Source organism: Nyctereutes procyonoides, unplaced genomic scaffold (genome assembly GCF_905146905.1).
Source record: "Nyctereutes procyonoides isolate TBG_1078 unplaced genomic scaffold, NYPRO_anot_genome, whole genome shotgun sequence".
NCBI lineage: Eukaryota > Metazoa > Chordata > Mammalia > Carnivora > Canidae > Nyctereutes > Nyctereutes procyonoides.
This window is the reverse complement of record NW_026575135.1, coordinates 69,723,237-70,011,594: the sequence shown is the minus strand read 5'-3', so window position 1 is coordinate 70,011,594 and position 288,358 is coordinate 69,723,237. Positions and strand designations below refer to the sequence as shown.

At 42.6% G+C, this 288,358-nt stretch overlaps 5 protein-coding genes and 1 pseudogene across 13 annotated transcripts; 3 read left to right on the top strand and 3 right to left on the bottom strand.

The window, feature by feature from the left end:
- Positions 1–58,147: 58,147 nt before the first annotated feature.
- B4GALT7 (beta-1,4-galactosyltransferase 7) lies at positions 58,148–67,077 on the bottom strand. 6 transcript variants are annotated; one of them, XM_055302532.1, is made up of 7 exons: positions 66,928–67,077; positions 65,089–65,250; positions 63,197–63,559; positions 60,399–60,624; positions 59,508–59,591; positions 59,195–59,299; positions 58,148–58,800 (listed from the first exon to the last, which is right to left on the bottom strand). In XM_055302532.1, exons 1-7 carry the CDS (start codon positions 66,975–66,977, stop codon positions 58,645–58,647), a joined length of 1,146 nt encoding a protein of 381 aa, XP_055158507.1. In that variant the 5' UTR covers positions 66,978–67,077; the 3' UTR covers positions 58,148–58,644. The 6 variants fall into 6 exon arrangements, with proteins under 6 accessions (XP_055158507.1, XP_055158509.1, XP_055158511.1 ...); XM_055302534.1 differs by lacking the exons at positions 65,089–65,250; positions 66,928–67,077 and adding exons at positions 63,837–63,904; positions 64,566–65,081; XM_055302536.1 differs by lacking the exons at positions 65,089–65,250; positions 66,928–67,077 and adding exons at positions 63,837–63,871; positions 64,566–65,080.
- Positions 67,078–70,163: 3,086 nt separating this feature from the next.
- On the bottom strand, positions 70,164–73,346 carry LOC129494501 (transmembrane emp24 domain-containing protein 9). The gene is made up of 5 exons (XM_055301388.1): positions 73,134–73,346; positions 72,902–73,002; positions 71,963–72,088; positions 71,456–71,602; positions 70,164–71,038 (listed from the first exon to the last, which is right to left on the bottom strand). The coding sequence occupies exons 1-5, from the start codon at positions 73,315–73,317 to the stop codon at positions 70,889–70,891; spliced, it is 708 nt and encodes a 235-aa protein (XP_055157363.1). The 5' UTR covers positions 73,318–73,346; the 3' UTR covers positions 70,164–70,888.
- A 5,450-nt stretch (positions 73,347–78,796) lies between these two features.
- LOC129494531 (transmembrane emp24 domain-containing protein 9-like) lies at positions 78,797–86,282 on the bottom strand. Of its 3 annotated transcripts, none has more exons than XM_055301443.1 (3): positions 86,145–86,282; positions 85,913–86,013; positions 78,797–78,979 (listed from the first exon to the last, which is right to left on the bottom strand). In XM_055301443.1, the coding sequence occupies exons 1-3, from the start codon at positions 86,263–86,265 to the stop codon at positions 78,920–78,922; spliced, it is 282 nt and encodes a 93-aa protein (XP_055157418.1). In that variant the 5' UTR covers positions 86,266–86,282; the 3' UTR covers positions 78,797–78,919. The 3 variants fall into 3 exon arrangements, with proteins under 3 accessions (XP_055157418.1, XP_055157417.1, XP_055157416.1); XM_055301442.1 differs by lacking the exon at positions 78,797–78,979 and adding an exon at positions 83,791–83,921; XM_055301441.1 differs by lacking the exon at positions 78,797–78,979 and having other exon boundaries at positions 85,456–86,013.
- On the top strand, positions 81,280–83,727 carry LOC129494530 (transmembrane emp24 domain-containing protein 9-like). The gene is made up of 5 exons (XM_055301440.1): positions 81,280–81,537; positions 81,934–82,034; positions 82,348–82,473; positions 83,016–83,162; positions 83,301–83,727. Exons 1-5 carry the CDS (start codon positions 81,408–81,410, stop codon positions 83,448–83,450), a joined length of 654 nt encoding a protein of 217 aa, XP_055157415.1. The 5' UTR covers positions 81,280–81,407; the 3' UTR covers positions 83,451–83,727.
- A 9,891-nt stretch (positions 86,283–96,173) lies between the features above and the next one.
- Positions 96,174–174,956, top strand: YTHDC2 (YTH N6-methyladenosine RNA binding protein C2). Of its 2 annotated transcripts, XM_055302094.1 has the most exons (30): positions 96,174–96,538; positions 98,085–98,175; positions 104,587–104,783; positions 106,144–106,343; positions 112,367–112,533; positions 114,979–115,081; positions 116,643–116,799; positions 119,678–119,785; positions 121,366–121,514; positions 123,444–123,579; positions 130,507–130,633; positions 130,864–130,929; positions 134,503–134,681; positions 134,931–135,027; positions 135,108–135,195; positions 135,282–135,362; positions 137,557–137,639; positions 140,900–141,005; positions 142,322–142,441; positions 142,752–143,024; positions 145,966–146,092; positions 148,024–148,229; positions 148,576–148,771; positions 154,535–154,644; positions 158,020–158,312; positions 165,203–165,380; positions 170,806–171,009; positions 171,763–171,945; positions 173,157–173,244; positions 173,336–174,956. In XM_055302094.1, exons 1-29 carry the CDS (start codon positions 96,355–96,357, stop codon positions 173,235–173,237), a joined length of 4,290 nt encoding a protein of 1,429 aa, XP_055158069.1. In that variant the 5' UTR covers positions 96,174–96,354; the 3' UTR covers positions 173,238–173,244; positions 173,336–174,956. The 2 variants fall into 2 exon arrangements, with proteins under 2 accessions (XP_055158069.1, XP_055158070.1); XM_055302095.1 differs by lacking the exons at positions 165,203–165,380; positions 170,806–171,009; positions 171,763–171,945; positions 173,157–173,244; positions 173,336–174,956 and having other exon boundaries at positions 157,967–158,211.
- Positions 174,957–188,584: 13,628 nt separating this feature from the next.
- LOC129494645 (U1 small nuclear ribonucleoprotein C-like) lies at positions 188,585–202,586 on the top strand (annotated as a pseudogene).
- The last annotated feature ends 85,772 nt before the right edge of the window (positions 202,587–288,358 follow it).

Below are 288,358 nucleotides of genomic sequence, written 5' to 3'. Positions count from 1 at the left end.
CAGGTTTATTTAGCACATAAAAATGCAGAACACCTGGGTAAACTGGAATTTTAGATAAACAAGGAGTTTGTTTTTTTTTTTTTTAATTTTTTGTACAATTTTTTAATACCACAAAACAGTTTGGCGACACTATGTTGTACCTATGCCTGGTACGAAGGTAACATTTGTGTCAACTATACTTCAGGGAAAAAAATTTTCAACTTGTTTATCTGAAATTAAGATTTACCTGGAGGGGGGCACCTGGGTGGCCCAGTGCTTGAGGGTCTGCCTTTGGCTCAGGATCGAGTCCCAGGTCAGGCTCCCTGCATGGAGCTTGCTTCTCCCTCTGCCTGTGTCTCTGCCTCTTTCTCTGTGTCTCTCATTAATAAATAAATAACATATTTAAAAAAAAACAATAAAATTTACCTGGAGGTTTCTGTATTTTGTCTGGCAAACGTACCCCTCTCCTTTTTTATCCCACTCCTGACTCGGGCCCACGGCAATGACTGCAGCCCCCTCTCAGCAGCCTCCCTGCCTCCACGCTGGCCATTTCCCGCTCCAGTTACTGGCATTAGTGGGCCAGTGCACAGCTCTGATCTTGCCACCTAAAATTCTGCCCTGGAGGCTACACTACAAACCCAAGTCTTAGGATCATGTTTTGTTTGGAGGGGCGGGGGTGGGGGCGTGGGAGATGGTGTGTGCAATCAGGAAATTTCACTATAAAGATGGGGTTTCTGGCTTCTCCAAAAAATGGGAAACCGTGACAGCTTTGAGCTTATTTATCTACCTTGGCTTTGTCACTAAGGAGCTGAGAATGCCTCTCCTTTTGATTTTTTTTTAAAAGATCTTATTTATTTATTCATAGAGACACAGAGAGGGGGGGGGCAGACACAGGTGGAGGGAGGAGCAGGCTCCATGCAGGGAGCCTGACCTGGGACTCGATTCAGGGTCTCGAGGATCACACCCTGGGCTGCAGGTGGCGCCAAACCGCTGCGCCACCGGGGCTGTCCTCCTTTAGATTTTTTAGAAAAATTGATTTATTTATTTGAGAGAGATAGAGTGTGTGTCCAAGTGCACTCTCTCGTGCAAGCAGGGGAGGGACAGAGGGAGAGGGAAAGAATCTCCAGCAGACTCCTTGCTAAGTGCAGAGCCCGATGCGGGGCTCAATCTCATGACCCTGAGATCATGAGCTGAGTTGGGATCAATCAGAGGCTCCACTGACTGAGCCACCCAGGCGCTCCTGCTCCTTCTCTTTAGAAGGCCCCAGTCTCCTCTTCTCCTGGATCCCCTGGGCCTCATCTCCATAACTGCCTCTGCCCTCCCTTGAGTTTTGACCCAAGGCTGGCTGAGGTCAGATTCCCCAGCATGACTCTCTAGGCCTTTCCTGGGCAGGTGACCTCTCCACCTTTCTCTGTTCTGTTCCTTTCCTTTCTCCTCTAGCCTATGGCACATGGGATGGCTCCTAGCATGTCCCATGATGCATTTGCCTCCTGAAGGGGAGCAAAATGTATCACCCCCAAATATGCCTCTTTGGCATATTGATTATTTTATGTTGGCTATTATTTTTTAATGCTGGTGGGGTTTTTTTGTTTCGTTTTAAGATTTTATTTATTGGGCAGCCCAGGTGGCTCAGTGGTTTAGCACCGACTTCAGCCTAGGACGTGATCCTGGAGACCCGGGATCGAGTCCCACATTGGGCTCCCTACATGGAGCCTGCTTCTCCCTTTGCCTGAGTCTCTGCCCCTCTCTCTCTCATGAATAAATAAAATCGTAAAAAAATATATATATTTTTTATTTATTTAGGGTACCTGGGTTGCTTAGTGGTTGAGCGTCTGCCTTTAGCTCAGGTCGTGATCCTGGGGTCCTGGGATCAAGTCCCGCATCAGGCTCCCCTCAGGAAGCCTGCTTGTCCCTCTGCCTATGTCTCTGCCTCTCTCTCCGTGTCTCTTATAAATAAATAAAAAAATATTTTTTAAAAAAAGGTTTTATTTATTTGAGAGAGAATGAGAGAGCATGAGCAGGGGGGAGGAGCAGAGGGAGAGGAAGAAGCAGACTCTCCAATGAGCAGGGAGCCTGACATGGGGGCTCCATCCCGGGATCCCAGGATTACAACCCAAGCTGAAGGCAGACGCTTAATCTTATTTTTAAGAAACAGCAGACACGGGCGCCTGGGTGGCTCAGTGGGTTAAGCGTCTGCCTTTGGCCCAGGTCAGGATCCCAGGGTCCTGGGGCTCCCTGCTCAGTGGGCAGTCTACTTCTCCCTCTCCTTCTGCCCCTCCCCCCTGCTCATGCTCTCTCAGTCTTTCTCAAATAAATAAGTAATCTGAAAAAAAAAAAAAACCAGACACAGGCAAAGCTCTGCAAACTAAGTAGGTTACCATTTAGCAAGAAACATTTGTGTTTATAAGGGAAATCCTCATTGGTTAGGGTGTCTCCCCTTCAGTACCAGGAAGAGGAGGGTATCTAAATCTCTAGAATCTGCTGTGGGCGGTAAGGCCTGCATTTAAATCTGCATTACAACTTCACTTTTGTTTACTGTGCTTTTCCCCCTGTAACCCTCCCAAACTGACTCCCACCCCCAACATCCTTTGTCTTTAGCTGAAGATGGTATTTAAGATGAGGAGCCTGGGCCTTCTGGGACAGGGGTGGGGGAGGAAGTAAGGAGGGAGGGAGGGAGGGCAGGGTGGCTGCTCAGTTTTCCTGGGTCTTTCCCCTTGTATACAGGAGGTATACGTGTTGTTAAACTTTTTTTTTTTTAAGATTATGTTTATTTATTCATGAGAGACACAGAGAAACTGAGACACAGGCAGAGGGAGAAGTAGGCTTCCTGAAGGGAGCCCGATGTGGGACTCGATCCTGGATCTCTAGGATCACGCCCTGGGCCAAAGGCAGGTGCTCAACCGCTGAGCCACCCAGGCGTTCCTGTTAAACTTTTGTATGCTTTTCTCCTGTTAATCTGTTTTATATCAGTTTAATTATTAGGCCAGCCAAAGAATGTAGAAGGAAGGAAACTTCCTGCACCTGCTGGCCCCTCTAGCCACCCAGCAAGTGATTCTCCTCCCTGTGGTGACATCCTGCTCATTCATCCAGGCCCAGGCCCACTGAGCTCCCCCCATGAGAGACCCTCTGTAATCTCTCCATGGGAAGGTGCTCTCTGGTCACCTCTTTGGCCATCCATGAAACCGGTTATGTGTCACCAGCTACTTCTTCCGTGCATGCATACATGGAGACATGTTGCAGATAGATTCCCAAGTGTCCACTTGGATACTAAGTGTCCACTGTGCGGATGCTGGGGAAATGACAAGGACACTTGTCTTTGGAGGCTCCCTGGGGAGGAGGGACCGGGACCCCAGCAGTGAGAAGGGCTGAGAATAGGCTCTCCTACTGAGAAGATGTTCAGCTGCCTCTAACTTGGCAAAGACCTTTCCCCAGATTCCTGGGACTGAGGAAACAGCCAGAGCAAAGGCACCCATCCTGAGGGAGTGTGGTGCACCTGGAGCCCATGAGAGCCTTCTTTCCTAGGAAAGTGGGTAGGGACTAAAAAGGAGTAGAACCAGGTCCTGAACTGTCCCCAAGGCAAGGTGTAAGATCCCAGGACTCTGGGATCACGACCTGAGCTGAAGGCAGATGCTCAACCACTGAGCCACCCAGGCATCCCTGCTATTTGTTTTCTGTTTGTCTTATAGTTTCTTTTTGGTTCCTCAGTTCCTGCATTTACTATCTTCTTTTGCATTTAGTTAATTTTTTGGTTGTGAAACATTTACATTCCTTTCCCATTTCTTTTTGTGCCAGAGTAGCTGCTCAGGAGCTATTTGTCCAATGTTTCCTGTCTGCCCTGGGCTCCAGCAGGATGGTGGTGGGTCTGGAATCTTCTGCCTCAAAACCTGTGCTTCTCACAACCGTTCTTTCCAATTTACTTAGAACCTTTGCAGCCGTTGCCTCATTGCTCCTCATCACAACCCTGCCAGGTGGGAGCCATTAGCTCCACTTTACAGACACAGAGGCAGAGACTGAGAGGGTGCATGACTTGCCCAGGTAAAACGTGGCAGAGAGGATTCAGACTCGGGTCTGCCAGTCTCCTCCACGTTCATCCATCATTTAGCTGGAAAGACAAGAGGGGCAGATATGAGAAGTGGTGTGTGGAATCTGTGCTGAGCCTCCTGGAGGGAGGCCAGGCTTGGCTTGAGCAAAGGTATGGAATCATGGGCAGAAAGGAGGGGCCGAGGGGGCCTGCTCTCCAGAAGGAGCCAGACCTGGCTGACTCAGGCCACAGCAGGTCCTAGGGCAGGGACTTGGATGACGGGGCTGCACTGTACAGTGGTGAGGAGGGCTGGAGAAGGAAAAGAGGGTTGGCTGGTCAGGGGACTCTGGGCCTGATCCTGGTAAGAGATGGTAAAGACCTGAAGTCAGGGTGGATATGGCAGGGGGAGGGAAAAGGCCTTCCCAAGGAAGGGTGGATGGGACAGGTCAGCCACCACCTCTGGGTCACACCCAGTGTTAGGTGGCACGTGTTCACATGCCTGGAGAACTTGCATCCTGGTGCCCACAGTTTCTGTTTAGCTGCCTCGTGTTGATCCTATGACATAGGCACGCGTATGTGTGAAATGAATCATGGACCTAAAAAATCCAGACATTGCAAATCCAAATCCAGATTTCCTGTTGTAACTGGAAAATGAGATATGGTCATACTGGGGCCTCCCTTCTTCATGGCAACAACTGGCTGATACTGAGATAGCTGCTTGCAGTAGACAGGAGACAGGGTCTCTTTGCCACAGTCCCCACCACTCCCTATTAAGCCTCCGCCTACCTCACTCACTGCTTGCTTGGCCCTCACAGGCAGAGTTTGCAATGCTTGATTTGGATAAACCGTAGTGTGCTCGGAGGAGGGGCCAGGCTGGCTAGTGACTTGAAGGGAAGCCCAAGCCGTGTCCTCTGAAGCCCAGCTGGAGCAATGGGGGGATGTTTACCCTATGGGGGTGTGATGCTAGCTAGCCTTCAGGTTTAAAGGACTAAGACTGGGCAGCCGGGGGGAGGGGGTGGGGGCTCAGTGGTTTGGCACTGCCTTCAGCCCAGAGCGAGATCCTGGAGACCTGGGATTGAGTCCCAGGTCGGGCTGCCTGCATGGAGCCTGCTTCTCCCTCTGCCTGTGTCTCTGCCTCTTCTCTCTCTCTGTGTGTCTCTCATGAATAAATGAATAAAATCTTTTTTTTTTTTTTTAATTTACGATAGTCATACAGAGAGAGAGAGAGAGAGGCAGAGACACAGGCAGAGGGAGAAGCAGGCTCCATGCACCGGGAGCCCGACGTGGGATTTGATCCCGGGTCTCCAGGATCGCGCCCTGGGCCAAAGGCAGGCGCCAAACCGCTGCGCCACCCAGGGATCCCAAATGAATAAAATCTTAAAAAAAAAAGGACTAAGACTCGGGGGGTGGGCATCTGGGTAATGCAGTCAGTTGGACATCTGACTCTTGGTTGCGGCTCAGGTCATGATCTCTGGGTCGTGGGATCGAGCCCCACATCCAGCTCAGTGCTCAGCAGGAGACTGCTTGGGATTCTCTCAGCCTCCCTCATCCAGCCATCCCTAAATAAATAATCCTTTAAATAAAAATAAAAAAAAAAACAACAAACCCAAAACAATAAAATAAAGGATGGGGAACGGGTCTGCCCTGTGAATCCCCCGAAAAAAATCTAGGGCCGTTGAGAATTGTGCGCGAGGGAGGCGGGTTTAGCTCCACCTAGGGCCGACCTTAGACCGTCCTAACGCCTCAAGATGTCAGCGGTAACGTCAGGAAGTGGCCGGCTCCGGGGCGGGGGCAGCGTTGAGGCTGCGCCGGGACAAGGGCTTCTCCGCCCTTTGCGGGGACCCCAAGGGTTGCGTGGGCAGCCGAACTGCAAGCCGTTCGTGGCTTCGTGTAGTCTTGGAGGGCTGGATTCCGTGCCCGCAGCCTGCAGGCAGCGTGAAGGATCAGGAAGGGCTAAAAATGGCTTGTGGCTGCCGCTGCTGCTGGTACAAGTGGGGAATCCGGATGCAAGTGGGGAGCGGGGGGGGGGGGGGGGGGGGCAGGATGGTACACTTCTGGTGGTGCAGCATGAGCAGCTCGGCTTTGGGTCAGGGCAGTCGGGTCTTTGCACCTCCTCGTGCCTCTCTGGTCTTGGGTGGTAAAGTAGCCCTCCATGGGTGTTGTAAGAGGATGTAGATGGAAACAGACCGGTTGGTAGAAGCATCTGGATAAAGATAAAGCCTCCCCCACCCTGCCTCCAAGCCCTGCCAGAGGCCTTCCTGTTCCTGGAGGGAGCGTGCCGAGGCCTGGGCTCTGGTCCTGCCCAGATGGCCAGAAGCCTGACTTTCCAGTTTTTACTGATTTTACATCTTGTTGCCTGATACATAGGGACCCTGTCCGCTCCCGGCCACCCGGACAGCTGAGCCCTCTATCCAAGAGAGACAAGGTGGGAGCCAGAGCAGTGGGTGTGGAGGGCCTCTTGGAGGCAGGAATGTACACATAACAAGATGGGAAAGGGAGCTGTGATGATTGTGATTTTTTGTTTTTTTGAAGATTTTAAGATTTATTCATGAAAGGCACATAGAGAGAGGCAGTGACACAGGCAGAGGGAGAAGCAGGATCCCTGTGGGGAGCCCAGTGTGGGACTCGATCCCAGGACTCCAGGATCACAACCTGAGCGAAAGGCAGATGCTCGACCACTGAGCCATCCAGGTGCCCAATAATTGGGATTTATAACAACAAATACATATTCGGTCTTCATCCCAACTCCTGCCACAGACCTCCTAAAACCCTCTGAATTTCTTCTGTGGTGAGAGCGACCAAGGTGTCTTTTGTTATGTTAATGAATGTTTTTTAGACACACACCCCCACACACACTTAAGTCTGGATGGGGGCTGGTTGCCCAGAGAGCCAACCAGGTGATTACAGAGTTGGAAATTTCTGTCCTAGCCTCTGAACTGAGGGGAAGGGAGAGGGTTGGAGGGGAACCAATCTCACCAGTGGCTTGATTGAATCACCCATGCCTATGTCATGATGCCTCCATAAAAACCCAAAAGGCACACCTAGGTGGCAGGTCATGATCCTGGGTCCCACATCGGGCTCCCCACAGTGAGCCTGCTTCTCCCTCTGCCTACGTCTCTGCCTCTCTGTCTCCCATGAATAAATAATGAAAATAAAAATAAATTTTAAAAAAGGATGGGTTCTCAGAGGTTCTGGGTTGGTGAACACATGGAGATTTGGGGAGAGTGGCTCCCCTAGAGTGACTCCTCTTCCCCACACCTTGCCTGATGCATCTCTTCCATCTGGATGTTCCTGAGTTCCATCCTTTCTAATAAGTGTTTCCCTGAATTCAGAATTGAGGTGAATTGTAGGACACCTGGCTGGTGCAGGATAATTGCTTGGTGGTGGGGACAACACCCACAGGTTGGGGTGGAGTGTAGAATCAGAGGAACAAACTTGTCTGAGTTTGCTTTTATATATATATATATTTTTTTTACTTTATTTATTTATTTTTAAAGATTTTATTTATTTATTCATGAGAGACACACAGAGAGAGAAAGGCAGAGGGAGAAGCAGGCTCCATGTAGGGAGCCGGACGTGGGACTCGATCCTGGGTCTTCAGGATCATGCCCTGGGCCAAAGGCAGGCCCCACACCACTGAGCCACCCCGGCTGCCCTTGACTTTATTTTTTAAAAAGATTGTATTTATTTATTTAAGGAGAGAGGTTGAGTGGGAGTGGGAGAGGGAGAGAGAGAGAGAGAGAGAGAGCGCGCCCGCGAGCGAGCAAGCATGACCATGAGCAGGGGGGAAGGGCAGAGGGAGAGAGAGAAGCAGGCTGAGCAGGGAGCCAGATCTGGACCCCGGGCTCGATTCCAGGACCCTGAGATCAGGATCTGAGCTGAAGGCAGACTGTTAACCAACTGAGCTACCCAGGCACCCCAGTTTTGACATTAGAATCCTGGAAATGGGGATGCCTGGGTGGCTCAGCGGTTAAGCTCTGCCTTCAGCTCCGCCTGATCTCGGAGTTAAGGGATCAAGGCCCCCATCGGGTTCCCTGCATGGAGCCTGCTTCTCTCTCTGCCTGTGTCTCTGCCTGTGTCTCTGTGCCTCTCATGAATAAATAAAATCTAAAATTCAAAAAAAATCATGGTAATGTTTTACATATCCAAAAAGTAAAGTTAAACCAAAAGAGGAAAAGAAAAAAGCAAACCCGAAATGGAATGCGAATAGAAAAAGCAAACCTCGGGCAGCCCGGTGGCTCAGCGGTTTAGTGCCGCCTGCAGCCCAGGGCCTGATCCTAGAGACCCAAGATCGATTCCCCGTCGGGCTCCCTGCATGGGGCCTGCTGGAGTCTGCCTCTGCCTCTCTCTCTCTCTCTCTCTCTCTCTCTCTCTCTCTTTCATGAATAAATAAATAAAATATCTTAAAAAAAAAAAAGAAAAAGCAAACCTCATTACCTATCAAATCAAGAACATTGCCACACACACTTGAGGAGCTTTGATTCCGGTACCGGGCCCAGAGCATTTTCTAAGGTCCAGGGGAGCTGCCTCCCACCCCTGAGCTTTGCTAAAGCCTGTCGTAGAAGTGGTTTGATGGCGTATTTCTTTTTTTTTTTTTTTTTTTTAAGATTTTACTTATTTATTCATGAGAGACACAGAGAGAGAGAGAGGCAGAGACACAGGCAGAGGGAGAGGCAGGCTCCATGCAGGGAGCCCGATGTGGGACTCGATCCAGGGTCTCCAGGATCAGGCCCTGGGCTGAAGGCGGCGCTAAAACCGCTGCGCCACCCGGGCTGCCCCTGACCGTGTATTTCTCAAACAATCGTGTGTGTGTTGCACGATACATGTACTTTCTTGTAACTTTTAAGAGTGTTATTTGCTTGAGCTCTCAGGGACTGCTTATAGCAAAGCAGATATTTTAATAATTACACACTTAGCAAATAACCTCCCAGCCCTTGGGTTCGGGTCGGGCGAGAAGCCAGCCGCCACCCCCGCCCCCCAGGCGGCGGCAGGTCGCCGAGCCGACGGCGCCCCCTGCAGGGCGGCGTTAGCCACGAGCCTGCCTGCCCCCTGCAGCTCCCGTAGGCAAATTCGCAGGCGTCCCACACCGAAACCCGGGCCCTCCCCCTTCCCCTGGGTTTCAGAGGAGGAGACTCCGGTACTCCTGGAGCCTGTCTTTCCTGTGATCCAGTTGGGGACCAGGGGGGAGGCCCGAGTCTTCGCAGTCGGGCCGCACGAGGTTGGTACGGCCCGGGTCCATGTCTTAGCCCCGGAGCTGATGGGAGAAGGCAGCTCTCCCGACGGTGGGGAGGATGAGATCGGATGTGGGAAGAGGCCATCCCGGCGCGGCTTGGGTCATGGAATCAAGGGGACAGCGTTTGGGGGCGAGAGGGATGACCCGTAAGGCTCGCCCCACCTGCACGTGCAGGGGCGGGGTGCGGGGTGCGGGGTGCGCGGTGCGGGGTGCGGGGTGCGCGGGGGCAGACCCACGCGGCAGAGTCGTCACGGGCTGTTGGGTCCGTGGGGGGCCGGCCGGCCGAGTGGGAGTCCCGGTCTGCCCGGCTCAGCGCTTCGGTTCATTCCCCAGCTGGTCGCTGGTTAGCAAAGCGGCGGCGCCGGCTCCCCGGGACTCTCAGCCGGGCGGGAAGGAGCGGGGGCTTCCTCCTCTCTGAGTCCTCCTCTGCCTTTTCTTCCCTGGATCCCAGCTTGCAGCCAGGGGAGGGGGACTGGAGCGGCCACCCGGGACTGCTGGCAGACGCCCAGGCCCTCCGCCGGACTCCCCATTACCATCTCCCCTGCCCGGGGCCCACAGTGCTGTCCTTGCACAGAGGACAGGGTGGCTGGGGGACAGGCACGCGGCGTGTGCACAGCTCACTGGGCCGGCCCGAGCCTTATCTCGTTCGCTCTGCACCAAGCTAGTAAAAGCCACAGTGAATGACATTTGAGGCTCAGATCCGCATGAGTGTGAAATGTATCCACTCGGTCCCCCCTTTACTGCTTACCTCTTGCCAGGCGCTGCGCTAAGCACTTTACAGCTATAATGCGGAGAAGCGTTTTGAATTATGTTATTTGTGATTTTTTTCCTTGCCTTCCCTTGGTTGTGACCTCCCTGCCAAAAGCATTTATTATTGCTATTATTATTGCCTTGGTCTTGCTGGAATGCAAAGCTTTTTACTCCAGCTCAGAGCTGAGAGCCAGCAGGGTGGAAAACAAGAAGGATTTTGTAAACTTTTTTAAGTTCCCAGGCCCAGTAGACAAGCTCACAAACTTCTGGGGTGCCCAGCGTCTTTCCAGCAGTGGGGGCTAGGGAAACCAGAAAATAGGTTTTACTACTTTATTGACTAATACATGGAGCCTGAAAAAAAGCCCAAAACCTTGTAAAAGGTTTACCTATGGGTGTTAGCCATTGTATCCTGAAAATTTACGTTATGGCTAGAAAATATTCCAGGGGCAAAGACCCACCCTGGGCTAGTTCCCCCACATGAGCCCGTGGGAAGGTCACATAACCTATTGAATGGCTTGTTGTGGGTCGATCCTGGGAAGCAGACGCTGAGATGAGGTTCTGGGCCCAGGAGTTTATAGGCAGGAAGATCAAAGAAAGAGGAAGCAGGACTTGGCAGAGGGCACCACCCTTAGTTGGGGGGAGGTGGTACAAGCCTCTCAACAGCAGGCACAGTTGAAGGTTGAGGTATGAGCAAAGTGCACCGTCTCTGGGAATATCAACCTTTTCAGGACACAGTGGCTGAAACTGACAGGTACTATTTCCATTTTTTTAAAGTTTATTTATTTAAGTAATCTCTAGTGAACGTGGGGCTCAAACTCACAACCTCGAGATCGAGTCGCATGGTCTTCCAACTGAGCCAACCAAGCACCCCAATATCTGTGTTTCTTTCAGATGCTTCGTCTTATTCAAGAATGGAGTTGAACCTGTTTTATCAAATCATATAAGCTATTCTAGTTACGGTTTTCATCTTACAAATGTTTAATATATTTTATTTGTGTTATAAAAAGGAATTGCTAGCACCAGATTAATTAGAGTTCAGCAGTATATACCTCAATAAAAGATGCTTCTGGGCAGTCAGGGTAGCTCAGTGGTTTAGCACCGCCTTCAGTTCAGGGCCTGATCCTGGAGACCTGAGATCAAGTCCCACGTCGGGCTCCCTGCATGGAGCCTGCTTCTCCCTCTACCTGTGTCTCTGCCTCTCTCTCTCTGTCTCTCATGAATGAATAAATAAATAAATAATCTTAAAATAAATAAATAATCTTAAAAAAAAGATGCTTCTTATGTTTAAGAATTATTCATCAAAATTTGTATTTCTGGGGTGCCTGCATGGCTAAATCTGTTGAGCTTCCACCTTTGGCTCAGGTCATAATCCTGGGGTCCTGGGATCAAGTCCAGCATCGGGCTCCCTACTCAGCAGGGAGCCCTGCATGGAGCCTGCTTCCCCCATTCCCTCTGCCCACCCCCCCCACCCCCACCCTGGGCTCTCATGAATAAATAAAATCTTAAAAAAAATTTTTTGTATTTCTGTTGTTTTGGTCAATTATGTACTCATTCTATTTGTGTTAACAATTCAGTTCTGAAGACACGTTTAACACTTAGGATTTATGGTTGATAGGGAATAAAATAAACTTCAAAATTTCAGTCTAGGGACGCCTGGGTGGCTCAGCAAGTTGAGCGCCTGCCTTCAGCCCAGCATGTGATCCTGGAGTCCCAGGATTGAGTCCCACGTCAGGCTCCCTACATGGAGCCTGCTTCTCCTCTGCCTGTGTCTCTGCCTCTCTCTATCTCTCGTGGATAAATAAATAAAATCTTTAAAAAAAATTTCAGTCTATATACTTTTTTTTTGTTCTAGCTAAATATGATAAAGTGGTTGATAAAAGACTTTAAAGCCTAAGAATACATCCCCTTATAGCAAAAATATACAGAGGGTATGGAAATGGAAACATGAATTTAAGGAGAAAAAGTGGGGGGAGTAAAATTTCCAAATGTTGAAGAAGAGCTTGTTCATAGATTTAAAAACCTGAAGATAGTGGGTATGAAAGTGTTTCGATATTTATCTACTCATTTTATCTGTGTGTGTGGTTTTTTTGTTTTTTTTTTTGGGGGGGGTGTTTTTTTTAGAGAGAGGGAGGGAGCATGGCGATGGAGCAGAAGGAGAGAGAGAGAGAATCTTACGCAGGCTTCATGCCCAGTGGGGAGCTGACTCATGGCTCAATCTCATGACCTGAGCAGAAATCAAGAGTCGGATATGTATCGGACTGAGCGACTCAGGTGTCTCATGATATTTAGAATTCACTGGGTACATTTAGGAGACTGATATTAACAATTTTTTATGTTAAATATTAGTATTTACAATAGGTGGGAAATTCTGTCCCTTGTAGAAATTTGAATATTTAGTGGCTATTTTATTTTATTTTTATTTTTTAATTTTTTATTTATTAGTGGCTATTTTAGATGTCATGTTAAAAATGTGTTAGAGAGGGATCCCTGGGTGGCGCAGCAGTTTGGCGCCTGCCTTTGGCCCAGGGCGTGATCCTGGAGACCCGGGATCGAATCCCACATCGGGCTCCCGGTGCATGGAGCCTGCTTCTCCCTCTGCCTGTGTCTCTGCCTCTCTCTCTCTCTCTCTCTGTGACTATCATAAAATAAAATTAAAAAAAATAAAAAAAATGTGTTAGAGGGTACACACTGTTTGTATGTATGTATTTATTTATGAGAGTGCGTGAGCACGCACAAGCAGAGGGTGCAGTGGGCAGAGGGGGAGGGAGCAGCAGGCTCTACTGATCAGGAAGTCAGACATGGGGCTCTACCCCAGGCAGGACTCTGGGATCATGACCTGAGCTGAAGGCAGATGCTTAACTGACTGAGCCACCCAGGTGCTCCAAGTACACACCGATTCTAAAAATCTTTAGGGGCTATAGAAGTGGATCAATCAGGATCATCAAGGTACGCTATAGTAAGAAATATTCCCAACAACTTCATGTCTTGGAACAACACCAATTTCTCACCCACACTAAACAGTGATTGTGGGTTGGTGGGGGGCTCTGTGTCATGGTGGAGTGACCTTGCTCCTGCCATGAATTGGCCACTCAACCACAGGGACAGTAAGTATAACCCTACTGCATGCTGGAAGATGGAGGGCTGAAAAGACATGGTGAACAGCTTTAGCAATTTGTGTGTGTGTGTGTGTTTTAAATGTTTTTGAACAATTTTATTTTTTATTTTATTATTTTTAAGATTTTATTTATTCATGAGAGACACACAGAAAGAAGCAGAGACAAAGGCAGAGGGAGAAGCAGGCTCCCTGTGGGGAGCTTGATGTGGGACTTGATTCCAGAATCCTGGGATCATACCCTGAGCTGAAGGCAGATGCTCAATTGCTGAGCCACTCAAGCATCTCTATTACTATTTCTTTTTAAGTAATCTCTCTGCCACCCGTGGGATTTGAACTCACCACCCTGAGATCAAGAGTCACATGCTCTACCAACTCGTCCAGTCAGGTGCCTGAACAGCCTCACTTTGGAGACCAATGGGCCAGATTATAGTTTCTTCCAATATGAAGAGATTGAGTGATCCCTAAGGCCCTGGGCAGAAGGAACTGTGGCAGAGGGTGGTCCAGGATGTCCCCTCCTCCTCCCCCACACAGAACAAGGGCAGGAAGAGCGAGGCAGAGCAAGGCATAGAGAGGACAGGGAGGTCAGAGGCACATGTTCCATTTGCTTTGTCTGCAGAGTGAAACCAGGATGGGGGAGCCATGATAGACACATGCAGAGAGGAGCAGGAGAGCAGGAGCAGGTGTCTGAGTCCCTTCAGGCTGCTATGACAGAAAACCACAGACTGGGTGGTTTGTGAACAACAGAAATGTGTTTCTCACAGTCCTGGAAGCTGGAAGTCTAAGATTAGGGTGCCAGCATGTTTGGGTTCTGTCAAGAGCCTTCCCCCAGGCTGTAAACAGCAGTCCTCCCTCTGTGTCCTCACATGGCAAGAGAGGGCAGGGGAGGAGCTCTCTCTGACTCTTTGATAAGGACACTAGTCCCATCCACACTGGAAGTTAGAATTTCCTTTTTTTTTTTTTTAAGATTTATTTATTTATTACAAGAGGGAGTACAAGTGGGGGAGGGGCAGGAAGAGAGAATCCTAAGCAGACTCCCTACTGAGCTTGGAGCCTGACACAGGGCTTGATCCCACGACCCTGAGATCGTTACCTGAGCTGAAATCAAGAGTTGAATGGTCAAACAACTGAGCCACCTAGGCACCCCAGAAGCTAGGACTTAAACATATGGTGGGGGGGAGGGCACTAAGATTCTGTCCCTAACACAGGCAGAAGGAAGCAGCTGGTAGATGAGTCTGAAACAAGGTTCTGGCTCCCCATGGGCTGGGAGAGATATGCGGGAATCTGGAAGTTGCTACCTGCCTCATGGGGAGAACATGACAGGGCTGAGGGGGGCCAGTGGGCCAGCAGAACTCTAGGGTAGGGACAAGATGCATGGCCTTCATGGTCACAGGCAAATGGCTGGACCCAGACACTTGAGTAGTGGCCAAAGGTCAGATGGGACCAGTCACCCCCTAGTAGTCACATGTCCATAGCCAGACCAAACCAGACTGACCCCCCCCCCCACTGCAGGGGTCAGCATGGACCTTCAGTGGGTTCCTGGCCCTTCTCCGGCGACTCTCACATGTACCCAGATGCCATTTTGGACAGGCACACACGGAGGGGATATGGTATCATTTCCATCGAATGACAGAAAGTTCATCTGAAAGAGATCATCGTTCAGGAGACTGTCAAACTATCTATCCCTAGTTCAAAGTTGTACTTGGAAAGGGACACGGAACAGACAGTTTGGACCAGAGGAGACTGAGATGCTGAGCTAAAATCTTGACACCCCCCAACCTACCCTCCACCCCCATGACTTTGGAGATGCACTTGACCACAGATATTTGTACATCGAAGCAGCGGTCTGGACAGATCTCAACCTTCCTGCACGCATATCCCACCAACACTCCTTAGGGTGGGTGCTGGTATTCACCCTCTTACAGAACTGAGAAAAGAGGCTTTGGGGGTTAGCCAGTTTCCCAAGGACATGTTGTTATTGGATCTGGAACTCTCCAGCTGCCCAGCCTGAGTATCTGCACGGCACTGCCCTCCCTCCCAATTTTTTAGTCTCTCAAGGAGAGCTGTGGCTGCAGCACATCAGAAAGGCAAGCTTTCCTACAAGGCCCCCCAAAACGCTGATTTCCAGACATGCTGCTGACGAATGTCAGAGGCCAAAGTGAAGGCTTCTTTGGGCAAAGCAGATGTTTTTTGCTGGCCTCGGCCTGTCAATAACCAGGCTTGTGGCTGGACCAGCCTTTGGGATTCCTGATACAATTGCAAGATACACCGGTGTCGGCAAAACTCAGAAAACTTTGAAAAACGAAAACGGTTTATTACGAGTCCTGGAGGTTACACGGCATGCTTTGCAGGGCCACACCGCAAGGTTACAGGTAGAGGGAGAACCTAGAGCTCTGCTTCTATTGAGGTCAAGTATAGGGGCCTTGGCTTCTTGGGTTCACTCTTTGTTGGTGACTGTAAAACCCAAAAAGGGGAATTACAGCTCAGCTCAGGGAAAAAAAACCAACAACAAATGACCAAATCAAAGATCTGTACAACAAAGGAACTGCAGGGGTTATAGCCTGGCCCAGTACCTAGTCAGGAGGCTGGTAATGGGTTTGTTCAAGATAGCAGGCTTTGAAGTGCATGCGTAGGCAATCAAAAGCTCACACTGGGCACTTGCATTGCCATAAATTAAAAAAAAAAAAAAAAAATTTAACACCCAACTACAGCGATGAGGCGGGGGAAGAGGTTTCCAGCCAAGGATCTCTGGGAGTAAGAACAATCCACGCTGTCCTGGCACTGTGGGCTCTGGATCAGCCTTCGACAGACCTGCTCTCTGGTGTCCTGAGAACCGGCCTACACAGGACAGAAAGCAGTGGCTGACTGGCCACAAACTGGTTTCATCAGATCACTTGCCTGTGCCCTTCCCCCGCTGGAGTCCAAAACCGCCCCCACTGTGCCCCTGAAGTGGAGGCAGCAGCCAAACAGGAGGCTTTTGAGGCTTGCCCCAGGCTGGGGTAACACTTTCTCGCCTCTGGCCACACTGTCTGCACCTCCACATGCTCTTCTGCTGTGACCAGAGGCTAAGTCACTGAGAGTGACAGGGCTCTGAGAAAGGTACATGGGAGTTAGATCCACTCACACCCTGCTAGGAGCAAGCCCAAGGTCCTGTGTGGCATTTTTATAGGAATTAGAGCTTCCTTCACCCACATAGAGGCAGGGAGCATTTTTCCTGCTCCCTTTCCCAAAAGCCACATCATAAAGTTTCTTCATCCCCAAATTATTTTGCAGAATTTCAGCGGTGCCCGGGTGGCGCAGTCCAGTTAAGCATCCGACTCTTGGTTTCAGCTTAGGTCATGATCTCAGGGTCCTGAGATGAGCCCCGTGTTGGGCTCCACACTCAGTGCAGAGTCTGCTTCAGATTCTCTTTCCCTCTCCCTCTGCCCCTCCTGCTCATGCTCTCTCTCACTCTCTCTCTTTTAAAGACTTTATTTATGAGAGACACAGAGAGGCAGAGACACAGGCAAAGGGAGAAGCAGGCTCCCTGCAGGGACCCGCGTGCAGGACTCCATCCCAGGACCCCGGGATCACGACCTGAGCTGAAGATAGATGCCCAGCCACTGAGCTCCCAGGTGCCCCTCATGTACTCTCTCTAATAAATCAATAAATCTTTAAAAAAATTAATTTCAAACATTAAAGTTCTTAAAGAGCAAAGAAATTGGGAGATACTCATGTATGGACATGCTTTGGGAGGAAGTTTCTCATTATGAGCCAAATGTCTGCCCATCTGTGAAGACTGGCCCAATATAGGGTCTGCAGGAGGCCAGTTTTGTCACCTGTGGCAGGGCAGGGTGGGTGGAAATCCAGATGGCAAGAACAGCTGTGGGAGGCAGGTGACCACAGGGGGGCAGCAAGAGCCGGTGGATGTGATAGGAGCTCTTGGTGGAGGGAAAGGACGGCTGCCCTTCAGTACTGGCGGCTTCCTGAAGATTCCTTCCCCTTACTTGTAGCATGGGGACCCATAGCACTTAATGTTTATAGTAGCACTTTTAAAAAATATTTTATTTATTTGCTCATGAGACACAGAGAGAGGCAGAGACACAGGCAGAGGGAGAAGCAGGCTCCATGCACCGGGAGCCCGACGTGGGACTCGATCCCAGGACCCCGGATCACGGCCTGAGCCGGAGGCAGATCTCAACCGCTGAGCCACCTACATGGCCTATCGTGGCACTTTTATTTTTTTTATTTTTTTAAAAATTTGTATTTATTTATTCATGATAGTCACAGAGAGAGAGAGAGAGAGAGAGAGAGATAGGCAGAGGGAGAAGCAGGCTCCATGCACCAGGAGCCCGACGCGGGACTCGATCTCGGGTCTCCAGGATCGCGCCCTGGGCCAAAGGCAGGAGCCAAACCGCTGCGCCACCCAGGGATCCCCTCGTGGCACTTTTATAGCAAGAAGTCTTCTTGTGGGTATTTGGTTGGGGGAGGAACAGAAATTACTGGAGAAAGCAGACGGGAGCAGGGGTTGGGGGGTGTGGGGGGGCAGAGGTGGGGGAAGGCCAAGCTCTTTTGTTCTCAGATGGAAGGTCCTCTGGGGCCCTCAGGCTGTGCCGGAATGGGTGGGATGGAAACGGTTGGTGTATTTCAAGAAGGGAGAGGGGCCCAGAAAGGGACTCACTTCTTCTATGCATGGTTTTCCGGGCCGGAGAGCGCGGAGCTTGTGGGATCCAGGAGGGACAGGTGTCTGAGCCTGCTCATGCGGTACTCGCCTTTTTTTTTTTTTTTTTTTAAGATTTTATTTATCTGAGAGAGACAGAGACAGTGAGCATGAGCAGGAGGAGGGACAGAGGGAGAGAGACAGACTCCAGGACCCTGAGATCCTGACCTGAGCCAAAGTCAGATGCTTCACTGACTGAGCCACCCAGGCGCCCTGCGTGCACTCTCGGTACAGCAGTCCTTTGGGTGGGTTTGGCCCCAAAAAGATTGGGTGAACGTGGCACAGTGTGTGGAACCACTGTCCTCTGAAGTTCGCATGGGCTGATGACGTTATCTCCTGCAGGAGGGCAGCTCGCATCCCCACACAGAGCTGAGCTGTGCTCAGAGACTGGAGCTCTTCTCTGCGGGGTCCGGAATGTTCCCGGGATCTTCTTCCCTCCCTCTTCCCCTCCCTCCTCCATGGAGAATTTCACACATGCCTTAAAGTAGAACCAAGAGACGGATGAACTCCCTCGGACACTACCAGCCAGCTATACCTGTATCCACCTCCTCTCCACTTCCGCCTCTGGATTCTTCTACAGCACATCCTAGACATGATCACATTTTAGCCAACATATCTTAGGCCGTATCTCTAAAGCATAAGCTTTTTTTTTTTTAAATCCCAAGCATAATACCATTATCACACCTTGGTATCTTTTCATATTCAATCCTTGTTGACATTTTCTTAAGAATCTGTTTTTAGGGACACCTGGGTGGTTCAGCCGTTAGGCGTCTGCCTTCAGCCCAGGGCATAATCCTGGAGTCCCGGGATCGAGTCCCACATCGGGATCCCTGCATGGAGCCTGCTTCTTCCTCTGCCTGTGTCTCTGCCTCTCTCTCTCTCTGTCTCTCTCATGAATGAATAAATAAAATCTTTAAAAAAAAAAAAAAGAATCTGTTTTTATGGTCAATTGGTCTGGCTCAGGACCCATCTAAAGTCCACACGCTGCACTTGGTGGATGTGTCCCTTAGATGTCTTTTAATCTACAGTGACCTTCATGGGACTGTGGAAGCCTGGGAGGAGTCTTTCTGATGCAGAAAGGTGGGGGAGCCTTTCCTACCCACACTAGGTAATACAGATTCCTGCCAGGTGCTGGAGCTGTTGTCTAATGTAATTTTTTTTTTTCACAACTAGGCCTTTTATTTTGGATGTCTAATGTAATTTGAAAAAGATTTCCATTCCTTGCATCTTGAGCCTAGATAATTTCATGTAATTCTCACGACCCCATAAGGTAGCAATCAGGTCTGTTTTACAGATGAAGAAACTAGGTCTAAAGGAGGCTTTCCAAATAAGTGGAAGTGATGATTTAATTAGAAGGCCTCGGGGCACCTGGGTGGGCACGGTTGGTTAAGCATCTGACTCTTGGTTTCGGCTCAGGTTGTGATCTCAGGGTCATGAGATCGAGCTCCAAGTTGGGCTCTGTGCTCAGCTCAGAGTCTGCTTAAAACTGTCTCCTTCTGCCCCTCCTCCCATGCCATTCCTCCTTCTCTCTCAAAGTAAATAAATCTTAAAAAAAATAATTAGAAGATGGGTACCTGGGTGGCTCAGTGGTTGAGCGTCCGCCTTTGGCTCAGATCATGGTCCTGGGGTCCTGGGATCGAGTCTGGCATCGGGCTCCCCAGAGGGAGCCTGCTTCTCCCTCTGCTTGTGTCTCTGCCTTTCTCTGTGTGTCTCTCATAAATAAATAAATAAAACCTTAAAAAAATAATTAGAAGGGATCCCTGGGTGGCGCAGCAGTTTAGCGCCTGCCTTTGGCCCAGGGCGCAATCCTGGAGACCCAGGATCGAATCCCACGTCAGGCTCCCGGTGCATGGAGCCTGCTTCTCCCTCTGCCTGTGTCTCTGCCTCTCTCTCTCTGTGTGTGTGACTATCATAAATTAAAAAATAATAATAATAATAATAATTAGAAGGTTTCACTTACTTTATTCCATAGACCACATCCATTTCTCCTTTGGCATTTCTCTTTGCCCTGGGACAAACTATTGTGACAGCTGCTGCCACGAGGAGCACAGAGCCCTCTTGTCAGTAGATGCCACCTGGGGAACTCTGAAAGTGCAAAGGGGCTCCGTAGGAGATGCAGAGGGGACTGGCATAAACCACAGGTGTGCTCACCTGAGTTCTCCCAGAATGGTGATAGAAAGAGTTTTTGTCACTTGTAACAGCCAGAGGGATGCCAATAGTCTTTTTGTTTCAGCTGCAGTTTTTTATTGTGGGATTTTATATTTTGTAAATTTGAAACAAATATGTATAAATGTATGTATAAAGTGCAAAAATAAGAAAGTGAACCCTTTTGTGCCCAAAATCTAGCTTAAGAAATAGAACACACTAAGGTTTTCTCCGAAGCTCCCTGGAAGCCTCTCCCTAAATGCATCCTCTCCTTCCTCACCCCACACTGTCACCCGGCCCTGACTTGTTCATTCTTTCCCTGCTTTTTTCCTTAAGTTTATTTATTTATTTTTAGTAATTTCTACACCTAATGTGGAGCTTGAACTCAAGACACTGAGATCAAGAGTTGTATGCTCTGCCCACTGAGCCAGCCAGGCACCCCTGCTCCCTTGCTTTCTTTTTTCTTTGATTCTTCTTCTCCTCCTCCTTCTCCTCCTCCTCCTCCTCCTTCTTCCTTCTTTCTTCTTTTAGATTTTATTTATTTATGTATGAGAGACACAGAGAGAGGCAGAGACATAGACAGAGGGAGACACAAGCTCCCTGTGGGGAGCCCGATAGGGGACTCAATCCCAGGACCCCGGGGTACACGCCCTGAGCCAAAGGCACATGCTCAACCACTGAGCCACCCAGGCATCACTCCCTTTTTGCTTTCTTTTATGTGACCATATATGTATTTATGTTTGTATGTTGTTAAAGAAAATATTGTTTACTTCTGCTCAGTTTTTTTTTTTAAGATTTGTATTTATTTATTCATTCAGAGAGAGCGAGAGAGAGGCAGAGACACAGGCAGAGGGAGCAGTAGGCTCCATGCAGGGAGCCCGACGTGGGACTCGATCTCGGGTCTCCAGGATCACACCCCGGGCTGCAGGCGGCGCTAAACCGCTGCACCACCAGGGCTACCCTGCTCAGTTTTGAACTTTATGAAAAGGGACTATATTTGTCTTCTGTGATGTGCCTTTTTTCTCTGGGCATTGTGTTTGAAGGATTCATTTGTGCTAATACAGGTAGTCCATTTGCACCACTTGTGGCATTTTACTGTAAATCATTATTTACTAATGTGTGATCCCATTTGGACATTTGTCTTGTTTCCAGTTTTTTTTTTTCTTTTTAAATTATAAGCAAGCTTCTCACTTTGCTTGCATCTTTTCCCCTCTGTCCCCTGGAGCACCTGAGTGAGTTTTCTTGGCTAAATGGTGCCAAACTAGTTAACAAATTTACACTCCTATAAACAGTGCATGAGATTTCTCGTTGCTCCACATCTTTATTTTCAAACAAATCATAAGCATTATATATTTGCACATGTAAATATTTTACCATGTATGTTTGTTTAAGGAATATTTTATTTATTTGAGGAAAGCAAGAGCCAGATAAATCACAGAGGGAGAGGGAGAAGCAGACTTGTTGCTGAGCAGAGCCCCATGCAGAGCTCCATCTCAGGACCCTGGGATCATGATCTGAGCCAAAGGCGATGGTCAAGCGACTGAGCCACCCAGGCGTCCCTCGTATGTATGTTTAAAGGGATGTGCCCTTTGTCTGGATGCCTTCCTTACCTCTGTGGGGCTCAAACACCCATTTATAGGCCTGTCTATGGGCTTTCTATTTAATTTCATTGGTCTGTCTACCCCTTTTGCCAATACTATGTTATCTTAATTCCTATCGCCTTCTAACAAGTCTTGATATCTGATAGGCAAATTCCCTACTTAGTACTTTTTTCAGGACTGCCTAAACATTCTTGGCCGTTTTTTTTTTTTTTAACCATGTAAATTTTAGAATTCTCCTATCAAGCACTATGAAAAAGCCCCCTTGAGATTTTGCCAGGAACTGCACTGGATCTGTTTTTTTATTTGCACATTTAAAATTTTTCATTCATTCATTTATTTATTTATTTATTTATTTATTTATTTATTTATTTATTTATTCATGAGCGACAGAAAGAGAGAGAGAGAGAGGGGAGAGAGAGAGATTGAGAAAGGCAGAGACACAGGCAGAGCGAGAAGCAGGCCTCATGCAGGGAGCCGGACGTGGGACTGGATTCCAGGTCTCTAGGATCACGCCCTGGGCTGCAGGTGTTGCTAAACCGCTGTGCCACTGGGGCTGCCCCTATTTGCACATTTTTAAATGATTCTGTTTTCATATCTCTCTCCCTCAACATGAAAGATAGCTTACTGTATACATTGTTCTGTGCCTTTTTTCTTTCTTTCTTTATTTTAAAATTAATTATTTATTTATTAATGAGAGAGAGAGAGAGAGAGAGAGAGAGAGAGAGGCAGAGACACAGGCAGAGGGAGAAGCAGGCTCCATGCAGGGAGCCCGATGTGGCATTCGGTCCCAGGCCTCCAGGATTATGGCCTGGGCCTAAGGCAGGCACCAAACCGCTGAGCCACCCGGGCTGCCCTTTTTTTTTTATTTTTAAGTAATCTGTACACTTCATGTGGGGCTCGAACTCGCAACCCTGAGGTCAAGAGTCACATGCCACACGAACTGAGCCAGGTAGACACCCCTGTTCTGGGCCTTTTCAACAATGTATCATGGGGGATCCCTGGGTGGCACAGCGGTTTGGCGCCTGCCTTTGGCCCAGGGCGCGATCCTGGAGACCCGGGATCGAATCCCACGTCGGGCTCCCGGTGCATGGAGCCTGCTTCTCCCTCTGCCTGTGTCTCTGCCTCTCTCTCTCTCTGTGACTATCATAAATAAAAAATTAAAAAAAAAAAACAGTGTATCATGGAGGTTGCTTTCTATTATTGCATAACCCCAAAACTTAGTACCTTAAAACAATCTATTATTGGGATGCCTGGGTGGCTCAGTGGTTGAGCTCAGGTCATGACCCTGGGGTCCTGGAATCACATCCTGCATCAGGTTTCCCACAGGAGCCTGCTTCTCCCTCTGCCTATGTCTCTGCCTCTCTCTGTATGTCTCTCATGAATAAAAAAAAATCTTAAAAAAAAAACCAATCTATTATCTTTCATGATTCTGAAACCAGATCTATTGGGCAAATCTTCAGTTGCACACGGTGTATTCTGTTCCCGAAATATACAGTGGGCTTTTCACTCACTAGTCTGATGCGTCAGTCAGGTGGCTAGCACATCTGAGAGCAGGCCAGGCACCTCTTTATCTTGTATGGCCTCTCTGCATGGCTAGCTTGGGCTTTCCCTCAGCATGATGGTCTCAGGGCAGTTAGAGTTCTTATATGGATGGAGACTTTCAAGAAAGGAAGTGGAACCTGACAGTCCTCTTAAAAGGTAGGTCTTTCACTGCTACAGCATCACTTCTGTTCCATTATTGGTCAAAGCAAGTCAGGAGATCTGCCCAGTTTCAAGAGATAGAATAGAACCCACCACATGCTATGAGAACTGACATGTATTTGATAGAAAGGGAAGGAATTGCTGGTGGCCACTTTTGGAGATTACCTACCTTCTGGCCACAACTCACACCCTTTCCAGATGCAGAATAGCTCACCCCCTCCCAAGGTCCCCAAAGATCCTATCTCATTTCATTTATTTATTTGAGAGACAGAGAATGTGAGTGAGAGAGAGGGTATGAGTGGGATGAGGGGCGGAGGGAGAAACAGACTTCTCACCAATCAGGGAGCTGGGTGTGGGGCTCAATTCCAGGACCCCGGGATCATGACCTGAGCTGAAGGCAGACGCTCAACCACTGAGCCATCCAGGTGCCCTGATTATATCTCATTTTAATATCATAGTCATGTTAATGTCCGTCATCTTATTATCTAAATCAAGTTTAGGGCAGCCTGGTGGCTCAGTGGTTTAGCACTGCCTTTGGCCCAGTGTGTGTATCCTGGAGACCCGGGATCGAATCCCCCATCGGGCTCCCTGCATGGAGCCTGCTTCTCCCTCTGCCTGTGTCTCTGCCTCTGTGTGTGTGTGTGTGTGTGTGTGTGTGTGTTCTCTCATGAATAAATAAATAAAATATTAAAAAACAGGGGATCCCTGGGTGGCGCAGCGATTTGGCACCTGCCTTTGGCCCAGGGCGCGATCCTGGAGACCCGGGATCGAGTCCCACGTCGGTCTCCCGGTGCATGGAGCCTGCTTCTCCCTCTGTCTGTGTCTCTGCCTCTCCCTCTCTCTCTCTCTGTGTGTGACTATCATAAATAAATGAAAATTAAAAAAATGTTAAAAAACAATGTCAGGTTCAAATATGGATGGTGTTCCCTACATACAATTCCTCTGGTGTCTGCACCCCCACCCTTACCCTCCACCATACATCCAATGTGTAATATAAAAACCGTGTAAGGAGGGATCCCTGGGTGGCGCAGCGGTTTGGCGCCTGCCTTTGGCCCAGGGCGCGATCCTGGAGACCCGGGATCGAATCCCACGTCGGGCTCCCGGTGCATGGAGCCTGCTTCTCCCTCTGCCTGTGTCTCTGCCTCTCTCTCTCTCTCTCTCTCTCTCTCTCTCTGACTATCATAAATAAATAAAAAAATTTAAAAAAAAAACCGTGTAAGGAAAACCACAATAAACATGTCTATTCAAAAAGGGAAAGAATGGGAAATATAAAGCAATCATGGATCCATGAAAACTTTGAAATTCAGCAAGCAACACATATTCAAGGAACATTCCTAGAATGTTCCAGAAGCAAGGAATGTTTCTTGATTAGGACCCAGATCTGCTTTCTGGGAGTGGTTTCCTCAGCCTCTGTTCTCACTTGCTCTTGACTTCACTAAGAAATCCTCTTCTAAGGGAAATACCCTGTGTGTGCCATGGAGGGGCTTTACTAGCCTCCACAACTGCAGAGAACTGGCAACTCAGTCTCGGTGAGTGTGAACAGTTTGTCTCCTTTAGTTCAAGCAGAAAGTGTGTTCACCAGTGCAATTTTCTTTAAAAAAAATCTCTAAGTCTTCTATGAATCTGATTGGGGTTCGCTTCATACCCCAAAATACAGATGCATGATTCCTTCCAAGAGAAAGGTCCTGAATCAGGCATGTCAAGCAGCTGTAGGACAATGCCCTTAAGATTCTTAGGAGCATTTTTCTCTAGCTGAGAGGGTCCATGAGGCATCCTTCTAAATCATTATGAGGTTTTGTTGTGTTTTTAAACATTTTACTTATTTATTCATGAGAGACGCAGAGAGAGGCAAAGACACAGGCCGAGGGAGAAGCAGGCTCCCTGTGGGGAGCCCGATGTGGAACTCGATCCCAGGACCCTGGAATCATGACCTGAGCTGAAGGCAGCCGCTCAACCGCTGAGCCACCCAGATGCCTCTCATTGTGAGGTTTTAACAAAGAGTTTTACAGCTGTATCTAGATTTGATCTTAACCTTCAAGCCATTTTGTTACTTTGAAAATCTGGCCGCGAGAAAAGGTTTTGAATAGTACTGGGTTGAATATTTCCTCTAAACTCTGCTTTATTCCTAAACTGTGCCTTCTTTAGCTCATCTCTCTCTTCTTGTTCTTTATCACAGGCGGCTAAAAGAGGCAATTGGCACTTTTGTCTTCCTGCCTAGAAATCTCCTTAGCCAGATATCCAAGTCTGTTAGGTGCATGTTCCAGCTTTAGTATTAGCACAGGCGAGAGTATTTCCAAATGTTTTACCACTAGGCACACATCATTCTTCTAAATACATCTCATGGCAATTTCCTTGCTGCTCTTCCGCCTTTTGCCTCCTGACTGGTCCCCAGACCAATGCTTGAGGGTTTTGTTGTCAAGCACCCACTTTTGGCATAAGTAAATCCATCAGCTTGGGGTTCAACCAGGGAAGCAGGACTGCCATGAGCTGAAAGATTAAAAAAAATATTTTATTTATTTTTTTGATAGAGCAAGATTGGGGGGAGAAGCAGGGGGAGAGGGAGAAGCAGACTCCCCACTGAGCAGGGAACCCAACATGGGGCTCCATCTCAGGACCCTGAGATCATGACCTGAGCCGAAGGCAGACACTCTACTAATTGAGCCACCCAGGCACCCCAAGTTGGAAGATTTAATACTGGAACTCAACCTTCCATAAGTGTGAAGGGAGTCAAGAATAAAGGTTGGAAAGGAGTGGTTTGAGGCTCAGAGGAGCCATCAGAGCATCAGGGAAGCTGGAGTGAGGCCATGCAGCGGCGGCTGGCTAGTGCATCTGTGTGACCATAACCAAACACTTGGTGGTAAACCTGGGGCTGCTGCAGGTGTCACATTAGGAAGACCAGGTATGGAACTGTCACGGCCACTGCTTCACTCCTGCCTGCATGCTCCTCTTTCAGCTGATGGGGGAAGGGAGTTCTGGGAAGAGCCAGACTAGCCCCGCTGACAATAGAATGATCCAGCCCAAAGAGAAACTTCCCTCATCACTTGCTCTGAGGTTGTTTTCATTGTTTTACACTATGAACTCTGGCACATGGAATGCATGGTGGATCCACTTTTATCTTTCCCCAAATGGCTATTCACTTACCGAAATGTCTTGTTTTGAGACGCCTGAGTGGCTCAGGGGTTGAGCATCTGCTTTTGGTTCAGGTCATGATCCCAGGGTCTTGGGACTGAGCCCTGCATCAGGCTCCCCACTGAGCAGGGAGCCTGCTTCTTCCTCTCCCTCTGCTGCTCCCCCTGCTTGTGCTCTTTCTCTCTCAAATAAGTAAATAAAATACTTTAAGAAATAAATAAAATCTTTAATAAAAATAAAATAAAATGCCTGTTCTCATTTATTTTTCCATAATAACTAGATCAACTTACCTAGCATCAGAAAAAAAGCCTATTAGTATTTTTCAGTCAAGATCATTTAATTAATTAATTTATAAAGATTCCATCTATGTGGCAGAAAGAGTGAGAGCATGAGCAGGAGGGAGGGGAGAGGAGTAGAAGAAGCAGACTCCCCACTGAGCAGGGAGTCCAGTGTGGGGCTTGATCCCAGGACCCCAGGATCATGATCTGAGCCAAAGGCAGACACTCATCCAACTGAGCTACCCAGGTGCCCTGAGATCATTTAATTTATAAATTAGGATTGTCATCTTTGTCATGTTGAGTCGTCCTGTCCAAGAACATATGTTTTTCCATTTGTTCAAGTCTACTTTTTTTTTTTTTTTTTTTTAAATCCTCTAAAGCAGTGAGTCTTCAATTTGGGTCAGTCCTGAGCCCTTTTTTTTTTTTTTAATTTTTTTTTTTTGTTTTATTTATTTATGATAGGCACACAGTGAGAGAGAGAGAGAGAGGCAGAGACACAGGCAGAGGGAGAAGCAGGCTCCATACACCGGGAGCCCGACGTGGGATTCGATCCCGGGTCTCCAGGATCGCGCCCTGGGCCAAAGGCAGGCGCCAAACCGCTGCACCACCCAGGGACCCCTGTTCAAGTCTACTTTTGTCTCTCAAGAGTGTTGTAGCTCTCCTTGTGGAGTTTTGTGTATTTCTTTTTTTTTTCTTTTCTTTCTCTCTCTCTCTTTTTTGGTTTGCATATTTCTTGAAAGGTTTAAGCCTATATCATCTCTCTTTCTTGTTGTTTCTGTGAATGGGGATCTTCTCTTCCAGAGCTTCTTACTGGTTATTTTTTGTGTATGTGAATACTGTGATCCCTGTATGTTATTATAGTCCAGTTGGGTCAATTTTCAATGGTAATTTTGTAGCAGTTGTTCCATTTCCTTCTAAAATGGAATGTTGCTGTGGGAAAGTATGAGGCCAGCTTGTTTTTTTTTTGCCTGGTAAGTAACCTTATCTGTTTGCTTGGCTGCATAAAGGAGTCTATCTTTATATTTAAAATTCAATTACTTTTCTAGAATATGATTCAGTTTTGTCCAATGTGATCATATTTTTGGCTGATGCAGGGTTCCCTTTCAACATGTAGATTCAAGTCTACTTTTACTCCAGGCAAGTTTTTGTGGACTACATATTCTTTTAAACTTATTTCAGCTGTGGGGCGCCTGATTGGGTCAGTCAGTAGAGCACATGACTATTGATCTCAGGGTTGTGAGTTTGAGCCCCACACTGGGTGTAGAGATTTTTTAAGTAAAAAAAGAAAAAACTCAATTGTTTCAGTCATGAAATATGGTACCCTGAAAAGTGAATGAAGCAAAAACGTAAAGTTCAGTGAGACCGTGAAGCAAATGTCCTTACAGCCACCCCTTGGGGCAAGAACACCATCTGCACCCCAGAAGCCCTCTTCAGGCTCCGTCTTAATCACTGCCCAGTCTTCATATTCATGGTTTTACCATGAAGAATGTACCCTGAAACATTGCTGTTTGGGTTTGTCAGTTTTAAACCTTATATAGAGTGGAATCATAGACCATATACATATATACATAAATATATTTTAATCTGGCTTATTTCTTTAACTATGTTTGCGTGCTTCATCAATATTGTGGAAAACTAGAATTCATTCATATTCATGGCTTTGTGATATTCCATTACATGTAAACACCATGATGCATTTATCTTTTCTACTGTGATCAACATCTGGAGTGTCTCTAGTTTTTTACCATTACAAATGGTGCTACTCTGCCCATTCTCACACGTGTTTCTTGCTACACATATGCACACGTTAGTTCAGGAGAGCCAGGGTAGGATCTCTGGGCCACAGGGTATGCATATCTTCAACTGTAGAGGATGGTGCTAAGCTGTCTCCTAGTGGTTGAATCAGTTCACACCACTCTCTGCAGTGTATGAGTGTTCTAAGTGTTTGGCATTCACACCAATACTCTGTATTGCCAATCTTTCTAATTTTAGCTTTTTTGTAGGTGACTGGCATCTTAATGTAGTCTTCATTTGCATTTCCCTAATTACTAGTGATGTTAAACAAAATCGTGCTGTGTTGGCCATTTTTATTTTTTTTTAATATTTTATTTATTTATTCATGAGAGACACAGAGAGAGAGAGGGGCAAAGATACAGGCAGAGGGAAAAATAGGCTCCATGCAGGGAGCCCGATGTGGGACTCAATCCCAGGACTCCAGGATCATGCCCTGAGCCAAAGGCAGACTCTCAGCCCTCAGCCACCCAGGTGTCCTATGTTGGCCATTAAAAAAAAAAAGATTTATTTGTTTATTTTAGAGAGCATGCAAGAACCTGGAGAGGAGCAGAGGGAGAGGGAGATAGAGAGAATCTTTTTTTTTTTTTTTTTTTGAGAGAGAGAGAGAGAATCTTAAGGAGACTCCCTGGTGAGTGCAGAGCCCTGTGCAGGGCTTGATCTCACAACCCTGAAATCACTACCTGAGCTAATATCAAGAGTTGGATGCTTAACTGACTGAGCCACCCAGGTGCCCCAGGTTAGCCATTTAGATGTCTTCTTGAATAAATGTCTTGCCTGTGTTTCTTTTTTTTTTTTTTTTGCCTGTGTTTCTATCAGATTGTCTGCCTTATTGATTTATAGAGTTTCTTTGTATATTCTGGACACAGACTCTTTCTTTGTTATTTGTATTGCAAATATTTACTTCTACTCTGTGGCTTGCCTTTTTGCTCTCTCAATAGTGTCACAGGATTAACAGTTCTTAAAATAGTCGGCTTGGTCAATATTTTCCTTTATAGTTACACTTTCTTGCGTTCCATTTAAAAAATCCTTCTCCAGCCCAAACTTATCTTTTGTTATCTTCTAGAAGCTTTATTGATTTGCCTCTTACATGCAGATCTATAATCCACCTGGAACTGATATTTGTGTATAGGTGACATATGGGTTGTTTATATTTTTCCATTTAGATACCCAATTGTCGGGCAGCCCGGGTGGCTTAGCAGTTTAGTGCTGCCTTCGGCCCAGGGCCTGATCCTGAGTACCCAGGATCGAGTCCTGTGTTGGGCTCCCTGCACGGAGCCTGCTTCTCCCTCTGCCTATGTCTCTGCCTCTCTTTCTCTCTCTGTGTGTCTTTCGTGAATAAATAAATAAAATCTTAAAAAAAATAGATACCCAATTGTCTGAGCAAGACTTATTGAAATTGAGGGGCACCTGGCTGTCTCAGTCAGTGGAGCGTGCAACTTCTGATCTTGGGGTCATGAGTTTGAGCCCCACGCTGGGTGTAGAGATTACCTCAAAATAAAATCTTGGGACGCGTGAGTGTGATTCAGCTGATTAAGAAGTTATGCTTCTGACTCCTAATTTTGACTCATGTCATGATCTCAGGGTTGTGAGATTGAGCCCCATGTCGGGCTCTGTGCTCCTCGGGGAGTTGGCTTGAGATTCTCTCTCTCTGTCCCTCCCCCTGCTCACACACACTCTCTCTAAAATAAATAAATAAATCTTTTTTAAAAAAGGATTTATTGAAATTGAAATAACTGTTCTTTCCACACTGCTCTGATTGACTACCTTTGTTGTCAACCAGATATCTATGCATGCCTGAGCCTGTTTCTAGGTCTGTTAGCCTTGTGCCCTCCCCACAGTGTAGATATCATCTCTTTGTCTAGTAGGGAAAGTCAACCTACTTCATTCTTTTTCTTGGAGGCTTGTGTGGTCTTGGCTTTCTGCATTTCCATATAAGTCTTAGGAGGAGCTTGACAATTTCTACACTAAAAAAAAAATCTATTAGGGATGTTGATTGGTATTGTACTGAAATCTATAGGTCAGTTTGGGGAGAAATGCTAGGCTCTGTTCTGTAACATAATAGTAGGATTTAAAAAAATATTTTATTTATTTATTCATGAGAGACACACAGAGAGAGAGGCAGAGACATAGGCAGAGGGAGAAGCAGGCTCCTCACAGGGAGCCCAGTGTGGGACTTGATCCTGGGACTCCAGGGTCATGCCCTGAGCCAAAGGCAGACACTCAACCATTGAGCCACGCAGGCGTCCCTAATAGTAGGATTTTATTGAACCTCACAGAAATGGGATCATAGAGTATATACTACTTGTGTCTGGCTTCTTTTTGCTTAAATAATGTGGGTTTTTTGGTTTTCAAAAAAAATAATATTTTTTTAAAGGTAATCTCCATGCCCAATGTGGGGCTCAAACTGATGACGCTGAGATCAAGAATTGCACGCTCCACTGATTGAGCCAGCCAGGTGCCTCTAAACAACGGTTTTGAAATGTTTCCATGGTGTTGCACGTATAAGTCCTTTTTACTGCTAAGCAGTATTCTGTCGTATGAATATACCACAATTTGTCTATTTATTTTCCTATTGATGAACATGTTTGTTTTCAGCTTGGGGCAATTTTTTTTTGTTTGTTTTGTTTTTTTTTTTTTTTCAGCTTGGGGCAATTGTGAGTAAAACTCTTATGAATGTTCCTGAGTAAGTATATTTTGGGGCATGTTTTCATTTCTTCTGGGTAAATAGGTAGAGGTGGAATTGCTGGGTTATAGGGTCAGTGTATGTTTAATTTTACAAGAATATGCCAAATGCTTTTCCAAAATGAGTGTACAGTTTTACACTCTCATCAGAACATATGGGAGTTCCAGTCATGCCACGTCCTTGACAATATGTAGTCAGTCTTTGTAATATGAGCCATTTTTTGTGATTGTGAAGTGGTATTTCGTTGTGGTTTTAACGTATATTTCTCTGATGACTAATGATATTGAGCAAATTTTCATGTGTTTATTGGCCTATAGATCAAATTGGGGAGAATTAACATCCTAATAACATATGAATCTCCTAATCCATGAGCATGGTGTATCTCTCCATTTTATTTAAGTGTTTAAATTCTCCAAGAAATGTTTTGTCATTGCACATATGGAAAAGTCTTGCAGATATTTTGCAAATTCATTTTTAAGTATTTTACGTTTTTCATAAAATATAAAAATATATTTTTAACTTTTTGTTTTTCACTTCCTTGTTGGTAGTATATGGAAATACAATTAAATTTATGGGGATTCCTGGGTGGCGCAGTGGTTTGGCGCCTGCCTTTGGCCCAGGGCGCGATCCTGGAGACCCGGGATCGAATCCCACGTCAGGCTCCCGGTGCATGGAGCCTGCTTCTCCCTCTGCCTGTGTCTCTGCCTCGCTCTCTCTCTCTCTATCATAAATAAATTAAAAAAAAAAAAAAAAATTAAAAAAAAAAAAAATAAATTTATGAATTTGCCTTTCCCCTGTGATTTGCTAAATTCATTTATTAATCCAAGTGGGGTTTTTTTCTTAGCATGTTTCTTAGAATTTTCTATATATACCATCTTGACATTTGTGAATAAAGACCACTTTACTTCCTCATGTTTTTCCTTTTTTTTTTTTTTTTAAAGTAAGCTCTACACCCAGCATGGTGCTTAAACTCACAAACTTGAGATCAAGAGTGGTATGCTCCACTGACTGAGCCAGCCAGGCACCCCTACTTCCTTGTTTTCAATCTTTATGCTTTCTATTCATTTTTCCTGACATACTGGTCTTGCTGGCATCTCCAGGGCACTATTGAATCGTAATTGTGAGAGCAGACTTCCTTTCCTTCTTCCTAATCTTGGGGGAGAGTCATTTGCTATTTCACCATTAATTATGATGTTAGGTGAAAAATTTTGTAGATGACATCAGACTGAAGAAATTCCCTTTGCCTCATAATTCACCAAGGTTTGTTTGTTTTTATCCTTAATGGGTTTTGAATTTTTTTCAGATGCTTTTTCCACATCAATGAGCAAATATTGTGCTTTTTTTTTTTATTCTGTTAATGTGGTGGTTGGTTGATATTTCTAATGTTAAAGCAACCTTGTATTTCTGGGATAACCCACCTTAGTCAGATACATCATCCTTTTTGCATATCACTGGATTTGATTTGCTAATATTTTGTCCAGAAATTTTGCATCTATGTTCATGAGAAGTTATTGGTCTATGACAATGCTGTCCAATAGAACTTTCAGTGACAATGAAATGTTTTAATCTGTGTGGTCTAGCACGGCAGCCGCTAGGCACATGTGGCTACTGAGCACTTGAAATGTGGCTAGTATGACTAAAGAACTGAATTTTACATTTTACTTAATTACAGCTTACATAGTCACATGTGGCTAGTGGCTGCTCTATTGGATAGCACAGGCCTGTAATTTAGTAATTTATAATCTCCTTGTCGTTAAAAATATTTGCATATTCTGTTGTCTTATTTTGACTTTCCTGTTCAAGGAGTGTCCTTACGTGTGTCTTTCTGTCTATCCTCTCTAGCTATAATTTTCTGTCTAGTTGTGTTAATACTTTTATTTTACTTTTTAAATTTTATTTACTTGAGAGAGGGAAGTAGGGGGATAACAGAGGGAGAGGGAGAAGGAGACTCCCCACTGAGCAGGGAGCCTGACGCGGGGCTCTATCCCAAGGACCCTGGGATCATGACCTGAGTTGAAGGCAGATGCTTAACTATCTGAGCCACCAGGTGCCCTCTTTTAATACCTTTAGATCAGCTTCATCCTGATGGCTTTTTTCATGTGTATCCTCCATTAGGATACTTTAGTGTCTTTATCTGTTTCTAAGGTCTTTGAATTTCAGTATCATTGGAGCGATGAGTTTATTTTATTTTAGTTCTGCCTCTTTCCTGAGCTCTGACAGATTATGTTTTATCTCATCTTGTTTTTTTTTTTCTCATCTTGTTTGCTCACGATTTCTACCCCAACTGCTGTTATTTCTTCCTTGTTCTTATGCTTCATAGAAGCAATGCATTATTTATATTTTTATTTTATTTTATTAAAGATTTTATTTATTTATTCATGAGAAACACACACAGAGAGAGGCAGAGACACAGGTAGAGAGAGAAGCAGGCTCCATGCAGGGAGCCCAATGTGGGACTTGATCATGGGACTCTAGGATCACATCCTGGGCCAAAGGCAGGCACTAAACCACTGAGCCACCCAGGGATCCCTATTTATAATTTTAGAGTAAGATATTTGCCATGAAGTTTCATCTATTCTGTTACAACTTTTATAAACTATATGCAATTAGCAAAAATCCCCCAAAATATGATGCATAATTCAACAACAGAACAAGGAGAACTGGACAGTTAAACAATGATGGGGCACTAAGGTGGCTCAGTTGGTTAAGTATTGGCCTTCAGCTCAGGTCATGATCTCAAGGTCCTGGGACTGAGCCCCACGTTAGGCTCTCTGCTCAGAGGGGAGTCTGCTTTTCTCCCTCTCTCTGCCTGTTGCTCCCCCACTTGTGCTCTGTCAAATGAGTAAATAAAATCTTTTAAAAAACAAAATAAGGGCAGCTCTGGTGGCTCAGCGGTTTAGTGCCTCCTTCAGCCCGGGGCGCGATCCTGGAGACCCGGGATCAAGTCCCACATCGGGCTCCCTGCATGGAGCCTGATTCTGCCTCTGCCTGTGTCTCTGCCTCTCTGTCTCTCTCTGTGTGACTATCATGAATAAATAAATAAAATCTTTAAAAAAAAAAAAAATAATAAAAAATAAAAAAATAAAGCAAAAACAATGATGGTTGGAAACTTCAATTCTCGACTTCCAAGAATAGATACAGCAAAGAGGCGATAAAGCAAAAAGGATGTAGAGCACTCAAACAACACCATAATCCAACAGACCTAATAGACACCTATAGAATAATACTCCAGCCAACAATAGCAGAATACACATTCTTTTCAAGCACATACAGTACATTCTCCAGGACAGATCATATGCTGGCTGGTTCAGTTGGAGGAACATGCAACTCTTCATCTCAGGGTCATGAGTTCAAGCCCCATACTGGGTGTGGAGATTATTTAAATAAATAAAACTTTAAAAAAAGTTCATTCCTTAAAAAGATCCACAAAAATTCAGAATTAGCTAGACTGACAAAGAAAGAAAGAGATTAAAATTACTAAAATCAGGAATGAATGAAGGGACATTATTAGTGATGTTACAGAAATAAAAAGATTTATAAGGAACAGTATAAACAACTGTATGCCAACAAATTAGATAGCCCAGATGAGATTAATTAATTCTTAGGAATACATAAAGTATTGAAACTGAATCAAGAAGAGATAGAAAAACTGACTGACCTGTAACAAATAAAGAGATTAAATTGGTAATTTAAAAATTTGCCATACAGAAAAGCCCAGATCTTAATAGTTTCAACAATAAATTCTTCCGGGCAGCCCGGGTGGCTCAGCGGTTTAGCGCCACCTTCAGCCCAGGGCATGATCCTGGAGACCTGGGATGGAGCCCAGGTCGGGCTCCCTGCATGAAGCCTGCCTCTCCCTCTGCCTATGTCTCTGCCTCTCTCTCTCTCTCTCTGTGTCTCTCATGAATAAATAAATAAAATCTTAAAAAAAAAACCCACACACAAAAAAAATCCAATAAATTCTTCCAAACACTAAAGAAAAATTAATGCCAATCGTTTATAAACTTCCAAAATATAGAAAGGATAGGAAAGATTCCCAAACTCTTTCAATTAGGCCAGAATTATCCTAATTTTATTCAAAATCAGACAAAGACATCACAAGAAAACTCAAATTTCTCTTATGAATATAGGTGCAAAAATTCTCTATAAGACACTAGCAACCCTGGGATCCCTGGGTGGCTCAGCGGTTTAGCACCTACCTTCGGCCCAGGGCCTGATCCTGGAGTCCTGGGATCGAGTCCCAGATCGGGCTCCTTCCCTGGAGCCTGCTTCTCCCTCTGTCTGTGCCTCTGGCTCTCTCTCTCTGTGTCTATCATGAATAAATAAATAAAATCTTAAAAAAAAATAAGATACTAGCAACCCAAAGCCAGAAAATATATATATATATTACATCATGACAAAAAGAAATATATCCCAGGAATGCAAGTTTGGCTTAACATCCAAAAATCAATTATTTAAAAATTATATTTATAGATCAAAGGAAAAAAACACATGGTCATCTTAATAGAGAATCAGACCATGTTAGTGTCCCTGGCAGGTCTGTCCCTGCAATGAGATGGTGGTGGCATCCCATCTGGGCCTGAGGACCTTTTAGGGTCAGTCTGGTTCAAGCAACATTCCAGTAATCATTACACTTTCCCTGGGGACTGTACTTTAAGGAATTTGTTAACCTGTTCAACATAAATTACTGTTTTGGTGTCTCACTTACCCAGTTGAAGCCATTCCTCAGTCTTGGCTGTATTCCATTTATGGACTAAAAGTTGAGACCATGGATCATCATAAATACTGCAATCCATGTCCTCTGAGAAGTCTGGCACTTCTATATGAACCGTAGCTGTACTTTGTTCTTTTTATCACAACTCAAATGAAGACTTGAAGCTAAATGCCAAAAGAGAGGCAAAGTGTGCCATGAGTTCAGAAGGAGTAATTGTCAAAAGTTGGGCTTGTGGGGCACCTGGGTGGCTCAATGGTTGAGCGTCTGCCTTCTCTCAGGTCGTGATCCCGGGGTCCTGAGATCGAGTCCCACATTAGGCTCCCCACATGGAGTCTGCTTCTCCCTCTGCCTGTGTCTCTGCCTCTCTCTGCCTCTCTCTGTGTCTTATTATTTATCTCAATAAATAAATAAGATATTTTAAAACAAAACAAAACAAAAAGTTGGGCTTGGCAGGGATGCCTTCCATAAGAGGTAGGGTTTGAGACAGGTTGAAGGACAGAAATGATCTGAATCTCTTGGGGAAGAAAACAGACCTTCCAGATAAGAGAATTCTTTTCTTTTCTTTTTTTTTTTTCCCAGATAAGAGAATTCTTAAGAGTACAGTTAAGATGGGAGGAATTGAATTGACTTAGGGGACCATCTGGCGAGACCAGAGGAGTCATGCAATTAGCAGAAGCACTTATAGGCTTGGAAAGACAGGTTGAGATCTGATCATGTGAACCCTGAATACCAAGCTGTGGAGTTTGAAATTTGTCTCATAGATGACCAGGAGCAATTGATGGTTGTTTTCTAAAGGGGAATCATATTTTATTTATTTTTATTTTTATTTTTAATTTTTATTTACTTATGATAGTCACACAGAGAGAGGGAGAGAGAGAAAGAGAGAGGCAGAGACATAGGCAGAGGGAGAAGCAGGCTCCATGCACCGGGAGCCCGACGTGGGATTCGATCCCGGGTCTCCAGGATCGTGCCCTGGGCCAAAGGCAGGCGCTAAACCACTGTGCCACCCAGGGTTCCGGGAATCATATTTTAAATGACATATTTTAAATGACATTTGAGGATGGAGGTATATACTCAGCATACACCAGAGGTTGTCAAACTAAGGCCCTCCACCTGGTTTTGTAATAAAATTTTATTGGAACACGGCCAAACCCGTTCTTTTATGTATATCTGCTTTCATGCTGCGAGGGCAGAATTGAATCATTGCTATAAAGAGTATAAGGCCCACAGAGCTTAAAAAAAAATTTAAAGATTTAAAAAAAATTTAAAGACATTTTAAAGATTTTATTTATTTATTCATGAGAGGATGAGAGAGAGAGAGAGAGAGACAGGCAGAGGGAGAAGCAGACTCCATGCCGGCAGCCTGACGTGGGACTTGATCCTGGGTCTCCAGGATCAGGCCCTGGGCTGAAGGCGGCGCTAAACTTCTGAGCCACCTGGGCTGCCCTTAAAATATTTTTTTTTTTTTTTAATTTTTTTATTTATTTATGATAGTCACAGAGAGAGAGAGAGAGAGAGAGGCAGAGACACAGGCAGAGGGAGAAGCAGGCTCCATGCACCGGGAGCCTGACGTGGGATTCGATTCCGGGTCTCCAGGATCGCGCCCTGGGCCAAAGGCAGGCGCCAAACCGCTGCGCCACCCAGGGATCCCGCCCTTAAAATATTTTTTATGTGGCTCTACTCACAGGAAGAATTTGCTAATCCCTGGCGTATATCATAGAGTAGAGAGACCTGCATCAGACAGCCAGGAGCTCAGGTCAGGGATGTGATAGGACCCAGTCACAAGGTGATGAGGATGGTGCACTTTGGCAGAGAGAGTCTAAGAACCAGTCATTTCAGAGGAAGAGTTTACAGATTGACTGGAGTGTGGAGCTGGGAAGAGGAAGGCACCGAGGATAGTTCTGACATGTGAAGCTCAACTAATAACAAATAGGGAGATCAAAGGGTGGAATCTGGTTTGCGATCATGAAAGCCCACCCAACCTTAAATACCCAGAGAGATCCGGCAATTTGGAACTTTTGAATTTTCCTGGAAAAAAGGCATGCGTTTTCAATGAGAACATTCATGTATTACTTGCATAACTTTTTTTTCTAAAAGATTTTATTTATTCTTGAGAGGCAGAAGGAGAAGCAGTCTCCCCGCAGAGCAGAGAGCCAGACTGAGGCCTTGATCCCAGGACTCTAGGATCATGACCTGAGCTGAAGGCAGATGCTTCACCCACTGAGCCACCCAGGTGCCCCACTTGCATAACTTTTTAAAAAATCAATAAGACAGGGCGCTTGGATCCTACTTCCATACATATCATGTAATTGTGGACCCATCTTAGTCTCAGTGCTATACCAAACTCACCAGGAGTGAGCACATCACTCTTCTAGACTTTGATTCAAACACTCTTTCTGTTTACTAAATGTGGAAAGAAAACCCGCTATCTATCCATTTTACAGGCATTGCAGAAGGTGAATGTAATCATATCTCTTAGGAATAGTAAGTGTCTCATAAGAAAGGAATAGGATACTAAGTATTTCAACCCAACTTTATTTCTGTAAGAGATTTTATCTTTTTTTTTTAATATTTTATTTATTTATTTATTCATGAGAGACACAGAGAGAGGCAGAGACACAGGCAGAGGGAGAAGCAGGCTCCATGCAGGGAGCCCGATGGGGAACTCGATCCCAGGACCCTGAGATCACACCCTGAGCTGAAGGCAGATGCTCAACGTCTGAGCCACCCCAGTGTCCCCCTTAACTTTGTTTCTTAAGCAACTTCTTTTGTGGCAAAATTCATAGAAAATTTGTCATTTTAAAGTGTGCGTTTCTGTGGCATTAGTTACATTCACATGTGCAAACATCACCACTATCTGCTTCTAGAACTTTCTCATCAGCCCACTGGAGCAGTAAGACTCCATTTCCTCTCTCTAGCCTCTGGTGACCCTTGATGTACTTTCTATCTCCATGAATTTGCTTCTTTTACATATTTCATGCAAGTGGTATCATACAATATGTGTCTTTTGTGTCTGGCTCCTTTCACTTAGCATAACATTCCCAAGGTTTATCCACGTTGTAGCATGTGTCAGAACTTAATTCCTTCATAGGGCTGACTAATGTCCCATTGCATGGATAGGCTGCTTTTTGTTTATCCATTTAACTGTTGGTAGACACTTCAGTTGTTTCCACTTTTTGGCAGTTGTGAATAGTTCTGTTATGAACATTGATGGGCAAGTGTCTGTTTGAGTCTCTGTCTTTGATTCTTTGGGGCATATACTTAGGAGCAGAATTGCTGGGTCCTAGGATAATTCTATGTTTAGCTTTTTTTTTTAAAGCTTTTATTTAAATTCCAATTAGTTAACAAACAGTGTTATATTAGTTTCAGGTGTACAATTTAGTGATTCAACATTTGCATCCAACATCTGGTGCTCATCAAACCAGTGCCCTCCTTACTCCCTGTTTCCCCTGTCCCCCCAGTTTCCTCCCCTCTGGTAACCATGTTTTCTTTCTTTTTTTTTTTTTTTTAAAGCTTTTATTTATTTATTCATGAGCGACACACAGAGAGAGGCAGAGACATAGAGGGAGAAGCAGGACCAGGACCCCGGGATCACGCCCTGAGCCAACCTGAGGCAAACGCTCAACCACTGAGCTATCCAGGGTCCCGGTAACCATGTTTTCTACAGTTAAGAGTCTGTTTCTTGGTTTGTCTCTCTCTTTTTCTTTGCTTGTTTGTTTTGTTTCTTAAATTCCACATATGAGTGGAATCTAATGGTATTTGTCTTCTCTGACCAACTTTGCATCATACTCTCCAGCTCCATCCATGTCATTGCAAATGTCTGTGTTTAGTGCTTTTTTTTTTAAATCTATTTATTCATGAGAGAGAGAGAGAGAGAGAGAGAGAGAGAGAGAGAGGCAGAGACATAGGCAGACAGAGAAGCAGGCTCCATGCAGGGAGCCCAATGCGAGGCTTGGTCCCAGGCCCCTGGGATCACCACCTGAGCCAAAGGCAGATGCTCAACCACTGAGCCACCCAGGTGTTCCTCTGTGTTTAGCTTTTTGAGGAATCTTTTCCTTCCTTGTTTGAAGTCCCTGGAAGGGCAGCCACGGTGGTGCAGCAGTTTGGCGCCGCCTGCAGCCTGGGGTGTGATCCTGGAGGCCCAGGATCGAGTCCTGTGTCGGGCTCCCTGCATGGAGCCTGCTTCTCCCTCTCCCTCTGCCTGTGTCTCTGCCTCTCTCTCTTTCTCTGTGTCTATGAATGGATAAATAATAGTAAAAAAAAATCTGAAGTCCCTGGAAAAATGAATGCCATTAAAAAAATGAATGCCATTTCACTTTATGTTGCATATAGAACAACATTATGCTCAGTCCTTTTTGTAGAAGAAAATGTGAACCTCTGGGGTTTGTTGGCATGAAGAGTTGGCATGATGAGGGTTTCACCTAATCCTCAAGACTCTGAGAGGTACTTTTACCTTTCTTTTTTTTTTTAATTTTTTTTAAATTTTTTTTATTTTTACGATAGTCATACAGAGAGAGAGAGAGGCAGAGACACAGACAGAGGGAGAAGCAGGCTCCATGCACAGGGAGCCTGACGTGGGATTCGATCCCGGGTCTCCAGGATCGCGCCCTGGGCCAAAGGCAGGCGCCAAACCGCTGCGCCACCCAGGGATCCCTTACCTTTCATTTAGAAAAGCTCAGAGGCTGAATAATTTTGTTGGATAAAGACCCAAATCGCTGAATCTTAGAGGTCCATCCTCATTTCTGGAATGCTATTTAACCAAAAAGAGGCTGAGGCCAATGGAGGAAAAGAATAGAATTAAAATGCAAAGTTCTAGAAAAACAGTCACAAGGGAGCCATTGGTTTGAGTGCGAGAAGCTGATTAGTTTGCAGACTCTTGGCTGCATCATTTTTAAAGACATCGGAGGAATCATTAAGATATTTTTACAAGCAGAAACATTGCAATTTGCCCTCAGTGGGACCGTGCATAAATAGGGAGCAGAAGCAAGCCAGCTCATTTCTCCGGTCCTCTGTGTCCTATTCCTGGGGAAACAGACTTGTGATTAACATAGGGATGATCCTTAATCAAAACAAGTTTTCCTCCTGTTGCCTCCTGAAGAGACCGCCTCTGACTTTTCCAGGGAGGTAGAAGGGAGCTGGCTTTTTTAGGAGGTGTTCTTTGTAGCTTGCAGGAAAGGGGACTCGAGATGGATGATTCAGACACTGGAGCAAGCTGTCTGTAAAAGGCCCTGAGCTCATTAACAAGTTGTGCCCACACCTTCCTTTCCACCAATCTGGGCAGCAGCTGGGGTGAGAATTCCACCAACGCCCACCCCTCTCCCCCAGCATTAGCTCCTGCCCCCCCCAACCCCTAGGAGCTTCACCATGTGCCTACACATTTTTTAATGATCCTGTCTCAAAGCTGCTACTATCTGGCCTCACATCCTGGTTTGAAGAGAAAATCTGGTCAAAGAGCCTTCCTCCCACCCCACAGAAGCACCCCCATCCCTACCACTCTCCCCTTCATCAGCCTGGTTTATCATAGCTATAGCTCTTACCACTCCCTGAGATCAGAGTGTATTCATGTTCTTTCTCTCCCGTGGCGAGAAGGCAAGCTCCTGAAGGTAGGGACTTGTTATCTGTCTTCTTTATAGCTCTATGCCCAATATCTTGAACAGTGATTGGCACAGAACCTTAAGAGTCTGTGTTGAGGGGCGGCTGGTGGCTCAGTCGGTTAAGCATCTGCCTTCAGCTCAGGTCATGGTCCCCAGGGTCCCTGCTCAGTGGCAAATCTACTTCTTCCTCTCCCTCTGCCCCTCCCCACTCCTTGTACTCTCTCACGCTCTCTCTCTCAAATAAATAAATAAAATCTTAAAAACAATAAGATAATAGATAACAATTACATCACTCAACACATACTTTTTAAAAAAAATATTTTATTTATTTATTTGAAAGAGAGAGAGCAGGAGCAGAGGAGGGAAGCAGAGGGAGAAGCAGGTTTCCCACTGAGCGGGGAGCCTGATGCCGGGCTCGATCCTGGGACCCTGGGGACCATTACCCTAGCCAAAGGCAGAAGCTTAACTCACTGAGCCACCCAGGGACCCCTATCTTATTTTTAAATTACCTTCTTTGCACTGAAATTCTTTTCTTTTATCCTGAAGTCTTCAATAAGGTTTTATTTCCTATTATATCTTGTTCTTATCTATATTTGGGGGAATAAGAAGAGGGTCTTCTGCTCATACTCAGGCAGAGTGGGATGGGGAGGGTAGAGACGGCTTGAAAATGATCCAGAGAGTGAGTGCCTGGTGACTAGTGATTTCATGGGCTCCGGACTACTGCTACTATGGTTTTATTTTTATATATTTTTTAAGATGTTATTTATTTATTCATGAGAGACACAGAGAGAAAGAGAGAGGCAGAGACACAGGCAGAAGGAGAAGCAGGGAGCCCGATATGGGATTGATCCCAGGACCCGGATCATGCCGTGAGCCAAAGGCAGATGCTCAACTGCTGAGCCACCCAGACATCCCACTACTGGGGTTTTACAGAAAAGAGTGATTCCTAGAGCCTGGAAAATTTAGGGATATTTATGGATAGCTTATGTTTGAGTTACATACAGTTACATAAAACACTTTCTCGCACTTGAGGAATAACTAGTGTAGAAAGCAGACAGACACCTAAATAGAGAGCACCTGGCTGGCTCAGTGGGTGGAGTGTGTCCCTCCAGATCTTGGGGTTTTGAGTTCAAGCCCCATGTTGGATGTAGCGCTTACTTTAAAAAATAATAAATAGGGATCCCTGGGTGGCTCAGAGGTTTGGCGCCTGCCTTTGGCCCAGGGTGTGATCCTGGAGTCCCGGGATCGAGTCCCACGTTGGGCTCCCAGCATGGAGCCTGCTTCTCCCTCCTCCTGTGTCTCTGCCTCTCTCTCTCTATGTCTATCAAAAATTAATAAATAAATAAATCTTTAAAAAAATAATAATAAATAAAATAAGGGCGCCTGAGTGGCTCAGTGGTTGAGTGTATGCCTTTGGCTCAGGGTGTGATCCCAGGGTCCTGGAATCAAGTCCTGCATTGGGCTCCCTGCTAGGCCGGGAGTCTGTTTCTCCCTCTGCCCCTCCCCCTCCCTCAGCTGATGTTCTCTTTCACTGGCAAGCTCTCTCTCTTTAATAAATAAATAAAATCTTTTAAAAATAAAATAAATATTTAAATAGACAACTACAGTAAATAAATTGAATAAATAAACAAGTACAAAGAACTGTGGGAAACACCAGGATAACCAGAGCATGAGGGAAAACGAGAGCACATAACCCAGCCTTTCATGGTGGGTGGGGGGAATATGAGAATGCTTCCAGGGCAGGTGACACCAGAAGTGAGTTTTGAATCAGGAGTTAACCAGGTAAAGGAGGTGGGTGAATGTTCAAGGAAGAACAGCATATGAAGTCAAGGATGAAAAAAAAAAAATCCTGACCTATGCAACAGATTCTTTTTTCTCTTTCTTTCTTTCTTTCTTCTTCTTTCTTTCTTTCTTTTTTTTTTTTTTTTTTAGATTTTATTTCTTGAGAGACACCGAGAGAGAGGCAGAGACACAGACAGAGGGAGAAGAAGGCTCCATGCAGGAAGCCTGATGTGGGACTTGATCCCGGAGTCCCTGGATCACACCCTGAGCCAAAGGCAGATGCTCAACTGCTAAGCCACTCAGGTGTCCATCTTTTTCTTTTTTTAAAGATCTTATTTATTTATTCATGTGAGAACACACACAGAGAGAGGCAGAGCCATAGGCAGAGGGAGAAGCAGGGTCCCTGTGGGGACCCCGATATGGGACTCGATCCCAGGACCCCAGGACCAGGACCTGAGCTGAAGGCAGATGCTCCACCACGGAGCCACCCAGGTGCCTCTGCAACAGTTTCAAGTGACCTTCCAGCATTTACTCTTTTAAAAAAATTTATTTATGGATCCCTTGGTGGCTGAGCAGTTTAGCCCCTGCCTGTGGGGGGCTTAATTAATTAATTAATTTATGCAAGAGAGAAAGAGAATGTAGGAGTAGGGGGAAGGGGCAGAGGGAGAAGTGGACTCCCCTCTGAGCAAGGAGCCTGATGCTGGGCTTGATCCCAGGACCCTGAGATCATGACCTGAGCTAAAGGCAGATGCTTGTCTGACTGAGACACCCTCCCAGCATTTATTCTTAAACAATCCACCAGTAGGTAGGTTACAGTGCTCTCTGCCTGCCCCCCCACCCCCGTTAGGCGGTAAGTAAGCTCCCTAAAAGAAAGGGACTGCCTTATGCACAGTTTAATATATCTACTGTCCTAAGAAATTGCCTGGCACAGAGTGAGTCACTGGATATTTGCTAAGTGAAACCATCGCCTAGATTCTCTTGCCCTGTCCACCCATTCATACTGAACATCTTTGAACTAATGTTTGCCTAAGTCATAGCAGAGTTTTGTTATATTCTTTAGCACAATATATCCATTGCTGGGCAGCCCTCCATGGATTCAGAGTTAGATATGGGATAAATTATTGGTTGTATTCAGTGTATATACACAAGTGAAACAATACTGTTTGCTTCACGCCACCAGGACAATCTTGCTATGTGAATAAAAAGAGTCCTAAAATAATAATGATTGGGATGCCTGGCTGGCTCAGTTGGTAGAGCATGTGACTCTTGATCTCAGGGTCTTGAGTTCGAGCCTGACCTTGTGGCTAGAAATTATTTAAATAATAATAGTAATAGTGATGGTAATGATAGTACTTATTGATTGCCTATTGTGTACCATTTTTATTTATAACCCTTGCAACAAACCCACAGGATAGATAATATCTATTATAGAAGAAGAAACTAAAGGTCATGAGAAATTTAGAAACTTGACCAAACTCATTTGTGGGAGTAAGTGGTTATTGAAAGCTATATTCTCCATCTAAGGAGAGTACATTCTTTTTTTATTTTTTATTTTTTTTTAATTTTTATTTATTTATGATAGTCACAGAGAGAGAGAGAGAGAGAGAGGCAGAGACACAGGCAGAGGGAGAAGCAGGCTCCACGCACCGGGAGCCCGACGTGGGATTCGATCCCGGGTCTCCAGGATCGCGCCCTGGGCCAAAGGCAGGCGCCAAACCGCTGCGCCACCCAGGGATCCCTACATTCTTTTTTTTTAAAAAAATATTTTATTTATTTATTCATGAGAGACACAGAGAAAGAGGGAGAAGCAGACTCCTTGCAGGGAGCCCAATGTGGGACTTGATACCAGGACCCCAGGATCACACCCTGAGCTGAAGGCAGATGCTCAACTGCTGAGCCCCCCAAGCGTCCCAGGAGAGTACATTCTTCAACATGCACATCTTAAACAAAATAAAGGTTTTTCCAATAAATTTTAGATTAGCCCCTGGGCATCAGGTGCATAAAAGAGGAAGAGTTATAAGATATTTGAGAGTTTATTTGGAGTTGTAGGGAACTGGAGCAATCCATGTCATATCTGTCCAGTGTCCTCCCCCTTTTTGTTCAAATTAGTTCAACACAGTATTCTTCCTTTTTTGAAAGTACTCTTCTAATGAATTCATTCATTCAAAAAATAACTCCCAAGGTTGCCTGGTTGGCTCAGTCTGCAGAGCATGCAAGTCTTGTTCTTGGGGTTGTGAGTCTGAGCCCCACACTGGGTGTAGAGATTACTTAAAAATGAAATCTTAAAAGAAAAAAAAGAAAAAAAGTATATAGGGACGCCTGGGTGGCTCAGTGGTTGAGCATCTGCCTTCAGCTCAGGTCATGATCCTGGGGTCCTGGGATCGAGTCCCATATTGGGCTCCCCACATGGAGCCTGCTTCTCCCTCTGCCTGTGTCTCTGCCTCTCTCTCTCTCTCTGCCTCTCATGAATACATGAATAAAAAAAAAAACTTTTAAAACATATGTTGCCTAAAGACAGACACCATCTTCCCGAATATTTTTACCTTGGAGAGAATAATTTTTTTTTAATTTTTATTTATTTATGATAGTCACATACACAGAGAGAGAGAGAGAGAGAGAGAGAGAGAGAGAGAGAGAAAGAGGCAGAGACATAGGCAGAGGGAGAAGCAGGCTCCATGCACCGGGAGCCAAAGGTAGGCGCTAAACCGCTGAGCCACCCAGGGATCCCGGAGAGAATAATTTTAAAGAATCCTGCCACCACCGCGCTATTCAGAATTGACGGGATGCCCCTGGACTTTGCCAGGTCTTGTGGATTCCCACCTAAAGGAAAAATCTGAAGCCTTGGGGGTCCAGGAACCTAGTCTGGAGGGCAGTTTCCAATTCATTCAGAAGAGGCTATCAATTCATGGAAGGATAATTCCAAAAATGTATTCAAAGCTCTCTGAGGGGTCACTATGGAAACTACTTCATTGTAGTTTTATATGATAATTTTCAGAAGGGATAATTACATTTTTACATGATAATTTTCAATAGGGATTTTTTTAAAGAAAGATTTTATTTATTTATTCAGGAGAGACACACAGAGAGGCAGAAACATAAGCAGAGGGAGAAGCAGTCTCCCTCCCTGTGGGGAGCCAGATGCTGGACTTGATGATCCCAGGACTCTGGGATCGTGACCTGAGTCTAAGGCAGATGCTCAACCACTAAGCCATCCAGGTGCCCCTCAACAGATAATTACTGAAGGACTGACCACTACCTGCTTCTTTTACCTTCTTGAGCAAAATGGAGAGCCCAGTGATCCTGGCCTTGAAAAGCCACCAGTTTCTGAATCTTTGTCCGTGTGAGGAGCTGGAAGTGGTTCCGGAACCACCAGTGGGGAGCAGGCTGTTCTACTAGAGGTGTTCACAGCTGGAGGGCAAGTCTTTAAAGGACATCCAGAGAGTCCAAATACTTATATTGGACTCTGGGACAGGAGTGGTCCTTTTCTTTTAATAAAGAAAAAAGTCAAGAGTCAGAAGCCAATCAGGCCCCCCTTAGAGATTCTGCAACTTGCTGTCCTTGGTTAGCTGGTGTACTTTTATGAGGTATGTGGGGTGATTGAAAGGTGCAAGGCAGGGGGACACCTGGAGAGATGTCCTTTTTATTTAAAAGAATAAAAAATGGGGGCACCTGGGGGCTCAGTTGGTTAGGTGTCTGCCTTTAGCTCAGGTCATGATCTCAGGGTCCCGGGATAGTTACCACATCGGGCTCCCTGCTCAGTACAGAGTCTGCTTCTCCCTCTGCCCCTCCCCACCACTCGTTAAATCTCTCCCTCTATCAAATATATAAATATCTTAAACACACACACACACACACACACACACACAAGTAAAAATGCCTTTTGGTGGTGGTGATCTGCTAATTCGGAGCTTCCAGCTCCAGTGTTAGTTCCAGGTAAGGGCTTGTCCCAAACAGTACTCTTTCTTTTGTCATTTAAAACCTCTGCTTTTTTTTTCTTCAAGAGATTAAAATGGAGTCCTATTGACATCTTAATCAGTTTTCTTTAGTCTCTTAGCACTGGGTGGTTTCCAGAACAATCAAATAACCAAGTCTCAACTAAGCCACAGCAGTGAACATACAATGCATTCCACTGCAACACACACAATGTGAGCTCATACCATTCTTCTAGAAGGCACAGATTAGCCTCAGGAGGGCCTCCAGAAGGAGGTTTGCCTTCTTTTGTTCTTCCTGGAAGAGGTTTCAGGTCTTGGAAACTTTCTCTCTGTAGACACTCAGGTCAAAGAGTCACCACAAAAAGAAACAATTTTACTATCCTCTCTACAATAAGTGACCAATACATATATGTCAGTGTTCCCCAGAGCTTCAGCCTTACTTAAGTTCAACCAAAATTAAGCTTTTTAAGAATTACTGCAGTGAAAAGATTTGACTCTGCATCTCTTCTAGAAATGAAGCAGGGCCTTCCCTGAGGGCCTATTTAATGCTTCTTCAGAAAATGGGTGGATCAAAGGTTGAAAAACTTAAATGCCTTAGAAAAGGTGAAACAGTTCGCTTATAGAGCAGGCTGGTGGTACTCTGCACAGAAGGCATTCATAGTAAATTTAAGAATAATAATAATAAATTATCTCTTTCAAGATGTATCTATTCATTTGCGGCGGGGGGGGGGGGGGGGCGCAGAGGGAGAGGAGAGAGAGAATCTCAAGCCAACTACTGAGCGCAGAGCACGATGCAGGGCTGAATTCTGCTACCCTGAGATCATGACCTAAGCCCAACTGACTGTGCCATCCAGGCTCCCCAAAAACAAAAGTGAAGACTACTGACATCTTAGGCCAGATGATTCTTTGCTGGGAAGTCCACTCTTACCACTTTTATTCAACATAGTACTGGAAGTCTAGCCATAGCAGAACAACAACAACAACAACAAAATAGAAAGCATTTAGATTTGTAAGAAGTAAAATTTTTACTATTTGCAGAAAACATGATACTATACATAGAAAACCTGAAAGACTCCACCAAAAAACTGCTAGAACTGATACAGAAATTCAGTAAAGTCATAGTACAAAATCATCGTACAGAAATCTGCATTTCTATAAACCAATAGTAAAGCAGCAGAAAGAGAAATTAAGAAAAAAAATCCCATTTACAACTGCACCAAAAATCATATCTAGAAATAAACCTAACCAAAGAAGTAGAAGATCTATACTCTAAAAACTATAAAATACCGATGAAAGAAATTGAAGATGACACAAAGAAATGGAAAGACATTCCATGCTCATGGAAGAACAAATATTGTTAAAATGTCTATACTACCCAAAGCAATCTTCACATTCAATGCAATCCCTATCAAAATACCAACAGAAATTTTTACAGTACCAGAACAATCATAAAATTTGTATGGAACTATAAAAGACCCCAAATAGCCAATGCAATCTTGAAAAAGAAAAGCATAACTGGAGGTGTCATAATTCCAGACTTCAGGTTATATTACAAAGCTATAATAATCAAAAGAGTGTGATACTGGCACAAAAATAGACATGTAGATCAATGGAACAGAATAGGAAATCCAGAAATAATCTCACAACTCTATGGCCAATTAATCTTTGAAAAAGCAGCAAAGAATGCCTAATGGGAAAAAGACAGTCTCTTCCACAAATGGTGTTGGGAAAACTGGACAGCAACATAAAGAAGAAACTAGACTATTTTCCCTTTTTCTTTTCTTTTCTTTTCTTTTCTTTTCTTTTCTTTTCTTTTCTTTTCTTTTTTTTTTTTAAGATTTATTTCAGAAAGACGTTGAGCTGGGGGAGAGGGAGAGAGAGATTCTCAAGCAGACTTCCCACTGAGCTCAGTCCCTGATGTGGGGCTTGATCCTGGGATCCTGAGATCACGACTCAAGCTGAAATTAAGAGTCAGCTGTTTGACCAACTGAGCCACTCAGGTATCCCTGTTTTCTTACACCATATATAAAAATAAATTCAAAATATATTAAAGAGGGATCCCTGGGTGGCGCAGCGGTTTAGCCCCTGCCTTTGGCCCAGGGCACGATCCTGGAGACCCAGGATCGAATCCCACGTCAGGTTCCCGGTGCATGGAGCCTGCTTCTCCCTCTGTCTGTGTTTCTGCCTCTCTCTCTCTCTGTGTGACTATCATAAATAAATAAATAAAAATTAAAAAAATTTTGTTAAAAAATATATTAAAGACCTCAATATGAGACCTGAAACCATAAAAATCCTAGAAGAGAGCATAGGCAATAATTTGTCTGACATGGGCCACAGCAACGTTTTTTTAGATAGGTCCCCTGAGGCAAGGGAGACAAAAGCAAAAATAAACTATAGGGACTCCATCAAAATAAAAAAGTCTGCACAGTGAAGGAAACAACCAATAAGACTAAAAGGCAACCTACTGACTGGGAGAAGATATCTGCAAATGACCTATCTAATAAAGGCTTAGTATCCAATATACATAGAGAACTTACACAACTCAACACCCAAAAACCAAATGATCCCATTTAAAAATGGGCAGGAAAAAATAAATAAATAAATAAAAATGGGCAGGAGACATGAACAGACATTTCTTCAAAGACATACAGATGGCTAACAGACACATGAACTCATCATCACTTACCGTCAGGGAAATGCAAATCAAAATTACAAGAGCTATCAGCTCACACCTGTAGGAATAGCTAAAATCAACAACACCAGAAACAACAGGTGTTGGTGAAGTTGTGGAGAAAGGGGAACTCCCTTCCCCTGTTGGTGGGAATGCAAACTAGTGCAGTCACTGTGAAAAACAGTATGAAGTCTCCTCAAGAAGTTAAAAATAGAACTACCCTAAGACCCAGCAATAACATTGCTGAGTATTTACCTAAAGAATATAAGAATGCTAATTCAAGGGGGTGCCTGGGTGGCTCAGTTGGTTAAGTATCTGCCTTTTGCTCAGTTCATGATCTCAGGGTCCTGAGATGGAGCCCTGAGTCAGGCTCCCTGCTTAGCAGCAAGGAGTCTGCTTCTTCCTCTCCTTCTGCCCCTCCCCCACACATTCATTCTCTCAAATATATAAATAAAATCTTAAAAAAAAAAAAACCAACCCAAAAACACTAATTCAAAGGGACACTTGCACCTCTATGTTGGTAGCAGCATTATTTACAATATCTAAGATATGGAAACAGCCCAAGTGTCCATCAATAGATGAATGAATAAAGAAGATGTGGTACATTTATACATATATAATAGAAAATTATTGAGCAATAAAAAAAAGAATGAAATCTTGACACTTGATGGATCTAGAGAGTACAATGCTAACAGAAATAACTCTGAGAAAGACAATCACCATTTGATTTCATTCATATGTGGAATTTAAGAAGCAAAACAGACAAGCAAAAGGAAAAGAAAAAAGAGAGAAACAAACCAAGACACATATTCTTAACTATAGAGAACAAACTGATGGTCGCCAGAGGGGAGGGGGTCGGGGGATGGAGAAAACAGGGATGGGGGTTAAGGAGGTTCACTTGTGATGAGCACCAGGTGAATAAATTAAAAACTTTTTTTTAATTAAAAACTTAAAAAAAAGTATAATGGGCTCTGCTTCCTTATTATTTCTTCCCTGATAATTCAGCTTAGCCTGATTCAAGTTTTTTTCTTTCTGCTCTTAAACTCCAAATACAAAAAAAAAAAAAAAAAAAAAAAAAAGAAAGAAAGAAAGAAAAGAGTAAAAAAAGTTAAGGAAATAAAATAAACCAGAGTTGAAATTCAGGCATTTACTCTCTGGGTAGATAACTTAAGCAAGTCACTTAACTATAGCCTCAGTTTTTCCAATGATATCTAATTTATGAAGGAAAGAAATACAGATTCAATAATGTCATGATTATTTATTTATTTACAGAGAGAGAGAGAGAGTGAGAGTGAGCAGTGGAAGGGGCAGAGAGAGAAGGAGAGATAGACTCTCAAGCCAACTCCAGGCTTAGCATGGAGCCTGATTCAGGGCTTGATCTCACAACTCTAAGATCATGACCTGAGCTGAAATCAAGAGTCAGATGTTTAGCCAACCGAGCCACCCAGGTGCCCCTAATGTCATTATTTAATAAAATCTAGTTTATGGTGTTCTACATATTAAACTAGATAGGATGCATCTGAATAGCCTAATAGTGATTATAGATAGTGTTTATTGAGAATTATCCCATGTTGGACATTGACATGGGTACATTGTGCAGTGTTCCTAATACTCAAAGCAAAGTTGCAAAGCGGGCATTGCATTTTTGAGATGAGGAAACTGCAGATGGAGATTAAGCAGCCCACTTGAGATCAGGAAGCTAGAGTGTGTTTTAGACTCCACTGCATGTCAGAGATGGCTTCTCGGGGATCCCTGGGTGACTCAGCGGTTTAGCGCCTGCTTTCTGCCCAGGACATGATCACGGAGTTCCGGGATCGAGTCCCACATCGGGCTCCCTGCATGGAGCCTGCTTTTCCCTCTGCCTGTGTCTCTGCCTCTCTCTGTGTGTCTCTCTTGAATAAATTTTTTAAAATAGGTAAAGATTAATTATATAAAGAATAAAAAGCAAAACAAAACAGGGAAACCAATGGAACCAAAACTTGGTTCTTTGAAAGGACCAACAGAATTATCAAACTTTTAGCTAGACTGACCAGGGGGAAGAGGTGGAGGGGGCAGTGAGATAGAGAGAGAGAGAGACAGAGAGAGAATTCAAATTACTAAAGTTGGGAATGAAAGAGGGGACATTACTACCAACCTTACAGAAATACAAAGAATTATAAGGGAATATTGTGAACTCTATGCCAACAAATTAGATAAATTAGATGAAATGGACAAATTTCTGGGAAGTCACAAATGAGCAAAACTGACTCAAGATGAAATGGGAAACCTAAACAGACCTACAAGGAAAAAGACTGAATTTATAATTTAAAAATTTGACACACACACACACACACACACACACACACACACACACACAAACAGTCCAAGCGCAGATAGCTTCACTGGAGAATTCTACCAAACATTTAAAGAAAAATAAATGAGTTTCCTCACAAACAAATAAAGTTTCTTCACAAACTTCTCCCAAAAATGGAAGAGGAAGGAACACTTTCTAACTCATTCTTTGAAGCCAGTATTCCCTGATACCAAAACCAAAGATACTACAAGAAAACCACAGACCAATAGCTCTCATGAAAGGATATACAAAAATCCTCAACCTAATACTAAAAAACTGAATCTAGTAATGTATAAAAAAGGATTATATGCCCTAACCAAGTGGGATTCATCTCGAGAATAAAGATTGGTTTAACATCTGAAAATCAATTTATGTAATATACCATATTGATAAAGGACAAAAATAACATGATCATCTTGATAGATGCAGAAAAAAGCATCAACAAAATTCAACATTCCTTTAAGATAAACACATTCAAAATATTTGAAATATAGGGGAACTTCCTCAGCCTGAAAAAGGGTATCTACAAAAAACAGAGCTAACATCACACTTAGTGTTGAGAAACAAAGTTTTCTCCCTAAGATCAAGAATAAGACAAGGATGTCTGCTTTTGTCACATTGTACTGGAGGTTCTAGCCATGACAATTAGGCAATAAAAATAAATTAAATGCAGGGCGCCTGGGTGGCTCAGTCAGTTAAGCATCTGCTTTCAGCTTGGGTCATGATTCTGGGGTTCTAGGATTAAGCCCCACATTGGGCTCCCTACTGCACCTGGGGGCCTTCTCCCTCTTCTTCTCCCTCTGCTGCTTCCCCTGCTTGTGCTATCTCTCTATCTGTCAAATAAATAAATAAAATCTTAAAAAAAATTAAAGGTGCCTATACTGGAAAGGAAGAAGAAAAACTATTTCTATTTACATATTGCATAATCTCATATATAGAAAATCCTAAAGGATCACACACACACACACACACACACACACACACACATTATTCAAGCTAAAAATGAGGGGCACCTGGGTGGCTCTGTCCATTGAGAATCCATTTTTTTTTTTTAAATTTTTATTTACTTAGGATAGTCACAGAGAGAGAGAGAGAGGCAGAGACACAGGCAGAGGGAGAAGCAGGTTCCATGCACTGGGAGCCCGATGTGGGATTCGATCCCAGGTCTCTAGGATCGCGCCCTGGGCCAAAGGCAGGCGCCAAACCGCTGCGCCACCCAGGGATCCCGAGAATCCAATTCTTGATCTCAGCTCAGGTCTTGATCTCAGGGTCTTGAGTTCAAGCCCCACAAGGGGCTCCACACTGGGTTTGGAGTCTGCTTAAGAAGAAAGGAACTCGGGGATCCCTGGGTGGCTCAGTGGTATGGTGCCTGCCTTTGGCCCAGGGCACGATCCTTGAGTCCCGGGATCGAATCCCACGTCGGGCTCCCAGTGCATGGAACCTGCTTCTCTCTCTGCTTGTGTCTCTGCCTCTCTCTCTGTCTCTCATGAATAAATAAATAAATAAATCATAAAACAACAACAAAAAACCCATTAGGTGGCTGGGTGGCTCAGTCAGTTGCTTTCAGCCTTCGGCTCAGGTCAGGATCCCAAGATCCTGGGCTCCGAGTTGAGCTCCCTGCTCTTTGGGGAGCCTGCCTCTCCCTCTCTCTCTGCTTGCTGCTCTGCCTACTTGTGCAGCTGTCAGACAAAAAACAAAACAGAACCAAAAAACATAAACCCAGTTGTAGTGGAAAGGGGCTTATAATGAAGAACAGGACACAAGACACCTGTTTCACCTTTATGGCTCTCAAGTGATTTCTGGAACTAAGGACATGAGACCAAATATCATAACAAAAGATGCTTTCATTACTCTTTTTGCTGAGGAAATGCCAAGCATTTTTATGAGCTGAGCCAGGAACTATGAAGACCATATATATGAGAAGAAATACCTCTGGTCATCTGAATGACCAAATCATAATTATCCCAAATAATAAATCATAATATCCCAAGCCCTTAACATACGAGTCATAGTTTTTTATTTTATTTTATTTATTTTATTTAATTATTTTATTTTTTTTTAATTTTTAGTCATAGTTATTTTAAATGTCCTGTCTGTAATCCCCAAATCTGTGTCATACCTGAGTTTGGTTCTGATTCTTGCTCTTCTGTTCTGTTTGTTTTTTTTTCCCCCTTGCCTCTTAGCATGGCTTGTAGTGTGTGATTTATTGGGTAAAGGGACTGGAATTTATAAACAGAACTTTAATATGAGGTTTGATGTTAGTCTGGCTAGGAGTTGGATTGGTTTAATGTTTTCTGTAGATTTAGGTGCCAGTGGCTCTAAGTTTTTTTGTTTTTTTTTTTAAGATTTTATTTATTTATTCATGAGAGACCCAGAGAGAGAGGCAGAGACACAGGCAGAGGGAGAAGCAGGCTCCATGCAGGGAGCCCAATGTGGGACTCGATCCCAGGACCCCAGGATCATGACCTGAGCCAAAGGGAGATGCTCAACCATTGAGCCACCCAGGTGTCCCCAGTTTTTTTTTTTCTAAGTTCTTATAGTGACCTTGTTTTCCTCTGTTGTCTTTGTGTCCCAGATTTTTTTTTAATTTTTTTTAGATTTTATTTATTTATTCATGAGAGACACTCAGAGGCAGAGGGAGATGCAGACTCCCTGCAAGGAGCCCGATGCAGGACTTGATTCTAGGACCCTGGGATCACGCCCTAAGGGGAAGGCAGATGCTCAATGGCTCAGCCACCCAGGTGCCCCCCAGAACTTCCTTTTAAAGAGTCTGTGCCCGGAAGCTCTTGCAGCTGTAAGCTGCTATCGTCCTGGCAGAGCCCTGGTGACTTGGTGGCATGGGCTTTAGGAAGTGTTTTCTACTTTTATGATGAAATCTCAGTATTTAAGTGGGTGTGTATCCCTAGGCTGTGACCTTTCCAGAAGTCTCAGCTTTGTCCCCTCTTCCTTTGGTGAGGCAGAAAAGCTAGCGGGAACTGGGGTTGGGTGATATCTTACCATCCACCAACCCTGCGTGAGAAAAGGCCAGAAAAGTGGTTGTTTTCCTGTTGAGATTTGTTCTGTTTTAAGGGTGGGGTGGGGAGTGCCTGACCTCCAGGCCCTTTACAGGTGGAAACTGAAAGTGAAGTTGCTTTTCCTTTGGTTTGTCCTTAAAACAAATGCCCTCAAAGTATGAGGGCTGAGCTTGACTAAAAGAGGCAGGTGGCCATCTGTTTGGCCTTTTGGGCCAGAATGTGCAGGGAGGCAGACCCTCCAGGAAGGAAGGCCAATGGCGTGCCCTGCTCCTGGCTCCTGCAGACCCTGGGGGACCCCACTTCTTTAGCCTCCTGCTCAGCCTGGCCTTATCACATTTTGTTCAGCCTGAGCTCTCCCTGCCCCTCCCCCCTGGCCCAGCCTCCCAGGGATCTTTCTGTAAGGCAGACCTGACCATGCGGCTCCCCACTCAGAAAAGCTCTGCACCCATGGAATAATGTGCATGTTGCTCAGTGTGGCCTTCACAGATCCTCATGGCTGAGCTTTGCCTTCCTTCTGCTGCCCACCTCCTGCCTATACTGCATTAGGGTACCGAGGACACCCTGAACCGCTTCCAGGTCCCTCAACATCACAGGCTGTCTCCGGGGTCTCTGCCTTGCACCTGCTGATCCCTCTGGAACCCTTCCTGTCATCATGACTGCAATGTGACTCCACCAGCAAGACCCTGGCTCCTTGGGGAGGCCTTCTGCAAGCCTCTGGCCCACTCCTCAGGCAGTGCTGTGCTGTGAATCCCACTGATGCCCCAAGGGACCCCTCCAGGCTGAATCCCTACCTTACTCCAGGCAGAGGAGGCATGGGGGGGGCGCGGCGCACAGACACTTCCTATCTCCCCCAGGCTCTGCTTTGTCCCAGAGGTGGGAAGGGCACCAGACTGCATTGGCTCCCTCCGGCTGGGGAGGGAAGGTCCGCAGGGGAAGGAACATTTGTGTATTGACACCTGCTGTACAGACCAGGGATGAAGGAATTTGGCTCTGAAGCTAAAGTCTTGGGGTCCAGATCCCAAGCTCCACCATGTATTCTGCTCTCTGAACTTGGCAAGCCACTCACCTCTGTTTCACCAGCCTCGTGTATTGAACAGGTTCATGCATGGGACCTAGCTGAGGGAGAGAGAGGCCTCCTGAATGCAATGCATGTACATGGTAAAAGCTCAACAAGTGCTAGGTGTTATTAGAGCCACCACGCTGGCCACACGCCATGCCACCTGCTGTTGTGTCCTGGGTCCACTTCGTCCTCTGTCCTGGATCCATTTCCTACCCTGGGTGGCAAGACAAGGGTGTCAGTTCCCCTCCGTGGAGCAGGCCGCCGAGGTGCTGTGGGAGTGGCAGGGCTGTCTGCTTCCTCCCCTGGCCAGCCACCGCTCAGACCTCTCCTCCTCTCCTGGAGTGGCTGAGGGAGGCCCCCGGCTGGCAGGGAGGCTGCACATTTAGGCTGTGTCAGGCCTGGCCTGCGGTGTCCACAGGCTTCTTGAAGGAGGTGGTGGCAGTGGCCGTGGTGGGGTAGGGGGCCACGTGGTTGGAGCTGTGCCCCAGCTCCATTCTACTCCCTCCATGCAGGTGGCAAGGAGGGAGCTCCCCATTCTTTAGGGTGTGACTACATAATAAGGGAGTACAGAGCTGGGGGGCTTTGATGGCACACTCATTCTCACTAACTCCAAAGAGGCTGGTGTTCTGCCTCCAGGTTACAGAAGTCCTAAGATGATGCAGCCAGGGTTGTCCAGAAACTGGCACACAGGGAGTGCTTCATTCCCCTCTCCTAGGTCTCAAGTTGAGAAAGTCCCTCCCACCACCCTTGCACTATAATCGCAGCATGTTTGCCCCTCATTTTACAGAGTAAAGCTGAATTACTGCAAGAGGCCAGTTTAGGATAACACGGACCCTGTTATACATCTGAAGAGATACATTGCACTCTTCCACACTGTGCTCGGTGGTACAGTGCACAACCCACACAACTGCACACAGCAGCCCAAATCATCCACAGAAGAGGTCGTCTTTTTGGAGCACAGCTGTTGAATCCAGTCTCCTGAGCTGAGATGTCCATCCTGTCTTCCAGCATTTTAGGTGTTCTGTTTATTGTTACACAAACCAATCTTAACTGGTTCCAAGACTTCTCTGACTTCTGGCCCAAACCTTTGGCAGTCAGATGCCTTGAAGGAGTGATCGACCTTGCAGATCACCTCACCTCCCACTCTCATTGGCCCCAGCCTTCCTTCCAGGTTATTCCTCCAAGGTCACTCCCCAATTCCATGGTCTCCCCTGGCTCCCCTCCTTCATCTCTCCTGGACATTGTGTGATCAGTGGTAATCTGTTCTAATGCTGTGGCAACACTCCAGGATTCTCCTGCTTCTCATCTTCTTCCGCCTGCCCCAGAAATGTGGTCCTCCCACCCTCAAGCTATGGCCAGTTCCTTGCTGGCACATTCTGCACCTACCCTGAGTCCATGGCTCTATTTCTGTCCATCCCACTGTAGCAGGATGCAGCTCCCCCACCCCACCCCCGGCCCAGAGCTGGAGACCATCAGAGTGTGGGGGATCAGACCACTCAGACCCTGCCCTCTGGCTTCTTTCTCACCAGAGCTGCTCCTGGCCTTGGTGTCCCCAGGCCTGCCCCAACCCCCTGCCAGCTTATCACTAAGAGAGGTGCCATTTTGCCCCCTCCCCTTCCGCTCAGTCACTCAGTCACAGGTGACAAACTGGTGGTCCATAGCACATTTTGTTTGGCCTGCCATACTTTCCCAAGGTTTCGATTATGTGCTATCATATAGAAATTAACCCATTTCTGGGACGCCTGGGTGGCTCAACAGTTGAGCCTCTGCCTTGGGCTCAGGGCGTGATCCCAGGGTCCTGGGATGGAGTCCCGCATCAGGCTCCCCATGGGGAGCCTGCTTCTCCCTCTGCCTGTGCCTCTCTCTGTGTCTCTAATAAATAAAGTCTTAAAAAAATAGAAGTTAACTGATTTCACGTAAGAATCCAGAATCCTAGTTTCTTTTTTAAAAAAAAATCAAGATCCAGCAACACTAGGCCCCCATCCCTGCACGGTGACACCCAGTGACAGCGGGTCTTGGCAGTTCCCTTTTGGTAGAACTCGCACACGGGTGTCTGCAGTTTTAACCTTCTGGATGGTCTTGGCCATGCGCGGCGGCAGCAGCGGAGGTGGCGTGGCTGCTGCCGACGTGGTCCTGGGAAAGGAACGGAAAGCCGTCAAGTCTGAACACGCAAAGGAGGGTACAGCAGGGCAGCAGGAAGGGGCGGGCGCTCCAGCCTCTCCCCATCACTGTTTATTGCTAGCAACTCATCTGGGTGCCCATGCGTGTCCTGTCCTGGCTCAGGCCTGCCTCAGGACGTTGGGGGCGCTGGGCTGCTGCAAACCTTGGTTGTCCTCCTGGTGTGGGAACCTGGGTCTGATGTCCTGAGCCTGAGGAGCAGTGTGGCCTTGGGGCACAGGCTTCCTTCCTGTCAGGCTGGCTCAGCCAAAGGTGCACCAGGGGGTGGCAGCCTTGTCACAGTCCAACAGGATGTTAAGAACAGTGCAGGGGGCCCCGGCCACTGACAGGGCTGTGCGGGAATCCACATGGTACTTCACGGTGCTCAGGCCTCCCTCCCGGTCTACCTTGAATTGCTCCTGGGAAGGAAAGGGGGAGATGGTGCAGCTCAGAGCTTTGTGGCTGCCCTCTGGCCCCAACTGTACCCCCAAGTAAGCAGGAGAGAAGGACCAGTCTGGCTTCTAAAAGGGAGGCCCTGTGCAGGATGGTGGTTCCTGTGTCACAGGTCACCCACAGCGGGGTCCTGCCCCTGCCTGCCTGGACCCCAAAGTGTCTGCTGACCCATGGTGCCCAGAAGCATGTGGAAGCCACCAGAGCAGGGCACAGTGTCCCGGCAGAATGCTCAGGGCCTGACCTGGGCCAAGCGGGGTAGCCCAGGGCCAGCTGGGCCTGAGGGCAGTGTGGTGAGAGGCTTGGCTCTGCTGCTTCCCCACATAACACCGATCTGTCCCCAGGCAGGGGACCAGTCAGCACCTGTTTTTGAGCTGCGATGCGTTTCTGGTCCCTCTTCCGCCAGGCGGGGTCATGCAGGTGGTGAAATGTCTTGTACCCGGTTGTGATTCCCGAAGGGCGGAAAAGCTACGAAGGCCAAAGGAAGTTGGGTCAGGCCGCCCTCCTGGAGCCCTGGCCCTCACCACTAGTCTTCTGGGGTCCCCGCTGGCCCCAGCACCAGGCTGCAGGCAGGGAGCAACCTCCAAGCCCAGGGAACTGCATCGGAGGGCAGAGAAGGGAAACTCAGGGCAGCCCCAAATGCTGAGGAGGTGGGGGGCCCTGCAGAGGGCATTACCTGCAGCCCGGCCCCTTTGATGCGCCGGTAGAATTCATCATCTTCACGGCCCCAGCCCCAGAAGCGGTTGGACATCCCGTTGCACTGACACAGAGACAGGGAACATCACTTGCCCCATCCTTGCTGGGGCGCTCTCCGATCTCCTAGCACTTGGGAGTAGGCCAAAGCCCCCTGCTCGTCCTCTGCTGGAGGCCCTCATGGGCACCCGGGTGCCTTCGGTGCCTGCCGCTGTGGCACTGTGGAATGATCACCACAGCCCAGTCCCTCTGCCTGTTCTGATGGGGTCCTGAACTTGGGTGAGATTGCTGGTTTCTCAAAAATGTCTGACTGGCGGGAGGACACCTCTTGGGGGAGATGGTGACGGGCAGAAGCGGCACCTCCTGCATGGCCTCTGCCTGCCTCATACCCCCATTTCTCCCCAGGGAGGCTCTGCCTTAATGTCCTTCCATGGGGAGAGGGATGCTGGGGCTCGGTGGCAGACACCTCTGTTTGGGGCTTTGTTTACGTAAAGCTGGCTTCAGCCACAGCCTGGAGAGAGGGACAGGAGGCAGGGGTCTAAGTCACTTGATCACCTTGGATGTCTGGAAGTAAACCCCCTCTGGAGAAAGCCAGATGGCAGTTGAAATGGCATCCCGGGGACACTGTCTGAGAAGCTGGGCCAGCCACACCTGAAGCCAGCCCCTGGCCCTGCCCAGACTGGTCCACTTTGAGAGCCTACGAATCCCAAGTCTTGTGAAGCCAGCTTGTACAGAATCCTCCCTGACGGACTCACTCGGCCCTGCTCCTGGGCTCCCGTGATGGGCCTGGGCAGGACTCCTCCATCTGCTGGGTCCCCAAGACTGCTGTGGCTCCTGCCAAAGCCCCTGCCCCCCGAGCCGCGCGGGGCCTCACCAGCTGGTAGTGCTGCTTAGAAAGCAGCAGGATCCCGCCCACGTAGGTCTTGTAGTGGTACAGTGGGTGCAGCTCTGGGGAAGCCACATGGAAGGGCCCGGCCTCAGGGAAGCCATAGTCCAGCTCCTCGTTGAGGGGGAGCAGGTCCACATCGTGCATGGCGATGTAGTCCGTGCTGTTGCTGCTCTCCAGGAAGCCCACATTGATGAGGGCCGCCCGGTTGAACCTGCACAGGGAGGCCAGGGCTGAGCTGGGGCCAGGGGCAGTGAGCTCGTTCTCCCCACACTGAGTGAGAATCTGCCCTCTGTGGTACTCAGCCCCTGGCACCTGTCGGGCCCCCCTGCCTGATGCTGACTCCCCTGTGGGGCTGCCCTCCACTTGTCTCTCAAATGTCTACCAAGCACCTGCTATGTGCCAGAAACCGTCTGGGTCACTGGAGTCACGGCACTGACAAATCAGAGCCCTGCCCTCCAGGAGCTGACATTCTAACGAGAGGAGACACAGATCAGTAAATATGTACCCAGGCAGGCCATTCCTCCATGGAGAAAAGAAGAGTAGGGGGAGGAGGGGAGAGCATGCTGGGATTGGGGTGGGGCGGGGGGGGGGGTGGTCAGCGAGGGCCTGGGGGATGGGGTAGCATGAGAAGGCCTGAGGGAATGAGCCGGAAGGGCATAAGTAGAATGGGGCTCTGAGCAGAGGTGAGAGCAGCCACCAAGGTCCGAGGCAGGAACAGATGCCACGATGGTCAAAGCAGAGGGACCCAGGAAGGCTTAAGGGATGCAGTCGGCAGGGGCTGCAACCCAGATTAAGATGCAGGAGCCACTGCAGGCCTTCAAGCAGAGGCAGGACACGCTGTGACCTTGGGTATCACAGGATTGCTGTAGCTGGGGTGTTGAGGTGGGAGAGTCAGGGGTGGAAGTGGGGAGTCGGGCTGGGAGGCTACCACACTAATATAGTCAGGAGATACTGGTAATTTAGCTCAGGGAGGTGGTGAGAAGTGGGCAGATTCTAGATGTATTCTGAGAGATGGGATGCGTTGTGTGAGGGAAGAGAGGAGCGGCCATCTCCTGAAACGGGGAAGGGGGTGGGTAGGAAATCAGAAATAGTTTTGATCACATGAAGCTTGGGATGCCCAAGACTCCCATATGGAGGTTGACACAGGTGGTTGGTTGCACGCACGGGTCTGGAGGTCAGGAGAGGTCTGGGCTGGGAACACAGACTCAGGGGTCAGCAGGGTATGGATGGGGTCTAATGCCAGGAGATGGGATGACATCCCCAGGGAGTGACTGGAGCCAGAGAAGAGGATGCCCAAGCACTGAGCCCCAAGAACACCAGGGCCGGGACGTCAGGGAGGTGAGGCAGAACCAGCAAAGGGCGTGGTGGAGGGCAGTGAGGAAGGACAAGCAGACTGTTGTCTCAGAAGCCAACCAGAGGTGTTTTAAGAAGGAAGAAGTAACCCAGTTGGCAAATGCAAATGCTGAGGGGGTGGGGTGAGGTGGGGAGATGGGGGGGCGGTGGATGGGATGAAGGCTGAGAACAGGGCTTGGGTTAATGCAGTGGGCTCACTGATGATGTGAGCCTTTTAGTGTCACGATGGGGGTAAAAGTCTGGGTGGAACAGGTTCCGGAGAGACCGAGAGGGGGGAGTTCTGCTATAAAGGGGAGCAGAGAAAAGCAGGTGATGGGAGGTCATGGAGTCTTCTCTTTTTTTCTTTGGAAGGGAGCTATTTCAGTGTGTTTGCTGATGCGAATGCTCCAGGAGAGAAGAAAAATGGATTATGCGGGAGATAAAGGAGCTGGGGCTGGGGAGCCACAGTGAGAAGGGGGTCCAGGGCGGAAGAGCTGGCCCTGCAGGAGCTGGGACAGGGTATCCCCAGCATGGCGGGAGCCTGGTCCGCCTGCAAGGAGGCTGGTGGGCACTTGGGCATGCTCTCTTCCAAGCTGGTTGTTTTCTCAAACAGGAAGCAGTCACCAGCTGAGGCTGAGGAAAAGGCGACGCAGAGAAAGGGTGCAAAGCTGCCTCACAGAGGGACAGGCAGCAGGCCAGGGGAACGCAAGGCTTCCAGGCAGGCCTGCGGGGCTTCCTGGGCCAGGGCTCATGGCTGGGGGGACGAGTGAGCAAAGTCTCCAGATACATCCAGCCACCCAGGTGCAGGTGTGGAGCTGTGCCGCGGACTGATGCTAATGGTGGACCACGGAATCCAAGCTGGGGGAGGAGGAAGTGAGGACCAGGAGGGTGGGCCATGAAAACTGGGAGAACTGTGGCCTGAAGGGTTGGGGGTGAACCTGTCTCCTAGCGGAGCAAGGTGGAGGGAAAGGAGGTGGAGGTGGGGTGGGAGACGTGGACTGGCTGGTGGGAGGGAGCAGTGGGGGAAAGGGCAAGGATCTCAGGGTAACACCAGACTGTGAACTACTTCCAGGCGGTGCTCTTGACCCTCCCTCTCCCTCGGCCCTGCAGCCAATCTACTAGAAACCTCTGTGTGCGCTCTCTCCCCATGACATCTCTCCACCCGTGGGGCCCCAGAGCCAAGACACGGCACCTCCCCCACCCAGCGGGTCTCCCCACCCCTTCTGTCTGGGTAAAAGGGATTCCTTTTCCAAAACGGCTGCTATCAGATCAGGATCCTCCTTAGCTCTAAACCCTGCTGTCAAATTAACGTCACAACGGCGAGAAGGGTTTACCGCTCCCCCCTCCTGCCACTGCCCAGGGATGGGGAGGGAAGCCCTTTGGGAGGCCAGAGGCCCACTGGGCACTGCCCCCCGTGGGAAGGGGAGGAATCCGGCGGGGAGAGGCCCTACCGGAAGTGGTCCACCTGGTTGAGCACATAGATGTGGTGCGGGATCTTCTTCCTGCTCAGGAAGCGGTGCAGGTGTGGCACGAAGACCAGGAGCTCCTCGAAGCGCTCGCGGAAGGGCACCAGCACCGCCAGGCGGTGGGGGCCCCAGGACGCGTCTTCGTCCCAGCGCTCGGGCGGCGGCTCCGGGGGGCAGGCCCGGGGTGGGCCCGGGGTCTCCTGCCCTTGTCCCCTGGCTACCCGGGTCACGTCCCCGGAGCAGCTGAGCTGCAGCCAGAGCAGGGAGAGGAAGCCCAGTGAGAGACAGGCCACGAAGAGGTGGAAGACGGAGCATTTCCGGGGGAGGCCGCCGGGGACCAGCCTGGACCTGGGACAAGAGCCGGGACAGGGTCAGAAGGGCGGGTGGAGCCGGGGCCCACTGACAGGCCCTCCTCCGGCCTCCCCAGGAGTGGAGCACACAGGACGGGTCTGCCCCAAGCGCCTGCGAGTTAGTGCAGAAGCCGCTCCAGTGATTTTGGTCATGCTGCTACCTACCACGCATCAGAGTCCTGCTCCCTGCTATCCGCCTAGCCTGCGTCACCCCACTCCCAGGAAGCCCTCCCACCCCAGGGAGGAGCTGCCCCAGTTCCTTCACACCCCCTTACTTTCTGCTTGTGGACGCAGGGCAGATGGAGAGCTGCTGGAGGACAGGGATGAGACTCGTCCTTGGCACCTGCCCGTTCCCAGGACAATGGCTGAAGGTCCAGAACCAGAGCCCATGGCAGGGGCAGGAGCCCCCTCCCCCCTGCAGATCCCACCCACTGCCTTCCAACCTCCTTCCCCTGTCAGTTGGCCCCCAGCTGAAACCTTGGCTTCAGCCTGCTGCTCACGCCAGAAAGGTCCCCATGGCAGGGCCCCGTGCTGACATCAGTCCCAGGGAAAAGACCTAAGTTGACTGGGAAGATTGAATCTGCCCTCTAAAACCCGCAAGGCCCAAACTGACAGTGGCAGTTCACTGAATGGGTCTCAAAAAGCTTTGGTCCAAGGTGCAGCCCATGTGACAAGTGATGAGAGCTGGGAGAGGGAAAGAAGGACGAGGGCCGGGTATGGAGCCCAGGCCAGGTGTAGCTCGGACACAGGGAGTGCTGGGAGAGGCTGCCCTCCCGGTCAGGAGGTGGGATTCACCTGATTGCTTTGCAGAGGAGCATGAAGGAGCCGAACAATCTCAGGAAAAGAAAGAGTTCTCTACCTACACTCCCTGAAATAACCTGCAGAACGCTTGGCTTTCTAGCCGCCAGCGAGGTATAGCAAGCAGGTGGTATTGATTCGTCCCCCACCTGCTCCCTACCACTCAGACGGCGTGTACGGGGTAACCTAGGGCTTCCGCCACTCACCATTTTCCCTCCTGTGCCAGCGCTCACTCGGCCTGCCACTTCTGCCTGCAGTGCTCTTCCTCAGCTCATCTTCCTGGAAGCCCCCCTCTCATCTCTCAGGGTCAAACTCCTATGTATGGCCAGCTCGGTCCGGTCCCTCCGCCTCAACTCCAACGCCAGCACCAGCACTGCCCACCCCTCTGCGTGCACACAAATGGATACACGTGCCCCCTCCGTGGCATCTGGTCCTTTCCTCTTTGAAACAGAGTTCTGTAGTCACTTGTGTCCCTGCTCATCTTCTCCACGAGTAATCGGTTCCTGCCTGTGGCCCCAGTTTAGACAGCAGAGGGCTTGCTAAGTGAGTTACAGGAAGGTTCAAGCAGTCAGGGGCATGCTTTGAGTCACACACCACAGCCACATCAACTCCTGACTTCGTCTGGAGCATAACTGCCAACCTGGAAGCCAGCAACCCGGAAGGAAGCCAGGTCCCCCACACAGCAGAGAGGTGGCCAGGTAAGGCACCCTGACAAGGCTTCTGACTTACCCCCCATTGTCCTGTGGTGGGGGTTTCCGCTGGGGAGGAGGGGAGCTCAATCCTGCCAGTGGCCTGGGAAGGCTGGAACCTCTACAGATTCTCTCTCGCCCTCGGGCCTCTTTCTGGGGGTGGGATGGAGACCCGGGATATGGACATGAGGAAACATCCCACCTTCGGGAAAAGAAGCAGTGACCGTTATCCAGGGGTGTGGCACGGACTGGGCATTCTGTGCAGTTTCACATGCTGTTCCTTCAGTCCAGCTTCTCTTTCAGGATCAGGTTCTCATGGGCAATCTTGTCCTGGGCTCTAAGGGCCCAAATGGCTGAGCAACTAAATTTGGAGCCAAATCTCAAGTCCTCAGGATAGCGGACACTGAAAACACTCCTGGTGCCACCTGGTGGCAGACTCCAGACCTGCAGTCCCAGGTGCTCCCAGGCCAGGGCACCCTGCTATGATGGGTAGACCAGATGCGGTTTTGTCTTCATCAACCTGTGCCTGAGGCTAGAAAAAGGCAGATTCCAAACCAGGCAGGCTGGCCCCAGAGCCAGCACTCTTAATTGCCACACTAGCCCGTATCTGTTGCATGGACTTCTGTAGCCCTGTGTCCAAAGCAGGAATTGACATGGGTAACTTTTTGGGGGAACACATGTACATTCCAAAGGTTTATAGGAAGGGATCAGAGAATGGAAGTTCTCCTCCATCACCTTCCTTTTCCTCCCTTACACAAATCTTAGTGGTACAAGTTTGAATATCAGCCGCTCTGGTCACAGCACCTCCCAACTGCAAAGGGAACTAGAAGACACCTCCTTCTGTGCCAGGCACAGTGTCAAGAGTCTTACATTCGTGGTCTCTTTTACTCCTCACCCAGCCCTGCAGAGTGCATATTACGATCCCTGTTTCAGAGGTGGAAAAGCTGAGGTCAGAAAGATTAAGTGATCTGTTTCTGGTCACAGGGCCCGTAAAGAGGATTCCCGCCCAGGGCTGACTCCACGGTCCAGGCTTTCCTTCTACTAGATTCCTGTCTTCCTCCTTCCACACTGTCGGAAAAATCCCTCCAAACCAAGGAGTGGAGCCCACTATTTTCCAGAATCTTTGGCACCTGGGAACCTGGGAAATGTCATTCGCTGGATAGGTGGAGACCCACTCTCCGTGTTTGGGGTGAGAAGACTTGGGGGGGGGCACGTCTGAAGAATGAAGTGTGGCTGTCCTCCCAAATCTAGGTGGGCCAAGAGCTCCCCTGCCCACTCCCCCCCCCCCCACCCCCGATTCTGCTTTGGTGGAAAACATCATTGGCTCAGGTCTGGCCCAAGCGCACACCCGACACCTGGAGCGGGGCCCGCTCGAGTCCAGCTGCCCCGGAAATGAACCAGCATTAGGCGTGCGGAGAGCCTAGCACGGGCCGGGCAGTGGCCGGCCTGCCCCGCGCAGCACGCGCAGTCCGTCGGGGAAGAGGCTGGCAGGCCGCCGAGGCTGGGGAGGCGTGAGACCGGCAGGGTCCCGGGCTTCGCGGAGGCCAGGGCAAGGGGCCGGCGGCAGACGGAAAGACAGACCCAGTGGGGGGGTCGCTGCAGTCAGAGCCGCGCGGGGACGGACGCCGGGGCGGAAACACGGACACAGACAGACCTCTACCGAGGGACGGGGGCTCACGAGGGGAGGTCCTGGGAGGGACACGGCGCCCGCAGACACAGACACAGACACAGACACGCAGGCACCCCCAAAGAGAACCACAGACCCTCAGGAAGCCCCGCAGGCGGGGACGCGACGGCCTCGGGCTCCGGATCCCGCGGGGCGGCCCGGAAAGGATCGGCACCCGGGAGGACGGGGCCCGGGCCGGCCGCCGCCGCTCACCTGCCGTCCTCCCAGGGCAAAGGCGCCGCTTTCCTCCGGGAGGGGAACATCGTGGGGGGAGGCGGCGGCGCATGGGACTCGAGCTCCCAGCCGGGCCGGCCGGGCCTCCCGGGCCTCCCGGGCCTACGCGGCGCCTCCGCCTCCCGCCCCGCCCCGGCCGGTCCGCCCCGCCCCTCGGTCCGCCGGGTCCGCCGCTCCAGCCGCGCCGTCCGCTCCCCGGAGCCGTCTCCGGAAAGGTTCCGCGGGCGAGGACCGCCCAGGCGCCGCCGCGCCGCCCGCCAGCTGCCGCGCGCCCGGGGACCCGCGGGTTCTCCCGACAGCCCGAGAGCCCAGAGCGAGCGCAAGGCACCGGGCCGGCGAGAGACTCCACACTGCCACCCCAGCGCTCCGGGACGGTGCGCATCCTCCTCCTCCTCTTCCCGGCCCCGCGGGCAGGCGCCTGCTTCCTCCGCTGCGCGCGGGGCTGGCGGCGAGGCCGGGCTCCGGGCTCAGCCTCGGCCCGGGCAGTACCCCAAGGCCTCGCGAGGAGCCAGGCCCCAGAGACACCCTCGCCGCACGGGAAACCTCCCTCTGCCAGTCCAGCTGCGTGTGGGGCCAAGGCACCATCTCCTTGCATCTGCTTCCTCACTTGAGCGTATAAATAGGTTATCTACTGGGTTGCCGCGGTGGGAAAACCGCAAACACTTGGTAGGCTGCTGGGCACATAGCGCTGTCACTAGCGGCTGTTACCCGCTTTGCTGGAGCTGAGGTGAGCACGGAAGAGGGAGTAAGATAGAGTTTTTTAAAAAGATTTTATTTATTTATTCATGAGGGACATACAGGCAGAGACATGGGCAGAGGGAGAAGCAGGCTCCCTCCGGGGAGCCGGATGTGAGACTCGATCCCAGGACCCCAGGATCACGTCTGAGCCAAAGGCGTGGGCCACCCAGGTGCCCCTAAGATTTCGTATGTCCGCCCTGGCACAGTGGGAGCTTGCCTGGATGGGCCAGCCTCCCACCTAGGAAAAGACAGTAACAGAGTCCTTCGGCTTAATCTCCCCTGCTCTTCAGGCAAATGTAAAGTTCTCTGATAAATAGCTAACATCTATTGAGTTCTGACTATGTGCCAGTCATTGTTCTAAATTCTTTACTGCTGTTTTGTCATTCAGTCCTTATGGGCAATGACCTTACTATGCCCACTTGAAAGACCGGGGCACAGAGAGGCAGTTCAGGGTGTAAACCAAAACGCATTGGTTGCACAGTCTGTGGTCTCAACCACTGTGCTTGCAAAAGGACTTTCCTTAGGTGAGAAATGTGATCATCCCCAGCAGCTCCCTTTCTCCCTTACACCTGGTGTACAACCTACCAGGGACCTTGCTGAACTCTGCCTCTGCCCTGCACTCTAGAACAGAACCATGGCAAATGCAGCCTAGCTTTGGCTGATGACAAAGGCAAGGCTGATTGACCCCTTGCAGAGACCAGCCAGGTCAGGCCAATAATGGAAGCAGGAAGGGTGGCATTAGGACCTGAGAGTATAAGCCCATCTAAAGGGGACACCTACCATTTGGTCCAGTTCATTGTCCATCACAATGAAGCCCCCCCCCCAAAAAAAAAAAAAAAAAACAATGAAGCCCAACTGGTATCAGATCTGTCTCAAGAAATAAGATTTCAGGGGCGTCTGGGCGGCTCAGTCGGTTAAGTGTCTGTCTTCAGCTCAGGTCGTGATCCCTGAGTCCTGGCATAGAGCTCTCCCTCTCCTGCCCCTCCCTCAGCTCATGCTCAGTCTCTCAAATAAAATAAATAAAATCGTTAAAAAAAATAAGATTTTGGGCAGCCCGGGTGGCTCAGCGGTTTAGCGCTGCCTTCAGCCCAGGACCTGATCCTGGAGACCGAGGATCGAGTCCCGCATCCGGCTCCCTGCATGGAGCCTGCTTATCCCTCTGCCTGTGTGCCTCTCTCTGTCTCTCATGGACAAATAAATAAAAAAATCTTTTAAAAAAATAAGATTTCACATAAAAAGCCTATCTTAAACAGTGACACCCACAGTCATGTTGATAAGCATCCTAGATAGGATGGGATGACAATGGCACATTTCTGATCTTTCTTTCAAAAAACTCAGAACTCCTGTCTAATCATGAGAAAAACCGACACATCCCAACTGAAGGAAATTCTACAAAAAACCTGAATAGTACTCCTAAAAATTGTCAAGGTAATAAAAAACAAGGAAAGTCTGAGAAAGTCACAGCCAAGAAGGGGCTAAATGTGACGTGGTGCCCTGGATAGGATCCTGGAACAGAAAAAGGGCATTAGGTGATGGCTAAGGAAATTTGCATTTGGTATGGACTTTAAAAATAATGTATTGCTAGTGTTTAACAAATGTATCATGCTAAAGCAAGGCATTAGTAATGGGGGGGAACTATTATTACAATTTTTTTTAATTACAAAGCTGTTTTTAGAAAGCGTTTTTATTTATTTATTTTTAATTTTAAAAAAGATTTTATTCATTCATGAGAGACACACAAAGAGAGGGGCAGAGACACAGGCAGAGAAAGCAGCAGGCTCCATGCAGGGAGCCCGATGTGGGACTTGATCCTGGGTCTCCAGGATCACACCCTGGGCTGAAGGCAGGCACTCAACTGCTGAGCCACCCAGGCATCCCCAAATGTCTTCTAATTCTGACCAACCTTCCCTAACATAAGCTTCCTTAAACCCCCTTCCCGAATTCATGGAAACAATGCCTATTGACCACCTGCTATTGCTTCCCACGCCCCCAGCTCTGCCTTCTTCCATCAGAATCTTTCCTCTCCAAGGTCCTTGCCAAAATCCCGTGCTATTGGTTATGACCATCGGCATCCTCATGCCCACCAGCGCAGGGATTTCTGCCCTTCCCAAACCCGCAGCCCTTTTCTGTTCAACACACGCTACCTTCTTGAATGAGGTACTTCCTGGCAGCACCATGACAGTGCTATCCATTTACTTTGGAAATGCAGGGAGGGCACTTGTGTCACAAGGGAGCGGACACAGAGGAAAATGCTGTCAGTTTGAGCACCAAGCCCACAATTCACCTGTTTTATGGTCTTGGGCAAACCCACTATCCCCTGTGACAAGGTGGAGAGAGGACAGAAAGGATAAAGCCCACGGGTGGGTTTTCATCTTGGAATATGAAGTGCTTCACACAGTGGAAGAACTGATGACATTCCCTGAGCTCCTCCATGTTATAGCCACTGACAGTACAGTAACTTTACGCTGGACAAGTCATCAATTTTCTTTTTTTATTGGGAAACCAATGTAACAAACCTAGACTTATTGAAAATGAAATCAGTAACTAAGACTCTGCAGGCCCCATCCCCAACCAGCACCAAGGCCTCTGCTTGGCCTGACCCCAGTTCCTCAAGCCCCCCAAAGGACAACTATGCTGAGAAGCTGAGGTCAACCTCAGAGCTACTTTCCCACACTGCAACCCCCTCCACCCTACCCTCCACTGACACACACACACCCTACCCTGGATCAGCAGTCTGGGCCCAAGGAGGGTATAGTGGTTCCCAGGGTGGCAGGGAATCACAGGCACACCCCAACCTGCTCAAAATCCCAAGTTAGCAAAGGAAGACAGAAAAAAAAGACTGGCTTGCCCACCCACTCCCCTCCCCCCAGCCACCCCAGACAACAGTCTCACATCCCTGATCAGTAACACTATGATTCTGAGGTGCCAATGAGGCTCCCAGTGGCTTCACCAGCCCCTGGATGATTACTGCAAAGGGCTCAGAGCCCAGGGAAGGGGGCAGGCATGACCCCACCACCTGCTCAGTAGTAGCCAGCCAAGCAAGCTGCCGCCCTAAGCTTGTGCCTCGGGTGCCTGTAGCCCTGCCCCCTCCAATATATCCACGGGTTGGAACCAGTCCTCCTGCCAGAGAGAAATCAGTTCCAGGAGGCCCTTTCTCCCACAGCCTCGGAGGAGGAGGGATGGTCTGTGAGGCCTGGGATGGCTACACCAGCTTCTTCGCTTCAAAGAAACTTTTGAGGTGTCGCATCTGCCAGACACCAATGGCTACGAGGATGAGGGTCTGCAGAATGGACCACCACAGCACCCGCTGGTTGGTGCTCTCGCTGGTCTGCCGGAAGCGCTCCTCTCGCCACTGTGGGAGGAGAGAAGGGAAGAGGAGCCTAAGTTTGCTGGGCACCACCTGGTGCCACTCTAACTGCTAGATTCATTCATGGTACCACCCTGGCTCCCAGACCAAAGTGAATTCGAAATAGCTGGTCTTGGAAACACCTATAGCAATGGAAAAAACACTTAAGGCATTAGTATCAGTTCCTGCTCTTGTCACTGTGCACGTGTCACTGTGATTTAGAAGAATGACAGCCTCCTGAGAGCCTGTCTCCTTAGTTACAAACTGGAGTTAGTAGTACCCACCCCATCTTTTAGACTTGCAAAGCAGCACGGAAGGGTAAGTCCCCTGAGTTTCCTAATGAACCTTGCAGGCATGCAACTTCTGGCTGAGCCTGAAGGCTTCCAGGAAGAAGCCCACCTAGCAGCCCCCGGCCCGACATACCCGTTGGTAGTTCTGCTCTTTCTGGATCTGCTCCACCTGCTCCACCAGCTGTCTCACTCGGAGCTGCAACTCACTCAACTTGTCTTTGGCAGCAATTTCTGCATAGTCGTTGGCATGTTCTCCCACCTGGATGTCCAGGTGAACTCTCTGAGGACAGAGAAGGACGATAAGAAGAAATCAGGCAGCTCTGCTCCATCTTCCTGCCAGGAACTAACAGCTGGTCCCCCACTTTCCTTCATTTGTGCATTTAGCCAATGCTGACTGAGGCCTCCTCAGTGTCTAGCCCTGTGGGTTTCCGGGAAAACAGGCAAGAATCAGCTTGGCTAATACTTGGTCCAAGGCATACATGAAGAGCTTGGCAACTGTGCTTGGCTCTTCACTGGAAACCCAGGTGTATTAGGAAACACAAAATCCAACATACTCCTCTCACACCCAAAGCACCAAGTCTCCAGTCCTGACCAGGGTATGGAGGTTGTAAGCTACAAATCCCACGTGGTTCCAACTCACCAGCATGCCTCCAGCAAAAAGGGAAAACTTAGTGGAATTGGAGTGAAGACAGATCTGGTGTTCACCCGGGGTATGGGAGGTGAAAGTGAACCTTCCTTCAGAGCCATACTGCCGAGCCAGGATGACCTGGAGAGAAAAGCCTTCAAGTGAGTGTTACTGCGGAGAGAGCTACTGGAAGGAAAGAGCTTCAGGCTCTCAGTGCCTCAAAAGTTGGCAAACAGAGCCTTAGGGACCTCACACTAAAAGGTCCAGAGCTGCTCAGTAGCAGTTGCCAAAAGCTTGTCTGAGAACTTTCTGGGGCATGGGTGAAGAGTCTGAGATGAAGCTGACACGTGACTGCTCCTGGGAAGGGCTTTTTATTTAGAGCGGCTACCTGCAGCTCTTTCTGCCCTCGGGCCCTGTCCCCATGCTTTATTCAGAGCTCCTGCCGTGTCAATTCTTCTGGTGTGATTTATTTTTTAAAATGAAGGGTGACAACCAAATATTTGTTTTGCTTTATTCTAATATCCCTATTTATCGAAATTCAAAGCTACTCGTTCGTTTGGAAAGCACCCTGTTGGACGACCCCCTAAAGCCCATACGTCACAGGTCACAGCGTGAGAGTCACCACAATTCCTTGATGGCCAGCACCACAATGAAGGCACCAACCAGCCTACAAGGCAGGTGAGTTTCCACCTCACAGAGCAGGAGAAAAGGCTCCGGGCAGGTAAGGGGCTCGACCGAGCCCCGCAGCAGCCGGCAAGAAACCGAGAGGAGCCGCGAGTCCTGCGGCAGCCCAGGTGTGGCCTAGAGCGAAAACCCGGGATCTTCTCACCAACACCCCAAGTCTCTTCAGCAGTTTGGCGGCTGCCGCGAGGAGGAGCGGAAGTGCCAGCGGCCGCCGGCTCTGGCGCTCAAGTGCAGAGCGCAGGGCTCGGCGGGGCTGAGGGGCCGGCTCACCTTGTCCTCCGGGTCCTTCACCTCCACGAACATGCCCAGCCCGGGGGTGGCCGGCTGGTACTCCTCCCGCTGCTTGTCATACAGCTGCGTCCGGTAGTTTCCTGGAGGGGAGTGGGGCGGCCCGGGTCAGACGAGCGCGAGGCGGGGTGGAGTCGGCTCCCGGCGGACTCCCCGCGCCCCCCGCCCCAAGACCGACGAAGGTCTCGGTCCCAACTCTCCCTTCGGCCCGCACCTATAACCATGGTCTCGTCCGGAATCTCCTCAATAAAGCACTTCTTTTCGGTCTCCCCGATGTGGAAGTAAAGCGCGCCTCCGCGGGCCGCAAAACACAGCAGCAGCAAGAGGGCCCGAATCACTCGCCCCAGTCCAGCTCCAGGCCGGGGCCCGACGACCCTCATGCCCTGCTCCGCGGCCATCTTGCCCCACCTGCCGGCGCAGCCGCAGCCGGCGGCGCCACGTAGCCCTGCCGCCGCCGCCGCGGGGTCTGCTGGGACAGCGAGTTCGACCAGCTGGACTACAAGTCCCGAGATGCCCCGCGGCCACGGCGAGGCAGTATCTGATTGGAGAGCAGCTTCTGCCTGCAACCTAATTGAGACCTCAGAATTGAAACTTTCTTTTCATAGATCGCAGTGCCGGGCCGGTGACTACTAAGGTTTATCAGCTTTTTACAGATGCTGCAAGTAACACAGTTTGTTTGCGGTCGCTGAATGAATTATGAGCAGATACAGGATTGAAGCCGAGGATCCCTGACTTGACATCTCTGCGTGCGAAACTCTGAGCTTTCTATTTTTAAAAACTTGAACTTTGAAAAAGTGACACCAACAGTGCACCAGCTTATCTTCGAAAAAAATTTTTTTAAGGGCAGCCCAGGGCCTGATCTTGGAGACCCCGGGATCGAGTCCCACATCAGGCCCCCTGTATGGAGCCTGCTTCTCCCTCTGCCTGTGTCTCTCATGAATAAATAAAATCTTTTAAAAAAATTTTTTAAAGCCTAGAGACTTCCTTTACCACTTCTTTGCCTTCCAAAACCCAGCCACTCCTACATCGAGTCTGATCTGGTCTGTATAATCCCAGGCATTCCCCTGTACCCTTCAGCATCAGACATCATCCACGTGGACTCTGCTGCCGGAGCTGCGCCCTGGTGGCTCCTCTCCAGAACGTGGTTCTGAGCCCGCAGGTAAAGGCATAATTGTGAAGGTCCTGGGGGCACAGTCGTCCGTGTCGGAGGGCTGGGCACTCAATGTGAGATCCAGAGGTCTGGGTCTGCCCTCCATACCCCTCCTGGACTTTACCCAAATTCCAGTGTATTTTGGCTGCTCTTCGGAGTTAGCAGTTTCTGATTGTGCCACCTTAAGATTTCATAGAAGTTGGAGGTTTTCTCTCTAATTTGGGTTCTCTTTGTTCTTTCATTTGGTCCTGGAGAGGGAAGTTTAAGGATGATGTTTTTGTTTTTTTAAGATTTTATTTATTATTTTATTTATTCATTTATTCAGCCCACCCGGGCTGCTCTAAGGATGATGTTTTGACATTTCTCCCTCATTGGAAGTCTTTATCTCATTTTTCTTAACAGTACAATATAACATAAGCTTGGTTCGTGCCTTACTTTTTAACCATTCCTGTGATGAAAGTGGTTAAGATTTTCCTCTAATCATTTGCTCTTACATATATTGGTGCAATAAAAATTTGTGTTCAGGGGATCCCTGGGTGGCTCAGTGGTTCAGTGCCTGCCTTTGGCCCAGGGCGTGATTCTGGAGTCCAGGGATGGAGTCCCACATCGGGCTCCTGGCATGGAGCCTGCTACTCCCTCTGCCTCTCTCTCTATGTCTATCATAAATAAATAAAATCTTTAAAAAAATTTGTGTTCAGTTTCTTAAAAAAGCATTACTGTAGGACATAGTTTTTTGCTAATAGATCACAATTTCTCTTTCAAATTTCATACCAATTTACAGTCTCACCAGCAGTGTGTCCTGGTGCTTACTACCCCACACCCTGGTCAAATGTTCTCAATCTTTTTAATCGTGCAAAATAAGTAAATGAAAACTTGTATTTTGCTATCCTCTTAATTTTTATTTCCTTGGATACTGAGCACTTTTTGTTGGTCATTTGTGAATCACTGCTGATTTTTCTTAGCTATTATAACGACATGCTATGAGTGCTGATGTTACCACCATTCAGAATTAACAAATTATTACAGAATTAATAAATGATAAAATTTCATAAGTTTCTAGTATTTTTAAAATTAAACTTTTTATGTTGACATAATTTCACATGCAGTTGTAAGAAGCAATGCCGAGAGACCCAGTGTACCGAATTATCCAGGTTACCCCATGGTAACATCTTGTCCAAGTATAATGCAATACCACAACCAGGATATTGACATTGATACAGTCAAAACACAGAACATTTCCATTACCAAGATTCCTTGTGTTGTGTATTGGCCACATTCACTTCCCTCTTCTTAACCTCATACAACAAGTAATCTGTGTTCTCCATTTCTACAATTTTGTCATTTCAAGAATGTTAAATAAATGGAATCACAAGGTATGTAATCTTTTGAGATTGGCTTTTTTCACTCAGTTAATTATCTGGAGATTTAATCAGTGTATTACAGGGATCCCTGGGTGGGGCAGCGGTTTGGCGCCTGCCTTTGGCCCGGGGCGCGATCCTGGAGACCCAGGATCGAATCCCACATCGGGCTCCCGGTGCATGGAGCCTGCTTCTCCCTCTGCCTGTGTCTCTGCACCCCTCTCTCTCTCATTCTGTGACTATCATAAATAAATAATCAGTGTATTACTTATATAAACAATCATTGCAAAAAAGTAACCATTACATAGGATGTATAAAGATACAATTTGTTTGATATCAACCATAGAAATGGCTGAGAACAGAGCTGTTAAAGGAGCAGAGAGGGTTTTTTTTTTTTTGTTGTTGTTGTTATTTAAGGTAAACTGATAAATTCAAATTAGAGTGTTTTAACTTTATGATATTAAGTGTAATCCCCATGATAATCACAAAGAAAATAGCTATAAAATATACACAAAAGGAAATGGGAAGGGAATTCAAATGTTTAAAAAAAAAAACTAAATACAAAAGAAAATAGTAAATGCAGGAATTGAGGGACCAAAAAAAAGCTATAGGGCAAATAGAAAACAAATAGCAGGGATGCCTGGTTTGGCTCAGTGGTTGAGCATCTGCCTTTGACCTGGGGTCCCGGGATCAAGTCTGGCATCAGGCTCCCCACAGGGAGCCTGCTTCTCCCTCTGCCTGTCTCTGCCTCTCTCTGTGTGTGTCTCATGAATAAATAAATAAAATCTTTAAAGAAAAAAAAAAAAAAGCTGAGACTTCAGTGGGCGGATGTGTGGAGCCTTTGGCCACATTTCCCCTAGAAGTCTTCTGAGTCCTGGGATCGATCAATGGTTTCTTGACTCTCAGGGACTGAGGCACAGCCCAACCACTTTCCTTGCCCTACTTATGGGAACCCCCACAGTTTTGGGGGCAGGAGGACAGAAGTTCTTTTTTTTATTATTTTAAAGATTTTATTTATTTATTCATAGAGACACACACAGAGAGAGAGAAAGAGAGAGAGAGAGACACAGGCAGAGGGAGAAGCAGGCTCCATGCAGGGAGCCCGACGTGGGACTCGATCCCGGGTCTCCAGGATCACGCCCCGGGCTGCAGACGGCACCAAACCGCTGCGCCAGCGGGGAAGGACAGAAGTTCTTAGTCAGGATTCAGTCAGGCACAGATCTGGGGGACAGACTGCCCAGATCTCCAGGAGGAATGGACTGAAGACACGGTGAGACTTCTGAGAAAACTCACCAGAAGTGGAAGGATCCTGTTAGAGGGACCACTGTAAGCCTAAGGAAGGTGGTGAAACAAGTTCAGCAGAATATTGTTTGTGATATCCCTGAATTCAGCAGCACCACCCCCATGTCTAGGTGTTCTGGGATTGAGAGCACAAGGAAACAAACTGTCATAGGAATTCTCTTTGTAGAGATGGTCACAAGGAATAGAAGTTGTTTTTCCACACACCAGGGGGGAAGATAAATATAGAAGGACATGGTTCAGAGGAAGGGATAGTGTCATGGTGGGGCTCCGGGAATGGTATGAAAGTCAGCAGCAAACCAAAAGAAGCCACCCAACACTAGAGCAGAAGAATTGCCATGGAATCTCTGGTTTTATGTACAGAATATTCTATCCCTGATGTATCCCCACCCTTACCATGCCCAGGTCAAGATGTCTATGGAAATAATCAGGAGTAGACTTTACAGCAAAACCAGGCATAGATTACGAGATTTTGCCTTTTTCCATAATTATGAATCACCATTACCCTTCTTCCTTCTTTCTCTCCTCTCTCTTTCATCCTTGCTTGCTTCCCTTTGTCTTCCTCCTTCCCTCTTTCCCCCCCCTTTTTTTTTTAAGATTTTACTTATTTATTCATGAGAGACACAGATATAGAGGCAGAGACAGAGGCAGAGGGAGAAGCAGGCTCCCCACAGGGAGCCCAATGTCGGACTTCACCCCAACCCAAGGATCATGCCCCAAACCAAAGGCAGATCCTCAACCGCTGAGCCACCCAAGGCGTCCCCTCTTTCCTCTTCTCTCTCTTTCACTGTTTCCCCTTCTTCTTCTGTCTTCTCTTTGATTTTCATCCCTCTTCCTCCTTTCCCCTCCATACTCTCTCCTTTTTTTTTCTTCCTCTCTCTTCCCTTTCTCCAAGCAAACATCAACGGCATAGGCATATTCTGATGTTGCTGGTTTTTTGCTAGCAGACATAAATGGAAGGCAGAAGCCTGCATCTTTATCTCTTACAGCTATCAGCCCCAGGGGGCCTTGCTCATGAATTATCTATTGCAATACAATGGGGTTTACACTGCCATAGAGGCGTTGACAAAGTCCCTAGGAGGAGGAAAAAAAAATAAAACAGTGCTTCTGGATTTGAGTCTTGAAAAGATGAACAGAAATTAGGCAAGTGGAGAAGGGGATAGGGATTGAGGCCCAGGGCATTTCCCAGAAAGGGCACAGCATATAAGAGAGGCCTGGATTTGCCTGGGCTTTGTGATTCTGGATTTTTAAAGTCTTTTTTTATTATTATGGATTATATCAAATCTACCAGTCTATGAATAGAAATTAAGTCCTTATGCAGTGTTATATGCTGTAATATTTTTTCAAATAAATCTGTCCTTTAAAAAAAAATCAGGGACACCTGAGTAGTTTAGTGAGTTAAGCATCTGCCTTCAGCTCAGGTCATGGTCCCAGGGTCTGGGATGGGCGGCATGGGGGTGAGGTTCACGTTAAGCAGAGAGTCCCCTTGTCCCTTTCCCTCTGCCCCTCATTCCCCCTTGTGTGCTCTCTTTCTCTCTCTCTCAAATAAATAATAAATAAAACCTTTAAAAAAATCCATCAAAGTCTGAAATCTTGGGGAACCACAGGTGGAGCAAGTAGATGTAGCCTCTCAGTGTCTTCTTTGAATCTCACAAATGGCATCCAGGTTCAGTGATCTTGACAACCATTGTGGAATTAGATTTTTGCCATGTGGGACGATCCCAGACCATGTGGGTTCACTGGTCTTATGTTCCTAGCCTTGTCATAGGTCAGAAACAGGTTGTTTCTCTCTCTCTCTCTCTCTCTCTCTCTCTCTCTCTCTTTTTCAGAGAGGGAAAGAGACCATGAGCGGGGGCGGGGGGGGCAGAGGGAGAGGGAGAGGGAGAAGCAGACTCCCCGTTGAATGTAGACCCCACCCCCCATGCTGCCCATCCCAGGACCCTGAGGTCTGTACCTGAGCCAAAGTCAGATGCTTAAATGACTGAGCCACCCAGGCAGCCTCAGATTGTTCTATTTTTAGCAAAAAAGTTTTGCTACTTGGAGAGTTATATTCCCCCTTCAAAATGTCTGGGTTCTGGACCTTGAAATCTCACCAGTGCACTATCTCCTTACGTGTAGGTGGCTGCAAGTATTTTCCACTTTTGACCATTTGGGGGATTCCTGTGGGTAGTCTGGCCAATGGACCACTGCCACTCAAGAGTGGTACTCACAGTGTGGTGTGGGGGCTGGTACTGGTCCATGTTTGTTATAGGTCTGCAATGAGATAAGTACAAAAAATGAATGTTTAGGAGGTTTTACAGAAGTTTAATATTGATGTGATATTCAAGCACATGATTAGTTTATTTTTTCCATTTTATAAGAGTACTGGCTTAAAAAAAAAGAATGTTGGCTTGTGAGAGATTACAAATTTTATTAACAACAAAACAAAGCCAAAGCTTCACTACAGATGGTGGTGGTACTGGTCTAGAAAGCAACCATTCAGAACCACGGACAGCACCTCTGCTTCCCAAGCCTGAATCCTCACTTTTCTGCCTCTGCTCCCAACTCTGGCTAAATCAACTGATTGACTACCAAACCCAACAGATGCTTTTCAGCTCTTGTCTTATTTGACCTCTCTAAAGCATGACTTTTGTTAATATATGAATTTGTCATGTTTGTTTAATTATCTTCCTCGTAAATAAAAAACACTGTCTTAGGATTTCCAATGAGCCACACCACTAAAATGAGGGGACAATTCTCATATCAGTCTTAAAACACCGTATTGACATTGCTTTTTTGCTTTCAGTGGGTTCCTAGAGACCAGGAGATAGGTCTAATTAATTTTCATTAATTAATGTGTCAGATGCCTGGACGTCCAACATGTGTCAGATGCTTGGACCAGAGTCTGTGTCAGCAAATGCCTGCCACTTATCAGCTGGATGATCTTGGGCAAGATCAACTTTGCCACTTTTTCCTAGCTATTAAACTGGAATAGCATTACAGTCTACCTAATAATTTTTAAAGATTAATTCGGTTAGTGAGTTTAACAGTGATGAGAGCAGTGCTTGGCACAAACGAATAAAAAGGATCATCACTGGGGCACCAGTCTGGCTCAATTGGAAGAGCATGCAACTCTTGATCTTGGGGTCATGAGTTAGAGCCCCATATTGGGTACAGACATTACTTAAATAAGTAAAATCTTATTTAAAAAGGACCATCATCGGGGATCCCTAGGTGGCTCAGCAGTTGAGCGCCTGCCTTCAGCCCAGGACATGATCCTGGAGTCCCAGAATAGAGTCCCACATTGGGCTCCCCGCATGGAGCCTGCTTCTCCCTCTGCCTGTGTCTCCCATGAATAAATAAATAAAATCTTAAAAAAAAAAAAGGAGCATCATCACAGGTTGCTGAATAAACTAATGAGCATGTCTTATCACCAGGCACTAGGAGGTGGAAGACTTCATTCCACTACTTGGGTTGGGCTACAGCTTTCTTTTTTTTTTTTTTTCTTTTTTATTTATTTATGATAGTCACAGAGAGAGAGAGAGAGAGGCAGAGACACAGGCAGAGGGAGAAGCAGGCTCCATGCACCGGGAGCCTGACGTGGGATTCGATCCCGGGTCTCCAGGATCGCGCCCCGGGCCAAAGGCAGGCGCCAAACCGCTGCGCCACCCAAGGATCCCTGGGCTACAGCTTTCTATTGATATGTTTAGGTCTACACTGTTCTACTCAGGGCACTGTGTGCTTTGGAATTCTAGAGATTTGCCTTTTCTGGGTCCCCATTTTGTCATGTTGGCTCCACTCTCCCACCCCTTTCAGTTGTGCATCCCTATCCTTTACCAGTGGCTTTCCTGCCATCTTCTCTCCCCTCCAGGCTCACCCACAACTTCTTTTTAGTCTTTAGTGCAGAGAAAAGTACACTAGATGACGGACTCCCCTGTTCAAGCAGGCCTGGCACCTCCTGTGCCCTCAGATTAGGCCGAATTACCTCCACCCTCTAAGTTCCTATAGCTTTTCTTCCCCTAGTTCCTTAACTCGCCTATTGGCTGTTAGCCAATCCTAGGTCCCCCTACCTAAATTATTCTTGTCCCCCACTGCGCAGGGAGATTTTAACCATCCTTCAAGGCTGGGGTCAAATCTACCTCTTCCATGAAAACCGCGACATTTCCACCCTGCCCTTCCTGAATTACTGCTTCAGAGTCAACCCCACGGGGCTTCCCATTCCATTTCTCCAGGTCTCCAGGTCCTCCCCAATCAATTCTTAGGTCTTCGATGTTCAAGTCCAGGTCATACATTTCCCATTAATCGCGCATCCTTTCAGCACACATCTTGAGTGACTGCCCTGCAAGTCGCAGAGGGCAAACCCTCTTCTCCCTCTGAGGCTGTGACCCCAATCAGCAAGATGGGCTTACAACACCTACGCCTCCCCAAGTTCCCGCGCGGAATGAGAGCCATAGGGCGGAGAGCGCTCTAGAACCTGGCGGGGATTGGGTGGAGGGCTCGCCTGGCCCCCCGCCGGCGAGGGCAGGCGGGAATGCGCCGTGGCTCCTGGGAGTTGTAGTCCACGCGTGAGCTCGCAGTCTCCGCAGCCTACGCGCGGAGACCGGTGGACTCGCCTGGGAAAGTGGCGGGGGCCTGCCGGGCTCGAGGAGCTGGGCCCAGGGCTCGCCCTGGGCGGGAATGGGGCAGAGCTCAGGCAACCGGTATGGCCCTGCCGCTGCTGCTGGGGCAGCTGCTGGCGCTCATGGGCCACGGGGGCGCGTTCTACCTCGAGGTCCGCGAGCTGGAAGAGAAGTGCTTCATCCAGGAGATCCCCGATGGTACCGTGGTCATAGGTGCGCGCGCCGGCCACTCCCGGCCTTGCCCTCCCTGCACCCAGAGTCCTGAGAGGGGACGGAACGGGGCGCCGTGGCACCAGCTTAGGCCCGTGCCTTCCCTTCCCTGCTGCGGGGTGGGGCGTGGGCTGGGGCCGGGGAGAAATGAGTGGACAGCAGTCTCGCCAAGGCATCCTCTCTTTTGCGTGTGCCGGGGCTGGGGGAGGGGCGCCGAGGAGAGGAGGCACGTCTGATTCAGACGCGATTGATGGCAGAGAAGTGGGGCTTGAGAGGGGAGGAGAAGGCAGAGGCCCGTGGTCAGGCCCCTCAGACTCGAGATCCTTCTGTTCCTCCCCCGACCACCACGACTCGGTCATGGGAATGGATGGGAATACACCTCCGTTGCCTCTCCATTAGGTAATTACAAGACGGAGCTTTACGACCCTGCTATGGAAAAGTATCAGCCCTCCCCACAGTGGATCAATTTGTTCGTGTTTGTGAAGGACCCCGAGAACAAGGTGAGGCAGGCCGTTACCCCTTGCAGCCCCCCCCAAGGCCACGGGTCAAAGCATAGCCCTCTCTAATCCTTTATTTCTCACGGAAGGATAGGTCTCCTCACAGGCAGGTAGCTCAAGGAGGGCCATGCTCTTTGCAATCTGTATTCTGTACTGGCAATGCTGGCATTTGAGACTTTATGGCCAAACCCATGCCATTTCCCTCATACTGACCCCTCTAGCCTGTGGGGGTCTGCACCTGGGATACTCTCAGAATTCTCCCAGAAGCAGGTACATGGCTAACTTCTCTGTGCTCACTGGGGGCTGCTTGCTCTAGAATCTTCTGGCCCGGCAGTATGGCCCTCAGGGCAGCTTCACCTTCACCTCCCAGTCTCCAGGAGAGCACCAGATCTGTCTCCACCTTGAGTCCATCCGATTCGCCCTCTTCTATGATGGCAAGCTGGTGAGTGTGGCAGGGGGTGCTCCACCATCCCCAGGGGCTCAATTTCTCAGCCTCTAGAATAAGAAGGGTGCAGGGCATGCTGCCTATTGAGTTGGGCTGGGACTTTACCTGAAGTGAGCATACCAAGAACAGCTCCTGAGGACGAAAGGGGATCTTGGGAGGGAGTCACTTGGACTTAAAGCCCTCCCTTGGCTCCCAGCCATCCCTAGGATAAAGACCAAACTTCATAAGGTGAAGTTCAGAGCTATTCTGCATCTGAGTCCTTCAGGGCTCTCCATTGTCACCTTCCAATACAGAACTTCTAGTAAACTGCCTGTTTCAGAGTCATACCTCTATTTCTCTGCACATGTCCCATCCTTTGTGTATGAATATAGAATTTCACACAAGTAGGGTCCTGATCATCTAGAGCAGGGCCAGTCACTAAGTCGGGGTGTGAGGAATGGAACTGCCAGTGTCAGGCCCAGAGTGGGATGGAGGACTAGATTTCAGGCAGGTTCATGGAGCTAAGCTCTCTGACCCCCATCCTGATTCCCCTGTTCCAGGCCATTCACTTGGATATGCAGTTAGGTGAACACACCAATGATTATGTGGAATTTGCAGCCAAGGACAAGCTGACCCAGCTGCATCTGCGTGTACAGCAGCTTGTGGAGCAGGTGGAGTTGATCCAGAAGGAGCAGGAGTACCAGAGGGTGAGGGGCTGAGTTGGGACAGTTGGGACAGGGGATGTGTAATCTCCTGGGAGGTGGCTCTTCCAGCTCTTCCCCCAGAGAGGGTGGGGGTAAAATTCAGTTCTTGACAGGCGTATTCTTCCTTCTCTCCTTCCACAGTGGCGAGAGGAGCGCTTCCGGCAGACCAGCGAGAGCACCAATCAGCGGGTGCTATGGTGGTCCATTCTGCAGACCCTCATCCTTGTAGCCACAGGTGTCTGGCAGATGCAGCACCTCAAGAGTTTCTTTAAAGCCAAGAAGCTGGTGTAGGTGGGCCCTGAAACCTAGCCCCAACTCATTCTCCTTCTCTTAACTGATGGAAAGTGGCCTGCCCTGGTCTGTTTCCTGGCTCCCAGTCCCCCAACCCTGCAGGGGTTCCTGGTACTGTCAGGGGGACAGAGGACTGCTTTGAACTGGTTTCTCAGCCAGCACTTGGGACAGGAGGGGTTTTCCGTACACACTTGGTTGGGGAGCTGCAGGATTCTTTGTGGCTCTGTGCTTCGGAGGAGAGTGAGGGTACCCCAACCCTCCCCCGCCCCCACCAAAACTGGATAGATGAACTAACCCAAGATGGAGAATTAAGAGTGAATATAAACTGCAAACTTTCTGACCTAAACATTTATTGCCTCCTGCTCTGCAATTCATTCTGGTGTTTTGTTTCTAACCAGATATTAACATGTGAGGCTCCTCATGCATTGGTGGGGACTGATCCCAAAATGAATGATGTGAAGAGTTTATACTCTGGAAAAAAAAAAAAAAAAAAGGAGTTTATACTCCGAAAGCCTTAGCAACCTGTGGAGCCCTTTCCAGAAAAGTCCAGTTTGGGCCCACCTCATGGGTAGCCTGAGTGCTGGTGGTGATCCTGTGCCTCTTTCTGGGCTCGGGTTCCTGTGCTATTTTACTCCAGTTACATGGACTGCTGGGTTCTTCCAGGAAGTCAGATGGGCACCTCTGTCTTCCTAGTATTTTTCAGGCAATCTGTCTCTCTCTTTGTGATGTCATAGGTTAATTTTTCCAGGAGATGCTTCTTTTTCTCTTTTTGAAAATAGGATTCCAAGTAACTGTTTCCATTATAGTCAGCATCTCCTCCTTCACAAGTGCACACAAGTGATGGCCAGACATCCATGTACCTACTGCATCTGCCTGATCTAGCCCACATTTTACTTCTGCTGGTTGCCCTGTTGGAATAGTCATTTCTCACGTGAATCTGACATTTTCTGTTATAAGGAAATTCACTGGTTGGCACCCTCGACAAAATTAAGTCCAAATCACCAAGGCCCAAGCTGTCAATAAAGGGAGACTCCCCATGAGGAGAGGGATGTCAGGACAGCTCCAGCACTTGGCCCTGGAGACAGATCGACCCTACCCTAAGATACGCTGGAGGAACACGGCCAAGTCTTGGAGATTTGCTCATTTGTGGGTGTGGTCATGACTGGCCTCTGGAAAGTATAAATGGACTGACCCGAAGGTTGGGGAGGGATGGGGGAACCACTGGAGAGTAACCTCAGACCAGAGTGTGTGATCTTAGCGCCCATTACCCTGACCTGAAGGGATGGGTGTGGGAGGGTACTCTGCTCTCTGCCACAGGAGAAGCAGAGTGACCCAGACAGGCACATTCTTGCACATGGAGCCTATGGTCTGATACTAAATGAGGCAGGGCTAGAACGACAGAAAAAGGTGAAGCATGCTTCTGAGAAGGGTATGCACTAAGAATGACATGATAAGAGCTCTGGCCTAGTCTAGATGGTCTGAGAAGGCTGCTTTTTAGAACTGCATTCATGATTAGTCGGAATTAGCTGGGGGAAGTGTGTTCTGGCCAGAGGGAATAGCACATGCAGGACTCCTAAGGCAAAAAAAGAATATGGCAATTTGGAGAAGCAAAAGAAGACTACAGTATTATGATCCTGACTCTAAGACCACAGAACAGATCCGGTGTTCGGTGGGAGTATGGGAGGTGAAAGCAAACCTGCCTTCAGAGCCATACTGCCCACCTAGCATGACCTACAGAGAAGGGGCTTCAGCAAGTGTTGGGGGGAGGGGGCGCTGGAAGGAAACAAATTCGGGCTCTCAGTGCCTCAAAAGCTGGCCAACAGAGCCTTAGGCATCTCACAATGCTAAAAGGTCCAGAGCTTGTCTGAGAACTTTCTGGGGCAGGAGTGAAGAGTCTGAGATGAAGCTGACACGTGACTGCTCTTGGGAGGGCTCTATTCAGAGCTCCTGCCGTGTCAATTCTTCTGGTGTGATTTATTTTTTAAAATGAAGGGTGACAACCAAATATTTGTTTTGCTTTATTCTAATATCCCTATTTATCGAAATTCAAAGCTACTCGTTCGTTTGGAAAGCACCCTGTTGGACGACCCCCTAAAGCCCATACGTCACAGGTCACAGCGTGAGAGTCACCACAATTCCTTGATGGCCAGCACCACAATGAAGGCACCAACCAGCCTACAAGGCAGGTGAGTTTCCACCTCACAGAGCAGGAGAAAAGGCTCCGGGCAGGTAAGGGGCTCGACCGAGCCCCGCAGCAGCCGGCAAGAAACCGAGAGGAGCCGCGAGTCCTGCGGCAGCCCAGGTGTGGCCTAGAGCGAAAACCCGGGATCTTCTCACCAACACCCCAAGTCTCTTCAGCAGTTTGGCGGCTGCCGCGAGGAGGAGCGGAAGTGCCAGCGGCCGCCGGCTCTGGCGCTCAAGTGCAGAGCGCAGGGCTCGGCGGGGCTGAGGGGCCGGCTCACCTTGTCCTCCGGGTCCTTCACCTCCACGAACATGCCCAGCCCGGGGGTGGCCGGCTGGTACTCCTCCCGCTGCTTGTCATACAGCTGCGTCCGGTAGTTTCCTGGAGGGGAGTGGGGCGGCCCGGGTCAGACGAGCGCGAGGCGGGGTGGAGTCGGCTCCCGGCGGACTCCCCGCGCCCCCCGCCCCAAGACCGACGAAGGTCTCGGTCCCAACTCTCCCTTCGGCCCGCACCTATAACCACGGTCTCGTCCGGAATCTCCTCAATAAAGCACTTCTTTCCGGCCTCCCCGGTGTGGAAGTAAAGCGCGCCTCCGCGGACCGCAAACACGTCCTTCCCACGCTCGCTCCGCATCCCCTCGGCCCCGGTCGCCAGGGCTGCGGGCGGCGGCACCACGTAAGCCGGACGCAGCCGCACGGCCTGCTGGGGCGGCGAGTCCCACCGCCCGGACTACGGGCCCGAGGTGCGGCAGCCGAGCGGTCCTGGGTACGGGAACCGCTTCCGCTCGCGAGGGAGTTGGAACTCCGGAATTAAGACCTTACTCCTGTTGATTGTCGTGGTGGCCGGAGAATGGTAGTGATGATCAGCCTTTTACAGATGCTGCAAGTAACGCCGTTTGTTTGTGGTCGCAGAGTGATTTATGAACAGGTGTAGGACTGACATAGAGGCTCCCTGACTTTTCCTCTGCATCTATGCATCCACACTCTGCGCTTGCTTCCATTTTTAAAATTCAGCTTTGAGGGGGCCTGGGTGGCTCCGTGGGTTAAGCGCCTGATCTTGATTTCGGCTCCCTCTTGATCTCGGAGGTCCTGAATTCGAGCCCCATGTTGGGCTCTAGTTGGATGTGGAGCCTAATTTAAAAAGCAAAAAATAGGGGTGCCTAGGCGGCTCAGTGGATTGATTAAGCATCCGACTCCTGATTTCTGCTCAGATCATGATCTCAGGGTCCTGGGATTGAGTCCTGCTCCAGCTGGCGGTTCCTAGTGGAGTCGGCTTTAGATTCCACGTGCCACTCCCCTTGCCCCTCTCCACCCTCCTCCCCCATTTCTCTCTGGCACACTCTCTCACTCTCTAGGATAAACAAATAATTTTTTTTTAAAGATTTCATTTATTTATTTGAGAGAGAGCGCACGCGAGAGCATAAGCAGGGGGAACAGCAGGCAGAGGGAGAGGGAGATGCAGGCTCCTGCTCAGCAGAGAGCCTAAGGAGTCGCTGGAAACCAGGACCTGAGCAGAAGGCAACTGCTTAACTGACTGAGCTACCCACGTACCCCAACAAATAAAAAAAATTTTCAAGCAAATAACAACACCCCCCCACTTGAACTTCAAAAAAATGACACAAATTGTGCACCAACTAATTTTGGAAAAAATTTTGAAAAAAAGCCTAGGAGACTCCCTTTACCACTTCTTTGCCTTCCAAAACCCAGCCACTCCTAAATCGGGTCATACAAGTTGGAGGTTTTCTAATGTGGGTTCTCTTTGTTGTTTTGTTTGGCCCTGGGGAGGGAATGAGGGAATTTAATGAGGATGTTTTGACATTTCCCCCTCATTGGAAGTCTTTATCTCATTTTTCTTAACAGTAGCAATATAATATCAGTTTGGTTCATACAGTACCTTATTTTAAAATTTTTATTTAAGGGACGCCGGGTGGCTCAGCGGTTAAACATCTGCCTTTGGCTCAGGGTGTGATCCCGGGGTCTGGGATTGGGTCCCTGCATCCGGCTCCCTGCAGGGAGCCTGCTTCTCCGTCTGCTTATATCTCTGCCTCTCTCTCTGTGTGTCTCTGATGAATAAGTAAATAAAATCTTTAAAATAAAATTTTTATTTAAATTCAATTAATTAACATATAATGTATTATTGTTTTCAGAGGTGGATGTCCCTGATTCATCATTCTTACATAATAGCCAGTGCTCATTACATCACGTGACCTCCTTAATGCCCATCACCCAGTTACCGCATCTCTCCACCTAACTCCCCTCCAACAATCCTCAGTTTGTTTCCGATGATTAAGAGTCTCTTGGGATGCCTTAAATGGCTCAGTGGTTTAGCCCCTGCCTTCCGCCCAGGGCATGATTCTGGAGCCTTGAGGTTGAGTCCGGCATCAGGCTCCTTGCACGGAGCCTGCTTCTTCCTCTGCCTGTGTCTCTATGTCTGTCCTGAATACATAGAAATAAAATTAAATTAAAAGAGTCTCTTAATGGTTTGTCTCTGATTTCCTCTTGTTTTATTTTTTCCTTTCTTTCTCTATGATCCCCTTAAATTCCACACGAGTGAGCTCATATGATAGTAGTCTTTCTCTGACTTATTTTGCTTAGCATAATACCCTCTAGTTCCATCCATGCCATTGCAAATGGCAAGGTTTCATTTTTTTTGATGGTTGAGTACTAGTCCATTGTATATACATATCACATCTTCTTTATCTATTCATCTGTTGATGGACCTCTGGGCTCTTTCCATGGTTTGGCTGTGGTGGATATTGCTGCTATGAATACTGGGGTGCGGGTACCCCTTTGGATCACTACATTTGTATCTCTGGGGTAAATACCCAGTAGTCCAATTGCTGGGTTGTAGGATAGCTGTATTTTCAACATTTTGAGGAAACTTCATACAGTTTTCCGGAGTGGCTGTACCAGCTTGCATTCTTACCAACAGTGTATGAGGGTTCCCCTTTTTCCACATCCTTGCCAGCATCTGTCGTTTCTTGACTTGTTCATTCTAGCCTTTCTGACGGGTGGGAGGTGATTTCTCATTGTGGTTTTGATTTGTGTTTCCCTGATGCTAAGTGGTGTAGAGCATTTTTTTTTTTGTGTTGGCCATTTGTATGTCTTCTTTGGAGAAAGGTCTGTTCATGTCTTCCACTCATTTATTGATTGGATTATTTGTTTGTTGGGTATTGAGTTTGATAAGTTCTCTCTTAAAAGAATTATTTGTTTATTTATTCATGAGAGATACACGGAGAGAGAGAGGCAGAGACACAGGCAAAGGGAGAAGCAGGCTCCATGCAGGGAGCCTGACACAGGACTTGGTCCCCGGACTCCAGAATCATGCCCTGGGCCGAAGGCAGGTGCCAAACTGCTAAGCCATCCAGGCATCCCTATAGTTGGTAAGTTCTTTATGGATTTTGGATACTAACCCTTTATCAAATATGTCATTTGCAAGTATCTTCTCCCATTCTGTAGGTTGCCTTTTGGTCATATAGTACCTTATTTTTTAATCATTCCTCTGATGAAAGTGGTTAAGATTTTTTTCCACTATTTTTTTTTTTTAGTGATTCATCAGTTTATTTTATTTTATTTTTAAAAATTTTTTAAAGATTTAAAAAATTTATTTATTCATGAGAGACAGAGAGAGAGAGAGGCAGAGACACAGGCAGAGGAAGAAGCAGGCTCCATGCAGGGAGCCTGACATGGGACTCGATCCCGGGTCTCCAGGATCACACCCTGGGCCGAAGGCAGCGCTAAACCGCTGAGCCACCTGGGCTGCCCTCCTCAGTTTATTTTAGAGAGAAAGAGCAGTCACATATGAGCACATGAGTGGAAGAAGGGCAGAAGAAGAGGAGAATCTCGGGCAGAGGAAGAAAAGAATCTCAAGCAGACTGCTGAGAGCAGAGCTGGTCACGGGGCTCAATTCCCCTACTCTGAGATTACAACCCGAGCCAGTGGTTTAACTGACTACACTACCCAGGCGCTCCCCCGCCCCCAATTATTTGCACTTACATATATTATTGCAATAAAAATTTGTGTTCATTTTATAAAAAAGCAGTACTGCAGGACATAGTTTTTTGATAAAAGATCATGAAATTGCCGTTTCAAATTTTGTACCAAGTACAGTTTTAGCAACATGTGTCATAGTGCTTAATTTCATGCTCTGGTCAAACACTAAACCTTTTTAATCTTTGCAAAACTAGTGGGTGAAAAGTTGTATTTCCTTTTGTTTTCTCTTTAGTTCCTTTCTTTCTTATCCTTTTAATTTATATTTCCTCAGATACTAATGTTTCTTCTTGGTCATTTGATTTCTTCTGTGAATTGATGGTTGTATTTTTCTTAGTGCTATTATAAAAACATGCTATGAATGCTGATGTAATTAGCAAATGATTGCAGAATTAATAAACGATAATATTTTATAATAATAGTTTGTAGTATTTTTAAAATTAAACTTTTATGTTGGAGATAAATTATAGGTTCACATCCATTTGTAAGAAACAATGCATAGGGATCCAGTGTACCCATTACTCAGGTAACCCCATGATAACATCTTGCCCAAGTATGATGCAATATCACAACCAGGATACTGACATTGATACAGTCAAGACACAAAACATTTCCATCACCACAGGTTCCTCATGTTGCATATTGAAGCCACACCCACTTCCGCTCTTCCTTCACCCTCTCCTTAACCTCATACAACAAGTAATCTGTATTCTCCATTTTTGCAATTTTGTCATTTCAAGAATGTTATGTAAGTAGAATTGGACAGTGTGCAACCTTTTGAGATTGGCTTTTTCATTGAATATAATCTTCTGGACATTTATTCAGCTTATTGCATGTTTCAATCACTTTTTTTTTTTAAGATTTTATTTATTTATTCATGAGAGACACACACAGAGAGAGGCAGAGACAGACAGAGAGAGAAGAAGGCCCCATGCAGGGAGCCTGACGTGGGATTCCATCCCGGGTCTCCAGGATCACGCCCTGGGCCGAAGGCAGTGCCAAACCGCTGAGCCACAAGGCTGCCCCAACTGCTTCTTTCATCAAAAGTAAAGAGTGTAAAGAGTGACCATTACACATAATGTACAAAGATATAATTCTGTGATATCCATAAATGAAAGGGTAAGAACAGAGCTTTTAAAGGAACAAAGTTTCTTGTTTTAAAGATTTTATTTATTTATCTATGAGAGAGACACACATACACACACAGAGGCAGAGACACAGGCAGAGGGAGAAGCAGGTTCCATGCAGGGAGCCCGATGTGGGATTCGATCCCCGGACCCCAGGTTCACACACCCTGGGCCAAAGGCAGGCGCTAAACCTCTGAGCCACTCAGGGATCCCCAGGAACAAAGTTTTTGAGTGTTGCTGGAGGTAAACTCGGCTAAATTCAAATTAGAGTGATACAGCTGTGATACAAATGCCATTCCAATGGTAACCACAAAGAAAATAGTGAGAGAATATACAAAAGGAAATGAGAAAGCAATTTAAATGTTTCATTACTACTAAAAAAATTAAACACGAAGAAGACAGAAAATGCAAGACATGAGGGACCAAAAAAAAAAAAAAAAAGCTGTAGAGCAAATAGAAAGCAAAATAGCAAAATGGCAAAAATAAATCCCTCCTTATCAGTAATTGCTTTAAACATAAGTGGATGAAGCTCTCCAATGAAAAGATAAAGACTGGTGAAGTGGATGAAAACCAGAACCCAAGTATATGTTGTCTATAGAAGCTTCCTTTAGATCCAGAGACACAAGGAGGTCTGAAAGTGAAAGAATGGAAAAGGATCTTCCACAAAAACAGTAACGAGAAAAGAACAGGGAGACTCTACTAGGATCAGACAAAACAGACTTTAAATCAGAAAGGATTACAAGCTATGGTAATTACACAAAGAGAGTCACATAGATCTATTGGTCAGGATGGAGATCCCAGAAAGAAACTCACACTTTTGTTTTTTTTTTTTTTGAAACCCACACTTATATGGTCAACTAATCTGCAGCAAAGGAGGCAAAAATATATGTTGGAGAAAAGACAGTCTTTTCAATAAATGATGTTGGGAAAACTGGACAGAGACATATAAAACAATGAAACTGGACCACTTTCTTATACCATACACAAAATAAACTCCAAATGGATTAAAGACCTAAATATAAGCTCTAAAATCATAAAACATCTAAAGGATAATATAGGCAGTAATCTCCTGGGCATTGGTGTCAGAAACATGTTTATGGAGGGGAAAGGAAGGCAAGACAAGACAAGGGAAACAGGGATCCCTGGGTGGCGCAGCGGTTTGGTGCCTGCCTTTGGCCCAGGGCGTGATCCTGGAGACCCAGGATCGAATCCCACATCGGGCTCCCGGTGCATGGAGCCTGCTTCTCTCTGTGCCTCTCTCTCTCTCTCTGTGACTATCATAAATAAATAAAAAATTAAAAAAAAATTAAAAAAAAAGACAAGGGAAACAAAAGCAAAAATAAACTACTGGGACTATGTCAAACTAAAAAGCTTTTTGCACATCAAAGGAGATCATCAACAAAATGCACAGGCAACCTACTGAATGGGAAAAGACATTTGCAAATGTCTTTAATCTGATAAGGGGTTAATATCTAAAATATATGAATTCATACAATTCAACACCAAAAAAAAAAAGCACAAAAACAAACCAGAACCCCCTAAGCAATCTCATTAAAAAATAGATAACCTGAATAGACATTTTTCCAAAGAAGACATATAGACAACAGACACATGAAAAAATGTTCATTGTCACTTAAGATCAGGGAAATGCAAAACAAGATCACCATGAGGTAATCACCTCACAGTAGTCAGAATGGCTAGAATCAAAAAGACCAGAAAAAACAAGTGTTGGTAAGGATGTGGACCAATGTAAGGAGAATTGATATCTTAACATTATTAAGTTTTCTGGTCCCTGAATATCTTTTTGTTTATGTAGATCTTTAACTTTTCTGAGCATGTTCATTTGTAGTTTTTGTTTATTTGCATCAATCATATTGAATCAAATAATTCAGTTTCTTTCTTGTGCGTGTTTTGCTAGTTATTTGTGGTTAGTTACAGTGAAAAGTGGGGCCAACGTAAAAGTGACATATACTATTTCAACTCACTACCCATTTGCCAGAGCTAATAATATGTTCCTACCCAACTGTAAGGGGGCCAGGAAATACAATTCTACTACACACCTGTAAAGGAAGAAAATGAGAAATATTTGGTGACAATCACTGATGACTATCATAACACCCTCAGTTGCCTACCCAACAGTCATTTCCCATCCCTTACTACTTGCAAAAAGAGCCCCAATTCTGTTTTCTCTCTTCTGGGTGACATCTACTTTAGGAAAAACTGCATCATTCATGGTAATCCCATTCGTTCCTATTTGGTGGTTAATGCATTAGCCATGTTCTGGCTAAGAGTCATAAGGATGTCTATTTCTGGCACTTCTGGGAAGGTTTCTCTCTCTCTCTTAAAAGAGGACATCAGACAGTGGGCAATTATCTTTCTTGCCTTTATCTGGTGGTGTGTTATGATGTGATTCCTTAGAGCTACAACCAAGAGGGTAGTGGTGGACACTCTAAGGATGGCAGAGTGGTAAACTGGACTGATACTGGATTACTGAGGGCATTGGTGCACCCTGTGGAAATAATCAGCCTTGGAACCACCTACTCCTAGACTTTTTGTTATATAAGGTAAGAAATGTCCTTACTTGGTCCTTTTTTTGCTTGGGTTTTCTGTCAGTTAAAGTAAAAAGCATCTAACTATATCAGATTGCTAAGGCTGAGTCAGGAGCCAAGAATTGTGATAAGCACTTCATCTTCAAAAAGATAGTATAATCTAATTTCATCCCCATAATAACACTGTGATATAGGTGTTATCAAATCCATGTTATGAGTAGGGAGGTTAAATCATTGCATGAGGCCACACAACCCTAATTGGTAAAAACAAGGATGACAACTTTAGGTCTCTTCTATGCAAAGGATAACTTGAAATCGCTTGTGAATATTCTATACTTTCTCTAATTTCTTGGAAGCATCTGTAAAAGTAGGATTGCAATGTTTCATGCTCAGTACCCAGAAATTTCCAGGGGTTTGGAAAAATACCAAAGACTGTAGAGCTGATTAACCTTATGATTTACTGCTATGTAACTTTAGGCAAGTATTCTTTTTTTATTTGAGTGAACATGTTCCTTACTCTTCACCAGGCACCAGGAATATAAGCATTTAGGCATTCATCCAAAAAGAAAGGAAGGAATGATGGGATGCCTAGCTGACTCAGTCAGTAGATATGACTTTTTTTTTTTAAAGATTTTATTTATTTATTTATGAGATACAAAGAGAGAGAGAGGCAGAGATACAGGCAGAGAGAGAAGCAGGCTCCATGCAGGGAGCCCAATGTGGGACTTGATCCCCAGACCCCAGGATCACACCCTGAGCCAAAGGCAGACGCTCAACCGCTGAGGCACCCAGGCATCCCACTAACTAGAATTTGTTTATTTATTTTTTCCACTAACTAGAATTTAAATAAAAACTTGAAAAAAAAGAGTACCTATTTCTGCTTCTTTACAACTCTTTCTAGTAGCCAACCAAATAGATTAGGAGCTCAAGAATTACTAAGCAAGTTTTCATAGGGTAGGGATGATCAATCCTGAGTCCAGATTCTAAAATATGGCCAACCAGGGGATCCCTGGGTGGCTCAGTGGTTTAGCGCCTGCCTTTGGCCCAGGGCGCGATCCTGGAGTCCCGGAATCGAGTCTCATGTCGGGCTCCTGGCATGGAGCCTGCTTCTCCCTCTGCCTGTGTCTCTGCCTCTCTCTCTCTCTATGTCTATCGTAAATAAATAAATCTTTAAAAAAATAGAATATGGCCAACCAAAGAACATTTATTATATATCTTTCGGTTTTAGTTGCTGATGAAGTTCACAAACAAGATAAACAAGGTTCCTGCTCTTGAGCTTATATTCTAGTGAAAAGAGCAAATTATAAATAAATAAACGAAAATAATTTCAAGCAGTGGTAAATGATGTGGGTGAGCCTGTCTAGGTAAGGGATAGAGTCCTGCCTTAAATGATGAGAAAGTACTGGTAGGAAGATTGTCTTGTGCAGGAGGAAACTATGTAAATGTAAAGTTCCTCTGATGGTAATGAACTTGATGTGTTCAAGAGACAGAAAGTAGTGCATTTGAGCCCTGAAAATGAGGATGAGATGGTGAGAGATGAGATTCACGGAAATAGGGCAGAGACCATTTCAGGCAGGGTTTTTTTTTTTTTTAAGATTTTTTATTTATTTATTCAGAGAGAGAGAGAGAGAGAGAGAGAGAGAGAGAGAGAGAGAGAGAGAGAGGCAGAGACAGAAGCAGGCTCCAAGCAGAGAGCCTGACGTGGGACTCGATTTAGGGTCTCCAGGATCACGCCCTGGGCTGCAGGCGGCGCTAAACCGCTGCGCCACCGGGGCTGCCCTCAGGCAGGGTTTTGAGTCGTGGTAAAAAATTGTGGGCTTGTAGTAGTTGCAATGGGGGAGCTACAGGAGCGCTTCATGTAGGAGTGTCATCCTACTTGGTTTATATTTTAAATATAAAATTTATATTTTATTTATAATATAAAATATAAGCCAGGTTCACTCTGGCTGCTCTCTGCAGAAGGGACCATGGGAAAACCAGAGTGGAAGCAGTTAGGGTGGCTGGGATCAGCTTTCTCTTAGTGGCGTTGTGTGCAAGCAATTGCACATTCTCACAACCTCCTTTGACCTTCAAAACAAGAGTTCCATTTTCCTTTTTCATCATCTCCTATAGCACTTACGACTATCATTTAAAACAATATTATATTTATTCACGAGAGAGGCAGAGACACAGGCAGAGGGAGAAGCAGGCCCCCTGCAGGGAGCTCGATGCGGGATTCGATCCCAGGGCCCCAGGATCAAGCCCTGAGCCAAAGGCAGACGCTCAACCACTGAGCCACCAGGTGCCCCTTATAATCATCATTTAACATCATTTAAGCACAATTGTTTATTGTTTGTCATTCTCCTTTAGGGCGGCCACCTAAAACACAGGCGCTCTGTTAAAATTGCATTTCAGGTAGAATAACCTTTTTTTTTTTTTAAACTATATGTGTTCCGGAATATTGCATGGGAAATACTAAAAAACGACTCCTCATTTGAAATTCAAAGAAACGGGGCATCCTGCATTTTTGTGTGCTAAACCTAGCAAGTCTACCCCGGCTAGAATGTGAGCTCGGTGAGGGTAGGAAGCACGTCTGTCTGTCCGGTCCCCTCCTGTACCCGCCACGGAGCGGAAGCCCGCACCGGCTCACGGCGTGAAGTAATGAAGGATTTAAGGAAAGAATGAGCGACTGAATAAAAGGACGCACGGGATCCCCTCCGTGCGGCGCGGTGTGGGCGGGGGACGTGGAGACCGGAGAGGGCGGAGAGAATTGGCCCGGCGGGGGGTGAGGGAAGCCCTGCAGGGGCCGGCTTCGGCCGGGAGGCGAGGGGCCGCCGACGCGCTGAGGTCACCGGCGCCCGCGGCCCTCGTGACGTCATCACGCCCGCGCTCTCCGCTCCGCCGGGACTAGTGGCGCCGCCGCCTCCGCGGCTGCCGCGACGGGGGCTTTCTGGTGACCCTGGCCCAGAGCAGGCTGCCTGCGGAGCGGGCGGGTCCCGGCAGCGGCCCCCTGTCCCTGTCATTGCCCGCCAGCTCGCAGGCCTGGCCGCTGCCCCGCGGGGAGAACTCCTCAGGGCCATGTCCAGGCCGAGCAGCGTCTCCCCGCGGCCGCCGGCTCCGGGTGGCGGCGGGGGCGGCCCAGCTCCGTGCGGCCCGGGGGGCGGGGGCCGGGCTAAGGGGCTGAAGGACATTCGTATAGACGAGGAGGTGAAGATCGCGGTCAATATCGCTCTGGAGCGCTTCCGGTACGGGGACCAGAGAGGTGAGGTTCCCGAGCGGGACCCCGCCGGCTGCTCCGCCTCCCGCGAAGCCGCGACCCGGCGTGTGAAGGGGCTGCCTCAGGGGGTGGGGGGAGGGAAGACCTGGGCGCCCCCGGCACCCCCGGCACCCCCGGCACCCCCGGCACCCCCCCGCCCCCTGCAGCCGGCCTCCGCGGCGGGTGGGCGGGAGGCGCTACGCGGGGGAGCGCACGCTGGGGAGCGCTCCCTGGGATGCGCGGCGTCAGGCAGATCCGCCGCGTTCAGGCGCTTGCCGGGCACTCGTGAGAAGGTGGGAAGCGTCGGGCTGCCCCCTTGCACGAGGCGGTTCTTTCCCTAGAGAGGGCTGGAGGCAGCTTGCGGCGTCTGAGCCACCGTTTTTAGATACCGGTAAAAACTGGTTTTGGTAGATGAACCGTCTTTCACGCCTCTTAAGGGTAGGCTACTCGTCTTGCGTCCTGCCGTGCAGAACCCTCAGCCAACCCCAGCCAACCCGCGGGAACCAGTGCCCATTCATTCACTTTCTTGCCCAAGTAGGGGACTCTTCCAGCCCAGAACGGGCAGTGACTTGGACAGAGTGAACGTAGATTAAACAAGGCCTCCATAATACGTAACAACAGATCCAGTCTAAGAGAGTGAAATATAAATCCTGTGCAGTTTTGCAAGCAAAGACGGTGTGATGTTGAGCATTCATAATGCGAGAGCATACCTCAACACGGGAGGAGAGGGACCGTTTGTTGATGATGCAAGTTAAGGACTGAATTAAAAATAGTAAAACACATTCATCAGTCTGTCATCCTACCAAAAGAAGATTTTCCCACAAATAAGAGGAGTAATCTGTGGTGAACATTAGAATCCTCTATCACGTTTAGATTTAATTTTTATTAATATGGTAACTCTGGCAGACATTCAATTTTATTGAAATAATATCTGCTTTTCACACAAAATATAAATTTGATTATATGATTTTCTTTTTTTACAGCTTTTTAAAAATTTTATTTACATTTATTTTTTAAGAGATTTTATTTATTCATAAGAGACACAGATAGAGAGGCAGAGACTTAGGCAGAGGGAGAAAGCCTCAGGCTTGGCACAGGGAGCCTGACGTGGGACTTGATCCCAGGACCCCAGGATCAGGGCCTGAGCCAAAGGCAGATGCTCAACCACTGAGCCACCCAGGTGCCCCATATTTTATTTAAATGTAATTTGCCAACATATAGTATAACACCCAGTGCTCATCCCATCAAGTGCCCTCTTTAGTGCCCTCACCCAGTTATCTATCCCCCAACACCCCCCCCTTCTGCAACCCATTTTTCCCAGAGTGGAGTTTCTCAGGTGTGGGGGGGGGAGGGGTAGACAGGGAGAGAGGGAGAGAATCTTAAGCAGGCTCTATGCCCATCAAGAAACCCTACTTGGGGCTGGATCTCACAACCCTAAGATCATGAGGGGAGCAGAAATCAAGATTTTTTTTTCATCTTTTATATCTATGTTTGTATATTGAAGCACCTTGAAAGATAATTGTATATTCCCAATTTTTTTTTTTTAATGTAGAAATGGAATTTCCTTCTTCTTTGACCAGCACTGAAAGAGCCTTTATTCATCGATTGAGTCAGTCTCTTGGTTTGGTCTCTAAAAGCAAAGGGTAAGCTGATAGCTTTTCTTATTTAAAAAGAATTATTTACCAAAAAAAGAGAGAAATGTTCCTCACTCCATTTAAGGAGTTATTATTGTTTTAGATTCATGTCCTTAATTATATTGTTTGTAAATAAATTGATTAGTATCCATACCAAACTCAGCTCTTTTCTTTTCCTGGTATCCTGCCCTTTTTTGTTTTCCCTTAGGGGTAAAAAATTTTTTTTAAATGCAAGGAAATAGTTTAAACCTTTTTTTTTTTTTTAATTTTTATTTATTTATGATAGTCACACACACACACAGAGAGAGAGGCAGAGACACAGGCAGAGGGAGAAGCAGGCTCTATGCACTGGGAGCCCGACGTGGGATTCGATCCTGGGCCTCCAGGATCGCGCTCTGGGCCAAAGGGAGGCGCCAAACCGCTGCGCCACCCAGGGATCCCTGCAAGGAAATAGTTTAAAAGTTGAAATTGCTTGCTTGAGGAAATGTTTTCTTTTCTTTTTTTTTTTAATTATTTTATTTTATTTTATTTATGATAGTCACACACAGAGAGAGAGAGAGAGGCAGAGACACAGGCAGAGGGAGAAGCAGGCTCCATGCACCGGGAGCCCGATGTGGGATTCGATCCCGGGTCTCCAGGATCGTGCCCTGGGCCAAAGGCAGGCGCCAAACCGCTGCGCCACCCAGGGATCCCGGAAATGTTTTCTTTTTTCATAGAAACTAAATCTCCTTTTTTAAAAAGGATAGATAGACTAAAGATAATAAGTATGATTATCTACAGAAGTATTTCTTTTAATGTTACTGTACTGGTAACTGTAGAATACATAATCATTGTTTTCTTTCTTACCAGCTCAAGAATCTGATAATTAGAAATGGCTAAATACAATGGACCAGGAAGAAACAGCATATGTTTTTTTGAGGGCCACTGACCCCTAACGGAAAAAAGTCATTTGAACCATCCAAATTGAAGAACTCTAAAATTATGTGGAACGATTTCATTTTGGGAATAAGGGTGCTAGGATTGATACATAGCAAGGTTTCTCAATATTGGCACTATTAACATTTTGAACTGGATAATTATTATGGAGGGCTGTCCTGTGTATTGTAGCATATCTGACCTTACCCAGTAGCACCTCCACCTGCAGTTGTAATAACCAAAAATGTCTTTAGACATTGCCAAAATATTCTGTGGGGAGAATTTCCAGTGAGGAGGGAAAGAAAGATAAAATTTCAGCTTAGCGGGGTTTAGGTTAAGAAGAGAGATAATAGGGCAGCCCGGGTGGCTCAGAGGTTTAGTGCCGCCTTCAGCCCAGGGCCTGATCCTGGAGACCTGGGATCGAGTCCCACGTCGGGCTCTCTGCGTGGAATCTGCTTCTCCCTCTGCCGGTGTCTCTGTCCCTCTCTGTGTGTGTGTCCTAAGATGAAAGTATCTGATGTAGGATTGTCTGGCATTTGAATGCCTACAGGGATACATAACTGAGTAAGATGAGGTTTAGCTTAGGTGAGTGTGGATTTTGAACATCACTAAGGCCAGTGCTGGAAGCAGTGGTAGGTTTTGAGCATGCACATATCATGGTCTTCAGGGTAAGTTAAATACTGTCCTTGCAGATGAAGAGTACAGTGCCATAATCCTTTATCCAAAAACACCTGGAACAAGTACACTTCGAGATTCAGATTTTAGAAACATTTTAGAGTATATTTCATATAATACCCCTCATAAGGTACAGACCTCACCTTTGATTACAATATTTCTGCTGGAAAATGTGAATATTCACAGTAAGAACTGAATACTGGAAATAGTCTCATGTCAGTGTAATCAGGCTTTCTTGCCAAATAAAGTTGCTGCCTTTAATCTTAAAAATAAAACTGGCAGTTATTTTACCAGCAAGGGATGGATTTCTTTGGAAATAGTTATAGTCTGCAACAAGTGAGCTACTACAAAACCATTTGCAAGTCCATCACACAAAAGAGAAGAATATTATTTTTTGAAGAAGGAGGAGGAAGTTGGAGGGGTTGTTTTGAACAAAAGTGCATTGGAGAAAAGCGAGAAGGATGATAATGGTTTCTCATTGACTAGGTTGCTGATGTGGTTGATTTCTTGTAAAAAATGCAATGTACATCTTTCCTGTTGGGGCCTGTAATTGAAGCTCTTTTCCTTTTCTTTTTTTTTTTTTTTAGAGTGAGAGAGTGGGGCTCTCTTGGGGCCAAGGGAGAGGGAGATAGAGAATCTTTTTTTTTTTTTTCTTAAAGATTTTATTTATTTACTCATGAGAGACACAAAGAGAGAGGCAGAGACAGAAGCAGGCTCCATGCAGGGAGCCCGATGTAGGACTTGATCCCACAACTGCGGGATCACGACCCGAGCTAAAGGCAGAGCTCATCTGCTGAGCCACCGACGCATCCTGGGAGATAGAGAATTTTAAGCAGTCTCCACACCCAGCGTGAAGCCCAACACAGGGCTCTTAGGGCTTGATCTCACAACCCTGAGATCACGACCTGAGCTGAAATCAAGAGTCGGACACTTAACAGAATGAACCACCCAGATGCCCCCAAGCTTCTCTCCTCTTGAGGAGTCTCCAGTTGGGTCTGTAATTGACGTGAGTAGTTTGGCTTTCCATACCAGCCTCCCTTTTTGGCATCCCTGGTCCACTTGAGTGAGGTTTCCCCTTACTAATTTTCACATTCCAAACTGAAAAAATTGTGCAGTTTTCATTGACATTTGGGGTTAAGAATTACAGATAACAGGTTGTAGGTCCTTGTTAGAAAGCATCTGTTGTAAAGGCCCAGTTCTGTAGCTACATAGTTTCATTTTATTTTGTTTTGTTGTATTTATTTATTTATTTAAAAAAATTTATTTATTTATTCATGAGAGACACAGAGAGGGAGAGGCAGAGAGACATAGGCAGAGGGAGAAGCAGGCTCCCCGTGGGGAGGCTGTTGTGGGACTCAATCCCAGGACCCCTGTATCACGACCTGAGCCCAAGGTAGATGCTCAACCACTGAGCTGCCCAGGCGGCCCTTTTTTTTTTTTTTTAAAAGATTTTATTTGTTTTGTTTTATTTAAATTCAATTTGCTAACATATAACACCCAGTGCTCATCCCATCAAGTGCCCTCCTTAGTGTCCATCACCCAGTCATCTCATGTAACTACATCATTTCTATGGTTAAATGGATTTTGAATTCTGAAGTGTTAATTTGGAAATGACCATTAGAAATTACCTTAGTGGGGCAGCCCGGGTGGCTCAGTGGTTTAGCGCCACCTTTGGCCCAGGGCGTGATCCTGGAAACTCGGGATCGAGTCCCACGTCGGGCTTCGTGCATGGAGCCTGCTTCTCTCTCTTGCCTGTGTCTCTGCCCACCGCACCCCCCCCCCCCCCGTGTCTCATGAATAAATAAATAAAATCTTAAAAAAAAAATTACCCTTAGAAAAGCAGTCCATTAGAATGGACTACCTCTTCTTCTGTCCAGTAGCATGATTGTTTCTCCAGAACTTGAAACCTGGGGAAGAAGAGAGAGCAAGATAGAAGTTATCAGGACAAAATAAGGTGGGCAAGGAAACACTGAAGAGACAGAGAAGAATAAATATGTTAAGGAAAGTCCAGGCAACCTTGAATTCTCATCTAGTCCCTAGTACCTATTTCTCATGCTCTGCAAACCTTCTTAGGAAATGTCTTAGCACTTTCCCTCTCCTCTTTATCTTTTATTAGAGATAGCACGTTGTTTATCTAGTGGTCTTTGTGATTTTTCAAATCCCTTTCCTTTTTTTCACGTAATTGAAGAACTTGGCTATAGTTGTCACATCCTTTCTTTTCACTTATATGAGAATTTTTACCTGACTTACATTTTCATGGGTTTTTCGGTTCACCATGAATAAAGGATTTTTTTTTCACTGCCTACCATAAATTCATTAACTTAGTGAGTTAGTTATCTTGCTTTTTTCTTTTGTACCTAATATCATGGTTCCTTAATATGTATTTGGGAGAGAGCCTGGTGTGGAGGAAGAGGCAGGAAACTTGGATTTGACTCTCAGTGTCTCCTTGCCTCATTATCTAGCTTTGGTCATGGCCCTTAACTTTTCCACATCATGCAGCTAGTTTCTAGTTAATTTTGCTTTGAAAAGGAGTTTCTTAACAGTTTTCTTCAAAGAATAGTTACACTTTGGAAGGAAAATGTAATGAGATCTCAATGTGTTAGTGGCACACATGTCTGCGTATTGGATGTTTTTCATCCTCACAACAAGACAAAAATTTTACCAATCCTTTCACTAATCTTTTTGTCATTTACCAGTGTCACTGTGGTGCTGAATGTGGTAGGAATGAGCACTAAGAGGCACAATTAGGATCTTTTACTAAAATGTAAAAACTATCAAGTTTATTATATCTTTCTGCCCCACCATCTGTGTTCAAAATGAATTCAGTAAATTTTAAATGGTAATGGCTAAGTACTCACACATGCTTACTATGAGTTATTTTTGTACATAAATGCTATGTTATTAGTAGGTGGCTTATGTTAGGAAAATTTGAATCTAATCCATTTTAGTTGTGAGCTTGTTTTACTGCTTTGTTATCCCAGCTTCTAGCGTAATGCCTGGGATACAGTAGGTGCTTAATATATGATGAATGATTGAATGAATGAGTGAATGAAATAAAATGAGTTAAAGGTGAAATACAGCAAAACTTTCCCAAGATAATTTTCAAGAAAATTAAAGCTTCTTGGAACTGACAGAAATAGTAGAGATTTTTAAATCAACTTGTATACAGTGTCAGAGAAATAAAATGTTTCTTGATTACATAGCTGCTTAGTTGAACACAGGCCTTCTGGCTCTTAGCTTTAGTGCTCGTTTCAGCACTTCCTGCCTTCTGTAGTTAAGTTTTATGAAGTAAATGGTAGAGAAGGGGAGTAAATGATTGAGTCCATAAAGACTGTGCTGAATTTTCAGAAAGATTCATGGGAAAAGAACCTATTGCAGCGATCATGTTTAGAATCCAGTAATTCTTACTTCATGGAAATAACTGAAATTCCTAAGATCAGGATAAATATAGTTATTTCATCTTTATCCCATAAGTTGAAGATCACTAAATACTTGTTAAGGGCTAGATGACAGTACTGAACGCTTATGATCCATTAAAGCATTCCATAAAAAGTTTCCAGAAATTAAAAATCTTGGTAAATCAAAAGCCTCACCACTTAGGAAGGCTCAGCTAAAACTGTATAGGTTAATCTCCAGTTTTACATTGTTTTTACAGTGAAAATATTGTTGAAAAATTTTAAATCTAATGAAAATTAAGAAAAGCGTACATGTACTTTTAATTCTATTTGTGGTTTTGTTCCTCATTTCTGTAATATGATAGTGACATTAACCAATGATAAAATATTTTATGAACTGCTTTAGGTAGCTGTTTAAAAATGGGTGATTTTTTTTCCAGACTGTATAATAATAGCTTTTATTCATTTAATACTTTATAACAGATGTTCTTCTTTACATGCATTCTTATTTAATCATAGGAATAATTCTTTGAGGCAGGTATTATGATTATCTTAGGCTCAGAACTAATAAATACTTTGCTTATAGTCCCAGAGCAAATATGTGATAGAGCTAGGATTCAAACCCAGGTTGGTATGCTTTTAGAGCCTGAGCACTTTGCCAGTACTGTATCGTACTAGATTATAGACGTGCATTATTAAATCAGTCAAAGCACATTTGAGGACTTTCTGTATGTATAAAATTGTACCTAGTACTCTTGGAGCTACAAAAGTCATAAAAGACATTGTCAGTCCTGAGCCATTTGGAGAAACAAGTATACCTACATCAAATGATTTGAAAACAGTTATAAATCCTTACTACCTTATAACCAAAAGCTAGAGTCCAAAACCTTGAAAAATTTTTTTTCCCAAGATGCATGTGACAATAGTTACCAGTAATGTGGATTTACGCTTTTTTGGTCCAGCCACTAAGCTTGATTCCCTTAACAGGTTTTCATGGGATGTACATTACTAGCATACTATGGAAACGTTCAGTGGGTTGTATTAGTGTGGACAGTGAACCAAAGTTTTTTTGTTATGATTTTTAGATTCTGTTATTCAGATTAGTTTTCTCCCTCTGTATGCTTCCATCTGGTGATGTTTCATCCAGCATGAAGTCTGCTAAGACAAACTTTAAGATTTGGTGGGTAAGTAAGCCATTTTTGAGGTTTAAAAACTGGGTTTACAGCATTTTGAAATTTTAATTGCAAATGATCTTGTGGCCACTTTGGCACCAAACCCCTCTTTATTGTACTTTTTTTGGATTTTCAGCATCTTCTCCCAAAGCATTTTGATTTTTTTCAATGTTTTGCTTGAGACATGTTTTCTAAGTAGGCATACATCATATGTGAACAAATTGACTATATATAGTAAATAAATGATTTTTATTAATATTCAGAAAGGGAGCAAATAGATACCTAACTGTGAAGAAGAAAGATGGATCAGAAACAGCTCATGCAATGATGACCTGTAATTTGACTCATAATACAAAACATGCTATTAGGAGCCTAATTCAAAGATTTCCTGTCACCAATAAAGAGCGTACTGAACTTCTGCCTAAAACAGAAAGAGGAAATGTGTTTGCAGTTGAAGCTGGTATGTATTTTCTGGGGAGCTTCCTTGTCTATCCTATTATTTGATGACTGTTCTTTTACCATTTTAAATTTATTTAAAAAAACTAAGATGCAATAAGATTTCTCAGTTTGAATAACCTGTCAGAAATGAGAAAGAACTATGAAAACTTTGGAATGAAATGCAGTGTTTAGGCATGTGGTGAAGTTAGACAAGTCTTTCAGTGTCATCAGTGGTATCTTATCATTTATTGAGTACCTATTGTGTGCTAGACGGTATGTTAACCTCATTAAATAGGGCCCCATAGCAGCCCTTCCAAGGTAAGAATTTCCTCTATTTCAGGGGTGAATAAACAGGTTCAGAGCAGTTAAATAATTTGTTCAAGGTGCTCAACCAGCCACTAAGCCTCAGAGCTGGGATTTGACTCCAGGGTCTGGACTTTCCTATGTTATTGCTCTAATGAGTGAGCTTTTGAATTGGAGCTTTAGCTTCTGGTAAAGGACAGAGTCTTTAGTACACTAACTTGCTGAAAGGTAGATACATAATATATTTAGGTCATAAAATGAACTTGTAATTTTATTATTTGGAAAAATAACTTCTTAGAAAATTATTAATTCTCTAAAGCGACAGATATGCATAAATTCCATTGGAGAATATAGAAAATACATGGCCATAGATGGCAGGGAATTTAAGTTTTATTTTTTTTTATTTTTTATTTTTTTTTTGAATTTAAGTTTTAAATACATGTGTGCAAAAATGTTTTTTTTTTTCAAAAATGTTTTGAGTTATGTGAAGAATATAAAACACATCATGCCTCTTTTTTATTCCATTCTGCTTGTTAATCAAATGTGGATGCTTGCTAAAGCAGGACCTTATTTTTACACATACTATTCTATTTGATCACATAATCTTACGTATTTAACTTTAAAGATACAGAATATTTTTTTCACAATGTATTTTCTTATTGTACCTAGCAGACTTTATAATTCATTGTTTCCTTCTTACAAAATTTTAATTTTCTGTGTTATTGGTAGAACCAAGCATGAAAACTGTTTCTTTTTTTTTTTTTTTGAAAACTGTTTCAAGATATTAGAATCACATTTTATTTTAGTAGTTACAGAGGTATTGATTTTTGTTCATTTGTAAGCATTGTGCACCAGAAATATTTTTAGAAATTTGCTTTCTAGTTGATGCCAAAATTTATAACTTGTTTTTTAAAGAGTAGTAAGCATAGGAGTACAGCAGTCGTGTATTGCTTTATGTAGACTGAGTTGAGAAGAAACACTTCAATGGAATTACGTTGGAAATTACTTATCTTTGTTTTTTCACACTTTTTAAACAATGTTGACCATAATTTTTTTTGTTCTTTTATTCATCTTCAAAGAAAACCGAGAAATGAGCAAAACCAGTGGGCGACTCAACAATGGCATACCTCAGATTCCAGTGAAAAGAGGAGAATCTGAATTTGATTCTTTCAGGCAGTCTCTCCCTGTGTTTGAGAAACAAGAAGAAATTGTTAAAATAATTAAAGAAAATAAAGTAGTTTTGATTGTAGGAGAGACTGGGTCTGGAAAGACTACACAGGTTTGTTTCTTCTTTGTTGTTTATGGAAGAAAAATATTTTGTTGCACAAGATAGTTTTCTATAAAATAGTACATGTATTTTAACAAAGAAAAAACCCTTTTGGTTACTTTAATGGCTACTTTAGAAATATTACTGGGAGTGCATTTTGAGAATTTGTAGAAAGGAAATGTTTTAAAATATTTATTTTTAATCTAGCATATTGGGTCTTCATTTAAATAGAAGTGGGGAGGCAGTCTGGGTGGCTCAGGGGTTTAGCACAGCCTTCAGCCTAGGGCCTGATCCTGGGGACCTGGGATCGAGTCCTACGTCAGGACCTGTGTCTCTACCTCTCTCTCTCATGAATAAATAAGTAAAATCTTAAAAAAAAAAAGATTTTACTTATTTATTCATGAGAGACACACAGAGAGAGAGAGAGAGAGAGAGAGAGAGAGAGAGGGAGAGAAAGAGAGAGAGAGAGAGAGGCAGAGACACAGGCAGAGGGAGAAGCAGGTTCCATGCAGGGAGCCGGATGTGGGACTTGATCCCAGATCCCAGGACCACGCCCCGGACCAAAGGCAGGCACTAAACCGCTGAGCCACCCAGGGGTTCCCTTTAAAAAAAAAAAAAAAGGAAGTGGGGCTGTGATTTGGCATCTTAAAGGAACACGGTAGTCCTAGTGGTTAGTCTTGTAGCCTCCATGAGCCAGAGCCCTTTTTTTTGAAAATGGAGCTAGTAATAGCTCCCATTCTCGGTAAAGTTAAGAGATGTCTATAACGTGCCTATTTGTGTTGTATGTAGCAGCTAAATTAACAACAATATTAATAATAACAAATGTTAATATAAAGTCAACTGTAGACATTGAGGCCTGCGCAGGTCCCAACCTGTCTGTGGTTTGGGGATGCTATCCGTCTCATAAAGCAAAGTAGAGGGTTTGTCTTCTGGGAAGACAAAGTCGTCTTCTTCTCTGAGAAAGCCTCCTACATAATTGACTTTGGCATCTTCTGGGAATAGAGAGGCAGGGACTGAGGCCTCCTGAGTCTGGGTTGTCAGCTGAGATAGAGAAGGCAGTGCTTTATAACCAGAAAGTCCAGAGTTGGGTGTAGTTACATCCAGGACTCATTACTGTTAACCCAGCCAAGGCTTCATGACAGTTGTAAAAGTGGATTCCTTAATATTAAAATAATAATAATACAGTTTCAAAAAAAATAAAGTTGACTGTAGAATGGAATTAATATGACATGTTTGACTTGGATGTTTAGTATCAAAGTACTTCATTATGAAGTTTCCTTCATTGGGTTTCAGATTGGAAGTAAGTATTGGTAGAGTGATTTGACCTTATTTTTGTTCTTTACATGGTCACATGTTAAAATAGTAAAATTACTTTGATTTTGATAGAGGTTCAGATACAATAAGTCGATATGATTTTACATTTTTTCTTTTCTTTTATGGACACATAAATTTGCTTTTGATGATTGCTTAATATTTCCTATGGTTATATTGGTTGGTGTAATAAACCTAGTCCATACGTAAGGCCTTTGAAGGACTTAGCCAGATTTACAGAGGTAAAACTATCCCTAAAACTTGAAGCTTTAAAATTAAATAATTAAAAACCGAATGAAATTTTTATCTGAGCACAATATGTAATAAGATCTTTCTTTATATTTTCTTTTTGTTTTTAAACATTTTATTCATTTATTCCTGAGAGACACAAAAAGAGAGAGAGACAGAGACACAGGCAGAGGGAGAAGCAGGCTCCATGCAGGGAGCCTGACGTGGGACTGGGATCACGCCCTGGGCCGAAGGCGGCGATAAACCGCTTAGCCACCTGGGCTTCCCTAAGATTTTTCTTTAGTGTGAGTCCTTTTATGATTGAAATTCCAGAGTCATCCTAGAGAATCTGTTCAGTTGTTGTTTTAGATTAGAGGAAGTTTTGCCAGTAGGTTTTAATTTTATGAGTTCTAATTATATTTATTTATTTTTATTTTAAAATTTATTTTTAAAAAGATTTTATTTATTCATGAGAGACACAGAAAGAGAGAGAGGCAGAGACGGAGGCAGAGATGGCGGCAGAGGGAGAAGCAGGCTCTCTGAATTTGATCCCGGGTCTCCAGGATCACGACCTGAGCCAAAGGCAGATGCTTTAACCGCTGAGCCACCCAGGCATCCCATATATTTAAGAGATTATAAGCACTTTCTTTGGCGGCATGTATGCTGAACAGAGATTAAGAAAGTTTTGATAAATATTTTCACAATTATGTTTATTGTTTTATTAGGTATGAAGATATTTGAGAATTTAATTAGAAATGAATTATTTGCTTTTTGCTTTTCAAGAAGTAACTATTAGTCTAATGGATTTACACTTAAATGATTGCATCTTTTTGAGGAGTTAAAGTACTGATGTGTCTGTTTTATGAAATACAAATGTAACAGAATTTAAAGTTCATATCATTAGCCAGTTTCATCTTGCCCTTAGTAGCATTAGGAAGTTAATTACCTTTTGCATTTTCATGTTCATTGTTTATGTTCATGTAAAATTCAAACATTATGGAAAATGGTACATAGAGAGTGAAAGATTTCTAATTCTCTCGCTGCTCTTCATGCATTTTTTGTTAGAAACTTGGTAGTATTTCTGTTATACAAAAAAAATTTTTTTTTGCACCTTTGTTTTTCGTTCTCTTTTTTTTTTTTTAATTTTTTTATTTATTTATGATAATCACACAGAGAGAGAGAGAGAGAGAGAGAGGCAGAGACACAGGCAGAGGGAGAAGCAGGCTCCATGCACCGGGAGCCTGACGTGGGATTTGATCCCAGGTCTCCAGGATCGCGCCCTGGGCCAAAGGCAGGCGCCAAACCGCTGCGCCACCCAGGGATCCCTGTTTTTCATTCTCTTTAGGGGATTGATACTGTTTTTTTTTTTTAAACAAACATGAAATAATACTGTACATTTTGCATCTTGCTTTTTTCGCTTAATAGATACTGGATATTTTTCAGTAGCTAGAGATATAACTCATTTTTAAACAACTTTGTAGTATTCCTGAAGATTTTCCAACAACAGTAAAAAAAAATGACAGTTTACTATGTGCTCAATTTTTGAGTTCTCTTTTTAAACCTCAATGACCTCAAGGCATGTGGGCTTTTTATTATCTTTTTGCAGTTAAGGAATAAAAACTGGAACTTACAGATGTTAATCTGTCCAAATTCTCATAGCTAGGAAATGGCAGAGCAAGGATCTTATTCTTGTATTGTACTTTTTAATATATTTAAAAATATTTTATTTATTTATTCATGAGAGACACACAGAGAGAGGCAGAGATACGGGGAGAGGGAGAAGCAGGCTCCCCACAGGGGCCCTGATATGGGACTCGATCCCAGGACCCCAGGATCACACCCTGCGCTCAACCACTGAGCCACCCAGGTCTCCTGTACTTTATAACATTGTATTCTACTATTTCTTTGCTAATTTATGGGAGTGTTTTAATAGGATAAATTCCTAGGAGTGGAAATGCTTGGTTAAGAATATGGCAGTTAAATTTTAGCCAAATTAACTAGTTATTGTCTATTAACTCAAAAAAGAGTTGTATTAAAATGGGATTGAAAGTATTAAAAGTTCCCGTTTCTCTGAAGCTTAGGCAGCAGTGATTTACCTTTATTAATCTGATAAATAATGTTTTAATTTGCATTTCTTTGCTTCTTAGAGAGTTGAAGATCTTCTCATTTTTGTTTATTCTCTATATTCTGTGAGTTGCTTGTTTATATCTCATTTTTCTTTTTTTTCCCCTCATTTTTCATTTAGCTTAAGCATTTTGGATTTTTTTCACAGTGCTTTATATATTATGGATACATGCCTGTTGTCTGTTAGATATCCTGAAAATCATTTCTGTCTTTTGTTTGATTTTTAAAGTTTTGCTTATGATGACTTGTGTATTAGTTTTACATTTTTATTTAGACAAATCTGTCAGTCTTTTTCAGGGCTTTGAGCCATGCTACCCCAAGAGTAAGAGCATTTTCCTCTAAATATTTTATTTAGTATTTTGGTATTAAAGTTTTAAAAATCCATCTGGAATTCTAAAATACCATATCAAGTAGGAATCTTACTGTTTTCTCATGTTACTATCTGGTTGTTCCAATGTAATTTTTATTTAATTATCCTTTCCCTCTTCAGTTAGGGTACTGCTTTTGATCAAGTACTAAGTTTCTATAATACCTGGGTCTATTTCTGGAATTTTTGTTATATGTTTACTTACCTATTTTTGCGTCAAGATTCCTCTTTTTGCTTTTTGTAGTTTTACAACGTGTAGCGTAGTATTCCTCTTTATTATCTTCTCTTTTTAATTATTTCTTAATTTGTGTTCATGTACACTTCCGGATAAACTAGTTGAGTTAAAAAAAAATCCTAGAGGCTAAGACATACATGAAATGGTGTTCACTCTCACTCATAGTTAAAGAAATGAAATCAAAAAGAACAATTACACTTTTTAGCTATCAGATTGGTAGGAATTAAAAAATTGATGATATCCAGTGTTTGTGTGTTTGGTGGCAAACAGCATCTTTTTTTTCCCCAACATCTTCTTCATTGGTAGAAGTATAAATTGTTTTGGAGGGCAGTTTGATAATATTTCTGTCCAAATTAAATATATATACTCTTTGATCTGATGTATATATATGATACATATGTATATATGTGTCATATATATATCTTTGCAAAAATCTGTGAAGATAGGTATTCATTGTAGCACTTTTTTAAAAAAAGATTTTATTTATTTATTCATGAGAGACAGAGAGAGAGAGGAAGAGACATAGGCAGAGAGAGAAGCAGGCTCCATGCAGGGAGCCCCATGCGAGACTCCAGGATCACGCCCTGGGCTGAGGGAGGCACTCAATCCCTGAGCCACCCAGGCATCCCTTTTGTAGCATTTTTTTCTTTTTTTTTTTGCTAATATAACAACCTTTTTTTCTTAAAAAAAAATTTATTTTTTATTGGAGTTCAAATTGCCAACATATAGCATAACACCCAGTGCTCTTCCCACATGTAGCACTTTTTAAAATAGCAAACAGTAGCATCAAGAATAACAAACCTAAAAAGCTGGAGATTACTTATTTAATGGGATATTTGTTAAATTATAGCACATCTATAGGATGGAATATGCAGCAGAATGGATTAGGTAGATCTGAGTGTTAAGTGAACTCTGCAAATTATCAAAATTAAGTACAGTAATCACTTCATGTGAATAAAAACTGTTTATATATGCAAATATTCTAGATTGTGTAAACACTTTTTCCCTGAAAGAGTTAATAAGAAACAGTAGTTATTTTTTGAAAAGTATTGGTAGTCATAGAGTGGGAAAGATTTACTTTTTCTTTTAAGTCCTCCTGACCTGTTTGAATTGAATATAGAAAGTTTTCTACAGTCCTAATATTAGACTTTTTGTTTTCTTTATGTTTTTCACTATTTCAAAAATTCTAGTGGAGTTATCATTGTTGTTTCATTGGTTTTATAGACTAATTTGGGAAGAATTGACATTTTTGCATTGTTGATTATTTCCACTCAAGATTTCTTTGTTCAGTTTATATTTTTTAGTTGTAATTTATAGTCTTCTTTGTGTAAGCCTTAACTATTTCTATATGAATTTTTTCCCCTTATTTTATCTTAGAGTAAGGGGGTGGGGGAGGGGCAGAGAGGGAGAGAATTTAAGCAGGTTCCACCCTCACAGTGGAGCCAGACAATGGTGCTTGATCTCATAACCCTGTGATCATGACCTGAGCCAAAATCAAGAGTTGAATGCTTAGCCAACTGAGCCACCCAGGTGCCCTGTATATGAATTTGTTTTTAATATTTTAGTTTCTTTTGTGAATGAGATCTTTTAAAATTGCATTTCCTTGTTGACTCTTAGAAGTTACATGAATGTTGTTGATTTTATGATTATTTTGCGGTAGAACATGTCTCAGAACTTTTTTAGTTCCCATAGTTTTTCCATTGTGGTTGACTTGGACCTTCTGGGTGTATAATCATCTCATCTGACAAGACTTTAAAACTTCCATTTCAGATTCCTCAGTTCCTTTTAGATGATTGCTTTAAAAATGGTATCCCCTGCCGTATATTTTGTACCCAGCCAAGACGGTTAGCGGCAATTGCCGTGGCTGAAAGAGTTGCTGCAGAGAGAAGGGAAAGGATTGGTCAAACAATTGGATATCAGATCCGATTAGAAAGCAGGTAATGCTGGTTCTCCTGTAGCCTATCTTTGATTGTTCTTTGAAAAGACTGAGTTTATATTGCACTAAATACAGAGGATATTAGTTGAAAATTTGATGATTATTTTATTCTAGGTAAGTCTTTGATAAGATATTGAGGTCATGATTGAACTTAGTACGGTTTTTGAATACATAGTAGAAAGAGTTGGGCCATAGAAATCCTATTTCATAGTTTTTGATCAAATACAAGTTATTTCACCTTGTTGAACCTCGGTTTTCTCATCTATAAAATGGGGCCAATAAGCGCAACTAGAGCCCAGGTTTAATGTGATGTTTATAGTAAATAAATGGTAATAACTGAATTGATTATTAGTGGTGGTACTAGTAGTACTTTCTTAATAGTAGTACTGTTTCTTTGCTCTCAATTTGCATGTAGTAATTCAAAAAGCTGTTCATTTATGATACACTTTTTTCAAGCAAAAGGTGTTCAGGGTTTTTTAAAAAAAATCTATTTATGATTCCTTTTTTTTTGTTTTTTTATTTTTTTATTTTTTTTATTTTTATAAATTAATTTTTATTGGTGTTCAATTTACCAACATACAGAATAACACCCAGTGCTCATCCCGTCAAGTGTACCCCTCAGTGCCCGTCACCCATTCACCCCCACCCCCCGCCCTCCTCCCCCTCCACCACCCCTAGTTCATTTCCCAGAGTTAGAAGTCTTTATGTTCTGTCTCCGTTTCTGATATTTCTCACACATTTCTTCTCCCTTCCCTTATATTCCCTTTCACTATTATTCATATTCCCCAAATGAATGAAAACATACACTGTCCTTCTCCGGTTACTGTGGCCAAGTTCAAAAAGGGTGTTGCCTGAGTTCTCCTCTGGGATTTTGATGGAATCTTGTCTCACATTTAGATCTTTCATCTATTTTGAGTTTATCTTTGTGTATGGTGCAAGAGAGTGGTCCAGTTTCATTCTTCTGCATGTGGATGTCCAATTTTCCCAGCACCATTTATTGAAGAGACTGTCTTTCTTCCAGTGGATCGTCTTTCCTCCTTTATTGTATATTAGTTGACCATAAAGTTCAGGGTCCACTTCTGGGTTCTCTGTTCTGTTCCATTGATCTATATGTCTGTTTTTGTGCCAGTACCACACTGTCTTGAGGACCACAGCTTTGTAGTACAACCTGAAATCTGGCATTGTGATGCCCCCAGCTATGGTTTTCTTTTTTAAAATTCCCCTGGCTATTCGGGGTCTTTTCTGATTCCACACAAATCTTAAAATAATTTGTTCTAACTCTCTGAAGAAAGTCCATGGTATTTTGATAGGGATTGCATTATATGTGTAAATTGCCCTGTGTAACATTGACATTTTCACAATATTAATTCTGCCAATCCATGAGCATGGAATATTTTTCCATCTCTTTGTGTCTTCCTCAATTTCTTTCAGAAGTGTTCTGTAGTTTTTAGGGTATATTTTGAGAACGATTTGAATGGTAAATGGTTCTCCAACCTTTTATTTTCAGGTTGTAGGTGTCCTTCTGTCTAAAATGAGTCTCTTGTAGACAGCAAATAGATGGGTCCTGCTTTTTTATCCAGTCTGAAACCCTGTGCCTTTTGATGGGGTCATTAAGGCCATTCACGTTCAGAGTTACTATTGACAGATATGAGTTTAGTGTCATCATGATATCTATTTAGTCCTTGTTTTTGTGGATTGTTCCACTGAACTTCTTCTTAAAGGGGAGTTTTAAGAGTCCCCCTTAAAATTTCTTGCAGAGCTGGTTTGGAGGTCACATATTCTTTCAGTTCCTGCCTGTCTTGGAAGCTCTTTATCTCTCCTTCCATTTTGAATGAGAGCCTTGCTGGATAAAGTATTCTTGGTTGCATGTTCTTCTCATTTAGGACCCTGAATATATCCTGCCAGCCCTTTCTGGCCTGCCAGGTCTCTGTGGAGAGGTCTGCTGTTACCCTAATATTCCTCCCCATGAAAGTCAGGGACTTCTTGTCTCTTGCTGCTTTAAGGATCTTCTCTTTATCTTTGGAATTTGCAAGCTTCACTATTAAATGTCGAGGTGTTGAACGGTTTTTATTGATTTTAGGGGGGGATCTCTCTATTTCCTGGATCTGAATGCCTGTTTCCCTTCCCAGATTGGGAAAGTTTTCAGCTAGGATTTGTTCAAACACATATTCTGGCCCTCTGTCCCTTTCGGCGCCCTTATTTATGATTCCTTAACAAAATAAGGACTTAATTATTAAAGGGCTGTTAGTAATAAAAATCTTTTACAAGGTTGTCAGGTATGAAATATATATTTCACATGACTTGGGTCATAAAGCATACATACCAGTTCGCCACTATATTAGTAACTTTAACCTTTATTAAAGTATGTATGAGACTAACATTTAATGTGATCATGTTTTCATTACATATAAGAGTTGTAATTGTGTTCTTTAATTTTTTTAAAAAGGGTTTCTCCAAAGACACTTCTGACATTTTGCACTAACGGGGTTTTACTTCGTACATTGATGGCAGGAGATAGTACATTGTCTACTGTGACACATGTTATTGTGGTAAGAATATTGCTGAGTTTACCATATACAATTCAGATTGCTTAAAACTTTGAATATGTAATGACATTTTTGGGATAGGATGTGCATGGGAACCAATTTTTTTGAACAGCTATTATAATTAAGTTTTTATTGCCTACAATTATTATAAATACTTGTGTTAAGTAGAGATATTTTTACTATGAGGTTTTATAACGGCAAATAAAGAAAGTAGGTAAGTTTTCTAAAAGTGATTTTTATGTGGGAAAATGATACATGTACTTAGTGTTCCCCAGAATGGTGAAAGTTTTCTTTTTCCTCTGTGCTTAGTCATCTGATTCCTCCTTTAGCTAATATGTATTTCCCAGTCTTAGGGGTACACTTCATAGTCATTTTTAAATTTTATTTTTATTTTTAGTTTTTTTTTTTTTTAAAGATTTTATTTATTTGAGAGAGAGAGAGAGAGTGAAAGAGCAGGGGTAGGAGGAGAAGTAGACTCCTTGCTGGGCATGGAACACAGTGTTGGGGCTGGAGCCCGATATGGGGCTGGATCCCAGAACCCTGGGATTATCACCTGAGCCGAAGGCCGACACTGAACCAACTGAGCCACCCAGGCACCTCATATAGTCATTTAACTTCATAGTTAAGCTGCTCAATTAGGTAGCTGCTGATGAAGTAGATGAATTACCACCTCATTAAAAAATTCTAAGGTTTTATCCAGTTTGTGTCAGAAAAGAATTAGATTAAGTTGTATAAGCGTGCAATAAGCGGCTTTTGGAAATGTACTAGTTCTGTGCATTGAAACCAAAGGGTGCACCTGTACTCTGATGTTAACTGAAACACATGTGTTTTTAAGGATTTTATTTGTTTATTTGACAGAGAGAGTGAGTACACAAGCAGGTGCAGCAGGCAGAAGGAGAGGGAGAGACACACTCCCTGCTGATCAAGAAGCCTGATGTGTGGCTCAGTTCCAAGACCCTGGGATCATGACCTGAGCTGAAGGCAGACACTTAACTGACTGAGCCACCCAGGGGCCCCTAAATGAAGCTTATTTATTTATTTATTTATTTATTTATTTATTTATTTATTTAAAACTTCAAGATTTTTTTTAAATTTTTATTTATTTATGATAGTCACAGAGAGAGAGAGAGAGAGGCAGAGACACAGGCAGAGGAAAGAAGCAGGCTCCACGCACCGGAAGCCCGACATGGGATTCGATCCCGGGTCTCCAGGATCGCGCCCTGGGCCAAAGGCAGGCGCCAAACCGCTGCGCCACCCAGGGATCCCAATGAAGCATATTTAAATAAATTTTATATTTATTAAAAGTACATTAAATTAGACTCCATTAATTCAGAATTGGTTGTAGTTTTTGTGTCTTTTATCTTGTCTAAGAAGCAGTGTTCTGTTACCCACAGTGAGTTGTTAATGTCTGATTATTTCTGAATTGTCCATAATACAAAATTTTCATGAGTCCTGACTGGCCTTGTTCACATTTAATTAGTAGAAAACCTAGCAGCTCCATAATTTTAAAGACTTAGTCATCCATGTTTTAACCATTCCATCATTTTATTTTTGTTCACTACAGGATGAAGTACATGAAAGGGATCGATTTAGTGACTTTTTACTTACAAAGTTAAGAGATCTGTTGCAAAAGCACCCAACTTTGAAACTTATTCTTTCTAGTGCTGCCTTGGATGTGAATCTTTTTATAAGATATTTTGGAAGTTGTCCAGTGATATATAGTAAGTTAAATGATCAGATTTCTTTTAGGATTTTTATGAAAGTATACTTTTTGGCATGATTATATTTACTGTAATTGGAATTGGGGAATGTTCTGAAGTAGAATGTCTGAAAACTTTGTTTTCTGTGTGGTATGCCTCATCATTCATCTCTCTGTATTTTCATCTTTTCCTTTTCCATCCATACTTTTTGGTATTGTGTTGTGAGGACAGTTCTTCAGTTGTAAAAGGAAATGTGCTTTATTTTCATTTCCATATCCTCCTTTATTTTATTATTTATTTATTTATGTATTTTTTAATAGACGTGCTGCAGTTTTATTTTTAAGATACTACTTATTTTAAAGAGCGAACGAGAGAGAGCACAAGCAGGGCAGAGAGAGGGAAGAAGCAGACTCCCCCCTGAGCAGGGAGCCCCATGGGTTTGATCCCAGGACTCCGAGATTATGACCTGAGCCAAAGGCAGATGCTTAACCAACTGAGCCACCCAGGTGTCCCTCATGTCTTCCTTTAACTCTGTCTTACAGCTTCCTTTTTTTTTTATTTTTTAAAGATTTTTAAAATTTATTCATGAGAGACATAGAGAGAGACGCAGAGACATAGGTGGAGGGGGAAGCAGGCTCCCTGCAGGGAACCGGATATAGGATTCGATCCTGGAACTCTGGGATCATGTCCTGAGCCAAAGGCAGACAGACTCTCAACTGCTGAGCCACTCAGGCGTCCCTACAGCTTCCCCTTTGTTGCTAGACTCCTTGAAACAGTAGTCTACACGCCTATGTTTAACTTCCTGTGTACTTTTGAATAGACTGCCACTTAACTTTTGTCCTGACCTTTAATCTAAACTGGTTTTGCCACCAGTCTTTAAAAAAAATTATTAAAAATTGAAATTCTCTTTAAAAATTGAAAAAGTTGTATATGTTTAGCTCAATGATATAGTATAAATATATATAGGAGAGAGGTTCAAAATTGCCCCATCCTCTTTACATTTTATGTTCTACTTTCCTGATAGGATTACTTGATTTTAAAGCCTCCTGCATATTCTTTCTCACACTGTCCGTGTTCATACTACATATGCAAACACATACTTATACATGAGGTGTACAGAAATTGGTTTTACAGTAATGAGCACATGCCTTATACATTATTTTGCAATTTGCTTTATTTATATAACAGTACATCATGGAAAATTTTGTAGTATATTAGCTGTAACTATAGTTCATCATCATTATTTTTTTTGATGTAGTTCATTATTTTAGGCAGCTGTTTTAATATTTCATAATATGAATGTACCAAGATTTATTTAACCATTTATCTTTGGACCCTCAGATTGGTTCTAGACTTTCCTTTTCCACCACCATAAACATCCTTGTGTATATATCCTTATATACTGGCACTCTTATTTCTAGAAAGAGATTTCTGAAAGTAAAATTGTTGAGGAAAAAGAGTGTATCTGTTTTTAATTTTTTTTTAAAGGTGTTTTTTTTTTTAATTTATTTATGATAGTCACAGAGAGAGAGAGAGAGAGAGAGAGAGAGAGAGAGAGAGAGAGAGAGGCAGAGACACAGGCAGAGGGAGAAGCAGGCTCCATGCACCGGGAGCCTGATGTGGGATTCGATCCCGGGTCTCCAGGATCGCGCCCTGGGCCAAAGGCAGGCGCCAAACCGCTGCGCCACCCAGGGATCCCCTGTTTTTAATTTTAACAGATTTTGCCACTGTACTTTTTCAAAGAGCTTAAATGATTTATATATATTTCTATAGTGTATGGGGCTGTTCATTTGTGTATTCTTACCAGTATTGTTTGAAGCTGATTTAATTGCCAAGCCTATTTAAATTTTACACAAAAATCTTAAATTTTCTCTATATTTCATGGTTGGCCCCCTTTTTGGGTGTGTATAAAATGCTTGCATCCCATAATTTGACAACACTGCCTCCTACTTTTTATGTTCTGCATTAAAGCCTATATTTTAATGGTCTCTTTTATATATATGCTTATATATTGGTGTTTTATGGTCTTCTCTTGATCCATTTTTTTTCCTCTTCCTTTCCTTCCCCCTTTTTTTTCCTCTTTGTTCCTTCTCTGTGTTGTACTCTACTAGGTACTGGAGAGGCACATGTAGTTTCCCTGGAAGCTCTCATTTCTGTCCTTGGCTTCTGCTTTCTTTTTTATACTCATGACTCCTGAATCTTTATTTCCAATTCAAACTGTTCTCCAGAGCTTTGGGCTTAGATGTCATATAAGCAGCTCATTTCTGATATGTCCCAAGCTAAATATTTAATCTCTTCTACAAAATCTATTCATGTGTTGCCCATTTTAATTAATCATACCATCAACCTAGTCACCTAAGTCACAAACCTGTCTTTCTTTTTATAATGTTCTTGGATGATAAGACACATAAGGCAGCTGTGCTTCTGGTGCCTAGACTGATGGCAAACACATGATAAGTAAATACACACTGGAAAAAACAAGCAAATGAACAGTCTGTAACATAAAAGTTGGAATCATATTTATTTTTATTTTTTTTTATTTTTTATTTATGATAGTCACACAGAGAGAGAGAGAGAGAGAGAGGCAGAGACATAGGCAGAGGCAGAAGCAGGCTCCATGCACTGGGAGCCCGATGTGGGATTCGATCCCGGGTCTCCAGGATCGCGCCCTGGGCCAAAGGCAGGCGCCAAACCGCTGCGCCACCCAGGGATCCCATAAAAGTTGGAATCATATTTAAAGGACAATATGATGAGGATAATTTGCCTTCTGGAATTGCTTTTGGATTTTATACTCAGGTTCATTAACTCATTCAGATCCATTATGTCATGGTATCTTGTTTTATGTCTTTATGTGCATTGTCTCTAAGATGCAAATTGACTCTTTATTCCTATTATTTAGTACAGGGAAGACCATTTGAAGTAAAAGAAATGTTTCTGGAAGACATCTTAAGAACTACTGGGTACACAAACAAAGAAATGTTAAAATACAAAAAGGAAAAACAACGAGGTAAGCTTTTTATCAAACAAATATAAAAGATAACTGAGTTTTTGGAGTCTTATACTATGGAGGTACAAGGACACTTGAAAGTGTTTTTCCTTTGTATATAATTGTATAATATTATATTAGAATTCTGTCTGAAGCATACTCTTTACATTGTGGTTTATGCCCATAAATTATAATCTGTAGCGAGGAATTGAAAGTGGATGCCAGGGTTGAGGAGGAGTGTGTCTGTCTCCAAAGATGCAACAACCACTGTTATAAGGAGGCAGAAGAGTATGTGCTGCTGCATATATAATATGCCACATGTGATAACAGTGTGGTATGCCCCAGCATAGCTCATACGATGAGAGTGGGGAGTGAGTGGGGAGAATTGAAAAGGGTAGCATGTAATAACAGGCTCATCTTTGATACAAATGTCAAGTCTTCAGATCTTGATTTTTTTTTTTTTCTTAGAGTGAAAAGAGTGAACGCAAGTGGTGGGGAGGGGTAGAGGAAGAGGCAGAGAGAGAATCCCAAGCAGGCTCCATGCTAGCTGTGGGGCTAGATCTTGTGACCCTGAGATCATGACCTGAGCCCATAGCAAAAGTTGGACACTTAAACAATTGAACCACCCATGGACCCCTCAAATCTTGATTTTGTTAATGAGTTATATCTGTACTTAGAATTTAGCATTATTTGCCCATTAATACATCCCTTATCATGACTTACACTCTATATCTCAGCTTTTGAGTTAGGATGAGATTCTGTTTTGCTGACTTTTAACTACATTATTCATGGTAGAAGATTTGGCTTCAAGCTTTGATTCCTTTGTTTAGTCTGTATGACCTTGGACAAATATCTTAAGTTCTTTGGATTCTCTACTTGAAGAAAAGCAGTTAGCAATGCCTACTTCACAGTGCAGTGCTGAAGTACAAATAGTATGCACGTTGTAAAACTAGTAGATCTCTAAACTTCTGAAGGTGAAAATGGTATATAACTTTTATCTCCAACAACTGGCATGGTGGCAGAAGTTCAATACATGGTTCTCAACAAAGTGCTCTATAAAAATTAGTCATTGATTTAAACATTGTTTATTGTATGGCTAAAATACTATTCTTTGAATTTGGACTTAGAAGAAACTTCTCACTAATAACAAGAAAGAGATGACGTTTTTAAGCAGTTTCATGTGTCATTAAAGTTCAACACAACACATTTTACTGAATGTTTCTCATTAATGTGTTTTGAAAAAGTAACTTCACAATAAGGCCAACTTTTTTTTTTTAAGATTTTATTTATTTAAAAAAAAAAGATTTTATTTATTTATTCATGAGAGACTCAGGGATTGAGAGAGAGAGGCAGAGACAGGAAGAGGGAGAAGCAGGCTCCACGCAGGGAGCCATACACGGGACTTGATCCCGGGAACGAGTCCTGAGTCCCCAGGATCATGCCCCAGGTTGAAGGCAGAGGTAAACCGCTGAGCCACCCGGGCTGACAATAAGGCCAACTTTTAAGTATTTTCAGATTCACTTAATTTTCTTAAAGGAATATATTCCCTAAAGTGAAGAATTTTCTTACTCTTTTTTTTTTTTTTTTTGTTATTAATTTAGAAGAGAAACAACAAAGCACCCTTACGGAATGGTATTCAGCTCAAGAGAATACTTTCAAGCCTGAATCTCAGAGGCAGAGAACTGTTCCAAATGTGACTGAAGAGTATGATTTATTGGATGATGGCGGTGATGCTGTCTTCAGTCAGTTGGTAAGACCTCATTGGTTTCACAATGATATTTTGAGTGAAAATCGTACTTTTAAAGAACATGTTATGAGATTATAATTGTTACTGTATTATTTACAGTGTAATTCTCTTAGTTTATCTTAGGCTACAACATATTTTTCAGAACAACTTTGTAATGTACCTTTTTTTGGGATAGATAATGCAGCATCTTTTACTGTTTTCTTCTCAGTTTAAATTATTTCAATATTTTCTCTAAATTTTTTGGAGAGGATAGTTTATAGATATTATGCATATTTATTACTATTGCCTGATATTTTCTCATCTCAAAAGTTTAAGAACCTATGAGCTAAACAATGTAAGATAAAGGAAATCAAGAAAATACTGTTGATATTAGAGCACATAATCATGGGATGCCTGGGTGGCTCAGCGGTTGAGCACCTGCCTTTGGCCCAGGGTGTGATCCTGGAGTCCTGGGATCGAGTTCCACGTCAGGCTCCCTGCATGGAGCCTGCTTCTCCCTCTGCCTATGTCTCTGCCTCTCTCTGTGTCTCTCATGAATAAATAAATAAAATTAAAAAAAATAGAGCACATAATCAATACTGGTGTCATTTCTACCACTAGCCAGCTGTGTGACTTGATAAAGTCAGTTCACCATACACCTCAGTCTCTTCTCTGCTCCTTTTCTTTTTTTCTATTTTGTCGGAGAATCTTTTACAAATGAAATGTGTCGTAGAAGCCATGCTCGTTCATCCTCAGTGTCCACCTCCATCCCTAGTTGGGGCCTCTGCTACCTTGGGTTTCATGGAACCCGTTTGAAAAGTGGAACTAGCTGGTTGCCTAGGTTCCTTCTGGTCTTTAATTCTGGTTTATAATTTTTTAAAAAAGATTTTATTTATTTATTCATGAGAGACCAGAAAGAGAGGCAGAGACATAGGCAGAGGGAGAAGCAGGCTCCATGCAGGAAGCCTGATACAGGATTCGATCCTGGGACTCCAGGATCATGCCCTGAGCCAAAGGCAGATGCTCAACTACTGAGCCACCCAGGCATCCCTGGTCTAGAATTCTTTAAAAGGCATCAGTGATTAGTCTGATGCAAAATATTGCTGCGCTTGTGCACTTTTTAGAAAATTTAACAGTTTTGAGCATGAAAAAGTACATAAACAGATATGGTTAGAGTTCTAATGCATCCAAATAAACTATACATGTTTTCAAAAATGCTTTTGAAGAATGTTTAAAAGTTGCTTTATAGTATGGGGAACATCCATTTGGTTCATTGAACAGGATTTTGACTGTTAGTGTTTCTTATGCCTGGCTGTACATGAGCATCACCTCAGGAACTTTTAAGGCCCTGTGGAATCTGGTCTCCATCAGCAGAGGTTCTTTTTTTTTTTTAAGATTTTATTTATTTAATCATGAGAGACCCAGAGAGAGAGAGACATTGGCAGAGGGAGAAGGAGGCTCTCTTGCAAGGAGCTTGATGTGGGACTCGATCCCAGACCCTGGGATCATGCCCTGAGCCGAAGGCAGACATTCAATCGCTGAGCCACCTAGGCGTCCCAATCAGCAGAAATTCTAATGAATTTGCTCTGGGGTGGGACCTGGCATAAGTGTTGAAAAACACAAGTGATGGTCCCTCCTATGTGCAGCTAGGAGTGAGAACTACTGCTGTACAGGTATATTTAGCGGCCTTCTGCCAGAGCACATTTGCTTAATATTTTGACCGAATCATACTCCTTTGTTTATAAACGCATTCTCAGATAAGAGATAGATATAGCAAGATACCATATTGTAAATGGAGGGTTCATGTTGAGATGAGAGACTTTTATGTCAAAGCTTGTGCTATAAAATATGGTTAGTAGTTTTTGTGGTTATTATGGTTATCTCATATTCTTTACACATAAAGGTTAAGCTGTCATGTAATTTATACTCTTTGCTTTTTTTTTTTTTTTAAAGACAGAAAAAGATGTGAATTGTCTTGAGCCATGGTTAATAAAGGAAATGGATGCTTGTCTCTCTGACATATGGCTGCATAAAGATGTTGATGCCTTTGCTCAGGTCTTTCACCTTATTTTAACTGAAAATGTTAGTGGTACGTGTAATTTTTTAAAACATATTTTTATTACTCTTATGGTTATTTATGGGGGAAGTATAGTTTAATTCAAAATATATTTACATTTTTTGTTCATAACCAATAATTTGTTCTTTTGGAATATTTATTTCAAATGGATAAATTAGGATCTTATTAGTATAGTAGAATAAGTAAATACTGTGTTAAATTGGGGATTTTTTTTTTTTTAAGTAAGTTCTACACTCAACATGGGGCTTGAACTCATGACCCTGAGGTCAAGAGTTCTGTGCTCTACTGACTAAGTCAACCAGGGGCCCCTAAATCTAGTGATTCTTAATCCAGTTTTCTCCAGAGGGTTATATGGGGTCTGTGAATATATGACAGTTATGTGCAAAAGTATTTTTATGTATATGTATTGTGCATATAAATATATTCCCCTTTCCTCCCAAGGGAATATCTTGGAGTTTGAAGAAATTTGTGATTTTAAAAAAGGAAGGAAAAGAAAGGTTGATAACTTTGCTCTAGATTTTATATTTAGTATGTGGAGAATTTCAGCGTAACTTTAGTTATATAAGCTCAAGTACTAATTCACGTGCATATGCTTTATGTCATGTGATATGTTTTCACTAATTACTTACTCTAATTTTATTAGTTGATTATAGTGGATTTTGGTAACCAAAGGTCAGTTTCAGATCCCTGAGGCTTGTAGGCAGAAGACAGAATGAAAGACCACAGAAGGTCAGTACTGAAAGGATTTGTACTGAAAAGGATTTAGATGTCAGCTAGTTTATCCCCTCACTTAAACTTCTCAGCATTATTATTATAATTATTATTGATCATTCCTTTCTTGAAACATTTTCTTTAATTAACCTCTCATATTTCATACTTGAATTATTTTCTTCTTTCTCATCTCCCCAGTTGGAACTTCTTGGTTTCTTTGGCACAATTTTCCATTTTTTTTTCTTGACCTCTAAATATGGAATAGCCCAGGCCTCAATTGCTAGGTGTGTTGCTTTTCTTTACACTTACTCCTTACGTGGATCTCATCTAGTCATAGTTTTCAATACTTGTTTAAAATGACTCCTAATTTTACTCTTCTAGTCCTGACCTCCCTGCTGACGTGAGTCACCTGCCTGATCACTTTGACATCTCCCATTGGATGTATATTAGGGGAATAAAACTAGATATGCCCCAAACAAACCTTCTCACTTCCCTCCCAACCTGCCTTTTTCTTAGTGTTTCCTTAGCGTTCATAATTAGTAGTAGACTTCTTTAAAAATGATGTGCTTGACCATCACAGGTCTCCTGAAACTGAATTTTCACCTAGTTACTGAGGCAACAAAACATAAAGTCATTTTTTTTTAATTTTTTATTTCTTTTTAAAATTTTTTTTTATTTATGATAGTCACAGAGAGAGAGAGAGAGAGAGAGAGAGAGAGAGGCAGAGACATAGGCAGAGGGAGAAGCAGGCGCCATGCACCGGGAGCCCAATGTGGGATTCGATCCCGGGTCTTCAGGATCGCGCCCTGGGCGAAAGGCAGGTGCCAAACTGCTGCGCCACCCAGGGATCCCATAAAGTCATTTTTTAAAAGATTTTATTTATTTAGTTGAGAGAGAGAGAGAGAGTGCAAGAGCACAAGCAGGGGGGAGGAGCAGAGGGAGAGGGAGGAGCCGAGCAAGAAGGAGAAGCTGGCTCCTCACTGAGCAGCAAGGCTGGCGAGGGGTTCAATCCCAGGACCCCAGGATCATGACCTGAGCCAAAGGCAGACACTAAACTGACTAAAGCCACCCAGGCACCCCATAAAGTCATTCTTTTTTTTTTTTTTTAAATATTTTATTTATTTATTCATGAGAGACACAGAGAGAGGTAGAATCATAGGCAGAGGGAGGAAAAGCAGGCTCCATGCAGGAGGATCCTGATGCGGCACTTGATCGCGGAACTCTGGAATCATGTCCTGAGCCAAAGGCAGACGCTCAACTACTGAGCCACCCAGGTATCCCGTCATAAAGTCATTCTTGATTTTGTTTTCATACTCCACATATAATCCATTTGCAAGTCTGATAGTTTTACCTTCTAAATAAATCCCAAGTCAGACCCAATCTCCCTTCCTTACTGCTGCCACTCTAGTCCAGGCCAACAGTTCTTTCCCAGGGATGATTGCAGTAGCCTATTAACTACATTTATTCTTATGTTCTCATAGTGTATTCTCCAGGGAATGATCAGATTGGTCTTTTAAAAGAAACAAACAAACAAACAAACAAACAACTGGATAATGTTGCTTCCCCTCTTTCCACTCTGATGGCTTTCACTTACACTTTGAATAAAAATCAGAGTTCTTTCCCTGATGGGGTCTCTAACTGCCTTTTTGATCTCATCTTCTACTACTCTGTACCATTTGCCACCATTACCTTCTTGCTCTTCTTCACGTATCAGCACGTTCCGATCTTGGAGTCTTCGCTTTTGTTGTTTCCTGTGCCTGGAATGCCATCCCCACAAAATGATCCTCTGGCCCAACATCTACTTCATGAAGGTTTCTGCCTAGATCTTGTCTTCTCAGGAAGGCCTCTTTGGGGTCATTTTACTGAAGTTGTGCCCTTTACTCACTCTTTCTCCATACCCCACTGTATTATTCACTATTGTACTTTCATTACTTGACAGCATATCTTTAAAATTTGTTTTACTCTGTCTCATTCACTAGGATGTAAATGGCATGAGGGAGAAACCTCATTTGTTTTACTCCTCCCCATCCTCAGAATTTTTGTAGTAAGTGCCCAATAAATATTTTTTGAAAAATGATACAAATTTTAAGCATCTTACCAAACGATAATCTTTTTGAACATGGTTAGTGATAGGCAGCTCACTACCTTTCTTCAGGATATTTTTTTTTAAATTTGTTTTAATTGTTAATTTTTTAAAAAAAGATTTTATTTATTTATTCATGAGAGACAGAGAGAGAAAGGGGCAGAGACACACACAGGCAGAAGGAGAAGCAGGCCCCATGCAGGGAACCTGATGCGGGACTCGATCCTTGGTCTCCAGGATCAGGCCCTAGGCTGAAGGTGGTGCTAAACCGCTGAGCCAACCAGGCTGCCCTAATTGTTAATTTTTAAAAAGATTTTAAGAAACTTACTTATGAGAGAGGGAGAGGGAGAGGGAGAGAGAGAGAGAGAGAGAAAGCACCAGCAGAGGGAGCAGCAGGCAGATGGAGAGGGAGAAGCAGGCTCCCTGCTGGGCAGGGAGCCCGTTGTGGGGCTTGAACCCAAGACCCTGGGATCATGACCTGAGCTGAAGGCACTTAACTGACTGAGCCACCCAGGCGCCCTCTAATTGTTAATTTATTTTATATGTTATGAGAAGTGAAGTGAAATCTGTCTATATAGCTTCTACCCTTTTCTACCTTTGCGGTGATAATGAGAGATTTAGTATCCGTTTATACCTGACAGACCTTCAAGTATGAAGATAATTATTTCTGCTTTCTTTGTTTTCTGGGCTGACCAGACCTGACTTCAGCTGTTTGTAATGTAAGATGCTATTTTGTCCTTCTGCCCTTGTCTGCCTTCTCTGATTATGTTGAGTTTGTCTCTTTTAAAAAGGATGCTGTCCAACCTTGAATGTTAATCTTAGCTACTAGCTTCAGGTACAGTAGGTCAATCAGCCTAAAAAACCTCTACTCTTTATCTACATTAATTCAGCTTATGGTCAGTATAGCTCTTTGTCAATCATATTGTCTTATTGAGTCATATTGCCTTTGAAACTTCTAGTTTTTTTTTTTAATATGGGATTTTATTAAATGAATCCCCCCTATCATTTACTTGTTCTGATTTTTTTTTATTTTAAGATTTTCTATTTATTCCTTTTAAATCTCATAATTAGATTTGTCCCTTTGCTTTTTCTTAATAACTTTTTTTCCAGTTTTAATTGTTATCTAATATATTAATAAACTTTCTCAGTTTATGAACTCAAGAGGCCTGGGTCAATGACCAAGTGCTGGGATCCCTGGGTGGCGCAGCGGTTTGGCGCCTGCCTTTGGCCCAGGGCACGATCCTGGAGACCCAGGATCGAATCCCACGTCGGGCTCCCGGTGCATGGAGTCTGCTTCTCCCTCTGCCTGTGTCTCTGCCTCTCTCTCTCTGTGACTATCATAAATTAAAAAAAAAATAAAAAAAAAATGACCAAGTGCTATGTACCCTAGAGGATGCTTTAGGTCAGTATTTGGGTGTGGTTGTTCAGGTGGTTCATACATCTACTAATATAACAAACCTCTTAAAGAAACAAGCAAAGCTCTTTTGGCATCATGTTCTTTGCAAATGTATTTTTGTTTCTGTTGATTTACTTCTTATTTCACCTTATCAGTCATTGAAAAATTATCTGTATTTTAAAAAGTAATTTTTTGTATTTTGGAAATGTGGACATTTGTTCATCTGCAGTTTTCTAGCAGTCTTTTTTTTCTTCCCAAAGAAAAAAAACTTAGCAATCTTAACTAAAAGTTAGGAAAATTTGAACTCTGAAGCATGTTGGTTGCTTTAAAATATTTATGAAGCATTAATATATTATTCTTGACCTTCCTAGATATTTTCTTTAGTGTAATGCTAGGCTATTACTTTGATGTCATCATCCTATGGATCCAGGCCCCTCATCTTTTTTTTAATTTTTAAAAATATTTTATAATTTCTGCACCCAGTATGGGGCTCAAACTCACAACCCCATGATCAGGAGTCACATACTCCACCGACTGAGCCAGCCAGGTGCCCCTGGGTCCCTCATATTTATAAAAGTTTCACTGGACATTTTCTAGAGTGCAATCTTCTAATGTCTGAAGCTATATCTTCTAATGTCTGAAGCTATGTGAAAATGTTGTGGTAGCTCTTTGAACAGTTACTGACTTCCTGTCTTTTTGTTTCTCTTCTAACCTCTCAACTCTTAATTGGCACCAGAGTTGAAAATACTTCATGTAATCTAGGTTACCTTTGGCTTAGTAGGTTTCTTTTTAATGCCATCAGTTTCTCCATATGATCCTGTGGAAGCAGCTGGTAATTAGTGAGACTTAGTCATTTTTTGTCATGCTTACTGTCCTGCCATCTATTCCTGCATAACAAATGATTCCCAAACTTAGCACCTAAAATATTTATTACCTCATGTTGTTTCTGAGAAGCAAGAATCTGAGAGTGGCATAACTCAGTGGTTCTGGCATCTAGTGACTTATAAAGTAGTAATGAAGCTGTTGTCAGGGCCTTTCATCATCTGAAGGTTCACTGGAGCTGGGGGATCTGCTTTCACGAAGGCTCACTCATGTGGCTGTTGGCAAGAGGCTTAAGGTCATCCCTGCTTTTGGCTGAAGGCCTCACTTTTTGCCCTCTGGACCTCTTCATAAGAAGGGCTGGCTGTATTCTTCCCAGGATGTGGCAGCTGGCTTCTTTTAGAGTGAGTGATTCAAAAGAGAAGGAGAAGCAAGCAGGAGGCTGTAGGTACCTTTTAGAGTGAGTTACTTAGTGTAGCTCATACTCAAAGAGAAGGGAATTAGACTCCACTTCTTGAAGGGAGGAGTAGTAAAGAATTATTGGATTAAAAAAAGATTTATTTACTTGTTTTTTTATTTTATTATATATATTTATATATATTATATATATTTATGTATATATATTTCTATATATGTATATTTATATTTGTTTTTTTAGAGGGAGAGAGAGCTATGCAAGCAAATACAAGTAGGGGGAGTGACAGGCAGAGGGAGAGGAGCTCCTCTCCATGGAGCAGGGAGCCTGATTTGGGTCTCCGTCCCAGGACCCCGGGATCATGACCTGAACCAAAGGCTGATGAACCAAACTACTGAGGCATCCAAATTATTGGATGTTTTAAAACACCCACATGTAGTCATACCCACCACATGTAGCTCAAAATATACATACACATTTTGGTTCTGTTCTCCAAGGTCATCAACTGAATATTCAGTTGAAGCAGTAATTCTCATATAGTGAGTACAGGTCATAATATTTTTAGACCTTTTTAAAAATATGTGTGCTTGCCATCCCAGACCTTCTGACTCTGAATCTAGGAGTGAGTCATGGCTCTGTGCTTTCCAAAATAAGCCTGAGATAATCCTAAGCCCTCTCCCCCATAAGAACCATTGACTTATATTAATAATGGTTACTGTGTTTTAAACAATGAGGGTAATTGAGTATCTATGGAAAACTGCAATTTCCCATTTGTAATTATTTTAAATTTTACTGCAGAGGTTTTTATTTTAGTGATGATTTCTTTTTGAAATCACCAATTTTATAATTTAAGCAAACTAGTGCTAAGCAATTATATTTCATTTCTTGAGAAATATATTTTAGGAAGGAAATTAAATTCAATGGAACTTTAATTATTTTTCTCATGGAGGGCTTTTATGGGAAGTAAACTTTCTGCCAATATTATTTCTGTTAAGCATCTCAGAAAGTAACAGTCTGGAATGATGGGGGAATAAAAGCAAAACAAAAGAACAAAAAAAGTGGTCTTGAACTTTGCATTTGCACTTTTAAGCATTCATTACCAGTTACTGATGAACATTAACTTTTTAATTCTTTAATTATATCTTGTCATTCATTTATCAAGACAATATCTAGGCTTAGGAAGATTATTTAAGGGTTCTGCAAGTTACTAGCTTTCTTCTTCTGTTTTAATTGTCGTGGTGAGCTTAAGACAGCTGAACAACTATCTTTCCTTCTCCTATCTTCCAAATGATAGCTCCTATTCCATTCTGTTTATGCTAAAAGCATATTAATAACAGATCTCCTGGGATGGTCTGAGGCAAGGATTGTGTAATACTATTATCATATAGTTGGGTGAAGGAGCAAATCTTAGGTTAATTCTTTACACTCAGTTCTTTCATTTAAATTAAAAAGAAATTAAAATGGATGAAAACATTTTGGAAATATGACCTATCTTTTATCTTTTCCTTGCTTTAGTTGATTACAGGCATAGTGAAACCAGTGCAACAGCTCTGATGGTTGCTGCAGGACGAGGTTTTTCAAGTCAAGTAGAGCAGTTAATTAGTATGGGAGCCAATGTTCATAGTAAAGCATCAAATGGCTGGTAATTTAAAACTACATCTGTTCTTTGTGTATCTTTGTATACCTACACATATCATTTTTTATGTTTGTCTTTGTCTTTAAAGCTAATTAATTAGTTAATTTTTTAAATTAATTAAAAGCTATTGTGTAATAATTGCTGGGTTATCTTTAATGGGTGAATGAATAATTTGACTAGTTTTATGATTTTGAGAACATAATTTCTTTAAATTTGATCTCTTTGAATTTTGGCAGGATGGCTTTAGATTGGGCTAAACACTTTGGACAGACTGAAATTGTGGATCTTCTAGAATCTTACAGGTAAAACTTTATACTATGCTAATTAACCCTAACTTCTTTTTTAAAAGCTTATAGCCATGTAAATTATAGAATATAACAAGGTAGTCTCTAGTTTCTTATCCAGAGGTTTTCTTTTTCCTTTTTTTGAATTCTAAGAGATTTTTGTCTGGGGAAAAAAAAAAATTTTTTTTTTTTTTTTTTTTGGTAGGGTGCCAATAAGATCCACTGTGCTATAATACTTTATTGCGAAAAACAGGAGGGGGTTTTCAGTTAAACACGGTAGATGCATCACGTAATTTATTTTTGCATTTTCCCAAAACCTCATTAAATTGGTAAGGAAGAAATATAAACTGTGCAAGCTAACCAAGTCAAAGAGATTGGAAGAGGACATAGCAACTGATAGATAACGAATAAATTTTGGGTAATAGAAGGCTAATGGATCAGTAGTGTTTGACTTAGCCGAGCTAAGAAAACAGTGCCTATGGAGGGAATGCCAATGAGAAACAAACTCATTTTAGGTTCTTAGAGGCTCATTTAACTACTTCTGAAGGACAGTGAAAGAGCCAAAAAAGAAAAAAAACCCAAAAAACCAAAAACCCCAAACTCACCCAAGCATTTTTTTTTTTTTAAGATTTTTAAAATTTATTCATGAGAGACACAGAGAGAAGGCAGAGATATAGGCAGAAAGAGAAGCAGGCTTCCTCGCAGGGAGGCCGATGTGGGACTCAATCCCGGAACTCCGGGATCACACCCTGAGTTGAAGGCAGACGCTCAACGGCTGAGCCATCCAGGCGTCCCCCAACCCAGCACTGATTGAAATTCTCTTTGAGGAACATTTAAAGTTCTAGATTCCCACCTCCCCTGCCATCAGATGATATCCTTTCCCCACCTTGGCAGGAAGTGGGAAATTTATTAAATAATTAAGCCCTGGAAGCTTTGGACTTGGGGTTACCAGGCACTGTGGGAGAGTAGGAGTGGGGCATCAAACAGAAAAGTCTTTTTACAGACTGAAGGTTGAGATATCATCCACTCCCTTCTGTTGCTGTCCCTGTCATCTTTTCCTGTTTGAAGCTTTTGTTCTTCTGCAGAAAATGTGAGAATTCTTTTTTGGGAAAATAGACCAAGCCTAGGGAAAAGAATTGGAATTATAGAAGATTTGGTATTCCTTCTGTGAAATGACCATCTTTTTAAGCCAGATAGCCCAACAGTCCTCACCTGTGCACATGGAAATTCTTTGTGCATTCTCTTTAAAGATGAACAAACTGCTCAGGATTGGCCACCAGGCATCTTTGAGGGGAAAAAGCACCCACAATCAAACAAACAACAATAGCAACAAAAAACCTAGAATTTGGATAGACTAAGCATCGATAACCAGAAGAGAACTTCAAAAACTAATAGAAAATATTCATAAAACAGAAACAATGTGTTATAAAACAGGAACAAAAGGAACAAAACACTTCTCTTTGTTCAAATTTTATCTTCAATGAGGGCTACCTAAATTTATCTTGGGGGTGTAGTGTACCTCCTTTTGCTGTCGATCTATTATATTTTTTCTTTTGTCTGTAGGACCTGCCACCCTCTGATTAATTATATACTTATTTACTATATTCATTGGTTTAGTATCTCTCTCTTTGCTCCACCCAAAGCTCCTTGTTGCTTTTGTTCAGAGGAAGTGCCTGGATGTAGTAGATATTCAGTGAATATTTTTTGAGAGACTGAATAAATAAGAAAAAGCTCTTACAAATTAAAGATATGATAGCAAAAAAAAAATTCAGGAAAGTGTCAAGATAAAGTTGAGAAATTTGCTCACAAAGTAGAAAAAAGGGCAAGAGATGGAAAATTGTAGAAAAAAAGACATTTATTTCCTATATATCGTTTACCAGGAGGCTTTAGAGAATGTGTTCCACAAAATTGAGGAAGTAAGTTAAAACAGGAAAACAGCAACCCCGCATAGGAGGTCGTGAAAGAAATGCTCAGTGTGCCAGCCCAGAGCAATGTGACTCTGATAGCTGCCCACTAGGCCATGTGTCCTAAGAGAGCTCTAGGTGGGGGAGGGCCCTGAGCCCCAGATGGGGACGGGGGTAGGGGGAAGATCACCTGATGTTTCTGACCATAGTAAATAGGATTTATGAATCTGTTGGAGACTTTGGGAAGAATTAGCGGTAAGTACATGGAAAACTAAGCAAATCAAAATTAGATAGTAATTACTTGAGGAAAACCAAAAAGAAGAAAAAAAAGAAGGGAGGTGTAATCATAGTTTGCTCTTGGGCTTTGGCTCAGTGGTAAGTAATGTTTATGTAGTGATAAATAATAAAGGTCAAATGAAGATATAATAAAAATTGTATGGACCTGTGTGGATGGAAAGTATACGGGAGAGGAGGTGGTAACCAAAGTTTTCATTAATAGAGTTTCACAGAGAATGACGAAGTTGTTAAATCAGTAAATGGCAGTAGATGCATGTTGCTTGGAAATATGGCCACAAATACCAAAAGAAATGGCTAAAAGGATTGGAAAAGTTCCTAGGCAGTGTGGCTGGGTATGGAGAGAGGTTTTTGTTGTAATTTCTATAAAACCATTTGTGTATTAACACTACTTATATATATTATCTTGATTAACCATTCTTTAGTTGATAAACATTTGGGTGGTTTCTACTTTTGGCTGTTAGGAATAATGGTATGAACATTTGTATACATCAGTTTATATATCTAGGAGTGGAATTGCTGGGGCATCTTGTAACACTGTTTAACATTTTGAGGAACTGTCACATTGTTTTTCAAAGTGGCTTCACCATTTTATGTTCTCACTAACAGTGTATGATGGTTAGAATTTTTCCACACCCTCTTTAACACACTATCCTCTGTCTTTTGATTATAGTCATCCTAATGGGTGTGAAGTCTATCTCATTTTTTTCTAAGATTTTATTTATTTATTCATGAGAGACAGAGAGAGAGAGAGAGAGGCAGAGAGATAGGCAGAGGGAGAAGCAGGCTCCATGCAGGGAGCCCAATACGGGACTCGATCCCTGGACTCCAGGATCATGCCCTGAGCCGAAGGCAGATGCCCAACCGCTGAGCCACCCAGACATCCCTCTCATTGTGGTTTTGATTTTCATTTCTCTGATGAGTAATGATGTTGAACATCTTTTCAATGTGCTTGTTGGCCATTTGTATATTCTCTTTGGAGAAATGTCTTTGGATTGTGTTTTCAAAAAGCACTTATTGACAGATTTTACTTTGAATACAGTACTGTAAACCAAAATATGAATTGTAGCTAAGGCATTAAGTGCCACTTACCCTCCTTAGGGCATATTCTAAATTTGAAGGACATCATGGGAATCATTGGCCTTAAAGGATTATTCTTTTTTTTCTTTTGTAAGATTTTATTTTTTCTTGAGAAACACAGAGAGAGAGGCAGAGGCATAAGCAGAAGGAGAAGCAGGCTCCTCACAAGGAGCCCAATGCAGCACTTGATCCCCAGACCCAGGATCACACCCTCAGCTGAAGGCAGACACTCAACCACTGAGCCACCCAGGCATCCCTAAAGGATTACTCTTTTTGATGAAAATTGAATTGATCCCTTCTTTTCTTTTTTAAGTGCTTCACTGGAATTTGGAAATCTAGATGAAAGTTCTCTGGTTCACACAAACGGAAGTGACCTCAGTGCAGAAGACAGAGAGCTCCTGAAAGCTTATCATCATAGTTTTGATGATGAAAAAGTAGACTTGGATTTGATCATGCACCTTCTATACAATATCTGCCATGGTTGCGATGCTGGTAAGTAAGTACTGTCTGAAACAACTGGAATAACAATGTATATTTCAATTTCAAAATTAATATTTTACGTGTACAGATTTTTCAGAATTCCATTGGCAATATTGAATAAATCATCTCTTATGTGTCATAAATATTAGTTTACTAGTATTTGAAAACACATGATAGAGTTCAGTATAGCTAGTTCTGTTGATTGGTTCTGATTTGTAAAACCAGAGACTTAATATTAAAAAAAAATCCTTCTTCTCCAAGGTGCAATATTAATTTTCCTACCTGGATATGATGAAATTGTTGGATTGAGGGATCGCATCCTGTTTGATGATAAACGATTTGCTGACAACACACATAGGTAACGGGTAAAGCCCTATATTTGTTATTTTAAGTAACAGATAGGTACCATAGTGTATTTTCCCTTTCAATTGTCAACAGATATCAAGTCTTTATGCTTCATTCAAATATGCAAACATCTGATCAAAAGAAAGTATTAAAAAACCCACCTGCCGGTGTTCGAAAAATAGTAAGCTTCATAAAATCTTCTTTTGTCCATTTCATTAGTCATTGGTCCTGTTTTCATATTAACTATAATGTAACATCCCCTTGCAGATCCTTTCCACCAATATTGCTGAAACCAGCATCACAGTCAATGATGTTGTCTTTGTTATTGATTCTGGTAAAGTGAAAGAGGTATGTATGGATAAGTTATATTTTGTTTAAATGAAGAAGGTTAAGGTACATTCTAATAAGTGCTTTTATAAGCAGAATTCACTTCAGTGGGAAAATTTCTGATTCTGCATGAATATAACAGTAATTGTTGATTTCTCTAAAGTGAGTATTTTAGCTTAAGCAGTTCAGAATATAGGATCTAGTCATTGTAATTAATTATACAAATTAAATATTAGGAAGAAAGTAAAGGATTGGCTACTTACACTGTGAACATTTTATGCACAGTGTGGGGATTTGATTACATGTTTTATGTGCTTTCCTTCTTTCCTTCTACACGTGGGCACGGACCATGACCTCTTGTTCAGTGTTAATCTCCAGTGCTCCAGGTGTAGTAGGTATTCAAAAGATATTTCTTCCAAGAGAACCATACTGAGACAGCATTAGCAATCAAAACCAGAGATCATGGGATCCCTGGGTGGCGCTGTGGTTTAGCGCCTGCCTTTGGCCCAGGGCGCGATCCTGGAGACCCAGGATCGAATCCCACGTCGGGCTCCCTGCATGGAGCCTGCTTCTCCCTCTGCCTATGTCTCTGCCTCTCTCTCTCTCTCTCTCTCTCTCTCTCTCTCTCTCTCTGACTATCATAAAAAAACAACAACAACAACAACAACAACAAAAAAACCCAGAGATCATCAAATTACGGTTAGCAGCCACATGGCCCAGTACCTGCTTTTATAAACATAAATTTCACTGGAACAGTATTATGTTCACTCTTTCCTATTGTCTATGGCTGCTTTCACATGGCAGTGGCAGATTGGAATATTTGCAACAGAGACCCTCTACAAAGGCTAAAATATTTACTGCCAACCCTGATATAAATAAAAGCATTTATTTTCCTTTAGCATTGGAATGCTCGGCAATTCTCGATACCCTTCACTTTGGCAGATCCTTTCACTGAAAGAGTTGATAGTGATAGAGGTGGTCGATTTTCAAGGAAAGATACTATTTATGTTGTGGAAAGCAAATGATGTCAGTTCTAGTGGATGGAAATGATCATGTTTTAATGTGAAAAAAATTGTTAATTGCTTTATGATGTTTTCAATGTAATTTTTAGTAAATCATGGTTTAGAAAATGATGGTAGAGTCAGAAGTTATTTTACATACAAAATTAACAAACGTGACACTTAAAACTACATCAGTAGCATCTTTTCTAAAAATCCCATAATTAAACTATAATGAGAACACATTTGTATTTGCTCTAAATAGTTGTTTTATGAAAGGGAAAGTATAAGTCACTGAATGATTAAGTATATATTCTGGTTAGGAATGCATCCTTTTATTTTATATTATTATCTTTTTAAAGATTTTATTTATTTATTCATGAGAGACACAGAGAGAGAGAGAGAGAGAGAGAGAGAGAGAGCGCGAGCAGCAGAGACACAGGCAGAGGGAGAAGCAGGCTCCACGCAGGGAGCCTGACGTGGGACTTGATCCTGGGTCTCTAGGATGAGGCCCTGGGCTGAAGGTGGCGCTAAACCGCTGAGCCACCTGGACAGCCCAGAATGCATCTTTTTAAAAGATTTCTCTAATTTTGGCTTTATTGTTTTGGCTTTAGATTGTTTGAGGAGATATGTGGATAATTATGGTTCTTTATTACTTTCTCTTTTATAACATTCTGGATAGGCTAACAGCATTAGCAGCTCAGGGGGTAGATGGAAAGGATTAAAAAATTTTCACTTTGGGAATAGGATTGCTTCAGTGATTACTGTTATCCGTATTCCTCCAGGTCAGCTCTCTGGCACACTTTTAGAACCTGTCTCCCTGATCACTCCCATTCCTTGTGGTGATAGAAATTTGATAGGAAATGACCTCAGGAGAATGGATCAGATTTCTTTAGTCTTGATGTCTATGAGTACTGACTACTATTATCCAAGTGTAGCAGAGAGAAACAAATAGCAGGACATGGAACAAGGAAGTTTTTGCAGCTCTTCTGAGTTTATTTTTCATTCTTTTTTCTCAGAATGTTTGTAACCAGAGATCTGGATTTTTTTTTTTTTAAATCAGTACCTAGTCCTAATTAGTATCTGTCGTAATTATCTGATTGGGAGAGGCTTAAATTAAACTTGGAATGTCAAAATATATTCATAATATTTCTTGCTATTTCTTATTAAGCACCTTTTATAAAAGTCTTACCATGTTGATAACTTAAATGTTACAGAAATCCTTTGATGCACTGAATTTTGTTACAATGTTAAAAATGGTGTGGATTTCCAAAGCTAGTGCTGTACAACGAAAAGGCAGGTAATGTATATTTAATGTACATTTATTCACTCAATTGCTTGTAAGATGGAATCATTTTGAAATGTATCACATATTTAACATATATTCCACATTCTGTAAGATGTTAAAATTTTCATATTAGTCTTAATTCTAAAAAAAAATATTAGTCTTAATTCTTATACCATTTTTACAAGTCGAGCCATTTTAATACTTTTTTTGAAAGTTGAATTTAGTTTATGTTAAACATTTTTGACTACTATAGTGTAACTTCAGAAGATGTAGGAAACTTAAAAAACAAAATGAAAATGAAAATCTTTTAAACATTTGCAATATAGGACAAAAGGCTAATTTCTGTTTTATGTAAACAACTCTTTAAAGTCAGTTCATAAAGACCAATACATTTTTTTAAATAATAAATTTATTTTTATTGGTGTTCAATTTACCAACATACAGAATAACACCCAGTGTTCATCCTGTCAAGTGCCCCCTTCAGTGCCCATCACCCATTCACCCTCATCCCCTGCCCTCCTCCCCTTCCATCACCCCTAGTTCGTTTCCCAGAGTTAGGAGTCTTTATGTTCTAAGACCAATACATTAACCTCACATATACCACCTCATATATGCCAAAATAAGTGCAAATTAATGAGGTAATATTTTTTGCTTATCACTAGATTGGCATTGATGAAAATGTTTAATAGTACTAGAATAGAGTTGACAAAAGTTGGGCCAGTAAGCTTTCATAGTTTGCTGATGGGAGTGTAAATTGCTGTGACTTTTTCAGAGGATAGTTTGAAACTGTCCAAGATCTACCCTTTGCCAGTGGATTCCACTTCTCATAATTTATCTTGAGTATACTTGTGCATGTGTGCAGAGATGTGTTTAAGAATGTTTTCTGCAGCACTCACTGTTTGTAATAGTGAAAAGTCTGGAAGTATTGCAGTTAAATAAATTATGCTGTAGCCACACAGTGGTATACTAGATAACTGTTATCAAGGGAAGACGTATATATGTGTATTTTAAGTGGAATTAGTTTTCAGAATATATTGTTAACTGAAAAAAGTAAGGTGTAGAGCATGCAGCTATAGTATTTCTGCTAACTATGTATGGATATGTATGTTTATATTTAGGGCAGAAATGCATTGTCAGATTTGAGAGAAACATTAAAAAACAATTGTTGACTCTGAAAAGGAGGATTTTTGGGGCTCTTTAAAAGAAGGAGATTTCATTTTCTTTTTATTTTATTTTTTTGTAGTTTGGTTATTTATTTTAGTACCTGCATGCATTACTTTTTCTTCTTTTAAAAAAAGGGAAGATTAGAAAGTATATTTTTCAGTAATTATTTGACTGATTTTTTTTGCATTTTAACTAATAGGAAAATGTCAGATACTGACCATAAAACTGTGCCTTATATGCTGAAGATGGTGGATGCATTATTTCTGTAATTTATAATTTCATAGAATGTTCCGGAGGGCTTGCTGTCACTGTACCAGTTGTTTTCTTATGACAGGATGTGCCTTGATACACTAGGTAGATTTATAGGCTGTTAATAGTATATTATTATCAGGGATTAAAATCGGAAATTGTAGAAGTTTTCCTTGTCATCTTTTCAACATTTTTTGACAGCGATCACTGTGCAAGTGTTAGGAATGCAGTGATAAATAAGCTGTAATTTCATGAGTAAAGTTTGAGGTGAGAAGAATGGTGCAGTCTGTATTGGAATCCAGTAAAGTAAGCAGTTTTAATAGCATGTGATTTGTTGTATAATGCTTCTAGAGGAGTGAGGGTAAAATCTGAGATTAATACGAGTAAACAGGTGTCGTGGAAAGGTTTTTATGGCAGAGGCAGGGCATACACAAAAGCCTACAGGCAAGAGTGAGCAACAGAGTTGTTTGGATGGGATTTAGTTTAGGGGAGAACAGTGAAAAATGAGCAGAAAGAAGTAAGTTGTGGTCAGGTCCTTAAGGACCATTTTATGTTCTCTCTCTCTCTTTCTCTCTCTCTTCTTTTTCTTAATAAAACAAGGATGGCATGATGATAGTATTCTTTCAGCTCTTTGAAGAATGAATTGGTAGAGACAAAATGAATGGGAAGAAGACCCAGGAGGAGGCTCTTTCTTTAACAGTTGCGTTTACAATAAGGGAGAGATGACAGTATGGATTGTTATAGTGGTGGTAGAAATAAAGTGAATCATTCATTCAGGAGATATTAAAGAGATCAGTATTGGTGATGATATGGCCAGAGGTAAGGAATAATGCAGAGTCAAGAATGTCATACAGTTCTATCTTAGAAATTTTTGTGGATGGAGGTGCCATCATCAGGGAAAATGGGAATAGTGGTTATGTTGGGGAGAAGAATGAAATTTTGATTGTGTTGAGTTTGTGTTGGCTGGAAAATCCAAGTGGAGCTAAGAAGCTTCTGAAGTAGAGGTGTAGGGCTAGGATGAAGAGATCTCAGTGGATGGAAATTGAAGTCAGGAGGATAATTATGATCCCTTTAGAAGAGAAGATAGAGTAGGGAGCAGAGGGCCGGGGTCCAACCTCACAGGCACATCAACACATAAGGATTGATGAAGGATAGAAAGGTCTTAGAGGACTGGATAGGAGGGAAAGGTGATGGGTTGATAGTGAGGAAAGTACTGATGAAGGAACCAGTGGTCGGGTGTCTAATTTTGTAACTTGTATCACAGTGTGTTGTAGTTATATTTGCCAGTCTGATTTGTGAAGGTAGGGTTATTTCTGAATCTCCATCACTTAGCATATTCATCCTTGCCGTTAGTTGATACAGTGACTATGGGGGAAATAAGAAGCTGCTTTTCTTCATTATATTTTTCTGCTACTTCCCAGAAAATGATACAAGTCATGTATCTGAAATGAAATGCCACTCTGTTGGAGTTGTGTAATGCTTACTTTGCACAGCTCTGAACAGCGGGCCTGAGTGCAGTGCTGTGTCAGCTTAGTAAAGCTGATGAAATATAAATAACTATGCATTTTTTCATTATTTTGACTCACTTTCGAATGTATGTCACTGTAAAAATTTGCTTTTATTATTACCCTAGAAGGTATATCAGGTCGATATCATTAATGAGTTTTTATAAATCATTATAAATGATGAATGAAGTGCCTTCTGGGATGATTCAGGACACACATCACAGTAGGGATTCACACACAAATGTCCTGACACTGGTCTATATTACTCTGTCTCTGAAAGCACACTGTTTTTAGAGTTGCCTTGGTCTAATCTTTATTCCTTCTTTGAGTCTTAATTTTTTATTTCACTTTTAGGGCAGGGAGATGCAGACCTGGAATTTGTTTCCGGCTGTTCAGTAGACTCCGATTCCAGAATATGTTGGAATTTCAGACTCCAGAACTTTTGAGAATGCCATTGCAGGTAGAAATTTACTAAACTCTAAAAGACTATTTTTAAGGGTGAGGGAGGAGAGGGACCATTTCAAGTTAATACCAGTTGGACTTTTAAATTATCAGTTCATAAAACAAAATTATAAAATGTATATGATGGGAGGTGGTTATGTGTTTAATTTTTTTCTAGATAAGAAAGTTTAATCCATTAGCCTCCAAAATTTTATTTTGAAATTATTAATTAATGAAAATATTTTATTTATTTATTCATGAGAGACACAGAGAGAGAGAGGCAGAGACACAGGCAGAGGGAGAAACAGGCTCCATGCAGGGAACCCAGTGCAGGACTTGATCCTGGGACCCCAGGATCACTCCCTGTGCCAAAGGCAGATGCTCAGTTGTTGAGCCACCCAGGCGTCCCAGCCTCCAAAATTTTAAAGAATGACTTGAGTGCATTTAAATTATGGTACAGTTTATAAATATGTTGTTTTTTTAAAGAATGCAACATTTTAGAAATCTGACAACCACATAGTGTTCACCTTTCACATTCTTACTGAGGATTAGAAAACAAATTCTTTAAGGTCCAAAAGATAATACCAAAATCTCAGTTTAAGATGCTGAGATTTAACCTTGGTAGTTTGGAACTGAGTCCACTGAGATTTCCTGGTCTTTTTTTTTTTTTTTTTTTTTTTTAAGATTTTAATTTATTTATTCATGAGCAACACAGAAAAAGGTAGAGACACAGGCAGAGGGAGAAGCAGGCTCTTGGAGGGAAGCCCGATGTGGGACTCGATACCAAGACTCGGGGGCCATGCTCTGAGCCAAAAACAGACACTCAACCACTAAGCTACCCAGGCGTCCCTCCTGGTCTTTATTGTTTTGCTTTACATTTTCTGACTTCGTGGAATAGCCAGACATTGTAGTTTCTAGTGAAAACTACTGGGAATACATTAATTTGATTCTCTGGTGTACTGAGCTAAATGCTGGCTTCCAAACCTTTAAAGATTTTATTTCTTTATTTGAGAGAGAGAAAGAGAGAGAGAGAAAAACTCTAAGAAGATTGTGTGCTGAGTGCAGATCTGATGCGGGACTCAATCTTGTGATCCTAAGATCAGGGCCTAAGCTGAAATCCAGAGTCAGATGCTTAACCGACTGAGCCACCCAGATATCCCTCTATAGTTCATTTTATTTTTTTTTTGAAAAAATTTTTTTTTGTTTTTGTTTTTTGTACATTCATTTTAGTCAGAGACTCTGCCAGTCTGTTTGGGTACTCTGTTTCCGTGATTGCTTTGAAAGTCAAAACATAAATTTCAACATTTCAAAATTATTTGCTCTTCTTCTTTATAGGAACTTTGTTTACATACTAAGCTGTTAGCCCCAGTGAATTGTCCTATTGCTGACTTCCTAATGAAAGCTCCTGAACCCCCACCAGCTTTAATTGTAAGAAATGCTGTACAAATGCTTAAGGTTGGTGTCTTCATAGTTTTATTTTACCTATTTTACTTGAAATTTAAACAAAGTGAAAATACATCTTAACTAATTTTGTACTTAAAAGGATTATCTTAAATAATCATGTGCTTTGAATAATACCCTCATGGTAATTATAGTAAAACAGAATAGTTCTTTTTTACAAAAAATATTTGAAGCAAAATATGGTTTTTATAAGGTGTGTCAAAAGAAAATTTACATTTTTATTTCTTAATGTTTTTTAGGTATGTGATTTGATTAAACGTAGTTTTTGGTCATGTCAAATTCTGTTTTGTGTTCTTTTATTTAGACAATAGATGCAATGGATGCATGGGAAGATCTCACTGAGCTGGGGTATCATTTGGCTGACTTGCCCGTAGAACCACATCTTGGTAAAATGGTCCTGTGCGCTGTTGTTTTAAAGTGTCTGGACCCCATCCTCACAATTGCCTGCACGTTAGCCTATCGAGATCCTTTTGTCCTGCCAACCCAGGCCTCTCAAAAACGGGCAGCTATGCTGTGTAGGAAGCGCTTCACTGCAGGAACTTTCAGTGACCACATGGCACTTCTCAGAGCATTCCAGGTACTGTTTATTACTGTCATTTTATTTCTGAACATGTCTCTGGGGCAAAAGTAACAAAGTAAAAAAAAGAGATATGATAGAGATCCCTGGGTGGCTCAGTGGTTTAGCGCCTGCCTTCGGCCCAGGGTGTGGTCCTGGAATCCTGGGATTAAATCCCGCATCGGGCTCCCTGCATGGAGCCTGTTTCTCCCTCTGCCTGCGTCTCTGCCTCTCTGTGTCTCTTATGAATAAATAGAATCTTTAAAAAAAAAAAAGAGCTATGATTCATTAGTTTTGTTTAATTATAAAGTCACATTTTATTAATAGCTCAGGAAAATACCTTCCTATTGTTAATATGTTGGAATTATCACTGTTTGTCTCTACTTTTTTTTCTTTCATTTTCTGTTTTCTCCATGTAGGAATATGTGTATGCATATATTTATGTTTACTTACTTGTATTCATTTTCTAATACCCAAGTTCCTTATTTTTTAATCGTATCTTGGGCAGGGAATGTTCTAAAATTTTAGTTAAGAAGCAGTGTATATCATTCAAAGTGTAGAACAAACCTTGGAAGAAAATCATCTTGAATTTAGTATCTATTGATTCTTTTTTTTTTTTTTTTTAGTATCGATTCTTTTTAGAGAATATATTTTTCTTGTGTGCTTAAGACACTGTGCTATGAACTAAATTTTATAAAGTAAACTCCAAATACTACTTAAAACTTTTTTTTTTTTTTTAAGATTTTCTTTATTTATTCATGAGCGACACAGAGAGAGAGAGAAGCAGAGACACAGGCAGAGGGAGAAGCAGGCTCCACGTAGGGAGCCTGACATGGGACTTGATCCCAGGTCTCCAGGATCACACCCTGGGTTGCAGGCAGCACTAAACCGCTGTGCCACTGGGGCTGCCCTACTTAAAACTTTTTAAGATAACAGTAGTGAGAAATTGAACATGATACATGGGAAAGAAAAGATAAAGAAAGTGGGTTTCTGAGGAAAAGAAATGATACATAATTTAGAATTTCAGATATGTGGACAAGATGATGTTATTTCTTGAAAAGGTAGGCATGTTATTTATCCTTAAATTCTCTTGAATGTAGGCTGTGACTATACATTTTTTAAAAATTCCATCTTGTTTTTGCAGAAAGTACTCTTCCAGGTTTACAGGATTTTTCCAATGTATATAGTTTGAAATAAATAATGATAAGCTGTTTTGTGAGCATTGTTGAACAATAGATAATGCAGTGCTATTGAGTCTATTAGCTACCATGTGTTATAGTAGATTAGTTGAGTGGATAATAAAGGGAAATTTGGAGTAGGATTCCTATGTATTCTTAGCTTTTCCTCTAGCTCCTTCAAAAGCAGAGAGGATAAATTACTGCCTTGGTCTTTTGGTTATACTCCAAAGCAAGAAAAATCATTTTCAAAGGAGACCTTTCTTATACTTCATATAGATGGTTTCTAGAAATCCCATTTCCCATTCTTAGATAAATTAAGAGGGTTGATATAGAGGTGATTTTCGGAGGACTGGAGTGGCAGAGTTCTTACATATAAATGGTGTTATGATGGCTTAGTTAAAAACCTCCGACACTTCAGTGGAAGAAAATTAGCAAACACATCTGAAAAGGTAGATATTTTTACATAGCTGGTTATTTAGGTTAATGGATACTTAGTTTTTATTGGAATTTTAGAAATTCAGTGGCTTTCATCGCATTTGAGTATAAATTAATGACAAATTTTGTTTAATCATAAATTCTTAGATTTTATTTTTTATATTTAATTTTAAAATTTATACTTAAAAATTGAGCTGTTATTGACATATAACATTAATTTCAGGTATAAAACATGAAGATACTATAATTGTATATACTGGGAAATGATCTGCACAGTGTGTCTAATTAACATCCATCACTGCCCATAGTTACAGATTTTTTTCTGTTATGCTAAGAACTTTTAAGATTTACTTTGTGGTATGTTAACTAGATTCATTGTGATGATCATTTGATTATATATATATATATATATATATATATATATATATATATATATATATTGAATCACTGTTTTGTATACCTGAAATGAATATAATGTTAAATGTTAGTGATATCATAATTAAAAGAAAAAGTTTACCCCCCAAAAAATCTACTCTTGGGGTGCCTAGGTGGCTCAGTCAGTTGAGCATCCAACCCCTGGTTTCTGCTCAGGTTGGGGTCTTAGGCTTGTGAGACTGAGCCCCGAGTTGGACTCTGCACTCAGAGTCTGCTTGAGCTTCTCTCACCTTCTCCTTTTACCCTCCCCTTTTTGTGCTCTCTTTCTCTCTAAAATGAATAAATAAAATTTTAAAAAATCTACACTCTTAGCAAATTAAAAATTTTTTTTTTATATATTTGACAGAGTGTTTGTGCTAGGGAAGAGGCAGAGAGAGAGGAGAGGTTTTTTCTGTTTTGTTTTTGTTTTTTCATTTTTTTGAGAGGGAGAGTCTTTGTTTTTGTTTTTGTTTCATTTTTTTGAGAGAGAGAGCAGACTCTGCAATGAATGTGGAAACTGACACAGGGTTCCATCTTACAACCCTGAGATTGTGATCTGAGCTGAAACTAAAAGTCAGATGCTTAACTGCACCACCCAGGTGCTCTAATAACTTTCAAATATACAATACAGTGTTAATAATTATGGTCATCATGCTGTAAGTTATCTCCCCAGGACTTACTTATTTTATAACTGGAAATTTGTATTATCTTTTGACTCTCCTCACTCATCTCACCTCCCTCTCTTCCCCTGCCTCTGGCAACTACCAATTTGTTCTCTGTATTTTTTGAGTTTTTTTTTTTTTAATGAAGTTCTAGATTTTATCAAATAATTAGAGAATTGACCTTGAGTAGCTAATGTAGTGGTTTTCAGTTATTTTGCTGCCTAACTAAGGTGTTTAGTAAATGTATCTTGTTATATAATTATATTTTTGTAGGCATGGCAGAAAGCACGAAGTGATGGGTGGGAGCGAGCCTTTTGTGAAAAGAATTTTCTTTCACAAGCCACCATGGAAATAATCATTGGCATGAGAACTCAGTTGCTTGGTCAACTTAGAGCATCAGGTAAAGTTTTCCCTAAAGAACTTACTTAGACCACTGAAAGTACCTTACCTATATCTCATAGTATTTTTAGTGTTAACTGATGCCATTGTATATTATTTTTATGACATTTTCACATTGTTGTAAATCTTGTATATGTGAACTTCTTTGTAGACTACTATGTGATCTCAGCTTTTCTTTGTTGGTTAAAAAAATGATATTGTAGAAGCTGAAGCTGAGAAATATACGAATACCTTTTGATACTATAGAGAGCAATTTATAGTATATTTGTTGGCAAAAATCAATTTGGATATTATAGTTCTGTATTATCACTATTAATACATAATTAACTCTGAAATAGATTTAAATATGTAAGTAGATGGATAAAAATGCTGGTCTTCATATTTTTGGACATAAAACAGCCAGTAATCTTTGAGGTGCTTTTTTTTTTTTTTTTTAAAGAGAATGCCAGTATTGTTATTTTAGAGTTGTTTCTTTAAATTTCCTTTTGAGGGGATCCCTGGGTGGCGCAGCGGTTTAGCGCCTGCCTTTGGCCCAGGGCGCGATCCTGGAGACCCGGGATCGAATCCCACATCGGGCTCCCGGTGCATGGAGCCTGCTTCTCCCTCTGCCTGTGTCTCTGCCTCTCTCTCTCTCTCACTGTGTGCCTATCATAAATAAATAAAATAAAATAAAAATTAAAAAAAAAATAAATTTCCTTTTGATTAGCATAGTACATTGAGAAAACAGTCAAAGAAGTGTACTAGAGCCTGGATGCATGGATGGATAAACTAACGTGACAAAGTAATAATATAAAGAGCAAACCAAAGGGATTTAGAGTTGTCTCAAATATTAGGAAATCCCAAGGACTTTGGAAATTCAAGCAAGAATTTTTTACTTGTCTTTACTCCAGAATTCATATCTGTCATAACCAAAATGTTATTAATACCAGTAAGAAGAAAGGTTTAGCTTTTCAGCTCTGATTTCAATACATTTATTTTTTTTTATTATAGTACATTTCTTTTTTCTTTTCTTAAAAAATATTTTATTTATTTATGAGAGATACAGAGAGAGAGAGAGAGAGAGAGAGAGAGAGGCAGAGACACAGGCAGAGGGAGAAGCAGGCTCCATGCAGGGAGCCCAACTTGGGACTCGATCGTGGGTCTCTAGGATCATGCCCTGGGCCGAAGGCAGCGCTAAACCGCTGAGCCACCGGGCTGCCCCTTGTAGTACATTTCTGATAGCAGCTTATGAAGAACTTTATAGCAAGAATATATATATATTTAAAAGTCCTTAAGTCCCCAATAAATCTCCTATTTACTTTAGCCTGAGCAAACCTAAACCTTCTTAGAACATTGATTCTGTATTATAAACTTTATAGAGGAGACTTTATTTTATTTTTTTAAATAAATTTATTTTTATTGGTGTTCAATTTGTCAACATACAGAATAACACCCAGTACTCATCCCGTCAAGTGCCCACCTCAGTGCCCGCCACCCAGTCACCCCCACCCCCCGCCCACCTCCCCCTCCACCACCCCTACTTCGTTTCCCAGAGTTAGGAATCTTTCTTTTTTTTTTTTTTTAAAGATTTATTTATTTATTTATCATAGACAGAGAGAGAGAGGCAGAGACACAGGAGGAGGGAGAAGCAGGCTCCAAGCCGGGAGCCTGACATGGGACTCGATCCCGGGACTCCAGGATCACGCCCCAGGCCAAAAGCAGGCGCTAAACTGCTGAGCCACCCAGGGATCCCCAGTTAGGAGTCTTTCATGTTCTGTCTCCCTTTCTGATATTTCCCACTTATTTTTTCTAGAGGAGACTTTATTAATTATTGTGGAATTTGAATATCATTAAACTTATCTGGGTTATACAGTTTTGTAAAAAAATGCATGCGCTTCAAAATATATTTTGCACAATAGAAAAAGTTTTTTTTTTTTTTCCCCCTCCTCTAAGGTTTTGTTAGAGCTCGAGGTGGTGGTGACATTCGAGATGTTAACACAAATTCTGAGAACTGGGCTGTTGTTAAAGCTGCATTGGTGGCAGGCATGTATCCTAATTTAGTCCATGTGGACAGAGAGAATGTAGTGTTGACAGGGCCAAAGGAGAAAAAAGTTCGGTTTCATCCCACTTCGGTTCTCAGTCAGCCTCAGTATAAAAAGGTAAAACATTTTTAATGCTTTTAGGCCTTGAGGTGAAACTAATCTAATTTACATAGTTGAAAATCAACAAAAAATGCTCGAAATACCAATCTGCTTTAAGAAATTAATTGGTTATATATGTATAATTCAACATTGGAACAAAATTTTGATGAAATCTTAGAATTGGAAGAGGTAATGTAAGACTTGTGTTCCAGCTGCATGAGCAGTGACTTGCTTTAATTTTTGTGTGACTACTAATATTCACTATCTGTTGCATTGGGGGACTTCTTACAGTTTAAAAGTATTACCAGTAAACTAGGTGGTTGATAAATAGAGTTAACAATTTTTTGATTTATATTTTTAATAGATTCCTCCAGCCAATGGTCAGGCTGCAGCAATTCAGGCACTGCCTACAGATTGGCTTATTTATGATGAAATGACCAGAGCCCATAGAATAGCTAATATTAGATGTTGCTCAGCAGTGACACCTGTTACTGTATTGGTATTCTGTGGACCAGCTAGGTTGGCAAGTAATGCTCTTCAAGAACCTTCATCATTTCGAGGTAATTGTATTATAAGGAAATAAAAATCGGTTTGAAATGAAATATGTTTTTACTAGATCAAATAAAAATTGAAATACAAAAAATTTATGCAGTAGTAATTCTCTTTTGATATATTAAGACTGATTAGAAAATACTACAGTGTACCTCAGTTTTAAAAATTGATTTCTAAGGTAACTTGTTATTGATTTGTGTATTTTTGATTAATCTTACTGATAGGAAGTTCACTTTTCTCTCCCACTTGAAATTAAATGTTAATTTAAATTAATTAACATAAAGGTCATTGTTTAAGGGAAATAATAGTAACCCATGATTCCATTTCCCTTATGCAAACATTTTTTAATACTATTTTGAGAATATTATGTAATATTTTAAAAGTTTTATGTATTTTAATTTATTTTGCATTTTGCTATTTTCATTGGATGGAATATACATTTTCAAAAATACTTTATATTAAGGGCTGCAGAATATTCTATCACTTAACAGTGGCATAATGCATTTAAAATGTTCCTTTACACTTAACCATCTTGCTTATTTTCAATTTTTTGCTATTCAGTGATTCAGCAAATATATAGGTCAACTCCTCTATGTCAGCTGTTGTGTTAGGCATTGACGATGTAACAGAAAACAGTATAGACAAGGTGTTTCTGTCTTAGGAGTTTATATTGTAGTTCGGGTAAACAGCAAATAAGTAAATAATCCTCATTGTACCATGAAGGAATTAAAGAGGATTGCCTTAGTGGTGACCTATTTTAGAAAGAGATGTTGGAACTAATTTCTCTGAGGCGATGTGATTTGAGTATGAGTTCCTAAAGTATGAGAAGCTCCTAGTCGTGTGAAGATATAGATAAGAGAAGATGGCAAAGGGCCATGATTCTCCACTAGGAAATGTTCTAGGAACTGACAAAGGTTATGGGATTGGGAGCATAATGATCAAGGGGAGAGTGGGGATACAATAATGTTGAAAGAAAGGCATGAACTTGTAAGGCATGGTAAATGCAAGGGAAGACATTGAAGGATTTTAAGTAAGGGAGTGACATGATGTAATTTATATTCAAAAAGATCATTCTAGCTGTGAGAATGGATTGTTGAAGGGGTAAGAATGGAAGGAAGGAAGCAGATTGGAGGCTTTTGCAGTGAGTGGTCTTAATGATAGATAACGATGATTCAGAACTACAATGGTGTCAGCTGATAGGAAGAGAAGTAGTTTCAAAATTATTTTGGAGTTACTAGTAACTGCTGGATTGAAAATGGGTGGTTAAATAAAAGGGAGGGGTCATTAACTTTCAGGATTTTGGCTGTGGTAGTTTTCTGAATGATTTTTTTTTTTTTATTTTATTTTATTTATGATAGTCACACACAGAGAGAGAGAGAGGCAGAGACACAGGCAGAGGGACATAGGCAGGCTCCACGCACTGGGAGCCCGACGTGGGACTCGATCCCCGGTCTCCAGGATCGCGCCCTGGGCCAAAGGCAGGCGCCAAACCGCTGCGCCACCCAGGGATCCCCTGAATGATTTTTAAAAATTAAACAGCTATAGTTGATATGCAATATTAGCTTCAGGTTTAGAAGATAGTGGTGCAACATTTATGTATGTTATGAAATGCTCACTATGATAAGTGTAATTACTATCTGAATCTTAAGGGTTTTCTATGTCATCTGCAAATAGTGACAGTTTTAATTCTTCCTTAATTTGGATGCCTTTTTTTTTTTCCTTGTCTGATTGCTGTGTCTAGGACTTCTAAGACTATATTGAATAAAAGTGTGAGAGTGGGCATCCTTGTCTTGTTCTTGATCTTACTGGAAAGGCTTTCAGCTTTTGACTGCTGAGTGTGATATTAGCTGTGGGTTTATCATATATGACTTTTATTATGTTGAGGTATGTTCTCACTTTGTTGAGAGTTTTTATCATAAATGGAAGTTAAATTTTGTGAAATGTTTTTTCTGCATTTCTTGAGATGGTTATAAAATTTTTGTCTTTCATTTTGTTAATGTGGTAAATTACATTGATTTGCAGATGTTGAAACATCCTTGCATCCCTAGAATAAATCCCTCTTGATGGTGGTGTATAATCTTTTTAATGTATTGTTGAATTCAGTTTGCTAATATTTTATTGAGGAATATCAGGGATATTCACCTGTAATTTTCTTTTTTGTGTGTCATCTTTGTCTGGTTTTGATAATCAGGGTAATATTGGCATTGTTGAATGAGTTAGGAATCATTCCTTCCTCTCAGTTTTTTGAAATAGTTTGAGAAGGATAGGTATTAACTCTTCTTAAATGTTTGGTAGAATTCACTTGTGAAGCCTAGACTTTTGTTGGTTGGGAGTTTCTTGATTACTGATTCAATTTCATTACTAGTAATTGGTCTGTTCACATTTTCTGTTTCTTCCTGATCCCATCTTGGAAGATTCTATGCTTCTAGGAATTTATCCATTTCTTCCAGGTTGTCCAATGTTTTGGTGTATAATTTTTTTGTAGTACTGTTGTACAATCCTTTTGTATTTCTGTGGTGTTGGTTGTAACTTCACTTTCATTTCTGATTTTATTTGTTTGGGTCTTCTCTCTTTTTCTTGATAAGTTTGTGTAAAGGTTAATCATTTTGTTTATCTTTTGAAAGAACCAGCTCTTAGTTTCATTGATCTTTTCTGTTGTGTTTTATTCCCTTATTTATTTTTGCTTTGATCTTTGTTATTTCCTTCTACTAACTGGGGGCTTTGTTCTCTTCTCTTTCTAGTTCCTTTAGTTATAAAGTTAGATTGTTAGGGATCCCTGGGTGGCGCAGCGGTTTGGCGCCTGCCTTTGGCCCAGGGCGTGATCCTGGAGACCCGGGATCGAATCCCACGTCAGGCTCCTGGTGCATGGAGCCTGCTTCTCCCTCTGCCTCTCTCTCTCTCTCTCTCTCTTTCTCTCTCTCTTTCTCTCTGTGACTATCATAAATAAAGAAAAAAAATTAAAAAAAAATAAAGTTAGATTGTTAGAAATTTTTGTTCCTTCTTGAGGTAGGCCTATATCACATAAACTTCCCTCTTGGAACAACTTCTGCTGCATCCCATAGATTTCAGAGTGTTGAGTTTCCATTTTTATTTGTCTCCAGGTATTTTTCGACTTCTTCTTCGATTTCTTCATTAGCCCATTGTTTGTTTAGTAACCTGTTGTTTAGGCTTTATGTGTTTGTGTTTTTTCAGTTTATCTTATAATTGATTTCTAGTTTTATACCATTGTGGTTAGAAAGGAGCTTGATACAATTTCAGTCTTCTTAAAATATTGAAACTTGTTTTGTGGCTTAATACATGGTATATCCTGGAGAATGTTTCATGTGCACTTGAAAAGATTGTGTATTTTGCTGTGTTTGGATGGAATATTCTGTATATATCTGTTAAGTATATCTGGCCTAATGTTTTGTTTGTTTGTTTGTTTTTGGCCTAATGTTTTAAGCCTTTACTGATTTTCTGCCTGGATGATCTATCCATTGCTAAAAGTGGGTGCTGTGTTTCTTTTCTGTTATTTTGTGACTGTTAATTTCTCCCTTATGTCTGCCTTTCGATTTATATGTTTAGATGCTTTATATGTTGGGTGCATAGATTTTTATAGATTTTTTGATTGTGGTTACCTTGGGGTTTATATATAACAACCTGTGTATACAGCAGTCTATTTTAAGTTGGTATTTGCATAAGTTTGGACACATTCTAAAAGTGATATTTTTATTCCCTCACCCCACATTTAATGTTTTTGGCATCATATTTTTATCTTCTTATTTTATATATCCCTTAAGTAATTAGTGTAGGTAAAGATTATTTTAGTAATCTTGGCTTTAGTTTTTATACCAGCTTTATAAGTCATTGATCTACTACCTTCACTATATGTTTATTTTCACCAGTGATATTTTTTTCTTTCATAATTCTCTTTTAATTATGGCCTTTACTTTTCTGATTAAAGAAATCCCTTTAACATTTCTTGTAAGGCCAGACTAGTGGTCATGAACTCCTTTAGGTTTTATTTGGGAAACTTTGTCTATGCTTCAATTCTGAATGATAATCTTGCAGGGTAGAATATGCTTGGTTGTAACTTTTTTCTTTCAGCACTTTGAATAATATCATGCCTGTTTCCTCTGGTCTGCGAAGTTTCTGCTGAAAAATCAGCTGATAGCCTTAAAGAGTTTCCATTGTATGTAACTAATTGTTTTTCTCTTGCTGCTTTTATGGTTTTCCTTTCTCCTTATCTTTACTTTTTGACCTTTTAATTATGTGTTTGGTGGACCTCTTTGGGTTTATCTTGTTTGGAGCTCTTTGTGCTTATTGGACCTGAATGTATATTTCTTTTCCCAGGTTAGGGAAGTTTTTGGCTCTAGTTTCTTCACATAAAGCTTCTGCCCTTCCCTACTTTCTCTTCTTCTGAGACCCATCTAATACAAATATTAGTATACTTGATATTATCTTAGAGACCCCTTTAATCTATTCTAATTTTTAAAAGTTTTTTCTTTTTGCTGTTTATCTTAAGTGATTTCTACTACCCTCTTCCAGATCACTGATCTGTTCTACATTATCTAGTCTGATGTTGATTCTCTTTATATTTCATTTCATTTTTTTTAAAGATTTTATTTATTCATGAGAGACACACACACACAGAGGCAGAGACACAGTCAGAGAGAGAAGCAGGCTCCACGCAGGGAGCCCAGCGTGGGACTCGATCCCAGGACTCTGGGATCATGTCCTGGGCCGAAGGAAGGTGCTCAACCCCTGAGCCACCTGGGCGTCCCTGTATTTCATTTCAGTTATTGTATTTATCACCTTTCCCCTCCACTTATTAAATTATCTTTATTTCCTTTTAGGAAGCCACATGATAAGCATATTATATTTGGCATCTTTATCTTTTTTAAAAAAATGTTTATTTAAAGAATCTCTGTATCCACCATGGGGCCCAAACTCATGACTCCAAGATCAAGACCTGAGATGAGATCAAGAGTTGGCCACTTAACCAACTGAGCCACCTAGGCACCACATCTCCTTTTCTTCTTTTAAATTGAAACCTGTGAATTTACATGAGTATTTCTTGATTTATAGTATTTTCATTCCCTTCTTTATTCTTAGTTTTCTTCATCCAGTTATTATTTAAATATTGTGTTTTGATTTTTAAGTTTTTTAAATTTTGCTTTTTTTTTTTTAGATTTTTAATTTTTATTTATTCATGAGAGACACACAGAGAGAGAGAGAGGCAGAGACACAGGCAGAGGGAGAAGCAGGCTCCATGCAAGGAGCCCGATGTGGGACTTGATCCTGGGACTCCAGGATCATGCCCTGGGCTGAAGGCAGCATTAAACTGCTGAGCCACCCAGGCTGCCCATTTTGTTGCATTTTGATTAGAAGTTATAGTCTTTATTATTATTTTTTATTTTTTTTAAAGATTTTATTTATTTATTCATGAGAGACAGAGAGAGAGGTAGAGACACAGGCAGAGGGAGAAGTAGGCTCCACGCAGGGAGCCCAACATGGGACTCGATCCTGCGTCTCCAGGATCACACCCTGCACTGCAGGTGGCGCCAAACCGCTGCGCCACCAGGGCTGCCCGAGATTATAGTCTTTAAAATGTCTTTTCCCCCTTTTTATAAATATTGAGACTTAATTTGTAAACTCTCGGATTTGGAGAACTCCCACCCAAACTGTTAGCATGTCAGGAGGATTTATGTAAATATGGAATGTCTGTGTCTACTTCTTTTGCTATGAGATGGTAAAAGTGAAATTTTTCCTTTCAATATGTGTTTGAACAGTGGATGGTATTCCTAATGACAGTAGTGATAGTGAAATGGAAGATAGAACTACTGCTAATTTGGCAGCTTTGAAACTTGATGAGTGGCTCAATTTCAAACTAGACCCTGAGGTAAGTTGCTTTTCAGTAGTGTGGTAAGTTTCTTTTATTCAGTGAGTATGATTTAACATATCAGTATGATGGAAATGATGCCTTTACTATTGAGCTCTTAGTATTAGAGAATAAAGTTTCAGTTTTCACAGGGCCCCTGTGCATTCTGACATACTGGGGTTTATTTAAATAAAGGATTTGAAAAGCCTCAGGGTGGCTCATATTTAAGCACAGCAATATTAGAGTATTTCTGTATATATAAGAAAATACTGAGTGTTGGGTGGTATACAAGAACTCCCTATATTTCATATAACACTGTAAGAGAAAGATATGAGTTCATTCTGTTTTCTCTTTTTGTGTATCTCCAAATTGGGAAAATTCAATGTCTTTTTTCAAATTAAAGATGTTCTTTTTTTTTTTTAAAGGTTTTATTTATTTATTCATGAGAGACACACAGAGAGAGAGAGAGACAGAGAGAGAGAGGCAGAGACATAGGCAGAGGGAGAAGCAGGCTTCATGCAGGGAGCCCAATGTGGCACTCAGTCCCTGGACTCCAGGATCACGCCCTGGGCTGAAGGCAGATGCTAAACCACTGAGCCACAAGTGTCCCCAAATTAAAGACGTTCTTGACAAAGCCTTCCCTTCATTCCATCTCTCTCTCTCTCTCTCTATTTATTTCAAGATATTCAAATCTACTATATTGTTACCTTAATCTATCTACATAGTTTTCTCCTGTTGGAATAGTAATGAAAGGGGTAGAACATTATTATTTAACTATGCCATCAAATCAGTTAATGCAGATGCTTGACACATTTAATGATTCAAAATCAGTTGGTTTCAAGTTACAAAATTGATGTTGTTATATAATTAATGAAAAAAATAAGGTATTAGATAACTAAGAATAGCCAGATATATGCTATATTCTCATTTATGTGGATCTGATCCATAAAATATCAACACATTCACTTAGATTATGATTTAATCCATGGATCAAGGTGTATTTTCAAAGTATTTTAGGGATGCCAGGACCCTGCAAGAACTGGAGGAAAGAGATGAGGAGCAGTATATGCTTGCTAAACAAGAACTCTGTGTATTTGGCTAGTGAATACCCAGAGTAATAAATTTTTACTTCCTGATAGCAGTCACACCTGTGAATACACAGAAATGGGAATTAACTTTTTTTTTTTTTTTTTTAAGATTAAGGAAGGAAAAGAATGCACATTAGCAGGGGAAGGACAAAGGGGAAGGGAGAGAATCTCAAGCAGACACCCCGCTGAGGTCAGAGCCTGATGCGGGACTCTATCTCATGACCCTGAGATCACAATCTCAGCCAAAATCAAGAGTCAGACACCTAACTGACTGAGCCACTCAGGTGCCTCAGGAATTAAGGTTTTTTTTTTTTTAAGTATTAATACTTTATTTATTTAAAGGGTTTATTTATTCATGATAGACATAGAGAGAGAGAGAGAGAGAGAGAGAGAGAGAGAGAGAGAGAGAGAGAGAGAGGCAGAGACATAGGCAGAGGGAGAAGCAGGCTCCATGCAAGGAACCTGATGCGGGACTCGATCCCGGGACTCCAGGATCGTGCCCAGGGCCAAAGGCAGGCGCCAAACTGCTGAGCCACCGAGGGATCCCCAGGAATTAAGGGTTTTAAATGTACTTATAAAAAATCTGATTAGACTGAGGTACATTTACTCAAAATTTTTAGATTCGTTAAATGGTAGCAAACAAAATAATTCCTTAGACAAATGCACATTTTCTGGTATGCATATTATTGGGGGAAGGAAAGGAGAAGAATGTGCATTAAGTGGTGAAATCCACCAAGCTGTATATCAATATTTTGTTACACCAAATAGTTTGAAGACAAGGAAAGTGTTCTAATACAATTTCAGATTCCATTTCATCATTTCATTTGGCTAAAATAGAGCTTAAGGTTTCTTTGTTTTTTTTTTTTTTTTTTAAGATTTTATTTATTTATTGATGAGAGACACACAGAGAGAGAGGCAGAGACACAGGCAGAGGGAGAAGCAGGCTCCATGTAGGGAGCCCAGTGTGGGACTTGATCGTGTGACTCAGGGATCATGCCCTGGGCTGAAGGCAGGTGTTCAACTGCTGAGCCACCCAGCCGTCCCAAAGTTTCTTTGTTATTTTAAAAGTTTACTACAATATTTTTCACATCAACATTTAGTCTTGAACTCCAGGACTAAATAATGGCATGATTATTTTGCTTTGAATCTGTCAGATAGCTAAAAGTCAACAATTTTAGAAACTACAACAGGGAAAAAGTTGATGCGATGTGACTCTTAGGTCATTGAACCACTTGTAGTGGTCAACTGTTAGTATTTAACAAATTCAGAGAGTTAATGAATCCTTGCTTTCTTTCAGCCTTTTGTGCCTTAACTAGGATACATAATTACAAAAGATAGATTCTGGTAGAAGCTCCAGCTGTATTTTTAAAAGATCATTCTATATCCTTTTTCTTTTGTTGGGTAGGGGGAAGGGTGGTCAGTTAAGCTGTCAGTAGTTGACAACTGGCTAGGCTTATGTTTTTACAAATTTTTTATGGTCACTCATCACTTCAGCCTACTGGAATCCCACTTCCATTAGCATCAGCCCTTCCCTTCACTGAAACTGCCCTGGCCAAGGTCAGCATGTCTCCCACGTGGTCAAGGCCAGCCTGCTGTCTTTGAGTTCATCCTTCCCCTCATGTTAGGAGCTGTTGTCCCTACTCTTCCTTGTGTCATTCTGCCCTTCCCCACTTCTTCCTCACTCCTGTCCCAACTTTGTCACAAGTTACTGTGACATTAATCTTTTTGATGATTCTTCTTCAAAAAGTCATTTCTTTTTAGGTTCTTTCACGGACTCTTCTGTATATGTTTGTGCCTTAAATGTTAGATACTCTCCAGTACTCTGGGCTTTCCTCTGCTGTTTTCATGTCTCTGCACAATCTCTGGGGACCTTACTGACGCGTGTAGAATTAGTAACCATTTATGCACTGATGACTCCTGAGTCTGTCTATATATCTAGCTTGGGTCTTTCTCTGGACTGTAGAACATTTGGATGTTCTACAGGCACTAAAACTATAAATGGAACTAAATGTATTTTTCTTCATTTACTCTGCTGCTACCTTTCCAGTTTTACTCACACTCTACCACACATTATTTGCTGTCTCTTCAATTGAACTATTTCATGTGATTTTGTGTCTAGTGCCTCAAATTAGATAAATAAGAAACCTTATCTCATTTGTGCAACAAAAAGAATGGAATACATTACTTCCTGACAAGTGGCAACGTATCCTTTGGAAACAGTTGCAGACCTTCACTAATAAATGGATGTTTTGCAGGGAGGGTATACATTTTTGGATCTACTTGAACTGAAGAAACTGTTGTATTACAGGCAGCCAGTTTATTGCTGCAACTCAGACAGAAGTGGCACAGCTTATTTTTACGCCGAATGAGAGCTCCGTCTAAACCTTGGTCTCAAGTTGATGAAGCTACCATAAGAGCCATTATAGCTGTTCTGAGCACTGAAGAACAGTCTGCAGGTTTACAACAGCCATCTGGAATAGGTCAGAGGCCAAGGCCTATGTCTTCAGAAGAACTTCCCCTGGCATCTTCTTGGAGGTCAAATAACAGTAGGAAAACTTCAGCAGATACTGAATTTTCTGATGAGTCTGCTACTGCAGAAAGGTAAACATTTGGTGACATTTTATCAAAATGGGAGATATTTTCTCTAGGAAAATGAGTTATTTATCATAGAATCATGTGCTTTTATATTATTTAAAAATTACTTTAAAACTACACAAATAGGGCAGCCCAGGTGGCTCAGCCGTTTAGCGCTGCCTTCAGCCCAGGGCGTGATCCTGGAGACCCAGAATCGAGTCCTATGTCAGGCTCCCTCATGGAGCCTGCTTCTCTAGAGAGACCTGTTTCTCTGCCTCTCTCTCTCTCTCTCTCTCTGTCTCTCATGAAAAAATAAAACCTTAAAAAAAAATACACAAAAAGGTTACGGTAAAAATGGGAAGAGCTTTTTACTTTTTTTTTTTTTAATGGATTTATTTATTTATTTGAGCAGGGGCAGAGGAAGAGAGGGTCTTAAGGAGACTGCACTGAGTGCAGAGCCAGACGCGGGGCTTGATCTGATGTCCCTGAGATCACAAGCTGAGCCAAAACCAGGAATTGAACACTTAACTGACTGCACCACCCAGCAACCTCACGTTTTATACTTTTAAAACATATTCTTATAAATATTAAGATAATATGAAAGATTTTAAGCTACTCGTATCTTAGGAGTCATTTAATTAGGAAATTCTTTATCAAGGAAAAGTAAAAATGTGTAATTTCAAGAGTTCACAAGTTTAGGGTCTGTTAAAAAAATTACCAATAGTTTAAAATTATGTATTTTTGTTGATATATGTCAGGTAATATCTTTCCCAGATATCCTACAGCAAGAAGTACGGGCTGTGGCCATTTAAAAGAACAACCTCCTCACAAGTCTTACCTAGGTGTCAAAATATTGCTGACAGTATTCCTACAGAAGATCAGTTATTCATGCATTTATTGAGTGATGCATTAAACGTGTGTGCTTGATGTAAGAGATACAGTAGTGTACCAGACAAGATCTCTTCCTTCAGAGAGTTTATCCTCGGAGGAAGGCATATAATAAATAAATTTACTGTAGTGACAAAATCTGTTACACTTCAGCCAAATTCTTTTCTTTCCAGCATTTAGCAATTAAATGTGATATATTTTTTTAAATGTGATATTTTTATTTATTGTATGATTATTAACAATAATAGGAGAGCTCTTAAATTGAATTATTTATCTAAAAGTATATTTTGATTATATAATAGTTGTAATGAATCACTGGTCATGATTCAGAAATACGTTGTGTCAAAACATGTTAGAATCAAAGTTTCTTTATATCAGTTAAAACATTTTACCCTGCTAGAATTCATCACAAAGACAGTAGTATTCTTGTCTGTGATGCTAGTTTTGGCAATATTGGTAGAAAGTCTGTGTGGTCAGAGTATTTCATTGTTAAAAACATTGAAAATAGGGACACCTAGGTGGCTCAGCGGTTTGGCGCCTGCCTTCAGCCCAGGGCATGATCCTGGGGTTCCAGGATTGAGTCCCATATAGGACTCTCTGCATGGAACCTGCTTCTCTCTCTGCCGGTGTCTCTGCCTCTTTCTCTCTCTGTGTCTCTCCTGAGTAAATAAATAAAATCTTAAAAACCCACTGAAAATAGAAACAGTGAAAACATAAAAGATATGTGATATTTACTGTTTTTTAAGTATCTGATAGGGCTGTTAGTATCTTCTTTTGGTCAGATTTGCATAATTGAATGAAGCATAAGTCTTCATCAGGTCAGATTTCAGTGAAAGGGGAGTAGTACATACTGGCTTCCAGGTTCTTCAACATTTGAGGAAAAATTCAGTCATTTGCCAGGGAAACTGTGTGTGTTCCTGAATGTTTCTCTCTGATGTAGATAGGCTCTACTGGACAATAGAAGAGTAAAAGGCACATTTCCTTTTTAGACTCTACCCACTTTTTGAAAAGATTGTTTTAAAAGCTTACTTGAACAGTGGTTTATTAATTTGTTTTCTTTTTTAATTTTTATTTATTTATGATAGTCACAGAGAGAGAGAGAGAGAGAGGCAGAGACACAGGCAGAGGGAGAAGCAGGCTCCATGCACCGGGAGCCCGACGTGGGATTCGATCCTTGGTCTCCAGGATCGCGCCCTGGGCCAAAGGCAGGGGCCAAACCGCTGCATCACCCAGGGATCCCTGAACAGTGGTTTAGAATGTGAGAATAGCTTTCCATAGAAATTGTTATGTGATAATGTTATTCATAGACCCATCTATAAAAATCTGTTAGGTTCATAGAGACTGTGTGTTGTGTGTATGTGTCTGTGTTTATAAATGCAAATGTATATGTGTGTGTGTGCATATATTCACGTACATGAACACTTTTTTTATAATTTAAAAAATTTAAATTTATTTTTATTTAAATTCATTAATTAAAAATTTTAATATTTTATTTAATTGACATATGGTGTATTATTAGTTTCAGAGGTAGAATTAGTGCTTCATCAGTTGCATATAACACCCAGTGCTCATTACATTAAGTGCTTCCCGTAATGCTCATCACCCAGTTACCCAATCCCTCCACTCCCCTCCCCTCCAGCAACTTTCAGTTTGTTTCCTATAGTTAAGAGTCTCTTATGGTTTGTCTCCCTCTCTATTTCATCTTATGTTATTTTTCCTTTCCTTTTCCTATGTTTGTCTGTTTTGTTTCTTAAATTCCACATATGAGTGAGATCACATGATCTCTGACTTATTTTGCTTAGCATTATACCCTCTGGTTCTATCCATGTCATTGCAAATTGTAAGATTTCTTTTTTTGATGACCAAGTAATATTCTATTGTATATATACACCACCTCTTCTTTATCCATTTATCTGCCGATGGACATCTGGGCTCTTCCCATAGTTTGACTACTGTGAGCACGGCTGCTGTGGACATTGGGGTGCAGGTGCCCCTTCAAATCACTGTTTTGTATCCTTTGGATATACCTAGTAGTGCAGTTGCTGAGTCGTAGAGTAGCTCTGTTTTTAACTTTTTGAGAAACCTCCATACTGTTTTCCAGAGTTTCTGCACCAGTTTGCATTCCCATCAACACTGTAGGAGGGTTCCTCTTTCTCCACATCCTTGCCAACATCTATTGTTTCCTGAGTTGTTAATTTTAGCCATTTCAACAGCTGCAAGGTGGTATCTCATTGTGGTTTTGATCTGTATTTCCCTGATGCCAAGTGATGTGGAGCATTTTTCCATGTGTCTGGTGCTTTTTGTATGTCTTCTTTGGAGAAATGTCTGTTCATGTCTTCTACCCATTTCTTGATTGGATTATTGTTTTTGTGGGGAGTTTTGAGTTTGATAAGTTCTTTATAGACTTTGGATACTAGTCCTTTGCAAATATCTTCCCTATTCTGTAGGTTGCCTTTTAGTTTTGTTGATTGTTTCCTTTGCGGAAAGGAAACAGTCAATAAAACTAAAACAAAAAAACTCTATCTTGACGAAGTCCCAATAGTTCATTTTTGCCTTTGTTTCCCTTGCCTTTGAAGACACACACACACAGTTTTAGAAAAAATAGCTTCCTTTTTTCTTAAAGTAGTACATGCTTATTTAGTAAAAGTTAGAAATTTAATAAAATTAATAAAATTAAAATTCTTAAATGTAATATTATAATTCAGATATTGGCTTATAAATTCTGTTTTTCCCTATGATATACCAAGACCAAGCAGTTTCATTTCCTTACAAGTTGTAGCCTGACATTCTTCATTCTTTTTTTTAAGATTTTTATTTATTCAGGAGAGACACACACACAGAGGCAGAGACACAGGCAGAGGGAGAGGCAGGCTCCATGCAGGGAGCCCGATATGGGACTCAATCCCGGGACTCCAGGATCACACTCTGGGCTGAAGGCAGGCGCTAAACCACTGAGCCACCCAGGGATCCCCCAGTCTTCATTCTCTTACCTGTTGATCAGTGAGATCTGGAATTTCATCTACCTTCAGACTTTTGGTAGTATTAGTTAAGGCCTGGAGTTGATGGATTTTGTGGGGAATAGAATGAGGACTCTTAGGATTTATTTTTGAAGGGGGAAATTAACAGTTTTTGTGAGATTACTTCTTGGAGAGAAAGTATTTATAGTTAATGTTTCACTCTACAGTGGTAAGATATAGATTACATAACTGCTTTTAATAAAAGCATTTTTTGAAAGTATTTTAAATGGTTTTAGAAACTATTTAAATAATAGAAATTGCCCATGTTCCATCCTAAAATCAAACCAATGTGTTTTTTGCCTTCATTTTCTAAATAATTTGATGGCAGAGGACAAGTGCATCTCTTCTGTAAGAGAAATGAGATAAATGAATTCCATGTCAGAACTACTTAAATGAAAATTCAGGTGGAGAGGTTCACAGAATGCTTTGTTTCTACCTGAATGAAATTTTCCAGGGAAGCCAAATATGAGAGAGGGAAGCTAGAATGGAGCTCAGACTTAAAGATCAATTTGAAAACCAAAAGGTAGACTGGAAAATACATTTTCATTGTAATAAGATTTTACCCTCATTAAGTTCTTTTGCCTAATTTTCAGGTCACCAAGGTGCCAAGGTAAGAACAATAGGATTGTGGTTCGAATTTGAGAAAAAACCCTTGAAAGGTTGTTTTTTTTTACATTCTTAGGAGGTTGTTAATGACTCAGATGTGCGTTCATTATATAGTCTTTTGTTAATATCTTTAGGCTTTTGCTATTTTATTTCATTTGTGAAAGGAAAAATCCTGGATCTAAGATAGTTACTGAAAGAGAAGTGACTCATGGAGATAAGCTGTTTGAACTTATTTTGAAGGACGAATAATTATAATTGCAAGTCTCTATGGACATGTATGAATTATTGAACACATCCTTTTTTGTTTTAAACTTATTTATTATAAATATTGTTAAACACAGCAAACTAAACGATAAGCCATAATGAACTCCATATTCCACATTCAGCAGTTACCAAGATTTTCACCTGTTTGCAGTATCTAACCAAATTTTCTTTTGTTCACTTTTGGCTTTCTTTTTTGATTTATATATTTCAAAATATATCCCATACATCATGTCATTTTACCCTTCCATGTTTAAATATGCATGTCTTAAAAATAGAGTAATTTTGGGGTGCCCGGATGGCTCAGTCAGTTAAGCATCTAACTCTTGATCTTGGTTCAGATGTTGATCTCAGGGTTGTGAGTTCAAGCCCCATGTTGGGCTCCATACTGTGCGTGGAGCCTACTTAAAAAAAATAGAGGAAGTTTTCTATATAATCAAAATCCAATTATCAATCCCAGTAAAAATCATCATTTCCCCAGTTCTCATACTATGCATTTATTTGAATTAACTTCCAGGGAGATCTCATGCATTGTATCAGGGTGTCATGTTTCTTGAGTCTTGTGATCTAGAACGGTTCCTCTGTTAACTTTTTAAATTTTATTTGAGAGAGCGAGAGAGAGAACATGAGTGGGCTGGGGGAGGAGCAGAGGGAAAGGGACAAGCAGACTCCCTGCCAAGCGGGGAGTCCAACACAGATTTGATCCCAAGACCTTGGGATCGTGACCTGAGCCCAAGGCAGACACTTAACCGACTGGGTCACCCAGGCGCCCTCTCTGTTGATTTTTTTTTTAATTTATTTTTTATTGGTGTTCAATTTGCCAACATACAGAATAACACCCAGTGCTCATCCCGTCAAGTGCCCCCCTCAGTGCCCATCACCCATTCACCCCCACCCCCCGCCCTCTTCCCTTTCCATCACCCCTAGTTCGTTTCCCAGAGTTAGGAGTCTTTCTGTTGATTTTTTTGAAGAAAATACATTGGTGGTATTGTGAGGTATACCACATTCTGAGTTTGTCTGTTTCTTCTTGGCCTTATTTGTTGCCATACCACATGTATTTTATGTAAACTGGTAGATAGCTCTTGGGGTTTGATTAGAGCCACTATTTTGGCAAGTGTATTTTATAGGTGGTGCTGTGAACTTTGTGTATTGCATGACTTCAGGAAGTAGGAAGTATTCAAATATCTTTTTTTTTTTTTTAATGTCTGGTTGTTCCACAAAGACCTATACTTTTAGGAAAATTGTAAAATTCCTGACTGCCAGCTTTGCTGCACTTATTCATAGAATTTTAGAATAGAAGAACCATACGGTTTATCTAGTATAATCCTTTTATTTAACACAAAAATTAAAGCTCAGATAAGAGACTTGCCCAGGATCACATACCTTAGTTAGTTGTGAATTTAGTACTGTCCTAGAAATCTCTCCTGACTCTAGTCCAGCAGTATTTTAATGCTTTATCATACTGTAACTTTTTAGTATACTTTAAAAATATATTTTACTTGGCTTTAAGACATTCTATGAAAGTGGGAGAGAAGTAGAGTGGGTGATATTCTATTAAGGGCCATTAGCATAGCTGTATTTAAATAATTATATACTATTAAAGACCTCTTCTTTCTATAGCATCTTATAGGAGGTTAGGAATTTTGTAAAGGAAATAATACTTTGAGTATTTGTTAACATTAACTTAAAGATTTCTATAGATTGTTAAAATTATATTTTTACCTATTATTTGTGTAAGTGGACCCTAATATCTTAGATGTTTTTTAACTTCTAAATGTGAGAGAAGAACAAAATTCCCTTTTTATTTTTTAATTTAATTTAATTTATTTTATTTTTAAAAAAATTTTATTTATTTCTTCATGAGAGACAACAGAGAGAGAGAGAGAGAGAGAGGCAGAGACATAGGCAGGGGGAGAAGCAGACTCCTCGCAGGGAGCCAGACGTGGGACTCGATCCTGAGACCAGGATCACGCCCTGAGCCAAAGGCAGATGCTCAACTGCTGAGCCACCCAGGCATCCCGAAAATTCCCTTTTTAAATACTACTTCATATATCATAACGCTACTGGAACTTTGGTTTGAAACAGCATCTGCTTTGTAGTATGAACTTGTGTGTCACTGACCCTGTTTTTTTCTTCCCACTCAAGAGTGTTGATGAAATCTCCATCTCCAGCACTGCACCCACCTCAGAAGTACAAAGATAGAGGGATTTTACATCCTAAACGAAGCACTGATGACCGATCAGATCAATCTTCTGTGAAATCTACAGACAGCAGTAGCTACCCAAGTCCTTGTGCTAGTCCTTCTCCTCCATCCTCAGGAAAGGTAGAGTATCCACAAATTGATGTAGCAAGGAACAGATTGCTAGCACGTTTCACGTTACATATTGAAGCAAAATGACAAAACAATTCTACTCTGGCTTACTACTAATCGTGGTCTTTGTACTAGATGTAAATTGGATCTGGCAAAACTTGAGACATCTTGCATAAATGCTTTAGTTCTTCCTGCTTGCCAAAGATTTCTAGTTATCACCATTTTGGGATGTTTTAAAACTAACAGATCGTTTACTGATGGCACGTAACTCAGCTGTCTGCCATTTCCTTTTTATATTGTTAGAATCATTTTTTGTTAAATAACAAGATGATCTCAAATTAGTTTTGGTTTGTAACTATATTAAAAGTACAAGATAGGGTGGGGTTAGGAAGATAAGAAATGTAGGGAATTGAGAATTACGTATCTCTTAAAATTGTAATATGAATGAGTTCAAATGTTTAGGGTACATTTACTTTTTATTTCCTGTGTTGTTGGTACTGAGTAAGTATTCGAGTAGGATTATTTAGCTATATGTTGTGTTCTGGGGAAAATGTCTGCTGAAACACTCTTATTAAATAAGAGGGAAATAAATGTTTTTTGTGGCTTTGCATTCTTTGGTTTTAGGGTGTTTTATTTTTAAATATCTTTATTTAGGTATATACACAATAAAATTCACCAGTTTAAACTACAATATTCTATGTCCCAAAATAGAAACCATATATATGCACAATGACTTGTCCTGGAATATTATAGCAGTCTTATTAATAATAGCCAAAAAGTGGAAATAATCAAGATATCCATCAACCAAACATTCTTTGGTATTAGTCATACTATTCAGCAATAAAAAATAATGAATTAATAATACACTGAATAATTTGGATGAATTTCAAAAGTGAAATGAGCCAGTCACAAAAAACTACATACACATGATTCCATTTATAGCAAATTGCAAAAACGGCAAAAATCTAGGGACAGAGAGCAGTTTGGTGGTCATCACGATCAGGGTGGTGGGAATGTCCTGAACATGGCTGTGATATGGTAACATAATTATATACATTTATTAAAATCCACTGAATTGTACAGTTTAAACTGATGAGTTTTATCGTGGGTTGTATGGTTAAGTGTATGTATAACTTGACAAGAAACTATCCTGCTATTTTGCAGGATGGTTGTACTCTTTTCCATTCCCTTCAGTCATCTAGGAGAATCTCATTTGCTCCGTATTCTTGAAAATACTTGACATTATTAATTTCCTTAATATTAGCCATTCTAGTGGGTATATAGTGATATCCCATTTTAATTTTAATTTGCATTTCTCCAGTGACTAATGATGTTGAACATTTTTTTCATGTGCTTATTTGCTCATCCTGAATTTTCTTTGGTGAGAAGTGTCTGTTCAAATTTTTGTTCAACTTTTTTTGGTTGTCTTTTTTATTTAATAGTAAGATTTTAAAAAATATATTCTAGAGAGCACCTGAGTGGCTCTGTCAGTTAAGCGTCTGCCTTCGGCTCAGGTCATGATCCTGGACTTCTGGGATCAAGTCCCATGTCAAACTCCCTGCTCAGTGGGGAGTCTGCTTCTCTCTCTCTCCCTCTGTCCCTACCCCCTGCTTGTGCACACTCTTTCTCGCTTTCTCTCTTTCAAATAAATAAATTTTTTAAAAACAGGTGGGTGTTGGGTGGCTTGGGTGGCTCAGTGATTGAGCATCTGCCTTTGGCTCAGGGCATGATCCTGGAGTCTCAGGATTGAGTCCCATGTTGGGCTCTCTGCATGGAGCCTGCTTTTCCTCCTTCTGTTTTTTTTTTTTTTTTTTAAGATTTTATTTATTTATTCATGAGAGACACAGAGAAAGAGAGAGAGAGAGAGAGAGAGAGAGAGAGAGAGAGAGAGAGAGGCAGAGACACAGGCAGAGGGAGAAGCAGGCTCCACACAAGGAGCCCAACGTGGGACTCTATCCTGGGTCTCCAGGATCATGCCCTGGACTGAAGGCGGGCTAAACCGCTGAGCCAACCCGGGCTGCCCTCCTCCCTCTGCCTATGTCTCTGCCTCTCTCTCTCTCTCTGTGTCTTTCATGAATAAATGAATAAAATCTTTAAAAAACAAAAAATAAAAATAAAAATATATTCTAGTTACAAATCTTAATTATATGTACTTTGCAACTTTTTCTAACAGTCTGTGCCTGCGAATTCATTTTCTTAACAATGTCTTTGAAGAACAGTGTTTTTAATTTTGATGAAGTCCATTCTTCATGTCTGTTTTCTTCTATTTTAGTTTCATCTATTTTTCTATTATGGTTCATATTTTTTGTGTCCTAAGAAGTCTTTGTTTAACTCTGGAGTGCCTGGGTGGCTTAGTCAGTTGAGCATCTGACGCTTGCTTTCAGCTCAGGTCATGATCTCATGGTCTTGAGATCAAGACCCCTATGGGGGGATCCCTGGGTGGTGCAGCGGTTTGGCGCCTGCCTTTGGCCCAGGGCGCGATCCTGGAGACCCGGGATCGAATCCCACATCGGGCTCCCGGTGCATGGAGCCTGCTTCTCCCTCTGCCTGTGTCTCTGCCTCTCTCTCTCTCTCTGTGACTATCATAAATAAATAAAATAAAAAAAAAAAAGAAAGAAAAAGACCCCTATGGGGCTCCACTCTCAAAGGGGATCAGCTTGAAGATTCTTTCCCTCTGCCCTTCTCCCCACCAACACACGCATGTGTGCTCGCTCTCTTTCAAATAAATAAATATTTAAAAAAGAGAAATCCTTAACTCAAGATTACAAACATTTTCTCCTATGTTTTCTTCTAGAATTGTTATAGTGAGAGCTCTTACATCTAGCTATATAAAAAAAGGTTACCTTTTCCATTGAATTATTTTGGCACCTTTGTCAAAAATCAAGTGACCTTAAATAATGTGATCTATTTATTGGATTCTGTTCTGTTGCATTGATTGGTCTGTATACCTGTCTGTTTTGTCTCTGTTGCAGTGAGTTGATTATAGTAGCTTTATACTAAGTCTTGATGCCAGTTAATTTTTTTTTCCAGCTCTGTTTCTTCTTATTTATTTATTTTTAAGATTTTATTTATTTATTCATGAGAGGCACAGAGAGAGAGACAGGCAGAGACACAGGCAGAGGGAGAAACAGGCTCCTTGTAGGGAGCCTGATGCGGAAGTCGATCCCAGGACTCCAGGACCACAGCCTGGGCCGAAGGCAGGTGCTAAACTGCTGAGCCACCCAGGGATCCCCTGTTTCTTCTTTTTTAAAGTTGTTTTGGTATTTGAGGTGTTCTAGTGTTCTTTCAGATAAACTTTAGAAAATGCTTGTCAATTTCTCAGAAGCATTCTTTTGGTATTGAGTAGAATTGCACTGAATCTGTAGGTCAGTTTGAAAAAAACCGACAACTGTTTTTAGTTTTCTAATTCATAAGCATGGCATATATCTGCATTTCTTTTGATATTCTTTAATTTTTCACAACAGTGTCTTGTAAATTTCAAAGTTCAGGTGTTACACATTTTTTAAAGTTGATCCCTAAGTATTTTATATTTTTGCTTCTGTTCTTTAAAATTTTACTTTCCAGGGATCCCTGGGTGGCGCAGCGGTTTGGCACTTGCCTTTGGCCCAGGGCGCGATCCTGGAGACCCGGGATCGAATCCCACGTCAGGCTCCCAGTGCATGGAACCTGCTTCTCCCTCTGCCTATGTCTCTGCCTCTCTCTCTCTCACTGTGTGACTATCATAAATAAATAAAAATTAAAAAAAAATAAATAAAATTTTACTTTCCAGTTGTTCATTGCTAACATATAGAAATACAATTGACTTTATGATCTTATTTCATTTATTAATTCTGTTAGCTTTTTATGTAGATTTCTCAGAATTTTCTACGTGGATAATCATTTCATCTGTTAATAAAGGTGGTTTTTTTCCTCTCCAGGATTGTTTATTACTTTTCTTGCCTGATCTCTCTGATGAGAACCTCCAATAAGATGTTTAATAAAAAGTATTGAGAATAGGCATCTTTACCTTGACCTTAGAGGGAAAACTAGCCACTAGTTAAATCTGTCACCATTTATGATAACTGTGAGACGTCTCCTTTTGGATTTAGTTTGCTGAGGGAGTTTATTAGAAATAAATATTGAATTATGTCCAGTATTTTTTTTTACATCTATTGAACTGATAAAAATTCTTTTTTAAATCTATTAATAAATTGCGTTTCACTGATTTTCTAATACTTCACTTGGTCATGATTGTTTTAAATATTATTGGATTTGATTTTGCTTTATCAAAACTTCTATTAAATTTGGGATCTTTGTTCATGAGGGATATTCTGTAGTTCTCTTTTTTTCATGTTATTTTATATAGTTTTGGTATCAGGGAATGCTGGCCTCATAAGATTAGTTCATGTTCACTTTACCTTCTTGTATTTATAATAGCTGCTCTGACATTCTTTTCTAATTCCATCCTCTGTCAGATCTGAATCTTTCCCTATTCGTTCATTTTTTTCCTGGTTATGGGTCACATTCCCCTGTTCCTGTGCCTTCTTTATATTTTTGTTTAGCTGTTAGATTTTTGTTGTATTCTTTTAAGTGGTGTCAGGCATCCTTCTGGTACATAGCTAAGTTAGTTGCATTCAGTTTCATCTTTTTGAGATTTACTTTTAAGCAATGGTACAACAGTTCCAGAGCAGTTTTTATTCTGGTACTAATTTAGTTTCAGTACTAAGGTGTGAGCCTTCTGTGGGCTAATGCCCTCTGTATTAGCAGTCCTTTCCATTCTGGCTAAGGATAACGTGAAATACTCCCAATCTGGTGTGGGAGCCATTTAGCTCTGGGAATGGTTTAGCCAACTAAATCATTCCTCTGAATCTTTCCCTGGCTTTTAAGTAATGTTTTCTCACTCACATGCAGGTCAGTATGTAGTCAGAAACTTATGGGGGCCCCTTTGCAGTTCTTCAGGAACTCTTTTTTCTGCGCAACTCATTTATATCCAGCATGCTGCTGTGCAAACTCTGACTACCTTGGCCTCTCAACTCCCAGCTCTGTCTTTAGTTCAGTAAGATTGCTGGATTCTGTTTGTTTCCCTTCCCTTCACTGTTGCCTAGAAACTGTATCCAGGCAGTAAGCTAGAGCAATTTTTGTTTTGTTTTCAGCCTTTGAAAGTTTATTAAAATATTTTCTGAAAGTACATTTGGAGTATAAATCAAAGTTTGTAATCCAGAATCCTTTCTTGATAAGGGATTTTGAATGCTCTTGAAAATGAGTACTTGGTTTTGGCTCTTTAAACCTCATTTTGATTGAGCCTCATGTAGCTTTTCAGGCAGGATGGAGCTATTTGCATTTGCTGAATATTTAGTAAAATAATTTGGTTTATGTGTTTATGAAGTTGTTATTTAATGGAGCCTATTGATTTCGAAAGGTCAAATTACCTTTCAGGAACTTATGCATTCTTTTATAGGGCTCAAAATCTCCTTCACCAAGACCAAACATGCCTATTCGATACTTCATAATGAAGAGTAGCAATTTGAGAAACCTTGAAATTTCTCAACAGAAGGGTATCTGGTCTACAACCCCTAGTAATGAGCGGAAGCTAAATCGAGCCTTTTGGGAAAGCAGCATGGTTTACTTGGTATTTTCTGTTCAAGGATCTGGACATTTCCAGGTGAGCCATCCTGAACCAGTAAAATGTGGTTGTTCTGGCTGCAGGTTAGACCACACAGATGAAAACAAAAACCCAAAAACACCCTGGCTTTTTATTGTATCGGAATACAAGAATGAATTTTGCTTGACTGAGTATGAGGAATGTAGCATACCTCTTCAGGGGAATGATTATAGAGATCCCTTTGTTTTCCTTGTCTTACCAGAACCTCTCTAGATAAGCCATTTCTCCTTCTGAAGACAGCTTAAAATTTACTATTTCTCAGGCAGGTTAAGAGTAATGAGAAGCTTGACTTTTTGGTAAAATATTTATTTAAATAGGCAAGGAAGTTAGAATGACAGTCCAGAAACTGAGTGTGTTTCTTAATTCATTGTGACTTGATGTATATTTGAATTTAGGAAATAAGGAATTATTATTTGATATTATTCTAATTTTTGGAAGTAAAAACTTACAGGTTAGATTGTATGTTTATCATGGAATAAATGTAGGTTTAGGGCTGTTAATACATTATTTAGAAAGTATCTGTTCATACTGAAGTTATGTTAGAAGGCTGGAATTGGTCTTCCCTATAAAATTTGCTAATGCATCTTTTTATAAAAAACAATAAGTAACTTATGTTTGTTTTTGTGAGCTATTATTTTTATATTATATTTTTACCTTATAATTTAAAAAACCTCAGAGCTTTCTCAGATAAATTGAATGCAGATGTTTTTAATATCATCCTCACCTTTCCCCTTGCCCTCATTTTACCCACAGGGATTCTCTAGGATGTCTTCTGAGATAGGAAGGGAGAAGAGCCAGGACTGGGGCTCAGCTGGACTGGGAGGAGTATTTAAAGTGGAGTGGGTCCGGAAGGAGAGTCTTCCCTTTCAGTTTGCACATCACTTGCTCAATCCTTGGAACGATAACAAGAAAGTCCAGATCAGCAGAGATGGGCAGGTATACAGTGGCATTTAATATTTGCCTTCTCCTTTTCTTTTTGTTTTGTTTTGCTGTTATTTGGTGATTTGAGGAGGAAATGTAAAAGTACAAACTATATATTCCATATGCACAAGGAAGATCATGGTTCAGATTTGTAAAAGCTAGTAAAAACCTGCTTGTACATATGTTTGACAGAACTCATTGCTTTTTTAACATTTTGTAAATTGGACTTCTCTCTGTTGTTATGTACATATAAAATCTTTTATAAGGTACCTCATGGAGGTTCCTGTTGTCTTACTAATGGAAGATAGAATCAAAACCGAGCGTGATTCTGAAGTAATCTTACCAAAGTCTAAGAATAACAACAGTATCTGACTTCTTTGCACCTTTAACTAATTATGTAGCATAAATAACAGCCTTTTTGTATTTTGTAGCTTGTTTTATTTCTGTTGTATTTACTTTTCCTTTATCAGGCTGCTGACATACATTTTAAATTAGTTAAGGGGATGGGCATTACCATATACATGGACCACTGTGCTAGCTGCTTTATATGGGGTAATTTAATTTACTGCATATTGAGTTATTAGCCCAATTTTAGGTAGAAGAAATAGGAGAAATTATTCTATGGTCACAGAGCTAATAATTTATTTAAACCAGTGTGACTCACTTTAAATCACCATATGAGAAGTGTTCGGGTTCTTTTTAAATGCACATCATGTCATAAGAGGATGATAAATGACATTCTTTTCAACTACATCAGAATATTTTAATTTTTCTTCTATAATAAGGATTTTGAAATAGGTCTAATTCCTAAGATAAGAATATTATATAATCACGATAATTTCTTAAAAGCCCCCCAAACATCTGATATGCTAGGTTTCATAGTAAACCTTTGAAAGCTAAAGCTGCGTGCTTTTAGTAAATCTCATTAAAAACAAAATTCATTGTTTCTGGATAGAAGTTCTGGAAAAACTCCATGGAAATCTCTTACCATTTTGTCACAAATAGTTGTGATATTTGCAAGTTAACTATAATCTTGAAGTCTGGAAGTGAACTTCACAAACCCAAATGCAGAGAAGTAGAACAATGCCTATCATATGATTTTACCATGTTCTGGTAAAGAAATGAAATTTCAAGTACGTTTCTTAAATTTTAATCAGTGTATGTTGGTGATTAAAAAAATTCAATCCAGTTCCTTTTGTGTTTATTCTGACCTTTGATTTATCTAGGAACTAGAACCTCAGGTTGGTGAACAGTTGCTCCAGTTATGGGAACGCCTTCCATTGGGAGACAAAACCACAGCTGATTGACACTCAGGTTATACTCTACTTGACTTTGAGTACTAGTAGTATTTATGATCACTAATGACACTTTTAAATTATTTATCTTTTTTTTTTTCCTTTTTCAGAGCTCTTACCTACAGAAGAACATCGTACCTATTTATAGCCACTGAATGCACTGACTTCTAAAAACTAATGTGGAGATATGTGTTATGAATGAATGGGCTTTTCTGGTTTAGAGTGTTCCTTTAGAACCACCATCTTCACATAAAAGGGAAAAGAATAATTTAAATTTTTATAGCGATCTTGAAGGATGATTATGTAATGTTTGTTAATTATATGTTTATAATTGAATAAAATAGTAGTAGTTTCATTATTTGATACAACAGCAGTTATTTGAAACATACTTAATTTGAAGTTAAACATTTCATTTGTTGAAAACACTGACTTATAATTCTTATTGATGATTTTTTTTAATGCAAACTAAATTGTTTCAAGAAAGGCCTGAATGTTTCAGTACATCTGAGCACCATTTTAGCAGAGTCAGCTCTTAAAATTTGTTGTTAAAAAAAAAAAAAAAAAAGCAAACAACCCAATTCTAAAGATGTCCCTTTTAAAAATAGTTTGTGCTGATTAAGGACTATTCATTTTGCCATTTTAAACCTGAAGTACATTAAGAAAAAAAGGAGAGATGTTCTTTTTCTTTGATGATGAAGTGCATGCAGTAAAATCTGAAGGAAATCAGGGTTTTCCCTCCCTGTTGTCAGATCAGATTTAGTCCTTGGTTTTATTACTGGTCCTGCCTTTTAACCTGATGTGTGCTGTACCTCTCCCTTCCTCCCATGATACAACCTTCACACCTCTTATGCGAGCACAATAATTACTTCCTCTTTGTTTTGGCTAGAGAAACTTTATTGAGACAAGTTAAAAAGGAAAACAAACATGTTAAAAAGTGCCCAACAGTCAGAGGGAGCTTGATTGGTATATGTCTTTGAAATTAAGGCCCATAGTACCACAATTCTAAATGCCTTCTATTTATTTTCTAGTACTTTCCATTGTACTTAATGTTTTTGGCTTTCCTATTTTCTTGCATTTATGGTTTAATAAATGCGAAGTAATTTTTTGTAAACCTGTGTTAGTGCAACTCTTCTATTTCTTTGTCGTCTTGGGATGATTTGATATCTTTACCATCAGTCTATAAAGTTTCTCTAGAGGCCTTTTGAAGGGAAATAGAGGAACAGGGAAAAAATGAAAGAAATGTCTTGGTAATTGAGCTCTAAATAGAGCAGCTTTGATAGCACTTCTATCAAATATTTGGGTTATTGCTGTGTGAAGAAAAACTATCCTGAATCTAATTTAAAGGCAGGAACACAACTCTTAAGTTTTTTGCTTCTGCATTTGAGAACAAAGAAGTGAAAAGTCATGGGGCAGCATAAGATCTTGAGAACCTTTTTTCTCTTGGAAAGCATTGTATGTTGGCACAGTAGTTTAGAATGGCAGCTGTGATTTTTACCTGTATTTGTACTGCTGGTTTTTTGTTTGTTTTATACTTTGAGATATATACCTGTAAATTGAGCCTATGTGATTATGTTCTGCTGTATGTGTATTACAGTTGTCCTCCTATTAGAGCAATTTGTGTTTTTTTCTGATAATGTATATACATCTTGTTTAAGTATATTCTTAGTAGTTTACAGTGTTCTAAATTTGGAAGTGAGGACTTTTTAAAAAAATAAAACTTGTTTTAATTTCCTTCTGTTTTCTAATATTTAGCTCTATGTAAATGATGAGTTTGTTGCTATTTAAAATGAAACACAATTTGAATGGAATTAAAATGCTGTTTTTAGAAGAGATGAACTTTAAATATACTTATTAAATGAAATTCTGTTGTTATTTCTGATATGCTATAACAGGGCTAAGGGAACAATGATCAACAATATCCCTTGATGTATAGCAGTGAATTTCAAACATCCTGAAGAATATTAAATTGATAGAGAAGGTGATGATTTCATATAAGTATCAGTATCTCCTCCTTGAAAAACTGCCTTATTTTACCATAAGTAGTTGGGAAAAAAGTTCAAGACGTGTTCCATAAAATTCTTTCAAATATGATAAAAGGTGCAGCCTTCTGTTCTCCATCAGGACCCTGCATCTTGTAACATGCCCTTGTATCCACTGAACACCCCGGCCTCACTCTACCAGTTACAGCAGAGCTTGGCAGCAAGGAAAAGCATCATTTCAAATGCATACTTCAAGAAGAGACTGATTCATTTAAGACTTTGTCCTCGGAGACTCCTTCTTCAACATATAGTCTTACTTCCTATGACAGGGAAAGTCTGGAGGATGAAGTCAAATGAGCTTCACCCCTGAAGCAACACCAGGGCACAAATTCTGCACCTGACCATGTCACTAAGAAGTGATAACACCTTCCCATCTGCGTGAGCTGCCCGCAGTGCACATGCTCGCTGTGCCGCAGAAGTCTCCACAGCTCCTCTTCACGCAGAGGACCACCATGCAGTGCACTCAGTTACCACTGGGCATGCCCTGGGCTTTGCAGTCATGGGTGAAATTTCTACTTGGCTGTCTCATAAAATCACAGACTCTCAATATTGGAAATGGAACTACTGTTCTTTCCTACAGCCTGTTCCTGCCTAAAGCTGTTCTCTCTCCAGCTGCTGTCAGGTGCATCGTTGTGGTGATTCAGGCCAGAAAACTTGCAATCTTCCTTGATATCTTTATTTCCCCCAACCTCATCCACCAGCACATTTGCTTGGGTCTACCTTCAAAATAGATCTAATCCCCAACTCTTTTCTCCCCATCTGTCACAGGTGCTCTGGACTGAACCATGGTCCTTCTTACCTGGGTTACTGAAATTGCTTCCTAAGATGCCTTCCCTCATCCATCAACCAGGCATCAACCTGGTGCCACCAATCTATTTTCCACACAGAAACTAGTGATCCTTTTAAAACAGTTTGCATTACTTGGCTGCTCAAAACCCTGACTCCCCATTTCTCTCACAAGCCAAAGTTCTTAAAATGGCACAAACACTACATGATCAAACACTCATATCTCTGGCCATCATTCCTCTACTTAACTCCACTTCAGCCCCACTGGCCCCTTCACTGTTCTTTGACTATACTAGGCCTGTTGTAGCCCAGAAATGTGTGTGAGCTGTTGACTCTGCCTGGAATGCTCTTCCCAGAATATCTGTTTGGCCAACTGGTTGCCACCATGTAGTGTTAGGTTTACTGTAAAATTTTCTGTAAAGCTTATTTCACTTTTAGAAGTAACATACAGGAAAAGTCAACGTTTTTAGATGTGCAGCTCTGAAATTTGACACGGAGTTATGGAACTATCACCTCAATTAGGATACAATTCCATCACCTCCAAAACTCCTTTATGCCATCCCTTTGTAGTTTCAGCTTCCTCTCACAACTCATGCCATCCAGCCATAGATCTGTTTTTGACATTGTAATTTTCTTCTTTTGAGAACATGATACAGATAGAATCTTATAGTATGTAACCTTGTGGGACTGGCTGGCTTCTTTCACTCAGCATAATGCCTTTGAGATGGATCCAAGTTGTGGATATCAAAGTTCATTTCCTATTATTGCCGAGTAGTATTCCATTGTACAGAATGTGCCATATTTTTGAAAGCCATTTACCTGTTGATCATACACGTGTGATTATATATAGAATAGCTAAACATTTGTGCACAAGTTTTTGGATGGAAATATGTTTCCATTAGTTGAGCAAGTACCTAGGACTGGGGTTGCTGAATCATATGGTAAGTGTCTGTTTTATGAGAAAGTGCCAAACTATTTTCCAGAGTGGCTCTACCATTTTGCAGTCCTACCAGCAGTGGTTTAGAGTTCCAGTTGCTCCACATACTTGACAGCATTTACAGTATCTTTTTTTTTTCTCTTGAATTTGAAAATATCAATTTTATCAAGTTGTTGCTAAATTCCACTGAAGAACAATATAGCTATTATTATAAAATGCCTGTTCTACATGTTATTTTGTCATATTTGGTGCAGTAACTTCATAAATATAAATATACTGTAATTCAATTTAAACGGAGGCACCAGGCAGCCCAGGTGGCTCAGCAGTTTAGCACCGTCTTCAGCCCAGGGCGGGATCCTGGAGACCCGGGATTAAGTCCCATGTCGGGCTCCCTGCATGGAGCCTGCTTCTCCCTCTGCCTGTGTCTCTGCCTCTCTCTTTCTATGTCTCTCATGAATAAATAAATAAAATCTTTAAAAAAAAATAAACGGAGGCACCTGCTAGAGACAGTCCATCATATCTAAGAAGGATATGTTCATAACCTCTCTTCATTTTTTATTTTTTTCATCATAAGTGTATTCCTTAATCCCTATCACCTATTTTCCCCATCTCCCATCACTTCCCTTTTGGTAACTATTTGTTTTGTTAAGGGTCTACTTCTTGATCTCTCTCTTTTTCCTTTATTTGTTTATCTCTTAAATTCCATATATGAATGAGGTCATACAGTATTTGTCTTTCTCTGACCAGCTTATTTTGCTAAGCATTATACTCTTTAGCTCTATCCATGTTGTTGCAAGTGGCAGGATTTCATTCTTTTTTATGTCTGAAATATATTCGATTATATATATATACACTACTTCATCTTTACCCATTCATCAGTGGATGGACACTTGGGCTGCTTCCATAATTTGGCTCTTGTAAATAATGCTGCAATAAACATAGGGGTGATGTATTCTTTTGGATTAGTTTATTTTTGTACTTTTTTTGGTTAAATACCTAGTAGTGCAATTACTAGATCATAGGGTAGTTCTGTTTTTAATTTTTTGAGAAACCTCTATACTGTTTTACAAAGTGGCTGCATCAGTTTGCATTCCCACCAACAGTACAAGAGGGTTCCTTTTTATTCACATCCTCACCAACATTTGTTGTTTCTTGTGTTTTTGACAATAGGTCAATATCTTGGTTTCATCATTCTTTTAGATGTGCAATAGTATCTGATCATGGTTTTAGGTTGTATCTTTCTAATGGCTCCTAATGTTGAATATCTTTTCATGTGACTTCTTATGTCACTCAGTCTATTCAGGCTGCTGAAACAAAATACCACTGACTGTGTGGCTTACAAACCACAGAAATTTATTTCATATAGTTCTGGAGTCTGGAAGTCCAAGATCAGGGTGTTGGCATGGTCAGGTTCTGGTAGAAGCCCTCTTCCCAGTTGCAGACTGCTGACTTCTCGTGTCCTCATGGTGGGAAGAAACGCAAATATTCAGCATAAAGCAGTCACCCATTCATTTTCTTTTGTGAAGTGTCCCTCCAAGTGATTTGACCATTTTAAAATTAAATCCATTGTTTTCTTACTGTTGAGTTTTGAGAGTTCATCATAAACAGTACTCCCCCTTTATGTACAGGGCTACATGAACCAGATTTACTTTCTTGCCTGAAATAACGTATATAAACACATGAAATAAAGTTTTTCAAGACACTGGACTTTAGGCAGTGAAGGACAGTAATCCCTGAGAGATGAGAAACAAAGACCTGCCTGAGCCTACTACCTTAGATTTCCAGGCCATGGCACAGGGAGGGGGAGTTGAAGCAGAACTTGACTGAGTCCTGAGTTGAGGCAACAGAGTTGAGAGTGGGGAAACCAAACAGCTAGAGTTCATAGAACAGAATAACAGAGGGAGAACTGCATACAGAGAGAACTCCAGAGATGTATAGACCTTCTCCCTGGAATATTCAGCAGAGTGCTGGCCCACACGTGTGTGCAGAAATGGTCAGCAAAAGAAACACTTGAAAAGATTAAAGGGAATAGTATCTATTTCCACCAGCCAGATTTGTAAAAATTCGAAAGTGGTCAGAAAAGAGGGAAAAAAGAAACAACAAATGGAAATAACAAATAGAAACAAAAATAGTGAACAAAAATAAGCAGCACGATGATAGACTCACAAAATCAATAATCATATCAAATGTATAAAAACCTCAACTAGGGCACCTAGCTGACTTAGTGTGCAATCTCTAGGTCATAGGTTCGAGTTTCACATTGGGTGTAGATATTTCTTAAATTATAAAAAAAATTAAAAATCCCAATAAAAAGAACTTATTAGGATAAAAAAAATCAAGACACAAATACATGATGCCTATAAGGAATATACTTAAATATCAAAACACACAAGTTTTAAAAAAATGGAATAGTTCTCCCTTGCTAGCATTAATTGAAGAAAAAAAGCTAGTATGGCTATATTAATATCAGGCAAAAGAATTCAGAGCAAAGAATATAATCAGGGATAAAAACAGTCATTTAGTCATGATAAAATGGTCAAGGCATATAACAATCCTACACACTTAGGTACCTGTAAAAAAGCTTCAAAATACTTAAGTAAAATTTGATAGAACTGAAAGGAAAAATATACATAAGTTCACAATTATTGTCAGAGATTTCAATACTCCCTTCTCAATAATTGATAGAAAAAGTAGGCAGTATATCAGAAAAGATACTTTGGGTTTGAAGAACACTGTCAACCAACTTGATCTAATTAACATTTACAGAACATACCACCCAACAGCAGCAGAATACACATTCTTTAAGTGCACACAGAATACTTATGATAGACCATTTTTGTAGGTCATAGAACAAATTTCAATAAATTTACTTTTTATTATGTAGGAGCACTTAACATAAGATATACCCTCTTCAGTTCATAAATGCACAATTATATTAACTATAGGCACAACGTTGTACAGCAGATCTCTGAATGTATTACTATTGTATAACTAAATGTTGTGCCCTTTGAACAGCAATGCTTTGTTTTCTTTTCCCCCTACTTCCTGGCAACTGCTATTCTCTGTTTGTATGATTTTGACTATTTTTAGATACTTCATATAAGTGGCATGATTCAGTATTTGTTCCCCTTGCGACTGGCTTATTTCAATTCACATAATGTTTTCCAACTTTATTCATGTTGTGTGTGGCAGGGTTTCTTTCTTTAAAATTTTTAAAAAATTTTATTTATTTATTCATGAGAGACACAGAGAGAAAGAGAGAGAGGCAGAGACACAAGCAGAGAGAGAAGCAGGCTCCATGCAGGGAGCCTGACATGGGACTCGATTCCGGGTCTTCAGGACCACACCCTGGGCTGAAGGTGGCGCTAAACCGCTGAACCACCTGGGCTGCCCTCTTTTTTTTTTTTTTAATTTTTTTAAATTTTTTATTTATTTATGATAGTCACAGAGAGAGAAAGAGAGAGAGGCAGAGACATAGGCAGAGGGAGAAGCAGGCTCCATGCACCGGGAGCCCGATGTGGGATTCGATCCCGGGTCTCCAGGATTGCGCCCTGGGCCAAAGGCAGGCGCCAAACCGCTGTGCCACCCAGGGATCCCTGCCCTCTTTTTTAAGACTGCATAATATTCCAATGTATGTATGTACCACTTTAAAAAAATTTCAGAACATTTTAATCACTTTAAAAAGACTTATTATATCCCCCCCCAACCACCCAGTTGTTTTATACTTCTATCATGATGGGGTCCCTGTCTGAGTATTTCACATAAATGGCATCACACAATATATAGCCTTCTGTGTCTGGATTCTTTCACTTAGGATAATGTTGTCAGGGCTTATCTGTGTTGTAGTGTGTGTCAGCATTCCCCCTTATTACAGAATAACAATCTACTATATGGATATATCACATTTTATTTATCCACTCAAATGATGAATATCAAGATTCCTTTTACATTTTGGCTATTCACATACTAAATATTTATCTATATACATTCACATTTAACCTTTTGCATGGGTCTGTATTATTTTCATGTCCCTTATTTGCAGGTCAGATAATGAGGAATGCCTAACTACTTTTGTGAAGCAGTTCCACATTCTGTGTCCCTGTCAGCAATGTGTGAGGGTGCCAGTTTCTGTTCACGCTCACTAACACTTGTGATTACCTGGTGCTTTATTTTAGATGGACTGGTGATTGCGAGAAGTATCTCATTGTTGTACCACATTTTCTTGACCATTCATTTGTTGATAGGCATTTAGATTGTTTCCATGTCTTGGCTGTTTTGAATAATGCTGCAACAAACATGGAATGCATGTATCTTTCTGAGATCTTTATTTCAATTTTTTTGGATATATACTCTGAAGTAGGATCGCTGAATCAATATGCAATTTTGTTTTTAAAAATCTCAATAAATTTGGGGCTCCTGGGTGGCTCTGTCCATTAAGCGTCTGATTCTTGATTTCCACTCATGTCATGGTCTGAGGGTCATGGGATCCCCAGGTCAGGTTCTGCACTCAGCGTGAAGTCTACTTAAGATTCTCTCTCTTTCCCTTCCTTTGCCCCTCCCCTGACTTGTGGGTGCTCTTTTTCCCTCAAAATAAAGTCTTTTAAAAAAAAATCACAATATAAATTTAAAAAGATTCAAGTTCTACAAAGTGTGTTCTCTGACCACAATGGTCTTAAATTAGAAATGAGTAATGTCTGACTTCAAACTAGCTAGAAAAAGCAGTGTTTTCCCATAAGTTCCAGGATTGATTCCTATTGGTCATGTGCTTATCTCCACACCATTCTACAGTCACTGTGATAATTGGCTAAATGTAGAGTGAATGCTCATCCCAAACACATGGGCCAAGAACAGGAGAGAAATGATTCTCTAAAGGAAAATCAAAGTAAATTACCAGAATGAAAATTATGGGGCAGGCAAAATTATTAGCTATCCAATACCAAAGCTAGAATATTTTTCTATTTTTTTTTTTTTTTTAGATTTTATTTATTCATGAGAGACATGCAGAGAGAGGCAAAGACACAGGCAGAGGGAGAAGCAGGCTCCCTATGGGGAGCCTGATGTGAGACTCGATCCCAGGACCCCGGAATCATGACCTGAGCCAAAGGCAGATGCTCAACCTCTGAGCCACCCAGCTGACCCTAGATTTTTTTTTTCTAGAAAACTTCAAGATTGCAGTATACAGTCAATATACCCCCAAATATTGTAAAATTTATATATAATTGCAAAAAACAATTGGAAGTTAAAATAACACCATTTATAATAAAATATATCAAATACCTAGGAATGATAACTGACAAAAGATGAAAAAGGCTTATAGGCTGAAAAATGCAAAATACTGCTGAGAGAAATTAAAGAAGACCTAAAAAATGAATACAAATTTACCTTGTCCATGGGTTGGAAGACTCAATATTGTTAAGATGTAAATTCTTTCCAAAATGTATAGATTTAACATAATCCCAATCAAGATCCCAGCAGTTTGTAGACACCAACAAACTGATTCCAAAATTTATATGGAAATGCAAAGGATCTAGAAGAGTGAAAAAAACTCTGAAAAAGAACCACTTTGGAGGGCTCACACTATCTGATTTCAAGGCTTATAAAGGTATACTACACAAAACAACTTGATAATGGCATAAAGATAGGAAAATAGCCCAATGGAACATAATGGAAAGTCCAGAAATGAAGCCAACATCTATGGACAATTGATTTTTTTTTAAAACAAAAATATAAAGGCAATGTGATGGAGAAAGCATAGTCCTTCCAACAGATGTAACAGTTGGCTATCCATATTCAAGATAATGAACTTGGATCTCTATCTCATATAATATACAAAAATTAACTCCTGAGGGTCCCTGGGTGGCTCAGCGGTTTAATCCCTGCCTTCGGCCCAGGGCCTGATCTTGGAGTCCCGGGATCGAGTCCCACATTAGGCTCCCTGCATGGAGCCTGCTTCTCCCTCTGCCTGTGTCTCTGCCTCCCTGTCTCTCATGAATAAATAAATTAAAAAAAATCTTAAAAAAAAATTAACTCCGAATACATCATAGGCTTAACTGTGAGAGCTACAACTATGGACCTTCTAGGAGGAAGCAAGAGAAAAATCTTATCTTGGTTTGTGCAGAGATTTCTCAGATCCACTATCTCTTAAAAGAGCAAAAGATAAATTTGGCTTCATCAAAATTTATAACTTCTGTTCTTCAAAAGACACTGTTAAGAGAGTGAAAACACAAGCCATACACTGCAGGAGAATATTTAGAAGACACATATTTAATAAAAGACTTGCATCCAGAATACCTAAAGAAAGTTCTCAAAACTCTACAATAAGGAGAAAAACAACCCAACTAGAGCATTGGACCGTTTGAACAGATACGTCACCAAAGAAGATATACAGAAGACAAATAAATACATAAAATAATGCTCAGCACCATTAGTCATTCGGAAAATGCAAGCTAAAACCCACCATGAGATATCATTGTGATCTATTAGAGCAGCTATCATGAAAAAAGACTCCCCATGCCAAGTGTTGACAACTATGTGGAGGAAGTGGACTTCTCATCTACTGTTGGTGGGAATGTAAAATGATAGAACCACTTTAGAAAGTAGTTGGATATTTTCTGAAAAAATTAAACATATACTTAACCACATTCCACTCTTAGGTACTGATTTAGTTTTCCCTGATTTGCATATTTTCATTATAGTAATCATATTGCTTGTGTTCATGTCCTGCCCCCTTCTTCACAGACTATCCACTCCCTGGAGTTGGAGAATCTTTCAATTTTATAGACTTTCTTGCACAATGTCTAGTAGGCATTTAATACATAATTGTTTAAGAAGTTACTTAGAGGAATAAAGAAAATAACAATGAGAAAAATTCATTTTTGAATATGAATTTTACCTAGTCTCTTTTTAGTATAGTGTAATATTTTATTCTATTTATTTTTTTACTCTATTTATTTTCTTTTCTTTTTTTTAATGGAGTCTTTTTTTAAAGATTTTATTTATTTATTCATGAGAGAGAGAGAGAGAGAGAGGCAGAGACACAGGCAGAAGGAGAAGCAGGCTCCTTGCAGGGAACCTGACGTGGGACTCGATCCGGGGTCTCCAGGATCACACCCTGGGCTGAAGGCAGGCGCTAAACCGCTGAGCCACCCAGGCTGCCCTGTTCTATTTATTTTCATTTAAAATTATAGGATAATGTTTACCCCATGCTATTGCAGACTTCTGATTCATTCATAGTAATGAGTATATGATATTTAATAAATTTCATTATAAGTTATTTTTTCCCATTCTAAATAGTATAGTATTATTCCTATTATAATAAATAGTATAAATGTTTCCATTGTAAACATTTTCTTATGTCAAATAATTTCATTAGGACAGATACCCAGGAAGGGTATCACTAGATGAAAGGGTATGAATGATTATATTACATTATTTTAAAATATACTTAGCTACCAGTGGAGCATATGGTTCCTTAAGCAGGATGATTTGGGTATAGAAATGGTTGTAGCTATACCTGGGTAAATTTTAAAAATTTTATTTTTATTTATTTTGTTAAACTTTCTTTTAGCTTTATTAATTTTAATTTTATTTTTGAGAGACAGAGAGTGTGTGTGTGCAGGAGATGGAGAAAGAGCAGAGGGAGAGGGAGAGAGAGAATCCCAAGCAAGCTCCATGCTCAGCATGAGCCCAGAGCCGGGCTCGATCTCATGATTCTGAGATCATGACCTGAGCCGAAATCAAGAGTCAGGTGCTTAATTGACTCTGAGTCACCCAGGCACTTCCAAATTTATTTTGTGGAGGCCGAGAAAATTAAGACCATTCCACTTTAAGTTCAACGTTAGCACAAGTGCAGCCATCCCAGGCCCCTGTGAAGAAGAGCTGAACTTTACCTTACTTCAGTTACAGGAAGAAAACAGCTTACAGCTAAACGTCCTAGAAAGCCCCTATTAGAATGAGAACAGAGCCCAAGCCAGGGGCAGGAAGCCCCTATTAGAACGAGAACAGAGCTCAATGCCCTTGAAAGCCCCATATCAAAATGTAAACAGAACTTGAGAAATTCCTCCACCCCTTCTGGAGGTCCCCGAGACCAGCCCTTAAAACTAAGCTGGAACCCACCTCGGGGTCCAAGTCCCTGCTCCGCTGCGTCGGGTGTACTTGGACCCAAGCTCGAGCTTGTTAATAAACCGTCGTGTGTTTGCATCGGTGTCGGCTCCTTGGTGGTTTCTCAGATACATAATCTTGGGCACAACAATTTTTGAATCAGGACAATAGTCTTTATTTTCTTAAATTTTAAAATTTTTATTATTATTTTTAAGTAGGCTCCACATACCATGTGGAGCCCAACACAGGGCTCAAACTCATGACCCTGAGTTCAAGATCTGAGCTGAGATCAAGAGTCAGGTACTCAAAAAAACTGAGCTACCCAGGTGCTTTTGGAAAACAATCTTTTAAAAAAAATTGGGCCTATAGCCTTTGGGTTTAAAAAGCAAACACCTGTTTTTACTGTTGATTCTTTCTCTTCCATGTGGCAATAATTTTTTAAAAAACAATTCCATAGTTAAAATTTATTTTTCCTAAGAACATGTTTCATCCACTCTTAATTTACCCTGGCTAACTATCAGAAACCCTTATGTGAGTATGTAAATATGTAAAATACTCTGTCTTGTTTCAAAAAGGATTTGAGACTGTATTAATTTCTGGTGTGAAATGTTGGGAGAAATAACACAACAAATGATTTCTTGGAGGGTCATCTGGTGAGGAAGGGCACCTATAATGTGCCAATACTTGGATCATCTTTAGAGAAGATGTGGCTCCTGAAAAAAAGATATATATATATATGTATGTATGTATGTATGTGTGTGTATATCTTTTGAGAGAGAGTGTGTGTGTGAGCAGTGAGGGGCAGAGAGACAATCTTCTGCAGGCTCCATGCTCAGTACTGAGGCCAATATGGGGCTTGTCTCACAACCCCAAGATCATGACCTGAGCCAAAATCAAGAGTGGGTCACTTAACCAATTGAGCCACCCATGTGCCTCATCTTCTGGAAATTTTAGCTTTTGGTCTTTTGATTTAAGTAAAAGTGCTATTATAAATACATAATAAAATATGTTGGACTGAGGAAGAGTTACTTTTCTGGTCACCCTTAGGAATTTGGGGTGTGCATCAATCACAAACTTTGGGGTTACTTAGTTGTAAGTAACACATTCTGACTTAAAGTGGTAAGGGGATTTATTGGAAGAGTATCAAACAGTTCCCAGAATTAGTGCGATTGAAGAATCAGGTATGGACATGGGCAGAGGGAGATGGAATTAGACCTAGGAAAAGGCTGGGGTCAGGATCTCACCCCAGGCTTGGATACTACTGGACACTGCCACTGGTAGATTCTCATTTCTTCAGCCTCCCCTGTATCTTTGTCACACTCTGAAGAATCAAGGTTGGTGGAAGCAAATGACTGGCCAAGCAGGTACCCTTCCTGTGAAGCAGTAGGAAACAGAAGTTTCCAGGGGCAAGGAGTGGAGTGTGTCCCTGGCTGGCTCAGATGATAGAGCATGTGACTCTTGACCTCCATGTTGTGAGTTCAAGCCCCATGTTGGGTGTGTAGCCTACAGGAAAAAAAAAAAAAAAAAAAAAAAAAAAGGGAGGTTCTGTTCTTTTCTGCCTCCTGCTGGTTGTAAGTAGAAAGGAAGTTTGGGTTATGGTTATGTGAAAAAAGTCATAGATCTGTTACATTCATTGATTTCTGATGATTATAGGATCATTTTTCATTTTCCCAATAACGTGTACAGTGAAGGATCTTCAACTGTGACCCATGCATGATGGGGAGGGCTGGGGAAGGCCACATATTCCTTGAAATTATAAATTATAGAATTTTGGTATGTGTGCCTTTTGCATTGTTGGGTGGTAGGAGAGTCCATAATTTTTGTTAGCTTCTCCAGGAGACCCACAATCTACAAAAAAGTTAAAAGATCCTAACTGGAATGTTCTACATAATTACTTTCTCGTTGTGAAATTTCAGTTCATTCATATTAATTGTCGCGAGTACTACTACCTTCTGTCCGCTAGGTGGTGCTGTTACGTGCATTTTCAAACACCAATCCCAAGGTTCATTGATCTATGGAGTGAAAAAGCGCCCAGGTTTAAATGGCAAGTCCTCAAGTTCATTTTAGGTTGGAAGGAATTTTTGAAATCAAGTAGTACAGTCGCATTGTTTTACAGATAGACCACCAGATGCCCAAAAGGTTAAGGAAGAGCTCTGACGGAGACCAGACCTTTTGAAAAGTCGAAAGGATGCGCTGAGTGGAAGAACCCGCAGAGCTGGAGCTCTCCTCCTACCAAACTACTTTGAAGGCTGCGCCTTTGGCCGCCCAAGGACTGGGGGACTCTAGATTTTTTTGGTTCTGAGGCATTTGTATTTTTCAGTCACAGTCATGACGGAATTTGGTGCTTCTACCCTGCCGGATGGTGGTATTGCTGAGAAGGGATTTTATTTAGTTAAGGAGGGAAGTTGCACAGTCTTCCTCTACCCCATTCCCTGGTTGGCTTTAGACATCTTACAATTACGTGCATTTCGGGATCCCTGGGTGGCGCAGCGGTTTGGCGCCTGCCTTTGGCCCAGGGCCCGATCCTGGAGACCCGGGATCGAATCCCACGTCGGGCTCCGGTGCATGGGGCCTGCTTCTCCCTCTGGCTGTGTCTCTGCCTCTCTCTCTCTCTCTGTGTGTGTGACTATCATAAATAAAAAATTTTAAAAAATTAAAAAAAAAACAATTACGTGCATTGCATTCTTTCCAGAGCCAATGGTGACCCTATAAATGTATGTATAAGCAGTATTGGTGACACATGAGGGACATGCTAGGTTGAATTGAGGGTTTTATAGTTGATGGGTTTTAGGCATTTCCATAGTAATTGAACACTGACATTTTTATTGTGTATGTACATGTGTTTTAAAACACTCTCTTAAGAATCCATTATTTACTGCTAGTCATAGCTTCTGTGATAAACACCACGGTCAGTTACTCAGGTATCCCATTGGGAAGGAAGGACTTACTCCTCCAGTACTGGGTGGGCTGCCAACAGAAGTCCTCAGATGTCAGACCCTCACAGAGGTTGCTCCACTTGAAGAGACCTGCCTTGCCCAAGTTGTGTCCCCTTCCCTAGAGTGGCCCATCTCCAGGGACTGATTGGCCTTTGGGGTGTTAAGACTCAACTCTGAAGAGTCATCCCAGCCTCAAGACTTCCCCTGGGATGGTCAGAGACCACCAGTGAGACTGTATGGAGGCTTATCTTCTCCTTGGGGCCAACTCTGATCCTTGCTTCCCCCTTTCAGGTGTCTCTCACTAGAACACTCCTGCATGTCATTCTCCTCAGGGTCGGCCCCAACCTGTGACATTTGGTTTCAGAAGTAACCCCAAAACGCAGATGCTGGGATTAGAATTTGGAAGTGCTTGACAGGATTCCTATCGGCAGTGGTGAGTGGGGTGCAGACAGCCTCAGGCACAAGGTAGCAATGCAGTTGTTGAAACTTGATCCTGCTTGGATCAAGTCCACATGACGGCCTCCTCACAGTGGACTGTATGAGAAGAGGCTGGACCTAGTCATGTACATTGCAGCCAGGGATCAGATAGGTCATCGTGATGGAGATTCAGCAGAACCACACAGGGGAAGGTGCGAGTTCACCAAAGAGAAGGAAGATGAGGTATCCAGCAACAGTTGCTGAGGTCCCTATTATGGCTTCCAAGGCTCTACTCAGTGTGTCCTTCCACTCTGGTGCCCCCCGCCCCACCCCAGGCAATGCTAGCCTTCCAACTTCTCTTTAGATAAGTTGTGCATTGAATTCTTGCCTTGAGGCCTTTGCAAGACCTTTCTCTTTGCCTGGGAAGGGTAACTTCCAAGATCACTCTCTCAGTCTGTTTGCGTCTCTGCCCAAATGTCACTTACTCAGAGAGGTCTTCCTTGACCCTTCCGGGTTGTTCTCTTCATCTTACCCTTTACCTAGCTTGACTTTTCTTCACAGCATCAAACTGCACTTGAAGTGAAATTATTTTTGATTGTTGCTTTGTATTGTCTACTTGAAGGTGAGCTCCTAGAGCAAGAATTGTGCCTTTTTCAGCACGGAAAAGTATGAAAAAGTATGGCTATCATACTCCTTAGACAGGGCTTGGCCTATAGTATGTGCTGAGTAATAATTACCAAATGGATGGAGATATAGTGGAGATATAGAGATGTAGAGTAGGGAAGGGTTAATTTTGATTGGAGAAAGCGATGATAAAGACTTCCTGGAGGAGAAAGCGTTTGAGTTAGTTGTGGAAGGTTGGATAACATCAATAGGCGGAAATGGAAAAGACCAGATAGAAGGATGGATATTTGTGGGTCATATAGAGGAGTGAGTAGCCCATTGTGTCAAGGGTCATGTTATAATCTGGTGACCAGGCCATGTGGTTTTGGGGCTGATTCATACTGTAGTCCAAGTTTAGTTGATAAACAGTGTCTAACTTTGGAATTCATGCTCTGAAATTCATTGCTGCTGCTCATCAAGTAATTCTTTACTAGATGGCATGCAAACCACTCATTTGTGGTTCCTGCTCACACTTCAAACTAATTTACCTACTTGTTCATCATAACAGTTGTTGTTACTGGTATATGTGCATTTTGAATAGTTACCCTCATGTCTGTGTTCCTGCAGGATCCTAGCACAATGCAGAGACCAGTACTCCCGGCAAGCCGGTGGTTAAGAGGGAGTGAGTGACATGATTTCTCAAGCTTGTGTCAGAGGTTCACACTTGAACAAAGCTTAGGTAAGTACCTCAACAATGACCGTCAGAGGACGTTTTAGGTGTTTGCATTTTTGGTGTCTTTTCTTGATATTCAAAAGTTCTGCCTTTTAAAATAGACAATATTTAATCAATATTTTGATGAATATTCAATTATTTTATCAGGTATTTAAATATTCAAATGAGAGAAATTTCTAGAAAAATGATAAAATAAAAGTAAGTTTACCTTATTCCTCTCTCTGGAAAACTATAGTCATAAATAAAAAGAATCAAATATCAGAGGAAAATATCTATAATGAAAATAGGAAACTGCTAAATGCCACACCACAGGTTAAAGAATATCTTCTAGATACAACAGCATTTGAATCCAGTTGAGGGATACGCAAAGCTGACTCCTGTATTCTGATATTGGGAAGGGATTAATCTTGTGGTTGGATAGGGACACCTGGGTGGCTCAGCTGGTGAAGCATCTGCCTTCAGTTCAGGTCATGATCCCAGGGTTCTGGGTTCAAGCCCCGCATTAGGCTCCTGCTGAGTGGGGAGTCTGCTTCTCCCTCTCCCTGTGCATGCTCTCTCTCTCAAATAAATAAATAAAATCTTTAAAAAAGTCTTGTGGTTGAATCAGGGAGAAATAGGGAGAACCTTGGGCACATTTCTATTCCATAAGGTGTCAAGGGAGATGATGTTGGAAGGGGTCTTGTGGCCACTCCATCTTATCTGTGACCTGCCCCAGAATAAGATAACTTTCAGAGTAGCCAGGACCTGAGAGAGCACCCTCACAGAACCAGTATGTTTACATAACAGGATTCTTCAGTTTTGTAAGAAAAGATTGTATAGGAAGCCAAAGTTTCAATGGAAAGGCAAAAAAAAAAAAAAAAAAAAAAAAAAAATCCAAAAAAATGAGGGGGGAAAATGAAAGTTGTAGCCGAGATACTTTAAAGCAATGGTTTTGACAATAAAATGATCAAGAAAAAAAAGTCATTATGAAAATGTGGTACTATTCAATGCTCTTCTGTCTTGAGGAAACGTCTAATTCCTGGTTTGGACATAGAGAAAGAGGGAGATTGGAATAATTTTGAAGTCATTTGCTTACATGCACCAATGACTCCAATTTTATTTGACTATGATCTCCCTGTAACTCAAGTTAATGTTAGATCTTTGTGCATTAGTTCTTTGCAACCTAATCTAACCTCTTTTACACCAAATAAGAAAATGAATTGGTAAAGCAAATTTGGAAATTTTCCTAAGATTTCTTGGTCTTAGGTTTAGGTCTTTTCTGATTTCTGTCTCCTGAGATGATTAAGAATTGACTGGAGATGAAAAACAATTGAATGTTTTTGTCATTGGATGATTTCTTTTTCTCCCTCTAAGATTTCTAATATATACAGGTTACTAGTTGTTCCTTATCATTATTTCCTGTAGTATTTCTGTAGTCCAGAGACGGGCATTCTTTAATTTATAGCTCTGCTCTTTACTTATCTTCTTGACTTGGGGCAAGTTTCATAATGTGTTCAGTATTTGCCTTTGTAAAATGCAAGTCATATGCACCTCATAAGTTGTGAGAATTAAGCAAAATGTTATAGGAAACACCTGGTTCAGAGTCTGGGATGGAGAGGGCATACAATATAGCACTTTTATTTCTTATTTGATAATAAGAGTTCATAACTCATGAAATATGATAATGCCAAAAAGAATGCTTCCTTCACTGAAGGATTTTGTTCCTCCTAGGTAGTAGCCCACCCATGACATCTGTTACATTACTCTCTATTTTTAAAATTAGCATAGCATGGCATTCTGCTGGACATTTTATGGATGGAAATAATTAGAAATTTTATTTTTGGTTCAGATAATGGCCTCTGAACATATGGACACTTCCTAATTCATTGGCAATGAGTTCATAAACTTTGTTGGATCTGCAGCTGTGAACCTACAGGACCTGTCCTCGGGGCATTTTTAACAGATTTTTACTTGTTGATAATTAATAAATTAATAATTGGTGCTAAGAGATTTTAATGTATTATGCAAGGAGAAGCAGAAACAGCAAGTGAAAAATGCATGTTTCTATTTGACACATGCTATTAGAACAAAAGGAAAGCTTGAAGGGTGGCTTGACCTTGGCTAACGTGCTGACATGGTAGATTGCTTACCCCCCATCCCATTGTGATGGTAAAATGAATGTCCATCTTTCAAGCATGGATCTCTCATGCTATGGAAGTCATCAAACTTTGTTAGAATAATGGTATGATTAGAACTCTTGAATTATTAATGATTAGTGCATATTATATTCATATAGAATACATCTGCAGCCTTTTAAGGAAAAGTGATGCACCTGTTTTTGAGGTAGAAAGTCATATTCTTCTATATAATTGGTCTCTTTTAGTAAGAAAGAGTTCTGTATACAGTCTCATCACCATTCTAAGTACTCATGTTCAATACAATTATGGGCAGCCAATAATAAGAACTCAGAATCTATACAATGCTCTTTAAAGAGCTCCCCCCCAATTGTTTTGAATTAAATTTATTATTTTTTAAATTAGTAGTATTATATTTAGTATTATTTAATGTCCAGGAATTGGTAATATTTATTTACCAGAGATTATAGACTGCAGTGCCCTTCAGATAGAGTCATGGCCTAGGAATGGGACTGTCCTAGTAAGAATAGTGCTGGTGGCTTCATTAATTTTCTTAGAAACTGGAGATAGGAGTAAAAAGGTGCACGAGGAGAATGTTGTTTTTGTGCCTTTTCTTTTGTTCAAAATGATAAACTCCCAAGTGTGATTAGAAGCCACGTGAGAGACTTACGGTCCACGCTGCCTGCTCAACATCTCCATCAGATGTCTTGAAGGAAAGCTAAATTACCACGTCTAGAACTGTACCAAGCTCACCACTGGGACTCCCTCTACACATTCTCCCTTTTGGATTTCCCAGTTCAGCGGATGGCACCACAATCCCCCCAGATGCATATGTCAGGAATTGGGCATTGTTTTTTTTTTTTAATTTTTATTTATTTATGATAGTCACACACACACACACACACAGAGAGAGAGAGAGGCGCAGAGACATAGGCAGAGGGAGAAGCAGGCTCCATGCACCGGGAGCCCGACGTGGGATTCGATCCCGGGTCTCCAGGATCGCGCCCTGGGCCAAAGGCAGGCGCCAAACCGCTGCGCCACCCAGGGATCCCGGGCATTGTTCTTAATCCGGATACATTTTAGCCTTCAATCTCCACAACCACAACTGACCATTCTATTTCTCAGTATCATCCAAATTGATCTATTTCTCTCCACCTTCATTGCCACTGCCTAGACAAGCCATGAGCATATCTCACCTGGAGTACTGAAATGACCATGTAATGGGTCTCTCCCTCTCTGTTTCCCAGCCAGTGTACTCTCTGCAACTCAAATAACCATTTAAAACCTAATTGGATCACGTCACTGACCTATCTTAAATCTTTGCAGCTGGGATAAAGCCTGTCTGATTTGGACCCTGCTTATCTTTCTGGGTTCATCTGATTGCTACATGCTGTCTTCTTAGAATCCTTTAGCTATGATGTGCTCCTTCCAAAAGCAGGGATCTTACCTTAGTTAACTTCTCAGACCTCAGAGTAAAAATTATTCCTGGGAAGATCTCAGGTACTTCAAGCTTGGTCAAATCCCCATTATATGCTTTTGTTGCGACGGGTACCTTTTCCTTGAACATTTATCACACACATTCATTGTGTTATTGCTTGCTCAAAATTGCCTGTGCAGGTACCCTATTAGGTGCAATACAGTGACATGCTGCTTGAGATATTATAGCTTGTCCCTTTCTTTTTACACTAATTCCTTAGCTCCATTCATGCATGGGTTTCTTCTTTTCTTTTTAAATATTTTATTTATTTATTCATGAGAGAGAGAGAGAGAGAGAGAGAGAGAGAGAAAGAGGCAGAGACCTAGGCAGAGGGAGAAGCAGGTTCCCTGCAGGGAGCCTGATGCGGGGCTCCATCCCCGGACCCGGGATCATGACCTGATCCAAAGGCAGATGCTCAACCACTGAGCCACCCAGGTGCCCCTCATGGCTCTTTTCTATATGTCATCTTCAGACTTGGTTTGGGGGAGGAAGCAGGACCTATGATAATTAGCCATCTTGTCAGGATTTCCATTCCCTATAATTTTTACAAATAATATTTTGGTGGCTTCTGTAATCATAATGATGTGTCAGAATATGAGGTGTTCAGTAAGGCAGGGAAAACTGAACTGTAGTATTGAGTATTTACTACCTATGTACCATACACAGGTAGTAAAGTTATAAGAAGAGCAATGAAGTGATTACCATAAAAGTCAGGATAGATTTATCTTCATGGGAAGAAAAGGATTATAACTGGGAAAGGAAAGGCTGGGGGCTTCTGAAGTATGGCAATTGTTTGTTTGTTTGTTTATGAGAGACACAGAAAGGGAAGCAGAGAAAGAGGGAGAAGCAGGCTACCAAAGGAGCAGGGAGCCCAATCCAGGACTCCATCCTAGGACTCTGGGATCACAACCTGACCTGAAGGCAGATACTTAACCAACTTAGCCACCAGGCATCTGGCAATTGTTTATTTCTTGACATGGACAGTGGTCAGGATGGGCTACATGAATTGCGGAATCGATACAACATGGAGATATGGGACTTCTTGTTTTTAAAACTATTAGGACTATCGAGACAATGACGGCAGGTCATCAGGCCAAGCATGGTGCCCTTCTAAACCTGTGTGATTGCACAGGTTACATGCCAATGAAGTCAATCTTGGGGGTGATTATATGAGTATTCACTCTGTAATAATTTGTTAAGCTACATATTTATATTTATGTTTTATGTATTTTCCTCTATGTTTGCTGTGTTTCACAATGAAAGAGATGAAAATAATTGAATACAATGAGAACTCAAAAATATAAAAATAAAAAAATATAAAAATAAATTAGAACCCTATATGATGGGATGCCTGGATGCTCAGTGGTTGAGTCTGTCTTTGGCTCAGGGCCTGATCCTGGGTCCAGAGATAGAGTCCCACTTTGGGCTCCCTGCATGGAGCCTGCTTCTCCTTTTGCCCATGTCTCTGCCTCTCTCTGTGTGTCTCTCATGAATAAATAAAATCTTTAAAAAAAATGAACCCTATATGATTATTTTAGGAATGCCCATTGATTAGGAAAATACAAAAGGGTAGAAAATATGAACAAAAAGTCAAGAGATATGAATAATAAAAGGAACTGTGTTAACATTTGGATAAAAATAGGAAGCCTTGGGGGATCCCTGGGTGGCTCAGCAGATTGGTGCCTGCCTTCGGCCCAGGGTGTGATCCTGGGGATCCGGGATCGAGTCCTGCGTTGGGCTTCCTGCATGGAGCCTGCTTCTCCCTCTGCCTGTGTCTCTACTTCTCTCTCTCTCTGTATCTCTCATGGATAAATAAATAAAATCTTTAAAAAAAATAGGAAGCCTCAAAGGAGAAGATTAAAATAAGCAGATAAGGGATCCCTGGGTGGCGCAGCGGTTTGGCACCTGCCTTTGGCCCAGGGCGCGATCTGGAGACTCCGGATCGAATCCCACGTCAGGCTCCCGGTGCATGGAGCCTGCTTCTCCCTCTGCCTGTGTCTCTGCCTCTCTCTCTCTCTCTCTCTCTCTGTGTGACTATCATAAATAAATAAAAAATTAAAAAAAATAAAATAAAATTTCCTTTAAAATAAGCAGATAAGTAAATATTTTAAGGAATAATCACTAAGAACTTTTTAGAATGAGTGAAAGTAGAAAGAATTCATAGAGTACAAAATAGGATAGATAAGAAGTCTTTACCTATGTGTACTGTCATAAAATTTAAGAACTAAAAACCACTTAAAATTATAAAAGTTTCCAGGAAGAAAGAAGAGGTAACTTATAAAGGATCAAGAATAAAACTGATGCTCACTTCTCTTCAATGACATGGAATATAAGAAGTGTGAAAGTGTTTTTGAAGTTTTGAGGAAAAATCCTTTAAACTCAGAATCTTTCAGCTAAACTGATAGTGTTAAAACTTTTTGATATCAGAACTCCTTAACATTCTTAAAAATCATTGAGGACCCAAAAGAAATGTTGTTTATGTTGGTTATGTCTATCAATCTATCAATATTTAATATATTCAATATTTATTTCATTTAAAAATCACTAGTGACATTTTAACATAAAGAGCATATTTTTATTTATTTATTTATTTATTTATTTATTTATTTATTTATTTATTTATTTATTTTTAAAGATTTTATTTATTTATTCATGAGAAACAGAGAGAGAGAGAGAGAGAGAGAGAGGGAGAGGTAGAGACACAGGCAGAGGGAGAAGCAGGCTCCATGCAGGGAGCCCAAAGTGGGACTCGATCCCAGGTCTCCAGGATCATGCCCTGGGCCGAAGGTGGTGCCAAACTGCTGAGCCATCCAGGCTGCCCAAGAGTATATTTTTAATGAAAACTAATTATATATTTTGAAACAAAATACAATTAGTGAGAGAAATGACATTGTAATTACATGATCTGACCTGAAACTGTGAGAAAAGCTCTATCTCCAAGGTGTTTGTCAAGAACAATAAACAGCAGTTGTTTGACATCACAGCTGCCTAAAGCTTTGATGCCAGTTGGGGTGAACAAACCTGGCCAGAAACTTAAGAGGAAACTCTGGGAAAGAAGATATACACAGGGGGTTTGAAAAGTTCTGACTTATTCCTGAGAATCTAAAAGGCCATGTGCATCTGTAGGGTTGTGAGCACACCCAGAAAAGACTTGGGAAGGTCTTAGTTTCACCTTTCATTGACATTGTGGCCTTCGGCAAACAGGAGGTGGAGGTTAAGTAGGATTATAAATTCTTAAGTGTTGAGGATATGCTACAGCCCAAACCCAGAGCCTCTCATTGAAGCTTTTAATCTCTTCTTAAACTGGTTCTGAGAAGGGGAGACATAGCTGTGGGTTAGGGAAAGATGGCTTACACCTAGAAAATTAGTGTTCTTTTGGTGATCAAGAGAGAAGATCTGAACATATTCAGACATGTTCTGAATTTCTGTCTTCTGTACAGATCGTGCACAAGTTATGGCTTCATTGCAGTGTATTTCTTCTCTGGATGCAGATTCTCTTAAGGTCATTCTAGAGGCTTCTGAAACATGCCATAGGACACTGGCATACGCTAACATGAGGCTTCATTTCCACTAAACATAACAGTCAGGAAACAAAAACAAACAAAGGAAAGAAACTACCTAATCGGTTTTAAAGTGTAAAAATGGGCTCCAGGGTGGAGTAGAATCTAGGGCAACGGTGTTTAGAAAATAAGATCAAGAAAAGAAGTAATGTTGAAAACATCCAAGAAACAAAGCCTGGGCTACTGCTCAAAGCCAAATGGCTACATCAAAAGTAAAAACTTTCAGGTGGCCCAGGTGACATAAGAAGCAGACCACTAAGCTGAGCAAATTATGAATAAGGAGGAATTCAACATCCACTGGGCAAGCTTTTTTCATTTAGGCTTACAAAACTAAGCCCTGTCATGTAAAGTTTCATGAGAAAACAAGCCTTCATCAATACAGTTGTCTTGGTCCAGCAATTCTCTTTCACTCTTGAGAGTCCAGATGATGTGCAAGGAAGCTATAGTTCTTTCCCTAAATCCATAAGATAAGTTGGTCATGTTTCCAGAGGGTCTACTGTACCCTTAAGTTGTTTAATCCTATTATGCAAGGACTGGGGAGGAGGAAGAATGGATTCATCTGATTTTTTTCATCCTGTTGCTCAATCTTAGACTTGTCCCATTCCGGAACCATTACCATTTCTGGAGGTTAGGAGAGAGAGTTGAGTCAAGCCCTCTAGGTTTACTTCCTGTTAAGTGATAGGGTGTAGGAGCTCTGTGCATACCTTCCCTCACACACCCAGGGGCACATGTATTTGAGATGGAAGCAACCAACAGACAAATTAACATCCCCATTCAACACTGCTATTAAGGGTTGATAGAAAAATGTTTTATAACTGGTTAAATGAAATAAATTGTTACTGTTTTTCAAAATCAGTCAGGTGCTGACATCATACCAGGCCCTGAGCTAGGTGCTTACACATCTATTATTTCATTTTACTCTTAGCATCATTATTTTCTCCAAAGTTCCAAAGGGAAATTAAGTGATACTGTAAGCCATTTGTGGGTGGAAATTGCTGCCAAATGCTTAGAGGAAATTCAGAGCTTTAATGAACGTTTTAATTCAAGCCTGAGCTGAACCAGTCCCAAGTGCTTTCCTGTTCCTGTTCAGATTGTGTTGTTTTTGCCTCTTTCCTTGAATCTCCCACAAAAGGTCTCAGGTCCCAGACCTTGTCACTGTGAGCCCTGGAACACGCAGACAGATTTGAAATGAACAAGCTCTGCAAGGATACCAGGACTGACCTACTCTTGTCAGAAGGTCCACTTATTTAAAAAAAAATGTCCATTACAGTGATCTAGCTAAGAAGTTTGCATCCGATACTTGGTGTCCCCCACTCAGATGAGATGTTGACAGAGGGGCCAGGATGAAGACAGGCAAGTGGGGCTGTCTGGATGGCAAGACCTCAATATATGTTTCTAGTCACATTCCAATTCCAGATAGAAGGCGTTTAATAAAGGCCACAAATGGATTTACTGCCTCAGTTCGTAACGCTTACTCCAACTCATTACGTGGTAGGGATTTGAATACAGAGGTAATATGGTGCTTCCAAGCAGGGCAGGGTCCAAGCCAGAGGACATTCACGTGGTCTTGGGCAAGGTTCAGAGGAAGGGGAACTAGAAGATTCCATGACTTCCCCATCAGGACCCTTTACCTCCCTACGGTAGGTTAGCTAGGATGAGAGCTGGGAGGTCCTGGCTGTCCTCTCTCCCTGCTTCACTCTATAAAGTTTCAACCTGTTCTGAATCTTTAATGCATGTTCAGAGTGATACCTGTCACTCTCAGGCTGTTTTCTGAGCAAAGAGCCCTTTGAATTCAGCTGTCACCAAGAGTGGTAGCTGTCACCTGGGTGAGTCAGGGAGGTGGCACAGGTGGGGCATGATGCTTTAGCCTGAGAGACTGAAGTCCTGGGGTCCTCCTCCACCTCCTCTGGTCCAATGTGCAGGCTGAGAAGCATGCCCGTGAGGCAGAGGAAGTGGGTTTACAACTGGTGAAAGTGTGCTTTCCAGGACTGGGACCTTTTTTTTTTTTTTTTAATTTTTAAATTGGAGTTCAATTTGCCAACATATAGCATAACAGGTCTGGGACCTTAAAAAGAAAATCAAATCCTCAGTCTTACATAAGCAAGTATAAGAGCATGGCTGAGGAACATTTTGTATTCAGCACAAGGACACAGCTTTGGAGTGTATGTGTGTATGCTATGATAAAACATATTGTGGAGGCTGAGAAATTTTTTTTTTTTTTTTTTTTTTTTAGGCCGAGAAAAATTAAGGCCATTCCACCTCAAGTTTAGCATTAGCACAAGTGCAGCCATCTTAGGCCCCTGGGAATAAGAGCTGAACTTTACAGGAAAAACTGCAGAGTGTCCTCGGCAGGGAATCCCATATCAGATCTTAAGAAACTCCCCCACCCTTTCCCCCATATTGGAATGAAAAAAATTCCTTCACCCCTTCTGAAAATCCCCTAGACCAGCCCATAAAAAACCCAGCTGAAACCCACTTCGGGGTCCAAGCCCCTGCTCTGCTGTGTGGAGTATACCCGGACCCAAGCTCGAGCTTGTAAATAAACCCTCGTGTGTTTGCATCGGTGTCGGCTTCTCGGTGGTTTCTCGGATTCGCAATCTTGGGCACAACAATATAATATATATGATATATATTTTATATATCATATATATCATAAAAATTTCCCTTTTGACAGTTTTTAAGTGGACAGCTCAATGGCACTAAATACATTCACACTGCTGTGCGACCATCACTACCATCCAACCCCAAAACTTTTTCCTCACCCCAAACTGGAACTCCCTACCCACTGAACTCTCTATTCTTCTCTCTCCCCAGCTTCTGGCAACCTCAGTTCCTTGTTTCTGTAAATTTGAATATTTAGGTACCTCAGGTAAGTAGAATCATATAATATTTGCCCCTTTGTGAACTGGCTTATGTAACTTACCATGTCATCAGATCTCATATCATGTTTAGCATGCATCACAATCTCCTTTCTTCTTAAGGCTGAATAATGTTCTATTGTATGGATGGCCTACTTTGTTTATCCATACACATTTGGGTTGTTTCCATTGTTAGGCTGTTGTGAATAATGACTCCTGAACCTGGGTGAACAGCTGTTTAGGAGCTTAGTGATTTTTACCTTGAAAAAATAGCATGATATCTACAGTTTGTATGGAATTGGTGCATTATTCTTATCTGGGTTAATGTTTTCATCCTTGAAGAGTGTCCTACCATAAGAGCAAGGAGGGTCTTCTCAAGCACTAGGACATAGCCTGGTAGTCTGAAGCATAAAACTTGTAAAAAAATTGTTTTTAGAGATTTTATTTATTTATTCATGAGATACACACACACACACACACACACACACACAGAGGCAAAGACACAGGCAGAGGGAGAAGCAGGCTCCATACAGGGAGCCCGATATGGGACTCAATCTTGGGTCTCCAGGATCACACCCTGGGCTGAAGGTAGCGCTAAACCGCTAAGCCACCCGGGCTGCTCAATTCGTAAATGAACGCTAGTTGAAAAATGTTTTTCTGAGGACAACATCTTTCTCAGATTGGTCTGTGCTGATTGACTTTAGAGAGTGTTGGTCACTTTGGCTTCCCAAATCCTAACTTTCTTCTTGGCTTTAGCTTCCAGTGTTTCAGAAGGCAGCTCAGATGTCTGTGCTCACATATGGGTACCCAGTGGTTCCCAACTCGGATCTGCCCCTAGCCAGTGTTGGGAAGGGAGAACTGTGTATTTTACTCCCTCTCCTCCCATAGGCACACTTTGCTGGGCTTTTCATTGGAATGAGCATTTCCCTGTGTCTCAGCTAGGCTCTTCTCACCACACACAGAAGCCACCATCATTTCTGTTGTTGTGCCCAAGATTGTGAATCCGAGAAACCACCAAGGAGCCGACACCGATGCAAACACACGAGGGTTTATTAACAAGCTCGAGCTTGGGTCCAAGTGCACCCGACACAGCGGAGCAGGGACTTGGACCCCGAGGTGGGTTCCAGCTTAGTTTTAAGGGCTGGTCTCGGGGACCTCCAGAAGGGCTGGAGCAATTCCTCAAGTTCTGTTTACATTCTGATATGGGGCATTCTAGGACCTTAAGGTGTAAGCTGTTTTTTTCCCTGTAGCTGAAGTAATGTAAATGTCAGCTCCAATTCATAGGGGCCTGGGATGGCTGTACCTGTGCTAACCTGAACTCAAGGTGGAATGGCCTTAATTTTCTCGGCCTCCACATCTGTGTATTCTCTACATGTTCTTAGAGCAACTCATGCTGCTGCTCTTTGATGCATTGTATTCACCTCACTGTCTTCAGAAGAGTTAAGCTCTTAGATATTTGCTTCTGCCTTGTCTTATTGTTGATACCAAGAAAAACTGGAGGTCAGTTTCTCACCCATGAAAATCCACACCCACTGGATATACTGTGAATCAGGCCATCAGAAACACAGTAACTGGAGCCAAAATAGCTCAGAAATGAAATAATACCTAAAGCAAAGTGTTGCTAAATGATGAGAAGAAGATGAAGAACACTTTTTAAAAAAGGCTTTATTTATTTATTCATGAGACCGAGAGAGAGAGAGAGAGAGAGAGAGAGAGAGAGAGAGAGAGGCAGAGACACAGGCAGAGGGAGAAGCAGGCTCCGCACAGGGAGCCCGATGTGGGACTTGATCCCAGGTTTCCAGGATCAGGCCCTGGGCTGAAGGTGGCGCTAAATCGCTGAGCCACCCGGGCTGCCCAAAGAATACTTTTTGTCATTAATTTAATTTTTCCCAGTAGTTTTATCTCAATAATAAAGACTTACAGGTACCTGTTCTTGTTCTAGAAAAAAATCAATGTAAAAGCTCTTAGGTGGCATAAGTGATAAAAGAATGACTCCAAAGTTGAATAGGGGAACATTTTAAAGAAAATTAAGGGGCACCTGGGTGGCTCAGTGGTTGAGCATCTGCGTTTGGCTCAGGTCATGAAACTGGTGTCCTGGGATCAAGTCTCACATTGGGTTCCCCATGGAGAGCCTGCTTCTCCCTCTGCCTATGTCTCTGCCTTTCTCTGTGTGTCTCTCATGAAAAAATAAATAAAATCTATTAAAAAAAGGAAAAAAGGAGCAGTATTTACATGCAAGAGTCATAGAAAATATACATGCATGTATAGCTGTTTAATATGAGTGCATCGTTTTTGCCTCATTTTCTGGGAGGTATGGGACCAAGTGGCCAATGGCCTGCAGAGCAACATCCCTAAATTTTACAGTGAGCACTGCCACACATTCCTCACCCATGACTCTCCATCTGGGAGAAAGAACACTACAGTGGTAGGAAACACAAAGCGAATGTGAAAGACTACCACCAGAAACAAATGGAAGAGCGGAGTCAGAGCCTGATCCACAGAACAACCACTGCATTTTAACAAGGAAAGAGGTCTCCTATTCCATTCCCTGCTCCTCTTCCTGCCTGGGCAATGATCCTACCTCCCCTCAGTCTCCTGGGTCCTTCTCATCCTGGTATGATACCAGCACACCATATAGGAGGCCCCTCCCATGATGCCAAGGATGGACCCTTTTCTTCCTAGAATGAGGCCACCTTTTGGGAGGCCACATGCCAATAATGTCTGTGCCCCCAGTGATGAGACCTCCCACCTGTCCCATGATGGTGCCCACTTGGCCAGGAATGACTCTACCAGACAGATAAGGAGAGACAGGAACTTCTGTATTCCATTTTTTATAATACTTGTTCTACTTCACCAGGAATCATGGTCCTTTGACTCTGGGTGTTTTCTAACAGCGTGACAGGGAAGACTTGCTCCTTCTTCCTATCAAAGAATAATTTTGGTAGGGGAGTAGTGGGACACCCCCCCAAATAAAAGAAAGCAAGCAATTTTTATTTGTGTTGTGAAATGTGAAAATAAAGTTGTCCACTGTTTTAGTTAAAACAAAATTTTAGGAATATGAGTGCAACTGGACTGGCATTTTTAAAAAATAATATTTTATTTATTTATTTGACACAGAGAGAGAAAGAGATAGAGAGAGAGAGCACAATCAGGAAGAGTGACAGGGAGAGAGGGAGAAGGAGAAGCAGGCTTCCTGCTGAGTGGGAAACCTGACCTGGGGCTTGATCCCAGGACTCTGGGATCATGACCTGAGCTGAAGCCAGATACTTAACTCACTGAGCTACCCAGGTGCCCCTAGATTGGTATTCTTAAAAATATTTGTGTTTTTCTTTTTTGTCTTTTTCCATGTATTTTTCTTCTACACCTTGTGGGATTCATATGGCTGAGGTGAGGTATTCATAGGCTATTGTTACAGTAGGCCTATAAAGAATATAGGGAAGCATTAACATTCAGTTTCTGCTACTGCAGACAGAATTTTGCAGGAAATAGGCAAGACAGACTTTATTGAGGAAGAGGCAATTTTCTCAAATTTTAAGCATATCAAGAACCAAACGGGGAGAATTGGACCAGAGAGAGTATCAGAGTTTCTCCCATAAAAGTAAACAAAAATCCCCATGTATCTATGATGGCTATTCCATAAGACTTGCTGCTCTGAGGATGGAATGAATTCCTATTTCCTGACTGATTGTGGGATGGGATAGAGTGATAGAGGCAGGGTAGGTAGGGAGTGAGAGACATCCCAGCCTTTCCTCTCTGGGCTGAAATATATTAAATAATATGAAGAGAATGCCTAGGGCAGGGAGCTGCATCCTTGATTGGTATTTTGGTGTTGAGGGTAGGGGATTATTTGTAATTTGTTGCAGAAGCCATATCAAATTATACTTGGTGACTCAGAAGTGTTAGGCATAAAAAAGGGACCTGAGCTTAGTGTTCCCACTCCCTTTTGGTTAATGGGGAGCCTAGAAGAGATCTAGAAGCCTCCAAAATTCTCTAGGCAGGACACAAAATTTTGCTAAGAGTATAGCTGAAGAACTTCCTCTAGGTTGAGGCAGAGGGTAAGGGAGTCACCATGTGGTTGAAGGCTGCAAAGCAGAGCCCCTGGGCCAGGGTCACCCAGGGGACACATGCTGGGGAGGAAAAATTTTCTCCTACCCTTCAAAATTCTTCTGGCTGGTTTAAGAATCGAGTTGACATTGGTACATTAATTTTGTACTTATGGGGAATCCACATAAACTTGAGATTTCAAAGACAGTAAGGCAAAATGAGATATATATATATATATATATATATATATATATATATATATATGTCAACCTGAACTAAGGGGATGGGAGGTGGGTGGAAGGGATCTGGAACTTCAAAGGAAGGAAATGCAATTCACAGGAAGATAAAAGGAGTAAATGTTTGGTAAATAAATGTTTGCTGGGCCACTCAGAAACAATGAGACAGAGAGAGGACTTTGGTCAAACAAGCCCTGGTAGGTTCCTCACTGTACCACACGTTGTTCATATTATAACGTAGAGATCAATGGTGATAAGTCTCCTCCTGGAGGAGATCCTCTAACCCTAAATTCTTTTAGGTGGTTAAAGTGAAGGTGGTTAAGATCAGAGCTTCTTGTGGAGTCTTTTGGGCCTTGGTTGTTTTTAGCTTGAAATAATCGGCATGCCAAAGTGGCACATTTTGGGGTGACTTACCCTTGTCCCTAACACACACAAGACTTCCAGGGGCCAAGTAAGCTAGTCCACCAGGGGGGTTGATGTAGAGATCAGAGAAGCAAAAGGATACCACCCAGATCACAGGTCTCTTCTCCAGTGTCATGAGTGAGTGCCCCATCTGAGAGCAGGGGTGGCAGATGGAAGGATTTCTGAAAGCCCGGCCTTGTCCCAGCCTGGGAGTCTCCAGCAGAAATCTGGCTCTATCTCCGGCATGATCCTGGCCAGAGGCTCTGCCTTGCAGTCTTCAAAAAAGAAATACCTCAAAGAAATAGCTCAAAGTCTCAGACAGATTGCTAGATTGCACTAAAAATGTAAATGTTTTCCATCTGCTACTAGCTGGTGGGTGCTTGTGAGCACTATCAGAATTATAGGCAATATAAAAAAATGTACATTTTCTCTGCCCATCTGAGTGAAGGGTGAGAAATTTATAGCTCCAAGAAATCAATAAAACACTTAAAAAACCCGAACTATATAGTGTGCCAAATGATAGTCACAACATTTAGGGAAAGAGAACCCTTGTGACGGTTTGAAACATTTTTGAATTCTAGAAATGTGTTGAGAAAATGGTATATGCCCTAGGGGTTGATTCTGACTGGTATCTTACCAGGTAGGGAGTAATAACTACTATTCCTAAGGCAGGTGGATGCAGAGGTGAGAGCATAGGCACTGGGTTTCACACCTGACTCCACCATTCTCTGCCCTGGAGCTTGGGGAAGTTGCTGGATTCTTTTGTCTTTATCTGAAGGTGGAAGGATCCAACGGCTTCTTTGAGTGGTATTAATATGCATAAATTGTTTAGTAAGTGCTCATAAACATTCACTCTCATTAAAAAAATGTGAACTGTTGCCTTGTGTGAGATCATAAGCTAGAGGGAACTGCCTGGGAGTAGATAGATGGTGAGTGTCCTGAGAGAGGGGCTTCTCTGTGAGTGTCCTGGGTCTGTGTACTTGGCAGTACTTTATTCTGAAATGTGCACATTCTTCAGTAGATGGTGGATCATGATTTCACTTTGTTAGTAAAGAGCAAAGAAAAAAAAGACAATGATATGAATGGGTCATTAGCAAGAATCCTGTTGGTTTGATCATATTAAATGCCACTTTCAGAGGTCAGAATACACACATGAAACATAATAAGCGGGTTATGGATTAGCTTAGTATACACATTTTTAATGTCATAGTAGAGTTCATCGCAGGGCTAGTTATAATTGTCTCCAATATTTAAGTATTCCCTGTGAGTTGGTTTCCATTTCTTATGCATGAGTGTATCTGAATCTTTGAAAAAAAATTCACTGGTATGATCTCTCTTTTTAAAAATCATTTTTGGGACTCCTGGGTGGCTTAGCGATTGAGTTTCTGCCTTCGGCTCAGGGCATGATCCTGGAGTTTCGGGATCAAGTCCCACATCGGGCTCCATGCATGGAGCCTTCTTCTCCCTCTGCCTATGTCTTTGCCTCTCTCTTTATGTCTTTCATGAATAAAATCTTAAAAAAATAAAATAAAGGAAATGTTTCATTTTAAAGAGAATTTTTTTAAGTTTTTATTTATTTATGATAGTCACACACACAGAGAGAGAGAGAGAGAGAGAGAGAGAGAGAGAGACACAGGCAGAGGGAGAAGCAGGCTCCATGCACCGGGAGCCCGACGTGGGATTCGATCCCGGGTCTCCAGGATCGTGCCCTGGGCCAAACAAAGGCAGGCGCTAAACCGCTGCACCACCCAGGGATCCCGAAATGTTTGATTTTAAAATCAAAGAGGGAGATACCTGGCTTTCCCTTGTCTCACTAGTCCTGTTTGAGACCCAAGTGTCCTTTGTGAAAATGCATTTTCAGTATAGTACATTTAATTTTTAAATTTTTTACATTAAAATTTTTTTTTTTAAGAAAAGCTTCCACTTAAAAAAAAAGAAAAAAATAAAAAGAAAAACTTCCACTTCCCCCCCCCCCCCCCCACCAGCCTGGAGCATGTTGTGGCATAGGCAGAGGGAGAAGCAGGCTCCATGCAGGGAGCCTGATGTGGGACTCGATCCTGGGACTCCAGGATCATGCCCTGAGCTGAAGACAGATGTTCCACTCCTGAGCCACCCAGGTGTCCCCTTAAAATTTTTTTTTTTTAAAGATTTACTTATTTTAGAGAGAGTACAAGTGGGAGGGACAGAGAAAGGAGGGAGAGAGAATCTCAAGCAGATTCCACACTGAGCACAGAGCCTGATGCAGGGCTCAATCTCTGAGATCATGACCTGAACTGAAATCAAGAGTCAGGTGCTTAACCCACTGTGTGACCGGGGCGCCTCTATTGTTCCAATTTTAGATTTTGTGCTGTTGAAGCGAGCACACTATCATGATCTCTTCAAAATAGTGGGCTCTCCTCTCTCAGTTTTCCCACAATTTCTAGGTTAAGAAAATAAATTTCTCTTAGTTGTAATAAAACCACCTCTCTCAAACACAAGAGTTTTTCCTGGTTATTTTATCAGAGAAAGAAATGGGGGAAGCATGTTTTTATATCCATGATGCATACTTGTCTTTAAACTTTTTTTTTTAATTTTTATTTATTTATGATAGTCACACAGAGAGAGAGAGAGAGAGGCAGAGACACAGGCAGAGGGAGAAGCAGGCTCCATGCACCGGGAGCCCGACGTGGGATTCGATCCTGGGTCTCCAGGATCGCGCCCTGGGCCAAAGGCAGGCGCCAAACCACTGCGCCACCCAGGGATCCCCGCATACTTGTCTTTAAAATGAGATCCTTTGGGGGTGTCTGGGTGGCTCAGTGGTTAAGCATCTGCTTTCGACTCAGGTCATGATCCTGGAGTTCCAGGGTCAAGTCCCAGGATCAAATCCCAGGATAGAGTCCTGTATCAGGCTCCCTGCTCGGCAGGGAGTCTGTTTCTCCCTTTCCTCTTTACCCTGCATATGCTCTCTTTTTAAAAAAATATTTTATTTATTTATTCATGAAAGACAAAGAGAGAGAGGCAGAGACACAGGCAGAGGGAGAAGCAGGCTCCCTTTGGGGAGCTTGATGCGGGACTTGATCCCAGGACCCCGGGATCACGCCCTGAGTCAGAGGCAGAGGCAGACGGTCAACCACTGAACCACCCAGGTGGCCCTGCTCATGCTGTCTTGCTCTCTCTCAAATAAATAAATACAATCTTAAAAAAGAATAAATTAGATCCTTTGAAAGTGACCTGGCAAATGAAATCAATTATTTGCAGAAGCATAGAAAACAGTCCTTTCTACCTCAATTAAAAAAAAAAAAGATGATTTCTTAAAACAGCTGCATGCTGTCTCTCACTGTGAAACTCAAAGCTCTCTCTCCAGAGCTAAAGTTTGGGGATTCTTGTCTGGGACAGAATTTCCCAGCAAGGCTTTTGTGCTTTCCTGAGGTGTGGTTGAGCACAGCACAGAATATGGGTATTCTGGGCCTTCCTTTTCACTGGGGAATTAAGGAAATACGCTCTAGATGACTAGTCATTTTCAACTGAGTGGTTGTATGCAGCATACTTCCTAGGAAGAAGGGAAAAAAGAAAAAGGAAAACAAGCAGACAAGATTGCCAGACAATTCTTCCCGCGTCTCTTGCATTTCTGCCTGTCTTGTGACCAGAGGCACTGAGAGACTTTGTTTTGGGCTATGTTTACAGTGATGTTTGCATAGCAATACCTTTGAAGACAGAAGCAGTATCTTCCTCTGGAACCCAGAGCTGGCATGTTTACTGTCCTTATAAACGCTGGGTTCCTGCAGCACACCTGTTAACCTAAAAGAAAGAGTCACAGTGAGAGGCAAATGTGCTTTTATTTCTGATAAGAACTGTATTTTGTGGAGCACAGATTTAGGTAGAAATCCAAATAGTGTCCTGCTTGTAGGGTGAAAGCAAGAGCATTTTTTTTTTTTGTTGTTGTTGTTGTTTGTTTTTTAAGATTTATTTATATCAGAGAAAGAGAGAGAGAGAACGGGGGAGGGGCAGAAGGAAAGGGAGAGAGAGAGAGATAGCAACTTCAAGCAGACTCCCCGATGAGCAGGGAGCCTGACGTGGGGCTCGATCCCATGACCTTGAGATCATGACCTGAGCCAAAGCCAAGAGTTGGCTGCTTAGCTGACTGAGCCACCCAGGCAGCCCAAAAGCAAGAGGTTTTTATGAGGAAAAGGTACAAGGGAAAAGCTTTCTATGTGTGTTAACAGCTAAGCTCCTCTGGGTTTTGCATTGATTCTATCTTTAGAAAGTCGACAACGATCAATCCTGTGATCAAGATATTCATTCTTTCACTAACTTTCCAGGCAGTTGTTTAAAACAAATGCTCTTTTGCCCAGCCCAGAGATGGGGAAGTCAGTTATTCTATTTTAAAATGGTTCCGGTCATGTCAACTTTTCACACATTTCCCTGTGTGCAGGTGTCCCCTGACTCCCCCTGCATTGCCCTTTGGGATCTGGGGCTCAGGGAATTGGCATAAGAAAATGCTAATAATGGGGTGCCCGGGTGGCTCAGTCATTCGAGCATCCGACTCTGGATTTCAGCTCAGGTCATGATCTCAGCGTCGTGGGATTGAGCCTCCAGTTGGCTTCACCTAGGAGCCTACCCTCCTCTCCCTCTCCCTGTGCCAAACTACTTGTGATCATGTGCACTCTCTCTCAAATAAATAAATAAAATGCAAATATTTTGGCAGCTGCCATTGCTGTGAGTGACCAGGTGTTTTGACTCTGACCTGAGAGTTTTGTGTCCTCTTGTTCCTGGTGGGAGAGTCTGTGTCGTGTGAACAGAGGTCTTGGTTCTTGGATTCTCTGTGAAAAGATTAACTTGGGGATGGATGTTCAAATCAAGACAGCCAGAAGGAAGGTAGCAAGCACAGAGCAGTTTACTGAGGACAGTATACTCAGGAAGGGAGAGTAGGCAGGCCCAGAGGAGGCACCTGCTCCAGGATTAGGAGTATCTTTTCTTACGTTTGCAGAGGTCATGGATTATAGCTGGGCGGGGGGGTGGGGGTGGGTGGTGTCTCCCATTGAGGTTGTTTCTAGTCATCTACAGGGCTCCTTCTGGTGGGTGGGAGGGGAGCTTTTGGCCCTACAAAGTTCTTGCCAGAGCTGTCATGGCCATCTTTCCCCGCAAGGAGTGCATGTGCTGAAACCATGTAAATGTGTTATAAAGCAGCTGTAGGTTACCCTGGGAGAACAGATGGAAAAGGACAGCACATGTTCTGCACCTGTGACTCCTGTTCTGTCAGCCCCAGTACTTGGAAAGTGTAAGGCCAAGACCTTAAAAGCCACAAAGTCAGGATGCTGTGCCCTCAGGCTGCTAATGTGTCACATATTTATCACCGCCTTTGCTTCCAGCTCCTGTCTAAGTAACTGCCTACTGTCTCACTCTGCCGGAATCCTCAATGGTAGCCACTGAGTGGATCCTCCAAGGTTACCAGAAAAGGAAGTTGTGAGGCAAGCAGTGACCAGACGTCTGCTCCCACGATGTGGCATTGGACCTCTTAGTAGCTCACTCCTGGAAACATGCGTTGTATAAAGTAGGCACTCAATAAGTAAAGGTTGACGACGTCTTTGCTCTGAGTCCTCCTGTGTCCTCTGGCTGTACGACTTCGGAAGACAGAAGAGTATGATATCTGGGATTTTATGAAAGTCTGTAACAAATATTAAAGTATAATGTAAAAGTCTCATAAATCTAGTCAATGCATATTAAAATGAACAGTGTTAAGTAGTTTGTTACTGGTGTCAAACTTCTAATGTGGAGCATCTATTTTATATTAGATACAAAATCCTTCTTTTGGTAAATATAAACTGTGTTCTAATTTGTTCTGGGCTTTTGGATCATGCAACATCTTTTGGTTATATCTGTGCTGAGAACTTTAAGATTTAGTGTGAGTGGAGACATGCATACTGGGAAATATTTTTACCTAAAATATTTGACTAGAATGAAGGCAGATTTAGTTAAAAATTAACAAGGAGGGGCAGCCTGGGTGGCTCAGCGGTTTAGCGCCTGCCTTCAGCCCAGGGCGTGATCCTGGAGACCCGGGATCGAGTCCCACGTCGGGCTCCCGGTGCATGGAGCCTGCTTCTCCCTCTGTCTGTGTCTCTGCCTCTCTTTCTCTCTCTCTGGCTCTCAAGAATAAACAAATAAGGGATCCCTGGGTGGCGCAGCGGTTTGGCGCCTGCCTTTGGCCCAGGGCGCGATCCTGGAGACCCGGGATCGAATCCCACGTCGGGCTCCCGGTGCATGGAGCCTGCTTCTCCCTCTGCCTGTGTCTCTGCCTCTCTCTCTCTCTCTCTCTCTGTGACTATCATAAATAAATAAATAAATTAAAAAAAAAGAATAAACAAATAAAATCTTAAAAAAAATTAACAAGGATGGATGCCTTGGTGGCTCAGTGGTTGAGCATCTGCTTTTGGCTCAAGTTGTGATCCTGGGGTCCTGGGATCGAGTTCCGCATCAGACTCCCTGCGGGGAGTCTGCTTCTCCTTCTGCCTATGTCTCTGCCTCTTTCCCTCTGTCTCTTTAATAAATAAATACAATCTAAAAAAATTAATAAGGAGAACGGGAAGATGGGTGATGTAGGAGCTAGTTGAACTACAAGTGTGGCTCAAGGTGAATTTCTATTTGTAAAAAGAGACAAAGTATCTACCTGAATGTATTCAGTCTCAGGACCAATGCTGTGCCCTAAAATTATCTTGAAGATCAGGGGCCTCATTCCAAACCATCTCTCTTGAAATAGAAGGAATAGATTCCATCCCTTGCTTTTCTTCTCTGGGGTTAATATTTTAGAGACTTTAAATGTTTAATAATTCCGGAACGCCTGGGTGGCTCAGCAGCTGAGCGTCTGCCTTTGGCTCAGGGCATGATCTTGGGGTCCGAGGATCGAGTCCCACATCGGGTTCTCCATGGGGAGTCTGCTTCTCCCTCTGCCTATGTCTCTGCCTCTCTCCCTGTGTCTCTCATGAATAAATAAATAAAATCTTCAAAAAATAAATGTTTAATAATTCTTTTTAGGAATTTGAATGTTTAAATTCCTTTTAGGAATTAGGGGAATTCTTTGAAAGTGATATATAATTCAAATGGGTACAAAGCTTTACTCAAAGGAATTAAATCTGAAGCCACTTGCCTTTTCCTTTGGCAGAGATGTGCGTACTTGAGTCAGGGACAAGCAGATTTGTGGGTCTCTAGGGTGAAGGCTGTTCTTAGTTCTTAGAAGCAAAGCCTCAAGAAAAACATAACCAAATAGCCAAGAAGATATTCTTTTGTTTTACTTTTGTAAAACAACTTTATTTTATTTTATTTTTTATTTTTTTCACTTTTATTTATTTTTTATTTTTATTTTTTTCATCTTCATAAATTTATTTTTTATTGGCGTTCAATTTGCCAACATATTGAATAACACTCAGTGCTCATCCCCCCAAGTGCCCACCTCAGTGCCCGCCACACAGTCACCCCCACCCCCCGCCCACCTCCCCTTCCACCACCCCTAGTTCATTTCCCAGAGTTAGGAGTCTCTCATGTTCTGTCTCCCTTTCAACAACTTCATTTTAAATGTATGAGAAATCACAAGGGAAACATTTCCGAGTTTTAATAAACAAACAGAAAAAGTAGACTGGAGAATTTTGAACTTGAAAATTAGTGAAAATATACAGAGACAAAGAATTTTTAAGAAAGAAATGTCTCCCAAATTTTGTTGCATGTCAGAAGACTTGGGGAATCCTTGAAAATTACACAGTTCTCACTTTCAGATACTGTAATTTAGTGGGCACAAGGTGTCACCAGGGAAGCACCATGTCAAAGAGTATCTCCTCAAAAAGATGCTTCATGATCTGTGACAGGTTTGACAGACATTAATTACCTGTAGTGGGCTCACTGGTGGTACCCCCATAGATATGTCCATGTCCTATGTTACCTTATTTGGAAAAAGGATCTTCACAGAGATGTGATTAAATTAAGATCTTGAGAGGGGAGATCATCTTGGATTATCTGAGGGTGCCCTAAACCAGTGACAAGTGTCTTTATAAGAAGGGGGCAGAGGGACATAAGTCACAGAAAAGGAGAGAAGGAGAAAGCCATGTGACCACGGAGACAGAGATTGGAACGGTGTACCCCAAGCCCAGGAATGCCAATAGTCAACAGAAGCTGAAAGAGGCAAGGAATAGAATCTTCCCTGGAGCCTCTGGAGGAAGGATGGCCCTGCCAGTGTCTTGATTGCAGACTTCTGGCCTCCAGAGCTCTGAGAGAATACATTTCCATTGCTAGAAGCCACCCAATTTTTGGTGATTTGTCATGGCAGCTGCAGAAAACTAAGCTATTACCTAATGCTGCTGTAGCAGCAAACAGATGCTAAAATGAGGAATAAAGTTGATAAATGCAGGCTTCGTGCCATAAATGCATCATAGCCAGAGGGCAGCTTTGTAATCGCAGGCTCAGATGTCTCTAGTGCGGGAGCTGGGCTGGAGTAACAGCTGGGTGGACCATTGTCTGCTAAAGGGAAGGCTCCTCTACTTTGAGTATCCTTTTACTTTTGTATTATTTGGGACTTTTTCAGGTGTGACCAAAGGAAAAAAGTCCATCTGGCCTCCCCCAAACTGGCAGGTGGACGAGGGATTGAGGGATCCTAGTGGAAGGCACAATGGCTTCATTAGGGGATCAAACTTTGGAAATAGGGTAGAATTTCTTTTCATCTTCCAACTCTGTCCTCTCCACTTGGGCTCCACGCTCAAATGAGCTCTGTCCTTTGAGGGCGGCTACAGATCTTATGTCCTCACAACCGTATGGCCTCTGACTCCAGGCGCTTTATTGAGGTGGGAGGGCCAGATGCTAATTGCTTGATTGATGGCAGTGGTCGGCAGGATACTGGATTGAGCCCCTGTTAAGAGTACCCATGTCTAGATATGTTCCTGAGCATTTGAGTCTGTCTCAAAGACAAATTTTAATGACTAGGGTTCTGATTCATTGTAATTTCTTCTAGCAGATAGAACACCCTGTATTTTAGTCTTGGTCTTCAGTTAGCATTTGGAAACTCTTTGGGAGCATGAATTTGGCTTTTTGGGGCTTTATTCTCAGATTCCATGCATAAGGGAGTTTGTATAGCATTAGTCTTTTGCTGTCTGACTTAATTCACAAAGCATGATGCCCTCAAGATCTATCCATGTCAAAAATGACAGGATTTTCTTTCTTTCTTTCTTTCTTTCTTTCTTTCTTTCTTTCTTTCTTTCTTTCTTTCTTTCCTTTCTTTTTTTTTTTTATGGCCGAGTAATGCTCCCCTTAATATTTGAAGGCATTATTCAATTGTCATGAAGCTTCTGGTGTTCCTGGGAAGTTATGATGACATTTTGATTCCTTATCTTTTGTTTATGACATTTTCCTCGCTGGAAGCTAATACTTGAATGAGCCCATTCTATATGGAAAGTCATGTCATTTAGCTCTGGGAAAGCTTTTTATGGAATTATTTCTTTAATAATTTTGTCTCATATTTTCTGTTTCTTTTTTTTTGTTGTTGTTCTTAAAGTCAGATGCTGCACCTTCTAAACCATGCCTCCAACTGCCTTTCCTCTCCTGCTTCCTGTGTTTTTCTGTTTTTGCTGTATTTTCCAGGACATTTTTCTCAATTTGATTTTCCAACCTTCTGTTGATCTTTTAAAATTTTGTTTTAAATTTCCAAATTCTCTGTTTCTTGAAGCAACCCATCCTTGTTTCTTGAAGTCATCTCCTACTTAGGATATAAAAGATTATTTTGTTTAAGTTTTTCTTTTGCTCTGTGGCCTTTCTCTCGTCTGGTTTGCCTCTCACATTGGAAGCTTTCCCCAAGTTGTCCATTCATCTTTAAGTAAGGCACTAACAAGCTGATGTAGGCTCTGTGCATGGGCAGGGCCTGTCTATTGGTGATTCGGGGGGGGGGGGTATTTATAAGGGGACTCCGAAATATCAGACTGTCCCCTTTACCTGGTTGGTTTCTCCAGAAAAGAATTCCATCTCCTGCCTGGAGTGGGGGTGATATAATCCCAGATTCCTGGGTGCTGAATGGAGGAAAACGGTAGAGAGGTTCTATAGATCAGTACATGGGCTCTTAATAATTCCGTTGTTTTGTGCCTATTTTTGTTTAGGATGTCCCTACATCCAGAATCTTTCAAGTTTGATTCTCCAGAGTCTTTCAAAGTCTTTCATTTCAGAATCCCTCTACATGATCTTAAACATTATGGAGACCTCCAAAGAGTGTTTATGTTGATCATATCAATCGATACCATGTTGGAATTTAAAACAGAAATGTAAAGAGTAGTTATTAATTCATTAAAAATAACTATAATAAGCACATTGTGTTTTAATATAAACACATGTTTATGAAAAACAGTTAAAATTTCTAAAATGAGCAGTTTAGGGAGGAGAGTAGCATTATTTTATAGTTTTGCAAATTGTTTAAGTGCCTAGCTTAAACAGAAGACAGCTGGAATCTCATATCTGCTCTGCATATATTCTCTGGAAAACTGCACTCTTGACTAATGAGAGTAAAAAAGGCAAATAATATTCTGGCATTACTGTAAAGATAGCTATGACTTTGTAGACCTCCTAAAGGTGTCTTAGGGACTCTACATTGTAAGAACTGCTGTTGTCAGAAGCAAACTTTCCTCCTCCTGCTGGGATGGGAATGGGTTGGCGGTCTTTCTGTGCGAGTGGGGGAAACGATCCGGGGTCTAAGTGCTTCTTAGAAACGAGGTTCCCTCAGTCCTCTGACCCAAGCTTCACCCTCATCCCTAACTTCTGCCCCCTCACCTTGGTATCTGGTGTATTTAATTTCCAAGACTTAGTGGAATTCTACAGGATTGATTGCCTTGTTTTCATTCATGCCCTCCTTTACAAACTCAAAAGTTCCAGCCTTTTCCACTCTGCTAAGTCACTGTGGTGCTTTTGAAGATTTCGTTTTATTTTTTTTAAAGTAATCTCTACAACTGACTTGGGGTCTGAACCTACATCCTCAAGATCAAGAGTAGCATGCTCCACTGACTGTGCTAGCCAGGTTCCCCAATGTGGGGCTTTTTAAAAACATGTCTGCAAGTACCTTGACATTTCTACCAATGAAAGGTGGTGGTAGTGAGGTCTGTGTTTTCTCTTCTCAAATATGGGCCAACCTCAGTGGCTGGTTGACCAGTAGAGTGCAGTGAAATAGTATGAAGTGCTAGATCAGAAAAGATAGACCTTCTGTTTGGTTCTGTTGAGACACTCATCTTTGGATCTCTGAGTTGCCATGTGAGAAGTCCTGGGCTGCCATCCTCTGAAGAAGCCCAGACCATATGGAAACATCACATGCAGGTATGCCAGCCAACAGCCCAAACTGAGGTCCCTGCCAGCAATCAGCATTCACCTCCCAGACATGAGTCACAAAGCCTCCAGATAGTTCCAGACCCCAGCTGTTGAATCACCCCAATTTCTGAGTCCTCCCAGCTGACGTCTCTGACATTATGTGGAATGACAAGCTGTTCCTGTCCCTGCCATGTCCTTTCCAGATTCCTGACTTGCAAAATTGGTGAGCACAAAAAAAATAGTTGTTTTAAGTTGCTAAGTTTTGTGGTAGTTTGTTACGCCACCATAGATAACCAGAGCAATCAATGACCACTCATTCCTCTGTTCACCATCTTCTAGAATTTTCTTGTGATCACTCATCCATTGTCTTCTTATATTCCGTCCTTTTGTTTGTTGAACCCCTTTATTCCTTAGTGTTATTTTGGGGATTTGGGCAGGTGGTGGAAAAGAACACCTGTTCAATTTGCAGTGTTTTGATGGGTGACTTTTCCAAGTGTCTTTTATTCCACTGAAGTACATTTCAAGAGCGTTTCCATTTTAACCATAGTCTGGCTGCAAATTAGTGTCTCTGTGAGTGGGTATGCCTGTGTACTCAAGGAATATATTTATTTGACCTTCCTGAGGAAAAGTTAGAAGAGGAGTGACTACCACATAAGAACAGTATGCTTACTGTCGAACATGCCCATGATAGTCCTCTAAAGCTGAGGTGCTTTCGATCAACTTGTTTCCCCACACCCTTGGTACTTGAGGATGGTGTATTCTTGAATTGTTACACAAATAGTAACAGAAATATTCAAAACCTCCGACAGGAAATAGTCAATTATATTTTTATGCACTGAACTGTACCCCCTCAAAGTTCATATGTTGAGACCCAAACCACTACCCTCCCCTCCCAGTACTGCAGAATGTGGCTGTATTTGGAAACAGGACCTTTAAAGAGATAGTCACTAAGTTAAAATGAGGCTTTTAAGGTGTGCCCTAATCCAGTTTGACTGGGGTCCTTAAAAGAAGAGGAAATTTTATTTGTTTATTTATTTATTTATAAGATATTTATTTATTGAAGAGAGAGAGTGCACAAGTGAGGGGGAGGGGTAAAGAGAGGGATAAGCAGACTCCTCACTGAGCAGGGAGCCCGACACAGGACTCGATCCCAGGACCCTGGGATCAAGACCTGAGCTGAAGACAGATGCTTAACCCACTGAGCCACCTAAGCACGCAAGCAGGGGAAATTTAGACGTATGGGGAGGCACCAGGGCTGTGTGTGCATAGAGAAAAGACTGTCAGGATGCAATGAGGAGCGGCAATCTGCATGCCGAGGGGAAACCAAACCTTCTGGCACTTTAATGTTCTGGATTTCCAGCCTCCAGAACTTCGAGAAAAAACATTTCTATTGTTTAAGCACCCCCTCCTGTGGTATTTTATTATGGTGGCACCGAAAAAAAATTAGAAACTGATACCAACATTAAGCATGGCTGCTTTCTCTGTAGGTCCCAACACCTGACAGATAACAAAGATCAAATCAAATCAGATCAGATCAAATGGAATCCAGTGGTGTTTGTCGAGCTCTTTGAATGGAGTGGTTTGCAGCAGCGCCTCCCATGGTGCCCAGGGGAAATCAGCAAGGTACATCCCGCTGCCCATCAGGTGAGATTAGGCTGATGGGGCTAAAGCAGCCTGTTTGATCATGTTTCTTCTCCCCTGTTTAGGAAGAGATGAACATCCAGAATGACTCCCATAAACAGGTATATTTAACTTCCTCTAGCTAGTATCCAAGGCACTTCCTTTAAATTTTTAATTCCATGGAGATTTTGCTCTCCAGTGTCAGAGTGCACGCCTGAGGAACTAGCTCTTCTGAATTAAAAGAAGAATAATGCCACACAGGCTGATCCAGAGTGTGAAGAGGCAAAACCCAAGGAAGGAGAAGGTGGGAATGATCTAAGAGCCCAGGTCCTGTCTCCCACACAGGCTCTTCTCTCCATCTTGGAGGGTCCACTGTTCCTATGTATAAGGACCCTCTGTCAAGAATGTCTTCCTGGACTCCACCTGAGCCAGGGAAACTTTTAGTTGGTCCTTATTCTTGGATCTGATACCACTTTGTGAAGCCTTCTCAGTCCTGCCACCCTGCCACTTCCTCAGCTTTTTCTCAAAAAAGTCAGGCAGTTACTTTCATCACTGTTGCCCTGGGTGTAGTTTCTAAAGACACTGTGTATATAAAATAGAACCGTATTTGTTTAAAATTGAATTTAACATTTAACTTGAGCCCCATTCAGTTAATTCTGAGTCATCCTACTTCTATTTATTTATTTATTATTTATTTATTAATTCAATTTGTCAACAAATAACACCCTTTGCTCATTACATCACGTGCCCTCCTTAATGCTGATCACCCAGTTATCCCATCCCCCCCACCCCCTCCCCTTCAGCAACTCACAGTTTGTCTCCCAGAATTAAGAGTCTCTCATGGTTTGTCTCCCTCTCTGATTCTTCCCCACTCAGTTTCCCTTCTTTCCCTTATGGTCCCTTGCATTATTTCTTTAATTCCACATAGGATTGATACTATATGATAGTTATCTTTCTCCGATTGACTTATTTCACTCAGCATAATACCCTCTGTTCCAATGTAAATGATAGGTATTCATCCTTTCCGATGCGTCCTACTTTTTTTTTTTTATAGGGAGGGAAAGGGGCATCTTATTCTGGGGTCATCGGTCCATATTGGCATGTGGCTATCTCAATCCAAATGGCTCCTTCCTGCCTGTCTCAGTCATCAGCTTCCATCCTTGCTGGCATCCATGAAACATGGGCTTTCTCGAATGGATTCAAGTGGAAGTTCTAGAAGATAGTCTCTCCTTCTTCAGTTTGACTGACCTCAAGACTTCTTTAGGTGCTTGGGCTGTCTCTGCTACATGGTCAGGTCAAGGAGACTTGTGATGCTCTTTCAAGCTATAGTGGGTTATGGGAACTCAGTGGTGGCTGTCTTAAGCTCTCTCTGTCTGGTAGCCATGTCTGCTCCACCACTGCAGAGCATGAGTGGCTTCTAGGATTTCATTTAGGAAGTGAAAGTTCAGATTTTGTCCGATCACACATCCCCAAATTTAATGGTGGACATTTTCAGGTCCTTTTCAGGTCCCTTTTCTGCTGAAGAGGGCAGGGGCAGTCATCAGGGCCACAGTTATTGGGGCCAGTCTCTGGTCCTCTTGCTTCCCTTCCGACTGATCATGCAGCTGAGATAGCCCCTGGCGTGGGTGGGAAATTTTCATTGCAAGTAGTCACCTATGAGTCTCATATCTGGACTTGGAAGTACCAAAGCAAATAATTAGAATCCTTTGGTCCTGGGCTGTCTCTGACACTCTCCCTCATGTTCCTTCACTCTCTGAAACAATGGGCACAAATTGTGACTTCTATTTCTATCAAGTATATTGTGTGTGTAGGTGTGTGTGGCTTGTTTTCCTCATTTTTTGAGGTTTTGTTTTTGGAGATCTAGGTGTACTATTTTTGCTCCTTTTCCTGTTTTCTCTTTTTGGATGATTAAAGTTCATATATGACAACTGGAGAAGCTGCAAGATGTCCTTGAGAGTGTAAGTCAGATTCTGAGGCTGGCAGGGCAGGAGACAAAGAGGAGCCTAGGTACCTTCATGGAGCAAACAGCACTATGCTTGGATTGTTTTATATGAGAGAGTCCTCCTTTGTGTTTAAGCTCCTAGTTTTTCTTTTTTCTTTCTTTCTTTCTTTCTTTCTTTCTTTCTTTCTTTCTTTCTTTCTTTCTTCTTTCTCTTTCTTTTTTTTTTTAAAGATTTATTTATCATAGACACAGAGAGAGAGAGGCAGAGACACAGGAGGAGGGAGAAGCAAGCTCCATGCCGGGAACCCGACGTTGGACTCGATCCCAGGACTCCAGGATCGCGCCCTGGGCCAAAGGCAGACACTAAACCTCTGAGCCACCCAGGGATCCCCTAGTCTTTTTTCTTTAAGTAGAGCCAAATCTACTTTTAAGTGATATTGCTACCCTAATCATTTCAAACTCGAGTTAGTAAGTACCGGGTAGATGCAAAGGGAAATGGGACCTCATTGCTACTTTCAGGGATTCCACAAGCCCGTGTGATGAGTAAAAACCTGCACAACGCACGCTGCCACAAAGTCAAGTAGGAAGAATGCAGACGGATGTGCAAGATGCTGTAGGTGGTTCAGAGTGAATGACATATAAGTGTAGCATGGAGCAAAAAAAGGGGGAAGACTTGGGAAAAGATGAAAAAGGAAAGATTTTTTTTTTGGTTGTTTTGTTTTGTTTTTGGTTCTGGCTGGAGATAGGAGGGAAGGGTTTTCTAGGCCGGGGGCGGGGGGAGGAGGGTGGCGTGGTACCTGTTCGAGAAATGTGCCATGTTGTCTAGTTTGGCAACATTCCCATGTAGAGAAGGGCAGGAAGAGATGAGGGTGGACAGGTAGCCCAGGTATGTGGAATGCCTGAGTAGCAAGGCAGCTGAAAAGTGGTGATGAGCTTTTCCTTTTTTTTTATGTCCCTGTTCTTGATTTGCCACTCACTCAGCCAAAGTGGAGCCAAGTGGCTCCTTGGGAGCAGAGAGGTTGGCATTCTGAGAGTTAAGATGGAAATGAAAAGCCAGTGTTAATATTTAGCTAATGAAACTCAAAACAGAATTTAGCAGCAAGACAATGAGCTTGGAAGCCAAGTTTTGTCTTAAAAGGAAGAAAGCTTTCTGACTTCCTTTATCAGGTGGAGGACAGATGCCAGAGGCTTCAGGTCATATGATTCTGCTAGAGTGTATAAAAGATTCCCTTTCAGGGCCTGTCTAGGCCTGGAAGCTTGATGCCCATCTAGGAATCCAGAAGGAGACAGAATGGGGCTTCCCAACCTGTGTGGGTTAGAGGCACCTTCCAACCTTTGGTGTTCAGGAAAACCTGGTGTGACCTGACATAGCCATGCTCCTTGGCTGGTAGCTTCTGGACATGAACAGTTTTATCTGGGATTTAAGCAAAATGAAATTGGGCACTCTCCCTGTGCTTGGCCTAGGAGATGCTCTACACTTGCACATGGACTTCAGTAGCTGGCCAAGGGGTAGGGAGTGTTGCTGTCCATGTGGACACATGGTCTCTGATGCTGCTGGGGACTGCTCTTCCAGGGTGAGCTCAGGACTGTGGCATGCAACTTGAAGGCCTGAGGTCAAGATTCAGAGTAAGTGGGGTTGGAGGCATAGCAGGAGTTCTGGTTGACCTCTTGAGGCTATTTGCCCATATAGCAGATACTTTTGCTCAAGTGTAACAGATGCACCCTTTTAGAGTGCCCATGCTAGGAATGGAGTGGCTGCTCTCACAATGCATGAGCCTCCATCTTATTGCATGTTTTATAAACATTCACAATTTAATAAATTTCCCAATACTTGGCCTTTTGTTTATTATAATTGCATATTATAAAAACAATGCGATAAATTTTTCAGAAAGCCATGTGTAGATGTCCCCAGATCTCCAGTTTACCTCAGTGTGCAGTGCAAATATCACCACATTTTGTGTTTGTTATGAAAAAGAATTGGAAGCACTGATCTAGAGGAAGAAAAGTCTGAGGTCCCGCCATCCCTCCTACAGAAGGGGTGAAGGGAAGCCACATAGGTCAGGCATCAAGAATTATAAAACTGTCCAGATGGGTAGGAGCTAATGGCAGTCTGGGGTGACAAGAGAGAGATTACCATGGGTAGGGCCTTCTACACTGGGGTCAAGCAGCTGGGACCCAGGGATAGTTGTTCATACAACACCCCAAAGAGCCAGATGTGGCCAATGACACTTTGCAGCAATGATCAGAGTGGATCCAGAGGATGCAATGGTGACCTGAGGACTCCTCCCTGCTGTTGCCAGGAAGGAACAGTAAGTCCCTCTTATATACACAGTGGCCATCTTGGGGAAATTGGAGATGAGGGAGCAAAATCTGAAAGACAGAAAATTTGGTGGAAGGGTCTGTGTCATCCAAAAAAGATCATGGAAACTCACTGAACTTTGAAGAGGCATTTAAATCAAGTCATTTAAACTGTCTGAAACAAAAGCAATTAAAATATTACTAATTGCAAATTTAAATTATCCATGCAACTCAGCTAAGTGGGAGCTTGAGGTGAAAGATCAGGCCAGCCTTCCAGAAAGAAGAAATTAAGCTTTCTGGTCACATGTGAAAGCAGTGTGAGCAAATGAGCATCCTGTACCCACTGAGGAGTTAGACTTCATTTGGTCTGCAATGGGGTGGGGGTGGGGGGCTGGCTTTGAGCATTTGTTGGTAGCCTCGGCTCTCTGTGTTCTACCTAGATCGTAAATACACCTTCTTGTCCCTTTTACTCACTTGTACTTTCCAAATCTGTCCAAGCTGGACTCACTGCTCTTGGAAAAAGACCCATCTTTGCTCTCCTCAACAACTCAAAGTAAAATCTCTGGTTAATGAAAATTGTTAAGTTTTCTTGTTAAGGGGGATCCCTGGGTGGCTCAGCGGTTTAGCACCTACCTTTGGCCCAGGGTGTGATCCTGGAGTCCCAGGATTGAGTCCCACATCAGGCTCCCTGTGTGGGACCTGCTTCTCCCTCTGCCTGTGTCTCTGACTCTTTCTCTCTCTGTCTCTCATGAATAAATAAATAAAATCTTAAAAAAAAAGTATTCTGGTTAGGAAATAATCTGGCCACATGAATATGCTCATTGGAGTTTTTATTTCAGTTCCCACTATCTACCTTTTCTTCCTAAATTTTAAAATACACTAAAATACATTAGGTAACAGAATGGTGATGAATCTCCTTACACAAAAGTGGCTATAAGTAGACTGTTTAAAAAACTGGCATTGAGACATCACCAAAAGCATCTTCCTGGGCCTGCAGAAAGGATTTCCGAAATGGCATGTGATACGTTAATTCTGACTTACTGCTTCCCACATACTTTGGAATATTTTTTTCTTTTTTAGCTGAAATCATTGGATGATAATTTCTAACGTGAAATGCTTTCCCATCATCAGACGTGCATTGTGACATACTCTCATATATGTCTCTTTGGTTGGTAATCCCAGGGATGAAGGCAAATAAACATGAAAGCAGAAAAATAAATGGGAGTGAGGCCAGGCCCTTCATTGACGGTGTTGGTTTGTCTTGGCTTCTCCCTTGCCTGACATCACACTTTTGCTCAGAATCCTGCTCTTCCTCCTGCTGTGTTCTGCTTCTCCCTGGAAGGCCCCCCCCCCTTTTTTTTAAGGTTTTATTTATTCAGGAGAGACATACACAGAGAGGCAGAGACATAGGCAGAGGGAGAAACAAGCTCCCCATGGGGAGCCCAATGTGGGACTCGATCCCAGGACCCCAGGATCACTACCTGAGCCAAAGGCAGATGCTCAACAACTGAGCCATCCAGACATCCCATCCTTGGGACGCTTCTTAATGTGCATCCCTTCTCTTGGGACACTCACATTTTTAAAAAAGATTTTATTTATTTATTTATTTGAGAGAGAGAAAGAGAGAGAAAGTGAGAGCATGAGCAGGGGGAGTGTCAGGCAGAGGGAGAGGGAAAAGCAGGGACTCTATCAGAGACCCTGGGATCATGACCTAACCTGAAGGCAGATGATTAATCAACTGAATCGCCCAGGTACCCTGAACACTCACATTTTAATCACATACTGCATGGGAGTCACCTAGGAAATGTACTTTGTGATTTTAAAAATGCCTATCATTTTCTTTTCTTTCCTTTTTTTTTTTTTTAAGGAAGGAAGGTTAGCTTGCTCAGACTTGAATTATGTACAGAAAAAAGTGTGAACATTACTCATTGAAATTACAACACCTCTACCATTTTTTCCCCTTTGGTTCCAAATTACACCACTAATTTAAATGTTATAAGGAATAGCTGGTTTATGGAAGGTAAGTTAGGAGTGAGGGATGCTTAGCTTGGAGATAAAAAAAGTCAACTCCTCAATGTATCAGAGTCTTAATTTATAAGGTCCTCCTTAGCAGGCTGCCCATCTTACTTGGGCCCTAGGCTTTCTTTATTTTGAAGACAAAATAATGCCATTCTTTTAGAGGGGAGTCCTCTGGTCGCAGCAAGGAGGAACTGGATAGAAATCTAATATGATCCAATTCTTTATTTTGACATTTTAAAAAAAGATTTTATTTATTTATTCATGAGAGACAAGAGAGAGACAGGGACCTAGGCAGAGGGAGAAGCAGGCTCCCTGTGGGGAGCCTGATGTGGGACTCGATCCCAGGATTCCCGGATCACCACCAGAGCCAAATGCAGATACTCAACCATTGAGCTACCCAGGTGCCCCCATTTCGACATTCTTACCCTTGAAGAGGAAGGTGGGTAATGTGTCCACTGTTTAACTATCAGCTTTTTTTTTTTTTTTTTTTTTTTCTGAAAAAGGGAAAAACAAAAGGTTTTAGATGATAGTTGTTCCTTGACTCTGGACACGAGTTTTGGGAGAAGTTTGCTTTGGTAAATGCAACTCACCCACATGCAGTGAAAATGATCATCAAAAGCTTTCATAAAGAAGCTAATAGCATGGAGTAATAAGTACTTGGAAGGGCGTTGGGCCAATGAATCAGAGAGGTTCTGTAAAGTGGTTTGGAGACGGAAAGTCCAATATAAATGCTAAGTAGCCACATATTTTTCAGGGAAGAGGTGGAGTAAATGTAATCAGGGCTTTTGCTCACGCTGGGAGGCTTGATGGCCACCTTCACATGCATATTTAATGTTGATAGAATCACAGTAAAACTTCCAACAGAGACTTCTTTCTTTTCTCTTACCACAATGTCAACAATTTCCCCAGAACTTGGGGCAATCCAAGCTTCAGAAGGCTTGTGCAGAGTTGCGGGGAAAAGCCAGGCATAACGTATTTATATAGTAGATGCTCAATAAGTATTTGTTGGTTTTTATTATTTTATTTTATTTTATTTTATTTTATTTTATTTTATTTTATTTTATTTTATTTTATTTTATTTTATTTATTTTATTTTATTTTATTTATTTTATTTTTTATATTTTATTTTACCCACGTTTTCTAGAACTCCCCGACTCCCTCGGGCGCTTTTGAAGGCCCTTAGAAAGATCTTGCCACTAGATGGCACGATGTCACCGTGGAAGACCGGCCCCTGGGGTTGGTGGTGGGGGCCGGATTTCTCTGATTTTGTGATTAGCCAGGAAGGGAAGAGTTTTAATTCATTTCCTCCTCATTTTACTTGATAAGAAATCACGACCTTTTTATTTTTGGAAGGGTGAGTTAAGGATGCACTGTATGTTTTTTTTTTTTTTTTTACGTCTTCATAAAGCAAGTTCAATATGATTTAATTCTCGCGTTGCAGGAGAGAAGGCCAGGCTGCTGCCTGCCCTGTTTCAATGTGTGGCGTTTGGCATTGGACTATGACAGCCTCCCTCCTGCCGCTAACTCGGTGTCACATGAGCACTGAGAAGGTGACCTGAGATTTGGAGAATTGATTCTAACAATGAGAATGTCTTTCTTTCTCTGAAAGCTAATGACTATTTAATTTTCATTGGCATGAAAGTGCGCTTGACCCTTGAGCAACAGGGTTTGCTCTGCATGTTGCAGTCCAGCACTGTAAATGTATTTGGGCCCAGGATTTTCTTAACATTTTCTGGCCTTTAACTTGTGTTATTGCAAGAATATAGTATATGACCCATATAATGTACAGAACGAGTTAATGGTCTGTGTGAGCAGTGAGGCTTCTGGCCAACAGTAAGCTATTTGTAGTTACGTTTTGGGAATTCTTGACTGTGTATGGGGTCGGTCCCCTAGCTCCCACTTAGTTCAAAGGTCACTATATTTGTTTTCTCATAATCCTTGGAAAGTCCCATAATGGCTAAAATGTTTCTTTGCCCTCTAAAAATAGTTTGCAGGGTGTCAGGGTGGCTCAGTGGTTGAGTGTCTCTTTGGGCTCAGGTTGTGATTCTGGGGTCCTGGAATTGGGTCCCCATTGGGGTCCCCGTGGGATCCCCGTGGGGATCCTGCTTCTCCCTCTGCCTGTGTCTCTGCCTCTCTCTGTGTGTCTCTCATGATTAAATAAATAAAATCTTAAAAAAAAGTTTGCAATGATTCAAACTGTTAATATGATTTTGAAATAATTAAACAGTTAAGCCTTAAGGTAATCTCTAAAAGCAAATTCTAGCAGATGAGATCACTGGCTTCCAACATACCTAGAATTATCTTTGTGGAGACAGAACATTCCCCTTAGCCTTCCATCTTTTACAGGATAAAAGGAGTGTTTTAATTTGTTAATTATGTTCTGATCTGTTTGGTGTTTAAAACGTTCAAACAGGGTTAGCTCCTTTAAAGAACCCAGGGAGTGAGGGCAATGAATCCTTCACCAGATTAGAGGCCTCTCAACAGCTGCATTCATGTAATGAGATGCATAGTTATCTATAACTATATATCTTTACCTCTACCTATTTATGCATCGTTATTATACTAAGACAATCTGGACCACTCAAAAAGGCAATTGAGAAGGAGAAATTTTAGAAAAGAAGCCAAGAAAGCTACTCATGAAGCTAGGAGTAGCTAGATCTGTGAGAAAGAAAGTAGGTTTTAAAATTTTTTGTTTTTTAAAAATTATTTATTTATTTATTTATTTATTTATTTATTTATTTATTTGAGAGAGAGAAAGAGAGAGAGCATGCCTGAGCAGGGGAAGGAGCAGAGGGAGAGAAACAAGCAGAGTCTGTGCTGAGTGAGGAGCCCGATGCAGGCCTGATCCCAAGACCCAAGTTGCAATCAAGATTTGGATGCCCAAGATTTGTGTGGAATCAGAAAAGACCCCATATAGCCAGGGGAATATTAAAAAAGAAAACCATACCTGGGGCATCACAATGCCAGATTTCAGGTTGTACTACAAAGCTGTGGTCATCAAGACAGTGTGGTACTGGCACAAAAACAGACACATAGATCAATGGAACAGAATAGAGAACCCAGAAGTGGACCCTGAACTTTATGGTCAACTAATATTCGATAAAGGAGGAAAGACGATCCACTGGAAGAAAGACAGTCTCTTCAATAAATGGTGCTGGGAAAATTGGACATCCACATGCAGAAGAATGAAACTAGACTATTCTATTACACCACACACAAAGATAGACTCAAAATGGATGAAAGATCTAAATGTGAGACAAGATTCCTTCAAAATCCTAGAGGAGAACACAGGCAACACCCTTTTTGAACTTGGCGACAGCAACTTCTTGCCAGATACATACATGAAGGCAAGAGAAACAAAAACAAAAATGAACTATTGGGACTTCATCAAGATAAAAAGCTTCTGCACAGCAAAAGAAACAGTCAACAAAACTCAAAGACAACCTACAGAATGGGAGAAGATATTTGCAAATAACATATCAGATAAAGGGCTAGTATCCAAGATCTATAAAGAACTTACTAAACTCAACAGCAAAGAAACAAACAATCCAATCATGAAATGGGCAAAAGACCTGAACAGAAAATCTCACAGAGGAAGACATAGACATGGCCAACAAGCACATGAGAAAATGCTCTGCATCACTTGCCATCAGGGAAATACAAATCCAAACCACAATGAGATCCCACCTCACACCAGTGAGAATGGGGAAAATTAACAAGGCAGGAAACCACAAATGTTGGAGAGGATGCGGAGAAAAGGGAACCCTCTTACACTGTTGGTGGGAATGGAACTGGTCCAGCCACTCTGGAAAACTGTGTGGAGGTTCCTCAAAGAGTTAAAAATAGACCTGCCCTACGACCCAGCAATTGCACTGTTAGGGATTTACCCCAAAGATTCAGATGCAATGAAACGCCGGGACACCTGCACCGCGATGTTTCTAGCAGCAATGTCCACAATAGCCAAACTGTGGAAGGAGCCTCGGTGTCCATCGAAGGATGAATGGATAAAGAAGATGTGGTCTATGTATACAATGGGATATTCCTCAGCCATTAGAAACGACAAATACCCACCATTTGCTTCGACGTGGATGGAACTGGAGGGTATTATGCTGAGTGAAGTAAGTCAATCGGAGAAGGACAAACAGTGTATGTTCTCATTCATTTGGGGAATATAAAAATTAGTGAAAGGGAATAAAGGGAAAGGAGAGAAAATGAGTGAAAATATCAGTGAGGGTGACAAAACATGAGAGACACCTAACTCTGGGAAATGAACAAGGGGTAGTGGAAGGGGAGGTGGGCGGGAGGTTGGGGAGATTGGGTGATGGGCACTGAGGGGGGCACTTGGCAGGATGAGCACTGGGGGTTATGCTATATGTTGGCAAATTGAACTCCAATAAAAAAAAAAAAGATTTAGATGCCCAATCAGCTGAGCCATCCAGGCACCTCAAGAAAGAAAGAAGTTTAGGTATATTTTAATTCCCTAGTTCCTAAACTGTGTGATCTGACACCCCTGGGCTCTGCAGCAAACTCACAGGGGTGCTCTGAAACATTCTGATTTTTGAGAAAAACAGAACAATATCTGTCAGAGAGCAAGCCAACTGCTTCTGAGTTGAAATACTAGGTTGCACTACTTTCCTTCAGGTGACATCGTATTTCTGTGAAGCTGAGTCTTCAGGAGGTGATGGGATACAAACAAGTCTGTATAAAAATCAGATGGAATAGTTAATATAGATGGCATTGTCTAATCTGATGCCGATGTTTGAGAGGCATTGTCCAAGAGGCATCTGCATTACTTTCATAAGTAATTAGTTATTTAATAATTAAATGGAACAATTTTGCCTCCAGTATCTATTAATTGTTTTTCCAAATGGCCACTCAATGGTTAGGACATAAATACTTATTTGGCTTTCTGGATGTAATGACTTAATGAAAGGAGCTGTTAGGTATTTATTTTGGCATAGGGGTGAAAAAATTACTGAAACAGTAAGAGTACCTCAAACTTAGAAAATTCAGGAACTTCTGGGCTAAAGTGAGTGGCTCCCTGGTCTTCCTTGAGGAGTGGCAGAAATGTTTCTGCCTCAGGGCCTTTGCTCTCATTGTTCTCTCCATCTGAAATGTGTCTCAGATGTCTGCTTGACTGAATCCATCCTTTGTGGTAAGTCCTTGCTCAGATTCCTACTTACATATGGAGGCCGATGCTCACCTCCATCTCTTATATTGTACCTCATCTATCCCCCTCAGTGCTGAGCTATAGCTTCCTTACTGCATTTTTAAATTATGCTTATCACTTTTACTTTTTATTTTTTGATTTTTTTAAATTTAAAATTTTATTTTTTTAAATTTTATTTAAAGTTAATTAACATGATGTATTATTGGTTTCAGGTGCTTATCAGTTTTAAAGGCATAACTTAGTTGTTTATTATTCTTGGTTTATTATTTATTCCTCTCATTGTGTCACCTGGGCAAAGTACTTTGCTGTTTTATTTACTGACTAATAAATTTAAAAAGTGTTTAGGGGGGCACCTGGCTGGGTCAATTGGTAGAGTGTGGCTCTTGATCTCAGGGTTGTAGGTTTGAGCCCCACTCTGGGTATAGAGATTACCTAAAAATTAAAAAAAAATTAAAGATTTTATTTATTTATTCATGAGAGACATACAGAGAAAGGCAGAGACATGGGCAGAGGGAGAAGCAGGCTCCCTGGGAAAGGAAGCCTGAGGCAGGTCTGGATACCAAGACCCCAGGATCATGACCTGAGCCAAAGGCAGATGCTCAACCACTGAGCTACCCAGGCATCCCTAAAAATCTTACGGAAAAAAAGGGTTTAGAACAATGCCTAACACATAGAATTCTTTGTAAGTATTTGTTAAATGAGTGAAAAATCGTCTGTGGCACCTCAAACCTGGTAAATACTTGTTACCATATATGTTTGTTATACAACAAATATAGAAAAGTTATAAAGATAAAAGTACCTTAGGAACTCTTTCTTGCTCAGGGGTTATTTTGCGATTCCTATTCCTCTGGTGTATATTGAAAGCATAGCTAACTGAATCACTGATGTTGTTTAAATAAATCCTTACATTTTTGCTTTATAGAAAGAGGAGTGAAGAGATCAGAGATTCTACTCTTGATTTTTCTAGTTCTCTCCATTCTTTAAGGTTAGCTTAACAGGAGCCTAGAGCTATACTAAATTCAACAGTTTCCCAGTAGAGGTGATCTTTAGCTCTGTGAAAGAATGAAAAGGATCTCTGTTTTTTTTTTTTTTAAGACTTATTTATCTGAGAGAGAGAGAGTACAAACAGGGAGAAGCGTATTGGGAGAGGGTGACAACCAGACCCCCCCCTGCTTAGTGTAGAGCCTGATGCAGAGTTTGATCTCAGGACCCTGAGATCATGACCTGAGCTGAAATCCAGAGTCAGACTGACTGAGCCACCCAGGTGTCCCTCTCTGGGGGTTAATTTACAACTTCAGACCTTTCTAAGGGGAAGGGAACCTCACAGAGTTAAGAGCCATGCATCCTACTGTGAGGGCAGGAATCATCATATCTAAATGAGGGAAGGTGGTTACTGAGCTTGGTTGACTTGAAGCAAAAAAGGACTCCATGTTGACTCACTGTATTAGTTTCCTGCACTGTGAGTGAACTCTGTACCTGCAGAGAGCCTATAATAGGTGGTTACCCAACAATATAGTCAGGATTCAAATGTTCCAATAAGTAGATAAGCATTTTGAAAATATTTGTTAAGCACTGCTGACATCTTGGGTGCCATAATGAAAATACATGGTTTTTCTCCACAGTCTCATAACTCCGGGTACTATGGCATCCATCTTACCTTTGATTGTCAAAATACAATATTGCACATTTTACTCTCTTAAGGTTTTATATAGGCTTGCTGTGAACTTTATAGGTAAGGACAGGTTCTTTTTCTTTTTTTTAAGATTTTATTTATTTATTTATGAGAGACACACAGAGAGAGGCAGAGACACAGGCAGAAGGAGAAGCAGGCTCCCTGCAGGGAGCATGACGTGGCACTCGGTCCCAGGACCCTGGGATCATAACCTGAGCTGAAGGCAGGTGCTCAACCACTGAGCCACCCAGATGTCCTAGGATAGGTTCTTAATGAATTTTTAAAGTAGAGATTTCCTGTGTCCAGGGTGGGGAAGTTTCATGAGAGAGATCAGCAGATGCCTGGGAGAGGGGAATGGGGTCTGACAAGAGGCAGGTAGACGGCTGCTCCCGGTGTGGAGAACCACACTGAGAAGATACGGCAACCCAAACAGACCTATGGCAGTGGTTTCTCAAACTTAAGCCTCCATCAGGATCACCTAGAGGGCTTGTTAAAACAAAGATGGTTTCTGATTCAGCAGATCTGGCTGTGGGATCTGAGAGCAGCATTTCTAACAAGTTCCCATAGGATGCTGATGCAGCTGTTCTGAGGACCACGTTTTGAGAAACACTAAGCAGACAACCACCTAGCTTGATTAGGAACTGGCCACTTACAGAGAATAGGAGGTGAGGAAATCTAGAAGGAATACCTAAAATGAGAGGAAATGTCTTGAGACTTGACGTGAAATGCTTTTTGAGGAGTCTTTGGTTGACACTGGCACTGGGGACAATCACTTTCCTCCTGCCAGACACACTGGCAAGAAAATGAATAGTCTGTTACTCAGGGAAGCACTTCTCATTGTGATTAGGGTCATAGGCTTTGGAGTCAGCTGGGACTTGAGCCAGGCTGACTCTCACAGTGCAAGAGCAAGCCATTTAACCTCTGTTGAGTTGTAATCCCCTCTCAGGGAATTCATGTCACAGAGTGGGTGCTCAAAGACAACAGTATGGTGGGTATCCATTCTTCCCATTTGGAGGGAATTCCCCAGTGAATGTCACCACAGCCCATCCTCCCTCCACTCATCTTTGATATGTAATCCTGGTTTGGCATTTTGGGGGCAGTGGTGGTAAAACTCTACCTCTATCCATCCCAGCTTTTCAGCTGGGACTCTTTCAAAAAAGAGTAGCAGGGGACAGCCCAGGTGGCTCAGTGGTTTAGCGCCACCTTCAGCCGAGGGCGTGATCCTGGAGATCTGGGATAGAGTCCCACGTCGTCGGGCTCCATGCATGGAATCTGCTTCTCCCTCTGCCTGTGTCTCTGCCTCTCTCTCTCTGTGTGTCTCTCATGAATAAATAAATAAAATATTAAAAAAAAGAGTAACAAAAAAAAAAGAGTAACAAGAAACAAACAGCTCGTCAATGTGTATAGTATATAACTTTTACAAAGATTAACTGACAGCGGTAGCTTAGAACTCCAGTTTATATACCATCTTCAACAAAGAACAATAAATTTTGTGGAGAGGTGACAGGACAAAGGAAAGAGATTTCAGGCTCCCAAGGGCAGGACTGTGGGAAGATAAACCTATGGGAGGAAACTAATGAAGTGAAATTTTTTTGCAGGTTCCTCTGTTCTGACTCTGGGCTGATAAGATTGTTTCTAGAAATGGGGTGGGAGGATAGAAAGAGCTTTCCCTGCATTTGTTGTTTCTTAATTGCCTTCAGCTCAAAATCTTTTTTAAAAAATATTTTATTTATTTATTTGACAGAGAAAGCAAGTGACAGAGCACAAGCAGGGGGAGAGGCAAAGGGAGAGGGAGAAGCTGACTCCCCTCTGAGCAGAGAGCCCAATGTGGGGCTCTATCCCAGGACCCCAGGATCATGACCTGAGCCAAAGGCAGATGTTTAACTGACTGAACTACCTAGGCACCCCTCAAAATCTTTTTTATGTTAAAGAGGCATATTTGGGGTGACATATTCTGATTTCCTTCAGCCACACAGATGTTCTTCCTGGAGTGAGGGTGTGGAATGAATGGGAGAGACAAAAATGGAGAGATGGTTAGAATTTGTTGGTAGCTGCCACCCTCAGTATTCATCTGTGGTGATGGCAGCATCTAGTGGTGGTGGCATTTCATCCACTGGCAAATTGTTCAGTGCCTTCACTTCCTCCAGGTCTTTGCTCAAATGTCAACTCTATGTTATGTTCTAGAACTAAGGATTCTTATTTATTTATTTATTTATAAATATATTTAATTTTTATTTATTTATGATAGTCACAGAGAGAGAGAGAGAGAGGCAGAGACATACGCAGAGGGAGAAGCAGGCTCCATGCACCGGGAGCCCGACGTGGGATTCGATCCCGGGTCTCCAGGATCGCGCCCTGGGCCAAAGGCAGGCGCCAAACCGCTGCGCCACCCAGGGATCCCTAAGGATTCTTATTTAATGGAACAATATGCAAGTATGCATCCCAGTCCCCTAAGCAAAGTCCCTCTCCTCATCCATGCTGTTTGTGTGTGTGTGTATTTGTGTGTTTTAAAATTATCTACCATGCTATATATTTTCTTATTTGTTTTATCTGACTCTTTCATTGGAAGGTGAGCTTTTTGAAAGGAAAGAATTTGTCCCTTGTTCACTGTTATATCCGGATGCCCAGAATAATACCTGTCACATAGTAGTACTTGACAGGTATTTATTGAATGAATGAACACTACAGGCTTGTGCTATACTTTTATCATATATGTTAACTAACTAGAATTTATTTATTTATTTATTTTTAATGATTATTTATTTTTTATTTACTTATTCATGAGAGACACAGAGAGGCAGAGACATAGGCAGAGGGAGAAGCAGTCTCCTTGCAGGGATCCCGATGTGGGACTTGATCCCTGGACCAGGATCACAGCCTGAGCTGAAGGCAAATGCTCAACCGCTGAGCCATCCAGACATCCCAGAATCATAATGAATCTAAAAAAATATCTATCATCTATCTATCTATCTATTGCATGAGCAGGGGCAGGGGAGGAGGGAGAGGGAGAGAAAGAATCCAAAGCTGACACCGTGCTGAGCGTGGAGCCCAATGTGGACTCAATCTCACGACTCTGAGATCATGACCTGAGCTGAAGTCAAGAGTCAGAGGCTTAACTGACTGAGCTACCCAGGTGCCCCATAATAATGAATTTTACGATGTCTGTAGTTTTACAGAATCTTCAAAGTAAAGCTAATGCTTCGTTTGATGGAATTATGAAATGAACACTCTCATAAGTTGAAAACCACTGAATACTGGCAATTTTGCATAATTGAATTTGATGCTGTTGGTAGATGCCGTATTAATTTGAATGCAACCATAAACCTTCAGTAGTGACTATGTTTTATCAATTGAGACATTATGTTATTTACCAGAGGGACAGACTCAGATTTTATCCCTGTTTACTGTGAGTCAGTCTCATCTGAAGAACAGACAAGATAGAAACGGAGCTAATTTTTTAGATTTGCATTATGTCCTGTGGTTATAGAATGTTTTCACATAAATGATCTCATCTGCTCTACATACCACCCTAAAATCCACTTCACAAAAGGATATTTGGCTTCTTACAGGGTACAACTAAAAAATGGACAGAGTTTCCGTGTGTGTATAAAGCATCTAATCTCTTAATGAGATCTTCAGTTTTATTTTTATTTTTTTAAAGATTTTATTTATTTATTCATGAGAGAGAGAGAGAGAGGCAGAGACACAGGCAGAAGGAGAAGAAGCAGGCTCCATGTAGGGAGCCCCACGTGGGACTCGATCCTGGATCTCCAGGATCACGTGGAAGGTGGCGCTAAACCGCTGAGCCACCTGGACTGCCCAGATCTTCAGTTTTAGAATGCCATTTTGCAAATACGTAGGAAATTTTCTCAAATTGATTCTCTAATTAGTCTAAGTATTTAGAATGGTTAAATAATAGAGAAATGCCTTGTTAGGATCATAGCATTATATGTATTACACTTAATAGTTTTATTGTGGGTTTTGATGAGTAATTTCCACATTTCCTACAATATATACTTTAATTGAAATGCCTTTCCCGAATATCTCCAACACACAGACTCAGTAAGGAAAATGTTAGTTTTCTTACAAAAGCAGTGAAGGGAGGAAGATATTGGTTCTAAGATGGGAGGGTTGTTCAGGGGGTCTCATCATGCAGTGTTTGGGCTCAGTGACTTTGTGAGGAGATCATCAGGGTGAAGTTGAGGTTATAGCACTGGCTTGAAGATGAAAAGAGAAAGTCTTTTATGGGTAAGAATAAGAGAGAAATTAGTGAATGATAATTAAAAAATCCTCAGATCTCTTATCAGTTATATACAAACTTATTCTAGTACATGCCAATCATGGAATTCCATTGATGAGGGTTTTTCAAGAAAGCAAGCTTTTCACAAAATGAATTTAGGTTTTGTGTCCATCCATGTGGATGTGAAGAACATACCAGAGAGGAGCAATCCTTTTAATTTAATGCCGCTTACTATTTGCTGTCACTGTTTTAGCTACCTCTCTTTCTTCTCCCAGGAAAGGCCATGAGAATCTCAAAGCTGTATCCTTTAGTCTCCTGTCCTGGAAGAAGCTATGATGTCACATTGATCAGTTTGTGGTGAATCCCTTCTGTTTGCCCTCAGTAATCATTTATGCTGACCCTCCTGGTTGATTCTCCAGAGAAGCAGACCCAACTCCCCAACAACTTGGCCTCATTTTCAATTCTGCTCTAGTCTTTCAGATGACCTCTAAAAATCCTAGAATATTCTGGGGGAAAAGAGGTCAAGGGACATTGGGCTAGAGATTTATGTTTATAACAAGTTAAAAGAAACAAAAGCATTACATTTTATCATACACCCCTTGGCGTGCATCTATCTTTTGGATGTGACATGAGATAATTAATGTGTAAATGCCAATTAGAGTGCTTGGCACAGAGCAACCAGTTAATAGCTGTTGGTTTTTGTCTGTCTTTAATTAATAACCTAGACCAGCAAAGATGGTTTAGAAAAATATTAGGTAACTCAGTTTCAGCAATTATGATGATATAATGAGTTATGCTGACCTAATGTCCTTGTTCATTTGGTGGTTCAGCTAGTATAGCCAAAATATGCTTGTGAGATGACTCTAAACCAATGATAATGCCTCAAATGACTCCCGTGGTCAAGCCACATGGATGGAAGCATCGTTTATACTTACTACCCTACCTTGGATTCAGCTGTCCTACAAGAGGTCACATGATCTTAATGTTTCTGGCAGGATACACCTCCATGAACTACAGAGCAATTAGCAAATTTGCAGCTTCTCAAAGATATCTGCTCAGTTTCATTGCTGGTGTGATTGCCACTGCTTCCCTGGACTGATTGGTGACCAGTGCAGCCTCTCACCCCCTTCTGAAATCCAAGAAATAGCTTATGATAGCCTTCCAACTTGTCATAATACAATGTGTGCCCTATAGTGCATTCTGGGGGTATCTTCAGGGAGAGGGTTGTAGAGGCATTGACCCAGTTAATACTTGTTTTAGTGCTTGGGAGGTTACAGGTTACTTCTCATATGCTGCCTCATTTTATTTTATTTTATTTTTTAAAAAAGATTTTAGTTATTTATTCACAAGAGACACAGAGAGAGGCAGAGACATAGGCAGAGGGAGGAGAAGCAGGCTCCCCATGGGGAGCCCGATGTGGGACTTGATTCTGGGACTCCAGGATCGTGCCCTGAGCTGAAGGCAGACGCTTAACCATTGAGCAACTCAGGCATCCCAACTGCCTCGTTTTTATCCTTACGTTAAATCTATGAGGTAGACCTAGCAAGCGTATTTATTTCTCTTTTGTCCATCAAGTTGGACAATATTGTTTGAGGATATCTTTTTCTTTTCAAATGAAGGTATATGACCAGCTCTTAAGTGAATTGATTGAGTGGCTAGTTCTAAGAGAAATGGCTGCTTCGCCCTTTTACTTTTTTTTAAAGATTTATTCATTTAGTTTATAGAGAGAGAGCAGGGAGAGGGGCAGAGGGAGAGAATCCCCAAGCAGGTCCCCCCGACCCCTGCAATCACGGACCCCAATGTGCTCCTCCATCCTATAATCCATGAGACCACGACCTGAGCTGAAACTAAGAGTCAGAAGCTGAACTGACTGAACCATCAAGGTGCCCCTTAAAGATTTTGTTTTTAACTACTCTCTATATCCAACATGGGCCCAAATGTATAACTCCAAAATCAAGAGTCACATACTCCACCTACTGAGCCAGTCAGTCATCCCATAAATTTCAAGCTTTTAAACACTTAACTCTTTAGATAGCACTTTGGGAGGTACAGTTGGGTGTGGTTGGTTGGGATGTTCTAATGGCATGAACCCTTTATGCATTGATACTTTGTGCTTTGAACTGGTTTTTTTTCGACAAGCTGGTTCTGTTGCTCCCACAGAATGATGCAACTTCTTCATGAATATCACACTGAACACAACTTTAGTGCAACTGTGGTATTATTACAATCTTAAAACAGGTGTGGTCTTTTTTGATTAACAACTCTGGTGAAGGATCTTGTGAAAAATGAGTGCAGGATTAATGGTTAACTATTTATTATTTTTAAAATTTTTTTTTATTATTTATTTATGATAGTCACACAGTGAGAGAGAGAGAGGCAGAGACACAGGCAGAGGGAGAAGCAGGCTCCATGCACTGGGAGCCTGACGTGGGATTCGATCCCGGGTCTCCAGGATTGCGCCCTGGGCCAAAGGCAAGCGCCAAACCGCTGCGCCACCCAGGGATCCCCTATTTATTATTTTTAAAGATTGGATTTATTTATTTTAGAGAGAGACAGAGCTCACAAGCTGGGGAGAGGGGCAGAGCAGGAGGGAGAGGGACAAGCAGACTCTGGGCTGAGTGTGTAGAGCCCAACTAGGGGCTCAATCCCAGGACCCTGAGATCACGACCTGAGCTGAAACCAAGAGTCAGACACTTAACCAACCAAGCCACCTAGGCACCCCTGGTTTACAATTTAAAAAAAAATTCTCTTAAGTTCCTGCCAAGAAGAGTGAGCACCTGGTAAATATTTGGGCAATGAATGAGTGAATGAAATGTGGAAGGCATCATTACGGAGTGATTGATTGATATTCCACATTTGAAATTGGCAGTCCTGTATCATGTGTATTGACCAAACTGGACCACTGACCAATTTATTCCTGGATGTCACCTGTACCTTCGTACCCTCTATGCCTTTGGTGACTCCATTTCCACCGCCTTGATTGCCCTTTAGATCTCTATCAAAATTCTACCCATTCATTGGTCTGCGCCAAATGCCATTGTCACCCTGAAATCTTGGCTTCTTCCACACCACAGATGGAAATAATTGTCTCTCAGAAAGTTCTCAGGGGGCCTGGGTGGCACAGTCAGGTGGTGTCCAATTCTTGTTTTGGCTCAAGTGGTGATTTCAGGGACATGCGATGGGATGGAGCCTCGAGTGTAGCTCTGCACTCAGCATGGAGTCTGCTTAAGACTCTCTGCTCTTCACCCATCATGCCCCCCAAAATAAACAAAACTTTAAAAGAAAAAAATGTTATGTCTCTTCAGATCCTTACCATATTTTTCTTATATTATAGTAAAGCATTGTTGACCAAGAAGAAGAGGCTGTAAACCAACTAAAAGTGTTCATCTAGGGTCTTGGGGATTGGACTGAAGTTCAAAGTGTCTCTGGACACAAGCAGTGAGTGCAGGCTCATAACGGCAAAACCTGCAAGGTTACGTAACACATATTGAAGGAATTAGGATTGGTGCTGACAGCATTAAACTGACTAATACAGAAATAGTTATTTAGCTAACATGTTACATTATCTCTATTTCTTTCCAAAGTTCTAGAAGGCAGTCCAGGTGAAATCAACAAATTGCAATTGACAAAGGTCTCAAAAGTGTCTTGAGAATTGAAACATGAGATGTGCATAGGGTTTGCTTCTTCAGTATCCTCCTCAGTGTATTTTGAATGATCCTCTTGGCAATGCTGACTTCCCTTTGGAATTTTTTGCAGCACGTACACATCATCTTTCTTTGTAGAATTTAAGTCAAGAGAAGAGTGTTTGTCTTTCTACCTCACACACACACTTTAAACACAGTGTCACTGATGCTAGTGTCTCACTCATTTTTGTTGCATGAACCATGCCGACTAGGAACTAATTTTTTTTCTATACTGTAATACCTATAGTTCGAGTCCCCATCCTTCACAAAACTTTTCAACAAAGATGTTGACTGATGTGCGAAACAAAGGCAGAAGAATAATGATTAAATTTCCTTGCTACCTGCAGCCCATTGACAAGCCCTTGAAACAGGCAGAGTGACAGTCCTATAGGGACTCAGCTGCCTCCCTGTTGATACTTTCCTAAGGGGAAAAGGCAATTTTAGCCTGATCCCTAGGACCTTGTCAGTCTACTTTAATATAAAAATTCCTTTAGAAACTTCCTTTATCTGTACCCTCCCAAAATGTGTGTTGGCAATCACCTCTCAAGCATATGGTCCAGTGATAATACATCTGCAGGGTCTCATGACTCGGGTTTTACTGGAGGGTAATAAGTGACATTTTCCCGACAATAGCTAGCCCCCTCAAGGTCCTGGAGACCTTGCTTCCAAAATTTCTTAGAAACTCACACTACCCCTTCCAGTTGAAAGTACATAACAGGCCACTCCTTACGACCCCAGTGAAGCTCGTTCTGCCCACTGGTCCTGTCGCTGTGCTTTAATAAAATCACCTTTTTGCAGTAACGACGTCTCAAGAATTCTTTCATGGCCGTCTGCTTCAAACCCTAACATCTTTTTCTACATCACTGGCAAATAGGAGAAAAATGCACATTTGATTTCCATGGAAATCCTAGAGCCAGCCACTGAGGGACATATACACAAACAGTAAAATGGACAAGACCCCAGGAGGACTAAATTCTAAAGAGATGCAGAGGGGATAAACCTGTCTTGATTTGGAGATGAACAGAATCACTTATAATAAACAGTGGCATTTAGTCTAAAAACCCAGGGAGAGAATGCAGCCTTTTTCTACAGACAAGAGTAACACGGTAATTAAAAAAAAAAAAAAATGTTTCTAGTTTGGATTTCTGCATGTGGTTCTCCAGGAGTCTCCAAATTATTCCTTTAGCTCGCAAAGTCAACACAGCAACGACAAAAGGAAACCGAGACTATTATTCCTAACTTCAGGTCCTAGAAGGAACTAGAAAGAACCGCCAGGGGCTTGGCCTGGGGTGGGGGTGGGGGCGGGGGCGGGGAACTCGGAGAAGCTGGAGCCAAGGTGTGGCAGGCGGCAGCCCTTCTCTTTTACTGTCATCCCGGGCGGTGGCCGGTTCGGGCCGGTGGTTCCTAGAGGCGACCGCAGCGCGGCCGCTCTCCGGGGGGCAGCCCCGCGGCGAGGCTGGGCGAAGCCCGCGTGACGCTGCAGGTTTCCTCGGGCGCGGCCGAGCAACTGCGGGGCGCGGGGCAGTGCTCCCTTCGCCTCCGCCCCGTCTTTGTTTTTTTCCTTCTTCACACAATTTTCCCAGGGGGTTTGCAAAACAAAACACCCCCCCCCAAAAAAAAACAACAACAACAAAAAACAAAAACAAAAAACCAACCCACGGATTCACCTTCAAAGGCGTTCTGGTGGATTCCCCAGCGGCAGCTTCCTTCCCCGCAGAGACGGGGATTAGAGCCCCCGAAATCTGGGTTGCTGACCTGGGACCCCGGTAACAGGGATGGATGAATGCACCAGAGTAAAGAGGCTGCACGCAGGGGAGCCCCTCCGGACTCGCGTCCTTCGCCGGCGGACCGCGGGGTGCGGCCAGACACAGCCGTCAGGGAGGGCTGCGGGGAACCGGAGTAGGCACCGATTTCCGCTTCGCCGTCTTTCTGATTCAGGAAGGCCTTTTTTTTTTTTTTTTTTTTTTTTTAAACACAGGAGGCTTAAGGAACACCCCCCACCCTCGCCCCCTCGTTAAGGTGGAACCAACCACTTTTCACCTGTTGGTGGCTGAAGTGTTTCAAAGGACGTGGGTGTTAGAAACAGGCAAGCAGGTAGGACGCCTCCGGGGGCGGGGCCGGCGGACGCACCTGGCGGGCGGCGAGGGAAGCGCGGCGGCTCCGGAGGCGGGGCGGGGCGGGGCGGGGCCGGGGCGGGCCGGGGCGGGGGCGGGGGCGGGGCGGGGGCGGGGCGGGCGGGGCCGGGGCCCCTCCACGCGGAGCCCGCTCACGGCTCGACGTCCTCTGCCCCTTGCCGGGAGCTTTCCTGTCCCTCGAAATCACCCACGATTTACCGGGGAGAGTCTCCCTGACGGCTTTTATTTTTTTTATTTTTAAATAAAAAAGCTTTTATTTTCTTTAAAAGTTCATTCTTAACACAGCCTTTTCTAAAAGAGAAATCAGCTTTCTTTTTTTTTTTATGAGTGATTTATGGGCAATTTTTTTTTTTTTTTTTTTTTTTTTTTTTTTTTTTTTTTAGCAATACAGTCAAACCAGACAGGGCAGAGTCCACACTTCTTTCTCTCCTAGAGAAGGAATATAGGGATTTAAAGCTTAAAAATCTGAGGTTAAGTGGTTTTCTTCCATTTGATGGAAAAGCAGCCCAACGGAGTGGAATTTTTGCAGTCTTCTCGAGCAAAGGCTAAAGAAACCTGCAGCCCTTCCTGTGGGTAGAACTGAGCTCTCTCAATGGTGTCTGTGCCCCCGGGCCGGACATGGCTGGATGGGGGTGCCTGTGTGTACACCTGAGGGTTCCCCTGCATATGGTGTGACTCTGGATCTATAAGGACACCTGACAGGAAGCTTTCGATAACACTCTGCCCTTTAGAAAGGCAATTAGTATTAAGCCAGGCTGTTTAAGGCAAGGCCAATATTTTTCCTGTAAGGCAAACAGCAGTCTGGGAAACCTTGCAGAGCGAATTTCCTCTGGTTTGCTTGGTGTGAGTGGGGCGGGAAAGACACATCTGTAATCCGCAGGTGTCTTCTCCCTCTGCCTGCCTGGGAACTGCGTCCCTTTTTCAAAGCCCTGTTGGAAATGAAGACCAAAGCCAAAGGAGCCTTGCTTGGTCGGACCGGCTTTAGCACTTTGGATATTTAACCCTTGATGGATCACTGAGATCATTTCTACCAAAAACCCTGGACATTTGAAAGAGTCAAGTGACATGGGTGGAGTACAGTAGGTTAGTGTTTAGTGGAGCACTTGACGTCGCTAATCGTGTGTTAATGTCCTCTTGCTTGAATTAAGAAAACCTGCCAGCAGACAACAAGGAACACCAAGGCTGGGTGCTTTGTGATGCCTTTAGCTCTTAGTTCTCCAGTGGTAGAGATGCTTCTTGGGTTACTGATGGATTACTCGTGGGACGCAGCGCAGTGTCATGGCTCCAATATGGGACAAATCAGAGTATATTACAAAATATTATTTCTTCCTCAGCACTTCTATAGGGATGAAGTCTGGCTAAGATGAACATTAGCGTTAATGTAGATGGGTTAATGTGGATGGAAAAGAGGGTCACAAAAAAGCAAAAGTGTCCCGAAATGCTGCTTCAGTGGGGATGGCTACGCTACATAGTCCTCTAGGTAAAGGAAGTGGTAAGTGATCACCGTGGGTATTTCTGTATGTTTGTGTGGATTTGTGCACCTGGGCACGGGTATTTGTGGGCGCAAACACGAGTACATAAGCACACGTACAAACCTCATTTTTCACGTGAATGGACTCCTCATTCTCTTTCAGAGCTTGGATTCCCTTGAAACGAGGGAACTGGGATCAACCCAGCTGGCCCTCTGCGGGAATGTCCGACCGTGGGGCAGTCAGGTTGGCCAGAGTATGCACTTCTTCCCACATAGTGTGTCCTCAGTAAAGGTATGGTTCACTGAATGATGTGGGGGAGGGTGGGAGTGGGGAGAAGGGAGTCAAGAGAGCCAGAGAATGAGTTTTTCTGGTGGTGAGTGCAAATCTTGGCTCTCCGGGAGTTGAAATGCCAGGATCTAGAGGCTAAAATGCAGATCCAGAGGCTAAAGTGCGGCTTCTCAGCCAGCTGACTGCCCCCCCCCCCCCCCCGTCCACTTCGATTTCAAGGACCCCACTGGAAAGGCTTTTCTTTAGATTAATGGGATGATACTCATTTTTTTCTCTATTTCTCCAGTATGTCACAGTCATCTCAATGGCCATGCTCTTCCTTTTTCTCAACCACTTGCCACTCCTCCGACCCTTGGGAAGAAAAGGAGAGGGTGGATCACCTGGGTTCCAAGGTGACCACATTGCCAGTTCAATCCAGGCTCCCTTCCCCCCCCCCCCTTTGGGGCTCAGATCAGCAGAGAAATGGTTTTATTTAGAATTGAGTCATAATTCCTCGGAAACAGAATGTGCAATTTCACAGCATGGGCACGTTGTGTGCGGGCTGTCAGCTTCGGTTATGCTGGGGCTCCCAAGGATGCTCTCAAGGTTGCGTCTATTTGCCAGTAATAGGATTTACGTCGCGAAATGCTGTTTGTCTTCTTTATAATGTCGTCCACTGTTTATGCAGCTAGGCTGTGAAAATGGTATTGCCTTTGTAGTGATTTATCACATCGTGCCCCCTCTTAAATCCATCTCTGGTTTGGATGTCAAGTGAGACTTTGGTTGAGGAATAAAATCATGTGGCCAGGTACACATGTAGAGTGTAGAGTGTTGGTATTTGGTTTGCTTTTGTGTCTGATTTCCTCAGCAGGGTCTTGGTTCAGGTCTTGGTAGCTGCAGAAAAATGATAATGGCATGCAAGCTGTCCTTGTTCCCCAGTGATTTCGACGAATGTCAGTGAGCTCTTACCTAGTGGCAAAAAGAGGGCTGAAGCAGAGAGCTTTCTGGGGGGCTTGTCACTGTACCCTATCCTTTATGAGTTTAAGCCCCACATTGGATGTAGAGCTTGCTTAAAAAAAAAAATATGTCGAGGTACCTGGGTGGCTCAGTTGGTTAAACATTGGACTCTTGATTTCAGCTCAGGTCATGATCTCAGGGTCATGAGATAGAGCCTGTGTTGGGCTCTGCGCTGAGTGTAGAGCCTACTTAAGGTTCTCTCTCTCTCTCTCCCCTTCTCCTTCTCCCTCTCCCTCTGCCTCTCCCCAGGATCCTTCCTCACCCCAAGCTCAGGTGTGTGCACCCATGCTCTCTCTGTCTCTAAAAAGGTCCCTAGAAGTTGGGAGGGAAATTGTGGGTCAGATGAAACCTCAAATCCTCTATATCCCTGCACAGAGTGTGCACTTTGGGGATTGATTCTGTACGAGCTGTTTCACAGATGGGAAGAGGGTCATTATCTCTCAGGAATATTCAGGAAGGCATTGGGGAAGAGTTTGAGAACCTGTGTCCTAGGGACCCTAAAAATGTCTCAAAAATCACAAAATTGTTGTGGCAGAAAGTATCACCTTGAAAACCCTGTATAAGGTAGGGGAGAAGATTTTGGGCTTCCCTGTGTAGGGGACATAGGAAACTCTGGAAACAAACATATATGGGTCTAAATATCATGTCCACTGTAGTGAAGAAATTTACCACTTCTTATAAATTTGGCTTGATTATAGGAAATGAGAGCATGTACTTTAGGGTCTTTGGCACCTGCCTATAGCTAGCTTCTCAGGGTACAAAAAGTCGGAAGAAATATGATGTATTCTCTTTCTAGTTATTCAATGCACAATTAAAAATATAATTAATTATTAATTATTATTATTATTTTTTGTTTTAGGGACGCTCCATTCCCGACATGGGGCTTGAACTCATGACCCTGAGATTAAGAGTCACATGCTACACTGACTGAGCCAGCCAGGTGCCCTTCAAAGCACAATTTTTTATTTTTGCAAGAGCAGTTGGTCAATGGTTAACTTATCAATTAGCTTTTCTCACAGGTCCTTAATATTTTCTTCCTCCACTTCAGTTCCCTCAAAGCAATGAAATTTGGTGATGAAGAGTGTATATAAGGAGCATCATCGTCACCATCATCATCATTATTATTATTTCAGCGTAGAGAAAGAAGGTATCTGTTTTAGTTAAAAGCGTATTGTATTTGGCCAAAAAAATTTTTTTTGCAGCCTCATGACTGTGCGATCTAGAGAGATTTCAAAGTCTTGACTTGAGCACATGCAGTAATTAGGAGGTATTACTAGGTTAATTAGAAGCTGTGCCTCTTAATGATTCAAAATTGTTCAGGGGAGAAAATTGCAAGAGAAGAGAGAGTATAGGGAGAGGGTTTGTCTCTAAAAGCTGCTCTCCTGTGAAGGTCATGCTGTTGATACAGCAAGATGTGCTTGTGTTCCTGTTAGAAATGTTCATTGTGCCTGCTTTGTGTCAGCTGTGTTAAGTGAACAGTGATGCATTTATTAAAATAATTTCTGCTTGTTGACTAAGTTAAAGCAAAAGTACAAAGGCAGCCTTGACCCTGACATTATTGGTTGATTGATCTCCTTGACATCCAGTCTTCCCCAAATACTCTATCTCCTGGACTGATATCTGTAGGTCCCTCTGGCTGGACCCTCTTCCTTGGTCTGCTCTTGCTGTATGGCTGGATCTGGTGGCAACCTGCATGGTGTGACAATCACTTATGTCCCAATGTCTAGAAACCACTTTTTTAGCCTAGACCTTTCTCCGGAGCCCCTGATCCCCACGTATGACAGATGCTTCCGTGGCTTCTCGGATACAGCATATCTCTTTGGAATTCGTATCTACCCTTCTCCATGCATCTGCTTTCATGTCTGTAGAAATAGGGTATCAAGTTGGACTCTTCTCATTTCTCTCATTCAGCAAACCAATTCAGGCATCGCGTCCTGTAGATTCTGTCTCCTTAACTCCTTTCAGACAGATCCACTTCTTCAGTTGTGTCTGTGCTACTGCTAATCTCTTGTCCTAGGTCTGACCCAGGCTGCTTTGAATACCTAAGTCCCTGGCCGACCCCCTCGGGAGCATGAACATTCTACTTTCCTCATCTTTGGTTCCTTCCATCGATGAGACCAACTAGTAAACTATTCCTGGCGTCATGGAGACGGTGTGTTATCCACATGGATTGAATTGGAACCTTTTGGAGAATCAGCAGAGCTCTGGTGCCCTGGAACATCCTAACCCCTTGGTAGTTTCTGTCTGGATCTCCTTCGGGCAGTCTTGCAAAGCCACCTGTTCGTATGTGACCTTCTGCCTCCCATTTCTTGTATTTTTCATATTTAATAAAGGGTGTGGCCTGGTGTACCCAGTGTACTTATGTGGCATCTACTCAGCTATTCCTTGGTCATAAATTTCTGATAACCCAAAGGCCAGTTGATTTCCTTCCAAATAGTTTGCTTCTGCACCCAAAACTCTGCAAGGAATAGATGCTCCCCTGCTCATGATCTTTCTCTGAGGTTAGCTGTAACTGACCCATCTTTTTTCTTTTTGTTTTCTCCTTCTTTCTCTTCCTCCTCCTTCAACTCTCCATACACTTTTGGTATGCTTTTGGCAGTGGCCTCCCCCGTTTTGTTTATTTAGAGGAGAAGAGAGGCAGAGAGAGAGAGAGAGAGAGCAGGAATCTCAAGCAGACTCCCCACTGAGGCAGGGAGCCTGACTGCAGGGCTCCATCCCAGGATCCTGAGATCATACGGCCTGAGCCAAAACTAAGAGGCAGGTAGTTGCTTAACCGACCAAGCCACTCAGGTGCCCCTAGTTATTCTTTTATATTTTATCCTCATCATTCTCTCACTTATTTCTATTTTTAATACTGTACACACCCTATGTTTTTGCTTAATTTGTCTCTGCTTTTCTTCTTTTCATTAAGAGTTTATTTTTCAGTAATCTCTATACCTCACGCGGGGCTTGAACCTGCAACCCTGAGAGTCTCGTGCTCTATGGACTGAGCCAGCCGGGCACCCCTGCACTCTTATTTTCCTTTACAGCTACCTTATTTCTCTTCCTTCTGTGAGGTGAATAGTGGGGTCTTCCTGGTTCCAGTTTTGTGCCCTCCCCCTCCTTCCACATTTTAGAGCCCAAAGGAGCTTTTTGTATAGTGTGCAAGGCCCTTCATGTATCTCTGCAACCCTCGTTTCTTGTACTGACCCATCTTGAAACTTCTGTTTCAGCCATGAGGAATTGTGTGTGGATCCTTCTGCAGCCCCCGGAGGCTCCTGTCTGCCCTCTCTCTGTAATCCATCCAATTGCCTTAACTACACCTACTCAATTTTCAAAACTCGATTTGTAGTGTGTACTCAAGAATCCTTTGGGGACTCCTGGGTGGCTCAGTGGTTGAATGTCTGCCTTTGGCTCAGGTCATGATCCCAGAGTCCTGGGATGAAGTCCTGCATCAGGCTCCCCACAGGGATCCTGCTTCTCCCTGTGCTTATGACTCTGTCTCTGTGTCTCTCATGAATAAATAAATCTTAGGGAAAAAAAAAGAATCTTTTGCCTCAAAGACCTTCCTCTCATTCCCATGGTAGAACTGACCTATCCCTCTCTTAAATCCTGGCTATAACCCACGTATGCTTCTCAAGAGCATCGGGTCACATTATGAAGCATAATGGAAATGAACCCCACACCACACAGTTTCCCCTCTGTTCCAGAAGCTGTTCCGAGGGCTTACCCAGCCCACTTGCGTTACAGGTCTATCTCCCCATGGAGCAGGGAGAGTCCTAAATGTTCATTTTAAAATTATTGGCTTTTAATTATGCAAATAATAGATACAACCGGAGGAGAAATACCTACTCCTGCCACAAATTCTAACTCCCTGTGTTTGAATCAATATACTGTTTTTCCACCTGCTTTGGTTTTTAAGACCAATCCCTCTGCTTGTGTGCTGGAGTCACCCTCCTCTCACTTTCTCAGGGACCACATTTCTGCAAGCATTTGCTTTATTTCTTGCATCTTCTAGCGTGGTGGTAAACAGGTCATATGACCAATTTTCAAATCTTGGCCCTGCAACTAACTGTGTGACTTGGAGCAGATTAATCGACTTTCTGTGTTTCAGTGACTTTCTCTCTAAAATGGTGATGCTTTTGATAAGTAAACAAGCAATACAAGGAAGTATGGGGGCCAGGGCCCAGCACAGTGTAAATGCTGAGTAAATGTTAACTAGCAGATTATTAAAAATCATTCGTGGGGCACCTGAGTGGCTCATTTGATTAAGCCTCCGACTCTTGACTTCAGCTCAGGTCAAGATCTCAGGGTCTCAAGCCCCGTGTTGGGCTCTGTGCTCAGCGGGGTGTCTGCTGGTGATTCTCTCTCCCTCTTCCTCTCCTTCCCCCTCCTCTTGCTCTCTCTTTCTCTCAAATAAATAAATAAATCTTTAAAAGTAACATTTGCAACAGCATATAAAACGCCTCATTGTCACTCATTAATGAACATCTCCTGGGCTCTTGTCCCCCTCTGGCTCCTGTCCCATTTTCATCTCTGTTTTACAGCAAAAGTGGTTAAAAGAGTTTCTACTTGCTGTCTTGTTCTCATTTTCCTTTCTCTCCTCAACTCAGTGGATGGGGCTTTCATCCAAACCGCTTCAATGAACTAGCTCCTGTCGAACTGATCAACGTCACCAGTGATTTATACTTTGTCAGAGTCCATTGTCACTTCTCTCTCTCCTTGTTCCCAGCTGACCTCTCAAGAGCAACGGACATGGTTGATGATTCCTTCCTTGAAGGGCTTTTCTTTGGGCTTCACTGTCATGGCAATTCTGGTTTCCCCCAACTTTTGGGTCTCTCCTCTTCAGTCTTAATGCTGGCTCTTCTTTCGTTCACCAGACCTCTGAAAATAAGAGTCCTCCAGCCACTCTTTCTTTTGTCTTGCTCTTTTTTTTTTTTCCTAAAGATTTTTATTTCTTTACTCGTGAAGACACAGAGCGAGAGGCAGAAACACAGGTAGAGGGAGAAGCAGGCTTCCTGCAGGGAGCCCGGTGTGGGACTCGATCCCAGGACCCCAGGATCATGCCCTGAACCGAAGGCAGACCCTCAACCACTGAGCCACCCTGGAGCCCCTTGGTCCTGATCTTTATCTATATTCTCATCCCCCTGATTTCACCTAGTCCCATGGCTTCAGATACCATTTATATGGTGGAGATTCCTCAAATTGTAATTTCTAGCCCCAAATCTCTTCCCCGGGCTTCTCACTCAGGTATCACACTGCTTATTCCCACAGGAATGCCCCTGGTAGGCATCTGGGATGTCATATGTCCAAAACAGAACCATTCACTCCCCTCCTCCCAACTCCCCACTTCCCATCCTCCCCCCCATAGACAGCACACCATCTAGTCTAGACTGCAACATGTGTGTTCTCCTTCACTGCTTTTTCCCTTGATTCCCTGTTAGAGTCCACACAATCAGTGTATTATTTCGAGTCCCTAGCTCTGCTTTTTGGCTCCTGCTTTCATGTTCCTGCCCCATCTTTCTCAAGCATAAATTGGATTGTGTCACTCTTGCTGAAAATACTCGAAAGCTTCCATTATACTTAGAATAGAATTCAGTCTCCCTGACCTGGCCGAGAAGGCTTCACCAAATCGTGCTCTTTCCTAGCTCTGGGCCCTCCTGTTCTTCAGCTTCCTTCCTTGCTCTCTTCACTGTAGATTTGGATTTCTTTGACCTTGAGCGTGCCAGGCTCATTCTGGCATCAGGGCCTCTGCACCGGTTTTTCTTTACCTGGATGCTGCCTTCTTATGCAGATGTCTGCTGAGATACAGCAATAGGTATCAACAGAATTGTCTCTATTTATTTAGAACTCTTAATTTAAAGATGACCTCTTTCATGGCTCTGTATTTTATTTTTTTTTAGCTCTGATGGAATAGAAGGTTAACTTCCTTTTCTCCCCTGATTGGGCTTGTCACTCTAATGCCATTTATTTAAGAGACAGCTGTTTTCTCCACTGATTTGAGATGCCAACAGTGGACACTTGGCTGGCTTGTACTGGCATTTTTTTCTTCTAAGATTTTATTTATTTATTCATGAGAGACACACAGAGAGAGGCAGAGTCATAGGCAGAGGGAGAAGCAGGCTCCCTGCAGGGAGCCCAATGTGGGGCTCCATCCCAGGATCCCGGGATCACAACCGGATCAACGGGTTGACGCTCAACCACTGGGCCACCCAGACACCCCTGTACTGGCATTTCTTGTGCAAGGATTGGTGAATGTCCTTAACTGGATCTGGATTTCATAGGAGAGCCAGCAAGTCCTCTGGATCATGGTCAAAGTTTCTATTTGGTTGAACATTTTTGTGACTCTAAGAAATTTCAGTTTTATGCTGGCATCTACTATCCAAAGGAACGTATTAATGAGCAGCTGTGAGTCTATGAACATTTTTAGGAATGTCCAAGTGAAGTGCCCGTTAACTATCTCCTCTGTGAAATGATTTCCTCACCTCTTTAGCTCTAAATCTTGTGATCCTAGGCTTGGGCTTCTTCAAAGCTTTTCCTTTAGACTTTTGAATGAACTCTACTCAAGATAGTCTATTGCATACTACATTCTTTGATTTTGAGATTAGAGTATAGAAATTCAACCATGTAAGGGTATTTCTTTCACTGGAAAAGCATGAGGCATTCGTCAACACCCAAGGGTTGTAAACTTTCCCTCACATCCATCTTTGTTCCATTTTTGAGCTCCACGCCTACATTTATTTTTAAATATGTGAACCAGACCACATGTTGGCAATCGTGGACACCCTAGAAGTATGCTGGAATTGTTGCTTAGCCTTATTGTTCTTCCACCATTAATGCTGGAAATTTCTGATTTTTGGAAGGAAACTGAAATACAGATATATCAATGTTTTCTCAAGGTCTCCCCCCCCCCCGCCATCCCCAGATCACTGTGCTGAATTTGTACGTTATTTGGATCATTTCCATATTGAAAAGCTCAGAAGGCTCTACTGTGTGACTTTTCTTTTGCCCTCTGGGAAAAAGGTCTAAACATTTTAAATGGAAATAGCAAGCCTATTATGTAGGGAGTGTGGTTGTAAAGCAGAATGACATTTTGATAATAGCAAGAAAACTCCTGAGCAGAGCCTGGCTTCCCTATTCTCAGTGCTAAATAAATAATGCATTTTTCAGAGCCTGCGTCTTTGGATGCAAACCTCCTTTTTGGTAAAAAAGAAAAGCATTTCGACTCTATTATTGGCCTTTGGATTGTTTCTGTTTTCCACCAATTCTGAAATTGCAGTCAATTAGGTACTTTTTCTTGTGACAGATTGGAAACCAGAAGGGAGCTGATGAATTCAAACAGAGAAATATGAGCTAAAAATGTCTTTAAAGCCCTTCTTTGCACATTTTCTCTTTAGAATTTATAGAGTACATTAATTTTCTGATATAGTGAATTATGAGATGCTTAGCCTTATGTAAAGTTAATAGAAGGCATGCTTTATTTTGAATCCCTACCTATTTTTCAATTTATTTATTTTAATCATTTGCATTCTGTTACACAATTGGTGGCCTGGACTCCTATGCCTCCTTGACAATCAGTGCCTGGTGTTTTTGTTTTTGGTTTCTTTTTGGTTTTACAGTTGATTCCTTGTTGATGATCTATGATTGCTAACCTTTTCTGAGTTTGTAACACCATCTGGATTTCTCATTCAAAGTCCACGGAGTGAAAATGATACGTTTGTTTTTATGGTTGGGCACAATTTTTTGGGTTACTGATGGGTACAATTACCATCTCAGTATCATCATTTTGAAATAGGTATTTCTAATCCCGTGAGTATCAATCTGGCCAAGCAGTGCTCATGTTTGAAACACTTAGTGAATGGGGGATTTTGTGGACAGTTTTGGTGTCCTGCCCTGATCCCCTTTACCCATGTATTTAAATCTGGTCCAGACTCTACTTCTAGAGAACCTGACCTGTGGTAGTTGGTCCCAGAAGAGGGACCTAGGAAGCAGACTCTAGGAGATTCTGAAGTTGGATCACTTCCGAGGTGGCTGGCAGGGGGTCCCCATCCCTGGTGGTAGGTGACGTGCTGATAGTCTTTGGTTTGCAGGTGCACTGCCCTTGTTAAGCCTTTTACTTGTGTGGATCTGGGGAGGGACACAGATGGAAGGAGATGTAGTGGCTCCTACAATATCCCTGGGAATGGAGAGGCTCCGGGGCATTCACATTATAAGGACTGTTGCTGAATACCCCTACTGCTCATGGCAATCAATCCCTAACTCAAATGAAAGTGTGCAGGTCAGAGGTTGTTCTTGGCAGCATTGAAAGGGGTGACAGAATGCAGAACAGGCACGGGACCAAATTGCAAGAGTGACAGCACTTTGGAGAAAGCTGAGATGTCAGCCTGTAAGAGTCTATGGCAGGTGTGTGACCTCTATGACAGGCGAGGTCCCTGTTAGGGAGGGAGCAAGACTGAGATCTGTACCCGAATTCCCAGATTACTTTATTTTTTATTTTTTTATTTTTATTTTTTCCCCCAGATTCCTTTAGACTCTTACAACTGCAGTAGATTCCCTCCTGCTTGCTTAAATTCTGTGGAGGAGCTACATTGGATAGAAGTGCCTGGAGGACCATACAGGCTCTCTAAGATTGGCCCCCCTTCTGTCTTCCTAGCCACCCGACCAAATAGCTGAGGTCAAGCCCCAGCAGGACCCAAAGGGGGAAGAGTTAGGCTTGCTAGGGGAGGGGAGGGGTGTTAAATGCAAAAGGAGCTGCGGGACCCATCGGCAACCAGGAGAGCATGCTGGAGAGTGAATACGGAGATGTTGGATTAGGGGATGTGGAGTTTAAAGTTGCATAAGGAGATTTTTAAAACTTTTACTATTTTGTTATTTATTTTGAAAGATTTATTTATTTGAGAGAGAGAAAGAAGGAGCACGAACCTAGAGGAGGGGGATAGTGAGGGGAAGAAAAGCAGAGCAGAGTCCCTGCTGAGCAGGAAGCCCAACATGGGGCTCAATCCCAGGACCCTGAGATCATGACCTGAGCTGAAGGTGATGCTTAACCGACTGAGCCACCCAGGCACCTTTTTTTTTTTTTTTGTAATTTAATTTAATTTGAATTCAGTTTGCCAACACATAGTATAACACCCAGTGCTCATCTCATCGTGCACCCTCCTTAGTGCCCATCACCCAGTTACTCCATCCCCCTGCCCTTTTGCAATCCTTTGTTTCTCAGAGTTAGGAGTCTCTCATGGTTTGTATTCCTCTCTAATTCTTCATCACTCAGTTTCCCCCCCTTCCCTTATGGTCCCTTCCACTATTTCTTATATTCCACATATGAGTGAAACCACATGATAATTGTCTTTCTCTGACTTATTTCACTCAGCGTTAATACACCCCAGTTACATCCATGTTGATCTAAATGGTAGATATTCGTCCTTTCTGATGCCTGAGTAATATTCCATTGTGTATATACCGCATGTTTTTTACTGGGAGATTCTTTTTTAACTTAATTTTTTTTAAAAAAAGATTTTATTTCTTTATTCATGAGAAACACACAGAGAGATGCAGAGACATAGGCAGAGGGAGAAGCAGGCTCCCCTGCAGGGAGCCTAATGTGAGACTTGATCCTGGAACTTTGGGATCACACCTGAGCTGAAGGCAGATGCTCCACTGCTGAGCCACCCAGGCATCTCAAGAGATTTTTTTTTTTTAACTGCAAGAGACTGTCCTTTGATACAGGATTTAATAGCCTGGCAAGAACCCTGGGTATAGGTCTAATATTCTGCTGGGATGGGCCTTGGAAGCTTGGGAAAAAATACAGCCCCACTACATGGGGTAGAGAAGCTGGAATTAGCTATGGCCGATTGTGGAAGATTTGCAATGAAGCCTTTCCCTTAGGTCCCACTTGCCTGTGACTTCACGGGGAGGTTCCCCACAATCAGCCATTGAAGATGGGAAAACCAGATCTGGGTTTGTGAATGAGTAGGCCTGCTGTATTTAGTGAAAGTGAAATTCATTGCTCTCACACCTGATCCCCACTGAGGGCTGGTTTTGATAAACAGTGGTGTGGGGAAATACTACCTGTGGGTAGAGCTTTGGGCAGTGGACTTGGCCATCCACTGTATGGAAGGAGAAGTGTCCTAAGGTAAGAATATATATGGATTCATGAGCAGTGGAGTGGCTTAGCTGATCAGTCAGGGGCCTGGAATAAGCACCATGGAAGGTAGGAGGGAAGAGATTTTTGTGAGGAGGCCAGTGGTTGGACATCTGGAAGAAGACTTAAAGTGTGAATTATGCATGCTAGCATACTGCAGATAGCTTCTACAGGGGAATAGTCACTGGCCAGGTGGACACAATGATTCAACCAGTTAAGGTCTGCTAATCTTTGTTGTTGGCCACCCTAGTGTTTGGGCAGTGATTGGAGTAATTATGGTAGGAGCCATGAAGTCTAGGTATGGACCCATAGCGTGGGGTCTCTCCATTTAGGCTTAGCTAGCTACTGCTGAATGGTTGACCTATCAGCAAGAGTCTGATGCTGAGCTCCTGTTACCGCAATACTCCTTAAGGTGGGCAAACAGCCACTTGGTGGCGAGTTGATTAAATTGAACCCCTTCTACCCTGGAAAGAGCAACACTTCATCATGGCTGGGGCAGATACATGTTCTCATTATGGGTTTGACTTTTCCACTTGCAACACCTGTTTCAGAACCACTGTTCAAGGGCTCAAAGAATGGCTCACCAGCACTGGGTCCTGCATTATATCACGTAGGACCAAGGGATATGCTTTCTAGAAAACAGGGTGTACAGGAGGCCTGTGACCATGGCATCTGTACTTCATCCCATATCATCGAGAAGCTGCTGGACTGACGAGTCGGTCAAGTCCTCCAGGGAATAAATGCTGAGAATGAGTGGGGAGTGCGAGGGGGTATTGGAAGTAGATGTAATGCCTTTGAAAGATTACGAGAGGATGAAGCAGAATAGGGTATGGAAAAGCTTCCAGGCTTCTTTTTTTACCTCTGTAAAAAAGAGAGAGGAGGCAAGACTGGTGATGGCAAGGTGAAGACCTGGATGTACATCTGACATAGTCAACAGGGAGTCCCTGGGGCAATGGTGCCTTCTAGAGTCCTGCACTGGTGGCAGCCTGGGAAGAGTGTAGCCTTCAATTGAAAGCTGAGGCAGATCTCGAGGGTGCTGTCGGCCAGATGTCCCCTGGATTCATTCCTTGAAGCTGAATGGCACATACTTTCTTGAAGAGAGGTCTGAATACCATATGTCCGTGGCTGCCACAGTAGACACCTTGTGTGTGTCCTGTGGATCCACATGCTTGGAGCTGCAGCCCCCTAAGGGTTGCAGCGGGCTCTTTCATTAGGGAGACTTAGCAGGGGGCAGGTGGTGGAATTGTCTCGGGGCTGCCTCTGGTCCTCATCATTTTCCTCCTCCCCCATCCATTCTAAATTCCCCTGTTTTCGGCTGTCTCCTCTGCTGTCCCTGGTGCCTCACTGGGGGGTGTGACTCAAACCTTCATTCCAGAGGGGTCTGAGTCCCTGGAGGTGCTGGCCTTCTCTGGTGGGGCTGTGGCACTTGTCCATTTATGTTCACAACTGGATAGAAGGTTCCAAGGGGGGCATGCCCCTCATCAGTGGACCAAGAATTTTAGCCCTGCAGAGCCCCAAGCTGCAAGAAAGGGAAGCATGAAATGCCTCAGTGGGACATGGGGAATGATGCTAAGGGGGCGATTTCTGCTTCTATGCCTTGGTTTCTGGATCCATGTATTCTTAGAGGTCTCTGATTCCTCATGCATACCACATCCTGAAGATGGCAGCCATCCTTAGTGAGCATTGCCTCCAGCTGGAGGAGTACACCACAGAGGGCCAGGGGCAGAGCTCACCGTGGCATATGGTAAGCTTCAACAAAACACTGCATGCTGAGAATCAGACTGCCAGTTTCTCTTCTCAGACACTGATAACCAGGGAGGAGGGGGTAAGTTTCTTGTTCAGATTAAAAAAAAAAAAAGTCCAGATATTGATACTTGGACAAACCTCAGTCAATGCCCAGCTCTTTGCTGGTGGGGAGATCTTTAAAAAAATAAGATTATAGGGATACCTGAGGGGCTCACTCAGTTAAGCATCCCAACTCTTGATCTCAGCTCAGGTCTTGATCTCAGGGTGGTGATTTCAAGCACTGCGTTGGGCGCCATCCTGGGCATGGAGCCTACTTAAACAAAGAAAAATAGATTATCTGATGATGTTTGAACATTTGGAAAGTAATACTGGTAGGCATTTGACAGATATGATGGAGCATGTGGAGAAAAATTGATCATGGTACCCAGAAAACTAGCATCGTATGTAGAAAATTGAGGCGATAGTGGTGTTCTGTTGCTGTTGTTGTTTTTTAACACCACCTACCAACTTCTGGATTTGTTTATTATTTTTATAGTGTTCTACTGGAATGTCAGAGCCATGGAGCCAGGAGGCTTTGGTCACAATTCTTCCAAGTACTTAGCATGGGAGCTGGTACACAGAGCAGTTTGACAACAGTTGAATAGTTGAACAACAAAAAGAAGCTATTCTTGTTTATAATCTAGGAAATCAATATAATATAGGAAACCTTGTGTATAATAAAGGAAACTGAACCCTATTATAACATGATTTGATATTCAGGTAATACAGTATTATAAATCATAACATCGTTTCCATATTTGTAACAATATAACAAGTAACAAAAATATTAAATTATAATATGAAATGTAAGTATTTTGAAGCAAATGGAATCAAATAATATTTTGCTATTTATATTATAAATAATACATAAATAATATATAAAGCAATAGATTGCATTATGATTATATAATATAATTAGCATAATATTACAATATTATGTACTTTAATTTGATATAATTACAGCATACTACATCGGTTTCTTTCTTTCTTTCTTTCTTTCTTTCTTTCTTTCTTTCATTCATTCATTCATTCATTCACTCATTTATTTATTCAAATAGGCTCCACACCCAGCATGGGGCTTGAACTCATGACTCAGATCAAGAGTTGCATGCTCTACCAACTGAGCCAGCCAGCTGCCCCCAACGTACTACAATTCTAATTGTAATATAATTGCATAAAACTTATATAATAAGGGAAATAAAATAATTCTACATTACTTACCTCTGCAGTAAAATGCTTTTACTGAACCCCAAAAATATGACTGCCCATGATAGATCTAAACTTAATTGTCATGTTACTCCCTCTGGAGGTCTGTAAATAGGTGGTAGGAATTTAGAAGCTAAATTATCATTTCCCATATTTGGAAGTCAGTAGATAACATCCCAAGATTTGAAGTGAGTAAATGGCAGAGCAAATATATTATTTACAAACATGGAAAGTGCATACTGGAGGAGACCCTTGAGGCAGTTGAAACCTTTTGATCCCTGGAAGTCGAGTGGACATTTGGGAAAAGTGAGAGAAGTGGGTGTGGTTTCTCTCCATTGGCCTTGCAGTGTGTTTGCTTTCTTCAACCCTGTGTTTGTATTACATTGATAGAAATACCCATTAAGTAAGCCAATTCTCCAAACAATTCATTGGAGCAAGGTGCTGTGCAATTTTTGTGATCATCTCAGTCTTATTGCTGGACTTCCTAATGATGATGGAATCTGATCGCTGGAGTAGCTTATGCCTCCATGCTTTCTAGACCCATCTCTGGGTGTCCGTGCTGACGGGGTGGCTGAGTACTCAAGTGCATGTTCTGGAAAGTGTCCATGTGGGGCTGAATATTTGATAGTGGCCTGTGCGCTGGGAAGGGCATTTCCAGCAACCTTTATAGAAGTGGGGATATGTGGTGCACCTGGTGGCTCAGCAGTGAGCAGTTGAGCTCAGGATGTGATCCTGGGGTCCTGGGATTGAGTCCTGCATCGTGCTCCCCACAGGGAGACTGCTTTTTCCCTCTGCCCGTGTCTCTGCCTCTCTGTGTCTCTCATAAATAAATAAATAAAATCTTAAAAGAAAAAAGAAGTGGGTATACTTGTTGTAGGATATATGCCCTCAACTATGTGGCACAGAGTCTGATTTTTAGCTTCATAACCCCCATCTATGCTGCCTTGGAATATAGAAAGTGTCACTAAATAACTGTTGAATGAGGTTGAATTATTTGCTAAATGTTGAGGGGTAAAATCTACTTTGAGCTTCTATTTGTCCTTTCACTGTCACTTTGACCTCTTTAAAAAATTCTTTTAGTTATCATAATGCATATATCATGATATATTTCCTTAATATAATATAGTCCATCTATATGACATTAATGGGAATGGGAGGAAGTCTTTTTAGCAAAGAGCACAGTGAAGATGTGGCTTGATATAAACACATTTTTTTAAAAAAGAGGCTTATTTTTTTTTTGGATAGGGCGAGAGAGACAGAGAGAATTAGAGACAGCATAAGCAGGGAGGAGACGGAGAAGCGGGCAGGGAGCCTGACCTGGGGCTCCATCCCAGACTCTGGGATCATGACCTGAGCCAAAGGTAGATGCTTAACTGGCTGAGCCACTCAGATGCCCCAGCAGTTATTTTTAAAAGCATCTATGTGGGGTGCTTGGGTGACTCCGTTAAGTGTCCGACCCTTGCTTTCAGCTCAGGTCTTGATCTCTGGGTCAAAAAAAAAAAAAAAAGGCATCTATGAATAGCTGGCTTGCTTGCAGGCAGTTATTATTTTGCAGCTTGGAAACTACATTTTCTCAACAAGTTCAAAGCACTTTCCACAACGGAGTGCCAAAGGTATTATGTCTCAGGAATTCTTATGCATATTTTATAAATGGGAAAATAGGCAGAGCAAGACACCCACTTGAGTCAGAAATGAGTAGGGAAACCCTAATGGAGTTTAGACTTAGAGGTTGGCCTTCATTCTCCATAGCCTTGCTCTGTGTGCTGGAGAGCTCTACCCAGCACCTTCTAACAGCTCCTGAGCAAATTATCTTCAATATTTCTACATTTTGTAATTCTTCCCTATTTTCAGTTGTTTTAGGTTCTCTGATTTTTTCCCCCTTGGCTTTGTTTTCTTTTTTTTTACTTTTCTCCCCCTTTTATTCCTGGCTCATTGGAACATTAAGCTTTATGCTATCTCTTGCCCATAATTGAAAGGATATATTTTATTCAGATTTTTGATTGACTAAGGATCTTCCTTTAGATGGTGTCTGTAGTAAAGATATTGTAATTGGATAGCTAATAATTACAGTGCATGGTGGTTATGTTACTATTCTGAGCAAAGACAATGGCGGGGTAGGTGACTCCCAAATGAGAGATGAGGTAGTGTGCTGTTAAAAAAAAAAAAGTGGCATTTTTTCTGGCATTCCAGAAAAGGGATGATAGAGCTTCCATGGTGGGTGGCATTGGGGCAAATATATCTGAAACCTATCAAGAGACCCAGATGAGAAAGACCTCTGCAGTGTCCTCTGCATCCAAGAGCCAGAGGGGAAACTTTTGTTTTGTTTTGTTTTTTGTTTTGTTTTGTTTTGTTTTGTTTTATTTGAGAAAGAGAAAGAGAGAGAGCAGGGGGAGAGGGAGAGAGAGTCTTAAGCAGACTCTGGATTGAACACAGAGCTGATATGGGGCTTGATCTCAAGACCCTGAGATCACGACCTGAGCTGAAGTCAAGAGCTAGATGCTTAACTGACTGAGCCACCCAGATGCCCCAAGGGAAACAGTTCTTGCATGGAAATGAAGTGAGTGAATCACCAAGGAATGACAGACATGCCCAATCATAGTGTGTGTCTGCAAGTCCCCTCAATTACTTAGCGGAGTAGACTGTATAGTCTAAGTAACTGGTCCTGATGCTTTACCACCAAAGGATATGGATAAAAGAGTAGGGGGATGATCCATGGGTCAGAGGGAAGCTGTCCTGGGGGGGCTGTCTACCTTGATCCCCTGCACCACAGCAGTCAAAAGACACCAAGCTGCCGATTCTTTGGAGAGTGAAAGATGATTCATGCAAGTAGCTTGATTTTGTCTATTATTGGCAGCAGATGATTTTGAGTGGAACCTAATACGGTTTCCTCTCTGTGCTCCTACAGCTTAGGACTCTCACATTGGTGAGCTGAAGTGGGTATCAAGGAGGAGGAGCATGGGATGCATGCGGGCAGCTGGATCCCTATAATGACTGCCGCTTTGTGGAGACCCTTCCATTTGAGTTTTATGCTGCATCATATGTTCAATACATATCTCTATTATAAAAAAAAGGTCCATCATCACAGTGGCCTAATGAATCTTACTTCTCAAGGGCTTGATACTCCTGAGTAAACACAGTTCTAGAACAACACTTGAATAGGCTCTCTTTTGAGGGTTTGCAAGTGTGGCTGTAAAAGAGAAGAATGTAGAATTTCTTCTAAGATCCAGAGTTAAGACTGACTTGCATTTTACAGTGGAATCTGTTTTAGATGAATACATGGATTAATTTGTGTTCGTGTATGGGAACAAAATGTACAGCTTCTGAGACATGCCAGTGTTTATGTTTTGTTTCTTTTAAGATGATTTAGCAGGAGAGGTACTGGGGATAGATTTCAGGACATGAACACCCACATATGCATACAGTATCTTCCCAAATCTCCCCAATGTCAATTCCATTGACCTGTGTGCACTGTCTCCTTGGTACTTTCTCTCTGGAAGGGCTGCCCCTGAGGCCCTTGGCATGGGTTTGCCTTAGTGCAAGGAGAGCAGGGAGTGCCTGGCAATCCAGTGCCCCCAGAGCCAGTTCTTACCTGGTGAAAGACAGGTGTGAAGCCATAAATTCTCAGCATCCCTTGCTCCTGATGGGATGGCTTACACTGTCTCCAGAGGTGCCACCGTTTTCCTCCTCTGGGGTGGAGCGAATGCTATATTCTCTAACACTTGGCTCAAAGTCTCACCCTTGCATGGCTTCCTTCTCTATCTCTATCCTGCCTGCTTCCCTACTGTTAGTTCCTGAGACTACTTCCTAATAAATCAGTTTTATGCAGATCTGAGTCTCAGAGTCTGCCTCTGGAGAAGCCTATCTCAGACACTTACCATTCGGAGGTGGAATTGGAATGACAGAGTGGCGGATTGTTGTATCCCAATCCTTAGGAAGTTTCCATTCTCTTGACTTTTCCTCTGATGATCGATCTGACTTTCTTTCCTCACCAAACTGCTGAATGGTCTTCTGTAGGGTCTTCAGATCGGGAGGCGTTGTGGAAAAAAATCATGGTGTATTTAAGTCAAGCTCCACTTTTGCCTGCCAGCAGGTTATTTGCTAATCAATAAGAGACCAGTTATTTTTATGCTTGGGAAGGGAATTCCTTTTTAGCATGCAGATTCATAGAGCTGCTTTGTAAACAAATTACTTCCTGTAACATGATTTATTTCAGGGGGTTGGAATCAGCACCAAAAATATCTCCGGTATCTGCATAAATCTATAAATACAAGAGGGAAGGAGAAAACTGAGAGGTGGGGATGGGGGAAGGCTGCTAATATTGATTGAGAATCTTCCACGCGCCAGACCTGCTCATGTAATCTGCAGAATGAGAGGGTGCGGACCTTGCCCCAAGGTGGGCAGTTAGGGAACAGGAGCGGGGGGCAGGGGACTGCTGCCCTTATCGTCATGCAACTGCATGAAGCCTTTTTGCATTCTCCCTGCCAAGGGCCTGCCTAGGTCAGGGCTCAGTGGAGTGCTGCCCCCTGTCTAGGTGCTCCCTTCTGCATGGGAGGGCCAGCATTGTCTCCTTGTGGTGTGCTCCGGTGCGTCTCTGCTGCCAGAACATAGCTGTACTTCCCCAATTACTTCTTCCATAAAGTCAAGTTTGGTTTTGTTTTGTGTTGTGTTGTCTTGTTTTTAATCATGGTCTTGAGGGACTCTCCTCTCCCTTTTGCCAATTGCTTTCATCGCCTCTTTGCTCTGACACACACTTTTGGCCAAAAGGATAAGCCAATTCCTTATGTGTGTCCAGAGGATAGGCCGATTCACTTTTGAGCTGTGCACCAGCCTCAGACCTTGCGCTTTGGACACCCTCTCCATTCTTTCTTCCCTCCAGACTCTGCTGGAGGGGGATCGCTTGATCTGTGTGCCCTTCCTATGTGATGTGCCAGGTGCCAGTACATGAATCTTTACCCACAGAGAGAAGGCCAGTCTCCCACCTGACCCAGGGTGCTCCTCCCTTCTTCGCCTGCATGCTGGGGCCCAGCGCCTGTGTTGCCTGTCCCCTGGCTATGGCCTCACTGTGGATGTACCTGTTGTGAATATTTTGAGGTCTCCTTATTTATGCTCCCTGGAACCACTCAATCAATCACGGATATCCTGTTGTTGTCTGCTGTTTGGATAATTTTGTGTTGAAATGAGACATCAGAGAGTTTGGAATTTAGAACTTGAAATAACTTCAGAGATCGTCTATCTGATCCAGTCCTCTCTACTTAATTTATCCAATTTGTGATGTAAATAATTTCATAATTACCAAAGTCACGTAATTTTCGGGTCGGGAAACTTTGAAGACAAAAAGAAGAAAACAGATCTCTCATGATGCTATTGTCTAATGCTAACTGCTACTGGTAACTTTGTTTTTTAAGATTTTATTTATTCATGAGAAACAGAGAGAGAGAGGCAGAGACACAGGCAGAGGGAGAAGCAGGCTCCATATGGGGAGCCCAATGTGGGACTTGATCCTGCGTTTCCTGGATCACGCCTTGGGCTGAAGGTGGCGCTAAACCACTGAGCCACCCAGGGCTGCCCTCTCAGGTTTTTTGTTTTTGTTTTTGTTTTTTTTGATCTCAGGATCGTGCATTCGAGCCCTGCATTGGGTGTGGAGCCTACTTAAAAATAAATAAATAAAAATATAGAGTGAACATTGTCTCTCCTTCAGACATTTCTTTCAAGATCTTTTAATTAAACGTGCAATAACCAAGTACATGCTCACTGTTCGGAATTCTAACAATATACACCAAGCGAGATTGCCGCTTGGCCCCTCTTCCCCTTGGCTCATCTCCTCTGTCTTCTTCCCAGACAGTCACTGTCATCACTGTAGTGGGCCTCCTCTGTCCTCCGTTTCTCTGAATTTACACACACATAGGCACACAGAGAAATATGTAGTTTCTTGACTATGTGGATTATGTCATTATCTGTGCTCTGGTCTGGAACTTGCCTTCTTTATGTAAAAAATATGCTCTACACACATATCCGTGTCTGTCAGGAACCTGGGGAGAAACAGATGACTCAGTCGAACCGGGTAATTTGAGGAGAATTTGATGCACTAAGCAGGATGTAGGGAGACCATAGGAGTGCACAGCACCCTGAAGTCAGTCATCCTCAGGGAGCTGTTCCTACCTGTATACCAGGTGGGAGAAGGGGGGAGGCGCTATAGGAGGAGGGAAAAGAGAAGGGAAGGGGCTGGGGGGGGAGGGGGAGATATGTCCCTGGCAAGGCTGAGATTGTCTGTGGGGGGTAGTAGTCAGTCTGTCTACATCAATCCCATAGGGAGGCAAATAAAAACCCTTCCTGCTCCTCCCTTCCTATGATGGCATGAATGCTTGTTTGCCCCCAAATTCCTGTGATTGAAACTCTAACCCCCTACCTGATAGTATTCAGGGGTGGGGCCTTTGGGGGGCCGTTAGGGTTCTGCATGGTCATGAGAGTGGGGTCCCCATAATGGGGCTAGTGCCTCAAAAGAGCAGACATGAGAAGGCTTGCTTGCTCTCAGCCCGCATGCATGCTCTGAGGACGGACTGAGAGAGGACAGGGAGAAGAGAGCGGGGAAGAGAACCCTCACCCCAAACTCAATCCTGTCCGACCTCGCTCCTCAACTTTCCAGGTTCCAGAACTGGAAGAAAGAAAATGTCTGTTGTTGAGTCTCCTCGGTGACTCAGTGGTTGAGCATCAGCCTTGGGCTCAGGTCATGATCCTGAGGTTCCGGGATCCAGTCCCACATCGGGCTCCCTGCTCAGTGGGCAGTCTGCTTCTCCCCCTGCCGCTCCTCTCCCCCTGCTCATGATCTCGTTCTCTCTTTCAAATAAATTACTAAAATCTTAAAAGAAAAGAAAAGAAAAGAAAAGAAAAGAAAAGAACATGTCTGTTGCTTAATCCTTCCAGCCTGGGGTATTTTGTAGTGTAGCCCTAGCTGACTAATACATTCCTGAGATTAGAAGGAGTCTCAGGGGCTGAAGCTAACTCGAAGCTGGAGAGCCAGAGACTGTGTGTGTGTATTGATGCAGTCGGTCCACAGGCCTCAGCACCCCGAGAACAACACAGGCACACTCATGTAAATTTTATTCATCCAATAAATCTCGGTACCTCTGCATGATGGGTGTCGTTCTAGGGGCGAGGGAATGCTGTTAAAAAAAAAAAAAAGCTGGGACGCCTGGGTGACTCAGTGGTTGAGCATCTGTCTTTGGCTCAGGGCAGGATCCCAGGGTCCGGGATCGAGTCCCACATGGGGCTCCCCACAAGGAGCCTGCTTCTCCCTCAGCCTCTCTCTTGTTATCTCTCATGAATAAATGGATAAATCTTTATTTTTTTTTCTTTTTTTTAATAAATTTTTTATTGGTGTTCAATTTACCGACATACAGAATAACACCCAGTGCTCATCCCGTCAAGTGTCCCCCTCAGTGCCCGTCATCCAGTCACCCCCACCCCCCGCCCTCCTCCCCTTCCACCACCCCTAGTTCATTTCCCAGAGTTAGGAGTCTTTATGTTCTGTCTCCCTTTCTGATATTTCCCACACATTTCTTCTCCCTTCCCTTATATTCCCTTTCACTATTATTCATATTCCCCAAATGAATGAGAACATACACTGTTTGTCCTTCTCCGATTGACTTACTTCACTCAGCATAATACCCTCCAGTTCCATCCACGTTGAAGCAAATGGTGGGTATTTGTCATTTCTAATGGCTGAGGAATATTCCATTGTATACATAAACCACCTCTTCTTTATCCATTCATCTTTCGATGGGCACCGAGGCTCCTTCCACAGTTTGGCTATTGTGGACATGGCTGCTAGAAACATCGGGGAGCAGGTGTCCCGGCGTTTCATTGCATCTGAATCTTTGGGGTAAATCCCTAACAGTGCAATTGCTGGGTCGTAGGGCAGGTCTATTTTTAACTCTTTGAGGAACCTCCACACAGTTTTCCAGAGTGGCTGGACCAGTTCCATTCCCACCAACAGTGTAAGAGGGTTCCCTTTTCTCCGCATCCTCTCCAACATTTGTGGTTTCCTGCCTTGTTAATTTTCCCCATTCTCACTGGTGTGCGGTGGTATCTCATTGTGGTTTGGATTTGTATTTCCCTGATGGCAAGTGATGCAGAGCATTTCCTCATGTGCTTGTTGGCCATGTCTATGTCTTCGTCTGTGAGATTTCTGTTCATGTCTTTTGCCCATTTCATGATTGGATTGTTTGTTTCTTTGGTGTTGAGTTTAATAAGTTCTTTATAGATCTTGGATACTAGCCCTTTATCTGATACGTTGTTTGCAAATATCTTCTCCCATTCTGTAGGTTGTCTTTTAGTTTTGTTGACTGTATCCTTTGCTGTGCAAAAGCTTTTTATCTTGATGAAGTCCCAATAGTTCATTTTTGCTTTTGTTTCTCTTGCCTTCATGTATGTATCTTGCAAGAAGTTACTGTGGCTGAGTTCATAAAGGGTGTTGCCTGTGTTCTCCTCTAGGATTTTGATGGAATCTTGTCTCACATTTAGATCTTTCATCCATTTTGAGTTTATCTTTGTGTATGGTGCAAGAGAGTGGTCTAGTTTCATTCTTCTGCATGTGGATGTCCAATTTTCCCAGCACCATCTATTGAAGAGACTGTCTTTTTTCCAGTGGATAATCTTTCCTCCTTTGTCGAATATTAGTTGACCATAAAGTTCAGGGTCCACTTCTGGGTTCTCTATTCTGTTCCATTGATCTATGTGTCTGTTTTTGTGCCAGTACCACACTGTCTTGATGACCACAGCTTTGTAGTACAACCTGAAATCTGGCATTGTGATGCCCCCAGCTATGGTTTTCTTTTTTAAAATTCCCCTGGCTATTCGGGGTCTTCCGATTCCACACAAATCTTAAAATAATTTGTTCTAACTCTCTGAAGAAAGTCCATGGTATTTTGATAGGGATTGCATTGACTGTGTAAATTGCCCTGGGTAACATTGACATTTTCACAATATTAATTCTGCCAATCCATGAGCATGGAATATTTTTCCATCTCTTTGTGTCTTCCTCAATTTCTTTCAGAAGTGCTCTATAGTTTTGAGGGTATAGGTCCTTTACCTCTTTGGTAGGTTTATTCCTAGGTATCTTATGCTTTTGGGTGCAATTGTAAATGGGATTGACTCCTTAATTTCTCTTTCTTCAGTCTCATTGTTAGTGTATAGAAATGCCATTGATTTCTGGGCATTGATTTTGTATCCTGCCACGCTACCAAATTGCTGTATGAGTTCTAGCAATCTTGGGGTGGAGGCTTTTGGGTTTTCTACGTAGAGTATCATGTCATCGGCGAAGAGGGAGAGTTTGACTTTTTCTTTGCCAATTTGAATGCCTTTAATGTCTTTTTGTTGTCTGATTGCTGAGGCTAGGACTTCCAGTACTGTGTTGAATAGCAGTGGTGAGAGTGGACATCCCTGTCTTGTTCCTGATCTTAGGGGAAAGGCTCCCAGTGCTTCCCCATTGAGAATGATGTTTGCTGTGGGCTTTTCGTAGATGGCTTTTAATATGTTGAGGAATGTTCCCTCTATCCCTACCCTCTGAAGAGTTTTGATCAGGAATGGATGCTGTATTTTGTCAAATGCTTTCTCTGCATCTAATGAGAGGATCATATGGTTCTTGGTTTTTCTCTTGCTGATATGATGAATCACATTGTTTGTTTTACGAGTGCTGAACCAGTCTTGTGTCCCAGGAATAAATCCTACTTGGTCATGGTGAATAATTTTCTTAATGTGTTGTTGGATCCTATTGGCTAGTATCTTGTTGAGAATTTTTGCATCCATGTTCATCAGGGATATTGGTCTGTAATTCTCCTTTTTGGTGGGGTCTTTGTCTGGTTTTGGAATTAAGGTGATGCTGGCCTCATAGAATGAATTTGGAAGTACTCCATCTCTTTCTATCTTTCCAAACAGCTTTAGTAGAATAGGTATGGTTTCTTCTTTACATGTTTGATAGAATTCCCCTGGGAAGCCATCTGGCCCTGGACTCTTGTGTCTTGGGAGGTTTTTGATGACTGCTTCAATTTCCTCCCTGGTTATTGGCCTGTTCAGGTTTTCTATTTCTTCCTGTTCCAGTTTTGGTAGTTTGTGGCTTTCCAGGAATGCGTCCATTTCTTCTAGATTGCCTGATTTATTGGCGTAGAGCTGTTCACAATATGTTTTTCAAATCGTTTGTATTTCCTTGGTGTTGGTAGTGATCTCTCCTTTCTCATTCATGATTTTATTAATTTGAGTCTTCTCTCTCTTCTTTTTAATAAGGTTGGCTAATGTTTTATCTATCTTATTAATTCTTTCAAAGAACCAACTCCTGGTTCTGTTGATCTGTTCCACAGTTCTTCTGGTCTCACTTTTGTTGAGTTCTGCTCGAATTTTAATTAACTCTCTTCTTCTGCTGGGTGTAGGATCTATTTGCTGTTTTTTCTCTAGCTCCTTTATGTGTAAGGTTAGCTTTTGTATTTGAGTTCTTTCCAGTTTTTGAATGGATGCTTGTATTGCGATGTATTTCCCCCTCAGGACTGCTTTTGCTGCATCCCAAAGATTTTGAATGGTTGTATCTTCATTCTCATTAGTTTCCATGAATCTTTTTAATTCTTCCTTAATTTCCTGGTTGACCCTTTCATCTTTTAGCAGGATGGTCCTTAACCTCCACGTGTTTGAATTTCTTCCAAATTTCTTGTTGTGATTTAGTTCTAATTTCAAGGCATTATGGTCTGAGAATATGCAGGGGACGATCCCAATCTTTTGGTATTGATTCAGACCCGATTTGTGACCCAGTATGTGGTCTATTCTGGAGAAGGTTCCATGTGCACTTGAGAAGAATGTGTATTCAGTTGAGTTTGGATGTAAAGTTCTGTAGCTATCTGTGAAATCCATCTGGTCCAGTGTATCATTTAAAGCTCTCGTTTCTTTGGAGATGTTGTGCTTAGAAGACCTATCGAGGGTAGAAAGAGCTAGATTGAAGTCACCAAGTATAAGTGTATTATTATCTAAGTATTTCTTCACTTTGGTTATTAATTCGTTTAAATATCTGGCAGCTCCCACATTCGGGGCATATATATTGAGGATTGTTAAGTCCTCTTGTTGGATAGATCCTTTAAGTATGAGATAGTGTCCCTCTTCATCTCTCACTGTAGTCTTCGGGGTAAATTTTAGTTTATCTGATATAAGGATGGCTACCCCTGCTTTCTTTTGAGGACCATTTGAATGGTAAATGGTTCTCCAACCTTTTATTTTCAGGCTGTAGGTGTCCTTCTGTCTAAAATGAGTCTCTTGTAGACAGCAAATAGATGGGTCCTGCTTTTTTATCCAGTCTGAAACCCTGCGCCTTTTGATGGGGTCATTAAGCCCGTTCACGTTCAGAGTTACTATTGACAGATATGAGTTTAGTGTCATCATGATATCTATTTAGTCCTTGTTTTTGTGGATTGTTCCACTGAACTTCTTCTTAAAGGGGAATTTTAAGAGTCCCCCTTAAAATTTCTTGCAGAGCTGGTTTGGAGGTCACATATTCTTTCAGTTCCTGCCTGTCTTGGAAGCTCTTTATCTCTGCTTCCATTCTGAATGAGAGCCTTGCTGGATGAAGTATTCTTGGTTGCATGTTTTTCTCATTTAGGACCCTGAATATATCCTGCCAGCCCTTTCTGGCCTGCCAGGTCTCTGTGGAGAGGTCTGCTGTTACCCTAATACTCCTCCCCATAAAAGTCAGGGACTTCTTGTCTCTTGCTGCTTTAAGGATCTTCTCTTTATCTTTGGAATTTGCAAGCTTCACTATTAAATGTCGAGGTGTTGAACAGTTTTTATTGATTTTTAGGGGGGGGGAATCTCTCTATTTCCTGGATCTGAATGCCTGTTTCCCTTCCCAGATTGGGAAAGTTTTCAGCTAGGATTTGTTCAAATACATATTCTGGCCCTCTGTCCCTTTTGGCGCCCTCGGGAACCCCAATTAAAAGTAGATTTTTCTTCCTCAGGCTGTTATTTATTTCCCTTAATCTGTCTTCATGGTCTTTTAATTGTCTCTTTTTTCCTCAGTTTCCCTCTTTGCCATCAACTTGTCTTCTGTGTCACTCACTCATTCTTCCAACTCGTTAGCCCTCATCGTTAGGACTTCTAGTTTGGATTGCATCTCATTCAATTGATTTTTAATTTCTGCCTGATTGGATCTAAATTCTGCAGTCATGAAGTCTCTTGAGTCCTTTATGCTTTTTTCCAGAGCCACCAGTAGCTGTATAATAGTGCTTCTGAATTGGCTTTCTGACATTGAATTGTAATCCAGATTTTGTAACTCTGTAGGAGAGAGGACTGTTTCTGATTCTTTCTTTTGAGGTGAGGTTTTCCTTGTAGTCATTTTGCTCAGTGCAGAGTGGCCAAAAACAAGTTGTATTGGGAAAAGGAGAAAAAGAGAGAGAGAGAAGGAAAGAAAAGAGAAAAAGAAAAAAGAAAAAGAAGAAAAAAAGGAAAAAGAAGAAAAAGAGACAGAAAAAGAAAGGTGAAAAAAAAGGGGGGTGGGGGAAGCAATCAGAAATCAAAAAGAAACAAACAAACAAACGAACAAACAAAGAAAAAAAAAACCACGGGGGAGTATCTTCGGAATCTGTAGACTTTTAAGTCCCTTGACTTCTCCTGGAACTGGTCCGTCCAGCTGGTCTTCTGGGGGAGGGGCCTGCTGTGCTGATTTTCAGGTGTTAGCACTTGGGGGAGCTGCTCTGCCCCCTGCCTGCTGCAGGGCTCAGTGGGGGTTGTTTACCCCGTGAGGCCCCAGGAGGAACAACCCCAGTGGCGGGGCCAGCTCTGCAGCCCTGGAGTCAGCTCCCGCAGTAACTACGGGGCTCTCGGTCTGCAGGGCCTGGTGGCTCCGGGCGGGGCCGCTTATCCGCTCAGCTCGGGGCAGGAGCGTCCTCGCTGTCCTGGGCCCTCCCGGCCTCTGCCTGTCCCGGGGGAGGCCGGATCCTGGGCTGTGTCCCGGCGCCCTGTGCTCCGGGGCCTGCGCTGTGGGATTCGCGCTCCCGCCCCGCAGCCCCCTCCGCGGAGCCGCCGCCCGAGCCCCTCCGAGCTGCTCCGGCCCCGCCGTGCGCGCTGCAGCCCTTAGGGAGCTCGGCGCACTCTCCGGGGCGCAGGTGTCTGTTAGTGTCCCCGGGAGCCCGAGGGCATCCCCGCCCTCCTGGGTCCTGCTCCAGCTCCCTGCGAGCCCCTTTCCGCCAGGGAAGGTTGGTGCAGCTCCTGCTTCTCCGGGACGGGGCTCTCCTGCCCTGGGGACACTCGCCCCGGCCTCAACCCGGCTCCTCGCGGGGCCCTCCCCCTCGGAGGCCTTTTGTTTCTTTATCTCTTTTTCCCCGTCTTCCTACCTTGATAGAAGCGCGGACTCTTCTCACTGTAGCGTTCCAGCTGGTCTCTCTTTAAATCTCAGGCGGAATTCATAGATTTTCAGGATGATTTGAAGGTTTTCTAGGTAATTTGGTGGCGACAGGTGACTCGGGGACCCTACTCTTCCGCCGTCTTGCCCCTCCTTCCTGGATAAATCTTTAAAAAAAAGCCACCGCCCATCAGAAGCTCCAAGTTACCCCGCTGCACAGATTGCAGAGTATTTCCTAGCTCCCATGTACCAGAGTTTGCTCATGACTTGTTGTAGGTGGGAATTTATGCTGCTTTGATTTTCTTGATTCAAACAGGGCTGTGACTGTCCTCATCCGTGCATCTTTTCTGTGTGGGTAATAGTACTTCTTTCTGGTAGATACTAAGAATGGTTGGATTAAAGGAAATGTGCATAGGGGTGCCTGGGTGGCCCAGTTGGTTAAACATCTGACTATTGGTTTCAACTCAGGTCATGATCTCAGGGTCATGAGATAGAGCCCCTTGTTGGGCTCTGGGCTCAGTGCGGAGCCTGCTTAAGATTCTCTCACCCTGGGGCACCTGGGTGGCTCAGTTGGTTGAGTGTCTACCTTCAGCTCAGGTCAGGATCCCGGGGTTCTGGGATCGAGCCCTGCATTGGGCTCCCTGCTCAGGAGAGGGTCTGCTTCTCCCTCTCCCTCTGCTGCTCCTCCTGCTTGTGCTCTTTCTCTATCTCTCTGTCAAATAAATAAAATCGAAAAGAAAAAAAAAAGATTGTCTCTCTCTCTGCACCTGCTTCTTCCCCAAAATAAATAAATCTTTTTCAAAAAATCTACATATTTAATGTTAAATAGGCTGATCTAAAGTACAGTCCTTCCCTCGACATTCTTTTGGATTTTTACCAGTTTGATGGGGGCAGGGGTAGTAGGTAATTGTTGTTTGAGTCCAAATCTTCCTAAATTAGAACCTTTAAGTGTATTTACAGCTATTGGTGTTTCTTCTCTGGTGAGCTGCCTTGCCTGTTCATATACTTTGGCTATTTTTTTTTAAAGATTCATTGCCTTTTTAAATTTCTAAGAAGCCTGTATATTTTATGCTATCATTCTAAAGTCTTATTCTGTCTACTGAAGTAACACTGTCTACTCAGGAATTAGGTTGTGCTTGTACCTGGGGCTGCTCAGTCACGGTGCTGATTTTCCTCTCATGGTAGACACTGGGTGCTCACCCATCACGAAGATTCCCTCTTTGCTCCCCTGTGAATGCTTCATCTCTTTATGGCACCGTTCTCTAGCCTGGGGCACTGCACCGCTGGGTAGCATATACCAGCAGCTGTTTGCCAGGGAATGTTGTCCCCCTTTCTCCAGGGGTGGGGATGACCAGTCCCTGGGGACACTGTCCTAATGTCCTGGCTCAGGCTTACTTGCTTGATTTCTTTCTTTTTTTAAGATTTTATTTATTCATGAGAGACACAGAGACAGAGAGAGAGGCAGAGGGAGAAGCAGGCTCCCTGCAGGGAGACGGATGCGGGACTCGATCCCGGACCCCAGGATCACAACTTGAGCCAAAGGCAGATGCTCAGCCACGGAGCCACCCAGGTGTCCCCATGGCTCATGTTTTCTACCTCATGGCTCCAGTCTGGGGGTGGATGCCTTTGCTGCTGAGGCTGAGCATGGAGAGTGGGGTCAGGACTCAGCCAGTCACACTGCCAGCTGCCCAGGGACTGTCTCCTCTCTGCCCTCCTTGTCTGAGCTAGGTGTTCCCTGGGGTCATTCCCACCTTCCGGGGCTGCCCCATTCTCGTGCATGCTACCCGCCAGGGCTTTCCATTTCCCTTGGATCCCACTTGTCTGCTGTCTTTCACGGAGTCCTTACACATTTATGTGTCACATCATAACTGTCCTTGTTTCTCATGGCTATTGCAGAATTCAAATGCATTTTTAAAATATTCTGTTATGACCAGAGATTTGCAGCCAGAGGCAGAAGACTTGAGGATGATGTAGCCTAGGGTTTGCCAAACCTTTCCTGAAAGGGCCAAGTAGTAAATATCTGAGGCTTTGAAGTCCAGACGGTCTCTGTCTCAACAGTGCAGCTCTGCTTTCGTGTGAAAGCTGCCATCAGTGATAAGTGATGGATGGATGTGGCCAGGCTTGAGTCAGCCTGATTTATAAAACAGGTGTTGGGCGGGATCTGACCCGCAGGCCCTCATTTGTGGACAACTGACCGAGACAGCTTGCTTGCTTTTTTTTTTTTTTTTTTTTAAAGATTCTATTTATTTATTTATTTGTCAGAGGGAAAAAGAAAGCACAAGCAGAGGGAGCGGCAGGCAGAGGATGAAGCAGGCTCCCCACCGAGCAGGGAGCCTGACACGGGACTCGATCCCAGGACTCTGGAATCATGACCTGAGCTGAAGGCTGGTGCTTGATTGACTGAGGCACCCAGGTGCCCCAGACACCTGTTTTTTGTAATAGGGCCTCGAGGGAGATTTGCCCAAAGCTGTTTGCCTAGTGAGCGGAGGAACCAGATTGGTCGCCTCTTCTGCTTACTCCTCTGCGAATCTGTGATCTTTCTTCCACTTTGTTCTTTTTGTTAGAGAGATACCTAAACATATCTCCTTTGGAAGCAAGGAGGTTACTTTCCACTTCTTACTCTGTGTTCTGTGGCTGGAAAGCAAAGAAAGCCAAGGCCAAGTCGCCTGACTGGGGAGCCACTGGGGAGGTCAGAGAACTGGGCGTGCTGGGTGGGTTGTTGGCATTGGCATTGGGACCAACGGGGCACTCTTGTCCACATCGTGGGCTTCCTTTTTATGGGCCATTAGAGACATTTGGCAAGATCAATGAGGTGTAAAGTATTTGAGCTCTTCTGAGACAAGATTCTAACATAACAGTTCATATTATTAGTCCGTTGTACTCACTGTGGCACCACAGGGGATGGAATTTGGTATCCTGGTAAATGCCAGGTTTGGGCAGCAGGAAAGGGCTTACACCTGAAGCTTGGGTTGAGGGTTGAGTCTGTATCCTGCCACTTACAAGCTGTGTGACCTTGAAAGAATTACTTAAAACCCTTGCTTGTCATTTGACGTGAATGAGAAAAATGAGAATTACAATGCCAGTCTTATAGGGTTGTTTTGAAGGTTAGGTGAGATGATGTATAAGAAGGTAATTGCTACGTTGAAAAACGTTGTAAAAACATACCTTATTAGTGTATGGATTGGGAATAGAAGCTGTGATGCAAACAGCACATAGAGCACATTCATGCCGATTGCTATGGTTGGGTGTTCGAAATGCAGGGAATGGGGCGGATAAATGAAACAGTACACTCTGAACATGCTAACTAGCCAGCCTGGATGACATTTAGTAGAAACTAAATGTTAATTTATGTTGGTTTAGATTTTATTGTTCCCAGGAGCTTTATGTCAGGTTAGTGCATCTACTTCTAATCTTCTTAGAATTATCTGGGAGAATAAATTAAAATTTCTTTCCATTGAGGGTGTTTAAATGAAGTGTTCCCTTTAAAAATGCAACTGTATAAAAGGTAGCACTGCTCTGATCTGAGGAATGCCACGCTGAAGTGAATTTCACTTGTTTGTTTTATAAAGTCATTCTTCCTTCTTCTTCTTTTAATTAAAGCCAGGCAGTGGGACCTCGAGGTCAGAGGGTGGACTCTGGATCTAGAGTCTTTGAGTTCCAGTGTTCCCATTTACCAGCTACATCACTTTGGGCAAGGTAATTACTCGCTGTTTCTCACTGCTTTCATCCATAAAGTTGGGAATATAATAGTTCATACCATTTTTTAATTGATTAATTAATTAAATTTTTAAAATGGCTCGTTTTAAGAATTAAATGTGTTGGTGCATGTTAAACTTTTCGGAACAATGCTTGGCTTGCAGTAAGAGGTCATTAAGTACAGGCACGCCTCAGAGATACGGCAGGTTTGGTTCTAGACCACTACAACGAAGCAAATATCACAGTAAAGTGAATCGAGTGAATTTTTTTGGTTTCCCGGTGCACACGGAAAGTTATGTCCACACTATACTGCTGTAGTCTATTAAGCGTGAAATAATGTTATGTCTAAAAAACCCCTCAATGTACATACCTTAATTAAAAATAATACTTTATGGGGATCCCTGGGTGGCGCAGCGGTTTGGCGCCTGCCTTTGGCCCAGGGCGCGATCCTGGAGACCCGGGATCGAGTCCCACGTCGGGCTCCCGGTGCATGGAGCCTGCTTCTCCCTCTGCCTGTGTCTCTGCCTCTGTCTCTCTCTCTGTGACTATCCTAAGTAAATAAAAAAAAATTAAAAAAAATAATACTTTATGCTTAAAAAACGCTAACCATCATCTGAGTTGTTACCGCTGATCACAGATCACCATAACACATAGAGTCATAATGAGAAAGTTTGAAATATTGTGAAAATTACCAGAATATGACACAGAGACATGAAGTAAAGCACACGCTGTAGAAAAGTGGCACTGATGGTCTTGCCTGATGCAGGGTTGCCACAAACTGTCAATTTGTAAAAAATGCAAAATCTGCAAAGTGCACTAATGCAAAATGTAGTAAAATGAGGTATGCCTGTATTAGATGTTATTATGCATTGCCAACACTATGCTGAGCATGGCACTAAGGCTCTAAGGCGCCCGACCTGTGTTGAGAGAGCAAAATGAGCAGATCTGAGATATTAAAAATATTGTGGTCTCAGTGATGTGGGGAGAAAGAATTGGAGGCGCACAGAGGCAAAATGGGGAAATGCTTAAGGAATGAAACTGTTGCTTAATTTTAAGAGAACCTTCAATAGGCCCTCAAGACCTGGGTTATGCTTTGCATTTCCTTTTATGTCTGAGAAAACCTTGATTCCACAAGTGATGAGTGGTGAAGCCTGGTTTTGACTTCAAAAATCTGTCTTTTTTGGGGCGCCTGGGTGGCTCAGTTGGTTTAGCATCTGCCTTTCGCTCAGGTCATGATCTTAGGGTCCTGGGATCGAGCCCCTGTTGGACACCCTGCTCAGTGAAGAGTCTGCTTCTCCCCCTCCCTCTATAGCTCCTCTTGCTTGTGCTCTCTCTCTGTCAAATAAATAAAAAATCTTAAAAAAAAAAAATCTGTCCTTTTCTATGGTAGACCATCACCAGGCCTGTCCTGTAGAAGCATCTGGCAGCCCAATGGCATGGCAAGGAATCAAGTGCAGCAATAACTATGTTATATAAAGTCCTTTGTCAATGCTAACAGCTGTGTTATGTTACTGTCGTGCAGTGGTACGTTTTGAACCTGACCTTGGATATTAGCTCACTTGATGCGTGGTAATACATACTGTCCTTGGGTACTGATGCTGATGGATCCTGCCTACCTCCAATGCAAGCTCCCGGGTGTAAATGAGACAAGAGTCTGCAGTTGGTGGCTCCTCTGGCTCTCCGGAGAGGATCCCTAGTTTCACGCAGGCTGTTGAAAATGGTAAAACTAACAGATGCACTTTCTTGAGAAACAAGGGAGGGCAGCAGAATTGTATCCACACACAGTAATGGAAATCCCTTGGTCTCACATGTATTTTTGCATCCTTTGTTTGCTTGTTCAGTGGGAAAACAAAATGTAAGTAATGAAGCTCAAATCATTGTCTTTACCAGTCTTTGTGCCCTGAAGCATCTTTGGGCTGGCTTGTCTCCTACTTTACTGCCCCATCCTCCATTGTTACTAAACTCAGACCTTCCCAAGACTCCCCATGCTGGTGGAGAATTTACTACTTCGAAGTTGTGATTTTCACCACCAGCAGAGAGTCCAGAAGGACTCCTTCACTGTGGGGGAACTGGCATTAACCATACAAGAAACCTGAGACTCTCCACAGGTAACTGTATCTTTAAAGTTTCTCTGTGGACCATTTTGTAAAGATCTGAGAATGCTGTCCATAAACTGGCATCCAGTTATGAAGAGAACTGACATTTTCCCCTTTATTCTCTTGCCATAGCTGAGATCAACTAAAATTTCCTAGAAATATTAATATTTTTAAATTGAGGGAGGTCAGCTTCCTGTTATGGTGGGATAAAGATGGTGGTAATTCCTCTTTGTGAAAGCAAGTATGAAACTGAGTGAACCTGTCAAAAATAACTATTGAAAGGCACTGGAAATTGACCAAAGACAAATAAGAGTGAGAACAACTTATCCTTGAAAATGAAAGAGTTTTAGGTAAGAACAGCAGGCTTAAGTGGCCCTCTTGTCTGAGCTACTGGATGAAATTTGCTATATTTTATCAAAATTAAGTCAGTATTGTGGTGCCTGGCTGGCTCAGTCAGTAGAGCATGCAACTCTTTCTTTTTTAAAGATTCATTTATTTATTTGAGAGAGAGAGAACATGGAAGGGAGGGGCAGAGGGAGAGTGAGAGAATCTTAAGCAGACTCCACACTGAGTGTGAGCCTGATGTAGGGCTCAATCTCATGGCTCTGAGATCATGACTTGAGTTGAAACCAAATGTTGGATGCTTAACTGACTGTGCCACCCAGGTGCCTCGAGCATGTGACTCTTGATCTTGGGGTTATGACTTCTAGCTCCACATTGAGCGTAGAGATTCGTTAAAAAAATAAAATCTAAAAAAAAAAGAGGTTAAGTCAGTATAAACCTGAAAGTAGATTGTGATGAGTTAATGGTTTGTAGCAATTGAGATAACTCTCTAAAACAAAACAAAACAAAACAAAACAAAACAAAACAAAACAAAAAAACACACACACCAAGAAAAACCCCAAAGCTAAGAAAATAGTAGAGGAATTAAAATAGTATACTAGAAAATATATTTAACACAAAGGAAGGCAGTAAAAAGGAATAGAATAAATAGGACAAGAGACATATAGAAAACAAATGGCAAAATGTCAGACGTTGGTCCAATACATTGACAATTATATTAAAAGGCAGAGATTACCAGACTGGATAAAGAAGCAAGATCCTACTATGGGCTGTGTATAAGAGATACACATTTGTTTAAAGTCACAAAACTGGTTGAAAAGAAAGTGATGGAAAAGGTACAGTTTGCAGAGAATAGCCATAAGAGAGTAGGAGTGACTATATAAATTTCAGACAAAATAGGCTTTTTGACAAAGAATATTACTAGAAACAATGAGGAATATTTTTTAATCATAAAGGGTCAATACATCAGAATACTATAACATTTGTAAATGATCATATATTTAACAACAAAATACATGATGCAGCAGGACAGAGTAGAAAGGAGATATTGATGTTTCAGCAATTATGGTTGGAGATATTAATAGATCTAATTAATGGAATTTCTAGATGGAAAATAAGAATAGAAAAGAAAATCACTTTTAACTTGACCTATCTGACATATATAGGATACATCTAACATTAGCATAGTATACATTCTTGTTATTGTTGTGTGTCTCATCATTTTTGATTGAATACTGGACATTTTGTATAAAAGAGTAGGATTTATGCCCAGAAATGGGCATGACTCTTTTCAATGTTTCATAAGAGAAGGTTGAGCCAATGCAGCCTCAGTTTCAGCTGATTGTAGGTTTTGTTGTTGCTATGATTACTATTAATATATCACGGCCTTTTAATTCCTCTGGGGGGGGGGCGGTTTGCCACTGCCTGGTACTTAATGTGGATTCTAGGGTGCTGGTGGATTTTTCTGTGTTCCCAATTCGCCTGCAGCTTGAAGCAGCCCTTCAAAGACTGCATAAAGGGTCTTTCTGTGTGGCTCTTGTCTTTCTCACGTTGTATCCTGCCAGTTGTTGGTAATTTGGTGAGAGGCCAAAGATGGGTGTGAAGTGAGGGCTCTTCATTCTCTTGATCTGCCTCACTAAGCTAGGTCCTGGGGACATGGATCTCAAGACTGGGGCTTTTTCAACTTTCGTGTCTCTCATCTGGCATCCAGACTCTTAACTATCAGTGAAGAATTTTGGGCGGGAGATAGTTCTCTGCTCTTCCCTGAGTGGTAGCTGACCTCTACTTTGTGTCAAAACAGAAGCAGCAGGGAACCTTTGCTTGAGATTAATGACAGGTGGGTTGCTTTGTTCCTTCACCCCCCAGCCCTGGAGGTAGATTGCTAGCCCTTGTTGCCCATGCATAGTTGGTGGTGGGTTTGAGTGGGGCTGCCAGAATCTGCCCTCACAGTTCATCTTTGCCTGGGACAGGGGGAGAGACGGAGGGTTTTCTGTACCTCCACAAGTGATATTGGCTTCGATCTCTGTTGGCTTCTATCCCTGCCCAGAAGCAATGAATCTTTGCCTCGCCTATGCAGAGGGGTGGGGGTGGGCACTTCCTGCCCCTTCCCCAAGACCCACAGCTCCTGCTTCCAGAAAGGTCTTTCTTCACAAAGGGAAGGGGATCGGGGCCTTGTGTGCCTGTGCCCTGGGTGGGGGGTATTGGGAGGTGGGGTGAGGGAGTGCAGATCTCTTGTCTGGAGCAACCAGGGATGTGAATGTCACTCTAGTCCACACTGGGCCTTGAAGAATTCCTTAAACATGTATCCATTTTCTGTTTACCTTCTTTTAAGCTGATTGCCTCCTTAGGCTGTGCTTTGCCATAGGTGAAGCAGTTCAAGCATCTGGTCTCTCCTAGGGGCCTGTCATCTGACATTTAGTTCATCTGTCTGCCTAGCTGCTTTAGCTCCCTGGTGGACTGAAGGCAAATCATAATTTTATTAATTATCCAGCTTTCTGTTGCCTTCAAGGTGAGTTCAAGGTCAGTTCTTTTGCAGCTTTCTGCATCTAAGAGGAAGAGAAACAGGAAATCTCCCATTTTTAACTTTCTTTTTGCGTCTCCTGTGCCATGAGTAGGTAACAACTCTTCACTCTTTTGGGGAAAAAGGTGATCATTAAGTCTCTAAGTACCTGAAAAGAAATGGAAGCCATAAAGACACCTCATCCTTCCTTTTTTAAAAGTTGAATGAAGGGCACCTGAGTGGCCCCATTGGTCAAGCGTCTGCCTTTGGCTCAGGTCATGATCTCAGGGTCCTGGGATTAAGCCCTGGGTTGGGCTCCCTGCTCAGTGGAGAGTCTGCTTCTCCCTCTGCCTCTCCCCCTATCCCACCCCTCTCATGCTCTCTCTTTTCCAATAAATAAATAAAATCTTTAAAAAAAAAACAGTTGAATGAAGAACTAAACATTCTATAGCTCATAGTCCTAAGTGTAAAATTTTCATATTTTGATATTAAATGAACAGGTTATTTATTTTTTTTGAAAGGTCACGAAGAAATGTGGGACTTGGTTGCAGATTTTGACTGGGTTTTGTTTTGAATAATTTCAGATTCTTTTTTTTTTTTTAAAGATTTTATTTATTCATGAGAGACACACACAGAGAAAGAGAGAGGCAGAGACACAGGCAGAGGGAGAAGCAGGCTCCCTGCGGGGAGCCTGATGTGGGATTCGATCCCGGGTCTCCAGGATCACGCCCTGGGCCAAAGGCAGGCGCTAAACTGCTAAGCCACCCAGGGATCCCCAATAATTTCAGATTCTTAATAGTTGCTTAAATTATTGCCATTATTGTATTATATTGAACATCTTTTTTTTTTTAAGGTTACAAGTTTGTGTGATTTACATACGTGTACAGTGAAGTATTTGGAAGAGATGGACTTTGGCCAGTCGATGGAATTTTATTTGATCTTCTCATCAAATGACTTTAAAAATGAAATGAAAAGTTCCAGCTTTCATTTTTTAATTCTTTTGGCAAGATATGATGAAAATAAATCCAAGAAGAGTAGGAAGATGTCATGTGAAATGCCAAGAAAATGGATTAACAAAAGAAAAAATCATCTGTTTTAAGGTGGAGCAGTTCAAATATTAAGAAAAAGATCTCTTTCTTTTGGCAAGAGAGACATTTTGGTGGTTTTATTTCTTGGATAAAGAATGGGTCATTCCTTATTTAAATTAATGGATACAGCCAGCAATTTACATGAACCTCTGACCCACCTGTCTAGAGAGAGAATGGTAAACCAACAAGGATACAAAAAAACTCACAAAATTAATCCCAAGAAGGAAATATTTGGTCTAAAAGCCCACAAGAACTTTGTGGGTGTCTGAGATACCACAGCATGGTGAGGCGACTGTTTTGCAATTAAGAAAATATGAAACTTTTATGCGAAACCAACTCGCAAAAGCTCTAGCTCTTCCGTTTTTAGGTGTGAGGCCAAGTTACATCTGCATAGGACTCCGTCTGCGTGATGAGTAATGTTGAGTGTGGCGGCTTTTTTTAACTGTAGAATAAACACAGTCTTCACACAGGATCTTATTTTAAAAATTGCATGTCTCTTTTACTCCCTAGGTTTTATGAAATCATCTCTTACTCCTACCTACAAAATTCTAAGGTCCTCCTAGAATAGAATTACTTTTTGGTGACATGTAAAAAAAATCATATGAAATTCAGATTTCAGTGTCCATAAATAAACTTTAATGGAGCGCAGCCACCTCATTTGTCACGTATTGTCTGTGTCTGCTTTTGCTCTATAGCCACTCTGTTGGGTATTTGTCCTAGAGGCCATGTGGCCCACAAAACCTAAAATATTTACTCCAGTTCTTTACCAAGTTTGCTGACCCCATACTACACATCAGTATGCCTTGAACTTGAACATTCATACCAGTCATCCAAGGATGTTACCAAAATGTAGACTGAGCCTTCCTTCCTTCATACCTTTCTCTCTCTCTCTCTCTCTTTCTTTCTTTCTTTCTTTCTTTCTTTCTTTCTTTCTTTCTTTCTTTCCCTTCCTTCCTTCCTTCCTTCCTTCCTTCCTTCCTTCCTTCCTTCTTTCCTTCCTTCCTTCCCTCCCTCCCTCCCTCCCTCCTTTCTGAGAGTGTGCATGAGCAGGGGGAGGAGCAGAGAGGGAGAGAGAGAGAGAGAGAGAGAGAGAGAGAGAAAGAATCTCAAGCAGACTCCCCGCTGAGTGCAGAGCCTGATGCAAAGCTCAATCCCATGATCCTGAGATCATGACCTAAGCCAAAATCAAGAGTCTGATGTTTCACTGACGGAAACATCAGGCACCCCCAAAATGTAGATTCTGATAATCTGATGAGTGGTTAGTGAGAAGGAGCTCTGAAGGAGATACAGACTTTACCACTTCCTCTCTTGGAGGCTGCGGGCATTTCTCTTCTCACTTCTTGGAGCTTCTGTTCTCTTCTTGCTCACCTGGACCCAGAGGAATATGGGTCAGCCACACAGAGGGAGGCTGAGTACAGCCACAGGAAAAAGAGGGACAGCCAGCAAGATCCCCTCTGTCAGCAGAGCTCATTGAGAGTCTGAGGCAGGATGCAGGGCTGTGGAGGGAAGGGACAATGTGTGGAGGGAGCCACATCCAACTGTAAAATGTGCCTCCACGTCTCACATGGTATCTTCTCCTTCCCTCCCCTCCCCTACCTGGGCTAAAATTCCCACCATTATGTTCCCATAGGTCTAGAATAGGATTCCTTTTGGTTTGTTTTGGTAGCACAGGCTGACACGGTCGGGAGGACTCCAGACTCTCTTCTTGCCTCTCTGGCTTCTCTTTCCCCATCTTCTTTGCTTTATCCCTTTCCTCTCTTCATCCCAGCTCCCTTCTTGTCCTTCTCCTCTCCTTACTCCGTATACTCTTTCTGGGCAATGGCACATGTTTCCATGGCTTCTTTTGCTATTTTTGTATTGATAATTTCCCATCTTTCTCATCCGGGATTTCTTCTAAGTGTTGGTTTGCCTGCTTGAAATTTCCACTCGGATGTATCGCACTCAGTGTGGATTTAATATTCCTCCAAGGGAGCTCATGACCATTGACTCCAGATGGCTGGTCCCTCAGTGCTTTCCCTTGTAGTAAGTGATGAGTAGCCCCCACTCAGACGTTCATGCCAGAGACCCAGGAGGCAGTTTTGCCCCTCCATTCTTCCTGAACCCCCATGAGCTATTATTACAACCACCTCCTAAACATTCCTGGGATCCATCCACTTCTGTCTAATGGTTCCCATTCTAATCTAAGTTCCCACCACATGTCACTTGTTCTTCTGCGATAGCTTTCTGTGGAATCCCTGGATTTAATATTACCAAGCTAAACTGTGGCCAGAGCAGTCTCCTTAAAATGAAAACGTGATCATATCCTGCTTCATCAGAATAAAGTCTAAACTCCCTCTTCCAGGCCACAGACCCTGCATGCCTGGGCCCTGCCCATGTCTCTGGCTTGTCTTGTGATTTACTCCCGCACTCCCTGCGTTCCAGCCATAGTCATTTTTCCCCATGTTCTTTTTTAGCCAAGCCGTTTAACCATGATGGGGCCTATAATTCTCCTTCTACCCATCATAAAATGCCTTTTATTTCTAGTCTTAAAATTTGCTTCCTCTGAGAAACCCTTCCTGAACCACCAGATGAGGTCAGATATTCTGGGTGTGTGTTCTCATAGCAGCGGGCTCATCACAGTGGGTTGGATCTGGAGTGCAATACAATTTAGCTACACATTTACAATAAAGAAGTAGGATCTTACTTGCCCGGCAGCTTAGCCCACATGAGAAGACTCAGCTTTGGTAGAGAATGTGGCCAGCTGGCATCCAGCTCTGGTGCAGAGCCCTTCAATAGCCTGCAAACCCCGTGAGGTTGGGGACAGTGGCTTTCCTTTTTTTTTTAAAAAAATATTTTATTTATTTATTCATGAGAGACACCGAGAGAGAGAGAGAGACACACACACACACACAGAGAGAGAGAGAGAGAGAGAGACACAGGCCGAGGGAGAAACAGGCTCCATGCAGGAAGCCCGATGCGGGACTCAATTCCAGGTCTCCAGGATCACGCCCTGGGCTGGAGGCAGCACTAAATTACCACTGAGCCACCCAGGCTGCCCGACAGTGGCTTTTCTACCGTTGTATCCTAAGCACCTCGCAGAATGCCTGCCATCTATAATTGTCTGTGAGTAAATGTCAAAAACATAGGCAACCTATTTGGATGCAAATCATGTGAATGTTTAGGATTCATCGAGTAATTTCTAATATCCTTACCTCATAGAGAATCCGTTTGATGACTGCTATTACTGCGACATCCCCATGTAGGTCTTTAGTCCCACATAAACCAGGGTGGTGTCCAGAACGTCCTAGCAAGAGATCAGCTTCCTGCTTGGACATGCGATGTGCTGGCTCCGAGGGAAGAACAGCATAAGAGAATTTCCAGATCCATGGGCCCCTCACATTGTTGGTGGTGGGGGAGTCCTTGGTTCCAGCCACTCTTCTAAATGAGGCTTTGAGACAACCTTCATTCTCAGACCCAATTGTGCTAAGTAGACTTTTCTCTTTAAGGACTTTTAGGGGGCACCTGGATGGCTCAGTAGTTGAGCATCTGTCTTTGGCTTGGGTCATGATCCTGGGGTCCTGGGATCAAGTCTTGCTTTGGGCTCCCTGAAGGGAGCGTATGTTTCTGCCTTTCTCTGTGTCTCTCATGAATAAATAAATAAAATCTTAAAAAAAAAAGAAATTTGGGATTCAGTTTTTCTTCCCAGCTATTAGAGACTTTGTCTCGGATGTCTCAACTTTAGTAATGCTTGTGATTCCAATCTAATGGAACACAGTGGTAACTCCATACTCCCTGGGAGGTGGCAACTTATTGAGACTATACTATAGGAGTGAATATTAATAATCCTAGGTGTTAGTAACATCTAAGATTTATTGGATGATCACTGTGGATTGGAACTGTTCCAATCGCTTTACACTTAGTAATGCATGTAAGTCTTATGCCACTACATAAAATACATACCATGATGAACCCCGTTTTCAGGCAAGGAAATTGAGGACATATGACTGTTAGGTAGAGGAGCTCGGTTTTGAAATATTTATTCAGAATAACTTATTTTCCTGAGAGTAGGCTTGCACTAGAGATCAATGAGAGATCTATAAGGCTCTTTCTCTCATGTTACCCCCAGTTCAACTCCCCATCTCAGGGTAGGCCAGGTTTACCTTGCACTCTGAGCCCTTCAACCTGTCCCACACCCTTCCTCAATACCCCACATCCTGTAGTTCACTATCTGTGTGTTGTGCTCCAGGTTGAAAGTTGATATTCTGGTCCTAAGGCAGTCTGGGACATCTGAGCATGGGTTTGTTTTGCTCCATTTAGAAGATGAACGTGGCTTCTTTGGAGGGAGAAGGGATTGGATGCTAAGTCCTGAGACTTGAAGGAAGAAGCGTCTATCCAGGAGAGCTGTGAGGTTCTCTTAAGTGGAATGGACAGAGGTCAGCAGGGCTTGTAGCACTCAGTGCCACCAAGATGGGAGGAATGATGGCTGCCTGAGGAGCCCACCAAGATTGGAGGCAAAGATACCCAAGGCCCAACTTGGCCTGGAGAAGGTGGAGCTGCTAGGGAAGCCCTCCATCCCACCTTTTTCATGGATCCTGGCTTGGGTAGGTCACCATAGAGGCTGAAAATAGGCTCTTCTTTGTGACTCAACATCCTATAAACCCTGGGTATTTTTTTTTAAGTTTTATTTATTTATTCATGATAGACACACACACACACACACACACACACAGAGAGAGAAAGAGAGAAAGAGAGGCAGAGACACAGGCAGAGGGAGAAACAGGCTCCATGCAGGGAGCCCGACATGGGACTCGATCCCTGGCCTCCAGGATCACACCCTGGGCCAAAGGCAGGGGCTAAACTACTGTGCCACCCAGGGATCCCAAACCCTGGGTTATTGATTGATGAAAGGTATGTGGAGGGAGACCTGAAAATTTGCCAGTACATTTGCCTTCCAGGCCATCATAGTGGGTTGGATCTGGAGTACAATACAATTTAGTTTTATCTACACATTTACAATAAAGAAGTAGGATCTTATTTGCATCTTGAATCCTCATGGGCAGCTTACTTTTGTTGTGGTAGACCTAGCCTACTCCTTGTCCCACAGCTTAGCCCAGATGAAGAGTTTCAGTGCTGATAAAGACGGTGGCTGGCTGGCAATCGCTAAATAATCTTACATAATGAGAGAAGAAGATCTTCTAAAATCGTTCTGGGAGTGCATTCTCTGAAGGATGAGACGTTTGGGATGGCAGTTACGTGTCTAGACTCTGGAGTTATTGCTGAAGGTAACGTTATTTTTTTTTTTTCCAAAGGCAGTAGTAACTAAATTTAGTTCAAAATATTTCACATCAGTTCTCCAGGAGAAAATACAGCTTTTGAATTCACCTGTAACACAACAAAATGTGATATGAACAACCGTGAGATCTTATTTTTACTTAGCTTTATCCAGCCCACCTGTCATTTCCATCAGACTGTGAACACTCCCGGTGTAATTTCCTGGTGTTGAATTATCTCAGATCTGTGATAACTGTACCTTTGAAAAGATATCTAGAGGATAGTCAAACATTCTTCAGTTTAACACATAAAAAAAAGACATCATTGTTTACACAAGGAAAGTTTTAAGTAATAGATGGATTTTTAAAAGATCACTTGAGGTCATTGTGTTTTATCAGTTGAAACTCTTCATGCAAATATGGCATCTTTTTTTTTCTTTAAAGATTTTATTTATTTATTCATGAGAGACACATACAGAGGGAGGCAGAGACATAGGCAGAGGGAGAAGCAGGCTCCCTCTGGGGAGCCCGATGTGGGACTCGATCCCAGGACCCTGAGATCATGACCTGAGCCGAAGGCAGATGCTCAACCATTGAGCCACTCAGGTGGAATCTTTAACATGTTTACAGAGTATGATTCTTAAAGAGGTGAAATTATGATTCCCAGGCAAACATAACATGTGTTACTGATTTAATTTAATTTATTAATTAATTGAAGAACCCATTAGACGTTAATACTGGTTGAAAGAACATTAAGAAGCTAGGACATTTATAGGCAACTGCATAAAGAAATAATAGGGTAATATTGCTGAGTTATAAAACTGTTTAATGTCCAGCGGGCCATAAATCTTTGGGAGCTATCTGTTCTGTTGAAGAGTTACCAAGTTCACTAAGTCTTGAATCTTTAATCATTGGTACGAGTACAATCCCAGACATAATTCTTGGGTGGCTATTGCCCCATCTGATTCTGAAAGTATGCCCTATTTCCACCTTTTGCCTTTTACCCCCAACTTTCAGACAAATTTTCTGACGTGTTGTTTCAAAAGGATGATTGGCTGAGTTCATTTCTGGTCTTTCCAGACTTTCCTGGTCTCCCCAGCTAGATCCCTAACTACACAGCTGTGGGGAAAGGGTGCATCCTTGGCTACAGAACAGGGCAAAGATGATGGCAGGCCGCCTCATTAACAGGACACCTTCACAAACACAGCAGCTTCCCAGAGTTCTAGAATCTTACTTTAGGGAAAAGAAGAAGAACAAGCACAAAGCCTCTAGCTCTTTCTTTTGAGTGAGTTTCCAATGATCTCAGAGTAAGGAGCCAATGGGGTCTTTACCAGAAAGCTTGTGAAATAAACATTAGTTATATAGGTTAGGGGTCAGGAATCTAGGTCCTAGATTCAGAGAGCTTGAGGTTCCACCATTGGTCTACTTCTTGTTAACAACTGTGTTACCTTGGTCATCCACTAAACCTCTTGGGGCCTCAATCTCCTTATGAGGCTTATCGGGAAGGCTATATAAGGATGAAGGTAAATGCTAGTGACGATGCTTTGGACACAGTTATTGTTAGGCAATAAAAAATAAGTAATAAATTATAGTACTGATGGTAGGACAGATGCTATGAGACTTCTCTTATAGCATGACATGGTCCTACACCTGAAGATAAGTGCTCCCCTCAGGGAGAGAGAGAGATCTATATAATCAGTAATTATGTTGGAGGGGCACCTAGGTGGCTCAGTTGGTTGGGCGTTTGACTCTTGGTTTTGGCTCAGGCTGTGATCTCCTGGGTTGTGGACTCGGGCCCTGTGTTGGGCTCCATGCTCAGTGGAGAGTCTGCTTGAAAATTCTATCCCTCTGCCACTACACCCCCGTCAAATGAATAGGATTTTATTTATTTATTTATGTGATAGAGAGAAAGCAGGAGCAGGGGGGAGGTGCAGAAGGAGAGGGAGAAGCAAACTCCCCACTGAGCAGGGAGCCCAATGCTGGGCTCAATCCCAGGATTTTGAGATCATGACCTGAGCAGAAAGCAGACACTTAGCCCACTGAGCCACCCAGGCGCCCCCATAGTTGACATTCTTAATGACTAAGGGTGAGTAATCATTGATACATTGTAACATACATAAGTTATTAAAAGCAAGAACTAGTTTAAGCTTTGTAGCAGAAATTACTTCTAAGAATATGGAATATGGGAATGCCTGGGTGGCTCAGTGACTGAGCGTCTGCCTTTGACTCAGGGCGTCATCCCAGAACCCCGGGATTGAGTCCCATATCACACTCACCGTGGGGAGCCTGCTTCTCTCTCTGCCTGTGTCTCGGCCTCTCTCTGTGTGTCTCTCATGAATAAATAAATAAAATCTTAAAAAAAAAAAGGCTGGAAAAGTGTGTAAAAAAAAAAGAATATGAAATATCATTGCCATTAGAATACCAGAATATCTATCAGAATATTCATATATACATATATATATATGTGTGTGTGTACATATTTAATTGCAGAACCTTTAGAAATATAAGTCTGGATTTTAAATGAATGGGAAACCTAAAACGAGTCTTTCAGTTGAAGGTGTTGTATATTGAACATACCCGGGAAAATAGATCATTACTTCTTATAGCAGTCTTCAGTTTGACTTTAAGGAGAAACAATTAAAAATGGCTTAGTAAACTCTGAAAGGACTCTATTTTATGGATGATCGCACCAATAAATAAGAAACCTGTGAAGTAGTCGAATTGAATTCCTGATGGCACGGGTCAGCTTTATTGTTTTTCAGAAGAAATCTACATTTAAGATAGATCGGAGCTTCAAAAATGGTTAGTAAGCTCCTAAATATTTTTGCTTTTATACACTTGGAAAACTAATAATGTTTGTGAACTCAGAATAATAACAAAACACATTAAAGTCTTTGAAGTGCTAGATGAGTGGAGTCTGAATGCACTTGCTCTACGACCAACCCGAAATTGTATCTTTACCCTTTTTCCTTATGTGCACTACCAGCTGCTTTTAAAATTGTTATAGGTCCACTTCAACTGCCATTATGCTCAGGTTCTGTCCTTGGTCACTATGATATATAAAAGACATGAATGGCTTAGAGTATCAATTCTCAAACTTTTTTTTGAGTATCTACTCTCCAACTTTAAAAAATTTATTTTTTAATCTTTAATTGTTTAACAGAGAGAGCACAAGCAGAGGGAGCAGCAGGCAGAGGGAGAGGGAGAAGCAGACTCCCAGCTGAGCAGAGAACACGATGTAGGGCTCGATCCCAGGACCCCGGGATGATGACCTGAGCCAAAGGCAGACGCTTAAGTGACTGAGCCACCCGGGTGCCCCTAGAAGCTAAATCTTTAACGTTGGGTTCATTAGCAGACTTTTGTCCTGGGCTTTCCATCAACATCCCTGAAACTGCTGTTCTGGGACAGCAAATGTCCTTCCCATCTCATTTCTGTAATTTCTTTTCTGACTGAGCAGATCTAACACTGTGTTCACTCTATGGCTTTGAATCAAGAACTAAAAGCACAGTCCCTGATGATGTAAACCTGAGGAGATGGAAGCTGTGGGTCCTCCTTCTGAACTGAAAACAGACCGAAAAGTCCAAGGCCTTTCTTTGTCTCTCCAGGAGGATCA

What these genes read in the sequence shown, in the direction of transcription:
- B4GALT7 (XM_055302532.1), bottom strand. Translation starts at nt 66,977, where the DNA reads ATGTTCCCCTCCCGGAGGAAAGCGGCGCCTTTGCCCTGGGAGGACGGC. An exon ending in CCACCACAGGACAATGGGGG is followed by an intron (nt 63,560 to 65,088) that starts GTAAGTCAGAAG and finishes CTCTTGTCCCAG; the next exon opens with GTCCAGGCTGGTCCCCGGCG. An exon ending in GCATCGCAGCTCAAAAACAG is followed by an intron (nt 58,801 to 59,194) that starts GTGCTGACTGGT and finishes TTTCCTTCCCAG; the next exon opens with GAGCAATTCAAGGTAGACCG.
- LOC129494501 (XM_055301388.1), bottom strand. Translation starts at nt 73,317, where the DNA reads ATGGCCGCGGAGCAGGGCATGAGGGTCGTCGGGCCCCGGCCTGGAGCT. An exon ending in GGACGAGACCATGGTTATAG is followed by an intron (nt 73,003 to 73,133) that starts GTGCGGGCCGAA and finishes ACTCCCCTCCAG; the next exon opens with GAAACTACCGGACGCAGCTG. An exon ending in TTTTTGCTGGAGGCATGCTG is followed by an intron (nt 71,603 to 71,962) that starts GTGAGTTGGAAC and finishes CTCTGTCCTCAG; the next exon opens with AGAGTTCACCTGGACATCCA.
- LOC129494530 (XM_055301440.1), top strand. Translation starts at nt 81,408, where the DNA reads ATGGCCCTGCCGCTGCTGCTGGGGCAGCTGCTGGCGCTCATGGGCCAC. An exon ending in TGAAGGACCCCGAGAACAAG is followed by an intron (nt 82,035 to 82,347) that starts GTGAGGCAGGCC and finishes TGCTTGCTCTAG; the next exon opens with AATCTTCTGGCCCGGCAGTA. An exon ending in TCTTCTATGATGGCAAGCTG is followed by an intron (nt 82,474 to 83,015) that starts GTGAGTGTGGCA and finishes CCCCTGTTCCAG; the next exon opens with GCCATTCACTTGGATATGCA.
- LOC129494531 (XM_055301441.1), bottom strand. Translation starts at nt 86,265, where the DNA reads ATGCGGAGCGAGCGTGGGAAGGACGTGTTTGCGGTCCGCGGAGGCGCG. An exon ending in GGACGAGACCGTGGTTATAG is followed by an intron (nt 86,014 to 86,144) that starts GTGCGGGCCGAA and finishes ACTCCCCTCCAG; the next exon opens with GAAACTACCGGACGCAGCTG.
- YTHDC2 (XM_055302094.1), top strand. Translation starts at nt 96,355, where the DNA reads ATGTCCAGGCCGAGCAGCGTCTCCCCGCGGCCGCCGGCTCCGGGTGGC. An exon ending in AAGTTGTCCAGTGATATATA is followed by an intron (nt 116,800 to 119,677) that starts GTAAGTTAAATG and finishes CCTATTATTTAG; the next exon opens with TACAGGGAAGACCATTTGAA. An exon ending in CACTTCTCAGAGCATTCCAG is followed by an intron (nt 143,025 to 145,965) that starts GTACTGTTTATT and finishes ATATTTTTGTAG; the next exon opens with GCATGGCAGAAAGCACGAAG.